This window comes from Dicentrarchus labrax, unplaced genomic scaffold, assembly GCF_905237075.1.
Source record: "Dicentrarchus labrax unplaced genomic scaffold, dlabrax2021, whole genome shotgun sequence".
NCBI classification, from domain to species: Eukaryota; Metazoa; Chordata; class Actinopteri; family Moronidae; genus Dicentrarchus; species Dicentrarchus labrax.
This window is the reverse complement of record NW_026136720.1, coordinates 21,049,096-21,318,587: the sequence shown is the minus strand read 5'-3', so window position 1 is coordinate 21,318,587 and position 269,492 is coordinate 21,049,096. Positions and strand designations below refer to the sequence as shown.

At 40.0% G+C, this 269,492-nt stretch overlaps 13 protein-coding genes across 31 annotated transcripts in view; 11 read left to right on the top strand and 2 right to left on the bottom strand.

Annotated features, from left to right (window-relative positions):
• Positions 1-52,669: 52,669 nt before the first annotated feature.
• Positions 52,670-73,401, top strand: hsd17b12a (hydroxysteroid (17-beta) dehydrogenase 12a). Of its 2 annotated transcripts, none has more exons than XM_051381825.1 (11): positions 52,670-52,979; positions 64,611-64,657; positions 65,546-65,621; positions 67,223-67,330; positions 68,383-68,447; positions 68,970-69,014; positions 69,485-69,519; positions 70,416-70,497; positions 70,679-70,744; positions 71,564-71,713; positions 72,088-73,401. In XM_051381825.1, exons 1-11 carry the CDS (start codon positions 52,802-52,804, stop codon positions 72,226-72,228), a joined length of 993 nt encoding a protein of 330 aa, XP_051237785.1. In that variant the 5' UTR covers positions 52,670-52,801; the 3' UTR covers positions 72,229-73,401. The 2 variants fall into 2 exon arrangements, with proteins under 2 accessions (XP_051237785.1, XP_051237786.1); XM_051381826.1 differs by lacking the exon at positions 52,670-52,979 and adding an exon at positions 64,361-64,384.
• An 802-nt stretch (positions 73,402-74,203) lies between these two features.
• On the top strand, positions 74,204-84,739 carry alkbh3 (alkB homolog 3, alpha-ketoglutarate dependent dioxygenase). The gene is made up of 10 exons (XM_051382470.1): positions 74,204-74,298; positions 75,371-75,468; positions 75,685-75,794; positions 75,917-75,951; positions 76,093-76,140; positions 76,891-76,994; positions 79,372-79,460; positions 79,759-79,968; positions 80,726-80,824; positions 83,110-84,739. The coding sequence occupies exons 2-10, from the start codon at positions 75,381-75,383 to the stop codon at positions 83,233-83,235; spliced, it is 909 nt and encodes a 302-aa protein (XP_051238430.1). The 5' UTR covers positions 74,204-74,298; positions 75,371-75,380; the 3' UTR covers positions 83,236-84,739.
• Positions 84,740-100,051: 15,312 nt separating this feature from the next.
• cunh11orf96 (chromosome unknown C11orf96 homolog) lies at positions 100,052-101,622 on the top strand. Its single transcript, XM_051382781.1, has one exon. It carries the CDS (start codon positions 100,396-100,398, stop codon positions 100,774-100,776), a length of 381 nt encoding a protein of 126 aa, XP_051238741.1. The 5' UTR covers positions 100,052-100,395; the 3' UTR covers positions 100,777-101,622.
• Positions 101,623-109,645: 8,023 nt separating this feature from the next.
• Positions 109,646-126,416, top strand: ticrr (TopBP1-interacting, checkpoint, and replication regulator). Its single transcript, XM_051382440.1, has 21 exons — positions 109,646-110,753; positions 111,572-111,785; positions 112,204-112,436; positions 113,109-113,343; positions 113,754-113,892; positions 114,072-114,199; positions 114,410-114,613; positions 114,725-114,870; positions 115,155-115,255; positions 115,527-115,620; positions 116,613-116,695; positions 117,013-117,243; positions 117,931-118,018; positions 118,290-118,362; positions 118,698-118,829; positions 119,041-119,131; positions 119,900-119,958; positions 120,273-120,550; positions 121,026-123,213; positions 123,825-123,953; positions 125,665-126,416. The coding sequence occupies exons 1-21, from the start codon at positions 110,079-110,081 to the stop codon at positions 125,781-125,783; spliced, it is 5,640 nt and encodes a 1,879-aa protein (XP_051238400.1). The 5' UTR covers positions 109,646-110,078; the 3' UTR covers positions 125,784-126,416.
• A 4,157-nt stretch (positions 126,417-130,573) lies between these two features.
• ckmt1 (creatine kinase, mitochondrial 1) lies at positions 130,574-144,097 on the top strand. Its single transcript, XM_051382481.1, has 9 exons — positions 130,574-130,861; positions 133,320-133,518; positions 134,784-134,879; positions 135,889-136,110; positions 137,112-137,197; positions 139,509-139,632; positions 140,482-140,616; positions 141,106-141,231; positions 143,182-144,097. Exons 1-9 carry the CDS (start codon positions 130,713-130,715, stop codon positions 143,293-143,295), a joined length of 1,251 nt encoding a protein of 416 aa, XP_051238441.1. The 5' UTR covers positions 130,574-130,712; the 3' UTR covers positions 143,296-144,097.
• A 7,384-nt stretch (positions 144,098-151,481) lies between these two features.
• pdia3 (protein disulfide isomerase family A, member 3) lies at positions 151,482-158,848 on the top strand. The gene is made up of 13 exons (XM_051381702.1): positions 151,482-151,817; positions 152,995-153,073; positions 153,159-153,276; positions 153,427-153,534; positions 153,752-153,881; positions 154,032-154,148; positions 155,155-155,280; positions 155,510-155,692; positions 155,916-156,024; positions 156,711-156,839; positions 157,472-157,551; positions 158,055-158,112; positions 158,206-158,848. The coding sequence occupies exons 1-13, from the start codon at positions 151,684-151,686 to the stop codon at positions 158,335-158,337; spliced, it is 1,503 nt and encodes a 500-aa protein (XP_051237662.1). The 5' UTR covers positions 151,482-151,683; the 3' UTR covers positions 158,338-158,848.
• Positions 158,849-159,979: 1,131 nt separating this feature from the next.
• Positions 159,980-163,613, top strand: isg20 (interferon stimulated exonuclease gene). The gene is made up of 4 exons (XM_051381703.1): positions 159,980-160,092; positions 161,157-161,843; positions 162,159-162,359; positions 162,548-163,613. Exons 2-4 carry the CDS (start codon positions 161,187-161,189, stop codon positions 162,746-162,748), a joined length of 1,059 nt encoding a protein of 352 aa, XP_051237663.1. The 5' UTR covers positions 159,980-160,092; positions 161,157-161,186; the 3' UTR covers positions 162,749-163,613.
• Positions 163,614-167,357: 3,744 nt separating this feature from the next.
• Positions 167,358-174,086, top strand: rlbp1b (retinaldehyde binding protein 1b). The gene is made up of 8 exons (XM_051381811.1): positions 167,358-167,472; positions 168,810-168,853; positions 170,126-170,254; positions 171,052-171,256; positions 171,852-172,030; positions 172,175-172,333; positions 172,499-172,609; positions 172,969-174,086. The coding sequence occupies exons 2-8, from the start codon at positions 168,842-168,844 to the stop codon at positions 173,095-173,097; spliced, it is 924 nt and encodes a 307-aa protein (XP_051237771.1). The 5' UTR covers positions 167,358-167,472; positions 168,810-168,841; the 3' UTR covers positions 173,098-174,086.
• Positions 174,087-174,600: 514 nt separating this feature from the next.
• On the bottom strand, positions 174,601-186,203 carry LOC127352922 (monoacylglycerol lipase ABHD2). 2 transcript variants are annotated; one of them, XM_051381810.1, is made up of 12 exons: positions 186,083-186,203; positions 185,839-185,978; positions 185,185-185,265; positions 183,502-183,732; positions 182,547-182,722; positions 181,926-182,093; positions 181,465-181,648; positions 181,241-181,333; positions 180,920-181,021; positions 180,745-180,814; positions 180,008-180,092; positions 174,601-177,197 (listed from the first exon to the last, which is right to left on the bottom strand). In XM_051381810.1, exons 4-12 carry the CDS (start codon positions 183,711-183,713, stop codon positions 176,971-176,973), a joined length of 1,317 nt encoding a protein of 438 aa, XP_051237770.1. In that variant the 5' UTR covers positions 183,714-183,732; positions 185,185-185,265; positions 185,839-185,978; positions 186,083-186,203; the 3' UTR covers positions 174,601-176,970. The 2 variants fall into 2 exon arrangements, with proteins under 2 accessions (XP_051237770.1, XP_051237769.1); XM_051381809.1 differs by adding an exon at positions 184,613-184,650 and having other exon boundaries at positions 185,839-186,195.
• Positions 186,204-190,780: 4,577 nt separating this feature from the next.
• Positions 190,781-215,091, top strand: mfge8b (milk fat globule EGF and factor V/VIII domain containing b). Of its 4 annotated transcripts, none has more exons than XM_051381839.1 (11): positions 190,781-190,968; positions 199,774-199,896; positions 200,052-200,183; positions 201,112-201,144; positions 207,244-207,357; positions 208,090-208,271; positions 208,644-208,799; positions 209,330-209,474; positions 210,898-211,082; positions 211,171-211,326; positions 211,923-215,091. In XM_051381839.1, exons 1-11 carry the CDS (start codon positions 190,899-190,901, stop codon positions 212,064-212,066), a joined length of 1,440 nt encoding a protein of 479 aa, XP_051237799.1. In that variant the 5' UTR covers positions 190,781-190,898; the 3' UTR covers positions 212,067-215,091. The 4 variants fall into 4 exon arrangements, with proteins under 4 accessions (XP_051237799.1, XP_051237798.1, XP_051237801.1 ...); XM_051381838.1 differs by having other exon boundaries at positions 210,880-211,082; XM_051381841.1 differs by lacking the exon at positions 201,112-201,144.
• Positions 215,092-221,998: 6,907 nt separating this feature from the next.
• hapln3 (hyaluronan and proteoglycan link protein 3) lies at positions 221,999-228,628 on the top strand. 2 transcript variants are annotated; one of them, XM_051382345.1, is made up of 5 exons: positions 221,999-222,219; positions 222,926-223,072; positions 224,370-224,768; positions 226,358-226,660; positions 226,742-228,628. In XM_051382345.1, exons 2-5 carry the CDS (start codon positions 222,940-222,942, stop codon positions 227,017-227,019), a joined length of 1,113 nt encoding a protein of 370 aa, XP_051238305.1. In that variant the 5' UTR covers positions 221,999-222,219; positions 222,926-222,939; the 3' UTR covers positions 227,020-228,628. The 2 variants fall into 2 exon arrangements, with proteins under 2 accessions (XP_051238305.1, XP_051238306.1); XM_051382346.1 differs by having other exon boundaries at positions 222,000-222,148.
• Positions 228,629-230,106: 1,478 nt separating this feature from the next.
• On the bottom strand, positions 230,107-248,663 carry acanb (aggrecan b). The gene is made up of 19 exons (XM_051382344.1): positions 248,570-248,663; positions 243,344-243,419; positions 242,433-242,822; positions 241,913-242,087; positions 241,041-241,168; positions 240,628-240,921; positions 240,163-240,417; positions 239,359-239,533; positions 238,949-239,076; positions 238,506-238,799; positions 237,370-237,474; positions 237,103-237,210; positions 235,853-236,941; positions 235,655-235,759; positions 235,343-235,501; positions 234,372-234,454; positions 234,148-234,292; positions 233,254-233,436; positions 230,107-232,400 (listed from the first exon to the last, which is right to left on the bottom strand). Exons 1-19 carry the CDS (start codon positions 248,570-248,572, stop codon positions 232,309-232,311), a joined length of 3,987 nt encoding a protein of 1,328 aa, XP_051238304.1. The 5' UTR covers positions 248,573-248,663; the 3' UTR covers positions 230,107-232,308.
• A 9,992-nt stretch (positions 248,664-258,655) lies between these two features.
• Positions 258,656-269,492, top strand: part of ppip5k1b (diphosphoinositol pentakisphosphate kinase 1b) — a 45,340-nt gene continuing 34,503 nt past the window's right edge. For all 13 annotated transcript variants that reach the window (XM_051381807.1, XM_051381808.1, XM_051381802.1 and 10 more), the window contains exons 1-3: positions 258,656-258,830; positions 265,683-266,265; positions 267,192-267,387. In XM_051381807.1, the coding sequence (XP_051237767.1) occupies positions 266,065-266,265; positions 267,192-267,387 (397 nt within the window). In that variant the 5' untranslated portion in view covers positions 258,656-258,830; positions 265,683-266,064. The remainder of the gene's footprint in view (positions 258,831-265,682; positions 266,266-267,191; positions 267,388-269,492) is intronic.

Genomic DNA, 269,492 nt, shown 5'->3' with positions numbered 1-269,492 from the left:
TTGTGTACACAGCCTGTTGCTTTACCACACTGTTAAACACCTTTTTAAAACTATGAAATAAGAAGCTTCTCCATCCCATACTGTCAGTGGTGCACCCACATACTCTCTTGTCTTGGTAGAGTCTCCCCTCTAGGGGGCGATCCAGACCAGGGTTTTCCTCGCAAAGCAACCAGATCTATTTTTATCTCCAGCGAACGAGTCACTTAGAGCTTTCATGATGTCTTTTTGTCTCTCTGTATTTCTGCATGGAGGAACCCAGTGATCCCAAATCACAATCCCGCTCCTTTTCATGACCTTGGACGGAATTATTTAGTGATTAAGAGCCTTTAGTGATTAAGTGTGTTTGTCAATTACTGGCCAAGAACTGTGCTGAATCAGTGCTGAAAATAACTCACAAATGAACCTTTAGTTGGAGTCGATATTTGTGGGTTTACAGGCTTATTTGTGTGATATCTTCTGTGATACAGTGAGTTGGCACAAACGTCTTCATAATGCATCAGTTCCTTTTTTTTAATACTAATTTGATGTTTCATCCTCACAGGCTTGCAGGCTGATGGCGTATTTTTGCGGAGATACTGTACATCTTTTGGCACAGGCTCCGTGGTGCGTTTAAGATCTACGTTTAAGTTCTCGTTTCAGGACAGTAGAGGGCGCTATGCAACTGAGATAAAAACCCGCTCCCCATTGATCGTGACCAGGTATTTCCCAAACCAGCCCGCCAGCCAGCCAGCCAGCCAGCCAATGCCTGGTACATGCGTTTGCACACACAGCGGAGCTGAAAATAATCAAGTGGTGGAGGAGGAGTGGGCGGTGGCAGCGGGAGAGGGAAGCGAAGACGACCCTCAGAGAAAGAAAGAGAGAAGGAAGGAGCGACTGTAAGAGTCGTTGTGAGAGTAGATGTGAAGGTAAATCAATATTCCTGAAGCACTTGGTGGAACTCAATGGGTTTCCTCACTTTATTACCAACTTTTGGGGAGGGGGGAGCGTTACACTATACCACAACAGAACATTATGGTTTTCATGATTTTGTGCCAGTGTTGTAAAGATTGGCTCTCAGAAATGAGCTTAATGTTGTCCCAGTTCAGGACCCACACCTGTATACGTGGACGGTGCGTGTCCTACTTAAGAGTGTTGCGTCCAGTGCTGCTATTTAGTAAGAAAAAAAAACATCCCAGACAACATGAATCCATTATTGGTGTCCTGAAACAGGTAATCTGACTTTGCAAAACTCACAAATTATGAGTTGCCATTCAAATTCATATGCATGTTGGTTTTATGGCACTATACTGCCTTATTGCTTCCATATGGTCCTCCTTTGAGCCATACAGTGCATTCATTTCTCTGACTAGAAATGTAACCTTGAGTTACCTTTACTGTAGATCTACTTGATTTTACACCACAACTTCTAGAACAGATTGCAAAATGTTCTCCAATGTCAACGCCCAATGGTGTCCACAGAAAACAGTACCTGAACACAGTCCGAGTTTTTACAGCCAAGGGCCCAAATGAAGTGTACTTGTAGCTGAGATGCTTAGACTGCACATTCTCCTAAGCTGCGTATAATAAATATAACATATTAATGTATTAATATCTTTATGTATAGAAGAGTTGACCTCCTGGGGGGCCTCTAACTTAATGTCACACTTCAGACTGAGCTCTTTTTACTCACCGCCATATAGTTAACAGAATGACATATGGTCAAAACAGAATGAACTAAAGATGAGAATCAAGAGGTGCTACTGAGAAGTATTGTTGATTACTAACTGCTCTAATTCACTATAAAAGGTTACGTCTGTGCTTCTTTGCATTCCTGTCTTCTTTAGTCTAGAGCCTTCGTGCAAAAAGAGAAGACATGCAACTGTCTCTCTGTTCTTTGTTTCAGCTATTTTTTATTAGATGGTGCACAATTCTTTCTTAATCGCAACTGTCCAGTGGATTCATAGTTTCCCTTTTTCTTAGCACATTTGTCTTTTGCCAGCTCCTCGTGAATTCTGCTTTACATCCTTCCTTTCCCTTATGACGTTTCCCATCAGTGTCCAGGAGAAGTTGTTAGGAGAGCGAAATAGACAACAGTTTCTGGACCATAGAAGGCAGAGAGTTCACGATGCAACTGGAGCAGACCATCACTGAACCTCTGTGTGTATGAGTTCTAACAGGAACTGTCCTTGGTGCTGAAAACACACCAGACACTTGAATGGGTTAGTTTAATGAAACACAGGGTGTGCTCAACATGCATTCGGTTGATTACGTTCATAAGAGTGATAGCAACATCTGATTGAAGTATAGAGTAACTTTTAACACATTTAATGGTTGTCATTTGTATTTCACCAGACTCAGGTGTGAGGTTAATAGTATTGTGTTACCAGTGTATCCAGATGTAGATATGTTGAAGATATTAACATAGAGTGGGACTCCAGGTTTTTTTTCTTCTTGCCTGTTGCTCCACTCAGAGGTCAGAGGTCAGACCCAGTAACACACCATCAGTGCTTTGCTCAGGGACGCTATGGCTGACTTCTGCATCCAACAATATCAGCTATTTCTGCTCAGGCATTAATTTATCGCCAATCAAAACTCTTGTAATCGCCTTTCATTATTGGAATCGTGATGGCCTTTAACGTCAGCGTCCCTGAGCTGGTATTGTGTGAGCGGCAGATAGCAGGCCAGCATGTACGCGGAAGAATAAATCAGTTGTGAAAAGGGAACTTTTTCTTCCTTTTTATTTAAAAAAAAAAAAAAAACGCACCATCCGCCCCCTCATGTACAATGCTGGGAATAGTAACAGCACTGTGAGGCTGGGCTAAATATAGCAGCCAGTGAGTGTTAACATGTCAACTTCAGCAGGAGTGCAGGGAAGCGGCTGCTGCACGTGTGTGACCGCCGTGGATGTACACAGTATCGCTATAAATACCAACCAGCCCTTCTCTGCTGCTGTACCTATATTACATGCATAGCAAGACAGGGTTGCTTTATACAAAAAATAAAAAAAGGACGCTTTAATTCCTCCTGTCGCACCACAAAAAACACAAATCGCCAAACATGCAAGGAAACGATGAGCTGATGTCGTCTTTATAGCCAACCGAGGCAAATAATAGGCAGGAAAATATTTTCATCTTTCGAAGAGAAGCAACAATTTACACAATGTCTGCCTAAATTCCAGCCAAAATGTAGCTCATGCCCTATTTATCGCTTAAGTAAGGTGTTCTGGAAATCAAAAATGGCGATTAAACTGATTTCTAGACCGGGTTTGCCCCGAAATCATCATTAACCTGTCGATAAAGCGATAAGGTGATCAGCCGCATCATCTCCCGATATTTACACCATTCCGTTGATGAAGGACGGGGTGGAAATTCAGCTTTTGTGAGTCTAAGAGTGGATGATGGATTTTAGGATTGTAGGAGAGGTGGTGGTAGTGGTTGGGGGGGGGGGGGTGTAGCAGTTTATTTTTATCTCGGCCGCCTTTCAGAAATAGAAGGCAGTCTAAAAAAACAGACCTCACGAGTTCTTCTCAATCGAAGACGCTTGTGCAGCAAACCATGTATTTATTTGTGATGGAAGGAGACTTTAATACCCCCTCCCCCGCAGCACTCCTCCAGCCCCCCCAACTATGTTACGTAATCTAGCATGTGAATGTCAAGAGACAGAACGAGTCGTAGAGAGAGAGAGAGAGAGAGAGAGAGAGAGAGAGAGAGAGAGGTTTATTTGGTCTATGCATAGAGCTCCCAAAACTCATACCCAGGGAACATAGTGTACTCTGTTGTCCCCTGAGACCCACCACACACACACACACACGCACGCACGCACGAACACGCACGCGCATACAAGTTGGTGATTCCAACTGTAGAAAAAACAAACCCAAAGCAAACTAGAATAACGGCAGCAAATAGTCCTCCAGCAGAACAGGTGGCTCCCCGCATTCATCCCATTCGTCCGTCCATTCACAGTCGTCCATTCACTCTGCCGGAGGAATTGTGTGAATGAGTGAGTGGGAAAGTGATGAATGAATGAATGAATGACTGCACGAAATGAGTGAATGAAGAGGAGGAGGAGGAGGAGAAGAAGAAGAAGACGACGAAGAAGAAGAAGGCAGGGGGCGCGCATCACTCCTGTCCCTCTTAATGGGTTTTCTTTGTCTTTTTTTCCTCCTGCAGAGGGAAGTACGGCTGCACGGGCAATCACCAAGCATGGAGAGTAAACACATACAGTACAAACACACACACACACACACACACACACACACACGTTAAAGGGGTTTTATGGGGCGGGGGGCGCGCGCGTCGTACATGTGACAAATCCGTTCATAAATATTCAGCGGCTCGATTCATGCGGATTCTTCTCTTGAGGTGGTTTATTGTGTGCAGCAGAGCTCCCAACCAAGCATGTGATGCTAAGGATGTTTGGTGTTGGGTGTGGAGGGGAGTGGGTGGGGGGTATGTAAGTGGTGGTGGTGGTGGTGGTGCGTGCGTGTGTGTTGGGGGGGGGGTGTTCTATAAATAGCATTATAGCTCTGCTTCCATTGACATCATTTAGGCAGGAGAGATGGAAAAATAAATAGGGGGAGGGGAGGGAGGAGAGGGCCACTGTTCCTTAATCTGGGCTTGAAATTCAAACAAAACCTGGCCAGCCATCCCTCTGTGCACACTCTCAACGAAAACGATTCCACATAGTAAACCTGGCGAGGTTCTTTTGGACTTCTTTTCAAGCTTCTCTCCTGACTTTGCTTTAGCTTTGAGTTCTCAACCATCATATACTGTAAAGCTAAACCAGAAAACTAATTTAAATGTATAGTTATATTTTAGATGTGTCTTTTACTTTGGGGATTCCTTTTTATATTTTTGTGACCATTTTTTAAAAGCGTAAACCAAAGAGTAGAGGGATGGGAGGTATCAGTTTATTAAGACAGTAAGTGAGGAAACAAATTAGGAGGGCCTTAAAAAAAATCACACATTAAACCAACTACAACCCTGATATTGTACCCTTCTTTTTGGCTTCTTCCTTCAGTTGTAATGGTTCAATACATAAAGCATTACCCTGGCAAAGGATCCCATGAATCCCTCTCTTTTCTGTGTGTATGCCTGCCTTCATCTGCTGGGGCCCAATAGTAAACATCAGCCCAAAACACCCACTGTTTCCTAGAAAGACGCAGCCTACAAGTCGGAATGGAAAGCCACAAGGCAGATGGGAGGGGACATCACACAAATTAAAATGACCTGTGTGTATACAACAGACACATAGACACAAGCAGGGAACCAAGTGGAAAAGACGGGGGCCATGATACACCCAAGGCAAATGTTTTGGAAGGTATTATTATTGTATTGACATGCTTAAAAAAAGGGCAAGGCAGAGGGTTGAAGCTCAATAGGCCGTATAGAAGGGGAGACATTCTCATTTATTTATTTTGTTATCAAGACTAACATTTCCGCTCAAACAGGCTGACTGACTCGTGTGTTTATGTTATTATGGAGGAGGAGAGGAGGACAGCACGCTGTTTTTCAATGGTCGGAGTGCCTTAGTCACACCCAGGATCTCTGTCTGTCTCTCTAACTCTGTCGTCAGCGTTGGCACTGACCCCTGAATGCTGCGTGACTTCCATTGGTGCTGGTGACGTCTTCTATGATACATTTCTCCCCATGTGGGTCCACGCCTTATCCTGCTATCACACATTCCCACGATTTATGCCTGCACATGCAACACTTGTTTAGTTGTTATTGTTTAGTTTGTTTTTCTAATTTTTTGCCCTCATTTATTAATTCCCTTATTGATTCCTGTGAGGTCAGAGGTCAGCAGCAGTTTCAGGGCCTCTTTGAAGTAGTAGGACTTCTTCAAGGGTGCTTCAGTAGGCCAGGCATTTGGTTAAATCCCTCACAGACACCCTCTTCAACCTGCCAGCTTTCAGTCAGACCAACCTGGTCAGGTTAGTGGTACATTCATGTATTCAGCATAGATGGAGTATCTTTCCTCACTGTTGTTGATCACACACTTACTCCTACCAAACAGCACTCGCACACAGTTTTTTTTAGTGTTTTTGGCACACAATTCTCACAGCAAGAACCCTGAAAGGTGTAGTGCTAAATGGCTACCAGACATGAGATGAAGCATCCTACGATATTTGAAATGTGTGTCTCTCAATTCAAGAAGATGAATCATAAGGCTTAATTCAGTCCTAATGGTGAAGTATTTTTGCCACAGTCTCTCCGCTTGCATCTCTCCCTCCCTCTCTGTATATATCGTCTTCTCTGTTCTTCACCCTTTTCTTCTTCTTCTCTCTTCATGTATCGCACATAGAAGTCACAGTCTCACTTTCTGCATGCCTGGAGAAGAAAAAACAAATGGCAACTCAGTGACTAAAGTAGGTTGGGCAACTTTTCACAGGAGCTGGTTTGAAAATTCGTAAACAGGTGGACAGGTTCCAAATCAGTAGCTAACATCTGCATGTTTGTGTGTGTGTGTGTGTGTGTGTGTGTGTGTGTGTGTGTGTGTGGCGTGTGTGTGTGTGTGTGTGTGTGTGTGTGTGTGAGTGTGAGTGTGAGTGAGTGTTTTGTAGCTATGCATGCATCAATGACAATGTGTGTCTTGGAGAAGGGTGCAGGCAGCTATTTTCCAAAACAACATGTCTCTTAGTTGTATTAAATTAAAGACAGGAATGACTGATGTTGCTCATACATTTTAGATATACAGATGACAACCTATAATTCTGCAAAATGTCTTCACCATAATTGAAATGACTTTCTACAGACAGGAGAATACTAAGTGTAAAATTTGTATTGAATTTTCTGCTGATGTTTACTGGAAAATTCCGTATTTGCTTTGTTAACTCCACAGGTAGATCAAAGGTCAGTGTCAGAACTGGAAAGCTTTCCCTCCAGATTCTTCAGTGGAAACACAATGGGTAAGTGCTGACAGTGGTCTCCTGATCACTTAAATACATTGCTGTATTTGAATAAACTCTAAACACCAGACGGATTAAAAAAATAATCTGCTATTCTAAGGGTTGCTTTGAATTTTTTCCTTTCAAAAATGGAAAATCACCAAATTTGGAGATGCATGGTTTCCACTGTGTATACTTTATAACAGTATAATAAATATATAATAATGATCTCCTATAGTTTGTGAATAAGATGTGTAATTGCAGCTCTGCAGTGATTTGGATTGAGTGTATTACCACTTTGCTTCATCAGTCCATTACCAATTATCAGTCACAATGTTTTCCTGATGAGTCAGAGGCCTGTCAAAATAATAGCAGTAATACTATTTTACTGAGACCAGTCAAAAAGTGCTTTACAATAACACTGTGTAATGGCTCAGCAGAGAAACAGGCTTGGACCCAGATTCACCACTCAGAGACAGACAGGTACACAGTTCACCTTTAATCATAATCAAAAATCAGGCAAATGCAACCAGGAAAGCAGATAAATCGGGCAAACTTATCCAGAGTGGTAAGACAGAGGGCAAAGGAAGGCAGAACAGAAGGCAGGAAAGCTAATGTGTAATAGACAATCTGGCACAGGCTGGAATTTATACTGAACTGATGGAGAAAGTAGGGACAGGTAAGTAGGTGGGCGGGGGGAGGTCAGGTGATGGGGAATGAAAAGGGGAAAAGGGGTTACTGCAGGGAAGGAGGGGAGTTGCTGGATCTAAAATGACAGGTGAGTAAGACGCAGAGCAGAAAATCAGACATGACAATGTGTAACTAAGAGTTTGGCAGTATTGTATTGCACTGTATAAATTATGTGGACAATAGATTTAGAGGAAAAACAGTAAAATCATGAGAGTTCAGCTTGTAATGACATTTCAGCACCAAGGACAGCTCCTGGAGGCAAACCCCAAATAAACAGTGAATTCTTCCTCTAAATCAAAATACACTTCCTTCCTACACTTCCAATACTCTCCACTCCTTTAACCATTTAAAAAAAATGTTAAAGCAGCAGTGATAAACATATTTTAATCAAGAACAATGCTGTGTTCTGCTTATTGATTTGTCTGTTGTATTTGAAGGAATCAAAGGGTATTTTGAGGCCATTACAGATCTGCTATATTATCTAAAAATCCCTAAAGAACCCAGGATCCCAACAACTTGTAGAACCACAGTTTCTCTCTGCCTCCCGTCTGTCTGCTTCTCTCTCTGCATGGTGTTCTGGCTCCTTGTCTTTAAGAGCCAGGGGTTAAATGGAGAAAAGGTTTTCCAACGTAGTCAGCTAGAGGCTGGAGGATATTTTTAGACTGGAAGAGCCAGAAAGAGACAACCCCATTTTGACCTCTTTTCTTATCATTACATTAATTTTCTTTATTTTCATCATTTGCTTTGGCAACAGTAACTAATATGCATAAGTGAAATTAAATTAGAGTTATTTTTGTATTGTTGCCTCTCCGGTGGGACCTGCTATTGGGACTGGGTCTTTAGGCTTCAGATATCGATGTGTCTGATCTAGCGCTCCACCCCAGTCGGCTTGGAAATGGTGGTGGTGCGGGGAGATTGGGGGGGGGGTAAAATCCCAGAATAAAACCTGCCATCCCCCACTCCTCACCCATACCTACCCACAAACCCCGTTCACCCCAACCCCAAACACTCATAAGCCCCACCCCTCTCTCCTTGCCAGCTGAATTAATTTGATACTATTTTTGAAAGTCAGTGTTTCTAAGGGAAACCTAATGACGCAATGACGTCAATGCAGGTCAATAGCACACTGCTGGAGAAGAGGACCAGGGAGAGGGAGAGACACAGATAGAGAGACAAACACAATAAGAGAGAGAGAGAGAGAGAGAGAGAGAGAGAGAGAGAGAGAGAGAGAGGTGGTTCGTGTGTGTCGTCGAGACACTTTTCCAAAGCCATTCCCTGTGTTGTGTCATGAATGGTTCTCTCCTGCTGTTTTTCATTTTTATTTTTATTTTTAAATGAATTCCCAGTACCTTCCCGCCAGCAGCTTTCGCTTCGCTTGTTCCGCGAGCCTTTTTAATTGTGCCCGATGTAGTCCTTCCCACGCGGGTTTGCGCCGATAATAGCGCGGACTCTTCGGTCGCGCTTCTCCTGCCCCATTCATGCTTTCCGTCTCTGTCTGGAAGTCATTCACACACAAAGACACACATACACACACCGGCGCGCGCAGACAGTGAGAGAGACTCTATGCAGTGAGGTGAATCGTGTGGCGCGCCTCCCCAGTTGCGTAAAGTCCCCCTGATTTGGCGGGCTCTTTCTATCAGCTGGCTCACATTTGTAACTCTGTGTACTCTCCCCCTCCTCTCCAACTGCCACCTTTCCACTCCCAAACCCTTCACCCATCCTAACACTACGACCCAACCAACCCACATCTCTTTTGAGCCGGCTCCCTGAATCCTGAATGGCAACACCAAATATTTTAGTCTCCGACAGAACAGAAAGACAACGCACGTCGAACTGACCTGCTTTCTCCATCCTGACGCACGACCAGAGACTGTAGGGCTGCCCTGCTTTTTTACTCTGTCTCCGCTTTTCTGTATCAGCCTGCTCAAAGCCATTCTTTTAAAAAAAAAAAAAGAGAGTTTAAAAAGAGAAAGAAATCTAAATCAAAAAGGTAAGTGATTTCTCCATGGCGCAAATTCCGACCCATATGATATGCTGTAGGCCTACCGGTCAGGGAAGTTTGCAGTTAGACCATGCGTAGATATTTTGGGACTTCGAGCCTCGGTGATTACCGGTTGATCTGAGGACGAGGGTACTAGCATTCTCACGAGCAGGAATGTAGCGACGGGGAATGACATCCAAAGTCCGGTGATCCGCCTTTTATAGTCTGAATAGATATTTTTAAAACAATGTTCTAAATACGGGTGTCGGTCTTTTAACATTTATGTGTGCTTTGTGAACATGTTGCTTATAATCGTGGGTTCTTGCCTCATAGAGATATCTAACAGAAGCTCATAATTAGCCATCTTTCTTATTTGCTGCACGTGAGACATCCGTGGTGACTTTATTTAGGTTCAGCGCAGGGCATGCCGGTGTTTTCAACCGTAGTTATCTCCGGGCACGACCAGACTCAGGCAAAAACACAGCAATAGGACTGTATTCAGGATGGGTTTTTGGGTTTGTGTGTGTATGCGTATTGACAACTGAGGGGATTTTGCAGACACTCAAAGAGAGCGGGCTGCGGTAATGCGTAGGAGTGTTCACGTGTTGGGGATCCTCTGCTTCAGGCTGCCTGCTCTGCTGAGATGCCTAGTAACAACTAAGAGAGATGCAGAGAGAGGGAAACTTTGGAGAAAAATGTCATCTTCTGATCTGTTTCTTATGTTTCTAACATCTGTGATATATTTTATGGCTTTGGCAACACTGGTTTCTTCCCTCGTGCCAAGTGTGTGTGTGTGTGTGTGTGTGTGTGTGTGTGTGTGTGTGTGTGTGTGTGTGTGTGTGTGTGTGTGTGGAGAGAGCGAGACAGAGAGACTGAGAGAGAGGGAGAGCGTGACAGGTACTCATTCATGTATGTTTCTTAAAAACAAAGCCCAGCTTAGAGGTAAGGAGTCTTTAGTCCTCCACTTGTAAACAACTGTCCGCAGCGGACTTGCGTCAGTCCACACGTGTTGCCAGCCACCTCAGACTTCTTGTCGTGTTCTTGTCGTGTAACTGCATTTGCAAACCTTGCATGCTCTCTAAGTTTGCACTGGCACCGACTGAAGCAATACAGGGTAGCATCAATTTCAATTCACCGTCAAGTGTGCTGTGCAAATTGCAGTGGCCACTTCGTGTAGCAGCAAGGAGGTTGTTAGAAACTACAGACCCGACTGAGCTGTTCAGCACCATGGACAGCGGCTAGCTCCTCTCAGTGGAGTTCAGCACAGATTCAAGCTGCGCCCACATATCGTCAGGTAAAGTAAATGTATGGCTATGGCTAACGGTGCTTTGATGGTGAATAATGTAAAGAATCACCCAAATCAATTGTACTTTTATAAAAGTTGAAAAAATAGGTGTCTTCTTCTAGGGTTTTACACCATCATATATCCTAAAAATGTGTGTCTTGAAGATGTATATCAACCTCAAAAGTTATCTTAAAGTGGGATTAGTTTGAGTGTGGCTGGTTATAGAGAACCGTGTCTGGCTTCAAGCAGTGTGCGCTTGTTCTAAAGTGGGGAAAACACACCTCCTGTTATTAATTCGTCGTGACAGTGAGAGCTGCATCATGTTCCCTTATCTTTGTGAGAGTAAGTCGGACAAAGGCTTCACAAACGGGAAAAAAAGAGAGAAGTCTGCTGCGACTTGCAACTTGCAGGAGTCAGGGGTGCATACTTTTTTAAGGAGGGGGGGAGTTTAGGAGGATCTCTAGCTGAGTTTGTCGACATCATGCGGTGATCTTGGCGCACTGCACTGAGGTACCTCGGCTGCAACTCCCATTGATACTGCTCCCTCTTTGATTGAATGATTGTGGACTACAGGGGACTGTGTGTGTGTACATGTGTGTCTTGGTGTGTGTGGTGGCTTGTGGTGGTGGTTTGCGTGTTAGGTAGATGTTATACTTGATTATTGTCTCATCTTTTCGCACTTTGGCTTGATTTTGTGAATAAAAAGAGAGCCAGATAATAACGGATGCCGAAATATCCAGAGCATAAAAACTGGGGAGACTGATCTCCCTTTTCCCTATCACTCTGTGATTCCTTATTGTGGTTTCCCGGGGGTTGATGACATGCTAAATCTGCTCTGTGTGTCTGTCCCCATACATGCGCTCGCCAGCAGTCACGGACATACAGTTGGCCTACAGGCAGGGATAAAAATAGCACAAACCGATGCGACGGGCGCAGCCCTTTTCCCTTCTCAGAGCCGACTTTTCTAGGTAGCTGCCACTCAGTGGATACTCACCACCAAGTCTAAACCCTCACCACCACCCCCCTTAGCCCATCCCGTAAAGTCTCGTGAATGTCCACGCGGCATGAATGCAGATGGATGGCATGTGGTGTACGGAGAGGGTCTTACAGTATACAGTAAAGGTATTATAGATATTGAAGGGAGGTGGGGTGAGAGACAGAGCATACTGTGGAGGGAGGTTTGTTTGTGCGCCTTTGCACGGACAAGTGTGCACTCCCAGTGGGTCTATTCCGTGGGTGAGCGGGGTCTGGTGCGTGGGCACGGCCAGTGAATGTAGGAGATGGAGGAGGCAGCGGCTCAGCTCGCTGTGTTTTCCTCTCCTTCAGCTTAGAGATACAGTGTTTTGCCCGCCAAATGCACTGGATGCTGGGATAAAAATTCTCCAAGACCAAAACAGCACCAACGCTTGGTGGGGGGATATATAGAGACAAGGGAAGGAGGGAGGGAGGGAGGGAGAGAGGAGGAAGAGGGGGGAGGTTGGATGGAAACCCAGATGCCCCAGCATTAGAGGAGGGTTTTTACCAGGAGATAACCTTCTCGAAAGCTGCAGTTTCCACGAGTCTACACCACATTACCCACCTGTAATATTTTCCTATTTTGTCACTCACTTTTTTCCATGGCACATTTGCTAAGAGCTGATCAGAGAGCGGCAGTGTCTTTAATCAGCTCTACGGGCTGTGAGAGAATCTAAACGTGACGTCAATGCCTAGTAACTGACGCAGCCCTTCAACAAAAAAAAAAAGGCTTTTTATTTATTATTTTTCTTCTTTTCGTCAGCAAAGCTTAATTACAAAATGTTACAGTGCTCCGTCAACTAAAAGAAAAAAGAAAATCCCGCAGGGAGCGTCGGATAATCCGCGTTCATCAGTATTTGGACCTATTTTGCGTTCACGAGTTTCAGCTGCTGAAGTGACACTGAGACGAGAAGCTTCTGAAGAGGGCGACAAGACATCAAATATTGTCGATGCAATTGGCAGCGACGACGAGTTCCAGATTTCAGTTGTTGAGGGTGAAAGTAGTGTGTTTTATGGATGAGAAGGAAGGTGGTGGTGCTGTTGAAGGCACATTGGGTTCCCAAAAAAAAAAAAAAACACTGCAATGATGCAACGGAGGGGAATCGGGGCTCTTGTGCAGAGTTGGAGAGACAAAATTAATTTACATTACATGCACTTCACGTAACGTTCCTAAGCGATGCCTTTTGTGAGTGTTTTTTTTTCTTCTCCTTCCTCCTACTGTGACCTAAAAATAGCATCATAGTTTTGATCGTGCGCCAGAAATAGACAGACGGGTATCACTTGTATAAAAAGGGAGGCGATCCTGAGCAAACTTGGACGTGCCACTGTAAGCCTACATAATAACAAATGGAGGACTTAATCTGTTGCATTTCTTCCAGAGTCTTGTTGCGGCTTTTCACTAAAATCTCAGTCTTTCTCTGTGTTTATCTTCTTCCAGTTTAGAACCAGGACGTGGCTGCACCACGGTGAGTGAGACATTTGCACATGCAATTTTTTAATTCCGTGTACTTTATGTTTTTGGCAGAGCATGCTCCCGAGTGCCTGTACTGTTTCTCTTCTCCCAATTTTGCCCCCTCCTCTGTCTCATGCACGCAAAGACACTTGACTCCCGGACGCAGGCATGGATTTTATTGGCATGCTTTACGAGCCATGTTTGACTGTAGAGCCGAAGCATAGAGCAAACCCTTCCTGCAGAGTAGGAATCACCCCTTTAGGTAAATAAGCAAGTGCAAAAACTCCCTTTGTCTGTTGGCGCTGTTGAGTCCCTATCACATATTTATTTGTTTCCCTCCCATCTCCCTGCTTAACCGCGAAAGCGAGGGGAACCCTTCTCTGATGAGCGCTTAAGGACGCCTTTCCCTCCGCATTCTTGTTTTTAAGAGGAGTCGTACTGACAGAGAAAGCGGCGGTGGAGGAGGAGGAAGAGGAGAGGAGGGAGTGAGGTGAACGAGCTGTTGCTGCAGCAGAGACCAGGCGCACCGCATGGGGAAACCCGGGAGCTGTCCACCAGCAATGGTGCTGAAACCACACCAAGTGGCGGTAGTGGGCTGTTGCTGGTGGTGGTGTGTTTGCCTGTGTGTGTGTTTGTATGCGTGTGTTTGTATGCGTGTATGTGTGTGTGTGTGTGTGTGTGTGTGTGGGGGGGGGCTGGCTGGTGTTGTTCCTGGCAGCCAAATGCTTTATTTACTCCTGCTTGGAAACCAACAGCATCTATTCTGAGTGAATCCTCTTTCCTGAAGCGACGTTGGAGAAATACTGAAGCACCCCCAACTCCTTTAAATTGTCTGCGCTAACTGAGGGGAGACATTTGCTTCGGAAAGATGTTATAACAGAGTTTTTCCCGCCTGTATAGTTTGAACGGCATCATCGGATACCATAGACAGGCAGACAGAGAGAAAGAGGCGGCAGTCGGGCCGACTTGGATCAGCTCAGTCCCGTCATTTCCTCCCGTGCCTGACCAACTCATAAAGGAGTCGGTTTGATTTCTTTACCAATCCAGCCTTTTTTCTTTTTTTTTTTTAAGCGAAGCAACTTTGCCCTCACGTTAAAATGACCAGACGGTGTAGCCAGTGTGAAGTTTTCAGTGCGCTTACGAAATGTTTGAGAAACTAGCAAAGATAGTTGGGATATTCTGTGTTTGAGTTCAGCAGGACGCGCCTAACTTCAGTGCTGTTATGAGCTTTTGGTTTAGGAGCTCTCGTCACAGTAACTTTGCGTCCTAGCGACGACGAGGGCGCGCAAGAGGCGAACGGAGCGTCGCTATCGTCGCCTCTACTCCAGGAAAGAGTTTGAAGGACTCATCTTTTCATTTAGGTATCAGTGTTGAATTAGCGACCCGGACCGGCAAGATGATGAACAGGCTGCAGGCGTCTGCACAGTTCCGCAGGCTGACTGGGTAACAAAAACTGCGCTCACACCGGTCCCAGTCTGTGCACGACTTTGGCCAATTTTCCCAGTATTTTGAATGCAGACTACGAGGCTACCGTGCCACAGATGGAAAAAAAAAACTACCACCAGATCGACCACCTGTCTTTGTCATGTAAAATCCCGATTGCACTTCACCTGCGATACATTCCTCCACCTCCTCAAGCACACAAAAACAACTCTGTCATTCTTCGTCGGTCAAAACGCGCAAATACCGACTCGAGGGGCCAGATCTTGCTCAATAATTCAATACCGAGCATGTAATTTTGGTGGAAACAACACGGATTCCCGAGTCGTGACTGCTAAAGTGAGTAATGTGCGCGTTGGCTGCGTCAGGAGAGGCAGTCACTGTGCAGTGCAGACGGTGGGGGAGAATCGTGACTGACTGGGTTGCAAATGAAAAGACCACCCAATAAAAAAATGGGAAAGGGAAGGGGGGGGTCTATGGTGGGTATTAGACTCTGGGTATGTACTAACCATTTCCCCCCCCCAAACATCTCCTTTCTCCCCAAAGCTTGTTTTAGTGTGAGCCCTGCTGGCAGCCAACTTGAATGCAGACGAGTTTCATCAGTGATAGTGGGGCGGTGTGGATGGAGAGAGAAGAAGAGGAGGAGGAGGAGGAGGAGGAGGAGGGAGGGAGTAAGAGGAGGGGGGGGGGAGGGGGCGGGGGGTATAAACAAGGGGGGAGAAGAGAGAAAGGGGGTCCGGATCCAGATCGTGACCCGGCCTCCACCTCGGTACAGTAACTTACTGCTCCATGGAGGGGAGGTTTAGGAGGGGGGTGTCGGGGTGAGTTATTGAAATGGCTTCTGAAAAACGAATCCAGCTGTTGCATGAAAAAAAAACAAACAGGTAAGTTATTCTATTTGATTATTATTTTTGCCAAATTTGACCAAAAAACCCCCCAAAACATATTAAAGATTGTTTGAACTCAGAGCGTGTGAGAATGAGAGGTTTACGGTCGTGATTAACTCTTGATGTGATGCTCAGCAATGTGTTGTTGTTTTGTTAAGTTGTACATTGTTGCTGTATACGCTGTAAACTGCTGCAGTATATCGTAGTGGTGATATAATTGTAATTCTGTTTGGTTTCAACCTTAAAGCCGCTGTAAATGACGGCTCCCGACTGAATTTGCAGTTCGGAGACCCCCGTGTCCTTTTTGCAGTGGTACCCTCCGGTGAACTCTATAGGTGACCATGAGTCGCCTCAGATGCTTCTTGCTATGTTGTGATGCGATGTGGAGGGCTGTGCGAAGCTTCCCACACTTTGTCGACATGCAACTCTTATTTTTCTGATCCTATTTGTGCTTGGTGTGTTTGCATTTCCCATCATTTGATGTATAGCTCGCAGCTGGCTCGTATAAGTGGAGGAAATGGGGTCGTTTTTTTTGTGATCTGGTGCAAATGGCTCATCCTTGCTGTCACATATCTTGTTTATTATTATCATTCTCATCCTAATGTAGTGTTATTTATCACGATATAACCCATTTAGAGCGGCAGTCAGTCTCGCAGACTCGCTAGACGCCCTGCAAATGCACAAAAAAGAGAGAGAATGCAAATGCATATTAACAAATAGCCGCATCAAATGCTCATATCCCTACATCAATGCATATAAGTATATACACTCTCTGGTATAGATCACAATTTGGTTAGCCCTGTCTATTTTTTTTTTTTTTTTTTTTTTTTTTTTCAAAAAGGGGGGTCCCTATATGAGCGAGACACCGATTGGTTGATGACGAGGTTTGGTTTCTCCAATAAGATCCCTCCCTGCTCTCTATTTATTGCCAGCAGTTTACAGCCTTGCTCTCTCCTCACCCAGAGCTCTGGAGCGGCTGCAGAGAGCCAGCGCTTCACTATACGGAGACACACCACGGACCAGGGAATATAAAACAGAGAGAGAGAGCACACTGACAACACAACGCATCGATGCACTGCTCCCAGTGATCACACGGGCTCTGCACATCCGAGCGTTTGGATAAAAAAAAAAAAGGAGAGGAAAATATGAGGGAGAGACAGAAAGAGAGAGAGGGAGAGGAAGGGGGAGAAAGCAATGGATGAGGGAGGAGAGACGAGAGGGGAGATAGAGGAGAATTCAAACTGGAGAATGAGTGGGGGAATCAAAGCGAAAGGACCTTGGACAGCTCTCAGTTGCAGCAGCAGCCTTGGCATCCGGAGACTCCCCCTTTTTCTCTCTCTTTCTCTCTCTCTCCATCCATCCTCTCCCCCTCCTAGTGTGTGTGTGTGTGTGTGTGTGTGTGTGTGTGTGTGTGTGTGTGTGTGTGTGTGTGTGTGTGTGTGTGTGTGTGTTGGAGGGACATACTCGGGTTGCCGATGGCTGGAGATACAATCAAGCGAGCCGGGATGGGAGATAAATTCACGGAAGCGAAAAGAGAGCAGACTCCCCGGGTGTCACGGAGTCTTCGTCGGACGGCAGCAGCAGCAGATAATGTCCTTCACGAATCTTTTTGCGGTCTGGGCTTGCTGTTCATAACTATTAATCTGGGAAGCCCTTACCCCAAAAAGCATTTGCGGAGGGCGCAATCGCCTCGCCGAGACTTCGCCATCGGAAGACGGCTCCACTCGTGGAATTTTACAATCTTTAATTTTTTAAGGGCTTGTTTCCTTTTTTTGCTCGAATTTCATTTTTGCTTTATTGTTGTCCTCATTTGCTCTTGTTATTTTCGTCACTGCCATCGCAGTGGCGTTTTTGTCACCGTTGCTTTTCAGCCCTATACGTGTGTCATTTATTTTCTAAATTTTTTGTGAGAAATTGTGGCGAAGCTCTGCAGCCACGTCGCACCCAAGTTTTGCTCGAACTCTTTGGTGCCTCAGTGTCTCAATAATGTCCAAACATTATTTTGGTATTTCTGTCAACAATCATGTCGTTGGACCCAAAACTTTGAGCCATGCAAGATTAAGTCATTGTTTCAGCCAAACACACCCCCAGCCCAGACTGAACAAGTGACAGTGGCCCCCAGCAGAGCAGAGTGTAAACACGGGGAGACCCTTGCAATGAACAAGTTGCACGTGGGCAAAACAGTGGAGGGTAGTGTGTGTGTGTGTGTGTCTGTCTGTCTTTTGGAGGGTGGGGTGCCACTTTGCTTGGACGTCACTGAACACTGAACCCATAATCCCCTTTTTAAAAAATGTGAGAAACATGCACACACACACACACACACACACACACACACACACACACACACACACACACACACACTACTGTAAGCAAAGTGCATATGCAAGGGGTTCCCCAACAAGAATCCCAACATAGGGAGAATGGAGAAGAATAAGGAACGTGTAGTGTGAGTGCGTGTGTGTGTGTGTGTGTGTGTGTGTGTGTGTGTGTGTGTGTGTGTGTGTGTGTGTGTGTGTGTGTGGCCTCCCTGCGAACATCCACGCAGCCTCCCCTTTAACACACACACACACACCGTGGAAAAGCACACGTGTCTCCCTCCCAGTTTTGTGAATAGTAGTTAATCCACCTCAAGCATCGCCCACCACTGTTCCCTGACAACGTTTCCCACAAAGAGCACACAGAGAACCGGAGACGACCACGTCCTTTCAGTCTGACCCAGCAGATTCAAGACAAAAACAACAACAAACTAACAAACAAACAACAACAACAACAACAACAACAATCTGCACGTTGACGACTCGGTTAATATAGCCACAAGCTCTGCAGCGCAGCAAAACTCTGCCTCCCCCAAATACTATATGTGAATTATGAGTGATGTTTGCATGCAAAGTGATCACACCGATGAAAATAAAAGCCAGAGATGAGCATTCCCTTTTTTAACAGACAGAGTAAAAAGAGCTGAAGGAGATGCAGTTCAAGTTACCCTCGAGAAGAAAAAGCACATGCAACTTTATGCTCACTTTGTAATGTCCCATCACAGTTGAAGGGTCAGTGTGAAGAATAATTATTTATACTGAATATATATTTGTAATATAGGGCCACATAGCAGCCAAATGTAGCCTTAAGATGGAGGAAGTGTAGGTCTGCTCATAAATGACGTGCACTACGAGATATTAGGCCCCTTTTTATGACAGAAGACCTGCAAGTTACAGGCCTGAAGCTTGGCAAGAAAATACATTGTCAAGATGGAAAAAGTGTACGTCAGAGAGCGGAAAGTGACGTAATTGAAATCAAAGTCAGAGCGTTTTGATATCCGGTCTCTGTGTCTTTTGGGCCACCAAGTAAAGTTACCAAAAAAGGAAACTTAGAAGTCAAAAAAAGTCCATGACGCACAGAGAGCAAAATGCGCACATCTTCCTAAAAAATCCCAACAGGCGTCTCTGTAAGTTCCAACAGTGTGTGCGACCCAACCCATGAGCAAAGCACTGACATGCTGAGGCCCATGCAGGCTGCGAAATGCTCTGAACGGCCCCGTTCCTCTCCGAACAGCCTAAAAACGCCGTCTTACAGGTTGCCTACAGCCTGAAACGTATGTGAGAGAAGGGCACGTTCTTAATGTAGTTAATAGTTATTAATGAACTTTGACGAGACAAAGCAAAAAGAAAAAGAGGACACACCTAAAAACGACAAATCAAACAGAGATGACGTTATTTTCTTTAAAGGAAACTGCGTGACCTCTGACCTGTGGAGTCGTCCCGCGTTTATCGTTAGTGCGTACGCGACGAAGGCCACCGTGTGCAGGATACCAGACGCTGGTCTTGGAGGGGATGTGACTGAGAGTAAACTTACCCCTGTGCCTCTTAAAGGTGACGTCATTATTGCATTCAGTGCATGGATTTATATGGATCCGGTGCGTAAAAACGACTTTCTGAAGTAATTTATGTTTGTGGCTGTGTGGCGCAGTCTGCTATCCACCGGCTGTAGGTCATAAAGTTCCCACAACTCTCTCCCAACCCCCACTTACATCACACATCTCTCCCGTCCGTGTAGGGGCTGCACGCACGCCCGCAGACTAACTTTAAAGACGTTTAAAATCTCACTTTTCGTGTCTTGTCTTTTTTGTCTGGCAGGAGAGAACAGTGACAACAAAAACAAGAGCAAAGATGGAAATGAGGTGACTGCGTGCTCGGCTGGACTCTGCCGCTGCTGTGGGAGCCTCCAGCTGTGCGCCGGAGGAAAAAAAAAAAAAAAAGGGGGCCCATGTTTTGGATGTTTTCACCGAGGAGCGCTCAGAGAGAGAGAGAGAGAGAGAAAGAGAGAGACACCGACCTTCCTCCTCCTCTTTGTCCTCCCTTCGTCCTCATCCCGAGAAAGGTAATTGCACGGCCTGAGATGTGTTAGAGGATGACGTCAAACCCAAATCACCCTTTAAATTGCATTTTGCGTGAGGCTCGTTATGACTGCTGGGTGCTTGTGAGCAGGAGTTGTGTCTGCGCACGGGCTCGTGCTGCTGCTGGATTTCCTTCTCCTCCTTTTCTTCTTTTATTTCAATTTATAGGCCTTTAAATTAGATGCATGCCAAGAATGGTTGTGTCGCTTGTATGTTGAATTACTGTCCCAAACGTGGAGGTTTTATGAGAGATGGAGCCAAACACGCCTAAAAAATGCTGCGTAAAAGTATCAGCCTGTAAATTGTAATAATAAAATCTTTCTAATATGCTCGTGATATATTTATAGGAGACTGTGTATTAGTGACTTCATAGTTTGACTGGTATTTTGCATATCCTACCATATTAGTATAATAATCCTGATCAGATTTCAGGTTTGTGTGTTTTGTCATCTGGAAATTTGAATCGTGCTTTGCCGTTGTCCTGCGTCTTCGTCCTGTATCTAACTTTTTCACGTATCATATAAATATATATGTTATTTTATGTCCTACAAATGTAGCAGAGACCTTTATACAGGCCTGTCGCTTGCCATTCATTTTGACATTGTAATGTCAGGCCTAAAACCAGCCACCCGGTGCCAGTTTAACTTACTTTTGTGGTTGGATCATTTGTGTGGTGTCCAAAGTTATCCAGTGATCACAGATGTTTATTGATGATATTGGAGCAGGTGTGAGTAGGCTACTGACTCACTAAACTCCACTGTGTCTGCTTTCTTTGTTTTTGCCACCAGGAGCTGTAATGTCCCCTCCCAAATACCTGCTATGTCACCTCTCAGTGTGAGTCATCATATCATAGACAGTTCAGGCAACACCTCGACGTCACGTTAGATGTACTTGCCCTTGTAATAACGCTTTAGTTACCAGTACAGAGGACGCCTTGACCTGGTGCAGCAATTCAAGCCAAATGCTCTGTATTATACAAAAACTCTCTCCCTGTTCTAATACATCTAATAGTTTTTATTGTTGCAGTAATTATCCATTTCCGCTGCAAATCAAAGAGTGAGATAAACCTGCTATCTTTGGAGACTGTTGGAGACATTTCATAGCAGCTATTTTGCATCCCTGTTGCAAAGCGTTTGATGGTGCATTCGGGTGCGCCTCGTAAGCCCCTGATTCTAATACAGGAAGTGGTAATCACAGTGGGTTTGACAATCATATGCTCTTAGCCAGGAACAGCAACAAAATGGATGCTCTTGAGGTTTTAGCAAGTGTGTATGTGTGAATGAAAACACTAGTTAATATCCTACAAAACCCCTGATTTCTTTTCAAATGTCGTGTGACTAGGCTATTGCATTGCCAGAGTTAGGGTACATTATTCTGGGTTAGGTTAGGTAGTCCTAGATTGATTTAAAGGGTTAGTTCACTCAAATTACCAAAAACATATTTTTCGGAAGGGCCTTTAGTAGTATGTACTGTAGCCATGCAGATATTTTTGAGGTATCTCTCTCTGATATTTTTGTCTTTGACCCAAAACAACAAAGGTGAATGGAATTCTGTTTTTGGTGCTCACAGCACTGAAAAATTATATATATATATACACTGTCCTTATTTATCAGGATAATCCACAAAACACACTATCAACAGCTGTGTCTGGGACTACTTTGTCAGTAGAAAGGACTTCAAGATGCAAACTGTTGACAGTGAGATCTGTTTATTATCCAGAGTGACACAGAGTCTAGAAAGATATGTTGCTGTTAAATTTCTAAATGTAATTTTCCAGAGCTGTGAGCAGGGGTGGGCTGATGGCAGGAATCTCAGAGACAAATCTCAAAATGTGGAGAACAAATAAAATCTGCATGGCAAGTACATGAAAAAGTCTGTTTCTTGGGAATTTGGGTGAACTTTAACTTTATAAACTTTTTGTTTTTGTAAAAATGTTTGAAATTTGTTATTGTAAAAAAAATGTGTGATTTTCTCATGAAAAACGAGCTTGTTTTGTATTTATTTTTTAAAATCAAGCTCAAAGACATTTTGTCTATTACCGGTAGCTATTTGTTGTTTAATTGAAATTATTCTCCACTACTTTGGTGCTGTATACTGCTATGGTGATTGTTTCCTCCTTCTGACTTGTATCACTTCATTGCACATCGTTGCCACATTGTTGTTTCCTTCTTGTGTACTCAGAATTATATTTCTAATCCCAGTAATTCAAGTGGGGATGCAAAATGGTCAACCACCAAATAGTCAGAATTGTCAGGTGTGTATATTGTATCCTACTGTTTAAGCTATTGTAGTTATCGAACCACTGTGGCATAATTTAACATCAAATCATCACACAGTGTCTCCTGTAAAAAAAATATACCTAGATTGGCTGTTTTAACCAATTTTAAACACTGCTAATAGACTGATTCCAAAATACAGTAACACTGTGCTAAGAGGATATACCCATAATCAAATTCTAAGTATGACTTATGACTCATGACGTCTGATTATTTATGTGCTCTCCAGCTCTACATATACTATATTAATAATTACTATAATTACATGGGACTTTTTAATCGCCTACATTTCATTATAAGTATCATGCAGTATACCTGAGACTGTGAAGAAAGCCTTTCTGTCCTGACGTCACCCTACATGTGCATTATAAATCATGGCATGTTACTAAACGTCCACTGACAATCTTTTTGTCATGTTTAATACAAGCTACCAGTGCAAAGCCATATTTGGGGAGATAAAACTGAGCCCAAACGGCTTTGAGGATGTAGGCTACAAAATGGCGAGGGTTACAATCACATCTGGTTGCTGACAACACGACACAAAGTATGTGCTGCATTATAACTTGTTATCAAAGGAATAAGACTAAGAATTGTCAATATTTATTTATACATTTACAGTGATGTTTACATCTGCTGTCTCTTAAAGATCACATGTTGATGTAGCCACAATTCATCTGGTTGATGTATTCCTTAAATTTATCTTTTGGGGACTGATCAGAGATTAAATTTTTTTCAAGTAATCTGACCAATGTCATAGACAATTTAAAGTATTAACACTAATGATAATCATGGAACATTTTACCTTATTTATTTGCTATCAGTGAAATCGTTGGTGTGTGTAGGTGGGCCATAACGATGATCTCCATAAAATTCCACCTTCCATTTGGTTTTCACTATGTAAGATACAAGTGGGCTGCTACACCAAGAAAGCTAAATGTGTATTTTTTCAGTTGCTTAATAATGTGATTTTAAAGGATAATGCAGGTGAAATTCTACATTTCTCTTACTGTTAACATAAATAGTGAAAAGACCAAAACCAACAATGACTTCCTGCTAACAAGTGTCCCCTGTGTTCCCAAACGTCTGATATATTTCATTCCTCTCAAACATGGTTAGTGTAGTTTATTTTGAGTCAATCCCATATTCACTGCTGGAAATACTCAATCAATCCGTGTCCTCAACAAATACATTATTTAACCCTGTTTGAGTAATAATAGACAAACACAACAATGCCCAGCTGTTTTAGGAAATTACTGAGCCTTTAATAAAAAACAAAACTACATATATCTGGGTTTTTTGGATATATATGATTATAGATTATATTGAAGATTTACTTCAGTTGGAGCCAATGGGCTTGATGCTGAATGTCACAAACAGGGCAGGGAAGTCAGAATGAGTTGAGTCTTTGGTCTTTTCATGGGATTTGTTGGCAATAAGAAAAGAAAACTTTTGAAAACTCTGTTTTGTTAAAATAGCCATGAATTGATTGAACCATTTATCATAATATAAATAATATGTTACTTTTCAAGGTGCATTCATATTTCTTACAGTAAAAACTTCCAGTACAATATCAATAATTTTTCCCGATGCTCATGCTTTTGATTCCAATTAATTTTTACTGACATTAACTCAGTTTTGTACAAAAGTCCCAAATCTTTGTATCACATCCCACAAAAAGTGACCACCGTGTTTTTTTGTATTAACCTTATGGATCTTACTAATCACAGCCAAATTCCTGCTGTGATTGTTTACATCATTTTCTCCTCGATAAGTGATTTGTGCAAATGTTCAGTTAAATCATTTTGGTCAGTAAAGATGTGGTTGTTGTTTTACTTATTTTTCTGAGGAAACGTTTTGTGCAAATAAGTATGAATTTCCAGTGTGATCAGGCTGTGTATTCTTACAGATATAGCCCCTGTAAAGTTTGACATTTTCATAAATATAAACCAAACTGCTTTACTTGACTCTAGCCTTATGAAGCTACAGTACGACATCTTGCAAGCACTACATTGTTTTAGTGTGGAAAACACTAAGAATTGATTGAGGCTGACCCCATATGGTGAGTGTTTAGATGATAATATGACTTATTGTTTCCCTTTCAAAACTTGACTTTTTAGAACAATTCCAACTAGGTTTGAATGAATCAGTTAAAAAGACCAATGAGATCCAAGAAAATGGTGTTCATCCATTCAGTTGTGAAATGATTTTGATGAAACTCTACTTTACCATTTTTCAGCCAACTGAAATGGCCAGTTCTCCTTACCCTGCAGTTCTTGCTGCTGCTAACTCCCAGTGTTGGTCTGAGGTGGTATAGACTTCAGTGTTGCTGCTCTGAAACAAATCGAGTTGCCAGCTGCTTCTTCTCAAAAATCAAAGGCTTACCAGCAGGGTGTAACTTATGATGAGGTTCTATCAAGACTGTCCTTAGAAGAACGATGGCATCGGTTGTTTCATCAAGTGTCCCTAAACGACATATGTTTACGTTGTGTAAACATATGTCAACAAGTGATAAAGCCCTCCATCCGCCCTAGTAGTTATGATGGGAGCAAAAGATAAAGTAAGGTGATACTGTTATGCAGCAATTAAGTCCACATAGGTAGGATGTCGAGGTGGATCTATCTGTCATTACATGACTATACTGTGATGAAACACATTAATGCAGGTATTAAAATTGACATTATTAGCAAATTTACCCTGTACATTTTAAGACAAATGCATATACAGAGTCGACCATTTGATTTTATTTACATAAAATGTTGTGTTAACGCCCTTTAATCAGAGGAGGGGGCCCACCTCCCCCAGCGTCTGCTTTTTGTGGGAATCTGTGAAACCACTGCACTCATTTTCAAATGTTTACTGATCAAGATACATCTTTCACAGGAGTTTATGCTAGTGTTTGCTTACCCTCGACTTGGTATTTTCTATTCTGGTGCAGTTGTTTTGACTTGTACATTAGACGGCTGTAGAAACACCACTGAACTGCAGTCTTTACACCTTGATCCCACACTGACAGCCCCCCCACAGACACACACACACACACACCAGAGAGTTAGCCTCTCTGAGCCATTAGCTCAACTACAACATATGTACCACACAGAAACTTTTACAAACGACCGTCAAAGTGCTTTGAGTGACTGTAATCTCTCCAGCGGACTCTCTGTGTTTCAGCACAGGTACGGAGAGTCTGACAGCAGCTGCTCATTAGCTCTGTCTACCAGCCTGCTGTTCCTGCTCCGCTGCTGTGGTCAGTCTGTCAGTCACTATGTGTCGAGGCCACGCCCCCTACAGTCACTGTCCATTGCTGGTCTCTAAAGCATTTTTAACATTTGCTGAGAGGGAGGGAGCTAAAAGTAACACTTTGCACACTCTTTATTAGATAGGACAGCTGAAGATAGACAGGAAGGGGGATAGAGAAAGTGAGAGGAGATGACACGCAGCAAAGGGCCAAAGGACCAGCTCTACCAGGTGAGCTATCCAGGTGCCCCAAGGTGTAGCAATTTAACCATGTTTTCCTTCCTGTAACCATGTTGATGAAGTTTTCCTAACCTTAACAAAGTACTTATTTTAACCCAAACCACAGTTTTTTGGTGCCTAACCTAACCTTAAAATACATTTACTTTTCAGCAGTGATTTGTAATGGTTATAGATAACTTATGATGATACTGATAGGGGTGTCAGATCAGAAAACACTTCTGTGTGTCATTCTAGAAAGCACGTACCTCTAAAGACTTGCTGTGACCAACCAGCAGGAATCGCTACTTCTACAGCGGCAGGGTCAGGATCCCTCACTGGTTTCCCACTTGTGAGCTGTGTTTGACGGGGCTCCAGAAGAAGAAGCCAGAAGGACTGCTGCTGCTGGTGAGTCAGGGTTTTTTCCTCCACGTCAGCCATGTGCTCAAAATGTATAACCCAATTGAAATGACATCTATCCATCTGAGTGATAACCTGTTGAGTTTTGCAAGTCCATAAAGACTTATATAGTATTAATATATGACAAATGTTGTTAAAATTGCCTTTCATCATAAGCACCAGCATCTCAGATAAAAACAATGGGTGCTAAAGCAGACCAGACTCCATTGAAAAATTTTTTTTTTAAAAAGAACTCACACAATCACACGTCAAGCTGGACAGAAACAAAAGAAAACCCACCAAAATCATCTAAAAACAGCCTTAATTAACAAAATGTAATCATTATATTTTCATGAAACGGGTTGTTATGACTGCCATGTAATGTTAGCTAATCCTTGGGGACAAATGCGCCTGTTAAAGTATGTCCACTAAAAGTGCTTGTTTTTGACTCTGACAGGCTCAAATAATTATTATTATATTATGGAAAGGATGCCTACAGAGATAGACCTTTTTACAACCGTAATATTGCCATCGCTCACCGCCAGACTCCATGGACAAAAATTATAAATTTATTTGGCATATCATCGTAACTTCATTCAAAGTTGACAGAAACAAAATAAAACTCACCAAAACCATCTTTGTTAGTATTTCCACTGTTTGAACAATAACAAACTTTGGTTTGGTCGAAATAAATTCGTAATTCATTGACATAGATGAGAAAAGCAGCAGTTTCAGGTGCTCCTATCAGTTTTACACTGGAGGGACTCACACGCAACATGCACTAACGTATGCTCACACAGGCAGACCGGATTTTTAAACAAAGCAGAGAGAGGCTGCGAGAGCAACACGAGCAAAGGGAGTTTGACGTCATTCTCTCCTCAGGATACCCTGAGTCAACTGTAGCTTTACATAGCAAACAATTGTTTACTGCTTGTTTTATGTTTGAGATCTCATGTATATATATATATAACCTTTAAACTGAGTTTTACACTCCTTTCAAAACTTGACCATTGAGATGTACGAGCATATATCTTCTCTATACCAAACACCTCTTTATTGCTATCCAAATATCCAAGTATAGAGGAGCCTCTGTCACTAGAAACTCTGTATGTAACATAGAGATAAAAACCTAAACCAACCATCACTGCTACAGTATTGATGGGAAATACTGACTTCTCCCTAACAAAATGATCCATATCCATATCATGTTATCTGATCACAGTGATGTATAGAATAATGATTATAATCAAAGCTTCTTGCTGTTGTCTCTTGCTTCAAAATCAGTTTAAACTTAATTAATGCTTATCTAAATCAGGATTTACACAGAAATACCACATAGAGCATGCAATAGAAATATACATATATTATTGTGTAGTGTGGGACATGTCATTTGTTATTATGGCTGTGTAATCTTTAAATGTATGCAGCATGTACAGAACAATTATGTTTTCTATTATCAGAATAAGGAAATGTTGTTAATTTACATATTGGGCAAGTCTCTAAAATGTTGATACTGAACTTATCAGTAAAAAGAATTTACTTACAACATATTTCATTTGTTTTCCACCAATATGTCAGATCTCGCAATATAACATCTGTTCCTAACAATTACAGCATTATTACATTTTTTCCAAGCACTCACAGCACTTAGATAAAGTTAGGGAAAGATCGCGGTCTTTGTTTAATACAGAAAATAATTACGTCAGCCATGACGTTTCTCTAATATTTAATCAAAACCAAAAATGTTGCCTTTGAACATAATCCAGGCAGCAATAACATTTACTATGACAACACAATTGAAAAACAATTTAGTTATATAAAAAATAAGATATAATTTATATGAGATGGGGTTGGATATTTTATATGTAATGTAATATCTGTACCAGATTCATACTTTATTAATATTCTTGCTATATGGTATTACAATGTATTTTCTAATGTGATTACAATGTGCAGGGATTGGAAACACAGACAGGAACAGCTGTGCCATATGATGAATTATAATACCGTCAGAACAAATGTTACCTTTGTAAACCTTAGAGCATTTAATTTTGTTGACACTGTGTCACAGAGGTGTTAAACTCTCTGGGCATTTTCAGGGGTGGTGTGAAACACAAAACAAAACTTTAAAGTTGTAGCTTTTTGTCAAACATATTATCAATACAGATTTCAAGAATACGAAGCAGCTGGTTTTGCTTTAAGAACAGAGAATGCTGACTACATTTGGTTTCATAGGTGCACAACATAGGTGCGTGCTAATGATCAGTTGGTTGAAGATTGAGTTGAAGATCAGATTTTAACAAAAAACATAAGGTGTTAGATTGGGACTCTGAGGTTGGCTCTGTGTGTTGGGGCTGTAACCGTTGTGAACACATCACATCTGTACTTACTCCTGATTGGCTCCCTCACTAAGCTGTTGGACTGAAAATCCACCACTCAGCAGGTTTAAGTCCTCTGAATTAGATGAGGTGCTGATGTTGGCCAGTCAGCACTTAGTCTTGAAATTTACTCAGTTTAACTGATTAAATTAAGTTTGTAACGAAACAGTATTTATTTGCAATAAGAAGAAGGGCATTATTCTTTATTCTTAATATATGTGTGATCACAATCAAGTAAAACCTGAATAAAATGGCAAATTTGAGATGATATTTACTCTCATTTTATTAGCTATGCAGCCGATTATGTTGAATTTGACAGACCCTGATTTTTACAAATTTATAGGTGAAATTTGAGTTGGACTGAAATTTGAACTTGTGATTGTGTAAAGCATTTAACTCTATTTAATTTTTCAGACTCGAGCTGTTTCAGGCTTTTTTTTTAAGTTGGAGGTTGTTATTTTGGAGAGAAAAACACAGATATTGTAGAAGATGGAGAATTGTCTCAACTGGTTTTGCAAAACCAAGATATGTCTACATGTTTACTCGTGTAGAAAATGGCATTACTGACAAATGTTGTTTGTTTTTTTAAAAGAGGATGTACAAAAACCCAGATCACACTGGTATTTTCATTCTAGTTTCTGGTTTGAGATGTGCAGGCTGACAAATATAGATTGATCTGTCCAAGAGAACAGGAATAACTGAGTAATAAATGAGTTCTTCAGGCAAGTGGTATTTCCCTATTAAATCAGAAAATAAGTACTTTTGGACATGAGTCAGGTCTGTGTCCGTAAACAGGATGTACACGGTGATGGTGTGGAGATAAAACCCACCAAAATTCTGATAGCCCGTTATTTTTCTTAGTTGAATACAGTTTTTTGGGCTAATATAATGATGTAAATATTACGTTAAGTAGCATAAACAGGGTCTAAGTTTTACTTGAATGGGAAAACACAGGAAGAAAAGCTTTTCTGTATATTCAGATTCTGAAAATTAAAGGCCTTTTTTGGCATATATTTTGGTCATGTGCTGAACATTGACTGGATATTATAATCTGCCTGTTTCTTGGCTTTAGGTTGTCAGTGTTTTTATGTGTGTCTGCGTGTGTGTGTTGCGGAAAGTCTTTTGGAGTTTCTGGAGGTCTTGATCTCTTGGTGTTGAGAACCGGTACTCTCCCTGTCAGCATTTGAATGGGGAGGAGAAGGTGTGATTGTGTGTGTGTGTGTGTGTGTGTGTGTGTGTGTGTGTGTGTGTGTGTGGGGGGGGGGGGGGTATCGTCACCACCACTCCTGGTCGTGACTCACAGCGCACAATGCTTTTCGCTCCTCTCCCGAGCCCTTTATTTATTTTTAGCTGAGCAATTTTTTATACGCCTGAACTGTAGGCCTGCACACAAGATGACACACACTCACACACACGATGCATGAACATACTTCAGTTTATCCACACACTCTTATTTCTGTGATGCTGTTTTTGTCCGTCATAAAGGGTCAATCAGACCTTTTCTGGCATACACACCAAAGTTCACATTTCTAAGATGTCACTGTGTGTGTGTGTGTGTGTGTGTGTGTCTTCAGTTTGTCCCTACATTGTCTTTGTCTTGTCTGCAGATAACTGAGCCTGATGATGTCAAAACAGATACAGTAGATATTTCTGTTTGATCAAATGACTCTTATTTCAACTATTTCAGCATGTGTTTGGTTACATTGCATAATATTTGCTGATGAATACATTATATTTTTACAGTATTCCCGAAATGGCCATAGTCGAATCTTAAGACACAAAGTTCTTCGCTCAGTTTAAAAAAGACATGAAAATCATCATAAACTAGCTCAAACTTAAAGGTGCAGTGGGTAAATTTTATCATTTAAAAAAAAAAAAAAAACTTTTTCTATATCCTGACAGTATAATTCGTGAGACAGATAATCTCTGAAAAAATCAGGCTCCTCTGACTTCTCCTACTGCTCCTAAAGGCATGTGCAGGTATCCACCGGGCCCGAATGAAAACAACCAATCAGACCCGAGAAAGACATAAAGACGTTTTGGGTTGGAAGCTTGAAGACAGTTGATTGTTGAGATTCATTCCCGGGGTCCCAAAGTATCTGTATTTGACGTCCTGGGAATGAGACTAAGCATTAAACAATCTTTCTTGGCTCTGATGTGCTATTAGATGTGCCAGAAATGCCATTAAGGGCACTACAACGAACCTGATTTTTTGTCTCATGTACTACTGTCAGAACACAGTGAAAGTTTCAGCAATAATAATTTTTTTCCAGCGTTTATTCTAGTGTATGTCACTTTAGGCCGATGCCCAGGATGATGATGCTGACTGCAGTTCACTTAACAGCCACTGGGGTCACTATTAAAAACGTTTACATACATATAAAATCGTGAAGGGTTATATTCAGACTTGCACCTGTTTTCAGTTTGAGCCTTAATATAATCAGAAGGCAGGGAGTATGAACCCTAAACCTCTACAAAATACAAGATAGCATGTGTTGCACAGACCGGTTCAGACACTCCACATTTTGAAAATCTTTAAATTAGTCGTCACAGTCAACTTTTTGTTGTAATCAGACTGTTACTAGGGCTGCCCCCGACCTAGTAGGTCTTAGAGACCTTCCTAGTGGATCTTCCTAGTTGACTAGTAGTCATTAAATAAAACCAATAGTCGACTAGTCGTAGCACATTTATGATATTAATTTAACCATTTAAATATATAGATTTTAACAGACGCCTGTTAAATGATAACAGAAAAAACTGTAATAAACCTGAATGTGTCACAACAACCAGCAAGGAGACTGAATATTGTTTTTAATTTAGTTCATTTATTTCATTATAACATCACAGAAGTCTCACTGTTCAAAACACGAATAAATAATTTCTGTCTTCACAAAAGCAAATACTGGTGGACTTTGATATGATGGATAATGTATACCATTAACATTTACTTACTAATTAACTCACTACAAACTCACTCTTCTTCCTCTGATGTCCCTCCTGTCGGTGCCTGAACCCGGCATGTTTTTCCCTCCAGAGTCATAATAGTCCTGGTCCGAGCCGCTGTAAATCAGCTGGCTGGGTACATTCATTCCCCGCTCCTACACTAGTAACTCCCCCCTCCTTTGAGCTCCCAGTCCGGGTACAGACAACTAATAGGACCACTAACTAGCTAGGGGCAGCAGCTAGTACAGTTAGCATATCAATCTTCTGATACTTTCGTCTCTGTGACAAGGCGCAGTTCCCAAATGGAGTTTGACGTTGTTTTTGTTTTTCTGCGACTATTCGACTTATGAAAAGTGCGTCGACTAAGACTCTTCTCAGCGACTAACAGTTAAGTCGACTATTAGTGGGCAGCCCTACACGCAGCTTTGCTTCAGCATCAAGACTGATAGAGGAACAGCAGGACTGCTTTCAGCAACAGTATTTTGGTTACTGTTAGTTAAAATATGGGCTTCTGTAAACTAGAGCGCATGTTACAGAGTTTCAGTTCAGCAAACTTTTGCAACACAAGCAGTTTGCAGCGGTTGAATTTTTAGGAGAATTATTTTTAGTTTTTTCAGTTTTCTCACTTCTGGGTTTAGTTTCAGTAGCAACTCTCCTAAATCGCCCTTTGTCCCTTTCTTTCTCTTTATTTTAAAGGCTATACAGTTTAAAGGGTCAGTTCACCAAAATTTAAAAAAAGCCTTTTTTCTCACTTACACCTACTGGTATCTAGTCATGCTGAGAGGTTTACTTTTATTTGTTCAGATTTTTTGATATTTGTCTCTAATATTTGCTTCCACCCCAATACAATGGAGGTAAACAGTAAACAGAACGGTGTATGTGTTACTTGCAGCGTTAAAATTACATGAAAAAAGAGAAATTGGCAGCACTGATATCTCAAATATCTGAACGAATAAAATAAAACATATCTGCATTTCTAGAGAAAATTTGAAACAACTAGTTAATAAATTTAGGTGAAGTGGCAATTTGAAGTATTATATAACTTACGCTGCATAATTAAAGAAATCAAAGTTATTAAGCCTTGGCTGGTCTCTGCTTAAACTCATGTATGAATCCATGCCTACAGTATATGCTCTTGTCACAATGTCTGACAGTCCAATAGCCGATGGGTTCTGGGATTGCGTCCAATGCTTTCCGCCTTTTTTGCTCTCCCGACATGGACTGTTTACCTGCATGCAACCAAAGCCCGTTCAAACGTGATTGGTCAATACTACTCTGACTACTTGCCCACACATTCTACATTCACATACAAATATCTATTTATAGAGATTAGAAATCTAAAGATTTAGAAACTCACTGATAATTGGGAAACTGGTTATGGTTGGAATCTGTAATATTTATATCCTGGTTGATTTGGTAACACCTGTCGTTACCGTGGTGAGAGCAAGTCTGGTTTAACACTACAGCACTCTTGAAGCAGCTGTTTTGTCAGAAATAAGAGCACCTGGTGCATCAGTTTACCACGCAACCAAAACAATTAATGTTGAATTAATAAAGAAGTCAGTCAAAAATAAATCCAACGACGGTTCAGTAATAGTTTTCCTGTGGCTGCTCCCTCTTGTTGTATTACTCTCTTGCAAAGATTGTAATTATCCTCGGAAAAAAAAAACATGTCGCAAAACTTTTGGCTTTTTATTTTGCCACCCTTGTTCACAGGTTAGCCCAGCAATGCTTCACTAGAGAATAGAGATGATCTGTTCATAGTCATATTGACATCATACCAGCCAACACCATTCACTGCCTGATGGACCTCATACACTCGTATGTGCATAGAAATGTTCTTACTTTGCACACAAAATAAGTGCACAGGCAAAATCACAGACAGATTCATGAATGTGTTTATGTTAGTGAATCATAATCGTTCTAAATTGACAGGTACATGCCAACTTGTAGCTGCCATCAGAGTCAGACTTTTTTTGTACTGTATTTATCAAAGGCAAACTGTAGAAAGATAGGGCTGGCAGCAGAAACACTGTGTGGACACCACAGGCGTACGAGCAGCAGCAGTTGAGCGTGGCCCGGTCGTAATACTAACTGCAACTCTTACCTGATCTGTTTGTCCTCATCAAAGTCTTCTCTGATTTTTTATCATTTCTTGCTGTTTTTTTTTCTTTCCTTTTGCTTTTCCCTTTTTGGCTTCTGTCTCTGTTTCTTGTGATTTCCCTCTCTGTTTCTCTCCCATCCTCTCTCATCTGTCTCTCCCCCTCACTCCGTCTTTTCTCATTCACTCCATCTCTCTCAGGGCCCCGAGGTGAGGATTGACAGAGGGGAAATCCTGACTGACTGACTGAAACCCAGCTGATGAGTTCTCCTCTTTCCCCTCCTAGCTAAAATTTCAGTGTTACCAAATGTAGTAAGTGTCAAATACAGAGTTTTCTGCTCACTCACAGGGTTTATGTGGCAGGCATCTAAACTATCTTAAGTGTTGAATTAAGATAGTGTGTAAATTTCAAAAATGCTGTATCTGAGTCCAGCAGCCCTAGTTCGGAAAACACAAATTTTATTTGTCTATTGTGGTGTTTTCTGTCCAGTCCCTTCTTGGTTTGTTTTTCGGGCAACAAGAAGCAGCATTCAAATGTTTTTAATCTCACAAATAAAAAGACCTTCCACAGATTAAGACAGAAAAACATATTTGAAAAAAGTCCTAATATTTGTATTACATGATACAGATTTCCAGTACAACTGAAAAATATGGATGTATTATTTCCCATTTGGGAAAGTCCTCACTGTCTTGACAGCATTTTTCAGCAGATTGATATTAACAATATATTTTACTGGTAGAACTAACTGATGCTAACTGATAGAAAAAGTTGCATTTTAAAATTTTATCTTATAAAAATTCATATCAGAGAAATCAGTGTTTTCTTGCTGATTGGATATTACCACATATATTTATAAAGTAGCAAAGTGTGTGAAGACGCTTGTTGTTCCCACTGTAAATTTTCTTTTAAAAGTTTAATTTTAGTAGTAACCACATTGTTAATGATCACTGAATCATAGGAGACTCCGTAGATAATTTAAATGAAAGTAGGTTATGTCTGGTTAGATGATCAGTTAGAACTGTTTTATTTAGATTTATTGAAAAACACATTGTTTTCTGTCACTTTTGCTGACTAGCATCACATTACCCAAAAGTAACACTACGGTAGTTTAGTTGCCATGGAGATGATGCCAGAAAAAGGCTTGACTGAGAGTTGTAACATATTCAAAATGCTTCTCAAAGGATTGATCCAAAATTGGATTCAAACCTCTGAATGTACAGTATTTGATAATTTCTACAATGTTCATCCGCTTAATTTACCAGCCATTAGAAGACAAAATAATTGTTAACGTAGTGATTTGTTTTTTACTGCAGTACATAGTAGATCTCATCCAATGTTTCTTGTCTTGTACTTCTGGCTTCTTGTCAGTTAATCAGTTATTTTCAATGGAGTTGAATTGTTTACTATTCAGCCAGGAGAGTTTCATGTCTAACCATGAGTTGCCGATTAATAAATAATTAATAAAGGAACTAGGTTTCACTTCTGGGACCCTGGACACTTGATGTAAAACATGAGGAAAAAGTATGATGAAAGAGGACCAACTTAGTTAACAGAGAGAGAAAGAGTGGTTGCCTTTTACCGTTACTGTGAACAAGTTGGTTTTTCATACCTTAAAGGCAGAATGAGTGAGATTTGTCCATTGCAGTTTGTAAACACAACACTCAAATCTGGCCTCTCCTCCCCGGCTCCCGACACCAGAAGTTACTCTTGGATTTGTGCTTACGATCTGGCACCTTGTCGCTACGTTAGCCCTCACACCTTGCGTGCTGTTATTGGCTGGGCCACCCACTGCATACACATTGATGCCCAGAAATGTCCCAAGCACAGCAAAATTGAAAAAAAAAATAATACAGGCAGAGGGCAGGGTCTCTGCAGATACAGGCACAACCACACCCTTCTTTTGGGTCAAGTGGTGACTGAGAGGAATTGTTTTTAGGAAAATCCTGCTTACTGTGCTTTTAATAAGACACCATTAGTCATTTGTCTAAAATAATAAATATGTTCATGTTTACATGAGGAGTACCTCTAGTTTCTTTTTGAGTTATTACTCAAATCAAAAGAGAAAGTAATGCTTCATTCTTCTATTACTGAAAAATCTCTTAGAGAGGTGGTGCAAATGTACCACAGGAGACCGCTATTAGTTTCCCATTTCCTACCCACAGTCGGTGTAGTTCTTTTAACCACGACTACAATCTTCTAATAAAGTAGTGTTTGTACCCAAACCTAACCAAAACCCCAAAAGCAAAACCTCTCTCATATAAATCTGTTAAATATAAGCCAACAACCAGCAGCCAGTTTCTTTAGTTTAGACTAGCTTAGTTTAGGATAAAGACTGGGACCAGAAGGAAACAGCAAGCCTGGATCAGTCTGAATTCATCAAAATCTTTCTACTAGCATCTCTAAAGCTCACAAAATAACTTGCTACGTATATCTCATTCCTTTATGTACAAAAACCTAAGTTTAAAAATGACAATTTTTATTATGGGGGTTATGTGCTAGATTATTCCGCTGACTGCCCGGAAACTGGCCCCAGCCAAGAAATAGTCCAGCACATAACCCAATCGAACTTCAGTTTTTGTATTAATTAAACAAATGAGATATAACAAGTTTCCCCCTGTTTACAGTCTTGTCTCCCGTAGCTTCATATTTAATGGACAGTTAAGATAACAAACTGGGAGGTTTAGAAATCGAGCAGATGTCCTCAGCCTTTGTTTAAATAGCACTGCATTGTTAGATATTTCAGTATATATCCAACTATTGGAGGCTGTTCAGTATAGTTTAGTTGTATAATTTAAGATGACCTGATATTCTGATTGCAGGAGTCAATTAAAGCCGAGTCTTCCATGTCCCAAAAAATCTCTAAAACACATAAATATGTTCTTGCTTCCACTGGCTTGTCCCCTAGTCATAGATTTCAAAACCATCTCTTTTAAACTTTGTCAGTCTTGTTTTGGGTTTCCATAAGTTAACTTTTTACATTTCACTTTAGGTAAGTTTACATTTTAAGTCATCAAATCTACATCTACTTTTATTTTGCACATCTTCTGTGTCTCCTGAGATATAAAGTTATGTATGTTGCAACATCTTTCAATACTGACTCAGACACACAAGGTTATTATTATTTTTCATGTTATTTTTTCAGACCAAAGTCGATATTTCACTAAGCATGAAAACAGATTTACCCGTTTTTTGGCTGAGCTGTGCACCAAAATATGAAGCAGTGTGTTGTGGTGGGGGCAGATTTTCCGGACGGAAGTGTGGTGGAATGGATGTGTGTGTGTGTGTGTGTGTGTGTGTGTGTGTGTGTGTGTGTGTGTGTGTGTGTGTGTGTGTGTGTGTGTGTGTGTGTGTGTGTGTGTGCGCACTTGCGTGCGTGCGTGCGTGTGTGCGTGCCTTACCAGAGGGCAAAATGCCATGTCAGTTTGGATCGGAGGTTCTGTTCTCTGTCAGGATATCCTGTAGCATAGCACCCTCCTGGTTATGGCAGCATCTCTCCATACTTTTACCCCAGATTTACAGTACACATGGCTTTGAATCTGTCATTTAACCTTCCCTAACGCGCACACACACACACACACACACACACACACACACACACACACACACACACACATGTTTTGGTGTATGAGTCAAAAGAAAGCAGCCGGGTCCTTCAATATGTGGAGGTGGAAAATGATTCAGGAAAGTGGTTTGGTAAGGGGTAACTCTGTGCCCTCCGATGTTGGAAACCAACACACACACACAAGTGCAGATGAATACACACAGACTTACACCAACAAAAACACACAGCTCTGCATGTCTGGACGTCATCACTGTGCTGTGAGAGGAGAGCTGCCTATGTGGTTCTACGTAAGCGAATGAAACACACACACAAATATAAATAGGCAATATTTCACATCCTTTCCTTTCTGTCTGTAACTGCGCGCACACGTCAGATGGTTAAATGTATTTTCTTGGATATTTGTCTGACGCTGTTGGTCGAAACACACGCAAGCTTACATTTACAGTTTAGTCAATTTAATCTATGAAGTAAAACTAAAGCAATTTATATGTTACACCTTAAATTATTTAAATAAGATGAAATTTCTCTTTTTATTTTATTTATTCATTGTCAACAACAAAGAGCCTTTCATGAACAAGTTGAAAGTAATTGCAAACTATATTTCTCACACACACACACACACACACACACACACACACACACACACATAAAACATAAAATCTCACAAACACCACTTGCATATGTCAGGAATACACAATTTCACAAGTCAATTCTCACTCGTATGCTGATGCACTCATGTTAACACTTACTGACTCACTCTCACACTTTCTCTTCTTGATCTCTCTTTACTGTCTGACACACACACACACACACACACACACACACACACTGTACAATTGCTAATAACCTTCTCATCACAAGTTTGAGTTTTTTTATTCTCCACTTAGATTTTCAAATAAATAAAGTTTATCTACATGAAGGCAGAGACACACAAAACATCTTGAATATCAAAATTTTCGACAAAATTTGTAAACAACACAAAATAATTCATTATTTATCATAAGTCAAAATAACAAACAGAAGTCACCATGTTTTGTAAATCATTAACTCCAAAAAACATAATGTTAAGCTATTTTCTTTTCAAATTTGTAAAAATACACTTTTGTATCTGAATAAACATTACTTTTTGCTGAGATGTGAATTTTCCTCAGAGCACTTTGATTGTCCTCTTTGTTCGCATTTTTATAAAATCAGATGAAGCTCATTTAAAGTTTCTGCTTTCTGTACAAAATAACATTATTTCCATGATTCACAGGAGGAAATCATTTTGATTTGAGCCACATTTCAGAAGCAGCATTACATGTGATTTAAGTGCAAAGGAGTTAGAACATAAAGCTGATGTGTAACCACATGGTAAGACCAGTGAATGTGTGTGTTTGGTATTTGACAAAGAAACTGAAAACCATAATGTATGTTTCCCTCCATAACAGTTTTTTTAAATAATACTTTTGAAGCAAATGTAAATTCATGGGCTATTGTATTTATAATTAAGGTTTTTATTAACTTTAAATTGAAAGAGAATCAAAAACCCCAAAATATAAAAGCACAAAAATAAACTCAAAGAAACAAAAACGGTACAGACCAACCAAAATGAAGGCCCACCATTTCTTGAAAAGTGTACTGACTATTGTTTAATTATTTAATCCTCATATTTGCTCTCCATAAAATGTATCCTAACATAATTACATTCATCCTGCTTTACATTGGCACATGTAATTTGAGTTTTGTCTGATGCAACATTTAATTTCTGGAGCACTTGTAGAGTAAGTATGGTATGGTATAACAGTATGGTGTATGCTGATCAGAGTCTTATCTTGATTACAATTGTAGCTTATGTAATGAAGCTTCCTTGTTTTCATTTCTGTATGAAGCTGTGATGCATAACAAACATCAGAGTTGTGTTTCCTTGTAGTTATGATTTTGAAGAATGCCTAAACTGTGCTGGTGTCTAACTTCTACCTTTTTCACTTTAAAGAGCTTAGCAGTTTAGAAAAACAACCAAGAGAGAGGGAGAGATATTTTCATAAAGTTTAAACTTTCAAGTCCCCTAATGTAATTTAAAGTGTGTTCATGTGCAGCACATATCAAAATGTTTCATCCTTGCAATCATCTGATAATAATGTCAGAAAATAAAACCTAGAAATATCTAACATGAAGCTTATTGAGTCAATTTAAATGTCCAGTGTGTGACATTTAGGTGCATCTATTGGCAGAAATGGAATATAATATTCATAGGTATGTTTTAACTAGTGTTTCACCTTAAAATAAGAACTGTTGTGTTTTTGTTACCTTAGAAAGAGCTGTTTACATCTGCAGAGTGAGTGGGTCTTCTTCTCCCTGGAGTCTGTCCTGTTGAACCACCATGTTTCTAGCCCAAAACAGACAAACCAAACACTGTTCAACTGGCCGGTTATCTTAGCTTTGTTATATCTGCAACCTCACTGCAATAGGTGCCACTGAATCCTACACATTGGTCCTTTAAGAAAATGTATTTAACTATATCTAATCTATCTAATATCTAATGGTTTCTTACACTTGCCAAACCATCTCCATTATTTCTATACTATGCAATGTTGACAATGGACTGTCACGGTATTTAGTCAAGAAAATCATGAAAGCAAATTAAAGGTTTTGTACTTCCAGAAAATTATACAGAGATGACGTCAAACTTTGCAGCTTTAAAACATTACAGGTAACATTCTGAAATTTAAATTGTGTTTATGGCCAGAGTTATCACATCAGTAGTACGATAGTAGCTCCTTAATTACTGTTCTTGCTAGATGATGCATTGAGGGACTTAATGTTTTTAGGAAGTGCAGACAACAGAGGGTCAGATCATATGTTTAAGATTAAATGGTTACTCATTTATCCCCGGTAGGATCCAGGTACAGGATTGGTTTTATGTTTTGAGGTTTAAGGTTGCTAAAAACAATGAAAAATACAAAGATAAACACAAAGATTATTAGTATAAACAGTAATGTGTAACTGTAACACAGCTATGGATTTTCTGCTATTTAGTTTAAATAGTTTAAAAGTCACTACTGCTACACTATTCTGCATTCTACTTTTAGAGAACACAATTATTTTAAAGGCCAATTATCCAAATTTAGAAGGAATTTATGTAAATGATGTTTTTTTGTATCTGACACCATCTGAAAACATTATAGGCCTACAAGGCCCACAATAATCCACATTCTGATTTTAAGTCAGACCACAGTTGATGCCCACAGATTAGAAGCAAAATGTCAAATTTGATCTGAAAAAATAAGACAATAAGATACTGCACTGCTTGCTGGTCACTCAATTTTATTAATATACATATGTTTCAAATTTCTCACACAGTCTTCTAAAAGAATGAATCACCCAAAAACACATATGAGAAGTGTAGACAGCAAAGTAAATGTAGACGGTAACATGTTAAAATGTTTCAGTTAAAATGCATTTATCTTGTGGCAGCTGTAGTGAATCACAGAGTAAATCTGACTCCAATCTGGTGCCAGATGTTGAACTTTCAGACAACTAAGCATGAATGCACAGGTGAGTAATATCTCCTGCTGTATATACTACACTGTTGTACTGAACTGATCAGAAAACTAAAAGTCCGTCATTAGAACGTCTCTCCTCCCTCTTTGACGTCGTCTCTGCTAACAACTTTTTCCAAACCAGTGGGTGCTTCTTTTTATTTCACTCTCACTTGTAGTTCATGATCTTTTCCATTGGGGATGAGGGGTTATTTCAGATTTCCTTCTTAGTTTTCCTGAATGAACAGTGTGCTGACTGTCCAGTCACAAACGGCCAGATGAGAGAAGATGTGAGTTGATAAAAATGTTGATTCATTCATCTGAGTGGCCTTAGTTATTCCCTGTGCTCAGAAGACTGAGAAGACAGTGAGTTTTCTGCAGCCAATATTCTCCTGAAAAATCACTAGAATTAAACATTATTCAAAGATAAGACAGTAAACCACAGTGCCCTTTGTAGCGAAGATGTAAATACAACAATGATATATTATTATTATATATATATAAGTATCAGGTATCTAAAGGAAACTAAAGTAGAGCACACACACCTCTGAAGCCAAACCTCTAAACCCCTTTCAACCACTGTTCTATCACTTATTTTAGAGAGAAAGGTGGTGTTAAATTCCCAGTAATCTACTTTAGTTACCTCACACCTTTCTGTACCCCTGAAACTTGTTATACTGCCTTTAGCCTTAGTTTGTTATTGTAATTACTGAAATACAGTTCTGTGTGTGTGTGTGTGTGTGTGTGTGTGTGTGTGTGTGTGTAAAAAGCTAATTCTAGGCAGTATAATTCACAATGTTTCATCAAATTTAAAGTCTTCATTTTATTTTGATGTATTAATTGAGGTGAGTGTTAAAATAAACTCATGTCAACTCTACTTTGTTTTCACAGCACGTTGGCTCTTTTCTAATCTTTCTCCATCGGGGTGGTGCAGCTTTAACTTTTACTGTCCAAATGTGTAATATTTATGATGTACAGTAGAAATTTAAGTTCGGCTTCAATTTGCAATTTGGATATCAGTCAGATGCATCCTGCCAGGTACACACACACAAAGAAAAAAGAAATGTAACCACTCCACACATTTTCTGAGCTGTAAACTAAATTATATGACTATACTGTGTTGAAACAGTCAGTGCTGGTGTTAATATTGACAATCTTACCGAATTTTTTTTTTAAATGGCTGAACACGTCATCCTCTGTTTCAAATCACCCTGAACTTTGCAAGGCCAGTGCTGACAAAGAGTTGACCGTTTGGGACTACTTTACGTCATTTATATAACAACAGTTATATAAAAACTGAGTTAACGCCCTCTGATCAAAAGAGGGCGGTCCAACTCCCCCAGCCTTCACTTTGAGTGTGAGTCTGTAAAACCGCTGTGCTCATTTTGAAAGGTATACTGATCGGGACACATCTTTCACAGGAGTTTATGCCAGTTTTTGCTAACCCTCTACTTACTATTTTTCTATTTTGGCGCAGTGGTTTAGACTTGTGCTTTAGACACTGTAGAAGCACCAACGGACTGCATTCTTAACTTTGATCCCATGCACTGACAGTCCCCCCCCACAGACACACACACACACACACACACACACACACACACACACACAAACACACACACACACACACACACACACACACACACACACACACACACACACAACTGAGTCTTTAGTTCAGTTACAACAAAGGTACCACACAGAAACTTACAAACAGCCATGAATGTGCTTCTAGTGACTGTAAAAGCTCCAGTGGACTCTCTGTGTTTCCAGCGTGGACACAGAGAGTCCACTGGAGCTTTTACAGTGAGGGAGCTAATAGAATTGAGGGTGTAGTTATACTTAAACAGGTCTAGTGTGTAGGATTTAGGAGCATCTGGTAGTTTAGTTTCAGATTGCAACTCCCTTGCTTCACCCTGCCCTTGCAAGCGTGGAGAAGAAAGTACAGTTAATGTGAAACCTCGAAATGCCCCTAGAGCCTGTGTTTGTCCCTTCTGGGATACTTTAGAAACATGGCAGATCCCAATGGAAGGCAACCCGCAGCAGTAGATGAAAGCGGCTCATTCTAAGGTGATAAAAACACAAACAAAATTATTCCTATATTCAGGTGATTATACACTACTGAAAACATACTTATGGATATCATATTCCATGTCTCCCAATAGATCCTCCTAAATGTTACACACTGGACCTTGTGACTTCAAATGACTTCCTGAGCTCTCTTCCTCCCCCTTTTCTTTTTTCTTTTAGTGCCAACAGTGAAAATTGGTAGAGTATAGGAAGAATTTTAATAGACTATATAATGGACTCTGTGTGTGTGTGTGTGTGTGTGTGTGTGTGTGTGTGTGTGTGTGTGTGTGTGTGTGTGTGTGTGTGAGAAAGAGAGAGAGAGAATAAGAGTGAGAGAACCTGGATACTGGTGTGTTTCTGGGTTCATGAACGCATGCACAGATGTGACCAGATGTTTTTCTTGTTGTTATTGAGGGGATTGTAACAATTTTAACTCACATAAGAGTGTAAGAATTAATGGATTTTCTAAAATGTTGCAACTTTAAATTTCAGAATGTCAAGTCTTTTTTTAAGGAAACATGAAAAGAACGAAAGGAAAAGTTAAACTCCTCTAATAATACATTCTGAAAATCCGATTTCACAACTGTTATGACCAGTGACCTGTTTGACTCGCATGCTTCACTGCACCAAAAACAATGCCGTGATAAATAATCTTCCCAAAGAAAACCCTTTATTAAAACTGCAGGTCAGGTCTGCACTCAGTTCTGCCATCTCAAACATGATAAAAGCTATAAATCCAGGTGACATTATATTCTCTGCATTTCAATGTTACCTCCCATTTGTGTGTTTATTTAAACTTACATGTCTAATTATTCTTGAAGATGCAGGTCTGCCATTTTGTTTTGACCACTCATTGGGTTGAAGAAATAACTGAATGATAAAACCGTCCTTTGGTGTCATTAGTGCTGTTGTTTACTCCACCTACATGTGTTTTTCTCTATGTCTGGTGTCTGGGCAAAAAGCATGTTACAAAAGCCTTATTTTCATAAGCAGTGCAGCCTCAGTGAAGCCTCCTCATGTCTGACAGAAAATGGCTGACTGTACAGCTGAAGGCACAGAGCTCCAGAGAGGTAGAGCAGCACTCCTGCATCTCATAAGCTGTTTGTAAAAAGACTGTGCTCAATAGGTTGATGGTTCAAACTCTCAGAAATTACAATTGATGGTATTTTAGATAATTCATGCCGTAAAAGAGGGGATGAGACTGACACTCATCTTAACACATATTATCCAACTCTGTTTTCATAAAATTGAATCTGTGTAGTAATTTATTGTCAAGGCAATGCAATTATATTATCTAACACATTTCATTAATTAAACTCAATGAGAATTATTTTAAAATAGAGCAAGAAGTAACATATGAGAAAGTGAGAGAAAGAGAATAATAAAGGAAATCCAAGAAAATGTTACAAGAAATTAAATGGATTAAAAGGAAAAAACAGACCAACCCATCCAAAAACATCTACCCTGACAGACACAAACCACAAACACACACACACACACACACACACACACACACACACAGTAACTTTTTTTGAGGCAGATATGAATATCTATGATCAAAATTCATGGTTTACATTAAAGAGAAAAAAAATTGGAGTAATAAAATAAAAGTTTTTAGATGCCAAAAAAGCATAATAATACAATTGCAAATACTTACAAACATTATATGATACTATAAAAATATATGATTACACAAGGGTAATACATACAACTACGTTCACAGGGAAAGTGAAGTTCTGTGTACAAAGATAGCCATTAAAATCCTGATAAATACAGTAGTGTGCTGCATATCAGCTATCAGACTATCTTTTGTAAATTACCATTTAATTTACCTGCTTCATTGTTGTGTGTGAGCCTTATTTTATCTTGATGTGTTTAACAGAAAAACATTTATACAGTTGTATGTCTGTAGCTGTGTGTACATGTTTATACTGTATAGTCTCCTTATGATATATTCTCATTAGTGTGTGTGTGTGTGTATCGCTCCATAACATCAGAATTAGTTTTGCCAAACAGGGGAACTGTGAGCAGTCTTTCCTGTGGGCTAGAGGGGTTAAAAAAGGAGTCGTAGCACTGTTACCTACACTCACAGAGATTTCTATTAATTACAGTCCCAACTCCATGCATATATATTTGCATATTAGTGTTGAGCAGATCATATGTTGCACCCAGTTGTGTGTTATGCCATTAAAAAGTGTGTGAACTCCTCTTTTTTTTCCTTTCTTAGGACTGAAATGATGATTGTGAGAAGAGAGATATGGAAACTAACACCGCTGATGAAGCAGAAAAAAACAATAAAAGCTGTTGGCACTGACGGGGAGGGAGGAGGCAGCTGGACCAGCTGCGACACCTTTTTTCCGGTAGCAACACCCAAAACTCTGGGAGTCAAGCTGCTTTGAGTGGGACACGCCCGCCCCCTGTCTTCAGATCCAGTGAGAGTCGTCTAATCCCAGTATGGGAAGGTAAATGGGTGTGACTGCTTAAGTATGAATAACTTGTTTTCCAGGTGAAAAGAAAATGTGTAATTTGAGATGACAACACTTAGATATACATACTGAAAAAAGTCTTACTAAATCTAAACAAAAGTCTTACTTCAATATATGATTGTATTCCATTTCTGATAATGTATGTGAGAACTAAAATTGACTTGAACAATCCCCAAAACTAGTCTTTACGTTACTTAATCTGTCCAAAACTGTTAAATAAGGGCTGATACACTGTACTGCATTGATCTTTAGTTTGTCTACATAAAATCTATGTATCTGCAGATGAAGAAAAAAAGAAAAAAGATGGGTGGGACAAGCACAAAGGTGGAGCAAGGAAAAGGGAGTCAGTCAACCAATCAGCTTCTTGAATGCCGAAACTAACTCAAAACACACAAGCTTGTACCAGGATATTTGACATTTTGACCAGAATAAGTGAGTTTTCATGAATCATCTCAATCACAACTAGTGCTGGAATTAGACAGTGCAAGTTGATTAATTCCTGTTTCACTTGTAGAGTGTTTTGAAAGAGGAGTATGAGGTGCAAACAGCACAGCTGATGTGACACCACCACACTTTTGGCAGATTCTGGATCAGTGTTTCATTTTGCTTTCACTAAAACTTTGCTTGATCCAGAGATTTTGTCAGATCTTAATATAATTGTTATGTTCTGTAGCATTGGCTTAATCTTAAACTAGCTCAGTAGTTCTCACTAGTACAGGGTGCAGGAAGTCTTCAGAGTTAGCTTAAAGGACCAGTGTGTGGGATTTAAACGACCTAGGAATGAGAACATGCTGTGAAGTGTGTAGTAGAGGTGACCGCATAACTCACAAAAACATGACTCTCCCTATCTACAGCCAATGTTTGGTATGTCCCCTCTGGGCTACTGTAGAAACATGGCGGTTTGACATGATGGCCTCCGTAGAAGAGGACCCGCTCCCTGTGTAGATATAAACGTCTCATTTTAAGGCCACAAAAACACAATGATTCTTATTTTCAGGTGATTATATACTAATGAAAACATATGTATGAATATTATATTCCATTTCTGCCAATAGATCCTATTGAATGTTGCACACTGGACCTTTAAGGCAGTTAAGATTCCTAAATATTGAGATCTGTTTTCCTCAACAGTAACCAGTAACATAAAAACCAACAGGAGAACTCTGTTCCAAAAGATGAGTGAGCCTAAACCTTCCCAGAAAAAGAGCACTACAACCCTTCTTAACAATGTAAACATACCTTACCCTAGAGTATCAATTATTTTCTTCCCAAACTGTATAAATGTCTTGACAAGAGTTTATCTGATAAGGGTTTTTGACACCCAACCCCAGTGCTAGTATTAAATCTGCTGATTGCTTACACTCAGTTACCAGTTTGTTAGGTACACCTAGCTAAAACTAATACAGTCTAATACAACAGTCCTGCAATAAATCCTACCTTCATATGAAGGTTATAATGTTCAGTTTTTGTTTAAATAGTTTTAGAGACGTGTTAATTCAACTTCACAATCAATTTGGAAGATGCAGTTTGTGATGCTATCGAACTGTATTGAGTTATACAAAGAGGTGTTACGGATACTGTATTTAGCCTATCCTCATTGATATAAATGGGGTGGATAAAATAATAGAAAAACGTCTCAGTTCACAACAGCAACACAAAATACATCCTTCAAAATTATTGTAAAGCTGAATCAAGAATCAGAATGAGAATCAGGTTTATTGCCAAGTAGGTATTTACAGATAATTTGCCTCAGCATTCAATAAACAGAGTAAGAGAAAATAAAAAGGGAAAAACAAGTACGGCACTAAGGCCAAGAATCATAAATAAAATTTAATTTAAGAATAAAAAATATTCAGAATATATTTTTAAAATATGTAAAATATACCTGTTTTTAAAGAAAAGAGCTGTACAGTGTTTGAAAGGAAGGAAAAAGTTTACAGTGTAAATAACGTGTGTATTTTGCAGAGATAATAATTAAAATATGTGCGTTATGTTACACAATGGGGGAGATAAGAGTCAGTGTCAGTGGGGGTCCCGGACCGGAAGACACGTCTCTAAAACAAAAACTGATCATTATAACCTTCATGGAGGTAGAATTTATTGCAGGTCTGTTGTATTACAATAAACACGCCACTGAGTGGATACTGAACACCTTTAAATGGGATTATTTTGATGATATTATTTTATTCTGATTGTGTTTCTGAGCACCTTTGTACATATATGAAACATTGGGCACAGTGTGTGTGTACGGCTGACTTTTTGTGTGTGTGTGTTGGGGGGTCTTCTCAATTTGATTAGGTCTAGAACATGAATATACGGAAACTGGAATTATAAAATTGTGGCTACAGTAGGTTCAGTTAAAGACATACAGGGTGAATGCTGAGAGGGACACACACACACACACACACACACACACACACACACACACACACACACACACACACACACACACACACACACACACACACACACACACCTGTCAGTTAAATTGGTATCAAATGTTTTGTAAAAGTACAGAAAATTGTACACACATATTCACACTAAGACATGCAAGTCTGCCACGAGTCACACACACTCCAAACGGCTGGAAGTGTGTATGTGTGTGTGTGTGTGTGTGTGTGTGTGTGCGTGTGTGTGTGTCCGTGTGTGTGTGTCCATATATCATCCTCAAGAGATGAGACAGAGAGACAATTATTTAAACATATACAACAATTATATATCAAGACATCCATAAAGGGACATTTATATTTATATTTATATTTAATAACTGAATCCAGCTTGTGTATGCACCAGTAGCTTTAGCTCTGTGTTATATTATGTTGTGTTAATTCTAACATACAAAACTGAGACAAAGTGACGCTCAGATGTAACTTATTTTCCTCTTTTCTTGCCTTATTTTATATTTGCCTGAAAACTCATTTATGATGAAAAATTTTCCCTGCATGCTTATTAATCCCAGATTTAGGTAGTGCATTCTTTTTCAAGTAGTTTATTAAATTAATTTGAGTGTGGATTTAACAAAGAAGATGTTGAATGAATTTCTACTTGAGAGGATTTTTGATGAATTTACACTTGTATGTTCAGGCTTGCTTTAGCTGTAATTCAAGCTGTTTATATTAAAGCTGCGCTGCAGAAGGAGGAGATGGAAGCTCGAGCGTTACATGTGGCGCAGTGTGTGTGAGAGTGTTTGAATGGGTTTACATGTACATATGTGTCTCCACCTTTTATTGTTTTTTTACAAGAGTTAGTTTATAGTTTATGAGTCTCATACATGTTCAAGGGAGAGGCGTGCGTGCGCGCGTGCGCGTGTGCATGTGTGTTGGACTTGTATACATGATATCTTGTAATGTTTTTAACATTTGCGAGAGTTTGATCAGAGTGTACAGACAGGAATAAATGTTAAATGTGAAAGTGTCTGGGGTTGTTTTGTTTATTTTTTATTTTTTTTTGGCATGCGTGTGCGTGTGTGTGTGCGTGTGTGTGTGCGCGTGTGTTTGTGTGTGACACTTCTGTTTCCAAATCAACATGAGGCGGAGTGTGTTTTCTCTTGTTTCGTGTTTTCACTTGGTCAGTGTGTGTGTGTGTGTGTGTGTGAAGTAAAAAAGTCTGCTATGTTGACACAAGTGGGTTTAAAGGGTTTGTAATTTGATATCTTTATCTTATTGTTCTCGCAGGATAAACAGGATGATGGGGCAGCAGCCGGACATAACAGACGCTTATACACACGGGTATATGTTTCATCTTATATGTTATGAAAAACAACACAAATTTGACGTATAGTCCTATTTTCTAACACTTAATTATTGACTGTTCAGAAAAACGGTAAAATATTATTTGATAAGAAACCACAGCTGATGTGAAAATATTGTTTTTGTAAGTTAGAAACCCACTGAAAGATTGATCTTTTAAATTCCATCACCTTACAAAAAACCCCGATTTCTTTAGCTCCCAGTTTATTAACATATATTTACCCAAATTTTCTAGGGCTAAAATGTTTCACTTAGTCATATATTTAGCTGAAACTGCAGCTGTCAAACCCGACTTAGACCACTGATATTTGCTGGAATGTCTCAGTCACCTTTGTCGGTCATTTTTTCTAAACGTGACAGACATGAAAATATAAGACGTGTTTAAAAAGAGCACTGTTGTGTTTTTGCCTGGAATCAAATACTGAAAGATTAAGCTCATGTCGGCTCTCTGTGTCCTCAGATGCAGCTGCTGTAATGTTGCTGTCAGTCATGAAACAGGACTGTAGGTATGTAAAAATTAAACCACAATTGTAAACGTGGATAGGAATATCGTTGAGAGGATGCACTGAACCTGTGTCCCTTGTCAGATACTTTTAAATGACTTTTCCCCCTGGGTAGATATTTGTGAAAGGAACTGTTTGGACGGAAAGTTAGACCGGAGCTCTCCTGTAACTTCCAGCAGTGAATGTTGCGCTTTTCTGGTGCGTAAAAGAGGAATTTCGCTGTGTGTTGATGTCGCTCGGGTACTTCCTTTAAAAAGTTATTCTTTAGGCTGATACAAGCATGTGGTGCCACCGACGTTATTACCAGCTAAAAGGGCATAAACGGGAGCAGGGGTAGTCGGTGTAGGGTATGTGTAAAGGACAGGGCAGGTGTGGTCTGCTCGCTGGTCTCTGTCAGGTGTGTGTCTGATGCTAGGACAGATGTGGAAACCCCTGTGCAGAGCTGGGGTCGATCATTCACATTTGGTGAGGTTTTTTTTCAACTGTTAATGTTAAAGGAGGGTTTGTGTGTGTGTGTGTGTGTGTGTGTGTGTGTGTGTGTGTGTGTGTGTGTGTGTGTGTGTGTGTGTGTCACTGTCCACTTCTGTGGTGCTGAAATGCGTGTTTCAGCACCACAGAGATGGACAGCGACACACAAAAAGAAAAGAAAACACGTTAATTGACTGTCTTCTAAACTCTGGCAAAGTCTATTTACTGCAATAAACTCCGGTCTATTTTTTCAACATGGTTGAAATCAGTGATGGCAGGATTTATTTTTGTATTATTATTTTATCAGTTTGAGGAATTATCAGCACAGAGGAAACATTAGTCCTAAACGCTGCCCTGGTGTGACTCTTTTTATGTCTTTAAATTATAGATATTTTTGCTCAGATTAAAAACTTGTGTTTCTTGATGAGTAAAATTTAGGAAATACAAGATAAAATTTGGACTCACTGGGTTAAGAAGACACGGTCGGATTAGGGTGTGTGTAGGGAAAATAGGGTCAGTGTTGGGTCTGATAAAGTGAGAGAAAGGGTGTGTGTGTGTGTGTGTGTTGAGAGGAGGATGCAGAAACTCAAATGTGAGGGAGGCTTTGTGTTGCAGGATTTAGGGGAGGTGGTGTGTGTGTGTGCGTGTGTGTGTGTGTGTGTGTGTGTGTGTGTGTGTGTGTGTGTGTGTGTGTGTGTGTGTGTGTGTGTGTATGTGTGAGTGATAATGTGTGTTCAGGGCTATCGATACTGGGAGGAGTAAATACACTTTTCGTGTGTAAGCTACCAAACAAAAACTTGAAATTAGAAAACAGTAGAGGCTGTGGTTTGTAGTATCGTAGTGGCACAAGCTGGGAAAAATATACAAAATACTTTTTTTTTGTAGCCTGTGTGTATTTAAAATTTAAAATCACCCAAAAATAAACGTGTTAAGAGGCGGGGGACACGCTGATATTCTTATATGTTTGTGCACTTTTTCTGTGTGTTTGAAATCTTGCAGATTATACAGATACATGTAGAGACTTTCACAGTGATTTGTGCACGACTAAATCCTTATTTTCTCTCTTGTTTTCAGCTTTTGGGCTGCTGAGGACTCTACCGAGACGTGAAGGTGGACTTTCCAAACGTCCGATAGGAGTGTGTGTGTGTGTGTGTGTGTGTGTGTGTGTGTGTGTGTGTCTCATGTATGATATTTGATCATATTTAATGTTATCAGTTGAAGCACACTTTGAGGCTGATCTCTTACAAACGTAATGTCATTTTAATGCCTGTGTTACACTCCACTTAAAACTTGTGTGTACTGTTTTTAATGTTGGCAAATATGCAGATGATATTAGAGACTGTACGTTGATAAATGAAATATCTGAATATCTGATATGAAATTATTGGCTGTGCAATGATGCCGGAATATAACATTGGTGCTGTAAAATTAATTGTTGTGAGGATTTTTTTGAGAAAGACTTTGAAAATATATTTTACCCTACACATTGTAACTATGACTTGCTCAGAAATACATTTAATTCCACCCTGTTTAAAATTGTTACACAACTTGCTGCTCCTTCCACTCGCAGTCACGTTGACTTCGGTCCCCCCACTTGTGTCAAAGAATACGAGCAGCTGCATGATGACTGTCAGCATGTAGTCACATTTTCATACTCTTGTTCCTCTGCTGAGTACATGACAGTGTTTGCTTTGTTCCACGGAGCCTCAGTTTGTCAGAATTTCATGTTTAGTTTGGGTGTGTGTGTGAGAGAGAGAGAGACAGGGAGCATGGCGGCGGGAGGGCTTGGGGGGGGGGTGTTGGAGACTAAAAAATACAAATAGCCTTCCTGGGTCGGAGTGGGAAGCAGAGAGCACATACATTCTGCTGAGGAGAGAACCATAAAAGCCGCTTGTGCTGAAACATCAGCGTATGCTTGCACTGGTTTATTCGTGTGCATGGGCATGTTGGAAAAAAAACAGTTAAATGAGGCGATGTAAATTCACATGCCACTGTTTATGTAACGCACACATCACATCCCCTCAATGTTTGGGAAGGGGAACTTTACGATGGGGATAATCTCGCGAGAGTCTGAACAGCGAAAATTGGGCTGGGGATTGTAGTTTTTAGTTTTGGGGAGCTTCTATGCGCGCCTGTTGCGGCAGATGCAGAGTGTGGAACAGTTGTTTGGCGCAATATTTATGAATCTGTGCGCTAAGATTCCTCGCTGCACCTGTCTCCACATTTTTTTGTGGTTATCAGCAGTATGATGCAGACAGAATACCTAAAATAGACGAGTGACTCATGTCTAAGTGGGAGCAGGCTGACCTCACAGACTGGCATCCCTTTAGCCAATAAACTGTCTCCAAGAGGCGGGAAGACGCGCACATTTCTCACCAATGAGAGCATCCTTTCATTCATAAAGTGGTGTGGGCAGTTTTTTTCCGAAAGCGTGGGTTTGGAGGGTTTCATAATCCTGACTGAAACCGTCAAACCTGCTCTGGCGAGAGCCAATGACGGGCTCCGGATGGAAGCTGCCGTAATGTTTGCCCAATCGCTCCTCATCCCGGTCTCTCTTTGACCCACCCTGCTTCATACAGAAAATCGAATGAATGGGAGAAGCTCTGCAGCCGATTGACACGCAAATGCACCAACCGGCGGGGTGTATCAGGCGAGAGGCAGCGACCGCATCCAGTGAGTGGCAGAGAAGGGCGGGACAGAGTAGGAGGTGGGCGGTGCACTTTAAATCAGGCTAGACAAGTGTTGGGGGAGTTGTGGGAGTGTGTGATGCTACAACCTCCTTATAAAGGGACTCTCTCTCACGTTGTGGCTTGGAAATTAGAGCACATTGCCTAAAATTGAGGTCTCCACACACACTCTCTCACACACGCCGAGCCACCGAGAGCCGCTGCCATGAACTGGATGAACGCTGAGGAGACTCTGCGCAGGGCCGAGACGCCTCTCTTCTGGGTCGGTGCATTAACTGTGGCCTCCCTGGCGCTGTGGCTGCTCTACAGGCTGCTCTCAGGCTTTAGGATCTGGGTCTTGGGAAACGGACAGCTGCTCTCTCCGAAGCTGGGCAAATGGGCAGGTGAGTTGGGTCACATCAATTTTCACGCCACCTTACATCACGGTCACGAAGAGGGCAGCTCAGAAGTAGGCAGGTGGACTCGACGTGCAAACACCAGAATGAGGTTATTGAGCTCAAACTTCACTTTGGCACAAAGAAGAGCTGCATTCTGGTGCGTTTTTGTGGCTTAGTTCAAGGGGAGGTTGGTGTTGCGTAACAAGCGCAGGTAAGCAACTGATTGACTGACAAGGTAATGGTCCTTATTAGCTCAATTGGCTTTTTGTTTGTTGTTTTTTCTCTCTCTCGCGTCAAACACAAGCTCGGGGTGCTGCTGCCAAGGGCTCCATTCAGCGTTTTCACCCACATTTGGAGGGGTAGGGGGATGCCCCACATTGGTGAGCCAGGAGCCAAATTGCGCAGGCTATGCGCACTTTTCAGAGATCTGTTTTATGTGGGTGAGCTCTCACCCAGCGCACTACTGAACCACATTAGCCCATCCGCGTGATGTAGGACAAACCCATATGCCCAATTAAAACGTGACCTACATCTATATCATTTTCATAGCTTTTGACTTCTCGAAATATATCACATTGTGGTAGGTTGTCCAACATTTTGACTCTTGTGTTGATGATCTTTGAGCCCACTTTGTATATTAATACATTCAGGCGGGGTTTTTGTTAAGCTTTTGCTTGTGTCGTCGGTTTCTTTATCATCATTTCTTGTCACATTGCCATGTCCCATTGCGTCCCCCTCCACATATGTTTAGAAAAGATTAAAATGTCTTTAATTGGATTTCACTCTATAATGCACTTTGTCAACGGGCTTGGCCAAATAGGAGCGTGTTTCCAGTCGGATCGTTTTTTTTGGTTTGGTGGGGACTAGTCTCCCAGGAATCGCCCTGCCATGGCTTGACCCACTTCTCCAGTCTCCTGTTTGGAGAAGACTGCTGCGTCTGGAGCCTCTTGCTGCGCAATTTGCCAAGCGCTCCCCTTCGCGTCGGGATAGGTTGATCATTTCCCCCATTTCTTTCTAACACCCCAACCACCAGACGACCCGGATGATTTGAATGCGTGTTTTTATTATTATTATTTTTTTTAAACAACCCAGATGTTTATCTGCACCGTGACGCATTTTGCCTCCATATCGTCGTTTTTTTTATGAATGGGGTGTTTTAATTGATGGCATTTGCGCCATAGGAAGGAATGAAACGCATGACGCAAAGGTAGGGTGCCTTTAGGAATGACTAATTTACATTTTGTTAGTGAATCTGCCAGAATATGCGGAGGAATACCGGTGCACACCGATGAGTCATGCGCTTGTTCATCGCTTCGTCATTCATTGGTCATATAGAAATTGTGATTTCCCCCTCCCCTCCCTCTCTAGCACCCCAGTATCTTGTAGTTGAGGTTTCCTTTCTGCCCTCTTGGTAACCAAAATGATTCCTCAAGCTTGTACTAGCAGAGCTCATTTAGCTGCAGTAAAGAACCTCTCAGAGATTTTTTTTATTGCATCAAATGTAATCCACCTGATTCTGTTGAAGTTGTAAGAGTTTAGACAATGGTCTAAACCAGCAGTTTTAAAGAGGTATTTTGGAGAGGATTCTTGTTTCACTCCTCTAAGGCTTCAGGAAAACTGTTACCTACATTTTCCACATCAGCCACATTTATTCGTGTATACCCTTTCTTAGCGTAAACTTGCATGCCACTCCCTGAAACCGGTTCCCAGCCACCAGTCGGACAGGTCTGGCGTTCCTTTACAATCACAAACGTAACGTTCAAAGTGCCAGGGATGAGGTGTCCTCCTCAGCTGGTTGTACCAGATGTGCAGGTCTGGCCAGGTTAGGCAATGGTGTGATTTTCTTTCTTTCTTTACGCACATACAGATATGTATGTGACTCCCTGTCTCCACCTCTCAGGCACCTGTTGCGACAAGTTATTGAACAGGCTTGGTATTATTAATTTTAATGCACAATAAGCATCAGGAATGTAATATGTGAAGTGTTTGTTGATGTTTAGTGTGTAGCTGCTCCACATAAACTGCTTGAGACTTTAAAATCCATTCTTTCTCTCTGAAGAGCAGTTGCATAATACTGCAGGTGAGGACTTCAACACAAACCTTAAAGTCTTTTATCTATTCATGGCAGTAAATATTCACTAATATAAAGTGTCTTTGTGTAGGAAAACAAACAAGTGAAGCTTGACATTTCATGACATTTGCCTTTTTTATAGAATACTTCCCCACTTCAAATCACCTGCTGAACTGAGGAAGAATAATATGGAAAATATGTGAACTTTTTTTCACCCATAGAAGACATTCTTAGACTGACATGCTTTCTAGAAAAAGGTTTTGTTGGCTTGTCTCATCCTTTTAAACATGTGGTTTTAGCAATCCACATGGCTGCTATCGCAACACAGGAGACAACATGGTATTTCCTGGTCAGACAGGTTTTGAGTGTGTGCTGGTGGTAAAGTTTGCCCGGTAACCATCAGATAAGAGTTAATCCCTTCCCTTTATGTAACGCAAGTGAATGTGAAATAGTTTAAATCCTTGGTTTTAGAGGTTTTTTCTTTGCATCACTGCACATATTGCCTTGTTGTAGGCTGAAGCTCTGCAGCTCAGCACATGCAGAGGAGAGCAGGGATTTCTCTGGAGTTCCTCTGCCAATGAATGACTGGTCTTCCCCTTAGTGGATGGGACTCCTAGCGGCAGAACAGGAGCACTGCAACATGGGTTAAGGCGGCTTCCCCAGCCTCTCCACTGCACTGTGCATCCACACACACTCCCTCCCCACCTCCTGCCAGCCTAGTCGATGTCTGCAGCTCTGCTTTTAAAACGCCACATTTATACATTTTTATAAGTCGAGACATTTTTATTTTATTTTATTATCTCTCTTTTCTTTTCTTTTTTACCACTACCAAAAAGACTAAACTGCATCAGAAGAAAGGGACATTCCTGTAGGCTTTTGTTAGCAGTGTGCGGTAACTTGGCTTTCTTAGTCTTGAAGTTAACTCTTTCTGATATTTTGTGGCATTTTAGCAGATTTTCTTTTAAATAATGTAGTGTTCAATGTTTATGCTTTTATTTCCAGTGGAGCCGTGTTGGACTGTAATGTGTAGTAGTGACCAGTTTTCTTCTCTTGGCTCACTCCACTCTTAGCCCCCAGCATCCCATATTATATAAGGGAGTGTCTGTTCTGTTGACTGAGTGAAACTCCATTATGGGGAAGTAAATCAGAGCAAAGGGAGCTTTTTGCGAGGGTGGTGGGGGGTGTTGTGATGTGATGTGTGCCTAGAATGCCCTAAACTGTAATGTCAAGGGGGGGGGCCCTTTGACATTACAGTTTATTGAGAAAAAGGTCCTGTTATGTAAGAAGGAGGCAGCCATTCATTAGTATAGCACAAGAGTAACAAAGACTTGGGTCAGCACATTTAGTTCAGTTTGATTCGGCTTCAGGAATCAACATTTAGTTGAGTTACAGGGTGGTAGTAATTACTATGAAAGAATATTTCTTTATATTAATACATATAATTTTTGTATGAATAGGAATTAGGCTTTATTTATGTAAGAAACATGCACATATGTGAATGAAATGTATCCAAGTGTGTGCGTGCATCCATGCGTGTATGTTTAAACTGAGGCAGGGTCTCCACTTCTTCATCCTTGTGAATGTGCTTCCCCCTAGTGCTTTGTATGAGCGAGAGAGGGTGTGTGTGGGTGGAGAGGGAGAGGGGGAGAGAGGGCGCGAGAACACTGCTGTTCATGTGATGAACACGCTCTGTGACACGTGCCGGAGCCAGGGATGCTGGGTAAAAAAAAGAAGAGGGAGGGAGGAAAAAATCCTCTGCATCTCCCTCATTTCAAGCTCTTCTCAATACATCCCTCCCTCCCTCACTCAATCTCACCCAACTCCCCATCCAGCCAGTGTGTGTATCTTTCTCTATACATTTCTCTCTTTGAGGCTAAAGTAACATTTTCCTCCGAGCATGTTGTTCTCTTATGTTTCCTTTTTCTCACACACTCCCTTTCTCTCTAAACTCTTTCATGTTGTATCATGACTAAATTTCCCCCCTAATCAGCTTGTATTTTCTTAGAAATTAAATATTTATGTGCTTGCTATCATTATACCAGTATCGATATTATTTTTCAATGCATGAAAAAAGACTATTATCAATCCAGAAAACATTAAAGAGTAATACTGTAGCTTCACAAACACAAAGATGTTGCTTATCTGTATGATAGATAGTTCTCTGACCACAGTTCACACTACATGAAGAGTTTAAGACAACTTCTGGATCTAGTAACTTGCAATTGACGCTCATTACTTGTACATTTCTTCAAATGTTTAGTCAAATGGTCTAGGGCTACAACAAATGATTTTTCATTATTGATGAATCTGCTGTTTATTTTCTCGATTAATTGACAGACAATGGCTAAAACATTTCAATGTCCAGTTTGGATCCAAACACCCAAAGATAATCAAGTTTACTGTAATATAAGAGACAATCAGCCAATCCTTACAATTTGAGGAGCTTGAACAAGGTGATGTTTGGTATTTGCTTGTAAATGGCATAAACATGGTGTTAATAGATTCATTTTCTGTCAAGCCACTAATCAACTAATAGTTTCTATTTTAAAATGATTATTTGAAGCCCTCATACTGACAAATCAACTAAAATGCCTCATCAAATAAGAAAATGCTAAATATTTCTAGTTGAATGAAGCTAGTAGACCCTTTAAAACACCTTGATTATTTTCACACAAGCCATGCCTTTACACTATGAACTGGTTTAACTTACATTCCAGCATTATCTTTCATTATCAATATCTTTAATACAGCTAATGCTAGGCTGGAAAGAAGGACATCAAGTACAGTAATGAAATAGCTGTTCAGTCTCGTTCTCAAAACACAAAATACTGGACCACCAGCATATTTGGAGTCAGTTATTTATTGACGCCCATTGTAGTTATACCTTCTTGAGTTGGTTGCAGTCCAACATGCCAGAAAGGCAGTTTGTTCAGTTTGCGAGTATCTGTTGAAACGTACTTTTGAGTTTTTTTGCGTCAGTCTTTCTGGTACAAAGAATGTATGAAGTCATTACTTAACCTCCTAATAAAAATACAAACACTCCTCTCCTGAGAAGAGACTGAATGAACACAGGGTGCGTAAGATGGCGTTGATGTGCAAGGGATTTATGTAGTGTTACAGCTAAAGAAAGACATCTGGGTTTTGACTGAAAGAGAAATGTCTTTTTAAATGTAGTCAGTTTTGGTCAGACTTTGTCTGGTTATAGTTTCTGATGTGATTTGGCTGTAAACTGTTCAGCAGAAACTCTTGATGGATGAAATGACGTCCCCTCAGAGCAGGAATCTGCAGTATAGCACTATGAGGACGTGATTCAGGGCATCATCATGAACTAGACACGAGTCTTTACATTTGTTATTGTTTTTATTACATTTGTAGAGGAACTACACATTTTATTCCCTGTCACAAATGCAAGGATATAAATTGTACAACAGACCTGTTCCGTCATGGGCCAGTGAGGCCTGAGTTGCAGGTTTTCACACCTACCATCAAAGACTCCAGCAGCAGATTTCAGTGATTAATCAGTCAGAGGACGCACTAAAAGCGAAACCACCTGCTGTAGGCTTTGCTGGGAATTAAAACCTCCTCACAGTGTAAACTGTCCTTAACGGCGTATGGTCAAAGTTTGTTTCCAGCTCAAAAATCCCCTGATCTCAATCCAAGTAGTTGTGAAGGAAACTATTGATAAAAATTTTAAACAAAGCGTGTGACTGGAGGAGGGAGGGGGACGTGACAATTTTTGCTCTGTACCCAAATATAGATGCTGGTTCTATCTTGGGCAGCTCTGAAGTACATGTTCTCTTTTTCTGTCTCTCTGTTTCACCCTCCCTTCCCTCATTTCTCCCTCGGCCCTATCAAGCTGTATTTTTGTCGACTTTTATATTACCCATGTGACTTTCCTCCCCTGCTATTTAAAGCGTGTGTGTTTTTGAATGTGGAAGGTCGGTGGATGGAGGGGGGGGTCTTTGGATCTTCTGCTGCATCCCTCCCTCCCCTCCATCTTTTTCTTCCCCTCCCTCTGAGGTAGGAGGGGCTGCTCGTTGATAGGCGAGTTTGGGGTGCGACAGATTACATAACAGTATGTAACGAGAGCGGGGCATACAAGGACCGCAGTCTCTCCTCACTGAGAATCTTAATTGGGGATTTGGTGGTGTTGGTGGGGTGGGGGGGTTACACTCATTTTAGTTGTGTCTCGCTCTCTCTTTGCATAGGAAATATTTAATTTTCAAAAAAAACCCTCACCCTGTGGGTAACTGATAGTCAAAACCATGCCAGCTTTCTCTACAACTAAACACTAGATCAGCTTAGTTTACTAATCAGTGCACCTTCATCTTGAGAGAGAATAGTCAAATCTGAATCTCCATATTCATTAAGATTTTAGGTTTATATGAGCTGCTCATCCTCACGCATGAGCCTTTTCATGATGTCCATGTTAATCTGAATCAAAGATTCTTCGTAAGGAACAGCAGTCAGGGCTTTGTGGTTGCCCTGTTCTCTTTCCATTGATCATCAGATCAGATGTTTTGTGGGGTTTTTTTTCCCAGCCTGCAGTGCTCATGCTGGCATCTGGGTTTTAGGTGGAGGGCTGAGGATGCAGCAGCAGCAGCAGCAGCAGCCTGGTCGTCGTGGTGATGGTGGTGGGGGATCTTGTTGGTATTCAAGTGCTGCGGCAGGCAGGCAGGCAGCTCCCAGACGAGGCAGTGCAGGCGCGCTGCTATTTTTACTCCTCCTGCTGCTTTTTTTAGACCCTCGGAATAGTGAGCAGGCAGCGACAGGGGCTGCTCCACTGCTGAGAAGGAAGGGAGGGAGGGAGGGAGACAGAAAAGGCTGGGGGATGTCAATACCTCTGGACGTGATGTGCAGCATTAAGCACAGCAGAGCTGTGGTGCAAATGCGCCCCCGTCCGGGCGCTTCAGAGCCAGCATGCTAGGCCAGTTTTCTCAGAGGCGTTGGAATGGGGGAAACTGGGTTCAGAGCGGTGTTGCTGGGAGTGAATGAGAGGCAGCAGTGCACACATCCTCTCTACCAACACACACGTGCATACATTCATGGATTCGCACACTCCTCTACCCTGGCCTCTCCCAGATCGCCTTCTCTTTTCATTGCACACATCACACATGGTTGCCCTATCAACACAGATTCACTTTTTGTTGTCACTGCGTGTGCGTCTTCTCTGAGCGGCCGTACCACTGCTGTCAGTCACGTGCTTGCTTGCGTAGACCTTTTTTGTTACATTACATCTGTGTCAGATATAATGTGTTGCTCACGTGAGGGGAATTAAGTCCTGCTGGGAGCACTGGGGTGTGTGTTTGTGACTTAACTGAACAATGGTATTTTTGAACATTGTGTTCTGCTTGTAAATAAGTGAAAAGAGTTGAATACATGACCTTTTTTTTTTTTCTTGTTTCTGCACTGTCCAGTGAAGGGTCAACAATTTATTGGCCTCAAACGTCATTCTATTGTATTTCAGCCATGGCTGACAATTTATTATTGTCCTTTTCCATAAATACATAAACTATTATTATAGGTTACTAGGCTTAGCATCTACCAGAATATTCTCTTTGTTCTTGTATTCGTTGCACTAATGATGGCTGATAGCAACTCAAAAGCAAAAGGTAAGGGTCTTAAGACTTGAGAGGAACACTGTGTCCTAACCCCCATTTACTTACCACCCATAATGCACATAAACACACACTTCACTCTCACTCACTCCCCAGACAACATTTATTGAGAAAATGGTACTATTATATAATGAGTGGGAGGAGTGTAATCATTGAGAAGTACAGCACGAGGATTTTTGGGGGTGTGGGGAGGGGGAATTAGGCCTGGGGGAAGGGGTAGGTGGTAGACAAATGCACAGTGGAAAATACCAATTCAAATACAGAAAATGGGCATATTGTTATGTTTATATTACACACTTTACTTAGATTTCCAATATTCTTTTGCCCTCCCAGTATAAGAATGTTCTTTTAATGATAAAGGATTATTAAGTAGTGTAAAGACCCATAGCCCTGATTGGTTGACAGCAGAATCTCCATTAATTCAAATTGCATTTTTTGAAAGAAGGTTTACCATTTGAAATGCAGCACACTTGGCTAATAGTAAGAGTTGTCTGGTAATGATCCAATATCGGCCTTTCACCCTCTTTTTTTTATTTTTATTTAAAAAAAAAAAAATTTTTTTTAGTTAGAATTCAGACTCAAAAGCTAGAACAGGGTTAAAATTGACATGCTGTATTCCTAAAATGCATGGCATGCATAGCCTGAACACGTCTACAGTCTGACAAGTATCGTATGTTCTTGACTGTCTTGTTCAAGTTCAAAATGTCACGCTACACCTGCATTCTAAGCGCATAATACATTCTTGCACGTCATCCTCTGTCAGGTAAAGTTGAAACGGTGATGCTCTACGTGCATTTCAGCATATAACATTCTCACACCAGGTGCAATTCTCTGCACCTGAAACTTAGTCATGCAGAGGATTTACATGCCCCTCAGGTGCCTGTGGAAGGGGTGGGTGGGGCTATCTGTGGGGTAAATTGTTTTGTCCCATGTGATAGGAATGTGGTCGGTGCACTGAGACTCCTTTTTGCATTTCATGCTTTACATGTTTTCTTTTTTGAGTTCCTCATTTTAGCTGACGTGGCCTGTAATTTCTTCCTCGATAGTTTTGTACTCCTAGTTCGAAAGAGAGTCACAGAAGGTATTTCCTTAATGCTAATCAGGAAACTCAAAACCTGGATGATTGTTACACGGAACAGAAATGTAAAAAATGTTTTACAGTCCCTGGAAATGCATAAATATAAAGCCATTATATGTAATAATCCAGTCGTATTCTGGCATATGTGTTAGGGTTTTTTGTGTAAAATACAATCCCTGTAGTTCGTAAACAAATAAGCCATATTCACTCCACTATATTATATTAGAAAAAGCTACACACACAGCCATTTTACTTTGCAGTGACTGTAGCGTCTCCCTGCCTCTGTTTGCCCCCACCTGCATCTGCAACAAGAGTCTGATTTGGTACCGCCTGCGCCCATTGAGGCTTTTCTGCCACGGAGTGTTTCATTCTTAACACGGGGGAGGTTTAAAAATAACTAGGGATTCTGCTCCCTTTTCACTTTTGACTTTGTGCTCTTCTCGCTCTTACTGCTCTTCTCTCATTCACTCCCTTGTTCTTCTCTTCCCCCCTCCTCCTCTCCTCCATTGCCATCTCTATTCTATCTCTTTCTCCTTCACTCATTCGTTCTCCTGCTTCGCTCCAGTTCTATTTTTATCTGCCCCTAGGATCCCTCCTCCCCCCCCCGTCCTACCGCCCTCCCTACCCCGCTTCACCCTCCCTCCTTTCTCCTGCTCCATGTTCGTCATCACTCCCTCCCCTCTCCATCCCCTCTCTCATCTCGTCTTTTTCCTGCTCTCCAGCTCTTTGCCAGAGAATGTCCTCTACCTCTATTAATCTTTCATCAAGCCTTGCTAATAATATATTCATGATGCACAACTGTGTGTACCCCAATCCCTCCTCACCACGAGCACCCATTTTCACTTTCTAGTTGTCTTGTGTCTGTTTTTCTACCTCCCTTGTTCTTCTTTCCTTCCCTCCCTCCCTCCTTCCATCTATCCTTTCTCCCCTTATACTCCGTCAGTCAAGAAGGAGCTTGGGTTGATGGGCAGTGAAGGTTTAAAAATAGCCCTGCTTGCTTGACAAGTTGAGGAGAACTCTGAGCACAAGAAGAACATCAGCTCCTTTCTCCGTCTTTGTCTCCCCACACTGCGGCCACTTTACCATCTTTTGTTGTGCTTGGATGAAATCTTTCCTCTGCTCTTACCAAACTACTCCGGTCCTTTCTGGTTTTCCACCATTCTCCTACTACAGATGCACTTGATTTAACCTTGCAGTCAGATTTGTGTGTCTGCTTAAGTGATAAGTGATTCAATAAAACCCTTAAAATGATCTTGAAAATCATATTGTTTAAACATCACAGGAGCTGCTCTCAGTGGGTGAGGGCATTGTGAATCCTATACTGTCTTTCTTTGTTGTGCTTCAATCTATATCTATAACTGCCAGGCCACGGGCCAGTTCCAACCCTCCATCCCACGACATGATGATAAAAATATAATATAATACGACCTTCAAAATGTATAATTTCTTTTGTTATATACTAATTCCAACTACACCTTCAAAGGTTAAAGATTCCTGCAAATGTGTGCAAAAGGTTCATCAGAAGAGAGCACTTTCGGGCTTTATTGTTTGAAACAGTCAGTTTCAAGAAAAATGGACATTACGTCCACTTTTTTTTTTTTTTTTTTTTTTGAGTTCAATGGAAATGCTACTTGCTTGATAGAAGGAAAAAGACAATCTCAAGTGTCATCACTAGACTAAACATGCAGAACAGTATGAGAAGTACCAGGGAGATTAGAGGAAAAAGTACCGCTACAGAGAGCGCTAACGTGTTAGCATGCTCTTTCCCATAAAGCCAAGAAGGATGCTGATGCTTCAGTTGAAGCGAGTTATGTGGTGAGATTAAAAGCAGGAAGCTATTCACAGAAAGGCATTTCCTGAATGATTGCATGTTGCAAGTCACTGATATCATGTCCAGAAAAGTAGAGCTTGTTAAACAATCAAACACAGTGGCAGGACGGATTAGCAAGTTATCAAGTGATATTTATGCTCACTTTCGTTAAAACTAATGCATATTAAAAAGGAAACTGCTATTTGCATTTTTAAAGTATGTTAGTAATGGAAATATTTTCAGAATATTGCGTTTTCTTGAAGTACTTGAATGTTGTGGTGTTGACGAAGAGCCAATTTGAGTTTAAGACCTCTGATCTATACCATTCTATCTCTCTAGACAATCTCCATCTCCTCCTTTGTCTTTGTAGTTTTTATTCTTTGTGATTTGACTCCTATCTGTACAATCTTGGGTTGTATTATATGCATCTCTGCTCCAAGAACCGAACTGCACATGTTCTTTTGTGTGAGAACGAGACATCCTGTAAGGATCTCATCCAAAGCTTCAAGAGAGGCTTCCCTAAATAGCAGGTGAATAGCATTGTGGGGTGTGTCCACCAACGGATTTAATTGATGTGAAAGCCTTCACATGTCTGCCCGATCTGTCACCTGTAAAGAGCCCCAGGATAAACTCCATATTATGGCTCTGAGCTGTTATGATGACAACTAGAGGTCGTCAAACCTGATGTGAAGGTGTGTCGTGAGCTTCTGAACAAAGGGGATACTAAATGTGTGTGTGCATTTCTTTCTTTTTATGTGCATCTGTCGCAAGGTGCAAAGGTAACAGAAACCGTGAAGATGGTATACTAGATGTGCCAGAGTAATGCGTCAATGAGTACGTTTATCAAAGTGTCAGAGTAATAGCATGGGTTTCATCAGATCATTCAATCTCAAGGAATATGAGCTATGCTTTTTTTTTTTTTTTTTTTTTTTCCTCAACTTTTGGGAATCTCCTTCCTTTTTTGACAAATTTAGTTTGACCGCTTTCCTGTTACATTGTGTGAGCATGTTGTGAAGACAAACTATACTAACGACATTGTCTTGTTTCTGTCTCTTTACAGTTGTGACAGGAGCCACGGATGGAATCGGGAAATCCTATGCGGAGGAGGTGAGGCTCCTGGACCTTTTTTTTTATTTTATTTTTTTATTTCATTTCACGGAAAAGCTGTGACTCATGCATGCGCACACACATACCGTGTTCACTCATAGGCTAATGTAGGGGAGAGCTCTTACAGGCCTATTAACGTGGAAGAGAGTTCTCACACACACACATGCGCGCACACACTTCAATAAAGGCTTGTCAACATGAGCTCATACAGAGGTAACAAGCACACGTTGAATAGGGGCTACCCTGCCACGTGTTTGGACCATACTAGTGTGGGTGTGCCAGCTGTATAATCTAGTCATGTAGGGCCTTTGACTCATACTGTTGCTGCTGGTGCTACAGTGGGGCTAGCCGCTTGTCACGCCATGGAAGGCCGCAATTTTACAAAGTGTATTATGCCACGCTGGGTTATTTATGCAGAAAATTACTTATTAAATGCAGCTTTCACATAGAACATGATAAATCCACTGCTGTGCTCTCAAACCCATAATTTTAAATGATTTGCTCACTATGCAGCCACATGACCACACCTCTAGAACTTTTTGTGCATCCAGAAGAAACAGTAAGGGAAGTAGCTGGTCAGAATGGGACCAAAGAAGTTCTCAAAAATCCCTTCAGCTCTAAAGCTCTCTGTTGAATCTCTCTTCTGGAAGCATGCTTCTAACAAAGTGAAAACAACGTGTGTTTACACATGCAGATGATCATGATCAATCTATAGCCACTGGATATGTTTTAGTTGATATGTTACCATTGCTCTCCTTATCTGATGCAGTGTTGAAGTATGGTTAACAAAAATTGAGGAATACAAACTCTCATTGCCCTCATTATATTCAAATTATTTTCAGATTTGTTTATCTGTTTCTAACTGGTATTTAAATTTTCTTTTTATAGCTGGCTCGTCGAGGATTTGCCATGATGTTGATCAGTCGCACACAGCACAAGCTGGATGACGTGGCCAGGTCACTTGGTAAGTGTGTATACAATTGTGAGTGTGTGTCCCCCACAACATCATGGAAACCTGCTTAGGGTTGAGCGCACAGTGAGTGGGCTGATGAGGATGTGTGTATGGGCAGGCGGTGACTCGCAACCTCCCACCCCATCGGCTACAGGGTTTCCCGGGCCTCAATAACGAGGCATGTCCTCAACATAAGGACTATAGTCAAAAGAGAAGAAAAGGAGACAAAGTAATCTTTTTTTGAGGACAAAATGCAAGTCAGCATAAGTTTATTTTAGATGTTTTACTTGCAGGGTGTTGCAACAAAGGAGCAAATCTACTAACTTCCCTTTTCAAAAACACAATGCATTTGTTTTACAGAATCAGTCATGTTGTCAGTAGTTTCCCTATTCAGATTTTATTTTTTTCTCTAAATCAAATTTTTACGCTGTTTTGCTTCCTGCTAAGTCATGCCTTTCATTCTGAGTGCTGGTGAATTGGAAACATGCAGCCAACAAAGCAGGCTGTGTTTTACAATCCTCACTGTCAATATAAGGAAAGATGGATTAAATATCTGGTCTGATGAAAGAACTCATGGACCAACCTGTTCCTCTGAGAAAAGACTGGTCGTTTCTAACAAATATCTCATTCAAGTACACACAGATGGAAACAACTAGAAAATGAGCATCTGTATGAAAGGAAAAACTTTCTTCCTCCTCCTTGTTGGCTTGTCTCCAGATTTTAACAGCGACTGAATGGTGAATGCCCCCCCTGTTCAAATAGTGCCCTCTCCCTGACTCGCTCTCTTTCCATCTGTCTCTGACGTCTCCCACAGCGCAATTTCCCCTGTCGTGCTTCAAGTCCACAGAGGGGGCTGATGGGTAGTCACGAGCAGGGTGCGGCGTGCCAAACTCTGGCACTCCTCCCTCACGATTAGTCTGACAAAACCACCCTCCTCAGCATGTAACCGGGCAACCCACCCTGTCCCATCTATAATTTCATTGTTAATGTTTCTCCTCTCGCTCACCCAGGCATCTTATTTGACTCTTGATCACACCTACCTGGTATTACAAATTATTCCCACAATTTGGCAACCTCAGCCTTAATATATCTGCTTCTTTTCCACCATGTCCTAAGCTGCCTTTTTTATTTAATTTTCTTACTCACATTCGTTGTGGTGACTAAAAATTTTACACACCCACACCTCACATTTCTTTCAGGTCGACCCCCCCCCCACCTTTTTTAAATATCTTGTCTCCACTGAATACACACTGACACAATACTGATCTTTACCGAGGCACAACCCAGGAATTTTCTTCCTATAACTACCTCCGATCAGCTAAACAAGTCTTTGGACAATAAATTCTAATTGCAGCAGGCGCGTCAAACATGACGAGGGAGTGGGGGGAGGGAGGGGAGGAGGGGAAAAAATAGCTCTGCTGGTTTGTTGGTATGCAGTGCCCTCTCCAGTTCAAGTCTGACAGTGACTGGTTTCATGCTGGCTTTGATCTTGCTACCACAACAGTTGTACAATGTAACTTTCATTTCTGCAGTTTAAACACTTTTTTTTGTTCATTGCTATAGATATCATTGTAACCTTTATCATTAATGGACGCTTTTTTCTCCCTTCACAGAGGAGCAGTTTAAAGTGGAGACCAGGACAATTGCAGTTGACTTTGGCAAGACCGACATCTATTCCAAGATCGAGGCGGGGCTGGCTGGTCTGGAGATTGGTGTTCTTGGTAAGAGCTGATTTTTCAGGACAGTGTGTACACTCATCCTTCTGTCCAGTGATGACGTACAGGAACCATTTGCCTGTCAACCTGTTTGGAAAAAGATGTTGGTTTTGGGTTGTCTTCAGTGTAGTTAACGTAGTGAAAGAGCCTGTTGTGTTGCAGGCCTAAACGATAAGATCTAGCCTAAAGGGCAAAGCAACCGGGCAAGACAAAGTATACATCACTTAACAAACATTTGACATTCACTTGCCCGTGTATCCAAGCAGCATGAGATACAGTGTTTGCAGCAGGAGGTTAAACATGTGTAGTCATTAGTTTTAATAATTTGACATAATTTATGGGGTTGAAGGGTGTCTTGCGTACCTTGCACACAGTTTGGCCTTTGTTTCACTGTTGGCAAACCTCCCTTCTGGACCTTTTTTATATATTTCCACAGTGTTGTATGATTTGACACGATGATATGAAGACACGTGGCATGGCTGGTAAATATAGTGATCTCCTGATTCTCTCTGAACAGTAGTGATTGTATCCATTTTAAACTCACTTCATTTAGATACTTGAATGGACTTCTTTGTAGTTTCACTTTGGCAGAGTTGGTAATGTTGTAACATTGTTGACTGGGGCTGTTTTTTAAGGTCTGGTTGAATTATCATGACATTGTAGTAAAGAAATATTTCCAGAACACAAAGGATGAATACTCTTTTGAGGCATGTGTTCTTTTTAAACGCTGATCTCATAACTCATCGTATATGTTTGAAGTTGTACTAAAATTTCCGCTGTTGTAGTAATTTTAGACGTTTAGATTCCTGAGATCACGTTGTACTTTTTGTTGAACATTTAAGGAACTCTTTGTCCTTTTTTTTTTTTTTTTTTTTTTATGATACCAATTGTGCTCTACTGGTTGTAAGGTGTGGCTGTGTCTAGTGTGAAGTAAATGCCTGTCTTGTTTGCTTTTGCTGCCACCTTCTGTTAGAAATGTATGCTAGTTTGATCCAGAACCAGGTTATTTTGTGAAAACGGTAGAATAATTGCTTTTTTCCCTTTTTTGTCTTCAACAGTCAACAACGTTGGTGTGTCCTACTCCTATCCTGAGTACTACCTTAATATTCCTGATCTGGACAATGTGAGTTTTCTCTTCTCTAATGCTGCTGACACCTAATAATAAGCCTAAAAACGGCAAATAAATTCCCTTTTTTTTTATAAAAAAAGCCCATATAAGCGAATACAGGTCTGCACCATCAGTGTCTGATTCATTTAACAACAACCTTGTTAAACACTTAAATGCTACATTTCATAGAATCATCACTAAATTAATGTCAAACCAGTTTTTGACATCATGATGCAATAAGACTTCATTGTAGTTGCACTGAACTGCATCTTTTTATAAGTTTATTCAACTTTCATGTACAGGTTTTTTTTATTGGACTTATGGTGTAATTATGCTATTATGCATGACTGACTTTACTATTTATAAAAAATCTCAATTACCCCGTGCAATACTCCAAAGTACCCCTAGGGGTACAAGAACCCCATTTGAGAAACCCTGATCTAGTATACCAATCACCTGCTACCTTTTTATCTGCTTTCTAATATAATAATATATCATACATGAGTGTTTAGTTGACTGGTGCTTTCTGTGTTTCAGTTCATCACAAATCTGATCAACGTCAACATGACCTCAGTGTGCCAGGTAAGTTTGTGTCTGTCTTGAACGAAACACTTTTGCTCTTCAGGGAGGATGTATTTCAAATCCCTTCAGCCCAGTGATTTGCAAACTATACATTTGTCTCGCCTCTAATATTAGTTTAAAGTTGATTTGTGGGCATGACTTTCCTCTTCACTTTCCCCCCTTTTGTTCTTATCCTTTTCTTTTTCTTTCTGCTCTTCTTCTGCTGTTTCTACCATGGTACCTGCAGTGTCTCAGTTGTTCCCAAAGCAACGGTGGACTACACCAACGCTGTCTGTACTCGCCACCCACGCAACTCTCTCTCTGTCGGTCTCTGCCTGTCTCTCTCTCTCTTTACTTTTAGTCCTTTTTTAAAACAAAACTCTTTCTCCCCCCCCCCAAGTCCCCTTGCTTCTCTTTTTTTTTATGGCTTTTGTCATTGCTTTTGTGTGACAGTTGATGTTAACTCAGCTTGTGTTGTTGTTCCTTTTCAGATGACCCGTCTGGTGCTGCCCAGAATGGTTGAGAGGTGAGTAGAATGATGGGCTTCCATGTTTTGCAACATGACTGCAGTCAAATATCAGTGTTGTGAAAGAAGCATTGTGGCACAGGGCTGTACAAAGAATCTCAAAATTAAACGCAAACCTTTTTTGGTTTTCCAAGAACAGTTATTGGGAGATTGCACTTTATAAAGGTGACTGTTTTATTGGGAAGGGGGACAAGAAATCCTCACCAAACCCTTTCCATCACTGCATCTCTTTTGCTCTCCTCCTTTGTTCGCAATGCTGACAAGCTTTGAATTCACACAAAGTGCTCTTCCCACCAGATTGGCTGCTCTGTTCCCATGTGACTACTGCTGGCCAATAGCGGCGCAGGCACATTTGGTGCCGTGTGAGGCTGGAGGGTCGCTCCACTACATCACTGCAGCAACAGGCTGCCATGGCAACACACACGGCCACTACCACACTGTTTTTGTGTGTGTGTGTGTGGAACATCGCTTTGTGTGTATTTGTCAGTGTGCTGAATGTGTATAGACACAGGGTTCCCACTGGTCTGGAAAATCATTGAATGAAGAAGAAATAAGCACTTAAAAAACATTTGCAAAGATACATTTATTGCACTGTTCTGGGATCAGTGCTTCAAATCTTGAAGAAAGCCATGTGTTATAGCAGCACCATTTTTAAGAAATTGAGGATTTCCGCAGACTTTCTTGGTTTGAACAATAAAGCTTCCAAGATGTGTCTTTTTGACCAATGTCGCATCATCAAAATGTTAGTTTTGAGTCCTGCAATTCAATAATTTAATTAAACTCTAAAATATCATATATAATATAAAAATATCGCAGCCCTAAATGTTCTCTTTGCATCACAGGCAACAAAGCAATGTTCTTTTTCTAAATCTACCTTGTTGTGTTTTTTTTCTCAGGTCCAAAGGCGTTATCCTCAACATCTCCTCTGCCAGTGGCATGTACCCTGTCCCTCTGCTTACAGTCTATTCTTCCACAAAGGTATGTGCGACATCTGTCACAAACCAGCAAGAATTCTCTCTGAAACTGAATTGTTTCATAATATTCATCAGTATCTGCTTCTTTCATCAGGCCTACCCACCTTTTTGGAGGCTGTGATAACAGAGCAACATAGGACTGATGTGTTTAAAATTGACAATCTTTCATCCTTTTCTGTGTGCAGGCCTTTGTGGATTTCTTCTCTCGTGGCCTTCAGGAAGAGTACAGGCGCCAGGGCATCATCATTCAGGTGAGTTTGGGGCTTGTCTGATGGGATTAATCCCTCTCCTCCACACTGCATAGGATTTTTTTTGCCCAAGGATGTGTTCTCAGCTGTGAGAACACTCAAGGTTTTTTAGCTTTTTTTCTTTTTTTTAGCCAGACAGATGCCCAGAAGAGAAAGCTGTTTAGCATCATTTCCCTAACTTTGAGAGGCGGTAGCACAAACCACTGTAGTCCCAGTGTTCTCATTTGTTTACTCTAAGTCTGTCAAGGTAGCCCAATCAAAGTACAAATACATTTTTAAAGATCCATTCCTGAGAGTGTGAGAGTGTGAGAGTGTGAGAGTGTGTAGTGCCATTTGGACAATAAAGACTGGGGTGGGTGCTGTAGGAAACTTGTGTTGTGGTTTTAAAATTAAAGTGGAACATGACCCATTAGTTTTATTGAAACCTTTGCTATAGACCCAGTGTCAAAGGATACAAACATGCAAGATAAATTCCCTCAAAGAAGTTGATGTCTTAATGTCTCAGATATGCATTTTTACAGCAGGGATATTTTTGAAAATATGTTGTTCCACACAAAGCTTGTTTGTTCTGTTTTTAACACCCTCTGTAAGTAATTCATGTGCCACCTTGTGGTTGCAGTATGTACAACAATTTCACCTCAGCAAACCCTGAGTGTATTTTCACCTGATAACCCCAGCAATCATCACACCAGTTCATAGCAATGACTTTATGTATTCTTAAGTTAAATGTATCTTTTATTCAAACTGTGTTTGAACTGTTTCTTGAAACAAGAAGCTTTTAAGGCGTTCATCTCACATTGTTTTACTTTTGTCTTCCTCCAGAGTGTGCTGCCCTTCTTTGTGGCCACTAAAATGACTCGTATCAGGAAGCCCACCCTGGACAAGCCCACCCCAGAGCGCTATGTTGCAGCTGAGCTCACCACTGTGGGTCTGCAAAGCCAGACCAATGGCTATTTCCCCCATGCTGTCATGGTAAGAAACTTCAAAATACTGAACCCGTCCAGGAATACATGAAGTAAACTTCAATGTTGCTCTTGTTTATGGCTTAAGAATGAACTATCTTGCTCAGTAGACAATTTTAATGCCCCTTGAGGACTTTTAATTAGATATTCAGTTACAACACGCATCCAGTATACATCCAGGCTGTATTTTGTCTTAATCAAACAATTTGTGGAAACTCTGTTAATAAATTTTTTTGCCTAAACAATGTTTTAGGTGCTACAAAAATGTATATAATCTACTTATTTTATTGTACCATTTTATCAAGATCAAAACCTTTAAAGCTATAGATTAAGTTGATTTTAAACCCATGCACCTCTTATGTTGTGGTGTTTCTTTTCCCGCAGGGTTGGGTGACTACCAAGATGGTGCCAAGCAACCTCGTCATCTTCCTGGGAGCTACAATGAACCGTCTGCAACGTTCCGGATACCTGCACCGGAGGAAGCTGCGGGAGCAGAAGAATGGAGCAAATTTGAAGAGTGATTAGGAGAGCACAGACAAATCTTCATGCAGCCACTCGGTTCTGACCCAGTGCAGTGTTTAAGGTGTAAAAGAGAGAGTGTTTGTATTTGTGTGATTGATCTTCCAGGGTTGCCTGAGATTTCACCTTGTGCATTCAGTAAATGTGCCCATCAATGCATGTGTATGCCTTAGTGCTAAATGGCAACCTCTGCTCTGATGTGATTGTATGGAGAGAAACGGCTAAAGAAGGCAGGAGCTGAAATGATGACAAAATGCTGCTCTTGGCAAAGGACATTAGTACTTTGTCAGTAACACTGATGGTGGAAATAATGCAGCCAAAAAATGGGTGACTTGTCAACCCTGCTGTTGTAAGCAGTGGAGACTGGTGGTGGGCATCTTTTTTATACATGTATAATTATTTATTTTATATTCCTATGAACACATGAGCCAAACTCAGACCTTTAGGCTAGCCGTTTACAAATCTGAGCCATTTAAAGATGGCCATCTCTGCTTCTTATCATGTCATTTTACTTGCATCGCTGAATTGTTATCATGCATTGGCTCTTTTTCTATAATATCGCGTGTTTACAGTATATTTAAGATAATACCTTGTGGTGGGTTGCTGATGCACCAGTGTATCACTCGTTCTAAACCAAAGTTTTTTTGTAGTTAAACACAAGTGCCTTTCTGTTGACATTAATGCTGGAACGGGTCAGACTCAATGAGAGGGTATTGACTGGTTTAAAATGTATTATTAGATGATGTAATTCAATTGGTGCTATGTTCATGTGAACTACACAGTTGCTCCACTTCCTGCCTCTTTTTTTTTTTTTAATCAAAATGTAAACCTTTCATAGACGAAGGAAAACCTCTTAACCTCTGTGCATTTAGTTCATCCTGTGTGTTGTGAAAGGATTTTACAGGGATGGAGATTATTTTACATCAGCTGTAGTTTCACATTTACTTGGACTCGTTCACATACTAGCAAGAGGAGAACTGCTCTTCTTCACACAGTTGTCAATACCCCGTATGACTTGGTCGGACCTGTGCCTCAACTGCTGCCTTGTGGATGCTTTTCCTCTGTAGAGAAATTAAATTTAAAAATGGAATTTCTACATGTGAAATGCACTGTATACATGGATTCTGCTGGAAACTTGTGTTTTATACGGTTTGTTAATAAAAGCTCTGGCATACAGTACATTATTGTGCAATTGTGTACTTTTTACCCTAATAGTTGAATTAAATGACTGAAGCTTTAGAGATTATTGGGATTACACTGAATATTGTATCGGCTCAGTAGCATAATGCACACAATGACCTCTGAACACTGATGGAAGAACTGTTTAACTAAGTAAAAGCCCTGAATTCGGAAATGCTCATAAGTAAACGTGTGTGTATATGTATATGTATATGTGTGTGTGTATATATGTGTATATATATATATATATAAGCAAAATGTACAAAGTATACGTAAGGAGACGTATTCATGTATGCCGCTTTTCAGATTATGTTATTACTTTACTGTATTTACATAGACTCTACAGTCTGTGTGTAGTGTAGTGTAGTATACTATTGGGATTATCTTTACTGTTATATATAAAAATACTATATATATCTAATACTATCTAAATACTTTAGATACTTCCTGGTAGTCTAATCAATAATATATCATATTTTATAAACCAGTCATGTGTTTTGAACTAAATATCTTAATCAAATAAACTAATAATTGCTAACAATGACAAATGTAGAGGAGGAAAAAGAACATTTTTTTATGTAATGCAGCAGAAGAACACGACACATAATGGAAATACTCAAGTAACGCAAAACTCTACTTAAGCACAGTACATCAGTAAATATATTAACTCGAGTTCTGTACTAATGTAATCCACATATTTAAGGATCGATCACATTATCCAAAGAATTGAGGCCGAGAGACCCGAAACGGGGCGGAACCTTGTTTCACATCTCAGCTCCAGGTAGGATTTATTTTTATGTAACACACGGGCCATGTCCGCCAAAGCACAAGTGACTAGCTTATGTGTTGTTGTCTCTTCTCTGCTCGCTGTAGTTTTGTGTTGTAGCTGTCATTTTGGTAAGTCATTTACAGATTGGGTTCAGCGTTAGTCAGCCCGCTGTTTGTTTTCAGTTCAACCTGTTTAAAGAGGAAACTTTAAGTATGTTTGTCTAATAGAGACGAGCTAGCTTGCTCTGTCAACCACTCATTAACTTCAGAAAATATAACATTAAGTCAACAATTAAGAATTTGTTCTGTGTCTGTTAACACGGCAGTGAAATGCAGCTTAAGCTGGTCAATTATCAGTACTTTAATGAGTAATGATACAACTAAGTTACACCCTTTTATTGCACGTTATTATAGAATAATTAATAATAATAATACATTTTATCCTGTTTTTAAGTTTTAAATGTCAGTAAAAGCAAATTGATGTCCAGTGCGATGAATAATGTGCAAGATGTAAAAGACAGACAAAAGCACATCTATTATGACTTTAAAACATTATAGACTAACCATCATAAAGGACTACTAAACAAAAGCATTGCCACCAAATACTCCAGGAACATAACGTTAGTACATATAGAACAAAAACATAGAGACAATTATTTGTATGGTTCTCTCTCATTTTGGATGCCACTGCAGTCACTGACATGTCCGACCTCAACACATGTTAAATAAGATAAACAATAATAAAATAGGCACTAGTGGAATATAATATTCATAGATATTAATTCATTAGTGAATAATATAAGAATCATTGTGTTTTCATTACCAGGAAAATTAAAATTATTAACTTATCAACTGTGTAAATTGAATTTGACTTTGTGTGACATAATATGTGAAAACGTTTAACGTTGTGTTTTCATTTCATGTACTGTGAAGAGTTCATACCGTGGTAACCCTAGTTTCTACGGTAGCCCAGAACAGACAAACCAAACATTGTCTCTAGATCGGGCATTTGGGGTTTTTGCGGCTGCTGTAGTTTCTCCTACACACCTAGGTGCCACTAAATCCTACACTCTAGTCCTTTGAATTTGCCGGTTGTCATCGTTTATAGTGGCAGATGAAAGAGTCACATGTTTCTGTTGATGAGTGGAGAATTGGTTTTCATGTTGGTGAAGTCTTGCTGCCTCCTTGTTCTATCACACAGATGTGATGTGATGTCGGATAAGCGTCAGCGTGCCAGAGTCCAGGGCTCCTGGGCTAAACAACTGCCCAAACAACTGCCCAAACACTCAGGACCAACAGGTAATTTAAGGGTCAATGTTTACTATTGTATTGAATTAAGTCATTATTTATATATTTACTTATTTATATCCCTAGGTGCTGACATTGTGTTTGTGTCTAATTGAAACACACACACACACACACACACACACACACACACACTTACAAAAACATGTTTTTATTTATATTAACCTGCCTGATATCTACAAAACAGCCTCTTATTATTGTCTTTTGTAGCTGCCGTCACAAACCACCAACAACCCAAAAGTGTCAATCCAGTCCCTTCTTCTTGGGGATCTGGGCCCCAGAATACACCTAAGACATTTGAGTTTCACCAGCCTGTTAAGGTAAACAATAAACATACAAAATAAGTCACGTTGGAATTTTTAATTGGTATTTTACAGCCCGTTTGAGTGTTTTTATAAAGAAGTGCTTACTCTTCCTCTGTTCTGTGTCTTCTTCATTGCAGCCAATTAGAGATGTTCCACCAGAGAAGTTAATTGAGTAAGTTACACATTTCATCACTGGATAGACTTCAGGGTCATGTACCATCTATTTTTAAATGAATCTGCTGATGTTTTGGCCCATCACTTGGTTGTACACTACGTATTGTTTGGCTAACATGCATCATCTTGCTCTGGACAGACAGGCAGGTGATTATGAGATCAGCCACGGGCCATCAGGAGTGTCCAGGTGAGTAGATTGTAACTGAGAGGTAATGCTCATTCAGAGGGAAGTGTGGATGAAAAAGGTTACACCAAATGGAAAAGAGGAGAATAAATATGGTACCAAACCAGTGTGCTTAGTTAAAAAAATGAAAAATCTGTGATTGAGTTTGAAGCCCACTAGATGGCAGTCATCCCACAAACAATAGTGTTGCTCTCAGTGAACGTCATGCCTCTTACACATGGGAGTGAGCAATGTTTTTAAGAGACACTTAATATGCAGTCACATATGCTGTACATACATATACAGCCTATGTACCTTTGTGCCTTTGAGTAAGGGACAAACCCCTAGTCTTTAGTCTTAACTGTATTGAAAATGAGCTTTTAGACTACTTTGCATCTGAGTCTTAGCTGGATAAGATTTTGAGGTTCATCAGATTATTAACCTTCAATCATTTGTGGTTAAATAGCTTCCGGTAAGACAACACTTCTTTCACAGTAGTTCTTATCAAGTATAAACCCACCGTTTTGATCAGTTTAATCAAACGATGTGGTGGGTAAACAAACAGCACTTAAGCTTTGATATTGAAAAGGGATGTTGAACTGTTGAATCCACTATCGGTACTTTGTTTGAAAACGTTAGTTAAATGTGTTAAACCCATCCCATGTTTGACTATTCTGTAGAAATACTAAATATATGAGCTACATACTGTATTCATCCACCTTACTTTTCTGGATACTTATAGTTTCTGAGTTTTGTCTTTGTCCATCTGTCCAGACTGCAGCTGCTGCCTGGGTTTCTTCCGCCTGAAGAGGCTGACTGGATGTTCAGTAAGCTGTTAGCAGAGCTCCCTTGGTCCCAGAAGACCAACTACAGACAGGGTGGGTACCGGGGGCTTAAAAATAAAGAGGTGGAGGAAGAGGTGAAATGTGAGCCTGTGATGTGAGCCTGTAAACAGGGTTTCCCCACTGCAGCTGTACTATTTGAGTACATGTCTCTAAAACGTGACAGTGAAAACTTTTTATTTATTGAGACATTTTTATTTTGGTACATATAAAAAATACAAAGTACTATAAGTAATAAACTAAGAAAGTAGAGAGTGCGTATTTATTCCAAGGGTGCGAAATCCTTAAAATCTTTTATTTTAAGAACAGAATATCTATTTTCAATGTGCATCTGGATTTGTACAGTGATTGATTCACAGTATTTTACAGTATGTCTTGAGAAGTTTGAAAAAAACTGCTGCCACTCTCTCCATGCATGTGTGTGCCTAAGTTGTGCAAAGGCTTCATTTCGCAAAACAGTTGACGTTTTCCTTTTAAAAGGAAAGAATAACTCACACATTGAACCCAGGCAGACTATATACAGCGAGAGCTACAGCCAGACTTTGCCTCAGAATCAGCCTCTCTCCCAGCTGGCTCTCATCCATCGTATGTGTTACTCTGTGTTAGCTCCGAAGAGGACAAACAGCATGATAAAGACAAGTGACCAAGATGATTTCTAAACAGAGACCATAGCAGCAAGTTGTGTAATCTCAATCCATCACTCCTCAGTCCATGTGATGTTTGGGTTCAAGAGGAAGTAGTGGGCAAAGGATGTTAACCCTTCACCAGTCACCTCTTGTATGTCCTCTGTCATTTATCCTCCCTTGTTATAAAAACCCTTGTGACTCAGTTTTTCCAACCACTGGACCCAGTGTGTGGCTTAGGCTTCTGTAAATCTTTTCCCTCCGATAGCATCTTTTTATGGAAAGAGTAAGGCATTTGAAAGTTGATAAATTACCACACATATTTAGCTCAGTCAAAGTACTATAATTCAGAGCCATAAAAAGCAATGGCTGCTTGAACAGTTTGTTTTGGTTTCACCGGGTTCTTGTACCAGAAGGCTGGCCAAAATACACTAATGGCAGAGAATTGGTTCTTGGAAGAGATCTGATTGTTTCCAGAGAAAGAGAGATACACCAAGACCCACAGAGGAAGACAAACAGACAGACGGAGAAATTGGATTTAGACGTGTACCTTACCTTATGTTACTGTAAGATTGTCAATCTAATGGCTAGTGGGTAATCTGAAGTGTGTTTGAGAGACCCATAGATGAGGCAGGAGTCCAATTTCAAAATGATAAGATTTCTTTATAAGTTTGCATGTGTGGGTTAAGCTCTGCAAAAAAATAATAAAATGATTAACATATGATCAAAAGCGTATGAGTCAAAGCGAGATCAAAGAGAGGAAAGCAACATATATACCCTGTCATTTAGGTGAAGTGATTGTATGAGGGCTGTGTGATATATATTGTGTGACGATAGAAATACGTCTATTGTTTAATATTTTGCTATATGTTTTTATTTCGTTACATATTACACTGTTGAGGAGTCGGGAGTTCATGCGCTCTGATAGGGGTTGAAAAGGCATGGATGTAATGCAAAACAAGTTTCTTTACTACTGTTTACTCAAAAACTCCTTTAATCTGCTCAGATGTATCAGCTTCATTATTTCATCAGCCTCAGCAGAGTCCTCAGCCAACATTACCACCGTGGGAGGATTTATCTTGCCACTGCTCAGGGCAGATGCCCGTTGATAACAAAGAAAAAACTGTAGTGAGCCAAAGACTTTCTCAGGACTCATAACATATCGTATGTGTCCTTCCTGGGCAGGACTAGTTGTATTGTCCTCCCTACCTCAGGTGAGATAATGTGACCTCTTTGGGGACTTCTAGCTGTTACCTTCTGCTAGAAATCAATTCTGGTGACTAAGCAGGTGATCATTGTACATTTGTGTTAACACTGGAAAGGAATACATTAAGAACAAAACTGTGTCAGCTCTCTGCCCTACTTATTCTTGTCCTTCAGCAAAGACGAGGCAGCTATGAAAACAGACTGGATCCATTCTTTTTTTAAGTTAAAATTGCCATGACCCAGTTACTGATGCAATATAGAGATATCTATCTAGCTTTCTTTCTATTATGCAAACTGTCAACAGCCGCTGTTTTACATTAAATAAAGGCTGCAGCGTGTGGAACAACCAGTAACAACCGAATTGTGTCCATAGACTAGTACATTGATTAGGGTTGCACCACTGTCACTGTACAATAACCGTCTATAATTACCCTTATTACACCCTTAACACAGATATAGTTACAGATATGGGCCACAAAATGTCCTGACAGTATCAATTGTGGTGTATATAGTATAGTGTAGTGTTTTTTTTGTTTAATTTATATAGGTAAAGGTGTATTTTGTGTTTGTGTGTGTTGATCCAGGTGAGGCATACGAGGAGCCGAGGCTGACTTGCTGGTATGGAGAGTTGCCCTATACATATGCTCGCTCCACCATGGCTGCTAACACACAGGTTAGATACACTCATTAAACCCCCAAGCCACCAAGACTTTAAAGGAAAACAAGCACTTAACTTACACAACATTATTATTTTCTTTTTTCTTTTTTAATTCCTCACTATGGTGTTTTTTCCTTTGTTTTTGTTGCTGTTGTTTTCATGTTTCATCTTTTTCTGGGCATATTTTGTTGTCCCTTGCTTGTTGTGTTGCTGTCTTCCCTATTTGTTTATTTTTTCTAATAGTTGGGTTTTTTAATTCATTATTTTATTAGTCTCTTTTCTTCTCGCTTTCTGGTTCTTTTTTTCCTCATAGTGGCATCCATTGCTGTTAACCCTTCGTGAGGCAGTGGAGCAGGTGAGCCAATGCAGCTTCAACTCACTGCTGTGTAACCTGTATCGGGACGGCCATGACAGCATCGGCTGGCACAGTGACGATGAGGCGTCCTTGGGTGCCAAACCCACCATTGCCTCCCTCAGTCTGGGTGACACCAGAGTGTTCAGCCTCCGCAAGCAGCCTGTACTGGTGAGATGATGGTAGAGCTCAAAAATAGGTTTATCTTGCTCCCAATATGTTTCCATTCCTAGGACTAGATACAGCATAACAAATATGTTGTTTACATACTTATTTAGTATATTATGCCTCTGAACAATGAATTTCTTGGCATAATTTTTATACTCCTCTTATAATAGGTACAGAACCTTTGCTTGCCGTGTTAGAAAATAAGTCTTGTTTCATTATTTTCCCATAATTTTAGCCTTAAACAGAGCTTGTGGTATTCATTAAAGTGGTCTCATAAAGTATTTGTTTTGGCCTTCTAAAACCTACAGACACCCTTATATGACCTTTAGCTGTTTGCTGTTAGTTTGGTAGTAAGACTTGGCTCATAGTCAAGGAGGCTTCTACCACATGCTACGGAATAGCAGAACTGCTGTGCACATCTTAATAAAAAGAAGTGATTCGGGGTAGTGGAGTGCAGAACAGCAGCCAAGGTGAGTCAGTGAAATTTGGACACAGATGGGAAAGGCTTAAGTGAAGTATTGTGTTTAGAATTGAGTCTATTTAGAGGTCTGTGTGTAGTTGTCTGTTCAAGTGTTTAAGTACACACTTCTTAGGAGGCAGGCTTTGTTAGTCATGATGTAGATGAGTTGTATGCAATGTAGTTGTGATTTGCAGGTTTTATGCATTAATGTGCGTCACAGTCATGTGCCAGTACATTCTACCAATATTGTCATGTGACGATTATACAATGTCCTTTACTCTCTTAATGTTTCTGTGTTAGGAGCAGGATGGTGACTACACTTATGTGGAGCGGATCCGGGTTCCTTTGGGTCACGGGACACTTCTGCTGATGTCAGGAGCCACGCAAGACGATTGGCAGGTAGGCTCCACCAATCAAATGCAAGGGCCTATGTACGAAAAATAACCTTTAATAAAGACATCAGCCGTTGGACATAGGGACAGATCAGGCAGAAATTAAAGATTGCTTTAAAAGTGGTGGAAGATACTGGTTTTGTTTGTTTGTTTTTTCCTTTTTCTTTGGTTGCTGTGGTGTTTCCACGCTACACTTCCTACATAACAAGGCAATACTGTATGCCTTGTTCCTTGTGTTTTATGTTATTGTCACTACTTGTATTAACTTCCTGGGGTGTTGTCTGTTTATATCAAACAAACTTCAAATGCCATCCTGTGCAGAAAATTATTATCAAAAAAAAAAAAACCATAACACAGTTACATCATTTAACCTTGGACAGTACAGTAAATAGACTTACCTCAACTGTTCTGCTCTTGTGTGTGCATTTGTGAGTGTGTGTGTGCGTGTATCAGTGCCTCCAACGCAACATACATGAGTCGATAGACCTGTGTTCAAGGCACCTGGCCGATGGGCAGCGAGGATGGATGGAGTGGCCTGGAGAGAACAGCAGAGCTTTAGCATAATGAGAGTCATTTGTTTTACAATCATGGACAGCAGCCAGGTTTATACAAGTACATGAAAGCGGATGAAGAGTACAAGTGTGCTGCTGGTTTCTGGTGAAAACAATTGGGTCACACTCAACAGTGAGAAGGTGTTATATTATTTGAATTTCATGATGACTCATTTTTTTCAGTCTTTGTAAGAATAGATAAAAATGTCTCTTCTGTTGGAAATAGGTCATGCTATTTAGTAGTTGGTTGTGTGTGTCACCTGATCTCTTTGCCAGAGCCACCCTACGTTTTAGAAGATTTCTTGCTCTAGTTTTCTGAACATTTCATTTGGCAGATGGTATATAAGTATATGTGTTTATATGTGGCAATTGTTTACCTTCTTGTCAGTTTAACATTCAGCTTTAGAATCACTTTAAATGCACATTTGTTGCTTGTATTTAATACACTGCTTTAGCAACATCACACTAAAAAGTAAATTAAATTAAACAGTGAAAGAGCTCAGAGCTTAAAAGAAAAAACGGGGAAAAGGTCACAGGTATTTTATGGCGACACCTCCCTGAGTATCTTAACAAAGGTTTCATCTCTTCTTTAAAGATCTTGCCAGGGAAAAAAGATCACACCAGCCATTAATTCTTCCTCTGTCACTGCAGTCTTAGTCTACCTAATAAAAACCTCCTGGCTCAGTTAGAGAGATTTGGAAGTGAGTGCTAAATATTTAACTAAACCTCTCAATCCTGCTAACGTACTTCATCTGTTGGAAAAAGGATACAGGGTTATTTTTGCCTGTTCCGGACTTTTGACACTGTTGTGGATAAGCAAACCTTTTACCTCCTTTTGAGATGTAGATGAGGGAGGTGTGTGTGTCTGTGTGTGTGTCTGTGTGTGTGTCTGTGTGTGTGTGTGTGTGTGTGTGTGTGTCTGCGTGTGTGTTTGTGTGTGTGTGTGTGTGTGTGTGTGTGTGTGTGTGTGTTAACACGTGATGCACAATTGGGAAAACAAGGAAATCAGTCATTCATATGCAAAAGGACTAGATACAAATGCAACACCAATGAGTTGAAGTTAATGAAGAAAACACTGTGTCTTTGCTATTCGAGGAACATTTTAGTGTTGTTTTTGCAAAGAGGAATACATTTGACTTTTACCCCATATGCCAAATGGTAAGAAACTGTTATTTGTTCTATGTTGTCACATTTTCTGGCTGACCTGTGTAAAGAGTGCAGAGGTCAGCTGCAAAACAAGTTTAGGAAACTCCTGACAATATTGATCTTCTTTCCTTAAGTTCTTGTTCTCAGTTGCATGCATTTATGAGTCTCTTCTCGTACAACGTAGATTATATGGAATTAAAACGTTTTTTATGGAACAATGTTTTCATTACAATGTGAATACAATATCAAGGAAGAGCACATACCTGGTGTCACATACAAATCTTTTGATAAGAAATGTTAATTTGTTAACTATAGAACTGAAAACCAAGATCCACTGCACTTGTCTCATGTCAGCCTCATGTTTTTGGTATGAAAAGCTAATGACCAGAGATGTCGTTCTTCAGCCTGTCACAGGTTGGATCTCTAAAAGCACTAGCCATCGCAAGCAATATCCACTTGCCCATGAAAACATGGAGGCTTTGATTCTCCACTACCTTCCAACTTCATAGAAATCTTTCTGGATAAAAGACCAACATGTAAATATTTGATATCCGACTTTAAAATACGTCTTTTATTGTCTCTCTGCCTCCACCAGCATCAAGTGGCTAAAGAGTACCATGACCGAGGCCCACGGATCAACTTGACCTTCAGAACTATCCACGCAGAGCCGGAGGGCTACAGGGCGGGGACCAAGCTGCAATTCACAGCCAAGAAACCGTAAAAAAAAGTCAGGTTGAGTAAACTGTGTCTAGTAGTTCTGCATTTAACTCACTGATCCACACAATACTTGATCTGGTGGTTGCAGTGTGAACAAGACTTACGCTAATGAATGATAGAGTTTTCATACATTTCATCTGTTCAGAATAAGTCTTGCTCAAACATCACTGAGTGTATGTATGAATAACAGCTTCCTCCAACTTAAACAGGGAGATCTGCAGCTCTGTCTGGATTCACCTGTTGCATAAACAAACCATAATAACACCACAGTTGTGACCATTGTGTGATTATGAGATATAAGTGTTTTTAGAGACGGTCAGCACTGGAATGGGTGATAATGAAAGCTTCAAGCCTTTCATAAAATGTCAGCTCTGCATATTACTTTGACTTTATTTATTTATTAAGCACAGACAGTTGTTTATGTTCATTTCAGACAATAATTTGATAAAATCTTTGGTTAGTATGCTAGGAAAGTGCCTCTCAGAAACCCACACTGAGATGTTGCTGAGCAAGGCCCTTAATCCCACACTGCTGTAGTTTCCAACACTCAAAGTTTGGTTGAAATTGGAACCTCCCAGGTAGCAATGTCAGACATTGTGTAAACAGATTGCATGTTGAGTCACTCATATTTAAGTTTTTTTTTTGTTTGTTTGTTCTTGTTGCCATACTGTCATTTTGATTCACATGACATGTCATTAAAGTCACTGTGACATTTGGTGAAATTCCCTGAAATGTCAATAATTTCCTGCCTTGTTAATTTTGTTAGTTAGTTTTGTTAGAAACCAATCAGTCCTGTATGTTGTCCATTGACGTCACTGACATCAGAGCTGTTTCAATATGAATACTAGTTCTAAAAGTTTCATTGGAACCTTTATTTGTTAAATGTAGAAATGAAGAAAACAATTTCCTTGTTTCTAGAAAATAACCCCTTTTTATAAACAGATGTTATATATAATACATATGTTGCATTGCTGGATTTATCTTTCTGTTGAAATTATAACTTGGTGCAAGGATCTTAATTTATAAAAGACATCACATAAAGCAAACTAAATCAAGAGTGCTATGAATAAACTACAAACAACCTAGAGACATCAAACAAAAATAATGTCCCATGGCTAAGATTACTATAGTGAAATAAACAATTACTTCTATTAATTTTCTTCTAGCGTGTCCTATGTTAAGGAAAAACACAACATACCTTATTTGATACATAAAATGGAATGTTATAGATGATCAAGTTTGTCATGATAATATAATACATCTGCTTGCAAAATACAAGGAGCACTGAAAGGTTCACTCCAGGATCACTGAGGCTGGAGAGGTTATGTAACCATTGTTGTAATAAGATCCAAAAGATGCGATAGGGGTGTTTAAGGGAAAACAGTTCTTAATCATTTCATATTGTGAAAGGATGTACAGTGCCGTCAGAAAGTATGCAGACAGTTTTTTTTGTCATTTGGTCTCTATCAACACGTTGGATTTAAATTAAAACAGAAGGTTAAAGTGTATTTTTTCGTGTTTTTTTATGTTCTTTATTGGTCACCACTTCAACCCAACTGATGTTTTACTTGCTGAAGTGAAAAGTGAAGTGAAGATTGAGAAGACAGACCTAACACAAAATCACCAGGGAAGATACCAAGTGTATACTGATGTTTGTGGGTCACAGTCATGTACTGCAAATTAACTGTAATATTATAATTCATCTAATATATATGCACCCTCATATGTGAGCTTGAGAGTCAATACCTTTCCCACATAGTCATTGCTTAATTTTAAAAATCCTTGTTTCATGTTATTGAGCTATGGCAACAAGAAATATGACACTATCCAAATACTTTGGGTCATGCCAACTTCTGGGATATTAACATGAAATATTTATAAAGACAGTTTTAGGTGTAATTAATCTAATAGCAAAACTGTGTGTTTACATTTTATTTGATTACTGCTCCTTTTCTGAAGATTTTATACTCACTCACATACACACATTTAAACCCTACCATCGTACACACACAAACACTCTTAAAAGACACATGCATAATGTCTGCTGCTGGTGCAAGTACAATCATACCATTGACCCACTATGTAGTTTATTAATAGTTGTTTGTGCTGTTTGGATTTCTCCAACCTGACATCTTCTCTGTAGTAAAACGATCTTGTGGTAAAAACATAAATAGGCCTGACTCACCTGTTCTTTCCCAACCGCTGGGAAATAGGAAGATCATTTCGATTTTGAAGCATCATGTAACAGATATATGGTACTGTCCCTCAGAAGAGAATAGCTGGTTGGAACAAGCTGTCCTACAGTTCCAATAAAGGCGATGAACAGAGAGTTTCAACAGCCTCGACTGGCACAAAAAGATATTACAAAGAAAGTTGTAAGAAGATTGTGAAGATCGTTACATGATGATATAATCAGCTTGCTACACACAGAGTATGAATTGATGAAGCCTCTTGGATGAGTTAAGTGAATAGATTGATTATAATGTAGAGTAGAAGCCCAAATATTTATGTTTTATTATTTATTATTTTAGCTTAAACACGGCCCCTTCACAGAGCCACAGTTACACCCTAACTCTGTGTAATGGTTCCTGGTCCAGTTGCATGGCCCTCCCTACCTCATTCAGGATTTATATTTGTCCCAACCACTGATCAACTATGTAAACCACTAGCTGACAGGTAATAGTATTGCTACTAACTTTTTAGTCTACAGGGAAGCATTACTAGAAACTAGAATCTAGAAACGAGGACATAATAAGATAGTATCATAAAGTGACGACATACAGTATGAGTTACAGAGTCAGAAAAATGGATTACTTTATACCTTAAGGCCACCAAGGTGTTCTATTCAAACTAAACACCACTTGAGGCTGACAAGACACTGTAAACTTACTGCAGCCTTTGCTTAACTCCATTTTCCATGTACCTTTCCATCAGTACAGCAGCGACTGTGCCCAATTTGAATCTTGCCTGACCTTCCAGCCATAACCTTTTTCCCAAACTCCCTATTGGCAATTGTACAATACAAACAATACGATAATCATAAACCCTACAACTGTTTTCTGTACTCATCGCACTCCTCCATTACTACTGGACAAACAGCTTTAGAAACACATGACAGAATAGTAGACTGCGGGATGTATTTTTGTGTAAGGGGATTTGGGAACTCGTACTGTGTAATGAGTTCAGCAGTCCCCCTTTCTTCTTGCAAGACCCTCTGTGTGTGTGTGTGTGTGTGTGTGTGTGTGTGTGTGTGTGTGTGTGTGTGTGTGTGTGTGTGTGTGTGTGTGTGTGTGTGTGTGTGTGTGTGTGTGTGTGTGTGTAGTGAGTTAATAAGGAAGACCCACAGTGAGTGCAGCAGGTTGTGTAATAAGTCCTAGACATTTTGTTGGTGCAGTGCAGGTGAGAACTGTACTGCGTGCTGTGCCCGATTTTTACTGGCACCTTGATGTTGGGCCTCCGGAGGCACAGGTTGGGACATTATGTGCCAGAACATCGCTCCCCTGAATGATCATGTTAGGTCTGGGCTGAACATGTGATTTAATTTTGGGATGTCCCTTATCTTCAAAACATTGGTGCTGGTGTGTTTGTGTTTTGGAAATGCCCTGTAGCAAATCTGGCTCCTGCTCACTCATTACAGCTTGTTCTGGTAGCTGCTAAGATTCGTGATTTTAGTAATGAGAAGAAAAAAACTTCAGGTGCAAAACTGTAAAATAAGAGTTGAAAGTCTATAAAATGTTATATTGGCAGAAATGGAACATAATATTCAGAGGTAAGTTTTCATTAGTGTATGATCACCTGAATACAGTTGCCAAGAAGGGATAAACCAGACACTGGCACTAGATAGGGATGTTCACATAGTAGTTTTTGCCTTATCACTTGGAAGGGGAGGGTGAAGCAAGTGAGTTATAGTCTGCAACTACATTCTTGGATGCCACTAAATCCTACATACTGGACTTTTTAAATTTTCTACCATACACTTCACTTCATCATTCCTCAGTGAACAGTGATTCAACGCAATTTTTTATTGTGCAGTGCTGGATCAAATATAATTTCTAATATGAAATGTCTTACTCATTATAATGAGAATCATCCACTCTGCAGTGTCCCTCAGCTTTAGGGAGCGTTTTAACATCTTCAGACTAGTTTTAGATGTACTGCAAAGTCTTGGTTCAGTCTTTCAAGGCAATCTGCAGGCAACTGTTGCTCTCTAAAAAACTTTACCAAAATTGTATTTTGAGCTATACAAAATAGTACATTTTAAATTTAATTTAGAATTACAGTTGCAAAATGCTCGCATAAATTGTATCTGACTTAAATTAACTTTCTGTATGTGTAATTTATCTGACCATCTTAATTCCCACTACACGTTCAGAATTAGACATTGTCTTCCTGGGTCTGCAGCTCTTTCCCATTACTGTCTTGTTTATTGTTGATGTTTTCCACTTTGCCTGGAAGTTAACATGGCAAGTGACATGATACAGTAGCTAACCATCAAGCTGCCGGGAATTCCTGTGTTAGCCACTGTTTACTTGTTCCAGACACCTGTTGTCCAGAGCTGGAAATATTTGGATTCATGGGAGTTGCATCAGAGCTGTGGTTGCTGCTAACCTCTTTTAGCTTTCTCTTTAGCCACTGGAGTCATTGTGTGGATCACACCCAATTAGGCCTCAGTCCAGTTACATTCCTGTCTGTGCTGTTGTGGCCACCTGATTTCCAGCCACCAGTCTCTGTAGTCTCACATTACCAGACAATGAGCCATCAACTACTGGACTGTGTTTTATTACAGAGCTTTACATACAGTAGGTTGCATGGGATTATGAAGTGCTGATCCACAAGGATTTTCATTCACTTCCATATTTTAGTTTTATATAACCCTCCCATATGTGACATTGGATTTTATGATAATCTAGGAAACGCTGCTCAATGTAATCCCTCATAAAACAGAGCTGATGATTTTTGGGGATTTTAATATAAACTGGTTAGACAAGAAAACTTAAAAGAAACAATTTGAATTGAATTCAGTCAGGTCCACTCGAATCACCAGATCAACTCAGTCTTAAGTTGATTTGATATTTTCTAACCGTGAACGCATTGTGAAGACTCATAATGGCACTGTCGGATCACAATTTGACTTTAGCAGCCAGGAAACTGATGATGAAATGCTTTGCCAACTATCGCTTTCCAAAATCTGATAAACTTGTAATACCAAAACAGAAACTTGAAGCCATAACATTTAACATTTCCACATTAAAATTAATATAAATACTAGACATATGTTATATATATTTACATTATCCCAAATGTTTCCAACAATGTTGAAACCTAGGGAAATCTGTAGTTTTATTCAGATAACGGTGCAAACAGCGTTGGAGAAACACTGTCTTTTTTAAGGAGGAGACCTCTGTGGATTATTGGGTTCCTGGTATAAACTGACTGCAATGATGGCAATGGTGGTAAAGACAACCATGCTACTTCTGTTCGCTAATTTGTAATTGTTTTAATCTGAGAAACCTACAGAATTTTTACTTGTTGTCTAGGGTGCTGCTATTGTGCCAATATATCACAGTAAGCTTTAATCTTGTTTAACATTTTCTTGGTTGCAGCCAGTTTCAGTGGAAAGGGATAGGAAAATACTTCCTTTTGCTAAAAGGATGGGTGATCCCATAGTTCAATAAGAGAAACAATCGGCCAATTACATGAAAATATTTTCCCCTGATCCCCAAACTGTGACTGCTGGTCTTGAGCAGGCTGTCATGTTTGTATTGGGAAATGGGAAAGTTACAGGTGTTGAAGAAAAACAGGCTAATAAATTCTAGTTGTATGGTGCAGCATATACACCTGTTTATTGGTAGTGATAGAAGTTAAACACATTGTCAACAAGTTAAATAGCAGAGTGTCCATCTTGAAGAGAACAGTCCATGACCTTCTGTGTGTGCAGGCGGAATGTTTGTAGGCTAGTTCCTGTACATCGCAGCAGTCACTACTCTTGCTTTCTTGAAAAACCTAAACTGACCATCATCTTCCGTGGAGTGAATGAGTGAGTCAGTGAGTTATTCTGTGGGGTTTTTTCTGTATGCATATCTCCAAATGCACACATCGAACTGTATACTATAAGAGAGAATTGTCATACATCTGTGTGTTTAATATAGCCGTAAGTGCAGTCTGAAGTCATGCTGGGATTTGCTGGGAAGCTGCTCTGGGAACAAGCTGACCGATTCACCCCCCCCAGCTCCATTCGCCTCCCTTCCCTTGGGCTTTATGACCTTAGTTCCCTCTCCCTTACTGGGCCTCCTCCACCTCTCCTCTTTTCTCTCCTCCCCCCTCTTTCACCTATTAGCCTCTTCATCTTCACCTCTCCATCCCTGTCGTCTTTTACCTTTTTTTTCTGCCTTTTATCCGGCTTGGTCCAGTTCTCTTGTTGTTTGGGTAAAATTGCCGCTGCTTCCCTCTGGGAGAGGTCTGTGTCTCTTTCCCTAAATATTAGTATTAACCTGAGATTGGATGCTGGACTTCACCAAAAACCAAAGCTTTACAATAATCTAGAAAAAGCACTTGTTTTGGTTAAAAGCAGTAGCAGTTCATATTTCATATGTTGTTCATATTTTCATTTTGATGCCTTGTTCTAATTTTGGAAAAATGGAAAACATGAGCTGGTACTGATAGATCTCTCCAACTATTTTTGATATCCGCCCCCTGCCTGTGAAGTCACGTCTTTCCTATGTGAAATTTAGCAGCTGGCACTAATCTCGTGTTAACAGACACGCCGTTAGTGGCATCTTGAGGATATAACAACGGATTGTAGAGCGCAACCAATGTGGTAACACTTCAGAAACAAATTCAGGAGGAATACATTTTAAATGTGCTATGATTGCCATATACAGGGTGCGTACTTCAAGAGACAATCCTATAACCAGAAGATCAGAATTCCTAACAGCAGCTTCTTAGCAACAAATCATTGGCATGGAAATTCAACGTCTTATGAGAAACATGTAGACTTCTTAAGACTTGTGTTTGTCTTCTGAACAGTTGTAGGGAACAGAAGTGCAGAAACAAGGACAGGAACTCTAACCAGCTTCCCACAAACAAATATTATTTTTGTACGTATGCCTGGCAAAGACACAGAGGTACAGCTCCTGTGAATCAAAGCCCCAGGTCATTGCACCACCTGTGCACCCCTGACAAAGCTGTTTTGACCTGAATCCTGATCTGGATGGTAGTACCCTCTGTTCATTAATGTTGCAAGTAGAATAATATGCAACCCCATGTTCAAACAAACTGCAATTCAAATGCATAATAATCAAAACACCACAATTAACTGAGACTAGCAAGATCTGCAAGTCTTCAGGTCTTGTGCATTGACTTCAATGTTGTAAATATGATATCAGACACATTTAAATTCTTCTTGTATTAAAATAAAAAACAGAAAACGACAGCAAACTCTTCTCTTCAAATTCTCTGTGAGACTGTAAACGTAATTCATCTGTGGACTCACGTGGCCTTGCAGCGTAATCAGACACAGTGTTCTGGATAGGAATATTTCCCAGTCTCCAAGTCTCAGTCTATAAATAACCATGTTTTCCTTATGGTGTGGTGTCTTACTGACTCAGTCGTAAGAGAGGGAGGGTAGGGGGACCAGGCCAATCCCCAGAGGATGATGTTTTTATTGATTTACACCAACATTGCCACAACTGCCATCTTGTGTATTTTCTAACAGAACTGAAGCTACTTAGCTAGCTGCATAAATGTAAAAGTGAAGTGGCCCGTGTGGTCTGATCCAACAGACGAGCTACTGTAGCTCAAACTGCTAAAAAAGGGGGAAAAAGAAATTTGAAATGAGCAGGAAATGGGCGTGTCAGGAATAACAAAGAAGGATGGCAGGCGGTGTGACAAGCCGTGTAATGCTGGTTCTGATAGAAAGGTGTCAGAACACATTGTGTATGGGGCTTTGTAACAGCCCCATACACAACATGGGCGTTTGCTTTAATTGCGGCCACTATAGTTTTTCCTTTGTGCCATGGTTAGCCTAGCTTAGCATAAAGAGTTGAGGAAGACCTGGCAGCCTTACTATGACAGAAAGGCTTAGGCATTCTGTGCACAGTCACTGTCCCCAGCTGTTGTTCACCAAGAAATAGTTCCAGCACATAATGTCTCTTTAATGACTGCATCGAATGCTCTCGTAAGTGTGCACACTCATAGTTCTTCAGGAGGGAGAAAAGACAAGCAGGACCTGAGCTGTTGTGTGACTTACCAACTTTGATTCTCCTCCTCTCTGCAGTCCCCTGACATTTAGGTTGCCATGGTAACAGGGGCGTCCCACGGCAGTGGGTACAGGGTGATTTGCCTGTCCGGGAATGTTGCCTGTGGCGAGTACCTCACCTCTTGACCACGTGGACCTGGATTATGGATTTTCCTTCCCTCCCTCTTTCTTTCTAGTCTTCTTTCATTTTCTCCCACACACACTCAGTGGAAGTAATTATTTTGGACGTGCTACATTAATTTGTGTAATGTGATTTTTTTGTATGTACGTATGCAAACTAACACTCGTCTTTGTCAGTTTGAGTGGTCTCAGCACAGGCTGCATATAGTAAACACTGTGCATTATTGCATATTTAAGCAATGCCTAAATACAATAAACTGTACCTTTCAAATTGTAACAAAATAAACAAAAGGTTTCAAGTTTCAAACACAAGACACAAAATTGATTTATATTATTTAGAAATGTGACAGTGGTAAATACATTTAGTAGAGCCAAAAATATTAATATAATACATATTATATCTTATCGTATATTGTATTATTTTTTCAAGGGGTAGCAGATGTTAATTTCAAACAACCATCTACAGGAAGAGGGGAATCAGACTTCCATATGATTGTTTAAAGCTCCATGCATCTACACAAACCCATTTTTACACATTTTATGGAAGTATGCACTAATAGTTTCATAATTCCCAAATATACAAAGTTCTGGATCCAATGGGGAATACTTTCTGTCTTTTCTGTCAGTGTTTCACAGATTTTTAATGCAAGACCAGATGCAGTGCAGATAAGAGTGTTGAAACACTTCTGACAGTTTAGATTTATGTAGCTTCTGCAGTGTGAGATCTGCAGTAATTGACCAGGAAGTATCTTTTCAGTACATTCAAAATAATAATTATTTTTGTCATAGACTCAACTTTTAAACCTTCAACTTTTAAACCCTATTCTAAAACTAAATCAACATAGAATTGGCAGTTGAATTGGTGTGTATGACACTCAGAGTGTAAGAAGGGCAACGTGTTGTTGTCTCTGACTTTGTATGCAATTGTGTGCCCTAATTAGATGTGTATGTTAAAAGGGCACTCAGCTGATTGAATCATGCTTGAATTTGATTGCACAAGTACAGATAATCGTTGCATTGACAAAGGCCACGACAGTGTCGGCAGGCGGAGGTATTTTTGTGGAGAGGATCATGCTGAGTGTTGGCTCCAGGGTTCTTAGTTCCTGTCTCTTCACAGTAAACATCATGTTTAAATAGATTGTGATTTAAAGAACTGCTGAGTCCATGTGTGTCTCCATGACCACATTTACTGTCTACCGTATACAGCACCCAGGGCGACTGAATTGTAATAAAGTGGGCCAAAGCGATATATAATACCGTTGTAAGTAGATCCAGGGCACACTGAAGATCTAATTAACTAAACGTCTAGATCTGTCCCAAACACTGATTCAGCAACATTTAAGAAAAAAAAATACCCTTGTTTGTTGTTCATGATGCAGTTTTTTTCTGTAACCCTTTACTTTCTGCTTCTTTCATTCTTTCTTATACTCTGTGTACTCCTGCTGTTTTGATGCACTCTTCTTGTTGACAGTGTACACAGAAAAACACGCAGTTCTTGTCTGTCTACCTTCTGGGACTGTGGTGTGATTTAACTAATGACAATGAATGTAGGACTGAGCAGTATGACCTAAACTTTATTACCCTACATTTTAATTGTTTGTCAAATGCATTAGAAGACTGCAAATTTAAATTAAGAAGAGGTAATAGCCTAATGATTACTACTAAACACAAAATACTGCTGAGGCTGATGGGAATGTCAATACTTTTGCAGGTATTTAATCATAAACCACAATACTGGACACATTTTGACTTTATGATGGCGCTAGATGAAAAGTGAGGGCATCACCAAGTTGATTACAATTGATCCTGGTGGGCACATAAATGTCTCTAGCAAGTTTCATAGCAATCCATCCAATACTTGTTGAATCATGTCACACACTTCAACCTTATGCTGGTGCTACAGGAAACGTCAGGGGATCACCAAACTCAGTAGGATTCATCTTGTCGAGAGGAATGAAGGTTGGCACATGAAATGAAAAATCACCAGGCTTTATTCTCTGATCGCATTTTCAAATTCTAAATACAAATACATACATTAAATACAGTCTTCATACTTCTGGACTTGTTTCTGTAACTACTGTTGCCCTGCATAGTCCACTTGATTCTGCTGCTCTATTTCCAACTTTTGTGATGTGAAAGTGTCTAACCTTTGAACAAAGCTTCACTTGATGAGTAAAATTTCTGTACCATATTATTTCTGTTGTGTTGTCTGTCTTGTGCATTTGTTTAGCACATACTGTCAGTGAGTAAGCTGCACTAAAGGACATGCAGTGAGATGTAATAATGCTAGCAATGCATTTTAAGGTATGACAATTGAAACCTATTCTATATGGAGACTACTATACAGAATCCTTATCATGAAGTACATCTCTGTCAGTGTGAAGTCTATGCCAATTATACTATCTGCCCGTATACTAATCCGTTACATTTAGCCCTGAAACTCTACCTGCCACACACACCCATACTGTACACACACACTAACACACCAATGAAATGGAATCTAGTGAAAGTTGAGACTGCTTGTTAATGACAATGACTCCATCTGATTCCTTTTCCAGTCGGTGCCCTTGTTTCCGACCATGTTTCATAACCAGTTATATTTATATACATATTGTGTCTCTGTTACTTGCTCGTATCCCAGTTAAGATCTGATTTGGAATATGCTGTTGTCAGCACCTTTAAAAAGGCACAGCTGTAGGTGTAGCATTGTTTAAACACCAGTATGTCATAATCAAATTATGATGCCCTTATGTAACTACTGCAAGCAAATGTTTAAGTCTATTTTTATAGCTCCTTTTTCGAGCATGTGGGACTTCTGTCAGTGACACAGTGGCATCGTTTTCATGGTTCTCAAAATTAGGATAAAGTTTCAAGGCACTTCCTGCTGGCTAATTAAACTTGTTTATCTTGGTGTTTGGCAGGTTGCAGCGTTGCTTCATCAGGGCAGTAATGACCGTAAGCTAAACAAGGCTAAAAAGCTGTGTGTGTGTCCGGGCCAGGACGAGGGTGGTGTTAGTGATCAAGCAGATGATTGGAGGGGATTATCTCTCAGTTGCCTCTGCCCATGCTGGAAGTATTCTCCTCGAAATGCCATCAGCTGTTGCATACAGTAATACAGCACCAAGGATTATCTGTGCAACAGTGTTTTTTAAATTAATTAAAAGAGGCTAAGTCATGAAGTAGTCGTAGTAGGATATTATCATGGTTTTAGTTAGTACTAAGATAGCTTTATTTGTGAGGCCTAGTAAATACCTATGTTGTATGGACTAGAAACAAAGAAACCAAGATAAATGGAAACTTCTTTTGAGCACATTAGTTTATTGCTAGTTTACTCACTGACCCATTTGGACGTAGGGAGGATGACAGACAACAGTGAAACATTCATCTACTCAAATATTGCCCAAAAGTGCCAAAAAAGTGACTTTTCCATCCAACAAGCATTTTATATTTTGTATGAACATTGGAGCTAAAACACTGGACATCTTTTGAATTTACATTTTGTATGACTTTTTTTGTTATCAAAGGATTTAAACATTTCTGACTTTGGCTGACTCCTCTGATAGTATCAGAAGAGACACTGTGGCGGCCTGCAAAGCATACCAGGACTTTCACCAGGATTTCCTCTTTTGTTTACAAACACAAACTTGTGCCAACAAAATAATTTGAAAGATTCTGAAATTATATGATAAAAACACATAACTGCTTTAATTTACAAAGCAAGCAAGGAAAAATATGGAAAAATATGGATATCACTTCTTCCATTTGAGTGAAATGTTTAACCACGATGATTGCAGTGCAAATGTTTTTCAGGGGATTGTTTTTGCCAAACCATGTCCTTGCGTACAACACATGCAGCCTTGGCAGGGTCTTTTAGGAAAACAAGACATCCCCAAGGACACATACAGCTCTTGGCCTACTAACTTCCTGTTCAATACACTTCTCATTCCCTGCAAGCATGTCATAAAGCACGTATTCTAAATCAAATGGGTAATGATATGAAATGAAAAGTCAAGCGAGCACATAGATGTAAGCATTGACACGCGCACACACACACTCACTCTCATATGATGATATAAAAAGGAGACAAATTGTCATGTGATGTCACTGTTAACTGGCAGCTGTTCACTTCGTGAGTGACCTTAGGTATACTCAAAATAGAGCATGGGGGTATTTGCAAGTTCACATCCACGACTTACAACCCCGCTGTGTGTGTGTGTGTGTGTGTGTGTGTGTGTGTGTGTGTGTGTGTGTGTGTGTGTGTGGGTGTGTGTGTGTGTGTGTGTGTGTGTGTGTGTGAGTGTGTGAGAGAGAGACAAGAAACGGGATGACCCTCCTTGGTTTCATCCAAGGAATGCATGATGGGGTGGGCGAGCCATTTTAGGCCATAACGTCACTCGTGAAAAGGAAAGCCCATGAGGTCAACCCTTGAAATGCAAATAATTTGTCACCTCAGTGCTACTTATTGTAAAGATGATGATGAAGGTACATGCTGCTGTTGGTCATACTAAAAGTGGTGTTTGTGTACATGTTGCCTTGCCCACTGTGACACTGAGATTGATAATGGATTATGATACGATCTTTAGGCATATGTCACTGACTTACCCTGCTTTTATGTATGTGCATTTGAAAAGTTAATTTTATGAAGCTACATACATGATGCATAATGAGAAAAACACAATGTTTATTACCCTGATATACAGATGATTACATCCTCCTTAATTTTAACTTTAAGTAATACTGTAAACACATTTAACAACAACTTATACAACTGTAACTCTGTCCTTTACCTACATTGAATGTCTGAGCTGAACTTTTGCTGTCAAGTGTCAAAAGCAATGTTTAGACTACAGAACAGTTAGTATTAGGACATAACTCATCTCTGTTACCGATATGAGCTTGTAAAACATTGAAATAACGATAATCACAGAAGTAGAAAATAAAACGGTTCATATACTATGAGTAGTAAGCAGAAGTTCATTTGACAGACTTGCTTGTATTGCACTGTCATTGAACTATCCTGTCACACCTACTATGTGCGTCAGTCCTTGATGTCACCCATGACATTACTGTATGTGATAGCAATAGATGTAACACGTAACAACCATCTCTGTTGAGTGAGAGGGACGAAGCATAAATTAAACTAATGATAATATGATAATACTAATGACAGATGTTTCCCTCATTAGATGGTAGGATATGTTTTGAGCGACCCGAGGTGCAGAAACAGGAGTTGCTTATTTTCCTGGCAGCAGTGAAGATTTCTATCTTGAGTGTTAAAATTAGAGTCACAAGAGGGCTGAATGGCTCAGGAATTGATTTTGTATCAAAAATTAACATTTCGGATTAGAATTGAGAAAATGTGACACCGATTTATGTCACTCTGATCAGAACACATCTGACCTGAGTCACATGTGTGAGAACAAATCTGCATTGGGATGCTTTCAGCCGCAGTGTCAATGTTACCGACCCAGCCAAGCTGTCATCAGCAGTGACACAGATAAATTTAGCCATTACATCATTATGTTAAGATGATGATGATACTGGTACTGCTGATGAGTCTGGTGTTTGTGTATCTGTTTCCTTGTTTACTGTGACTTTGACTACATAAGGCTGAACATCCTGTGTGACCGTCTATGGCCTATCTGTCCTCCTGTTCTCCCATCAAGTTTTGAGTGTGTGTGTAACATACGATTGAATTTAAGATGGAATGGTGGTGTGTTTTGTACCACAAATACAATCCTGCTCACCATTATTGGCACCCCTTCATTTTTTGCATAACCTCTACAATATCTTCAGAAATAAATAGAAAAGTACCAAATTTATATCATCAGGATCTTTTAATTGGAGGTCCAAAGTAATTTAACAAAGACATTTTTTTTTTCAATTTACATATTGAAATTTCAAAGAAGAAACAGAAAAAACAGCATTTGCAGCAATAATGGCACCCCATATTTGGTTGCACACCTGTTGGCAGTGATGACAGCCTCCAAACATTTCTTGTAGCCATCTATAAACTTCTTGTACTTCTCAGCTGGTATTTTCTCCCACTCTTTCTTTGCAAATTGTTCAAGCTCTTGAACGTTTGCAGGTTTCTTTTCCCCAATGGCAGATTTCAGCTCATACCAAAGATTTTCAATCGGATTGAGATCAGGACTCATTGCTGGCCATTTTAAAACAGTACATTTTTTCCTTTTCAACCATTCCTGCGTGCTTTTGGATGTGTGGTTTGGGTCTTTGTCTTGCTGGAGGACCCATGATCTCTGACTCAAACCAAGTTTTCTTACACTGGGTAGGACATTTCGCTCTAAAATCTCTTGATACTTCTGATTTCATGATTCCTGTGATACGGTCAAGGCCTCCAGTACCAGATGCAGCAAAGCAGCCCCACAGAATTATGGATCCTCCACCATGCTTAACTGTTGGTAGGGTGTTCTTTTCCTTGTCGGCTTCATTGCACCGTCTGTAAACAAACTGTTGGTGTGCATTGCCAAAAAGCTCTATTTATTTCATCTGTCCACAGAACATTTTCCCAGAAGGATTGTGGTTTGTCCAGGTACTCTTTGGCAAAGATTAGTCGTTCCTTTTTATGTCTTTTCCTCAGCAATGGTGTCTTCCTTGGCCTTCGCCCATGAAGCCCTGTTTGGTTTAGTGTGCGGCGTATGGTACTTGTTGAAATCATGACCCCAGACTGTTGCAGGTTGGCCTTCAGGTCTTTGGATGTTTGACGTGGTGTTTTGTCCACCATTCGCACCAACCTACTAAGACTTCTCTCATCAATTTTTCTCTTCCCCCCCACGTCCAGGGAGGTTCTTGACAGTTCCATGCTTGGCAAACTTCTTAGTAACATTACACACTGTTGAAACAGGGATACCAAGGTCTTTGGAGATGGCCTCATGTTATGTGCTACTTTTCCCACTGCGCATGAGCGAATCGTTTGTATGTTCTGAGTGAGGAAGGTGGGTTGTCGTGCGGGAGTGGAAGTAAAGTCATGAAAACGTACAGTTGTCATCGGAGTTATTGAACTAACACCTTATACCCTTTGGAGGTCTTGTGTTTGCTAATTATTGCACTTCTGATGTCCTCAGACAGCTCCTTTGTCTTCACCATTGTGAGAAAGGAACAGGGGATAACAGATGGCTTTTTAAAACACGGAAGTCATCATTCATTGGCTAATTCATGTCACATGGGCACAGACAATTTATCATCATTTGTGATTTACCACAGGTGAGTCACAATGTGTTTCCATACTGATTTACAGCAAAGGGTGCCAATACCAGTGACACAGCAAGCTTTAAGTTTTTCTATTTTTTTTATTGTTTTACATTGTTGTTTATCATTTGCTCTTTTGTATCAAACACGAGTTCTCTATAGAACAGAAATGTTTCACTTGATTAATTTTTTTCAGAAGATATGCCACATTATGTATTTAAACTTCATGGGTGCCAATAATGGTGAGCAGGACTGTAGTAAAAATTATTTAGCACTTTTACAGTCCCCAGTGGGTTTCAGTCAAAACAACAAAGGTTGTCTCTTCCTCTGTGGCATTGCTCATGTTCTTGTCACTGATATTAATATTAATAGAGTTCATTTGGTACAAAAACTTGTACACTGTGACACTTCCATAACATTGCAACCTTGGTGGTTTGTGGTTGTCTGTGAATGTGACGGATGCTTAATGTGTCATGGGAATGCTGTCTAACACCAGTTGTGATGACAGAAAACTCTGTAAACTTTAAATTCAGTTATGCTGAAATAACATTATTCTCTTTTTTCTGTGCCATAAAGAAATTCCAAATATCTGCAGCATCTGAACTACTACTCAAACTCTCACTCAGACTTCAGGCAAAACTATCCCTGAATCTGGTGAAATACATGTGGCAATACATAAGACACATCTTCCAACATAATACAATGTGGTACAAAAACACCACAACTCACAGACAGAAAAATTGCCACAGAGTTCAATCAGTACTTCTGTAACTGTCTTATAGTATAAGCTTTACAAAACATAGTTATTTCTTGCAGAGCTGTGTCTGTTGTCTGTCCCAAGGACTCTGTCCTGCATTTGAGTCTCTCCACCTTGACTTTGGTTTGGTCCACTTTTCTCGCTGCTCTAGTTCTCTGTTGTCTCTGTTCTGCCTGACTCGCTCTGAATATGTCACTCCATTTTACGTCTCCATTTTTGTCTCGAGTGTCTTCTCTCCCTCTGCTTCTGACCCCCCCACACACACAAACATGTTAAAGCCCCCACACCCAAGCACATACTCGGACACACACAGATATTCTCTCCTCACATGTTTATTTTGGTGGGGTGACTGATTGACTGACTGCTCCGAAGGCCGGAACCATGACTGAGAGGGAAGGAGGGGACTGGGAGGGACCTGGCAAACGCTGGCAGTAGGGAGAGAGAGAGGCAGACACTGAGTGGGTAGTGAGCTGCTATAAAAGAGAGAGCTGGAGTTGTCTGTGGCATTAGCCTCAGCAGACTGATATTCACCCACACAAAACGAGAAACAGCCAGAGAAAAAACAGACGTCAGGCAGCAGCACCGTTGAAACAGAAACACTTACACCGAGGAGTGAAGAGCAGAGGCAGACCAGAGCAGCATAAGAGCAGTTTCTTTAAGACTGGTTATCTTCAGTGTGCCTGGACTTGAAGGAGTGTTTGTTTGGCTTGACGTTGGACAAACTTGGGACAAGGCACCAGAACGAGCAAGGGAAGACAAGTTTGAGACGTGCACCGTCAGTCAACTGTCTTCTTCTAACTGTTCACACTTCTGTTCTACCAATGGCGGCTGTGCGTCAGATGGTTATGGAGGCTTCGGGCTTCCACGTCCTGCCGGCCCACCTTATGGCATCAGCCATGGAGGAGTTCCCCCAGCAGCTGCCTGTCCCCAAGGGCCCAGCAAGGGGTAAGAGCCGTTCCCGCCGATCTCGCGAGGCTCGCTTCAAAACGCAGCCTGTCACTTTTGCTGAGATTGCAGAGGTAGAAGAGGAAGGTTCCTCACCCCTGGAGGAGGAGAGGGCACGTCGTTCCTTCTTGCAGTCCCTGGAGAACCTGCGGCGGAGCACACAGACCCTCCATTGCCCACCGGCTGCCCATCACAGCTGCACCCCCACACCAACACAGGCCAGCCTGGACTCCAGTGACTCCGACTCCACCCAATGAGTGGTGTGACATGCCCACATCTCCTGGCCCCCATGTTCCTCGCTTCTCCTTGACGCCGCTTTGAATGGATGCCAACTGAACTGAACCAAACTGGCTGCGCGTATGTGTGTAAGCTGCTGCTGTTATACAAAACTCTGCATTTAATATATACTAACATATCAACATACAGTATGTAGTTTGAAGATGCACTTGATGCATATCTGTAAGGATGTCTACCAGTGCCTCAGGCTGCGTATACTGCTGTATAGATATGATAAGTGAAAAAGTAGCAGATGACCCAGTGTTGAACACACTACTTTTCAAATGTATTCCTTTTCTACTGTAGATGTCTATGAGGAAAAACTTGAATGATGAAAGATGGTTGATATTTTTCCACTTTGAAGTTGTATAGGTATTTTTGTTTCAACCCAGATTTTTCTACGTGACCAGTCACAATAGAAAGGACTCTTCAAATACGTTAGTATTGTGACTTACCACGGCGTACATACCTTGACTAAGCAATGTACTGAGCATCCAGAGTGACCTGGCCGTCACTGAAGCAGTAGACTACCATTACAAAGCTTTGTCAAGACTTCAAGCTCTTGTTTTCCAGCTTCACAGTGAATGAGATCTCTGCTCTTGTTTTAATTCCTGAGCAAAAATTGCCTTTCTAAACATCATTATTTATTCTCTTATTTTGTTCATAACCAAGTGGAGTTGTAGATGTGATATTTTATTTCTCTTTCTGACTTCTGAAGTCATGTTGACTTTCAAAGAAAATCATAATCTTTATACTGTATATTCGTTTTACTTTATACATATATTACAATGTTTGTTATTATGTACTTTAATAAATATTTTCAAGTATTTTGAGTCATTTTCTATTTTCATTTAATTTTTTATTTCTTTTTAGTAAGTGCAGTTGTTGAAACAAAATATTATTACTCGGCAATGAGTTGTGTAACGACTGAGTTGTACACAGTAATCCAACCTGATTTACATTTAGTCAGCTACAGTGAAACAGATAGAAACTAATACAAGTAAACAATGACTAGACATGCAAAGGTCAAAAGTCTCAGCACCAAGACAATGGATCTGAGAGAACATTATTGATCCTAAAAGGTTGATGTATGACAGAGACAGTGATAAAGTGCCAACACACAAAATCAGTAATACATAAAGGAGGAAGTTACGAGGCAGCGGGAAGTGATGTGTAGCCTTTACAGGCTGTCCATCTCCATTGTTATTGTTAAGATAAACTGATGTCAGACCCATATATAAACACTCAATACATGAGCTGCGTCTACTGCATACTTGCTCAGTTGGTGACGCACTTTCAGGTTTAATGTCAGGTTGCCATCAGTAAACTCAGCCACAACAACCACCCTGAAATAAGTACCCTCTGGAGCCTCACAGAGATCCACTGCAGCCATCCCTCCTGTTGCTAATAACCCTACTCTCCTAATCCACTCGATGACAAGTGAAACGTGGTACATGACTTCCATCCGTCAGCAGCATGTTGCAGACTGAGACAGGGCTGCAGGGGCTTTTGTTGAGAACCTGCTTGGGTTGCATGTGGCTTGACTAAAAATAGAATCTGATTAAGTAAATCTGCTAAAAGAGAGAGAGAGACGTTCTCTCCAGAGGTACAAGGGCTTAAGAGTTGAAATGTGATGTGGGTGCTGTGAGGAGATGTAATCACAAAGGGACACAGATTTGGAGATCAGTGTTTATGAGGCAGAAAGGGATAGCAGAGGAGGTCACCATTCACAGTTAAAGATAAGGCTGGTGTTATTCTATATTTTTCTTATTGTCAGCAAATCTAATAGAGCTAAATCCAACAATACGTCAATGCCTCTCTCAACGCTTTCGGCCAAAAGTGACATACACAAGACTGAACGCTTAAATAAACGCTGAATGCTGGAAAATAAATTACATTCATATTTAGAATAACATTACTATCTGCAATGTTCTTAGAGTTTATTTAAACCATTGACTCCATGCTACTGACTAGCTTCCTGTTTACAAATCACCCATCAGTCAACACCACGAAGCAACCAATGCCAGAGCCACACCGTGCAGCCAAGCCACAACCAGCCGGCCAACCACAGCTTAGCTTAGGCTACAGTTAGCTAGTTCAAATGTTGTAGATGTCCCTGCCTTGATCGCTCTTGGCTAGTAGAAAGCAATCGTTTGCTTTGTACCGTTACATAATTTGTTGTTAGTTACAATTAACACAGTTTGTCATAATACCTACCCTGAATCATAGATTGTGATCATGAACTAACATATCCACTCAGATAGTATTTTGCTAGTGATAAAGTTAGCGAGAAAGCAAGCTAAGGTTAGCCAGCCAGCCAGCCAGCTTCAACCCAGCCACGCTGAATAACAGTCATCTGGTGCAGGCCGCCTGTTTGTGTGTTTGACTCTGTGTTGTGGTGGGTGCTGGTCATTTGCGGGCTCTATTTATGAGCTTATGTTAGCTAGAGTTGCACACTGTAGGGAAGTGGAGAGAAAAAGACACTCTGGAGCACACATAAACGTCACATCCTTTGGATATTGGATTTTTACGGAAAATCCGACCTGTATCCCTACATAAAAACGCATTTTTTAAAGTTATGTTACAACTTGTTCACACATTGGCAATAAAAAGTAATACATAAAAAGTATGTAAACTACTTCAGAATTTGACATAACCTTTAATAGATTATGGACAACAATTAAAGTATGGCACAGAGAAATAAGCCACATTAGACTACGTATGGGATACTTGCCTGGATCAAATCAATGTTGGTTTGGGTCTTTTCATGGTATTAGATGAAAAATACAGAATCTTCATGCATATTAATGTGTGCACACACTTATTTTTATATTTTTTGCAGTAATATATGCACTCTCATATTTTAGTGCAAGATAAATGCCAACATCATTCATCATGAACGTACAAACTGACAACCCTGACCCTGCTGCTGCGTGACATGAAACAAAGCCCAACTGCCCCTCTCCCAGCCAATAGGGAGGATGGACAATGACCAGCTGGTAGCACATGAACAGTCTCCATACCTCTCTCCTCATCTCTCATACAAACACACATATTAGTCATTGTTTGTCTAGTGCTTGTAGAGCTGTCATACTTAACCACATCCACAGCAGAATTACGGCCTGTTTTTATGTTCAACAGCGTAACTCTGGAAGCATTTGCGTCACTGAGATTTTGCTAAAGAGTGCGTAACAGTTTTGAGAAAGCGACAGAGGTAGAAAAGAAAAATATTTGTCATCATGCGCTGGAATGACCTCAGTTCATGTTTCCACTTTATGCATCCTATATTTTTTTCCCACCAAGTCTTATATATGAGGATACTTCCTTTCTAATTAGTTCCACTCTCTGATTCTACTGCCTGAAAGATGCTTAGTTTCCTAGAGCTGGAAATACAAATTGGCTCAGAATGACAGATCTTTACGATTTGTGAAGTTTCTTGCCTCAAAATGAAAAGTTAAAGGCTAAATTTAAAGCCTGGTGTCTGCCTTTCAAACATCTTGGCACTGTGCACGTCACAGGGTTGCAAGACCCCTCTTTGAAGTCTTCTACACTGGCTTCCTGTTGATTTTAAGATTTAACTGATTGCTTTTAGGGCTCAGCTGGAGTCTGACTAGCCAGACAAGATGAGACCGAGCCGACAGACACAAATGCACATTTATCTAAACACAAGTGTATCTCAAGCGTGGGATCAGCATTTGAAGACTACAAAAGTAGATTACACAAGAATCTGTAGGAAGCAGTCTGTGCCAGTCTAAGACAATAACACATACTTTTATAATAAATGCTAAAAGTAGGTGATGAAATTATGTTTTAATGGAATAATCTTCCTTTAAGTAAAATACCTGTTTGCCTCCTTTTTCAAAAAAGTACAATATACTTAATTTGTTTCTTATTTCTGCTTCAAATCACTTTGTTTGTTCTTATCTACATTATGATTTACTGCATATAGGGATCACCAAACACAAGCTGTAAATAATGAGTGAACAAAAAACACACTGTAAAATGTTTAAATACGAACACACAGGACCGACAATACAGGGGATATACAATATACATCAAAAGTCAATTTTCCAAAAACAAGTATGGACAAGTGGGATTGCCGTGAGAACAGTTTATCTTCATGAGAACAGTAAATCATTAAACTTAAATCTGATTTCATTTCTCAGTTCTTCTGAGAATTAGTCTGGCACTGTTTGATGAGTAATATGTGAAAGAGGAACTTACAACTTTGTAAAATAAAAACATACAATATTTGGACATTTATGATCCCTCACTAAGATTAATTGCCATGCCACACTTTGTTTAAGGTGTGTGCATAATTGTCTTTTATTATGAATCCCAGACCACTATATGACCAACTGGGCTTCAAGATAGAGACAACTGATACATGTAAGAAATGTCAGTTAGCATAAAACAAACAGTACACGTTGCTTGCTTTTTATGTGGAAAGCATATCCTGGTCTTGCAAAAGCACATTATCAGCCTGTCAATTAACAGAAAATAACTTGCTTGTTTTATTTTGCTCTGATAATCTGTCAGTCCATAATTCACACCTTTAAGGCTTTTGTATTGAGAAATATACCTATATACTTTTTTTATTCAGTGTTCATCATATTTGCATTTTATTTGGTATATTTTCCAATTGGGTGCACCAGATTGAATCAATCTAGAAGTGCCACAATATTACAAAATGTCCCCAAAACAAGTAGAAAATGTCCCCAAAACAAGCCAGTTCTCTGCCTTGTTTGTAATACAAACACAAGCCAAGAGACTGGTCTGTGTGGACAGAAGGATTTACTTTAAGGGTCAGTACTATGACAAAAGGTTTTCCAGATGGTACTAAATGAAGAATGTCCCATTTCAGTGATATGAACAAGAGCTATCTTGGCAAGGCTATGATGTGCACTAATACACAGGTCACCATGACTAATATCTAGTACAATATTTGCTTTGGAACAAGACTCTCCTCTGCCAATTTGAAAGCATATGCTCAGTGATTCCACCCACAGCCGGGAGAACATGATGGTAAGCAGCCAATTGCTGCTATTGTGTGTACAGTTTCCGTCTCAGAACTAACATCCATGCACTCCTACACCCTAATTGCATTTTGATTACTTTATTGACATTTATAATAATTCATGTATGATACTTGCCTGGTTGGTTTCCATCAAGGTGTGCAATGAAGTCCAAGATGACCTGCTGAATATTTTGAACCCTCTGACGCATAAAACAAAACAGAAAGTCTAAAGGCAAACAAAACATTTTGGTTAGATGAAAAATCAAGAGACAGGGTCATGTTAAAACAAATCATCATTCATCATCTGCACAGTGGCCACTTTAGGACATATCAGAATCAGCTAGGATTGATAGCAACTGATTTAAAGCATTTACACCACCAAACAATGTAAGACGGCATTTGCCAGTGTTACTAAGAACAAGTGTAATGTACCCAGTAAATAAATATGTAAATCAGTTATCTACCATTGAGCATTGTCAGGCAGAGGAGGTCATTTTGGTAGACGTAAGTAAGCTCTACCAAATTATGAGATGATGAGAAAATGTGTATTTAACCCAAAGGTTATTAATATGCTAATGTTATGATAGGAAACGGTCTTTAGTTTTAGAGGTATTTGTTAGGAATTAGAGTATTGGATTTCACCAATGTCACCAAGATTCCCCCTCTGGGGAGTAAGAAGGGTGATCGATTTCATGCCAATCTGTCCAATAGTTAACTCACCACAGTATTACGATCATCTGTTGCTCCAATTATGTTACACACGAACTCTGACCCCTGACAAAGATTCATCAGTACTGAGTGACCTGGAGATAACCAACAGTGTTAGGAGTGCATGCATGTGCAGTTTTGCAATGTATGCACACAACATATATGCATACATTTGTGCATTTAGTCTTTGCAGCAGAATGCTCCCAAAAGCATCCCTGACCTACATCCTGGTCTCATGACTTAGGAGGTGTCTAGTAAGACACAGAAATCAAAGTCTGGAACATTCAGCATGCTTCTTTCATCTCTCGTTCTCTATTTCAAAGCTTTTCAAAGCTCTTCATCTCCCCCTGGTGCTGTAGAAAAGAGGTGATTACAGATGCAAAACAGTAGGTGACCCACATACCTCCTCTCCCAGTGTTCTGTTTCCTTAAATCTTTCTTTTTGTGGTTTTCCCTCCAGCCCTGCAGAGAGGGAAAAAGATCCTTATCCAGTCCCTGTGCTTTTAGAAATTATGTGGAAAACAGAGCAGCCTTTTTTGGTCATAGCTGTTTCTATGGTTTTAAGACAGCCACAGTAATACCTGTTATTATGTAATTATTTGCAATACACAGACAGGTAACAAATAAAAGTAAATACCAACATAAAGTGTCTTAGTATGTGCCTCCTGAACAGCGTCCCTGGAACTCTACTGGAGGGATGAACGTCATTCTTCCAAAAGATGTTCCCTCATTTGATTAATAATGATGGTGGAGGAGAGTCTAGGTTGGTACCAAATCTCCCAGAAGGTGTTCAGTTGGGTTGAGATCATATGCAGATGAGATCGCAGTCACCAGATGTCATCTGCATATGATTCATTTTCATACTCCTCAAACCATTCACTGACCCCATGTGCCCTGATGTCATCCTGGAAGAGACCATGCCTATCAGGATGGAGATGTTTCATTACAGGATGAAGGTGATCATTCAGAACAACTTTGTATTGATCTGCAATGACTGTCTGATCACATTTGTAACCTTTTCAGTCAGAGTCTGAGGAAGAGTAGCTCTCTTGTTTTTCCTTACATATCGCTCTAATGCACGAGCATCAGTCATCAAATGTGTGCTGACGACTACAATATCTGATTCTGTCTTTCCCATAAATCTAAATGCAGATGTCCCTTTAGTCACTGTTACTATTGAAACATTCTCCAGTTCAGCAGTCTTTGTGAATGAAGCTCCTTCCATTCGTGCCCCAACAATGAACCCTCTTCCAATGTTATCCTCTAATCTTGATACAAAATCAGAATCAATTGGACCTGCTCAACATTTCCATACATGCCACAGAACATCATTGGAGGTTAACAGCTTAATTGTACCATGCAGTGCCCCTTCGTGGAAGCATCTGCATTTGTAATATTTCTCCATAGAGTTTTTTTTCCATTTTAGGCAGTGAGAAACAGAATGGTTGAGGATGCCAAGCTATCATTCACACTGCTTTACTTGGCACATCAGAGCAAGTAGATAGCCATCAGAAGACCAACACGAGAAAAAAACCCAAAAAACTGAGTCCTTTACGCATTATTTATTTTGTTTCTCTTTCCTTAGTCCATTAGTTGATAAACTAAATACCTTTAACATATCAGCAATGTAAAATTCCCGTCATGCGGACATTGCCCTCTGACATGTGGGCTATATATCACAAGTTTAGTTTCCCATATCTGGTCATCTGTGGTCCATCAGCATGCCCCAGTGTCCTTTTAGAAGTGTTTCATTTGCTCTTTATTAGTGTGAATGCTTCAGCATGCTTTACTTCAACTTTAGCCCGGGCAGAAGGGACTGCCACAGCTGAACAGGTCAAAGTATTAACTGGTGAAACAGCACTGCCTCTATGATTGACTCCCTCTGTTAACTCATAGTCCTTCACAATTAATGTTTCCTATTACTCAACAACACTCAACACAGTAAATTCATCAGATTCAGTGACACTGCTTGTATTTATATATTTTGCTGTACTTTTACTATTTTAATAAACATATTGAAATGAGATTATATTGCAACATAGCATGTCTGATGTTCCTTAAAGTGATCCACCCAAAACAGTTATAATATAGTAGTTTAAATAGTAATAGTACTTCTGTTGTTTTTATGTGCACTTAAATCAGTTGGAGATTGACTGATAAAACTGATAAATATATGAAGTTCAACTGCTTACAGTTCAACTCTCAGCTGATGTGTTATTCTTACTCCAACAAACACAAAGGGAACCTAAACTCCCTGTACACTGAGGTCAAGGCACTTCACACATATCTTTCAATCTTTTTGCTCTCTGTAATGTACTCATACGTGTGTGTAAAACAGGCAAGCACACACTCACTGACACAAACACAGGACAGGATTTTGATGTAGTATACGTTTTCAAGCATTTTCAAGTTTTATTTATTTATTCATACTTTCAGCTAGAAACTCATTCAAAGTTCCCCATCGTTCGAACATTATCGGAACGCCTATTATATAACCTTTACATCCCATTCATACTAATTAAACCCTTTCACACATTTCCAGCTCTGCATAAGCTTTCAGCTGGTTCTTCATACAAATTAAAGCTATGCAGTTTAGCGTCAACCTTTTATAAATTACCTTTTCTAGTTTATTCATGTTCAGTTCACTTCTTATGACTGTGGCAAATATTTACTTTAAGCATTAAAAAGTTAATTTTTTATTTTTTTGTATTTATTTAACACAAGTCTGCACACTAGCTACCATTAGTTCACATCCACACACAAAATGACACTGATATATTGATAACTCAGAGACTGACAGGGCGATGTGTTTCTTTGATCTGAAAGTTATCCGTTACATCTTCATATATGTTGTGTTTTACCACTAACGACCGACCAGCTTTTAAAAGTTAAATGTAAGTCGTGGCAGCCGATTGGTCCTGAGTGCTGCCTGTTTGTGTCGTGTTTCAGGCAGTACAACTCAGTCCAGATTGATTGACGGGGCATTTGTCGAATAGAAAGTTAACAGGACACTTGTGGCGAATCACCAGCTAGTTCATGCCTCGTTTTGGACCAATCAGGTTGTTGTGTTTAAGGATGTAACCAATCACAGCGAGGGGGCGGGCTCACGGTGAAGGAGCGCGAACGGTTAAGGACAGACGGCTACGAGAAAATGGCGAAGAGAAGAAGTCTGTTGGTACAAGAATAACGTTATATGGAAACTTTAAACAGCTTTAATACGACCTGTTAAAAGAGCGGCTTTCTTTACTGCCGCGGGATAAATTATTTCAAACAACGGCGAGTGATATATCTGTGTCACAGTGGCCGAAGCTGATTTGTAAGTACGCTAACTTGAGTGTTGGTGGCTAACGTTACCAGCTAGCTGGACGGCGTAGAGACATGAAGGGTCGTAATGTTGGCAGCTGTAAATGGCGTCCCTGCGCCCACACACAATGAACAACCCGCTGGACTTCATCATTATTGCATCTGTTCTCATGGCTTATCGTTGAGTTAAAGGCTGTGGAGACACTCGCTGTCTGTCTGTCTGTCTGTGTGGGGGGGGGGCACTGTAGTTGACGGTATGGCTTTACACAACCTGGTTTTTGTTATTGATGTGGATTATGGAGATCACGAGTCAAGCGATCAACTGGATGTCAGGAATCATTTTGTGAAACGAGGAATATTACAAATTCTGCTGCATTTCAGCTGCAAGTATGGATTTGACAAAGTGCGCTGGGGTTATAAATTCTTTCAGTCAACCACTGGCCGTAATGCCCGGCTCATATCGAGGGGCTCAGACTTCAAGGAGCTTCGCCACAAAACCTTTGAGGATTTTGAAATAGAATTTGAAGCAAAGTTTGAAGTGAAGGTGAAAACATTACCTTCTCGCCAGAAGCAGCAATCCAATCAATCTGCTTCATTGCAAAACGCACTCAAAGAGACACTGCTGGACTTCCAGTGGGACAGACCAGACATCACCTCTCCCACTAAACTGTCCCTGAGGCCCAGGAGGTCAACTCGAGCTGGGGCGCCGAGTGTTTCACAGGAGGATGATATTTCCAGCAACGGGAGGAATGTGGTGTTTATTATCTCGCAGTGTCCACGTTCCCAGACACAACTGGTGGACTATCTTTCTTTGGGACACCAGGACCTGCCCACAGATGTGACAGAGCACGTTATATCCAAGGGCCTTCACGACATGATGGTTCAGCGACAGGTTGCTCTGCACTGGATTGACAGTAGATCACATGTCCAGGTGAGTGGGGGGCTTCCCAAACCTTTTCACCATGGACCCCCTATTTGAGAGGATTTTTAAGACAATAATATTTATAGTCAGTCACTAATCAAACTATATATTATATTATCACTGTAATTTACAGTCAATAAAAGTAGCTAACCGAATTTCTTCTTCCTTTTGTTAATGAGCCCCTTTAACACACACAAAGACCCATTTTGGTCCCCGAAACCCAGTTTAAAAACCACTGACATAGAGTATTGAAGCAGTCAAGAATGTTATCATAAGGCATCAACAAGAGCTGCACAATTTGGACAAAACAATGTTGATAACAAATAATTTGGCTATATGTATTGTGGCTGTGGCTATTGTTGCCTATACTATTTTTTGTAATTCAGTGGTGGCTGATATGGTATTTGAGAACAAAATCATTAGTATTGCGAATATGATGGAAATCAGGTTTCAACCCAGTTGAGTACCTATTTGAGATTTTGGATTGATATGTTGGGCAGCACTCTGCACCATCACCATCAAAACACCAAATGACCTTCTCACCTCTGTGACCCCACTTCAACTAGGATCTAAAAAGTAAGTTTACTGCTTGTGTCGCAGAAACATGATCTTTTGGGATAATACAATTTGTAGATGTTTTAAAACCTGCATGATCAAGGCATTATCCCAAACTAACCACCAACTCTTCACTGTTTAACCAGCCTGTGTGACATTTAGAATTGCTACACACATCCAGTCATTAGTTGCAGATAGTTAAAAGTGTTAAAATAAAAATAAATGACCTTTTTCACTGACATAAGCAACTTTGATATTTCGTCTTATGGCAGGTCATGGGGTGTGAGGACCACCTTGGCTTTGACAAGCTGTCTGAGGTCCTAGCTCAGTTGGGTGGCAGAGTGATCCCTGTGGTTGCACTGCTGAATCTCTGCTGCTCTCGAGACGCCTTTGCATTCAAGTCCAGCATTGGATACCTGCTATCTTCAGAAAGGCTTTACCGCTTGGCTTTTCCTGCCTTAGGCGGTGTTCTGCGGTGGGAGAAAGGTTGGTAACATGGAAGAGAGCTCTTATTATCATCTTTTATAACACAAACATGCCTGAAATAGTGCGGCTGTTATTAAACTATTCAGGTGATTTATAGTTCAAATACAGGTACTAAATAAAGTTGAGACATTATAGTGTACATGTGTTAGGATTTTACTTTATTTGCAGTTATTTACCTGCCTAAATAAAACACGGTTTAAAAGAAACACCAATGCAGATGAAGAGAAAACATATTTCAGTGTCTTGTGTCAAAAGAAACTACACAAGGTTATAAAGACAACTAAATCTATCAAACACAAAGCGGAAATTATTTGAGCACTATAAATGACAAGTTAATGATTTTAAATTAAGCACATTAAACACAGTTTCCAACGTGATCTGCTTTTTTTATGTGTTGTGATATTTTCCACCCAACAAGGGGATGTGACACAGAGCTGTGGCATCATGGTTGAGCCAGTGTCTCGCAGGCAGAGGCTTCTCCCAGAGTCAGTAGAAGTGTGTCTGAAAGGAGTGCTGCAGGGCTGGGATGCCTCTTCACTGACACGGACCTCCACAGAGTCGTGGGTACTTCAGTGCTCCAGCAGCAATGATCAGGGAGCTATTGTCTTCCAGGATCTCTTGATGGAACTGTCTACTCATGCTCTGCACATGGTGAGGCAAATCGTGTTTCAGTGATACAGTACAGCTGTCCTAGTTAAGGCTGAAATTATATATCAGTTTTCTTGTCTGCTACAGCATGTATATCTGCTCTGTAAATTACTTGTCCTGTGTTTTCCTTAGTCATCTACGTTAATGGAGACCTTATTTCAGTACAGCCAGTCAAATCTTACACAAAGCAGTCCGTGTTCTTTCATAGGCCAACGAAGCACCGTCACATTGAGCCGTACAGCACCTTGCTACACAACACAAGAGCCACAGACTTGAACCAACAACAACCCACATTAGCTTTTCTGCTAAAGAAATTCCTTATCTAACTTAAAAACATGAGCACACTTTTCTTGTTGTGCACTTTAGCTTGTTGTAAGAGTGACCAAACACATCTTGAGCATCAGCCATGAAAAAATACAATGCTAGCGTCACTTTCCTAATAGCTAACTAGCTGCTCAGCTGCATCACATGAAATGGCATGTAATTGTAATTGTACCTGCAGATGTCACTTTGGTCTGGTTAGATGCTGGTGTTTTCCTTATTCTTTAATAGAATTAACAACACACCCATGACATGAAGACTGCAGCATAAGTTTGGGCTCAAATCCAACTCTTTTTTTTTTTGTGAGCATTTACTGATTCATTTATCCTACTTTTTCCTGGCTTGTTTTCCCAGCTTTCTGAGGTGAATGACAGCGGCCTGGTGTCCTCAGCTGTCCTCTCCCCCATGTCACACTGTACAGCTCTGCTTACCATTCTTGAGTCTGGAATAATTCAGCATGACCACCTCCTTAACGCCGAAATCATTGCCCCTGCCACAACAGAAAGCTCAGTTGAACTGCCAGATGTTGTGAGCAGTGTCCTCGGAGTAGTGTATGATATAATGGAGGAGGATGGTGACAGTGTTGATGGTGAGGATACAATAGTAATATTCAGCATTCAAAACTTCAAAAGCATATGTTGGGAAAAATGTATGCCTGAATTTATCAGTAATTCTGTCAATGCATTGTTTCCAAAAATAAAAGTATATTTGAGCAAAATGTTTTAGGTTGACTCGTAGCTGTTAAAAGTGCGCAGTTCACCCGTTACATTTAATATACTTGAACAGGATTGTATGATGTCATTTTCTTTTTTCTCATGTAACAATAGATCCCTTGGTTCCTGCTTTTTTTTTTGCATTTTTATGGTTCTAATCTATGTGTGCGCCTCATTGAAACTGAAAATATTAGAGACTTTTAAATGTGAGATGGTAGCAGTATAGGTTTATATCCAATGCACGTTGTATTGGATTTATAGCGGTTTTATTGCGTCTATTCCTTAGACCAGCCAAAGCATCATCAGGTTCCCGAGTGGGCTCAGCAGGAAGTCAGCCATTGCCCACTTACAACAGGTGTGTTGGAGAGTTGGTTCCCACAGTCAGACCACTCAGGAGTGAGTTCCCACTTAATGGAGTCAATGAGGTAAGAATGATTATGATTTCGAGATTATACTGTAATTTCTATATAGTGCTTTTGAGGCAAGACTTGTTATAAAGATATAAATAAATAAATAAACAAATAAATAATCAAAGGCAATGTAAAACAAAATTGGCACAAAATAGGACCTGTGGTCCTGAACTTTTGCTTACTTTGTTGGACAGGTTGCTGCATGCAGTGCCAGAGCAAAAGGAAGAAGAGGAGTTGTCTGTCCTACAGCAGGAGCTGATCAGTGGCCTGGCTGAGTTGTATCAAACATCCCAGGGTGCACATGACAAGAGGGGCAAAAAACGTGAGAAAACCTTGTCTCAATGTTTATGCATATTCCAGAGTTTCTATGAAGGTTGTTAAATGTGTAAAGTAAATGTATTGAAGTTAAATTTAGGATATTAGGAATCACCTTTTACATGTAAAGTTTGTGTTTGTTTATTTGTTGTTAAGATTTTAACCTGAGTGAAAGCACAAAACATTTCTCTTATTCTTTCCCATCTCTGATCGACAGGTGGCGCCCAGCGCACACCAGTGAAACAGAAGATGAAGACCATGAGCCGCTCCCTGCAGATGCTCAATGTGGCACGGCTGAATGTCAAAGCCCAAAAGAACCAGACTGAGGCTGAGCAGGTGGGGGTTGAGGGCAAGGGGCCAGACAGACAGGGGAAGAGACGTTCAAGTGACAGGAACAAATCTAAGGGAGCGACCACCATCAGTGAGTGTGCCCATTAAAACTTTACAACATTCACTCTCTGCAAGAAAACAAACAAGCATATTTCCCAAAGTGTCAAACAAATTAACTAATGTACCATGTCCCTTTGTCCAGGTTTTACTAGTGAGGCAGAGTTACTGTCCCATCTGAAGTCCAGTTACGAGAAGACTGTGGTAGAGAGAGACTCGTCCCTCCACACTGGTGTCCAACAGCTCTTGTCTGCTTTGAAAACCTTTCTTCTCGGAGAACCAGGCGTGGAGGTGAGACACACGGCAAATGTATTTCTAACCTGTTTCATTTTTGCTTCAGACTGGTTATTATTAGTTGATGGTGGATGAATTGATAGATTGATTTAGATTTTTTTTTTTAAATGTGCATTGCCCACTGTAGGAAAGAAAAATTAACAAGGTGGTGATACAAGATGCAAAACCTTTTTGTATCTGAAAATTTTAAACATTCAGTGCATCAGATAAAGTACATTGAAGCCCAATTACACAATTGGACTATTCATTTGCATACCTAAATTATTATGTGTTCTTTGCAGGTAAAGATCTCCCTGTTTGTGCAGAAGCACCTCCTCAAGACCAGCAAAACAATCAGGCAGCTCTATAGCACTGTTGCTGATGTTGATAGCAAAGTCAGAGAGTGAGTTCTTTCTACCTTTCTTTGTTATCTTGTTTTTAGAGTCATTTAAACACGTAAAACTCTCATATTCTCCAGCCGCTTCAACACCTGGATGTGATTTGTACTGGCTCTAAGACATTTGTGAAATGTTTTGAAACTCCCATTGACATGTGCCCATCCTCCTTGATAAATAAAAGTTAATAAAGTAATGCTATTCTAAAGTCAAGTCACTTATATGTATGTGTATATATATATCTATATAAGTGTCGGTAACACAGGTTCCCTCCTCTAGGTGCCAGCTTCAGGCGTTGCTGAGACTGGAGTTGAGCCGACTTTTTTCCTCAGAGCAGTCTGACTCACTGGATGTTGATCAGATGGTAGAGGAGGTAAGATGCTCACTATTGAGTCCTTAGTGCAGTTTATTTATTTTCATTTTTCATGTAATTGCAAAGGCGAAAGAGTAACTGTGGTTACAGAGTATGTTGTTTTCTTTAAAAGTTAGTGCTGTCATCGATATGCCATATTTGATTAGTTGTCTATTTGGGATGTCACAATACCAGAAATGTATGTACTTGCGTAACATACACTCCTTTTATGTGAATATTACAAAAAACAACAGTAGCATGTAGCCTTCAAGTAATAAATAAATAAGAAACAACTACAAGCCTGTTTGCTTTCTACCCTTTTAGTTGATCGTTTCATTTTCAAAGACTCGCTGTCAATCAATATCCACCTACATCAGTCTATTTTTACCTCACGTTTGAATCCCTTTCTTTGTCATCTGTGATGTGATCCGATTTCCACACAGTGTTTGTGTCTTGCTCATAGTTCGGTTATGTAATCCCAGCGCACCACAAAGCATCTCTCCGCCCTCCGTTTCTATCACAGTTATAGTTTCGGGGTGTGGGGTCATTTTGAGACTTTGTTTGTATTGATATCAATGCAAAAGCAGTCATCATTACAGATTAGTCCTCCTCCTCCTGCACACTGCAAGTGGGACCCTCGCCTAAACCAAACGGAGTATTTGTAATATGTGAGAACATGTCTGACCAGTTGTTTGGAGTTCATATTTGAAAACAGTTTTACTGTTTTTGTAAACGACGAGTCAAGGTGGAGCTGTTGCTGCAGCAGCTGTTTTTAAATTCTTCTGTGCTGATAATGTTAGGCCGATGTATTGATTCTCGTGACATCCCCATCATCTACATTATTAATCACCGTAAAATAATTAGATATCCAATTGTGTTTAAATATTCCAACATTTAATTCATTTCTTTTAACAGTTTCAAGCCATTTTGACAAGCAAAGTTTATGTCTTGAACTCCACTGATTGCACAATAGAGCAAAAATAAACAAGTAAATAACCACTACTGTTCCTCAGGTGGCTGAAATGCTCAGGATAATCTCCCTCACAAAAGATCCAGTTTTCCTAGCAAGGTTCCTTCAAGATGAGGTCCTCCCAGGGTAAGTGTGTGGAGCTGCAGGAATCAGATTTGTTTAAATTCCACAGAAGTATAAAATCAAAGTAAAAGACAATATGGAAGCCATATTGATATCATTATGATCGGAGTTGATAGTGAGACCACAAACACAGTTATATATATTTAGTTACAAACTGATGATTTAGAGTTTCCTGTACTCTATCTGTTTCACTGACACACTTTTGCAATATATATATATATATATATATATATATATATATATATATATATATATATTACACACATTTTCCATCTCATCTATAGTTAAAATCTAACAATATTCTTTCTGTGACATGGCAGGTTTCTGACCGCCGTTCCCAGAGTGCTTGCAGACGTCTACCACAGTCTGGGCACCCAGCTCCCTGAGGCTTTGATGGCTGTTCTACCTGCTGACTTCTTCAGCGACGAATCAGTTGCCAAGGACAGTGTTTCTCCATCAGCCTCCTCACCTGCCCTCTCCACACACAGCCTGGTTTCAGATGGCAAAGATCGCCTGCAGGACCTGCGAAATCGCTCAGCCAACAAGAGGAGGTGAGGGGAGGCTGTATGCTACATTCACTGTTTGTTTTATGAAAAATGTGGAAGTATCTTGGATATTACAACAAGGAGACATTAGAGTGAAGATGAGCATATGTAACTGGAATTAAAGCATTCATTGAATTTTTAGTGTTCAGAAACATTTTCAGTTGGATGATTAAGAATGAACAGAAAGGGGACGATATATATTATTGCGCATCGCAAATAAAAACACTCAGATAAACATTGCTGTGAATTTGAATTATCTGATAAGAATATCCTCACATGAGTGACTTGAAAAAGCCTATATTGATTTCTTGATTTATTTTGGAATTGTGACAATGGGGAGCCCACATCTTTCTAAAATCCTAAGCCTGTCACCATGTCTTGAGGCTCGGCTTTCCCAATGTATTCCCAATGTATCCCCAACAAAAACGTTAAACTGGATGTGTGGAAATACGATGTGCCTATCTGAGGTGTCCTTACTGTGATGAAACAAAAGTCTTCTTTTTCTTTACAAGCGTAAAGTGATTTCAGTATGTTTTTGATGATGATTGATAATGTTGTGAATCAGAATTATTTTGCCTAATCATATCACAAAATGTACGTATTGTCCCATGCCTTGCCATGTTTTATATATTTTGTAAGCTATAGGTTCAAGATTCAAAAAGTTTTTTCCACCTTTTTTCTGTTTTATTTTAGGAGTGGGATGCTGACACGTCATCGCAGTATGACTGAATCATCACAGAGTCTTCGCCAAATAGAGATGCCTAAAAAGACTACAAGAGCTGTAAGATAACCATAGATAATTAACCACAGTTATATCTCTGTTGGATTATTATGAAACTTTTAACTAGAATTTTCATAATATCTCTATTTGTTGTGTCTGACCTGCTTGGAGTCATTCAAAGGAATTAATGTGTTACCGATTGTCTGACTTCTCAAATGCTTACTGTGTTGTCCTGTGTGAAGACCATCAGCCAGCTAAGACCTGAAATGACATTTGTACATATATTATCTTACAATTTATTTTTTGTGTTTTTGTGTTGTGTTTTCATTAGTCCAAATCAAAGGTCTGTGTGGCTGTGGAGAAGCCTGTTGCAGAACCACAACCACAGAAACAAGAAACACAAGGTATGTTCTGTTTTACATCTAACTTCCCATCCAGCACCACACCAAAATATATCTCAACTTTTGTAGTGATTATAAAATGGTTGTAGTTTGATCCTTAATCAAGAACAGTGACTATAGACAGGTTGACCACAGTCACTGTTTTCACAAATAAGCAAACCTAAACTCTTTAAATCCTCCTTTAAAACTGACAGAGAGATATTGTTTCATACTCTAATGATAGATTTTGGGCGCAGTATCACCTTTTGACACCTTGAAATATGAAAAGTCAAATTTAACAGTAGGCAATATGTTCACTGGAGAGCACTAAATACAGACTATGTTCTGATTGTCCACAGAGGTTACGAAGGTGAGAAGAAACCTGTTCAACGAAGAGATAACTTCTCCTTCAAAGAGAGCCAAGCTGCCGAGGAGCCAGTCTGTATCCGCTGTGGATGGATTAAAACGCAAGCGATCTAATGAATCTGAAGGTAAACTGATTCATTATTCCCAATGCATTGAGAGAAAAACTGTTATAAAAGAAGGTATTGAAACTTTATATATTTCGGCATGCAACTGTGGCATTCAGATATTCACTTCTACATTTTCGGTGGCATAGAAATAAGTTTAGTGTATTTTTCAGTGATAGTTTGTCCCAATGTACATCAACAGTTTATTTAAAAGGAAATTCTTCTTTTTCAGAGAGGCACAAACTTCTAACAAAGAAAGTGTGTGAAACACCCCATCACAAGCAAGTGTCCAGTCGCCTCCTATATCGGCAGAAAATGGGAAGGTATGTTTATCAATAGTTTGCCTTATTGAGCCTTTTTCTTCCATTCTTTAAAAAGTATATTTATTGTATGATCCAAAAATCATTGCAGTCATGGATGAAGGAGGGCCAGTACGTTCTGGTACAATAACAAACACATCTGCAAAAGTTACATCAACATAAACAATAGTTAGTTTTCGTCTAATTTGCTTCTTAATTGTTCCAGTGCGTTTGTGCCTCGCACATAGCTGTGGTTTTTTCCTCCTGGAGAAAACCCCTGCTGCCTTTCCAGAACTCTGTAGTTACTGCTGGCTAACGTCAACTTGTGCTGCAGCTGACTGTCTGACAATCGAGTGCCGTGGGTTGTTTCTCACAAAATGACAAAATAAGCCAAGATGTTTGTTCATGTGATGTGAAACAAGCCAACTCTGGCATATTAATAGTGCATGTGTGCATCTTTACTTTCTAAACACAGTGCTGAAGGGTGTGTTTGATTTATTGTACCTGTAGGTTTTTGTTATTGTTGCAAGTTATGTCAACATTCACTAATTCTGCATCATTTATCATCATATCATTTTCTACAAGTATGTGATGTCAAGTGTTTTAATTCCTTTTGACACCATACATGCGTTTAAAAAAATGTAAGCTGTGGGTGGGAGGAGAACAGTATGAAGCGCTGAAGACTGGGGTGGTAGTATGGCAAGAACGTCAATCTACTTTCACCCCTGTCGCAGTTGCTAATTATTTTTAATTAAATGTTTACCTTTGTGTTTTTTGACTATTCTTTTTAAGGAGATCTGTCCCACCTGAGGAGTGCATTGTGGAAGAGTCACCAGTAAAACCTGCAGAAGGTATAGTACTGATTCCACTGGTTTTTGTTGTTTTTCCACACCCACACATGTATTTACGTACACAACAAAAGTATGTGTTGTCTTTTAAAATTAAGAAACAAATCACAGATATAAACACAGCAGGAGCCTTGGGGCTTTTTGCATTTATCTTGTAATAAAATATCTCACATTGATTATAAACTTAATCTTACATACAGCAGTTGACTTAAGTAAACACATTTTCTTTAAAAATAGAATATAATTACCATAAATTGATTCTTCTCTTGTTTGACATTTGACATTAGTATATTGTTGTTCGTTTTTTTTAATTATAGACCTAAGAAGGAGCCCAAGGATAAAGAAGTTTGCTAGAAGACACACAAACACTTTCTACTCAAGTTCTCAACCTCGCTCCCGCAACCTGGACAGGGCTCTCTCTGCATCCCAGCTTACTCTCAGCGATGGCAAAATCAATGGGGTTAATGTAAAAACAGTTCGGTCTCCCAGGCATCTTCTCTTTGGGGCAGCTGATTCCCCCAGTCGTCCTTCTGACCAGTATCATGCAACCAGGGGCACCAGGTCGCGGAGGTCCACAGACTCTAGTGTCTTTGAGGTAAGTTCACTTTTTATTATTATGGTTCACCAAACACGTCACATGCATTAGTTACTTTACTACCTAAAGTATTTTAACATCTGCAAATGAGTGCTACCACAGGCAATTTGAAGTTGTACAATCGGATTCAAAACCATTTCTGGACACAATGTAAAGTGACTGTACACTGATGTCCTTTCTTAACTTACTGACAAATGCCATTGGCACTTTCACTATACCAGGCAGCCTGCAAGTAAATCTATGTGTGGGACACCCTATATACAACTTTTCTGAGTGGTGGTGATGATGATGATGATGTTGATGATGATGTTGTTGCGTTATCTGGTCAGCCTTTAGAGAGACTGCCGTTCAATCAGAACAGCCATAATGATATGTCGATTTTGTGTTCACAGCTTGATTCCGCTGCCTCCAAGTAGTCAAAGAAACAAGTTATTACAGGTTTAATTACTATTTTGTTTTGTGTGTTTGTTTTTAGAGTCCAAATAAGACGCCAACGAAATCACCCAACAGATGTGGAAGGGCCATCCACGGCATCACAACCCCCAAGACCCCTCGAACCCCAAGGACCCCTAAAACTCCTCCTTCTTCCAGGATGCATGTTTTCTCTGTTCCAGAGAGCCCTGTTGCTGGCAGCTCTCGTGAGCTTGGTATGGCTCTGAGGGGCAGTCCTTTCAGATCTCCAGCCAGAAAGACACTTGTGGTAGAGACACCTACGAAGCAGAGCCCAGTGATGAGCCCACTGAAGGGTATTCTCAGGACTCCGGTCAAGGCCGTGATCGAATGCCGCTCCTCTTCTGGTATACATCTGCTCAGTAGCCCATTTTCTAATACTCCCAAGAAGAGCGTCACATGGTCGCCATCCCCTCGGAAATGTAGTGTGGCAGAAAACAGTATTGCTTTCAAGGTGCCGGAGTTGTCTCGTATTGCATTCCGCACTTCTCCACGACTGTTGAAAACACCAAACACTTTCTATAGTCCTGTCAAAAGCACAAACACTAAAAGAGACATTTTCAAGACCCCCCAAAAGACTTGTCAAGTAAGCCTTGAAAGGGTTTCTGAAAATGCAAATAGTGTTATTTTGACACAGGAAAAAAATCAGAGGTCCTCTGAAAAACTTCACAAACAGATGAAAACACCTGAAAAAAGTGACACTGTTAGCAGACTGGAAATGCCTCCTCCACAGTCTACACCACCTCTAGACCACTATCTCTCACCTAAACCCAACACTAAAACTCAAACCAGGACCCCTAGTCCTACTTACCAAATTAATACTCGCTCTGGAAGAACTCCATCCAAAAGTTCAAACATTGCATCCCCATGTAAGCCAGTGTTTACACCAGTAGGAGGTACTGTATCAGAAACATCAGGTATTTCAGGAAAGTCTCCTGCAAAGTCTGTGACAAGAACGAGGTCTGGTCAAGGTACTAGAACCACCAGACTTAACCTCAGATCCCAGTCTAGTGAGAACGTTGCCTCCAAACTAAACACAGAATCTGCTGAGAACTGTGACCTTGTGGAAAAGAACATAGAGTCAGATCCAAAAGACGAGGCACAGGATGAACCGGACTCCAGTTCCCATACAGATTCACAGCAATTTGACTCTTCACATTTTAACTCTGGATCCACAGAAAATGATAGTATGGACATTGTAAGTGCTGCAGTTATTAAGACCCAGTTTAGTGGAGGTCTCAAGATGAACATTAGCTTTTCACGGAAGCCTTCACTGTCCGGTGAAGACTTTCTGCTGAACACAGCCTCTCCCAAACCACGTGTGCCACCCCACGGCACACCCAGCCGGAGCTACGGCTTCCGGCAGACCCCAGACCGCCAACAGAGGGAGGCAGCTGCTCGTTTGGGTTACGGAAATGAATCTCCTCGCTTTTCAACCCCTAAAGGCCCAGCAAGGACTAGTCGACAAAAGGGCATGGGTACTCCGAATCCTCTGACTTACCAAGTAGAAATGGAAATGCAAACATCAGGACTTCCCAAGCTCAAAATCAAACGCACAGATTCGATGAATGCGGGTGATTTGGTCTCAGGAGCTCAGAGCCCATTAGTTGGTTTGAAACTTTCTCAGCTGGAAAGCCCTTTGACTTTGTTCTCTAAGCACAGGGATCCTGGGTGCGTCTCACCGTCTATGTGTACTCATGTCACCCCGGCCAAGAGCACGCCTGGAAAAGGTGGAAGCGTCCAAACTTACATCTGTCAGTCTTACACCCCTACACGCCATCCTGGAGGAACAATGTCTCCAGCTGCAACTGCAGAGATCATTCCCCTGACTCCTTCACCTCAGAGTGTGGGGAAGGTGACCCCAGACAACCTCAACAGCTGGCCTCGCAGGAAGAGAGCTCAGATTGGGGTGGTTGGAGGCAAGGATCGTGGCCTTAAGGGCGAGCCTTTGCTGGCAGAGTTGCTTGAGGAAGCTGAGCTTGGAGTTAGCAGATTGCAGGACGTTGAGGACACGGATGAGCCGTCAAACAACAAAGCTGCAATATTAGCTTTGACTTCCAAACAGTTACCCTCAGTTGGAGCAGACGCATCTCCTCTTTCTCCACTGGAAGACTTGTACTGGATAGAGAAGCTGGCTCAAGAGGGTGACTGTGCTGATCAGACAGCCGAAGAAGAAATGATCTGGGCTGCTGGAAATGGAGATGTCAAGTCATGTAAGTTGTGGTTGACATATTCTCTAACAAAATGTTTGTCATTTTTTAAACAATGTTACAAATTTAAAGTTCTTGAAGTTACTTTCATTATTGAGTTAAAATTGCTTATATATTTTGGCCATATATATATATTATGCAGTGGGGTTGGGCGATTGGACGAATATATCGGCAATTGGTTGAGTCCAGTAGGCCAATTTTTGGCTGATTTCTGTCAAATTATTAAGCTAATTTAGTGGTCTTCCTCCGAGAGTGACACGGTACACACTGAGCCGCTGAACGAGTGAGAGGAAAATCAGCTGTTGAGCCAGTGTACTGGCACAGCACACACACAAGCAACTATATCGCGATTGTTGGAAAATTTTAACATATTGCCCAACCCCTGCAATGATATGAAAAGAAAGCAGGAGAATGTTCACGGATGTAAAACTATGACCAGTACATGTAGCTGTAGTTTTGTCCAATAAGTCCAAGCAAAAGATACACCATTTAAAAATGTTCAATGGCTTTTGAGATATCAAATGAAAAAGACAGAGTAATTTATTTTAAATGATTGCACGAAATTCGAAAATTAAACCATTATTTTGTCACTGCTGTTTTCTCCCCTTTGACAGTGGCGACTCCTCCCAGCTCCAAGGTGAGGAAGCCGGTGACAGCAAGTGGGATTTTGGCCCTGACTCACTCTCCATTGTTGTTCAAAGGCAAAACAGGCTCTGCTAGTAAGAGAACGCCAAATTTTAAAGGTGAGATATACAGTCCTTACGTCTTTAATTTTGTAAGGCACTATCTATTTAACAAAACATACCCTCACATCTACAATATAAAATTCAGGATTTGAAACTCCCAAATTGATTTACATATCTTTTTGTAAATGGGATATAATTACTACATCGTTACTCGTGTTTTCTTATTATGTAATATATGACTGATACCTCTGCTGCACTGCATACTGTATTCAATCAACATTAGTATAGAAACAAATTATCCATTTGAATACAGATGTTAACCACTGTTATGTTCTATACTATGCTGTGAATATTTGTCTAATTTCTAAAGTCAAATGTTTATTTGGCTTTAGCATTTATATTACCAGGGCAGGACACTGACTGGTGGACGCTACAATCTGACTGGCTGCTTGCCAACCTGCCAAATGTTATGGCTATAAGATAGTCACACAACACAAGTCACGTTACTTGGTCACTGTGGAGTTGTTCCTTCTTTACATACTGGCCATTAAGAAATCCCTTCTTCAAGCAGTTTCAACTAATGGTGGACAAAATCTAAAATCCTGGTTCTGTGTAAAAATGAAAATTCCCTGTTCCACCAGAAAGTGTTTCAGGGTTCCCACGCGTCCCAGAAAAACAGGAAATTTAGAGAGTCATTTTACAGTCATGGAAACAGCTGAAAATTGATTAAAATGACCAAATATCCTGGAGATAATCTATGTTGTCCTGGAACATTTTGATTGTATGTTAGCCTGAGCTGTGGCCAGATTCGTGTTGGAGAAAAACTGAACTCAGTTCAGGAAGCGGATAAATCGGCTGTGGTGTGAAAGGCCAAGCACTCCATGAAGGCGAGCTAATACAGAGTGTCCATTAAATGATGATTACCGTTTGTCAGCATTTGTCCTGGAAACGACCTGGAAAACGATTTCTTAAAGAGTGGTAACCCTGTGGTTTCTATTCTTAGTTGCAGTGGATGGATAGTAACACACAAAGGGAATGGTCTGAGAGTGCTGAAGCCTCATATTAGCCTTAATTGAACTTCAGAATTCATTTTTTGAGATTTTTAGATTAACACTGTTTGAAGGAGTGTGTCCATGATCCACTGGAGGAATAATTACAGCCAGTGTAACACCAATGATCCTTTCAATGTGCATATGGGCACGCTGTTTTAACAACCCATCCTTTAATGCTACAGCATTCACTGATATGTTAGACAATAGTGTGCTCCTCACTTTCGGGGAAGATGTGTAAAACCAAATCCATAAAGAAATCGTATCCCAGTTTTATGTGGAAGACGTTTACAGAGCCCTGATCTAAAACTCCTCAAACGCTATCTGTGGTCCACCTCACTAATGGTCTTATGGCTGAAGGAGAACAAATCCCTGCAGCCGGGTTCCAAAATCCTGGGGAAGACATTCCCACGAGAACGGAGGCTATTGTAGGATCATATTAATGCGCATTGTTGTGGAATAAGATGCTCAACCGTCACATATAGTGCTGCAACAATCAGTCGATTAACTGATTGATAGACTGATAGACTGATAAACTGACTGTATTTGGTCATTAAATAAAGTTCTGGACAGTTGGTGGAAGTGATTAATCAATAACCTATTTTCTACTTGTCCAGGTGAGTCAGTAGGTTGTGAACAAACAACCTGATATCTAACAGTAAGGGGAATGTCAAGTTCATTGTGTTTAACTGATGTTATTATGTCCTTAAATTTTGTAGATGAGGCTGCGTTGGGGAGGAGGGTAGACGTTGACGACGTGGAGCTCTCTCCCTTCAGCCAGCCGGCGAGGCACTCCAGCACAGGGAAGACGTACAGCAGGAAAAGACTGCTTCACTGAACCACAAGACTGTAAAAGCAACAAAAGGATTGGCCACTCTGTGTTTTACTGTGAAGTTGTGAGTCTTTCTGAGCCATACTTTGTGAGGAGTGCTTTTGATGGCAGATCTGAAAAATCTCTTTCAAGTGCCACTTGAAAGGCTTTTATAGATGAATGAATGTCCCTTTCAGTCTCTTCCACCAACACCTTTGATCCCGACATCATGTTCTAACCAATGGATTTTGTTTTAATCTGAACAGATTAAAGATTATAAATAGGTTTTGCACTGAGTTGGAAAAACTATGCAGTTCTGCCAATATGTTTAAAATTGCCTTTACTGTTCCTATTAATGATTTTATCATTCAGAATATGCCATGTTTTCTGCGTGGGTCTTTTTGGAAGTTAAAAGGTTGGAAGATGTTGATATTATGTGTCGTCATTGCTTTTCCAAATAGTAATCAGCCATTTTACAATCAAGTCTGAAGCCTAAATTTGTTAGTATAAATACTATTCATGTTTATTTATTAGTTTGTTTGTTTGTTCTTGTCATAAACTTGATTTTGAGTAAAAGGGAAGCCCTACTGATTTAGTCATATTGTAAATATCTTATGTTGCCAAAGTTTTATGTAAATAAATATCAGTTTTCTGACTGAAGTTATTGAAAATGTTTTTGTTTTTATCCTGTAATTGTGCTGCTTTGTCAAGATTCACACTTTTAAATATTTGACAAAGCAGGGAAAGACTAGAAAACCCTGAGTGACTCCTTGAGTGTGACTTATAATTCAAGTTCATCAGCTGCCAGCAAATAAAAGGAAACCTGATACTTCCATCCCGTTACACCTACCTGTTCGAAGGTCAGTCCTCTAAAACTATAAAAGTCTTCAAGTAATTTCAGTAGGTGGTGCATTAAGGATTGTTGCACACAGGAAATTACATTTTAATATCTGCTGATAACTCAAATTTTATAATCCTGATTATGTGATTAGGAATTAGATTTTATTTGTTCAGAACTTCTTGTTGCTTTGTGTGTGAATTGTTAAGGTGAGGTAAGGTGGCCTCTGAGGTGTGCTGTTCTTGTATGCCAGTTTAGGCTGCATGCCAACATGTTTCTGAAGTAGAAGTTCTTCATTTTTGCTCGTGCAGTGACACTGAGAATTGTTCTATCAGGTCGACAACACACGTCTTGTTCATGAAAGACATTTTGATATGTCCTAGTAAGAATTAAAAAATAAAATTCTATTTAGCTGCTTTGGTTTCAGGTTCCTGGTATTGAGCATGCTGGCTCACTAACACTGTCTTGGCTTACAGGAATACAACAGAGCCATTGTTAATGTTATTAGTAACGCCTGTGACTCTTGTATTATGACAGGTCGTAAGTCTGCTGTGAAAAAGGCCTTTCGAAACGCTGTATATATGTATTTTTTGACACTGACAAAACTGAGTCTAATGTCAAAGTGACATGTTTACTAAATTAATTACATGTATGAAACAAGACTGCCCTAGACTCTTCAAGTCGAGGTCCTTTGGCAGCAGTGACAGCCTTTAGTCCGGATTGATCTGTATCAGCTTTGTGAGTGTGGACGTTGCGAGTCTTCAGCTGTTCGTACGTACAGAACTGCCCAGACTCTGTGATGTTAGCTGGGGGTCCGTGACTGAACGGCAGCTTTCAAATCCTGCCACAAATAATGGATTGTACTCCGACTTGGCTTCTACAAAGGATTAACATTGTTTTCTCGTACTTTAGTGTACTTCCAGAAGCCTCTCAGGACCTTCCCCACAGCATGAGGCTGCCGTTACCAGCTTTATGGTGTGGATGTTTGTGCCACAGGCGTCCTGGTGGCCTCCTTCACAGCTTTGACATTGTTTAAGAGTGACCTTCCTGTATTCTGAGGAAAGCACCTTCCAGATACAGGTGTATTTAATCTTTAATCACTTGGCACACCCTGATTACACACAGGTGATCTTATTATGTTACAATGTGCTGCACAAATATGATTCGGTTAATAGTAAAGGGGATTCAATATTTAATACGTAAATTCATTATTGTTGTATTTAATTTGAATAAATGTGTAGAAATGTGTTTATTACTTAATTTATTGATGTAAAAAAGTTACACAGTTGCATCTTCTGTGTTTCAGTGTTGTAAAACAATAAAAGTGAGGTGAGTACATTTTCACTGTAAATTTACTACAGCAGGTTTTTTTCCCAGTAGCACCTATTGTTGTTTCTTCTTCTCTTTTTATCTTGCAGGTGGTTGAAGTTCAGCAGAGTAGAACTACATTATTAGATCAAATACATTTTGTGTGTGTGTGTGTGTGTGTGTGTGTTGTAAACTAATTCCTTGTACAGAAATGCAACATGAACTCTGATCTGAGTACTGTATGCCCACTATTTCCTCTTTAATCCACAGATTACTGAATTATCCTCCATAAAGAACTCAAGGGGCTGAATCTAAAACAATATGGCCTCTGTCTGGAAGCTAGTTATTGCACAGGACACTGTAAAGTTGAGTTGTCTGTGACTGCACAATGCCATAGTTTTGTTTGTTTATTTTTACAATAATAATGCACATTATAGCATATTGTATTGTCATCTAGCCTACATGCATCAACACCATGTACCAAACGTGACAGAAAGGTCTAGATAACTCTGTAAGTGGAAGACTGATCTGAGGTTGTGGAGCCTAACTTTAAGATGTTATAATTAATTCTTACTGGAAATATTTTTTATTACAAAGAATCATAGAAAAAATATGAGGTGTGTAATGTCAAATCTGCAGAGCCACAAAATAAATCTCAATATATGAGTGATTTTTAAGTTTAATGAAGATAAAGATTACTTGGAGTTCATAGTTGACCTTCTTGTGTTACTTTTAGTGTCACTGGACAAATTAACCTTATTTCCCCTTGAATATCAGTCCGCGCTGACGCATCGTTATGAGGAAGTTGTAGCAGTTTTTAATGACTCCATTAACTTTGTGATAAAGTGTTTATGCAAAAAAAAAAAAAAAAAAAAAGAAAAGCTCACTTATCCTCGTCTGTGTGAAACAGGACAGATTGAGTGAGTGTGTGTTTAGGGGCTGTCGGGTAACTCAGTGTTGTTGTCCAGCGTGATGTGAAACCTTCCAGTGCTGCAGCCTTGTTCACTGATGTCCTTCAGTATTCACTCCACGCACTTCTCCAACACCGTCAAGCTCGACACAATAAACTGTATCACTTCCTGCACAAAGCAAATTTCACAATAAAACCCCTATTAGGCACTCCTGTAGATTGTATAGTGTGTAAGAGAAAATGGGACAAAGGGGATTAACTTTTTAATACATTTATCTGGTTCTTAGCAGATCTAGTGTTTTCTCACCAGTCTGTCAGATAAAGTACCGGTAACAACCTCCACAGGGTTTTATTCCACCTAAAGATGACAGAGCTGGGATATCCTGGTAGTCTGGATTTACATCAGTGCTCTTGTTTGAATCTGGCAAGTGAGCTTTTTGCATGTCTACTCTCTTTATCAGTCTCCATTTTTCTTGCTGCCTCTACTGTTTATTATGAAGTGCAACCAAGACCTCATTTGTTTGTATACAGAAGGTTTCGATATGCACAATGCTTTTTCAGATAGTTTCATCTGATAATGCACGCATAAGTTGAATTGAACTGTCTTGAAGTCAAAATACATTTTAGCACTGAGACATTAAGACACAGAATGATGAATAAACAAAAGATGAAAAACAGAAGAAATACTCATTATCCACCTGTGTTAAAGAATAAAAACAAAAGATGACAGGTATGTGCTTAGACACTATTTAAATACATGTTGTGACCATTATAGGCTTATATAAAGATTTTTTTTTTTTTTTTTTTTTTTTTTTTTTTTATTTTTTTTATAAAGGGGGGGTTAATTAAAAAATTTTTTTTTTTTTTTTTAAGTTTTTTTTTTTAAAAAAAAAATTAATTGGGTGTTTTTGGGGGGGGGGGAAAAGGGGGGGGTTTTCTTTTAAAAATGTAAAAAAAAAAAAAAAAAAAATGGCATTAAAGTGTATACCGTAGTATGAATACTAGTTATATTTCACCACTGATGAAGGACATATTTCACATTTTTACATTTTGTTCCACTTATGTGACTCTTATACATATGTTTTATACATATCTGTAAGAGCACTGTTGGAGGGAGATTTCATTGCCAGCGGCTGCTTCACTGTAATTGTTTGTATTTGCATATGACAACAGACCTTTTTCACAGCAGCCAATTTGACATGAAATAGTAGGGTAAACATGGGTGTTACCAATGATACTAATTAAGGTTCTGTTGGGGTGGCAGTAGCTTAGTCTGTAGGGACTTGGTGCCAGAGGTGAGGTGCCAGTTCCACCTCCTGTGCACTGCCGAGGTGCCCTTGAGCAAGGCACCCAACCCCTAACTGCTCGCGGAGCGACCCTACGTGGCAGCCCATCACTACACCATCTCTCCATGTTTGCATGTCTATAAGCCCTGCATGTGCATGATTGTATTTCGGGCCTGTGTGTAAAGTAAGAGTGAATCCCTTGGAGATTAATAAAGTATATATTCTCCTTCTTCTTCATTTAGTGTAGCTGAGACTTTTAAACAGTATGATATCAGCACTCTGACTCTGTTGGACCTGAATGGGGAAAAAAACCTTAAGTCATACAATTTGTAACACCTGTGTTTACTCAAAATACCAAAAAGGGTCTTTAAAGAGCTTAAAAACTTGAACTTGAAAACAGACAGGCCAAGCCTGTGCTTTTATTTTAAAGCCAGACGTTATTTCCGGCCCCGTCCTGTGTGTCTCCGTCCAACTTGACGTCGCTCCGGTTAAATCGTTCTCCTCGTTATCATTCCATCAGAGGCCCTTCAGCACCGGCGCTCCCGTCCACTGGTCCCTTCCTCCCTGTGGTCCCCTGGAGTTTAACAACATCTTTTTGGAACAAGAAAACCAAAATGGCCAGCAGCTTCTCGAGAATCCTGTCCTCCAAACGAAACGTCGGCATCCTGTCGTTGGCTCTGGGAGGCTCCGTCACGGCGGCACTTCTGCTCCACCGGGAACATGTCAGCGCCGGAGTCCCGGTCCGCAGGAGGTACCCCGCCAGGTAAACCGTACCCCCGTTACTGTGTGGCATTATGTTTCGTTAAATAACAAATCCCGGTGAGTTATAAGGTGAAGTCATCTGCGCAAATTAGGCGTCAAATATGGTTCAATATTAAAAATCAGTGTTTGTGTGCAATTTATTAAAAAAAAAAGGGCGGAAACATGAAAATAATCTTTTTTTATCCAGCATGAACTGCTATTTAAAGAAAACTAAATGTCTCTCTAGCCTAAAGAACATTGACACAAATAATTAATGAAATAGATTAAAATGTAATATCATGTCACAGCAATAGGAATTCTGTTTAATATATAGGCTATATATACACTATAATATGTTAGTAACATGTTATAATATGTCAGTAACATTATAGGATGCAAACCTAAATCACGAGCTGTTAACGGTCACCTTAAACGCACCATTACTGACATATTATAACATGATACTGACATATTATATCATGTTACTGACATATTAAAGCATGTTACTGCATATTATATCATGTTACTGACATATTATAGCATGTTCAACATTATTGAAGTTGTTTAGGGATTTTTCTGTGAATCTTTGGGGGAGCAACTGTGCGAAAAGGCTGTTTTATTAAACCTGGACGCAAAAATTAACGCAAAAAAGGAGGAAACATAATTCTACACAAACTCACACCCGTTACTGACATTGTGAGGTGGACCTTGAATATCGATCATTAGACAAATATGAGCGGTATTTTCCTCCTAGAATGAACCAGAAGGGTGTCACTTGCACCTGATCTCAGAGGATTTGTTCTGGTCCTGTATGTGTGTGCTGTATGCAGTATGACACACTGTGTGCGGATGAAAGGGAGCGGGTGGGATAATAAAAGAGACAGCGGGGGGGCGGTGATGCGTACGTGTCCCACGACACGCCGGCCTGCATTATAAAGCGGTGCATATATAGATTAGTAAAACGTTATCTGCTGCTCACATATAAAACCCTGCACACAGTGTTGTATAATAGTCACACACCGTTCACACCAAAAGAGCCTTTACACAGAAAGTAATCTATTACTCGCCAACTAAGGTGTGTATGTCTGTGAGCTCAGTCTTTACTCTGCTGGCCAACCTTGAGGCCACATCAGCGCTGTGGTTTCCCTTATCAAGCCCTTATTGATACAATTAAAAGGCATAATCTCAAAGGGAATCAGCATGCACTGGATTGTGTCAGTGGGATACGCCCATCTTTATGTTATTAATCATTAAAACTAGTATAATGTTAGGGAAAGGATAAAGTTAATTTTAAAAAATGTTGATTTAATGGTTATGCTGGTGGGATTGGAGGGTGACGATAGGAGGAGAATAACTGTGTTCTTTAAATCAGAATATAAAAACACAAATAATGTTATAAAAGTATAAAATATGTTACAAGGATTAGAGAATAAAGCAGGTTTATGTTTGATTGATAACTGGATTGGTTAAAATAATCCTTTAGCAATAAACTTTATAGCTGCTGGGAAATCTTCTAGACAGCATTGCCCTGCCTTGACACTTCACAAGGGAACAGTGATTACGTCCATCCATCCTTCCCTTTGGACAAATGCAGCCTACGACCCTGAACAGGGAACTATTAATTGGCATTATTAAATCCTGCCATGATCAGAGCACATCCAGATGGGTGATACTGGTCTGAATGTGACTGGTACACTTAGTCAGCATTGGACATGTTGTGTTTGCAGCCAGCTGTGTTTTCCCGCTTGTGAAAGCATCGTGGTTGGGACACCGACCAAAGGCAGCAGTTTTCTCTTTTGAATGATGGAAATATACGTATTATTAAGCAAGAAAGACTTTTGTCAGGGTCCATCCATGACAACATGTACCCTTCTTGTCATCAGTAATGCTTTGTTAAGTTGGGAAAAATTATAACACACAGTTAATGTGTCGTTTTAAATTGAAATTTTAGCCTTCTTTACATTTTGGCAGACTGCAGCAAACAGGAATCCATAAGCTACTTAGTCTCTGCAGTTTTGATCTTTGTCCTGCCAAACCCAATTTCATTCCATCCACAAGAATGTGGATCTTTGACAGCAGGTTGTTGTTGTTGTTCCCACACCAGCCTCCCTGAAAACCTAAATATTTCATTAGAAGACATAGTATAGATGGATTCGTCATTAGTCTGATAAAGGCTTTCTTCTCCATCAGTATTACAAATAATGACACTTATAAACATCAAAGATTTAAACATTTAAGCAGTTTTTCAGCTTCTTGCCAAAGCATTCAGCTGTCTTTAGTGTATTTCACATATACTTTTATTATTGGTGGTATAAGTGTCCCATAGCCAGTAACTTGTGTATGTGCTATGTGGAAGTGTCCTGGAGTGAGTCACTCACTCTGTACCTGCTCCGCACCTGTGCCCACGCTGCTAAAAAACTTTTTTTTCTCTCACAAAGATTAACGCAGCAGTATGTTATCATGAATTTATATTTGTGCAGTGCGGAGTACCCTGACCTGCGCAAACACAACAACTGCATGGCAAGTAACCTGACACCTGCCATCTATGCCAAGCTGTGTGATAAGGCCACTCCCAACGGTTACACGCTGGACCAGGCCATCCAGACAGGCGTGGACAATCCCGGGCACCCCTTCATCAAGACTGTTGGCATGGTGGCAGGAGACGAGGAGTCTTACGAGGTCAGACATCACTGTACCTTTTCGAGCATGCACACACAAGCTCCTCACAGTTGCGTGAAAAGTAAAGAGCTGGATTTCTTTCAAGAGATGTTCTGCCGATTGAAATAAAACAGTTGCATTCTAGTCCACACCTATAACTGTCAAGTACATGACAGGAATGAGAGGGGTGATATGCCTTGGTACAACTAAAACCAGTCCTCCCAGTCTTTTTCTGTGGAAGTGGAGTTTTAGGCTAGGACAGCTCTTTTGGGACGCCTCAGTGTCAATCTGTAATGAGTGTCTAACTATATTTAAATTTTAATCACGTACTTCCTTTAGAGGCCACAGAAATATGTAGGACTTCTTACTGTAGTCAGTGCATTTTCTGATATTAACTATGGATCATGAGAAATCAATGAGTGGGAGCGTTCAGGCTGTAGATGTGTGATTGTCAAAGACTTCAGGTTGCATCACTACTGAATGTATCCAAGTGCATTACAAGACATTAAGACATTTTAAACAGAATAAAAGGTTGTGACCAGGCAGAGTGGTCTTTATAGTTAGTTTTTTTGGTGGTTGTGAATTAGCTGATATCTCTGATTTTTGTATGGAGAATTCCAGATAATGTTTATCATGCAGTATCTCTAAAATGTAATGCAGTAGTATTTGATTCATCATGACTGTAAGGGTATAACTTCTCATATGGGTGTGGTATTATTGCTGTGGGTAAGTAGACAGAGGTACAGGGAGTACTACACACTACAGTGTGTGAAAAGAGTTGTGATATAGATGGATTATAGATTTATAGACTGGACTATATCGTAGCAACAGCCCTCTGACCACCTTGAAGAATATTATGGTTAAAATCACTTCACACAAAAGTCATTTATTATGGGTTATTGCTATTTTTGCTTTCTTGTGTCTTTTTTGCAGTTTTGTTTCATTATTATCCAAGCTGTTGTCATCAGCAGCCATTAAGGCCAAAATGTTGATACAACATATGTATACTGATTCTATAAGATATCAGGGTCTCATACTCTTTCCATCGCGTACCCTGATGAGGTTAATTCAGGTAAAGTCTTTATCCATTGCACAATATGTCTATACAATCTATCCAACAACAAGATATATGTAAATATTAACAGATAAACAGATTTTAAAACTTTTATGTACTGTATATTTGATGTACCCTGTGTAAAAGCTCTAATGAAGTGTCATAAGATTTAAAATATGTCATGTCAAAAAGTCTTACATTTTTATATTCTTAAATTCTTGGTCTGTTTAAGGTATTTGCAGACCTGCTGGACCCTATCATCAGAGAGAGACACAACGGCTATGATCCCAACATCATGAAGCACCCCACCGACCTGGATTCCAGCAAGGTAATACTCTCACAGAGAGATAGTTTCATTCATTAGGCTGGTGACTTCCTACAATTATTCCCTGTTATACTTTTAGCAATAATCAAATAATCAAGGGAACTTGGTTGTACAAAGAAATCTCATGTTTGCAGTCCCTTCAGATTACAGTATTGATGTTGCTGGAACAGGTCTCTGTAAAGATGGGGACAAAACAGTCTCTGATTTCCTGTTTATTTGTATTTTGGCCAGCCTGTATCCCATTTTGTCCTGACCAAGCATTAGCCAGGAGCAGACTTAAGTCCAAGATGGGCCAGCAAGGATACTAATTTATGCTCTGCTGCACTGCTCTTTAATCCAAACCCCATACTTCCTTTACCAATGACATGTACCACTGGTGGCATGCAAGCTCAGTCTAGTGGTATGTGGAAGAAATATATATATATATTTTTAATGAAATAAATTAATTTAAAAACATTACAAAATAGTACAGAATTTTGAATGAAAATGTAAACTATGAGATCACCGAAATGTAATTTAAAATAAGTTTTGCTTTTGCTGTAGTTTTTTGTTTTGATATCATCCTGCTACATAGTCACATTCATGAATGTAGCGTTAAACTGTAGCTAAACTGTGATGGCCAGATAGTAAGCAAAAGTGATATGAAGGGTTAAAAACACTGCAGTCGTGGCTCAACACAGGGACTACTAAGAAGGGAAGTTACCCCCTCCAGCAAATTAGCTCTGGCTCCTGAACGGTTGCGTTCAGGATTCGACCTGCCTCGAGAAGAAAATAAACTCTAAAGCTTTTATAAAGTGAGAATCAAAAGTGCCTAGCCTCACAAAGTCTTCTTCCTCTTTTAGTGACCCTTAGTCTTTTTCACCCGGCTTTATTTCAATGCTTTTTAACAACAAAAAAAAACTTGCCATCGATATTTAAAGTGTCAGTGGCCTCTAGTGGTGAGTTTTCAGATTGCAACTAGCTGAATACACCTCCACTCACCTTACACTTTAAATTCCTGTCCTTGTTTCAGCTCCAGTCGGGCCACTTTGACGAGCGTTACGTGCTGTCGTCCCGAGTGAGAACGGGTCGCAGTATCCGAGGGCTGAGTCTGCCTCCCGCCTGCTCCCGAGCAGAGCGCAGGGAGGTGGAGAGGGTGGTAGTGGACGCCCTCGCTGGCCTGAAGGGTGACCTGACCGGGAGGTACTTCAGTCTCACCCAGATGACAGAAGCGGAGCAGCAACAGCTCATTGATGTGAGTGATGTAGATGAAAATTCATACACTATTTACAGACTAATGCATCATACCCATAATGGCTGTATTGGGTAATGATGAACAGAAGCCGATTGCCTTACAGTACAAATTATTCTTGTGAAATATGACACCAGAGCATCTTTCTAGTCCATAGCACTAAACTCTGCTGCATAACAATCGTCCAAATGGCACATTTCCATCTTTGATATAATTAGTCATTTTAAAACAGTGGCAGCAGTGGTTACACATGATCTGTCAGTAGACCTGTTGGAATCCTTCTGGATCTGAAAATACAGCAAGAACCTGCGAAGCGATTGCAGTGGTAGGTGTACGGATCTGATTCGCAATGAGGTTACTTAAAAAGAAAAAAAACATAGGTGCTCATGGTAAGAAGCCTACTGTGGATGTGGCTGAGGTTGTTGCTTGACATTCTTCGATCTATATTCTTCACATGTGATTAAAGTCTATTTTTATTTTTGTTGCAAATTGTTCATACTGTACATTGTGCATTGTACTATGTTGGTTTATTTTATACACATGACATCTATTGCCTGCCTGTCCATCCTCAGACAGGAATCCCTCCTCTGTTGCTCTTCGTGAGGTTTCTTCCATTTCTTCCCTGTTAAAGGTTTTTTTGGGGGGAGTTTTCTATCCAAATCAAGTGTTTATGGACAGAGAGTAGTGTGTGCTGTACCGATTGTAAAGCCGTTTGAGGCAGATTTGTGATTTTTTTTATTAGGATATGTAAATAAAATTGAACTGTCTTGACTTGGCTTGGGTAAAAAGATTCATCAAATATAATCAGAAATAGTTGTGGGCTGTGCCTGCCAAGACATTTTCCTTCTACCCACAATGAGAAAGATTGACCAGATTGTTGAATTCTCAAGTCTCATACCCTCGTTTCCCTGTGACAATACTGTCCAATGTAAGTTTTCACTGCTTCAGTCATAGCCATTGTTGGCGCTTTTATGATAAAACTTCTTTTCTCTGTATTTACATAGGACCATTTCCTGTTTGACAAGCCTGTGTCTCCCTTGCTGACGTGCGCAGGCATGGCTCGTGACTGGCCGGATGCCCGTGGTATCTGGTAAGTGGAAAAAACAGTAACAATAATACAAGTTTCTGCCTGACATTTTTTGCCTTTTTATAGTTTAGATAGCACCCCAAATAAGGTTTCTGTCTTGTTCACTGTATTTTAGAGACAGTCACTTTAAGTGTAAATGCATTTCCAGTCACTTTTTTAGGACCCAATACAGTATTAATTATTCAAGCTGGGCCTCTAGTAATTGATGTTGTCAGTATAGTTTACTTGTTGTAAATTGCAATAACCAGAGAAGAAGGAAATACAGTATGTGTGACATCAGTGTATGAATGGTAAGATACACTGAATCTCATTAAATTGTTGCCAAGCAGGGGCATGTACAAATTAAAAAGCAAAGGTCCCAGGATTGACCCTTGTGGAACTCCTGAGAAAGGTTTTGTTTGAACACAAGTAAAACATCTGATGGAAACATAGGACCTCATGTCCTATAAATATACACAGATCAACTGATTCTCTGTCTTTGAATTGAAATATTATGTTTTGACAGGGGGAGCATGGTCAATAATCTGAGACAGGGGATATCTCTACGCTGATGAGTTCAGCATTTTGACAAATTAACATTCAGTTCAATTCACTATGATCTGTATGAACCTTTTCCTCTATTGGTTGAAACTGGCAGCAGGTCAAACAAATAATTATGTAACATTATCCCTCTGTTCCAAATCAGGCCTATCTTAGTTTTCAGATTTAACAGCTCTGTAAATAAAATTTAATTCTTTAATCTTTAATTTGACTAACTTCCCCGTTCAGTTCTACCCTGGCACGGTTGCACCGGTAATGTCATGTCCCTGTTGCTGAGCTGCGGTGAAGGTGTATTAGCAATGTGGACAATGCTCCCTCAGCTCTGAGTTTCAGCATGTACCCAGGAATAGCCCAATGCAACGTGTCAGCCAGCCAAAATCAATCACCACCCTCCCTCCTCTCTCCTTCTGCCAGCCATATCAGCCTCTCCTCCCCTTAATAATTCACCTTCACTTCATCCCTCTATCATCTCTTCTTTCAGGTCAACTGGCAGCTTGCTCTCTTTCCCTCTCCTGCAGTTTTTTTCACCGCCCATATGCTCTGCTCTACTTTCTCTAAATTCTGCTTGTCATCCTCCCACCCTTATAATAGTCCCTTCTCTCTCTGTCTCTCTCCCAAACCTGCTGTCTCCATAACCTATCCATTACCTTATTAAATCTCTAACAATATTAAGGAGGTCAATATGGACAAAAAGCCTCTGTAGTGGCTGACAATGGAAATGGGTCATCAAAATCTAATGGATGCTTCCTCTGGGGAGCATGCACACATTCAGCAAATGTCCCTGTACTTACTTTTCAGATTTTAATTATTTATGAAGTTAGGGAAGGTCATAGAGTGACAAAAATCTTAATGATAAATATACAACATACAATGAATATTTACAACAAGATTTTGGTCTTTTGGTGTTTGCAGTATATTGCCATTTTTATCTTGCCTAAGTAAATGTATATGCTCTCAGGTCTCTCTTGAAAATTAGATCTTAATATAAATGGGACTTGCCTGATTAAATAAAGGTTATATGAGTGAAAGTGAAATGTTTTACCTGCTAAGGGGACCAGATTGAAATTTAGATTTTGTCCTTATAATTCATACTCTGAAGACCCTGAATGTCTATACCATCGTTTTTCAGAAATGTCAGAGAAAAACAAACTGTTTTGTACTTGAAATGACCAGAACTGTAAGCATTTCTCTATTGCTGACAAACTGATCCTCATGAGTTGTGCAGTCTATCTAACAGATTTGACTTTTTATTTACTTTTATGAGGTGTCTAGTTTGTCATAAATCAGTACACTATTACAAGGTCTTGTAAGCACAGTGTAGCCTTGCAGACCACTTGCAGAAACACAGCAGTCAATGACCTGTGGCAGAAACAAGCATTATCCTCAGTGAGTGATGGTTAATGGCTCTCTACTCACCAATGTCACATGGCTCCCTTAATATAGAAATCAATCTCTACTTATTAACTTATCCTACACACTTCTTCCCAACATGCTCCCAAAATATCAAGACTGTATTGATTCAGTCTGGAAAAAAACAGATTTAAATATTTATTTATGTAGGAGTACCATATATGTTTGGAATCAGTAAATATATTACTGTATACAATATGGAAACTATGGATAAGAAAGCTCTGTCTGCAAGTTGACTGGTTTACTGCATCAGAATAAGTTATCCCTCTTTGTTTCTGTCCACTGCTACTTGGGGAAAATTAAGAGGACAAATAACCCACTGGGATCAATACTGTATAACTCAATGTAACTTCCTTTTGTGCAGGCACAACAATGAGAAGACATTCCTGATTTGGATCAATGAGGAAGATCACACCAGGGTCATCTCCATGGAGAAGGGAGGGAACATGAAGAGGGTCTTTGAAAGGTTCTGCAGAGGCCTCAAGGAGGTAAGTCTGTTTGTATATGTGTGTGGGTTGATTAAGATGTTGAGACGAGAGTGAGACTATGGCTGGGGTTGAGAAAGGAAACTGAACTTGTAATTGCCTTAAGATTTTTCACTCAGATCTGTTAGTTTCCACTGCATCTCAGGATGTCACACCTAAACAAGGAGTATATTGAATAACCACGAGCGAGTTTGATGTGCACTGTAGCACATACTGCACACTTGTGTGGTTATTTTGCAGGAGTCTGGTGTCAGTTGTACATAATTCTGCATGTTGTGATAAAAAGTTACTGGATCATAGTGGACCGTTTTGCACTTGGGCACAGCTGTAACAGACATGTCTGTCCAGCTGCCATCAGATGGCTGTAGGGATATAATCATCCAAAGGGGAGGGCATTAATACAGTGTAAAAGTATACCGTGTATCCTTGCAGAAGCAAACTTCTCATACTAGTCTTTGCCCTGCCACGCACAAAAACACACTGTACAAACACGACCGTGCAAACATAAATTATTTATCCAAGCGGTCCAAGTTCCGCATTAGAGAAAGAGCAAAGGACAAGCAGTTCAATATGTGGTACTGTTGCATACTGAGGGTGTGACAAAACAGCTCAGTGCTACATCAGCATCAGTTTAACTCCAACACTATGTTAGTGTTTGTGTTTAACAGTCCTACAAGTCAACAAGTCTCCTTTCTTTCAGCTGTCACCTCTGAGAAATTAAAAACCAACAGCTACTACTAACAATTTGCTGTGTATCAACAGTATGTACACATCCATCAACATACCAAAGGTCAGAGATTGTATGAATAAAACACACATTTATTGTGCTGTGACTCTCTCTCTCTCTCTAAGGTGGAACGTTTAATCCAGGAGAGAGGCTGGGAGTTCATGTGGAACGAGAGACTCGGTTACGTTCTCACCTGCCCCTCCAACCTGGGCACAGGGCTCAGGGCTGGGGTCCACGTCAAACTGCCCCTGTTGAGCAAGGTAACACAATAGTTGCAGAACAAAGAAAATAATTTGATACTTAGTAGATAATGGGTCATCTTTTGTGTTACTATGTTATTTGTGTTACACTTTTACAGACTGAAAACAGAGAGTCTGCTTGGCCTTAAAAAAAAAAAAAAACTGTTAAATTACAAAAGTTAAAGCCTCAAAAAGCAGACGATTATCTTGTCTTCTCAATCTGTGCAACTTAGTATATCCTCCAGAAAAGATGAGAATGGGACAAGCAGCAGAATTAGTTCTGTTTTCTCATGTGTTATTACATTATTTTATTATCATTTTGGACCCGCATGAATGTTGCGAGATTTGTTCTGTGCATGGCTATTACAAAATGCTTAATACGTTGTTGTTTTCTTTTCATTGAATCTGTTTTACTGTTGGAAATTATGTTGTGCAGTTTACTCTAGAAAACAAATGTTGGAGTTATAAGGTAATTAACTGTATAAAATAATTCTCTCCCCCAACCCCAAGGATCCCCGCTTCAGTAAGATACTGAACAACCTGCGTTTGCAGAAGCGAGGGACGGGTGGTGTGGACACCGCTGCTGTGGGCGGTGTGTTCGACATCTCCAATCTGGACCGACTTGGACACTCTGAGGTAGGGAAAACCTATGTGGAAATGTAGGGTGGGATCCGATCTTTTGTCATCGGAGCAAAGCAGAAACCTGTCGAATTGCTCTGCTGGAGTTGCTTGCCAGCCTAAAGTAGATACCTGGTTGTCTCTTAGGTGTGAACGTGCGGAGGCATATCGGTGACAAACATCCCTGTATATAACAAATATTCAACAGACTGTGCTGTGTGCTGCATCATATTGTTATTAGTGTTCTGGAAACTCACCATGTTACCTTGGAGATATTAGTAATGTATCAAATAGCTTGTCAACAAGTTGGATTTCTTGGAGCAAAAATAACTTAATTATGGCTGTTTGTTCAGATTAAATGGCGCTTAAGCTGTTTTTCACAATTTGGAGAGGAGAGAGGAAGAGAGCGGAGGAGAGGGGAGACGAGGACAGGAGAGGGGAGGAGAGGAGAGGAGAGGAGAGGAGAGGAGAGGACTTATGTACTTGTCCTTTGTTCAGGGTGCGAGCTGAATTTGTGAAATGTTACTATTATCATGGATCATGCATAAAATTAAGCTGTTATTGATGTATGTATATCATTAACTGAATATTTTCAGATGTGTTTACATAAAGGAAGTAGGCCATGACTGCAGCTCTGACTATTTCTTTAAAAGTAAGCTCCCCGAAAAGCCACGGTATAGTTTGCACACTGCCTTTGTTTATTTGTTATTATAATTATTTTGAGAGGTTGGGATGGGATGGGAGGGATAAATAGTAGGTATTAGCCTATAAAGTTATTTGTTGTTTATCCACTGTTTTCTTTTTCTGAGAACTAGCTACTGCACAGGGGTCACAAATGAACAAATAAAGGAGAAGAGAAGAGTGTTCTTGGCCGGGCTGTACACAGTAGTTCGTCTTTGTTACTGTAACTCCTTGGTCATGAGTCATACAGTACAATAGTGCTGTTCTCTACTGTTGCGACATACTAATTACCCCCCTATGGTCATCATCTAATGTAATCTACTGTAACTTGGACATGTAGCATTTTGTGATTGAGAGAAATCAGACTGCTTGTTGCTTCTGTGCAAGAGGAAATAAATCCAGGACTTTGACATAGAGAGGTTAAAGTGTTGGAAGGTAAGTGAAGCATTGTGGCCGTCTGGATCCAAAATCCACTCGTTTTTGAGAGCGTGGGCTGCTGACTGTTGTTTGGTCCTCCATCATCCTGACTGATGAGTGGGTGGAGTCAAGTTGATAGATGGAGGAACAGGTGAAGTAGGTACAGCTGGAGCAAAGTACAGGAGGACAATAATGAGAAGTTCATCAGAGCAGATACAGAAAACAGAAGCTTGTAAGTCTTTTTATGATAACCGAGTATTCACCTGGGATTAAATTACTTACTTTAAATGTGATTCTCAAAAGCAAAACGTACAGCCTATCTCAGGCTACTGGTTTCTAAGATACAGTTTTGTGATCCTCACACACATTAACATGTAACTGAATCCCTATTGCATCATGTAAAAAAAAATGATGTTAGGAAAATAAGATGTTTCTTCCTGTGAGAATGTCCAAAATGATCCTGTGTAGTGCCTTCTGTATTGTGCAAGTGTAGTTTATAAACCTTACAACTGACGTCGTTGTAAATGAGTGCAGCAGGCAGGTGTCTGTTCTGGAGGTGGGCTGCGCTGACTAGTTTGGAGGAGACATTCCTCGATAAGGTTATCGGCCTCTAGTTGATGCTGAGTTGCACGCAGACTGCTTGTGTTTATATTTGGTAGTGTCTGTAATGGTAGTGAGGGGTTTGCAGATGTCAGGGCTGCACATTAATCCTTTTTTCTTCTTGTGTCAAATACATCATTCTGCACAGTGAAGGTTCAACATCCAGGCAAAATACATTGTTGAGCAGAAGATGGCATTTTATGTTCCACTGATAATTTTTCTTATGAAAAATTGATTAAAGCGTTAAAATGTGATGGGTCCCTCCCTCAGGTCCAGCTGGTGCAGACAGTGGTGGATGGCGTCAACTACCTAATTGAGTGTGAGAAGAGACTGGAGAAAGGCCAGGACATCAAGGTGCCCCCACCCATCAAGTCGTTCAAGTAGACACTAATCCCTGACCGCACTCCACAAACGTCTGGGCACACACACATGCACCAACACACCCTCTTTGCCCATAGATATTATAAATATCTATGTCAATCCTTCATTTATTACTACTACCTATCTTATCGCCTGTCTGTGCCCTCCACCTCTCTATAATATAATCTAAATATACTATTCACAGCTATCTGGCCAAACCAACCCAGAGTCCCAGAATACTGCATTGGCCATACTGTTTTTATCTTTAAACTCAAATTCAAACCTAGCTCTAATATTGCAGCAAAGATTAATGAAGGATGCACAAACTGTAGGCTGTTGTAATAGCACAAGGATGGCCGGCAGTTTGCCCATCTCTGCATGACCAAACAGTATCTATGGCTCTGCTCCCAAAGCACTCCTCAGCCCACCAGACCTGGCTTTACCCTGCCTCTGTCCCTTCCTGAAGCATGTCCTATACTCAGCCTGTCTCTTCCCCCTTCATTCCTGTGTGTTGTTTGGTCATTCCTACTATATGGTGCTTGTAAAATAGTCCATCCATGTGTGCTATACTTTCCATCGTGGTTTGTGTGTATGTGGTTTCTTTTCACCATTTTGAGTGGATTTGAATGTAGATTAACAGCACTAGAGACTCGTGTTCTCCAAAGGACTTGTATGTTTGACACACTGATGTCAAAATGTAACGTTATAACACACACTGGCCAGGCTGGGTTCTGTACTGTAAGCCACTGAAGCAATATCATCCCAGCTCATCACTGAATGTCACACTATAATGTCTTTTATTAAAGAAATCATCTATTTAACAGTAGCTGCTCTTTCTGTCTGTCATTTGTCGATAGTGTTGCTTTTTTTAGCTTCTACATGCATGGGACTTAATTGTTTGGTAACCAAGAGGATTTTGCCAGAGCATGAAAGCTCAAGTTTTATGTAACCATGGAAACCAAGCTCAAGGAACATGATTGCGATCAGTGTGGTTGCATAGTGTCATGTGACAATATTTAGTCAGAAGCATAACAAAACTGTATTATGCCTGAAAAGCCGGTACTCTGTGTTCTTGTTTTCACACAGAGCCAAGACCTTTAAATCTGGAGGATGTCAGTCTCTCTTCACTTAATTAAAATTGAGGAAATTATTAAATAATTAAAATAATTGTTTGCTGCAGCCCTAATATGTATATATTTGGGAAGTATTTTTAGATAAACTAACGCATTGTTAGTTTTGGTCTTTTCATCCGATGTTTTGACAATAACAAACTGAGATATACAAAAATATATAATATTGCCAGACTTGATGATGAATTACTATTGCTATGAACACATGTAGTATGGTGCAAACACCCAGTGTACTACCAGATATAAAATATGCTAAATTAATTCTCTACTGCCTTATCTGCACGTGAGAGTGAATACATATGTGTTTGTCTTTTATTAAAAAGCAACTGCATAGACACCGGCGTTTTGTCTGCAGTGCAGGAAGTATGTAACAAGTGCTTTGTCCCATTGTGTCTCCAGTGAAAAAACAGGCTAACAGTTTTTCCAGTGTTTTGGTCTGGACGCTGACGGGACAACAAGGCGTTCAGTGTTCTGACAAGAAGCAGCTGAGACGCAGCTGAGACGTGAAGTGTTGGTGTTGTGAGGCATGAGGAATCTGCTTCTGTCTCTCTGAGGATTTGGAGGAAGGTTCCTCTTCCTCCCTCCCTCCTCTATCCCTCACAGCTTTCGGAGCATGGCACAAGCATAATGCCGCAGACCTCTCCTCTTCTCTCCTCCTCCTTGTTCCAGATATGGCTGAGGAGCAAGCTGGTTGTCGTGGCAACCACTTCACAGAGGCAATGGGGGCTCAGATTGGGAAGGAAGGGGCTTTGTGGGTAACAGAAAACAAATCTCTACAGTGCAGAAGAGTGCTGCAGAGCGCACAGCCACACACACACACACACACACACACACACACACACACACACACACACACACACACACACACACACACACACACACACACAGGATAAAATGGTGGTTGGATTGGGATGAAAATACTGTAACAGGCTGTGTTTAGTGGGATAAAATGTTGACTAGATGATGAGGTAAATGTTTTAGCCCACAGTATTCAGTGTAATGTGTTTAGGTGATATGCTGAGATGCCAGTAGGTGTCCGATCAGCGACCTTGAAAGTTATAATTTCGGCAGTGCTGTGTAGTGCAACACTTTCACCACTCCCTAGACTCACACTTTGATGCTGTCAGTCTGCCCTCCTCTAACCTCATTTGGTCGTTCAATTATTTCCATCTAATTCTGTTATTCCCATCTCAACTGTAAGTTTACAGTAAATGGTGGCTGGTCTAGAAGAAAGGCAGCTGTGCTTTAAAGGATTAGCACAACACCCCAGACCAGCTGTGGATCTGCAAGTCTAAGGCCCCAGAAATGAGGGAAGAAACTGGTCTGTTTAGGAATCAAGGTTTATAAGAATTAAGAGAACGGTACTTTCCACACTGACACACATGGTTTTAGGTGTGTATAGTGGAGCTTTATTTGAACTGTAAGTCATGAAAGTCCATCAGTGCATACACAATCATGTCAACTTTTAACCCAGGCAAGAAATACACTTGAATGGTGAATGCACAATGAAGTATCAAAACTCCATACCACTCTATGGTTAAATATAACATGAATATATTTTTGATGTGGATGTGAATACTTTTAATCTCTTTCTTTCTCTTCATTTTAGTCATCCATTTCTTTCGCAACTAGTCTGTAACTGTCTTCAAATATAGTAGTAATATGGCTCCTTGACAGAGTGAACTACTACTTTGTTGGGGTAACTTTCCTACAACTGCAGTTTGAAGAGGAGAAACATAGACGGATATATTGGCTTTTTCAAGCATTTGCCTTGTTACTCTTGGTTTTCACTGGGCATCAGAGTAACATGTACAGGTATGGATAGTCATTGAGAATGTCTTAAAAATATATAATATAAACAAATACTTAAAAAGTAGAGGATTCAAAAGTATTTGAGGAACTCTAGTGTGCTTTCATGTAACACTGATGGAATATTTATCTTTAAAATAACCAGACTGTGTGTGTACAGAGTTTTGGAAACCAGTGATTGAGGAAGACTCAATCAGTTGTCAGAAAGCTCCCTCTGCTGACATGTTAATATAACTGCAGCTTTATAAAGAAGAGAAATGTTCATCACATACTGTATAAGACTGTGTTAATGAATATGATGCAAATACAAATATCCATCCACCTGAAGAGATTTGAACTTTTATACAGTGGTGGAATGTAACTAAATACATTTACTCAAGTACTGTACTTAAATACAGTTTTGAGGTACTTACTTGAATATTTATGACACTTTATACTTCTTACTCCACTACATTTATTTGACAACATTAGTTAGTTACTTTGCAGATTCAGATTATTAATATAAAATATCAAATTATGATGTATTATTACAGATTAAACTACCCAGCAGTATATGAAGTAGTTTGAATTAGCTCCATCTTTTCATTTGTGATGCTTACACATATATAATGTTTCAATAATTATTAGGAACCATCACCTTACCATGGTGGAGAGCTTTGGGTGCTTCTATGAACCTGAGAGCTGCGTTGTCTGGAGCAATGTGCTCCTGGTAGGGTCTCCCAAGACCAAGTGGTCTCAGGTGAGGGGCCAGACTAAGAATGGTTCACAGAAGACCCCATGAAAGAACGTGGAAAATGGTGTCCTTCTGGAGGCGGCCTGGAAGGGGGGCCCGACAGCGAGCGCCTGGTATAGTGTGAAAGAGTGACGTGGACACATCTTCATCCCTCGGGCCCACCACTCACAGGAGAAACCACTGGGGTCGGGTGCAATGCCAAATGGGTGGCAGTGAAGGCCAGGGGCCTCGACAGACCAGACCGGGGCAGCAGAAGCTGGCTTTGGGGACGTGGAATGTCACTTCGCTGGGGGGGAAGGAGCCAGAACTTGTGCAGGAGGTGGAGAGCTATCGATTAGATCTGGTGGGGCTTAAGTCTACGCACAGTCGAGGCTCTGGATCTTTACTCGTGGATAGGGGTTGGATCCCATAGTCTTCTCTGGAGTTGCCCAAGGTGTGAGACGTTGGGCGGGTGTGGGGATACTCACAAGTCCCTGGCTGGTCGCCTCCCTGCAACTATGGGCTGTGGGTGGGGAAACTCTGACTGTTGTTTGTGCTTATGCACCAAACAGCAGTTCAGAGTATTCAGCCTTCTTGGAGAGCCTGAATGTAGTCTTGTTATAGGGCTCCAGTAGGGGACTCCATAGTTCTCCATGGAGACTTCAACGCACATGTGAGCAATGACGGAGACACCTGGAGGGGCGTGATTGGGAGGAACGGCCTCCCCGATCTAAACCCGAGCGTTGTTTTGTTACTGGACTTCTGTGCTAGTCATGGATTGCCCATAAGGAACACCATGTTCGTACATAGGGATGCTCATAAGTGTACGTGGTACCAGAGCACCCTAGGCCAAAGGTCTATGATCGGTTTTGTGATCGTATCATCAGACCTGAGGCCGCATGTATTGGACACTCGGGTAAAGAAAGGGGCAGAGCTGTCAACTGATCACCACCTGGGGGGGGGGGGGGCAATGGAAAAGTGTTGTAAGCCCAAAGTGTAGTATGGGTAACAACCCCACAACCCCACCTCGGTGAGCTTCTCTGCATCCTGTGGCTGGGGATATCGAACCAGAGTGGCTGGAGGAGTTCGGAGAAGTCATAGAGAAGGAATTGTCAGGACGGCACTAATTTATCCCGAGGACTCCAGAGGCACCTCAGGCAAGGCCGGAGCAGCTGAAAAAAAAAAGGGTTTTTGGGGAGATTTGAGAAGAAAAAAAGAAAAAATTTTTTAAGGGGAACCCCCCCCCCCCCCAGGAGGGGGGAGGGGGGAACCATCCAAGCTGTGCACAGTGGCGATGGGACGCTGCTGACCTCAACTGAGGAGGTAATTGGGCGGTGGAAAGAGCACTTTGGGGAACTCCTGAACCTGACTAGTCCAACAATCCCGCCCTCTGTGATAGAGGCAGGGCTGGAGGATGATGGGGGATCTACATCAATTTCCCTACGGGAGGTCACTGAGGCAAAGCCCCAGGGATTGATGAAATTCGCCCAGAAATGCTGAAGGCTCTTGGTGTTGAGGGGCTGTCTTGGTTGACACGCCTTTTCAACATTGCGTTGAAGTCGGGGACAGCGCCGAAGGAGTGGCGGACTGGGGTAGTGGTTCCCCTATTTAAAAAGGGGGACCAGAGGGTGTGTGCCAACTACAGAGGCATCACACTACTCAGTCTACCTGGAAAAGTTTACTCTAAGGTGCTGGAAAGGAGGGTTCGGTTGATTGTCAAACCTCTGATTGAAGAGGAACAGGGCGGGTTCCGTCCTGGTCATGGAACAACGGACCAACTCTTCACCTGGTGTCCTGGAAGGGGCCTGGGAGTATGCCCATCCGTTCTACATGTGTTTGGTGGATTTGGAGAAGGCGTATGACCGGGTTGATGATGTGGTCCTGATGGCATCATTGGCCTGTGAGCTGGGATGAGGATCAGCACCTCTAAATGGAGGCCATGGTTACATACAAGCGGCCAAAATGGGTTTCCTCAGGAGGATGGCCGGCGTCTCCCTTAGGGATAGGGTGAGAAGCTCGGTCATCCGTGAGGGAGTGGAGCACTTCGCGTAGAAAGGAGCCAGTTGAAGTGGTTCGGGCATCTGGTGAGGGTGCCTCCAGGGCACCTCCTGAGGGAGGTGTTCCTGGCACGTCAAGCTGGGAGGAGGCCACGGGGCAGACCGAGGACCAGGTGGAAAGATTATATCTCCACACTGGCCTGGGAACGCCTCGGGATCCCCCAGTCAGAGTTGGCCGATGTGGCCAGGGAAAGGGAAGTTTGGGGTCCTCTGATGGACCTGCTACCCCTGCGACCCGACTCCGGATAAGCGGATGAAGATGATGATGAAGATGATGATGATGATGATAATTATAATCCAGTGATATAAAATACATTACTCTGAAATGGCCCTTTTTTGGATAATGACTATTGTTACTTAATTACTTATACATAATAAGTACGTATAATTTCATGCCAATACATAGGCTACCTTTACTCCAGTAAGGTTTTACATATAACACACTTTTACACTACAGTATTGCTACTCTTACTTAAGTAAAAGATCTGAGTACTTCTTCACTACTACTTTTATTTAATCAGGTCGTCCGGTTGATATTGAGATCTCTTTCTCAAAGGGGGCCCTGAGAAACAGGACACATTCATAGTCTGACAACCACACAACCAGCATACAAGACAACACAAATAAGACCAGCCAACCCACAATAGAGTATCATGAGATGCTCTCGACCAGCATTATACTATTATATACTATTATTATATTCTATTATATGTTTTGCACACATTTTAATTTGAATTGTATATAATTTCAATCTGGCTGTGGATCTTCACCTGATTTTCAAATAGAAATTTTAAAAGTCTTTAACAACATATAGTGGGATTAAAAGGAATTTAAGAAAGCTGTTGCCTACGGAGTTGTCTCATAATCACAGTCAGATTAGCCTGCTGAACCTGTGGAGCCCCTGGGGGCTTTTTCCACAACAGGTTTGTGGCACAGTGACTGTAAAAACATGCAGATCAACATGGTGATCAGTGTGTTTGACTTTTCCTCTGACATCTGAGGATTTGTCAGAACGTATCAGCTCAGAAGTGGTGCTGTCAGTCTCCCAAAAAGTAAGATCTCAAAATATAATCGAGTTGTGGCTTCCGAGGTATAATACCAACTAGATCTGCAACGATTAGCCTCAATCGATCAATTGCTTGACAGAAAATTAATCAGCAACTGTTTTGATAATCGATTAACTGTGAAAATTTCCATACATTTTCTAGTTTCAAATTCTCAGCTTTTCCTTCTCTTAACATTACAGTAAACTGAATATCTCTGTGACTTGGGCTGTTGGTCGGACAACACAGGATATTTGATGAAATCACCTTGGGCTCTAAGAATCTGTTTTCTGATACTTTATAGACCAAATGATTAATCAATTAATCTGTAAAAGAATTAACAGATTTATCAATTGTGAACTGATAATACCAACATGGGTAATCATTCGATGTTCTGTGGTTCCAGGAATTGAAATAAATGAACATTGCACACTGAATAAAGTAGCATACACATATCTTAAAAAGGTCAAATTATGGTTTACAGCATGATGTTAGCTGGTCACCATCAAGGACCACAAATGGAAAAAGTCCTAAACAAAACAAATATAAGAGTAAAAAATACCAGAGGCTCTTTGATGACCAGTGTTATACTTTTATATATATTATTATTCAACATATCATTTATTGCACACATTTTAAATTGTATATTCCCCCCAAATGTCATCCTGACTGTGACCTGATCTTCACCTGATTTTCTTACCAAGACCAAGATTATTTTAAATTAGTAACTTCAACTACATTTAGTGAGATTACAAAGAATAAAATAAAAAAAAAAACGTGTTCAGCCACATAGTTGTGTCATATCACAACCAGATTATCCTGTTGGACCTGTGGACCCCGGGGCAAAAGCTCCCCTCCCTCCTTCCCCTTTATAATTTTTATGTAACATTTTATAATTTCTGTTTTGTTTGACTTGGAGTGATTAAATTGATGAAGATATTTAAAATTGTTGGTTTGTTGGAAGGATGATCATCCCTGATATGTACTAGATTTCTTTGGTAACTAGTGACAAAGAAGTTGGTGTAAACTTTTGCACTTGAGCACTTTTTATTAGTGGATTTTTGTGTTTGTTTTTGTTTTGTTGTACTTGTTTTAATCGTTATTGATTGGTGTGTAAAAGCCACAGGGCTCCTTGGGGACATAAAAAGGTTTACTCTTACTCTAGTGTCTTTGTTTCATCACTGCAGCGTTATTGTTGGTGTTCGTAGAAATAACTAATAAATAACACAACTTGCTGTAATCAACACATTTAGAGTTGTTTGCAGATCATTAAAAAAAAAAAAACAGGATTTCAAGCAGCGAACTATTACCATAATCACTTCCGCGTGTGATAGAGGAGTTTTGATTTTGTCGAGCTGTTATTGGTTCAGGGAGTCCGAGGGGTCGTTTGCCTTCCTCTCATTGGCTGACCGAGGCAAAGCGACGTGTTGATTCGACCAATGGGAGGCTGCCACACTGTGGTTAGGAGAAGTCCCGGCTGCCTCCACCTTTCTCTTTCTCTATCGACCTGTCTGCATCTGGCCCCGTCCGAGGAGCTTTGCAGCCTGGGCTTTCACGTCGCCGAGGAGCCGAACAGGGAGCTGCCACAGACACAACCTGCAGCTGAACCTTTTAGTCTGAACAAACAGTGAAGAAGTCTTGAAACGGAGCGCGGTGGTGAAATGTTGAGGCTGATCTTTGTGGCCGCTCTCGCTGGGTTTTCCCGGGCCAGTGATGTGCTTGATTACACGGATGATGATTTCGAAAGCAAGATCGGAGACCACGGACTCGCTCTGGTGGAGTTTTTCGCCCCTTGGTGAGTCTTTTAAGTCTTTTTAAATGCTGCATGCAGTTTGTATCTGAGCAACTACTCTGTTCAATAAGCTAACGCTAGCTTACTGGCGTCGTGCTATAACGTTAGAGCTAGCTGACGTTCAGTCGCAGGACACTGTGGATTATCTCCACGGGGTTTTTAAAAGTATGTCCTTGCTGGTATAAGTTTCAGATTGCCTCTGTGTGTGCTCGTAACATGAACCGAGCCGGTAACGTCAGTTAGTGACAGACTGTCTGTGGTTAAACGTGACTCGCTGTTAGCATGTTAGCTAGAGGCGGAAAGGTGTAAACCAACTATTCGCTTTACTCGTGGGTTGTTTTTAAGTGGAGCGGTGATTCAAACACTGCTACAGCTACAGTGTGACACTGCAGGCAACATTAAACTCTGAGGATGAAATAAAATGAGTTTTATCTGGTGTTTGTAACCGCTTTTAATCCTTTTCAATGGAAACTATGTGCGAATGAGGCTATGAGGAAGTTAGGGGTGTGTCCTCTCGCTGTTGTAACCTTCTGATTGGCCAGGGAAGTTTTGGTGTCCACCTCTGATTGGTTCAGAGGAAGTATGACGTGGTTCTACTGTGCCAAACTTGAATAAAGCAAACTAATCATGATAGTAGTGTTAAAAGGTTAATGTTAAAAGTTATATAACGTTTGGTTCCATCATTTAGGAGCAAAACTACCAAATATTCACTGGTTATAATCTATAGACTGTGAATATTTGCTGTTTTTTTTAGTTGTCTATGATTATAAACTACACATCTTTGGGTTTTAGGCTCTTTCACTGACCAAATAAGCAGTATTAATATGCCAGGTTGAGTTTTGGGGAGTTGTATGTACATTTTTATTATTTGCTGACATTTTCTGGACTAAACAATTAAAATGACCAACAGAGTACTCAATAATTAAAACAATAGTTGGTTACATCCCTAATACTTTTCATTAACTAATTTAAGTTGGATGATTTTCAGTCGGTGACTCCAGTTTTTACTTTAACAGTTAATCCTTTGGTATTTTACAAATCCTATTGAATTACCTCAGATGTATCACATTCCACTTGGTGAAATCACTACATCTCCTTCAGGATCTTTGCCAAGCTGAAATCTGACTACAGCTGACTTGTAACTTGTTCTCCTCACTGACTCATGTCCTCTGTCCATTAGGTGTGGCCATTGTAAACGGTTAGCACCTGAGTACGAGGCAGCCGCCACACGGCTGAAAGGCATCGTCTCTCTGGTCAAGGTATTGCATAATACAGCTCACTTAACTTTGTCCGCTTTAGCGTGGCCTTCCGGCCTTCAAAGTGATTGGTTTTCTTTCCACTTAGGTTGACTGCACATCCAACAGCAACACATGCAGCAAATATGGTGTCAGTGGCTACCCAACCCTGAAGATTTTCAGGGATGGAGAGGAAACTGGTCCCTATGATGGTCCCAGGACTGCAGGTATTTGCTTATGATGTAATTTATTTAAAAGGCACAAATACTCCTTATATTGCTTATTTATGTCAACTCATGGTCATCTTTATGTTCACTGCCTCTTTCCATATTTTCTTCCCTCTGTGATTTTCCTCTGCCTTCTCTTGCTCTCTGTAGATGGGATTGTTAGTTTCCTTAAGAAGCAGGCTGGCCCAGCTTCTGTAGAGCTCAAGACAGACGCAGACTTTCAGAAGTACATTACAGACCAAGATGCAAGTGTTGTTGGTGAGTTACTGTTTGACTTTCAGTCATTGCCTTCTCTAGCAGTCAGTTTCTGTCCCCTCAACAGTAATATGAATAAGCATGTTAATCCCAGTTTGGGTACATTTTGACTTGCATACTAATTTTGAATACAGAATTTTTCTGGCAAAGTTGGTGACATTTGTAAACAGTGAGACCATGTTTATTTCTTATCTGAACATGATTCTTCTTTCCTTCTCAGGGTTCTTTGCTGATGACAAGAGCACAGCACAGACAGAGTTCCTGAAAGCAGCCAGCGCCTTGAGGGACAACTACCGCTTTGCCCACACCAACTCTGAGGCTCTCCTCCAGAGCCACGGCATTGACGGAGAGTAAGTAACTCTTTCTGCCTTTGGCCTAGTCATCAGACCATGTGGGCAGAATCTGTCAAAATAACTTGATTCCTCACACATTTGATATCACCAGTGTAGCTGCTGGTTGTGCAGCAAGTCTACAGTGATGTTTCCTGTGTTGGTTTACAGGGGAGTCATCCTGTTCCGCCCACCACGACTCAGCAACAAGTTCGAAGACAGCTCTGTGGCATACAGCGAGGACAAATATACCAGCAACAAAATCAAAAGGTTCATCCAGGACAACATGTGAGTGCCATCTCAGGCCATGCCCCGTCTTCTATTTGTATCTAATTCCATTGACAGAAGTTGGTCTCGTTGGCAGTGGTAAAACCTGCATAGCAACAGTAGATATTTGCATGCATGGCCCAGTGCCAACAGGACCTTGTGTAGTAGGTGAGGTGTCCACTCTGCAAACACAGCCACCTTTCACTGAAATCCGGGTTACTGCTTAAATAAATCAGGAAGATCTGTACATTTACTGTAGGCTGTGACAAACAGTGTTTTTGGTACTTGTGATCAGCATATACAAGACTTTATAATCTTGTGTCAGAACACACAATTTTAGTTAATGAGATGGCTTGCCTATATGTTGATTTAAAGTTTAAAACACACTTTTAGTAAGAACTGTAGGAGTGTGAAACCACTAGCATGCTATTTCCTTTGTTATAATTGTTGTTTTAACCCCCCATTTGCTTTTATGCTGTGCTAAAGGGCCCCTTTAGACGGCACTAAAAAAGCGATTATGGTGATAAGCACGTTGCAGTTTTTTTTCTGTATATATTTCACCCAGTATGTTTGATAAGTGTCTTTACTTTGACATTTTGTTGATTTTAAAGGCAGATATGAAACTTAGTTTTAAATGAAGCAAAAATTATTACAGTAGTTGCACACATGTCTTGTGGTTTACCAGTGTTTCCACTTCCACAGCTTGTGGATGAGTCTCCTGTATTTATTTTTTTCCACTTGATACCCCTATTTACTTGTTTTACTTTCACTTTGTTACAACCTTACCTCTTGTCTAAAGAGTAACTTCAAGACCTTGAAGTTTGCAAAACATCACAATACTTGGTGTATTTCTGAAAGATGTGAACAGTGTTCAGCTCTAACCCTTTAAACAAACTAAATGATTGCATGTTACACTGCTGTTTATCACTGGATTGTTCCGTTTTCCATAACTTGCTAAAACAAATATAGCTTGTTGCTTTAAATTTCTTTGTAAACTGATCAATTGTTACTTTTGTCTTCAACTCAGCTTTGGAATCTGCCCCCACATGACAGACGACAACAAAGACCAGCTGAAGGGGAAAGACCTGCTGGTGGCTTATTATGATGTTGATTATGACAAAAACCCCAAGGGCTCCAACTACTGGAGGAACAGGTATGCTACATTAAACTCTCCCCAGGGTTGTTCTTTCCTCAGCACCGTGCAGTCTTCTTGTGTCTTTTTAAAAAGAATAAAAAAGAATATTGAAATTAAGTCATTGCAAATGCTTAGCTAGACTTTTTTCTGTTCTTATGTTTCATACTCTCTTCCATAGTTGGATTTAGCGAAACCTTCCACTCCCTACATACAGCCATTGAGTTGATGTACCACTTACATTTTACAGGGTGATGAAGGTGGCCAAGAGCTTCCTGGATCAGGGCAAGAAGCTGAACTTCGCAGTGGCCAGCAAGAATATATTCAGCCATGACGTGTCTGAGTTCGGCATGGATGGCAGCTCAGGAGAACTGCCTCTGGTGACCATCCGCACCGCCAAGGGAGACAAATACGCCATGACTGAGGAGTTCTCGTAAGTCAAGTTGGTTCCAGTTATTCTCACATATATTACGACAGTCAACCCTGCCACAACGACGCACAGTAGTCAAATGGTAGCAGTCCGATCTGTTGAAGGAATGATTATTAAATAAACAGGTGAACAGAAATACAGTACACTTAAATATTCTGCATGTGTTTTCCCAAACCCTCAATTTCCTGACTGATTACTTGAACACTTTCTGCTGTTTTCCTAACAGTCGTGATGGAAAAGCTCTGGAACGTTTCCTGCAGGACTACTTTGATGGCAAGTTGAAGCGCTACCTCAAATCAGAGCCCATCCCAGAGAGCAATGATGGACCTGTCAAGGTAAGATGAAACCTCCAGGAAAATGATCTTAATATTTGCTGTATAGTGATGTTTTATAGTGTTTATTTATTAAGTGTGGCCTCTTGGTTTTCCTAGAAAGTATTTTTCCATGTTGCTCCCACATTCATACTTCATATGTAATATTTACACTCCTGTTGTGTAAAGGAGTAAGAAAATACACACAAATCATTGATCTTCAATACAGTCAAATCACACCCTAAGGTGTACTATGGGGTTAGACAGTTGAATTTATCTCCTGTTTTGTAAGGGTTGGATTCCCATCTTTCTGTCTCTCCAACCAGTTAGCGTACTCAAAGTGGAATGATTGTTTAATAGAACTCGGTAGAACTTTAAATACTATAAAACTTTAGTCAAACAAAAACTAGCTCACAGTAAATGAGTTGTAAAGCTAAAACAGGCATTTGAAAGCAATGTATATAGTTACTGGTTGGTTCAGCAACTATGATGAAACATTAAAGCATTTAACAACATAATGCTGCTTTCACATTTTTGCACAGTTTTGATTTTTGGCCAGGATCCAATGATGTGCTTGTTGAGAGCCTACAAAACTTGTGCTTTGCATAACATTACAGCCACATCGCTCATGTCTTTAAATACTGTCTTTTAAAAAGAGCTACTCGTCAATCCATAATGATGAACTTGTGATGTCTGTCGTTTGTATTCAGGTTGTAGTGGCCGAGAACTTCGACTCCATTGTCAACGACGACAGCAAAGACGTGCTGATCGAGTTCTACGCTCCCTGGTGCGGACACTGCAAGAACCTGGAGCCCAAATTCAACGAGCTGGGAGAGAAGGTGAGGGAACAGACGCCTAACAATGACCAGATTAAAGGTCCAGTGTGTAGGATTTAGTGGCTTCTAGCGGCGTCTTTAAAGTGTGTGTGTGTGTGTGTGTATGTGTGTATGTGTGTATGTGTGTGTATATATATATATATATATATATATATATATATATATATATATAATATATATATATATATATATATATATATATATATATATATATATATATACACACACGTCTGTCCGTCCTGGGAGTGGGATCACTCCTCGCTCTTCTGAGTTTTTACTTAACTGAATAAAAAGTCTAAGAACAGAGGGGGTTGAATATTGTACAGATTGTAAAGCCTCCTGAGGATTGTGATTTGTAACTTTGGGCTACATAATTAGAATTTGACTTGACTTAAAAGAAACAGTTTTAGGTTTAAAACTGAAGGGAGCCTTGCGTTGTCTAGATTCATGATTTCAGTTCTGTATTTAATAATTAATTAAAAAAACAGTTTGTAATTAATAGAAACTACAAACGCATTAAGTAAATATTATTAAGTACTGGTTGAAGGACCAGACAACACTTACAGACTGTCTAGAAGTAGATTTTGTGAACTAGCTTGCAGATGGTTAACAGTCTCTCTCCTCTGCTCTTAAAGCTCGGCAGTGATCCCAACGTTGTCATTGCCAAGATGGACGCCACAGCCAACGATGTGCCATCTCCATATGAAGTCAGCGGGTGAGTCATGAGTCGCTTCAATGTAATATTCAGCCTTTCCTTAAGCCTGGGAAAGCCTTAAAGGTTTGTGAATTCATAGAAACAAAATATAACTCAAATTCTTCAATACTGCTCAAAACATCCCTTAGAAACTTTACTGTGGAGGTAATGCTTTGATAGTTTGGAATTATTCACCCCACAGAGATACAAACTCTGCACAGAGATGCTTCCTAATAATGGCAGACAAATCTCACCAAAAAACCTTAACTGTCCTATGATTTGCTCATTTACTTTTCATTTAGTTTTTTTAGAGAGTTGTTCTGGATAAAACGGCAACAAAAATCAGGCTCAAAAATCCTGTGTCTGTCTGGCTATACAGTAGATTTTTGTGGGTGTGTTAGCTCTGGATAAGTTAGTTTTGAAATCTTGGTCAGTGTAATTACAGATTTTAAATAAAAAAAGTTGCTGCCTGACACACTCATCATATGAATTCTCATCACTCTCCTTAACCTTTGCTTTTCCAGTTTCCCCACATTGTACTTTGCCCCAGCTGGACGTAAGATGAGCCCAAAGAAATACGAGGTGAGTAGCTACATGAGCGAAAGTTAAAAACAGAGTAAAAATCGTGTTTGCTTGAACTCCGCTAACTGTCCCGTCTCACCGTTAATGCTCCAGGGAGGTCGCGAGGTGAGCGACTTTCTCTCCTACCTGAAGAGAGAGGCCACCAATCCTCTGGTGATGCAGGAGGAGTCCAAGAAGAAGAAGAAGAAGAAGGACGAGGACGACGACGACAAGACAGAGCTATAAAAGCTCCAAACAGGAACTCAACACCCCCCCCGACCCCCCCACCCACAACAGGAGGAGGACGATTGGGGAAAAATCATGCAAAGAAAGAACTAAATTATATTCCACTGTCTTAGTGAACTACAGAATGCTCTGAAGCCAAGTCGAAAAGATGCGGCGCTCCCTTTAGGTCCTCCACTGCTCTGGGAAAACTGTGGAAGGTGGTGGCCTGGGCCTGTCCGTTTGTTTAAAAACAAAAACAAATTTTTAGGGAAGAGGGGACAGCTTTTGAAAATTGAGATTTTTATTTCCCCTGGTCTGTCTACCACACCTCAGACTGATGCACTTTGGTTTGACACCAGTCTCCAGTCAGCAGTCATCTATTGGTTTTTGTTATTGTCGTCGTCACAGGGGATAATGGTAATGGTGAATTCCTTTTTTTCTTTTCTTTTTCTTTTTCTTTTGTTTTTGTAACACGTTTTTGTTTTTGTACATTTGGAAGGATTGTGAAATAAAAAGGCCCACAAAATCAAAACCAACTGTATGATCTCATTCATGAATGTAAATGTTTAATCATATCGCCCCGACGGGTAAAACCTTTCTTTTAATTCTCAATACTGTATTACGTAGTTGCATTCAGTGATTGAAACATATTGGACTGCAATTAAATAGTTTTTTCACTTATTAATGTGGTAATTGTAATGAATTCGATTGTTTGGGGTATGTAATGTCAGACTGGAAAATATACATAAGTTCTAAGAGTCCAAGGTTCAATTATTTTATTGTGTTCAACCAAGAGGCACAAACTTAAAGATATTCTACTTATAATGAGAAAAGTAGAAAATCCTAAAAGTTTCTTTCCTCAATAAATAAACTGAATTATTCAGTTACTCAAAATTAGCGACTGAATGTTTTTGTCAACCAAAATCTTTAGCACTTGTTATATAAATTGTATCGTGTGGGTGTAAAATCTGGATTGAACCGACTGGTCTAAGAATTACAATGTGGCACCAGGAGTCTCCCATCATTACACAACTGTAGAAAATAATGAACAGCACGGCTTTTCTACAGTATTAAGTACATTAAGGTATTTCTGTACGGCATCATAAATCACAGATTAGTTAGACCAACACGTCATGCTAAACACTTCAGTACATTTAAACGTATGGCTTTTTATCAGTCAATCAGCATTTCATGTAACCCTGTAAGTCAAGAGATTGGTTTCAGTTTAGAGAATTGTTGGTTTTCAGTAATACAACAGGGAAAAGGTGCAGCTGAGTTTCTGTGAATTGGACTACAAGCTACATTTATATTGCTGTGTTTATTAAGGGGCTGATTTAATGGCTTTGGTTCACTATAAATACTGTGTGTGTGTGTGTGTGTGTCTGTCTGTGTGTGTCTGTGTGTGTGTCTGTCTGTGTGTGTCTGTGTCTGTGTCTGTGTGTGTGTCTGTCTGTGTGTGTCTGTGTCTGTGTCTGTCTGTGTGTGTCTGTGTCTGTGTGTGTGTCTGTGTCTGTGTCTGTCTGTGTGTGTCTGTGTCTGTGTGTGTGTCTGTGTGTGTGTGTCCCGGTTGAATAATGAAATGTTGCGCTTGTGAAATATAATTATTATTATTGTGGGCTAGTACAGCTTCCAACCAGTAGGCGGCGACTCTACAGGTATTTGGCAGTTGAACACTTCCTGACAAACAACCAACGAAGAAGAGAGAGAGCCAATCAGGTCGCGAGCAGAGGCATCTTGCCCAGACATGTCCCGATCGGACACGTGCTGCCTAAGAAGGTAACGTAGAAATGATTTGATCTAATTTACGTTGTGTTGCTCTCTTGTGTGTTTTGTCAACTAGTTTATATCCTCGCATTAGTCTTTGCTATATTTATTTATTTATTTATCTTCGAGAAATGATGGTTGTTATCTTATTTCACGTGACTTTGTTCAGCTGTTTTAGCTAGCTGACGTGAAATGTCTGTCCGTTGCTGTCGCTGAACTCCTCGCCAAACTCCGTTCAAATATGTGCCAGTTAAAGTTAGTGTCGGCTACCAACACAGTTAAACACTACATTGAACACCAGTCCCCGACTTTTATGAAGCCTTAAGGTCCAGTGTTCAACGCGGCTTAATTATTATTTAAGCTCATTTTGTGTAAGAGTAGGATTTGTATACGATAGTCGGGTCAGACACTGCACATGGCGACCTGCTTGAGGAGGCACGTCTGCTGTGAATGTGTTCGCTTGTACAGACAGATACTAGATTCACAGATTTATCACTTTATACTTAAATTAATTAACAGACAGGCTGTACGAGCTGTACACTTTAAATAACTTAGTGTATCTGCCGACAAAAAAACCTCAATGTTAAACTGCCGGAATTTTGAATGGAGTTTGGTGTCAAGGCATTTGTCGTCCCTTAGGCGAAAAATCTGGGAATAATGCCCCTCTGACAGCTCCCAGGTTTTCATTAATAATTTAATTAAATGACAATTTGATTAGGTCATTCTTCTGTTAGTTTAATGATGTAAACAACGTATTCTCTCTATTTGTTGCTTCAGCGTGTTGTAATGTGTTGCTGTCAATCACCTGCCCCTTAAAGTCAGTGACATTTCTGCAGGGACACGTCTGTGAAAAGTTATGTGGGCTGTAAAATAAGAGTTATATAACCTTTCCTTTAGTCTGTTGTATTGGACAAATGTCTGGATAGTAATTTATTTCCTCCACATACAGTGATATAAAAACCAAGGTTATACAACAGGCTTTTCAGAGCAGATGTGTAGCCTTTAGTATTAGTGGTCACCTACTGAATGTCTTTCCTGATTATTGTAAGGCTGACTTTTTTGTTTTATTTCCTCAGAAATGACTGCAAGGCTGGTTTCACTGGTTGATGATGGCAGAGCCGTCGAAAAGGAATAAAGCCGCCTCGTGGGGGCTTCTGAGCAACTACCGGTATTTGTGCAAAAAAACTATGATGCTTCATGTCATGGAGAACACAAGATCCAGGAAGAAAAATCAGCAGAAGATAATCATTGGCAACACGAAGAGGAAAATGACAGACATCCACAACGAACAATTGAATTCAAATAAACTGGTCAAAAGAACTAAATTTAGTGACCCAGACCAGGAAAGTCAAAGCACCCTGAACTCTGAAAACAAGAGCACTGGTGTATCTAAACCTGGACTCTCTGTGTCTGAGCCTAAAGCTTCTGACCACTATAGTTTAGTAACCGCCCTCAGAGACAGCTGGGAGGTGGACAGTGGTTTCTCCTCTGAGGCGAGTCCTCCGGCCAGTGGTCGGAGTTCACCGTGCCTCAGCACGTGCTCTACCACAGTGGTGGCTTTGGACTGTGAGATGGTGGGGACAGGGCCTGGCGGGCGCTGCAGTGAGCTTGCACGCTGCAGCATCCTGGACTACCGCGGTAACATTTTGTATGATAAGTATGTCCAACCGTCCCAGCCCGTCACAGACTACAGGACTCGCTGGAGTGGCATCCGAAGGCATCACCTGCACAGCGCCATGCCCTTCACTCAGGCCAGGGAGGAGGTGAGTCCTGCTTTGATCTGAGATCTACGGATAGACTTTAATGATCTTAATATTGTTGTGTAATCAATAACTTAGCATAGAAATGTATCCATGTCCAAGGTTGGGTGAAAGCGTAGTTGGTTTATTGACACAATCGTTTTACAGGATCAGTACAGTGTTTAAGATACCTGCTGTGTTTTCCCTACATTGTAAATCATACATAAGGCTCCACTAAATATGTGTCAGAGTGGTTTGAACCCTCAAGTTTGACACAATACGCTGCCAACCCAGTTGACACTCACAATTTATATTTCTCCTCTTCTGCACTGGCTGCAGATCCTCCGTGTACTTGAGGGTAAAGTAGTCGTCGGCCACGCCATCTACAACGACTTTGAGGTGTTGGACATGCTCCATCCAGGTCACATGGTGAGGGACACCAGTACAACGCGCCTCCTCAGCCGATTGGCCGGTTTCCCCCGCGAACGCTGTGCTTCCCTCAAAATCTTGGCCAGTAACCTGCTGAACAGAAGAATCCAGGTGAGACCTCAGAAGCATTTTCAGTTTTGACTTTTTTAATATAACGTCCATATTGTCATATTGGTATCGGCCTCAAAAAACTGTTTTCCGTATCTGAGAATTGTTTTTGCATTTGCATTTTTCAAGTCCAGTTGCCAGTATGATAGTATCAGTTTGATTCATTGTTAACGGCACTGTCCGTGTTTCAGGTGGGGAGGAGAGGTCACTGTTCGGTGGAGGACGCTCAGGCCGCCCTCGACCTCTACAAGCTGGTGGAGGGCGAATGGGAGCAGGAGCTGCAGAACAAGCTGAGGGACGACAACGCTCCCCAAGAGCCAAGCTTCGCCTCCTCAAACCATTACATGCAGGACGAGTACTGGCCAGATGATGTCATAGCTGACAGCCAATGACATGAGAGTATTCGTCATATATGACACAGACGCATCTAGTGGGAAATACCTCAACAGACCCCTATTACGTGCCGATGGACAGTACAATAGAGCGGGTTCAGATCACTATAAATTATGTGAATGAAAAACATCTTGACAGTATGTCAAGTGAAAAGTAATGTAAGAAGTAACTAAATGTATTTTGGGGGAAATGTGATAAGAGTATCTGTATTGTCTCATGGGAAGACGTACTCTATCACTGGGACAATAATTTAATTTTGAAAACACTTGCTAACTTATTGGATTTAATAATGGTTGGAGTTCTTAACAGCATTATTGTTGCTGTTATACCAGATATTTGTCTGCAGAGTTGTGACAGACCTTTTTATGTTTATAGCGTGACATTGATGCTCTTAGAGTTGGGGGTTATTAACTTATGCAGAGTTTAAAGTTCTCTTAACTATCTGCTCTTACTTGAACTACAATTTAAATAGTAACAGGAACATGGGAACTCGTAGGCCACAGATACACCCTATTTTGGAAAACACAACTGTGTTTCTTGGTTGAGTTTATATTTTTAAATGTCTCTCTTCACATGAGGACATACAAGTGGCTGCTATGCGCACACTCAAAAGTGGAATATGTTGCAGCTTTTAAATGTTTTTCACCATCTACCAGGCAAAAGGAAAACATTCTCAAACACTATACTTGGGGCAAGAAGTTTTAAACTGTTGCATTTTCATGTTTAAACTGTTGCAGTTACCTCAATGTATATGTGGCCTTAAATGTTTTATATTTTGTTAAATTGTAATGGTGGTATTTCATTACCTCTCATTGTAAGCTGCTCTTAAATGTCCTAATAAAATGGCATCACGTTAAAATGAAATACTATCACTTTGTTTGCTTTCAATGAGTGAATGTGAAACCAAACATTAACTACTATTATATTACTTATTCTTTATTTATTGTTGTCTCTTCTATGTCTTGTGCTCTGCTTTAACATAATTTTGCTGATGTATGCAACTCGAGTTACAGTTTATGCCATAGTGTCTCCAAGAGCTCTTATAATGTACCCGTCAGTACCGAGCTTCATTCTTTTGTCTAAAAAAACATAATGGTTTGTACTCGGGTTGATTTCCTTACTGGGTGAACAGGTTTACTGAGGTCTTAGAGACGGACTTAATGTTGACGGGAAGATGACTGAAAACTATGATTTTGTCCCTGAATGGAACTGGAATCATTTTAAATTGGTCAATGTTTAAAGAGGCTATAGCTTTTATAATAAAGGCTGAAACTACTATTTGTATGTGACAGCTGTTGTGAAGAACACAGAATCATCACCTGACTGCAACCCCCTCTCCTCTCCTTGTTTTAGGTTTCAGGCTCACAGCTTTAGTTGATTCACTCTCTTGCTACAAATGTGATCATATCTTAATGTTCTGTTTGCAACTTTAGCTGCCCTCAAGTGAACAAAGAAAAAGATAAAAAATGTTTAAAAATGTTATAAATTGATCAACTAAATTTGCATTTAAATGATTATTAAAAGTTAGACTTTTACAGGAAGCACACATTTTATCATATCTTTTAAACTGTGAAGCTACTGTATTTGTGTAATGTAGTCAGCTCTGTTATTTTACCATGTGTATTCTCATGGATCTTTTTACGTCTCTGGGCTTGAATCATTATATTACGAGTAACTAATTGCAGAGGAAAAACTACGGCATCACGGCCACCCCACTTGATCCAGAGCCAGATCAGCATTAACAGCAGCACTGTTGGCACCAGCAGCATTAACGGATGAAACCACAGCTCTGTTGGTGTTGGGAAACATTTTTTGTGATCATCCAGACCAGCAGGTCAGAGTCTGTCACAAATACTGAATCAGGATGTGAAATCATCTAATTGCACCATGTCCAACAGGGTTACAAAACCCACTGCAGTAAAGGCGGATTGACCCAAAACAAAGCACACTACAGTGGGAAGGTTGGCAGTCAAACAAAAGCAGCATGTTCACTTTTAACAGTTATGGTTTTCTTCTCTTCCAACATTCCCAGTTAAATCCCAGTGACTGAAATAGCATGGCACTAGATTATTGCATTGTAGTACATAATTTTATTTTCATTGATTAAATATAAAAACACAGCAAGATGCAGGTGGAGTTGTACATGTTGTTATGGCTCTGTAAATGGCTTTGTCCATGTGCCTCAGCTTCTTTCTCTCTCACTCAAACTCATAAACACACACATCTAAAGCCTAAACTTGGCCCCACAGCTCAGGCTATAGGGAGAAAACAGAGAGTAGCATTGTTTGCCCAATCCATCTAATTTTGTTCCCCAAATCGCTTTATTGAGCAGATCAGGCCTGATTTAGCAGATTACTAGTTGGCTGCCTGCTCCTTCATCATTGCATCAGGAGGAAAACGTGTGTTGGTGACGTTAGTGCTACCAGGGTCAGAGAGGAAAATGGCCAACTTCCAAACATCACACACAAAATAAACTGGCTGCAGCGCTGTGTCCATAGCCTGTTGGATGTACAGAAACCTGCCTGGAGAGGCAAGAGGAAGAGGAAAACATCAACAGAGCCTCACATTCAAGGCCGAGGATATATGACAAGTTTAAAGATATTAGACTGTAACTAGGTTTTATTAACTACTAAAATCTGCTATGGTGACCTGGGTGTTTGGGATGCAGGCCATGTGGCGTCTCCAGCTGGGGACCTTTGTTGCAAACAATTCTAAAAAAAAAACAGAACAATCAAAACCTGCCATTGTTTTGGCCTGATGGAGGCCCCCAACAATTTTGGACTAAAATGTATTTTGTGGTTCTCATGCACACACAGTTTGAAACAGTTTGCAGGACTTTCCTGTTCCAGCCTATACAAAATTATACTCTCTAGAAATAATGAATGCTAATCTAATGATGAGAAAATGTTCAGGTCGTCAGTGGTGCGAAGCAAAAACCAAAACAATTACTAACATCCTGTTTTATTTACTGTGCAGTAGCTCTTTGTTGATTTGTTTTCATGCACCTCACTGTTGCTCAATTATTTGAGATTAAATCTAGAGATTTTTTACTCAACCTCACTCAGTTGAGATTAGACATGAAGACCGAGCACATGCGTGTCCGATTAGATGAAGTGCTGACAGAACTGATCACATTATATAAACCTTTACTCTCTGGTCCTAAAGCTCGCACACAGCACAGCTATCAAGGTGTTTTCAGATATGTGAGAACTAATCTGATTTGAGCTTGTGGATAGTTATTGTCTTATGTTAACTGATATAAATGCACCTAAGTCTACGAAACGAAACACCAAAGATGTTTCGTTCATTTTGAAGCTCTCATGCTCAGTCAGAACGATGGAGTTCTAGTTGTGTGATTTGCGAGACATCCAGAAAAAAACCTGGGCTGAACCCTTTTTATTATATTTATATATATTTCTTGTATTTTCTGCACCATAGGGTATATTCAGTGTACTGCCAAATAGTTGCCCTTTTCTCTTTTGCTTTGCTTTTTTCCCCTACTGTTGTGTTTAATTATCGTTCACTTGTAGCAGTGTAGGGTTGCAACTAACCATTATTTTCATTATTGATTAATCTACCAATTATTTTCTTGATTAACTGTTTAGTGTCTGAAATGTGAAAGAAATGCCAATTTGTCCAATTTGACATCTTCATATTGCTTGTTTTATCTGTCGAATGGTCCAAAATAATATTATAGTTTAGGACAATTTAAAAGATCCTCAATTCTCAGTTTTTTGGGGCAAAAGACCGGAAAAAACAATTGATGATCAATTTATCGATCATGTTGCAAAAATTAGATTGTATGGACTTGATGGCAGCTACAGACCAAATTATGCACAACTCAACAAAACCTATTCTCACTGTAGACTAAAATGACCATGATACTTAATACCTTTAACCACCGTCAGCTGATAGAGTTTAAGCACAGTTTGTTACATGTATAGACTGTATAAAATAGGCGGTCATGAGGTCATGTTTTTGCCCCTGTAGTTCTTTCAGCACAATATTTCAAAACCTCGGACAGATTTTGGCAGGTGTCTATGAAATTTGGTGGATTTATTTATTAGATTTTGCTGCTAATCGGTTTCTGGGGTTGCCTAAGTGATGAATATTGATTCTAGTTACACATAGAGACAGGGGATATATATGATAAAGCCCTTTGATTGCAGAGTAACTAAATCCACTTTGCTTTAAATAGTTAAAGACAAATTTAAAAGGCATTCATATAAGAAACATTAGAACCAGGCTGAACTCCCATTCAACATCAAGCCTCTAACCATGTGAAACAGACCATTTGAATACAGTCTCTCTTCTCTTCTCACCCGAGTGTGCTCACGTTGCTGAAATCAAACTGGGAATCAGCGTTCACAATGGTCACTTTTCACTACATCCAAGTCTCCTTGGAATGCAATCAAATCCCTCCAACCCCTCAAATCACCTTTTACCTAAAGTGTATATTGAACATTACATCATCCAATATGTGCATTGGACCTGCCTTTCATCATGGGAGCACCTCCACCATTGGCCTAACACTCTCACCATCACTTCCTCCTCTCCTCCCCCTTCTTTCCCACCCTCTGCCACTTTTATGCTGATTGAAAAGAAAAAGGATGTAATCCGGTGTGACGCCACTAATCCCAACACTACAAATCACAGGTCCCGTCCACCTCGCTCCACACAGACCCCTGTGACTCCCCGCCAAGCAACTTCGCATCTGCTTCAGGTAGGTCTCAGCCTCCTCTACTGATATGCTACTTCACACTTTTTTCTTCTTTGCATGTTGTACAGCTCTCAAACTCTGCAGCTCTTCTGGGTCCTGCTGTAGTTCAGCTGTTGTTAATGGAGCAGGGATTTTGACCGGGGACACTGACGTTGTTTTATGAAGTGGATATGAATAGTTGGCTGCCATTGAGTTGGGACTCAAAGGTATTTTGTACCTGCTCATTAGGTGCATTATTAGACTAGGGCAAGGTTCAGAGCTGCATTAAACAATCAACAATCCCAAAAATACAAGTGCTTATGGTACTGCAGCTTTGGCCTTAAGTGTCTGAGTGGCATTTATTAAGTTAAGTCTGTAGGGGCCCCTCTCCACATCCATAGATATTCATTCTAGTCTCTTTGCGGGCCCTCCTCACTTGAGGGCCCTGTATAAATGTGATGCAGTGATTTTAATACGTATGCTTTAGAGACACAGAATAGCAGGTGTTTAGTCTTTCCAAACTTCTGCATGCAAAATTTAAATGTGTGGAAAACTGACTTACTTATATTCAATTTAAGGAAATTGACTAGAAAGGTATTTTAAATAGTCATGACTGCTTGTCTGCCCACAAGAAAACTAATTATTAACTACTCAGTTAATAATTTGGGTCTAAAATATGCCAGTTTAGCATTGTGAAAATATTCAAATATCATCCAATTCCTTAAAGCCCCAATGTGATGATTTCAAGTTGCTTCTTTTGTTTGAGCAAATGTGTAAAACCCAAAGATATTCAATTTGCTGTCACATATGTCAACAAATGAGAGTCTAGAGCTAGCTTGTATTTGTATTTTTACTTGAAATATGAGTAATCAATTATCAGAATGGTTGCAGATAAATTGTGTGTCAATCCATTAATTGATTAGTATTAGAAAAAGCGGATGCAGCAAATGATACAGCACACTTTGGGAAAAGTTTTATTGTCTTTAAATCTACTTAATTTAAGGGAAGGTTTCAAGGGAACATTAAAGTTCAAGTTGTTGTATGCTTTACTGATTTTCTGCACTTCTGAACATTTATGGTAATACTGAATGTAACGGCATGATAGAGATGAAGAGTTTAAACCTGAACAACAAATGTGAGCCTGTAGATTACGAAACCAAGAGACGCTTGACCTTAAATCCTCCTGATAAATCATCCAGGAATGGGCAAGTGCTAAATATAGCCGAATCAAGGTACCCTGTGATAGCAGAGAGGGTGGGGTGAAGGGGATTAATGTGGAGTACAATGTGTCAGTTGTTTTTCTTTTTCTTTTTCTTTTTACTACGATTCATGTGAATAACAAACTCCCTCTCGTGTTGCAGACAGTACGAAGCTAATATAAAGAGAAGGAGATATGGCTGTGGTTGTAAGTATTTACACTTTTACCTACTTTAAACTGGGTTGCTCTGATTTTGCCCAAAGAGAGCTAACCATGCTGATATCTTACATGGATTACTGAGCTGTAATGGGGCGTTGAAGGAGTAATAGGCCTGTGATTAATGTGAGTAATACTCACACACACACAAAAAAACTATTGCCAAGACAAATATCTATTCACCTTCCTGTAACATGGACTCAACTGCAGCTCAACATTTCTCAAGACCAAAGCCTATTGTTACAGATTCCGTATTTACAGGCTTTACTGGACCCGTGAGGGAGATTAATAAAAACACTGAGGCCTATTGATTATGTTCCTGCAGCACTGGTGACATGTTTTAAACCTCACACATTACAACCAGGTCTTGTGAGAGAATTATATTGACACAGTAAGGCATTTACTGTGTGCCACAAATCCATTGCCAGTAAGTGAGTATCCACAATGCCAGAGGCCTGGAACTGGCACAGCTAAATGCATCTACTAATGTCATCAATAACACCTGTGCTTCTCCTGCTACGACAAACTGTCCGCAGTGGAAAGGAACTTTTTTGGTATCAAATTATGTTGGAATCAAAAGTCTGGTCAGATTTGTAGTCTTAATATTGTCAGTCTTTAGCAGTGCAAGTTTTTCTACAAAAAATTCTTATTTTGTACACGAGTGTTGGAACCACAAATGAAGCACATATTGAATAGACACTAGTAAAACAATTTTGGTTACGATATCCAGGCCTTGTAGCCTAAAAGCTTGGTTAACATGGTAAAACTGTAATATCTGTAATATCAGCTAGTGCATAAATAAGATGTACTATGTTTAACCAGAGCTACAGTATGTAAGCTTAGCTGCAAGGTAATCAATGGCATCCCTGAGAGAAATATGTACCATATTCACTTTTATCCATATAATTTAAGTTTCTCAATTGAATTGAATACATTCTCAATTGAATCTAGTTATCTTATCTTATCAATCTAATTACTCTAGAAATATAATATAAATATAATATAATATAAATATTGCTTTTTGCTAAAAATCACACATCTTTAAAGTCACTTAATACAGACATTATGACCTGTCAAACTCAAGTGAAGAGTGTAGCTAATATTCATGTAGCCAGTGTCCGGTACTAGAACACACCGCAGAGCTATCATAATCATTAAATGACTGACCTGTAACACTTGACCTGTTAGTGCTCAACCAAACTGTACTTTGTATTTGTATTTGTGTTTGCTCCCCATAAGTAATACTGACCCCTCTCTTTTCAGAGTGGAACTTACCGTATGGTGTCGGAGGAGGAGCAGGCTCTCAGGGCCAAGCTGGAACGTCTAACTGTCAAGGACCATGGGCCAGTGTTTGGACCCTGTGCGAGTCTGCCAGACCACACCAAGCAGAAGGTAGTCAGATGTGCTCTCACATTAGCAAATCAGATAAATCTAGACACAAAACATGGTTACGTTTAATCACTGTATTACAGTATGTCTCTGTAGTCTTACGGTATTCATTTCACACTGTTCATACTATTAATACTGTTCATAATGTATACATCTTAGTATATTCAGATCTACTTCTTAATGTTTATTCTGTATATTGCATATTACTCTGTACTTTACTTCTTTGCACTACAGATGCTATACTGCATTTTGTTGTCCCAATACTTGTACAAAAAATAACAATAAAGTTGAATGTAATCTAATCTAATTAAATTACATATAACTATAGAATAAAGACAGAAAAGAAGGTAAGATGTATTATCTCATTCTCTACTAAGAAAGAGATGAGTTTATTATTCAGCGGAGTCTGGCTATGCGGACATTTACTAATTTCAATTTTTGCTCCGGTTAAGTAACAGTACCAACCCACCTGCAGTACTTTTTCTTATGTTATCACATAGTTAAATAGTTAAATTAATGTTCTTTGAAAAAAATGCACTAAAAATGGCATATCAGAGGGTAAAATGTTGGTTAGTCTACCTAGGTAGCTAGCTAGCATTGCATGCATTACAACCATTTAACCTGTTAGACAGTGATCCGTGCTTTGCAACTCTCCCTGCACATTCATACAACCCATCATTCACTGGCAACATTAATAAACACACGTTTTCATTTACTTCTTCACAGTATGTCTCTGATCCGTATAAAACCAAAGCTGTCCAAAAGTGTGAGCTAACTGTCTGGTCTGGCTCCCCCTACAGGCCAAGGACGAGCTGAATGAGACAGATGAGAAGCGGGTGGCAGCAGTGAAGGAGCTGCGAGGAATTATTAAGGAGAAGGCAGATGGAGGCGATGACCTGGCCAAAGGTGTGCAGGATACGTTTGGGGATAAACCAGACGGTATGCTGGTCCGCTTCATCCGCGCCAGGAAGTTCGATGTGCCCAGAGCCTTTGAGCTTATGAAGGGTATGTCAGGAGACTGAACAGTTTGAAGTGGCAAACCTAAATATATACTATTAATACTCTTTTCTCCTTCCAGCTGAAAATCCCAAACTCTTAATTATATCATAAATCCATAAAAGAAAGCAATATTGAACATGTTAATCTGTATGTACAATATGAGTCTGGTGTCTGGGATATTATGTAATGATGGACAGACAAATGTTCTTTAACAATTCATAATTTTACAAGAAAAAACACTTAAAGTGACTGATCCCTAATGAATTTATACTTGCATTGACAAAATAATGTGTCAAAATTACAACTGATCATTTCCATGCTACACATTAACAGTGATTTATTGCTTCCACCACCGATTTGTCATTGTCAGGGTGAATTAAGATCAACATGGGACACTAAAACCCAGACTGACTAAATAGTTTTAGGTGCATTATCAGCTTCTAAGAACACTGTGACCCAATCATCGACTATATGTTGATGGACCCAACCTACCCAATCATGAAGTAAAGTTCTCAAGTGTTATTGAACAACTATGATTCCAGTTGCCAGACTATACAGCATGGTGTGAGCCTACAATGTGTGTTCCTGTGTTTCCACCCAGGCTACGTGCGTTTCAGGAAGGATTACCCCGAGTTATTTGAGAATCTGACCCCAGAGGCCGTACGCAGCACCATCGAGGCCGGCTACCCCGGCATCTTGCAGAGCAGAGACAAATACGGCCGTGTGGTTCTGCTCTTCAACATTGAGAACTGGGACTATGAGGAGATCACCTTTGATGAGGTAAATGAGTGGTTCTGGGTGGCCACATATCCCACAATTCACCTGAAAAGCTTATTAAATTAAATGGGTACAAAATCAAATATCAAATTACAAATATCTGCACAATTCCAATTAAATAAACAGCCAATGAACATGTGTGTTCAGATCCTTCGGGCCTACTGCGTGATCCTGGAGAAGCTTCTGGAGAACGAGGAGACTCAGATCAACGGGTTCTGCATCATTGAGAACTTCAAGGGCTTCACCATGCAGCAGGCATCTGGAATCAAACCCACCGAGCTCAAGAAGATGGTGGACATGTTGCAGGTGGGAAAACCTAAACTCAGGTCATGGGCTGGTCTGTGAATACAGGCAGATTGCTGGGTGGCTATAGTTGTTATATCCCATTTTTAATATCGGACACTCAGGACTGCAGGACAGTTTTATTGAAAGCTGTATAACCAAACCATCTGACTTTTTCTTTTCTGCCAGGATTCATTCCCTGCCCGTTTCAAAGCTGTGCACTTCATCCACCAGCCCTGGTACTTCACCACCACCTACAATGTGGTCAAACCACTCATGAAGGGCAAGCTGCTAGAGAGGGTGAGTTAGATGGAAGATTTATGTTTGTCTGTTTCATTTTTTTAAATAATGTGCTTCTTATTGGTGGAGCTTACTGGAGGCCTGGGACTGGTTTTTTTGATTAGCAGAGCCGAGTGCTGGCAGCTGACTCTAATAATACTAAAATACCCATAATAAAATAACACTTTACAGTCAAGCATTTTTAAAAGCATTTAATGTTTTATCTATTTTTCTTATATTACATTTTCTGTTGCTTTGAATTTATGAATAATTCTCACCTCCGGCAATTAAATTTACACTTATTTACATGTTGGCTTGTCAGGTGCTGAAAATACCCACAGTGCCACAAATGCCTCTAACAGCTGCTGTTCTTGCTCTAGGTGTTTGTCCACGGAGACGAGCTGGAAAACTACTACAAGGAGTTTGACGCTGACATCCTTCCCTCTGAGTTTGATGGAAAAGGTTCCAAGTATGATGGCAATGCCACAGCAACCAAGCTGTTCGACTAAACGTCCTCCCTCGCTTTACGCCAACCAGGCGGAGAGCCATTATATATTACAAACCCCACAGACTGTGGAGACTCAAAGCCCAATCTAGCTGTGTGGCTGTAGGAAAAAAAAAAAAAGAATGAAAGTCATGAGTGTGTGAGTTATGTTGTTTTCCAGAAATCCTGACAAAGCACAGCATAACAGGAGCGAGGCAGGACTGGCTTGAAAGAGGCAATCCCTCACAATGAACATTTAGGCAGGAGCTGTTTTGATGCTTCCTTGTTGGTGTGTTCAAATAAGCTGATCCTCATCATCCTTTTTATTACACAAATACACCAAATTCACAATATTATTTTCAATGTTTTGTGTGTGTTATTTACTGATTCACAAGAAGACCTTAGAGCTTACTGAAAGTCGCCAATAAGGAAAAGTTTTCACAACAGTACGTGCTCACATCGGCATCACTGTAACTGATCATAAAATAACAGTGACCAAATATCCAGTGGTGGATTACTTATCTCAAGCAGATTTCAAGGTATTACAAGTTGATTTTAATGCTTAACCCAGATGAATGAAAGCCAGCGGCTGTCTGGGAGGCAGGATATAATCTAAAATAATTACTGTGAAGTATTATTCTTTGATCTTTCAGATACAATAAAGTTTCTTAATTTCATGAAGGAAAAATGTATCAGATAATCATTCAAAACACCCATGTTAAGTCATGTTAACAGACTTTCTGTCTCCCACCTCTGTAAAGTTGTGCTTTGTTTAGATCCTAGCTCATCCACACAGCTTTTTTTAACACGGGCAGGTCCCCAGCTTTCTCAGTCTCCTCCCTCTGGTCCCCGTCTCTCCCTGAAGTACAAGGCTGATATTCCAACAAGTGCCTGTCTCTCATGTGTTTTTTAGATTGTTCTTCAATATGAATATTATTAAGTTTAACCCACTGTGCTACCTGGTGCACCAATAAGAATGTCAATAAATGTACAATAAACTGTATATAAATATAAGTTGTAGCGTTTGCATCAATTTCCTACTAAAGGAGTCATTTGCCACACTAGCAGCTCTGTGAGGCTGCACATCGGTGCTTCGAGCTAACATGCTGATGTTCAGCGAGTTAGCATGCTAACTTTCGCTAATTAGCACTAAACTTAAACTACAACTGAGGCTGATAGGAATGTTTTGGACCTGTTGAGGGCACTGGATGAAAAGTTATTTTCTAACCAAACTTATTACAATTCATTCTGAGGGAAACATAATATGAATGTGTGCACCAAATTTAATTGCCCAACAGTCACTCAAAGCCACATATCAGCCTCAGGACTTTTCCAAATAAGAGCCAACTGGAAACTGGTCGTCTGGGGACTGTGAATGTCTGAACAAAATTTGATGCAGTCAATCCAATAGCTCTTGAGAGTTCCAGAGATTTACTAAAGTGGTGGTCTGACTGACATTACTGTGCCAAGAGCATGGCTAGAAAAGGAACATCTAGAATAGGTTACAATAAACAACAAAAACAAAATCTATGTGAAAAATATTTATTAATCGGTGAGTTAAAATATGACTAATCAGTCATGGCTATGCACCACATCAGAAAAAAACACATTTGTTTAGATTATAAAATGTTACACCCATAAGCTGATACAGTACATACCACAGTGCCATACAGAACAAAAGGAACTGTAAAGACAGTAAAGTGCAGGCAAAGCAGTCCATACCTCAAACACTCAGGACATATTGCACAGACAGCAATGGCGCTGTTGCAAATTGTATTCGGCTTTCAAAGGGCAGGTATAGAATTAAAGTTGCATTAAATCTAATGGTTAAAATGTTAATGTAACAAGCACGGTCAGGAAACGGTGTTTAATATCAAACATTCACACCATAGGCACTTCTCAAAATAGTCATGAAAAAAGGCCCAGAATAAACCACAGAAAACAAAAACAACTGCTTCACATAAACTTCACCTCTTATTTAGTCAATGTTTGAGACCTTCATCAGAACATTTCTCATGGAAATATGCTGTATCATGAGATGAGACACAACAGAGGCAAGGTTTGTGTGATAGTTTTAATGTTTACTGTGTTTTAATGTAACAAAAAAAATGTCATTTACACCTCTGTTCACTGTATTTATTTCTCACATGTGGAAAACTCCACCCGTTCTGTATGTACCAATAAGCAGCTTAAAGCAAACCCCCAAAAACGATAGTGACTTAATTAGTCCAGAGTAATGTCTAATATGAGATGTTCACTGTATTTGAGCCAGGTGCATTTTTAGGTCACATGGCGAGAATGCGACAGAATCATTAAAAAATACAAAGTTGAGCTATTTTTTTTTTTATTGAAAAGATTTGGTCCATTTGTTTGGTAAGTGCATAAACTGAGAGTGCATAATTGGATTTCTTATTTAATACGCTGTTGTGTCCCATTTGCACTTTTCTCTCTCCTTTCTGCTGAAAGTGTTTGTAAACACAGTTTGACCCAGCTCTGTCCTGAACAGCCCGTCAGTCAGATTTGTTTTTCTGTATCTCGTGTCCTGAATTGTAAAATTCTAAAAGGACCTTTTCTGTGGTAATAATCAGAGCAGCAGTAATAAAAATGAAACCGCCTGACCATCCTCATGCTATGGCAGGATGCATCTAACAGCTGTTCCATGCTGGTTTTAAAGGTACAATTCATACAATAGCATAGGACAAGCTGACCTGGAACAGGACAATGCGTGGCGTACAATGTTAAGGCTAGTTTGTATGAACTGTCCATATATCCATTCAACAACACATAAAGCACTGGCAGATAATCACTAAATCAAAGATAACCATTTGTCTGTGTTTTTTTTGAACTCTTAAACCCTTTTAAAAACCCAACACCCTGATATTTATTTTAAAGGTCAGCAGCAACAATGCAGGCTGATGGTCCACCGCACACAATGGAAATGCAAAGTGTAAAACTGGAGATCGGTGTCACAATGAGCAAAATGATGCCTCAATACATATATAAACCAAACTGCTGTTATTGAACATATTTTGCAATAAAACAGCAAAAGTCTCTTAATAGAAAACAAGAAACAAGATCCTACTGTATCATATTAAAGAAATTAGACGCACAGTTTGACTGAACAGGACAGACGTTACGTTGAGCCCTAACAACAGGTGGAAATCATCACTGTAAACCATAAGTCTTACAGAGGTAGCTTAATGGTTCTGGAGATGCCAGAAACCAAATCTATCGCAGATTCACATTAATATTAAGGTGCTTAAATCTGCTTGTGAACTCAATTCTATTCTTAAATATCTATATTTAAAATAATGTGCTTCAAAATATAACTGATGTGGGTCACCAGGTACATTTTAAAGTTTATTATGGTTAAGGTTTTAAGGCTTTAGACAATGTGTCCTTCACACTTCACTGAAGATAATTTTCCATTTTTTATAGTTATTTAATTTATACTAGAAGTCTAATTTGTATGTAAACAGGATTGTGAATATTTGAGTATCTAGAAAGGTTTTCGGTAGTAATTCATGTAGAAAAATACACTTTTCTTTCTTTCGACATGCAGGTCAAAGGTAACCCTGCTGTATCAGTCCAGACTTAAGAAGCAGCAGCTGCCAAAAACCAGCAGAGGGTGAACACGTGTTATACTGGAGGTTAACTGAGAACAAGAGGAAGTACAAATTCACCATGGGGTCATATTACATTTTCCAGTATAATTATCTTCTGTGAGTTTCAGTTTACAACTTGGTGTACTTCCACTCAGCCTCACTTTTCTGATCCGTTTACTGATTTCCTATATTTTCCAGAATTACTTACTAAACTGTAGGGCCATTAGTACAGAAGGCTAGGGATGTGCGTTTTTTGTTTGGTCTATTGTTTTGTCTCCAGACAACTCTCTCTATTACCCATTAAGTGTTACCCCTGTGCTCTGCAGGTAGGAGTTCATGTGCTGTTGGCTGCTCCTCTGGCAGGACGGCCAGTCCTTCTCCCAGTGGCAGATGGCGTTCGTGTACTCGACTATGACCTTGTCCATCCAGGTGAGGGGCTGAGGGAACAGCACGGCTCCCTCAAAGAAGCCCAGGTGGCCTCCGTGTTGGGTCAGGGCAAATATGACATTGGGCATCTTTTCTACAGACAGAAGGAGAGGGAGTCATTTTGCAGTATTTACTATTACCGAATTTAGTGCACATGTCCTTCCAAACAGCTGTTGACACATAGTGGAAGTTTCTGTAACAGGAAGTTGGGGCTGGTTTGGATTGTCTCTGTACCAGCCGGATAAAGTACTGATGACAAGAATCAATTTGTAAAGTTTCAGTTCACCAACAAGATCCATCAGCTTCTGGACAAACAAATCATATTCACTTAAGTGAAGTGTACAGTACGGCCCCTGATGGAAACACTGGCTCAGAACTGAAGGAGACTTTTGGATGAAAAGTCTTCAGGAATCTAAAGTGAAGGTGCTCTTAACTAAACCTTTTGGGATATACTGGCTCCAATATTTCATACAAATAAGGAAACATCTCCTTCTACAATCAAGCTGACTCATTTACAGTGTTTGCTTGTTTAAAGCTGCAATAATGGATTTGTGGTCAATTGGGGGCAGCGGAAACAAGCTGTGAACACAACACTGACTATATCGCTTCATAAAGTTGATACTTGTGAGCATCCAGTTAGAGTCAAATTTCATGTCACTAGGGTAACATTAAAGGTCAATGTGTAGGGTTTAGTGGCATTTACCAATGTAGTTGCAAGGAGAAATTACTGCGGCTTCGAAACGTGTAAAAAATGCGAACTATCTACAGCCAGTGTTTGGTTTGTCTGTTCTGAGCTACTGTCGAAACATAGTAGTTCAACATGGCGGACACCATGAAAGTGGAATGAAAACATACCTATCAATATTATAATCCATTTCTGCCGAACAGATTCCCACTTTTACACACTGTAGCTTTAAGTCCAATATTTACTCTCCTTGGGGGTCTGGCCTGTTCTCCACCAACTCCGTGTCTTTTGTTTGCTGGATGCTAGAACAATTCTTTACAAACCGCTTGTTTACTTTGTTTGATTGTCTAAGTTTGTTTGTTGGAATCAGCTGCCTAAGTTTTCTACAGGGGATAAGACTCAACCATACTATGTCTATGTAAATGTTAAATTACATCTACGTATGTGCAGCCTGTGAACAAACAACAAAAAAAAATAAGCTAAAAGTTGTGGAGAGCTTCAAAGTTCTTAATTGTTTATGGGTTACACACAATGATTGTTTTTTAGTAATTTTATTATACAGTGACTTGTGTCAATGTCCTAACCAAAAGTATTATGTAACGGAGCTTTTATAAATGAATGACTACTGACAAGTAAGGAATTTTGGCAAAGATAAACTTCCTGATTATAGCGCCTAACGGTGGGCTCAAATTTACACCCTGCACAAGTGTACTATAGAGCACATAACTGCTGAATATTGACAGTTCATTCACTGTTTCATCTGACAAGTTGTAACTTTTTGCACTTTTTTTTGTGTCAGTTTGGTTTTCTGGTGAAGAATCTCCAGCCATTTGGTAATTAAAGGCACCCTAATCTTGTCAACGTGAAGATAAATAATTAAGCTCTCCTGCTTTGTGGAGGTATCATTAAAATGGCTTGGCGACTGACTCTGAGGTCAGTGGCCAAGACGTTCGGTTTCCTCACAGAAATACTCCTTTCCCTTTCTGTTACTCTACACCACCTACACGCTTTCTGCTGTTTTCTTCAACACACACTTCCACAATATATCTCTCTCTCACACTCACACACACACACACACACACACACACACACACACACACACACACACACACACACACACACACACACACACACACACAGCTCTCTAAATTGTCTCAAGTGTTGCACATAATATTAAATATTGTCACCAAATTTAATAAAAAATATTCTTTGAAAAGCCAAATTTTTAAAAACTGAGAAAACCTGTGGCAATATTTTTAATCAGTATTTTTAAGTGAATTCCCAATGTGCAAGAGGTCTATAAAATCATCAGAACTGAAGAAGATAACACAGTTCAAACTTAATCAACAAAATATTCCTTGGAATGTTTGGAGTCACTGTAACTAATGTAAGGTAAGGGAGAAATGACAAGAAATTCATTCATGTTTCCTTGAAGTAGAGGACAAGTTTAGAATTTCACTTGTCAGGGTCTAAGTCATTATACACACTGATTTACACACACAAGGGTCAGTGCATGTCACACACACACACACACACACACACACACACACACACACACACACACACACACACACACACACACACACACACACACACACACACACACTGCTCTCTATATATAATCCAACAGCCCTGGTGGATCACATGGCCCTGAAAAATTCAACAAGACTGTCTGGGCTTGGCGGTGTTGAGCAGATAGCTGCGACAAGACTTTATCAACAGTTAAGACTCCGGCTCCAGTGTCCAGCTCCAATGAAGGAAGGACAACGGGTTCATTTGTTCCACACTAGTCTGAGTTTATGTGACTTTGTATGTTTTACTGTTGTAGTTGTCATTGTCTAGGAAACACGCAAAATGTTTAAAACAAACATTTGAGTCATCATAGCAACAGTTTAGTTAACCCTTCACACACTGCTGTAAAATCAGCTGTGTAGAAGAGAAGATTATACTTGCATACTTCCTGTTGTCATGTCATGAGACCTTATTGAAAGCTTTTCTACCAAAACGTGGTGGCTTTTATGTACCAATCAAGAAGTCTTAAAGGTAAGCCCAATTAATTTGTTAAATATTTCAAACCAAGTCAGGGCTTCCACTGCAGTCACCAATACTGACAATAAACAGTGTATTTGTATAAAACATGTTAAATATTTTTAACGAATATCTCTACATCATGGCCAATGCAATACACACCTTCACATAATAGCCCAAATAACACAAACCTGCGAGTGTGCGTGGAATAGCCAGTAGTGACTGATGAATTAGGGGATCATCTGAGGAGTTTACCAGGAGCAGAGGCACAGTGACCTGGAGATGAAACAACAGTTTGTTTCTGAATGACTTTGTAAGGTCTGGTTACACACTGCTTCTGGAGGGAGCAGCAGCAGTAGGAACAGTAGTAGTAATGGTAGCAGACGTTACTGTATTGGGTTAGTCAGTGTAGTGTTCTTGTTGTAGAAGCTATAGAAGTATAGTGGTACCAGTAGTAGTAGCAATAGTAACAGCAAAGGTAATAGTGTTACAGGCAGTAATAGTAGTAGGCTACAGTACTGCTGTAGCAGTAGTAAAAACTGTTGTTTTAAAATATTTATTTAATTCACTAATTCATAGTTATGGTAGAACAACCAACATTTTGGGTTCTTTGATTATTCACCTTCTTCCAAGCTTTCAGTGCAGAGCTATAGTTGCTATTAAGCTATTAGCTTAGCTTAGCAGAAAGACTGAAGACAGCCTGGCTCAAGATGACAATGTGTGACTTTAACTGAGCTGCAGGGGTAATGAGGTTACCAGGCAACTAGCAGAAACACACAAGTTCTTCAAAAAACGGTTACACCACATAACTTCCTCTGAAACCACACAGCATCAAACAAGTGAGATACAGCGTGTTTACTAGAAACCAAACTTAACGTCTCATCTATCGAGCCTTCTGTGCAAACATCTACACACACTTGTCACTCACGTTGTGGATGTAGTGCACACAGCTCTCCTTCTCGTAGTACTCTTTCAAGGAGCTGTAGTCGTGAAATTTCCTGCAGTGCAAATTGTGTGATAACATCAGTGACCGAGATAAGAGCTGTAGAACTGGGAGCAGCCATTAGCAACTGAATCAAAATAAAAATCCACACAAACTTCACCTCATGATGCTGTCATCAATCTGCATCAGAGATGTGGCTGAGTACAGTCTGTTCAGGTCTGCATCCCCAATGTTACTGGATTTCATGCTAAGCAAACTGCTCCTGTTGGACAATACAATAAAAGGTTTTTAGACAAATAAACAATTAATGTAATTTTAACAACTCAATACATTGGGGGAAAAGAGATCCAAGCTTTATCTTGTTGCTTTCTGGCATACACACCAGAAAAAGAGCAATAATGTAATTTATGTATAATGAATGGCACTGTCATAGACTTAATGTTAATCTGTAACTGCAGAAACGGTTGTTGTGTTTCTCCACCTGTGTGACAGGATGAGCTTCTTCATTTTGTCCGCCAACACAAAGTTGTAAAGCCTCCGGCACTGATCCCACTGCAGGAATGTTTCCTGGGCCCTGCACACACACATACAGAAATGGCAGGTATGTATAATATATGTATAATATATATTATACATATCAGTATCCTAAGCAATTTTAATCATATCCAGTTCTGGTTCTGTTCATTTGTTTTTCATTCTACCAACCTGAGGGCGCTGTAACCCTGACAGACGCTGACACAGCAGAGCACTCGGTCCTGGTTCGATGTGTGCTCACCCAGGAACTTACAGACAATGTTTCCCCCAAGACTGAATCCCACAACCACCAGCAGCGTCTGGGGGAAAGCTTGTTTGATGTAGGCTACCATGGCTGCATACTCCCAGGTACAACCTGTATAAAAGATAGACACTTTTACAAATGTGTAGTATAAGTATTTATTTAAAGGCTCCAATACCGTTCCAATAAAGACCTTCTATACTTCCGTCATTGTCTTTACACAAGTTATAAAACATGAAAATTTCCTTTCTCTTTGTTTTTCCTTTGTTGCAACTTTGACTGAATCCTCTGTTTTGTTTCACTTCCCCTAATTTTAATAGACCAACATCAAAAATGCTGTGAAGTCAACTTCCCCACTACGGTTTGGACTATAACATGTATGTGATGTTACCGTAGGTGAACATGCGTGGAGAGGTGAGCTCCATGTTGGGCAGGGCTCCCAGGTGGTTGAGGACGGCACAGCGGTAACCCTGCCGCTGGGAGTGATCCACAAAGGTCCGAATGTAGTTCTGTTCACTATGGTTACCGATCCCAGGACAGATTACCATGGTAATGTCATCTGACATAAAAAAAAACACACACACACACACACACACACACACACACACACACACACACACACACACAAACAAACAAACAAGAAGGAACACATGCATAAACATACAAAGTGGAGTCATGTGTGGGTGTAAAATGGATGGTGTGTGTGTGTGTGTGTCTTGATTTAATTGGCTGCTGAAATGCATGGTATTTTCGCTCTAGGGAGTTCATTAGTGCTCTCCCTGCTCATGCATACTGTAGTATAAACTGATTGTTACTTGCGGCTCATGTACTCACAATCCAAACAAGCACATAAAACTCAGGAGAAAAGACAGTCAAATAAAAACAGCTTAACAAAACAATAATTAGCAATAACAAAAAATAAGCTTTAAAAGTGTAACAATCCTAAACATGCAGTAAATCCAAAGCCAGCTGCTTTGGTGCTTTACCACATAGACTCGTATTTGTATCTGACCTCCTGTGCTGTGCTCTCCAATTGGTTCGAAGAGGTCAAACGTTGCTGTGGCCCCGTCCTGCATTGGGAGGAATTTGCGGACCCCGAAGGGCGTTGGGGTGTTGACACGGCCCATCTTGCCATACAGGGCTGTCTGAAGATGACCGCTCTTACCCCACAGCAAGGGAGGAATGTATCTGAAGAGAAGGATGGGCTCCATTTTACATTACAAATATAACCGCTGCCCTGAAGATGTTTCAGCACAGTCTTAGGAAAGATTATCACAGTACAGTGAGGCACATCTACACTACTCAAACCAAAGACAAATCTAAATGTATCATCAGTCATTTAAATGACAAGCTCAGCCAGTGAAGATTGAACCCTGACCTAGAAAAGATTTATTTTGTGTGGTTGACATTTTCAAATCACATACATACATACATACAACACCATATTCCCATGTACTTGTGGGAATATGGTACATGTATGTGGTACATGTGCTAGAAGTATGTAAGCATAACTTTAAAATTATGTTTGTATGTATGTTATGTATGTAATGCAAAGCTAAATTGGTTCTCTTTTAAGAGTAAAAACTGCTTTTCACTTGGACAAGCTGGAACCAAAACAGTTAAAGTCCCCCTCCACTCAAAAATATGTCGTTTTTCTTGTTCCTACAGTTGTTTGCACTTCACTGTGCAGAATGATGAATGTGCAGAGTTTGACACTAGAAGGATGTTTTCACATTCATCTGCTGAAAGTGGAAAGTTTCTCTGTGCTCACTGACAATCTCACTTTACTACATATTATACATATTTTTTTCTGTTGATTCTTTGTCAAATTCTGTATATAAGTACCCGTATTAATATTAATAAGTACGTTGATTAGCCGTTTTACATGAAGAATGATTTTGTCAATGCAGAAGTCATCCAATGTTCTTAGTGGTTAAAACTAAGATTAGATAATAATACACACTCACTCTTTGGTCAGCATCGGGCAAGTTTTGAACAGGTACCGGCTGAGCGGTGTATCCTGGTAGATGATCCCTGGTGGTGCTGTGGTACTCTTCAGGTTCAGACAGCGTACAATGACGTAGAGGACAGTTGCCACCGCTGCCAACTTCATGCCATCAAACATGGCAGGCAGCTCCGGGCCGAAGGTGTTCATGTCACCATCCTCAAGGGCGGCCATTGTGGAGACAGGAGAGGACCTATGCACAGCATGGTAGGAAAGCACTCAACTCAACATGACTTATTAAGAGTCTACAGGGGGTGAGCCTTCCTAACTCCCGCCCCCTTTTTGCTTTGTGCTCCAATAACTATTGAACAAGCCTCGTCACAACCTCTGTCAGCTTTCTCCTTTTTTATACTTAACAAAACGTCAGCTTAATTAGCTCATCTACATCAATTATTATTATTATTATTATTATTCTTCAGTTAGCTGGTTACATCTGATAGCGAATGTTAGCAAAAGGGAAGCTGATGAGCTAGCTAACAATTGATGTAGATCAACTAGCTACTTAGCTAATGTTTTTCTAACATTGCTAATTTAAGATGTGACTATATACTGTATATGTCACTTTTATCTTTTAACCATCTTCAACATTTGGTTGTTTCTTAACCGTGGAGAAGTTAACTTTAAGATGAACATTGGTCCGACATTCACTCCGGAGCCAGTGACGTCTTATCTTACAAATTATATTCTATATATATTACTACACTAGACACATGTCATATGATTATTAATATAAAATAGAAGATGCAGTAAAATCAAATCAAAATCATCGTAATCACTAATTGATTTGAAGACACTGGGTCACATGGAAGCTATTAAAAAAAAAAACATGCAGATTTTTTCTGTAATTTATTGATGGTCCCTAGAGAGCAACTGCTCAAGGTGAACTAATGCTGCCAACACTGAGCGAAACTGAAGACGTTACTGGATCCAGAGTGAATATCCAACTTAAAACTAACTTCTCAACGGTGTTTAACATACATGAGCCCAGCACGCAACATATAGGAATGGAGAAAATTGACAGTTTCCAAAAGGGGCGAGGCTTAGAGAGGATCAATTATACAGTTAGAAGTTACCTTCTGTTGATATCTTGTAGATTTCTACCTGACGAAATCTACATAAAAACAGTCAAAAAACTCCCATTATTTTTACTTCTATATATTCTATATATATTTATATATTCTATATATATTTACTTCTGACTGCTAACCTGTTAAAAATGTGTTTCTTTGCACTTTTTCCTACTTTGTACTCAAACTGCTGCACAACAATTTCTCTCGGGAAAAATGATCTTATCTCAAGTTAAGTTAAATGGGCAAACAAAGGAAAAAAACATGCACTACTCATTGTCTTTGAGTTAAATCTCTTTAGGGCTTCAACAGCTAGGAGCAAAAGTCTACCGAAATGTACAATTCAATAGGGCAAGCATTCACAATTTCTCGTATACACACAGATTAGTTTCGGGCTCTTTCTCAACATGCTGTAGTTACTCTCTTTAAGAGGGCTTTATTAGCCCTAGTAATATGTCTGCAGTCTGATGTTGGTGGTAGGTTTTATTTTCTCATTTATTTTCAGAATCTCAGAAACATCCAGTATTAGATGCTTCAAATCAAAAGTACTAATATAGATATTGTCAGTTTTTACCCACCTTGTTGTCTGCCTTTGGAGAAAATACAGTGGTTGTGGGCCCTCCTTTTTGAACCCAAAGTCTGATGTTGCTCACTTAGTGCTGAAAAATACACAGTTAAACCAACTCATAATAACTTACAGGATCTAGTGCCTCAGGGAAAACATATACAAACAAAAGTCTACAGCAGGAAACATCATGTTACTTCAGATAGATAGACAGAAAGATAGATAGATAGATAGATAGATAGATAGATAGATAGATAGATAGATAGATAGATAGATTCCCCGCGGGGTATTAGCATTTCACATGTAATTATAAGTTTAAAAGTTAAACAGATGCATTGCACTGTGGCAGTTGTTACAGAAAAAGTAGCTACTGAATCCAGTTGACAGGCATTTATGATGCATGGACGACAAAACCGGAACGACAAAAACTACAACATAACAGAACAAACCGTCAGCTACCTCTCTATTAGCGTAAATGTGAGTCACAAGAAGTGTCCCTGGCCTCAGTTTCTTGTACTCTTTTGTTTAGTCACTCAGGTAAAACAGTTTGTAAAGGTGGTCGAGTGAACCTGAAGGCCTCACAAAACACAGACACAACGCGGACATTACTAAAAAAAAGTACATAACATTAGTTTAAAGAGTACACGGAGGACATTTCCGGTCTTACCATCGTGCCTTGTTGAGTCAGTCCAGGTTCTGGTCGGATCCACCCGGAGTTGAGCTCAGTCTCCGGACACCGTCTGTTTACAATACAGGAGCTGACTGACCAGTAGGGAGCTCACGGTGCATTCAGGTGCTCTTACAAAGCTGCGACGTTTGGAGGAGCCAGAAATAAATACAGCTTGCAGTAAAAATAACACATTGTAGCGTTTCCTTTACATTAATTCAGATCTTAAAGTTTCGCCACTTACACAAATAAATTATCACAGCTTATACGTGAATCCAATCCCCTTGTTTTGAGTCAAATCCCTTTATCTTCCGTCTATGTCGAACTAGTAAAAACAGGATATCCAACAGCACGGAAAGGCAGCATAGCAATCAGCGGTGTAGTTTACTTCCTATTTTTCTTTCTTTAGAAAAACTAACAGTTGCCCAGTTTACTGTAACAACACGTGGTGTTTGCATTGGACACATCCACGTCCGCCTAGACCATGTAGTCCTACCTTTTATATCGACACACAGATGTCACACAAATCATTATTTAAATAGATATTGGTATAATGTACCACAAATAGCAAATATATCCAATCCAATCCAATCCAACTTTATTTGTTAAGCACTTTAAAAACAACCAAAGTTGACCAAAGTGCTGTACAGGAGAATAAATAGGACACCATAAACGTAAACAGGTCTATTATATAGCTGATCAAGTTCACACAAACTTACAAGTTCTATCTCAAAGATCTTATGGTGTATATAAAACAATAGTAAAATAACGAGAGGTTAGAAGTACAGATAGGATGTAGGGCTGCACAGTTAATCGAAATATTATCGAAATAATAAAATGGCAAAGTGAAATATTCAAATCGCAGAAGCTGCAATTTTTTTAAAAATAAAAGTAAAGTTTAGCAAAAACAATAATTCCCACACTCACTGTGAATTATATCTGTCAAGCGCAATATCTGTCAAAATAATTGCAATATGATGTTTTTACTATAAGGTGCAGCAGTAGGATAACTTTTTCAATGGGAAATGTTTTTATTGATTGTCGCATGTTTAAAACTGGGTTCGTTCTTATTATCAGAAACGTATTAATCACAGTAGTGATAGAGTTTTCAGTCATCAGTCCTCCTTTATTGAGTATTTTAACCACGGGAGGGCGCCATCCACCAATAGGACTTACAGTATGTTATGTATGTAACTTAATATTCATTGATGGTGACCTAATCATGATTTTAATATATTGTTTTATTGATATTTGTGTCGAATTATTGTAAAATGTATTCTATGTTTATTATAAAATAAATATATTTATTTTGATTAATATTTGTTTATGACGATTACTTTGTATTTATGAGGAAAATATGACATTATAAGTAAATATTTTTTGCTGACCAGGAACATACAGGCCCATCATATTGTTTCATAGCAATTTATCATAAGAACTGGTGAGAATATACAATGAAACAACAGTGTAGATAATAAAGTGAACATGATAGACATGAGGGAGTGTGAGTGGTTTGAGTTGCTGTGGTGTTTTTTGTGTTTTTTTAATGTAATTTTTATTTTTAATTTAGAAACTCAACACTCATTTCACGTAAAGTGACTCCACAAATTAAAAAGAAAACCTTTCAGAAAAGGAACATTTGAGGTTGCTTGAGTTTTTGGGCATCCAATCAATCCAGTATTACTTCTGAAAATACACTGTATATCTTTAGTCCCAAATAAACTAGTGAGCCTACACGTCAGTTTATGTTGTTGTGACTGTGAACACCAAATTAGGTTTCAGTTGAACTGTAGCTTTCTTTTTCTTCCAAAGAAATAAAGCCTCAGGAATGTACTCCCCTCCTAAATTATTTTTATTTCCTTATCCATGACGTTGTTTGTAAGTGTGAATCCTCTCTTGCGTTTCCAGATGGAAGACAGAAGTGAAAGGGGCTTGATCTTGTTTTTTGTGTGGGAGACAGAAGTGAAAATTCACAGATACTCCTCAGTTACGGATGTATAAATCCTACGACAAATTTCCCTTTGAGTAATTCCCCTGCAGGTACAGTATACCACATTTTCCCAAGGTTTAAAGATTCTGCTGCACTCTGCGTTGAGGATTAAGATCAAACAGGCCTCTGTCACATTGACGCTCATTCTCTGGCTCAGACTTAGTAAGGGTCAGTCATGAGAAGAAGCTTTGTCTGATAGGAGAGGAACATCAGAGGAAGCTGCCAGTGCGGAGTCTCACCACATTTGACGGCTGCTTCACGTCAACCACATGATCTGTTCATATGGTTTTGTGACAGTAAGGATAAAGCAGATTTTTCTTTCTGCCTGTTGAGTTTCACAGTTTAGGGATTTTGCTGACATTCTTTTTCTTGGAAAACGAAACCAAGAGGGGTTTAACTGTTTTTGCTGAAGCACACTTCAACATGATGGAAGCATTGTCATTTTAGGGATCACAGCAGTGACTCCCCAGCTACAGGATACAAATCTCTCTTATCCCTGCATTTTGCTTTCCTTTGCACATTTTCTAGGCTTATGGTGGCTGTTACCTAAAGTTGGGCTACGGTACAATTTCTATGACGCTCTCAAGCCTGACTTTGGTATCATTAAATGTCTTAAGGACAGGATGCATGCTGTGAGTTAAAAGACAGATATATACTGACATGCACAGAGATATGGTTTTAATTCAAGTAAGACTGCACAAACCTTAAAGGAAATACTTCCTTTTAATTATATTACATCTTTCAATTAGTTATTTTAAAATAAATGTTTTATTGTTTTTATTGTATAGCTGACAGCAGATGTAAGACAGTAGACAGTAGATGGAAGAGAGACAGGCCCAGACTAATCCGCTGTGGGCACAAAGGGTAAAACTGAGCTGTGTCCCCTACTGACCCTCCTGTGTCTATCGCGTGCCATGGATTATGTATAGTAGTATTTATTAGTATAAATTTAATCACATTAAAAACTGAAATATTTAAATTCTTGAGACTAGATTTTCACACAGGCCCCCAACAGAGGCCTCAAGATTAGGTCGTAAAGCAGGTGTTACTTTAGGACCGCCAACATTCAGTGCATATTGTGCTAGTGTGGTGAACACAGAGTTATCAATAATCCCCTTGAACAGCAGTTCACCCCTGATTCATTTGTTTCTGATTTTATGGATGGAAAGACTAATTTTATTTATGCATATTGTTTAGTTACATACAGTGAATTGATACAACAAATTTCTCTTAATCTCTCATTTTCCATAACATATGTGCGTATTGCGTAATCAGAAGAAGCTTGTACTGTTATGATACTGCTGCTTTCGGTTTCCCAGCAGATCCTTGGTTTGTCTTGATGGAAAATACCTCAAATAACATTCTGCATTTAGGCTTCATAAAGGATAGAAGGAGGAACATACCTTTCCCAGATATTTGAAATATATACTTTCACTTCTTTTTCATGTACATGTTCCTCATCCCATTAAGGTCACAGAGTCCTTCACTTCCCATATTATATCCACCCTCTGTTTGACTAATGAGTTAGGATGTATCACTCCTCTGGTATAGCTTTGATGTGAAAAAGTCTTCTGGGGGAAGGATTTTTTTTTTTTTGTGGGTCCAGCATGTGAGAGGAAGGGCTATAGGTTTCACTCAGCACAGTTTCAAGACCATATCATCATTTTCAACTGCATTTGGTCTAAACGTGCATGAGAACAGAGTGACAAACCAAGCATGGAGACGTGACGAGAACAGACCATCAAAGCACAGCAGCCTTTCTCTTCTGTATTTGAGCTAGTCGCCAAGCATGAGATCACTTTAAGCTGCATTTAAATCACTTTGGCTTGTTACTAGGCTACAGAAGAGTACATTTTACCCTGCCAGTCAAAGTGTGTAGAGTTCATTTGAGAATATTGTTGCTGCTGTTGTTTAATGTGCCATATTTTCAAGTTACATGGAAAGAATTGTAAAGAACAGACCCAGAAAGACACTTCCAAGGCGATTAAGCAGGTAACGTGTCCTGAAGTCGGCAATCTGTTACTGTATTTTGTCTGCTTTTTGTCTCCTAAACTTGGAGCAGGAAGAAAAATTACTGCTAAACAGTTTCATCCATACAAGAGTCTGACACTCTTGGACATCCCTCTCAAACTCACACCCATTAAAAACAAGTCTTCACCTCACGCCCACTCCCTCTGAGAGCACAAAAATCAACTCTGACCCACTGCTGGATCTCGGCTCAAGAAACGCCCACAGATGAACCTTTTTGGCTTTCCACAATCAAACATTGGCCTTAATCTGCATTTCAGAAGGGGAATTCATGCGTGGCCCGTCATCATGGGAATTTTTCCCATTTCAGTGTGTGGACTACATGTGCTACTATGAGCTATAATTTAACAATTTAACAATTTAACTAGCCTACATTTATTACCAGGGCCAGATAAAAAAAATGATAAATTAAAATAACTTAAAATAAAAAGCAGAAAATCCTCACGTTTGAGAAGTTGCAACCATGAAATGTTTTTGCATGAAAAATGCAAATCAATTATATTAATTAATCAGCTAATTGTTTAAGCTGTAGATATACAAGTGGATTTAATTTATGACAAACCATCATATTTTATAATTTTTTTTTTTTTAAAAAGCATGAAAATAAAATACTCAAGTAACATCATAAAGTACCTCAAATGTAAGTAGCCTACAGTAGTTGAGTAACTAATTAAAGAAAGGCCTAAGTATCCCCATGGAAACACCATTAGGTCATAGGTTAAATGCTGCAATCATTTTCCTCTGACGGGTTTTATATTAAAGATCTTAATCAAGACCTTGGGTTTAATGCAGAACATTAACGCTCCTTTTGTTTCCAGGGTAATTACAACCGAGGGAGGGGGCGGAGTTACAATTAAAAGTCGGGCTGCGATTGGCCGAGAGCTGAGGCGCACGTGCTCGTGCTCTACGCCTGCTGCCTGGGAGTTCTGAGCCGCACAACAAGCTCGAGACACAGTTGTAGCAGCAACGTCCGAAGAGCCGCTGTCCGCCAACGCTCCTGCCGTCCCTTTAACCGACCCGTGAGTCGACAGTAACAGCAGCCATGAAGGAGCTGAAGAGTTTTTTCCTTTTGCTGCAACTTTTCACAGCTTGTCTGGTGTTTGGGGTGAACGGTAAGTTGCCACTTTGATTTTGTTTACAGTTTAAACCGCCAACCGTTAACGTTTCCTCGGACCGTTGCTGTCTTGGAGGGTTGTTTATTGTGCGTTAACGTTAAAGTTGATTTCTCCCCGCGTCCTTTTCTATCTCTCTTGTTTTCTAATGTACTCAGTGGAAATGTAAGTAGTTAATGTGCTGAACACCTCGGTGAGTTTTCTTCTATTCGCTAAGTGTGTTTGGTATGTGAAGGTTGAATCTCAGCCTGGCACAAGTGGCACCGTCAGTTCATCACCACAGTAATGGTAGCAGTGGGCTTTTGTTTAGGGGGACAAGTTCAAGCGATCCTTGAATAAGTTGACAGGACGTGTGGGAATGTGAGAAGCTCTGAAGCTGCAAGATTAGACATGTTCAGAGACATTTAAAGATGAAATAAAGCAGTGAATAATAAGTTAAAATCCATGGTTTTTGTAGGGCAGCCAGACTATATCAGGACTTATGGTTACAGAAATAATACCTTAGGGCATTTCTTTTGTGCAGAGTGCCCCCTTTTAAGGAGCATGGCACATACAGGCTGGCTATTATACTTGTCCACTGTTAACCTCATGCTATTGGCAGTTGGCTTTGTTTGCATTTCCATGCATCAAACACATTTAGGCCGATGGACAAAGAGTGAAAAATGGCCTGATTCTCCTGCCTTCATTTTCTGCTCTTAGACCAGGGCGAGGGCAACCTTATGTCACACAAGTGTGTTTTCCTTGGTGTGTTAATGTATTTTCCAAATTGTAAAAATGTTCCTGTTCCATTTAGTGCTTTTTTGCACATTTACAAAGGGCAGAATTCATGACTTGGGTTGGTGCTGTGTGGAAGACAGATTGCGTATTTCCTGTCAGAGGGAACATTTGGACTTTTGACTTTCTCGAGTTGACATTTGCTCACTAAGGAATCAATGCTCTCTATCTCTATCAGGCTATTTGAAAATGTGCAGGCGATAGAAAATGGTTGAATAAAGCATTTGGTATATCATATTACGATACATCCGATTATAGTAGTCCTGAGATGGACTATAAATGATTTTATTGAACCTGAAAGCAGCATTACATTTTATTTAATCTGTTTTTGGAAACCTTTGTTAACCCCATAGTCTGCACATGCCTTCCAGTGCTTGTGTGGATACACTGTTTTGACAAATGCACTGCAGGCTGCAGATACAAACCTGTGACTTCATTAGTGGACAACTGGAGATTTGCCCAGTTTGGAGGTAATGCAGGTAATTAACTTGGAACTACGTAATAAAAACATTTTTTTGCAGCCAAAAAACACCCAAACCCGAGTATGCTCAACTTATATCATAAGATATGCACTGTAGTTCCAGTCCTTGTCCTGTAATGTCATTATATAGACTGTGACAGACAGGCTGCTACATTTTTGTTGGTAAATCCTTTACATGAATGTTTGATAAACGTTCTAAAACTTAAAAAAACAAGGACATTGAAAAGTGGAAGCACATATCCCAACATGTTTGTTCCTCGATGCTAAGGGACGGAACAGCCACAGAGAATAGGTGTGGTTTCACTGACCACAACACTGAGTCACCAAACACAGTCTTGCCAGTGAACTCCCCACCCACAACAGCACTCACTAAGACCTTTCCACACTGTCAGGGAGTTGGGGGGGGGGATGGGACTTGTTGATGCTGTGTGATGCAATATGTTTACAGGGCAGAATAAGAGCTGAGGGGAGATGTTTTATTCTGTGTTTTACCTGATCAGGCTCAATTCATCAGGTTGTTTCTCACTTGTCCTATCAGTCTGCTGCTGAGGGGAGAGAAGTGGAAAATGGTGTTCTGTGTCAGGGCTGAGGCAGTCTTTTCTCACAACAAGACCACTTAGGGCAACTGAGTGAACCAGAGCTAAATATAGCCTGACGCCGGGCCAATGGTGTGGCAGGAGTGAGTGTATGTGTATAATTTGTGGATGTAGGCAGGTGCATATGAACACTTTTCAGTCGAAATTGCTGCAAATGTACTTGTGGGTGTAAGACAGGCTTTAATTGCCATTATATTAGGGAGTTATTGGACTTTCTTAACCAGAAATTGAATTTCCTGCTAATGTGATGGATGTTTCGTATCCCCAGTTGCACTGCAATTGTCAGATCATAAAGTGATTTATAATTTGATACTTTTTACAGTATCTATCAGACATCCTAACCTCATGCAACCGAACCAAAGAGTGGATTAATCACTTGTCAGAAAATTATTTTTCAACTATTCTGATAACAAATTAATTGTTTCAGTCATTTCTCAAGCAAGAAGTCCAAGCTTATACAGTACAAGGTTATAAATGTGAGGATGTCATGTTGCCCTTTGTCATGTGTGTCAGTAAACTGAATATCTTTGACTTTTGGACTGTTGGTTGGAGCAGGACGTCTGAATAAGTCACGTTGTGCTCTGGGAAGTTATAATGTGTATTTTTCACTATTTTCTGTCATGTAATAGACAGAACAATTATCTGCAGACTAATAGATAATGATATAATAGTTCGTTGCAGCCCTATGAGCTGTGTGTGTGTGTGTGTGTGTGTGTGTGTGTGTGTGTGTGTGTGTGTGTGTGTGTGTGTGTGTGTGTGTGTGTGTGTGTGTGTGTGTGTGTGTGTGTGTGTGTTCTATAGTCAAATCTCGCTCTTACCATCTGCCTGTATTGGGTCTTCCCTTCAGGCTGCTGTACTCTTCAGCACTGATGACTTTATTATTACTTTTCCCACCAAATCCCACAGGACACGACTCTCAGGCTCTTTTTCTTCCAATTTGAATTTTGAATAGCTTCCTTAATCAATGTTTCATTACAATATGGAGTGTCTTCTAATTTGGGCCACTTTATTAGTGTCTGTCGCCCTACTTTCCAATCTGCCATGTTAAATATTTTACATGCTGTCATGTGAGCTGAACACTGAGCCAATGACTAAATAGGTGGTACTTTAATCCACAAGAAGAAGAAATGTTAACACAAAACCTTTTATGTTCATAAGATGTTCAAACGAGAAAATGACAACTTAGTGGCAATATTGCTATATAGGTTGGTCCATTCAGTTTAAACTGCTGCTGTGTTACTATTTCAGGATCTATTACAGTTACAGTACTTCAGAGAAAGGCTTGTTGTTTTGTTATTGGTGCTTGACACGTGTGTGTATTTTTAGTGGCTGTCCCTAGTTTTTTTTTTTTTTTTTTTTTGGAACAGCAGCAGATGGCTGTGTTGCTCTGGCGTAGCACGTGCAGATTACAGAAAGCTCACCTGCAGCTGGAGTCCTGCTGATCTTAATATTGAAAAGACTTATTTTAGGCTTCCTTGGCCTCGATAAATCTACTCCCTGTGTCCAGGTTACCTTCTGTCTGTAGCTCTCATAGTGCAGTTTGGCAGTGGCCGGTAATCAGACTAGATGAGCACTCTTCTAGGTCTCAAGTCTTCTTATTATGCTTCAGCACATCCTTAACAGTTTTAACAAGGACTGTGTGTGTGTGTGTGTGTGTGTGTGTGTGTGTGTCTGTGTGTCTGTGTGTGTCTGTGTGTGTCTGTGTGTGTCTGTGTGTGTGAGTGAGTGACACGCAGGCGTTTCACATTGACTTTCTGGAACACTGAGTCCCCACACTTGCCTGCTAGCCTATATGCTACAGAATGCCAGTGTGTGCGTGACAGAGCAGAGGGCAGAGCGTTTACTGTTTTCAGGCCTCGGGACACATCCGACATGAGCACTGACGTAACCACACGCACACACACACACATACACACATATGCATGCATTTATCAGCCGCTGCACAGCCATCAGGTATGGAGCAGATTTGTGGAAAACATTAAAACATTGACTTTTTAAGCTAATTGTCTAAATGTATTATTTTTTGTATATATCTGATTTTTTCCACATCATCTTTGATAACTCAAGATAAATTCAGATGAAAGAGATTCTTGCCCATTGCTGCACACTGCATTTTCCTAATGGCATACTTGTGTGAGTGAAACTTCTCTAAAACACAGCTGAGCCCAGAAGTTATTTTGTTCTGCATCAAACTGATTAAGGCTCGTCTGCTCACTTAAATCAGTTTTATCCAAAGTGCTATTTTATTTCTGTAACCAGTCGCTGCTTCTCTGAAATGGGCTGCAGTGTGTCCTTAAAGAGTCCACCCCCACTCTTTAAAGGTCTTCCCTGTCATGGCGCAGAGCCCCTAAATAACTTCCTAGAGCGGGTTTGACCATTCAGTCCTGAGGTGTTTAACTCTGTTGTTGTGACATCTGCTTAGCCTTGTTTCTTTTTTGTCTTTTCACCTGGGCTCTAATATAGTCTGAGTGCAAGTGTGTTGACTTAGATGGCTGGTTGATCCGCTCAGAGGCATCCATTCATCTTGTACCGACTCCTTCTTCTGTAAAGCTCCTACAGGAAACATGTGCGCCATGTGTTGTGCTGCCTGCTCATTTGTTTCCATGAAGTAAACACAGGACTTGTCATGGTCATTCATGCCAAACCCAGCCACCTGCAGCTAAACACCAGTCGCTGTAACCATTTAAGACTCAAGGCAGTTTTTTTGAAAGCTTTCTTAGCCAAGTAGCAAGTGGTGTATAGCGAGATGTATAGAGGCAAAAATAGTACAACAATTGTATGCATGTCAATTAGTTGTTGTTATCAGTTAACTGTTAACTGTTGAAATGAAATCCTAAAATACCTAAACTCAGATCAGAAACACTGATTTTCTTTTAAGATGTTTGATATCTTTTGCTTTGCATAAAAAATATTGCTACATACACTGACATGACCCCAACTGGGTCCTTAAATCTGAGGCTCAAGCTTTTGCCGAATCACATATTAGGGACTGGATCATGTGATTCTCACTCTAACTGCTCTGTGTTTTTGGTCTGGTATTTGACGCTCATTCTTGGTCGGAGGCATCATGGGAAAGGCACAGACATGACTCATAAGGAGAGAGAAAAGCACAATGCCCTGTGGAAATGGCTTGTCCTGCCAAACATAACTCCACATACCTTCCTAATCTGTCAATGTGGTTAGGACAAAGTAGGGCACAGTGTTGGGTGCTTTTGGCACTGGTGTCATTTTGACAAATGTATTAAATGTGTTTTTACTGCATTATTAAATGTTGCTTTATTTATTAGTTATTACAATTTGTTGCAATGCTTTGGAGTTCAGATGTCCACACCCACATTTATTAAAATATGAAGACAACATTAACTTGTTCAGGCTTGTTTTCATATTTCAGGCATATGCAGGCTGATGAGTGTTACTTTAGAGATCAGTGACACCTCTGGACAAACGGGTATTTGGAAAATTCAACAGCAAGATGTATGGTTCTGTCAACAGTTTTCATGAGGACTGTGTCTTGAGTGGAAAACAGTTCCACTGAAAACTGAGTAACAGAGACAGAGATTCTGGAGAGTATCACTAAAAATGTGTTTTTTTTAATGCAGTGAACACCACAATTCATTCTGTATTTGGGTTGAGGCAGAAATCTCACAGGCAAACTTCTCAAAACCCCCCAAGTACAAAACAAAATTCTCAAGATATAACTAGAAGTAAGGAAGGAAATATGTCTTCTTGTTTTTTTATTTGACCGGCCAGACCCTCTGGTTTGCCGGTTTGAATTGTTTTCTTATGCAATGATTTCTCAATAAGCTAAACTGAAACTGAACCAGTCATATTACTCTTGTATTAGAAACTCATGCTTCTCAGCAGATAATGAAAGTCTCTGGTTTCCTCTGAAATGGCAGCAGAGCTTACAGTGTCTGTGTGTGTCTGTGTGTCTGTGTGTGTGTGTGTGTGTGTGTGTGTGTGTGTGTGTGTGTGTGTGGTCCCACATAACACATAATTGCATATTTTCTTTAATTTGTTGAATTCAAAGGTGTTTTGTGCAAAGAAAAACCTGTTTAAATCTGATTTGTATTTCAAATATACTGTGTATGAGGTAAAAAAACAGACGTGGTTTTCACAGACAGTGGCATCACTTTGGGAATTTTCAAGGAGGCTCTAGTGGTTTGGCCACTGTCTCTCGGCTGACCACCTTGACTGATACATTGAAAATTTCATTTCCTCAATAAACCCAGGCAAGCTCCCGGCTAAATTATCCCTTAGTCAGACCACAAGCATTTACAGAGACAGTTAAATGAATTTCATCAGTCAGATTGTTCCATTAAAATATTCTTGGAAGGTCATTTATTCAACATTGTTATTTCTCAACTCTAAGGGGGTTTCCTGAAATGAACTGTCTGCCAATGCAGGAAGGGAGGTTGTGTTCCTTTCCAAAGATAAACAGGCAGCAGCTTTTGGATAAGGATGTGTTGCCGGTGCCAGCCCAGCCTGTTGCAGAAAAGTCCCACGGGACGTGAAAGCACTTGAAGGCCATGACACTGGATACAGCACTGATAAAACTTGACATCCATGGGAAGTGCAGTCCAGTTGATAAACAGCCAAACAGGATGCTGGCAAAGTGGATCTCCCTTCTGTCTCAGTGAATATGACTCAAATGTACAGTACCCCACATATCCTCAATTGCTAATGAATAATAAATGTGGTCCAGATTTTGTATATCATAAAGAAGTGCAATCCACAAACTACAGCATCTTCATGTAGTATAATTTACTTTTTAAATTCTTTATTCCTGAAGAGCAGCTAGTTAGTTTCTCCACAATGCTCCGCTGTTGCCCAGAGTTCACACGGAATAAACTACTCATAGTGCTCTCATCCTTGAGTGTTTAGAAGAATGAGAAAAGAAGTGTGTGTAGTGTGCGTGCGTGCGTGTGTGTGTAGTGTGTGTGTGTGTAGTGTGGGGTTAGAATATGGAGAGAATATGGAGCGCTGCACAGGAAGTTAGGATTCTCTTCAGAATGCCATTTTCAGCCTGGCCTTGTGGCCTCTGTGAATTATACCCTCAGTGGGACTAGAACGCCACTTTCCTTTACTGTAGAAGTATAAAGAAATATATATTTATCTACTCCCAGGAGCCTGCTTTGTTTGAGGTGGGAAGAGGTACCCTGCTGAAACACTGAAAAACCGGGGTCAGAGCTGCTTTTTAGCCTGTATGGAAGACACCATGGCACTGAAACCACCAATTTCACACTTGGGGTCCAACCTCAGTTTCCTAAACAATTATCCAAATGATAAGTCTTAACTTAGGAATGTCCTCCCTGTCATCACATGTGTTAAAAAACTCCCAATTATTTACTTCCTCCATATTCTAAGTGTCAAAACAGGAGATAATTGAAAGGTTAACTTCCAAACTGCTTTATGCTGTGTCTATATTGAGAAAAATGTAATTACTGGTTCATTGTGTGATACCTTGTATATACTAGATGCTAAACTTTTGTCATTTTGTCAGGAACCTCAGTCATGTATCACACTTCATTTCCATTTGCCCTTCATTATTTTGTAAGCAATGTTTCATAGTTTCTGAAGGGCAGAAATCTCCTTTTGGAATAAAACTATCTACTGTAAATTTGATTAATTCATTTAGGTTTGTTTGTTTCTTTATTGGACGAGGACAGAGTTATAGTAGCTATAAGCTGATTTACATCTTTAGTCAGGAAACAGAATAACAGGGCGGAAATTAAATAGTTATAAAATAAGAATTATATATAGTGTGTGTGTGTGTGTGTGTGTGTGTGTGTGTGTGTGTGTATATATATATATATATATATATATATATATTATATATATATATATATATATGTCCATGTCCTATAACAGTGTTAATTTTCTTAACAGCCCTGTTATTCTGACGGTGACATAATCACTATACATGAAAAACATCAACATCAGCAGCAACACCAACAAGAATTTACAACATTAAGACACATGAAGTGTTTGCATTATGCATAATTTGTTTAGCCATGATTGTGTCTTGAATTTAAAATCCATAAAGCTACAGCACTCTCTTATATAGCTTGGTATTGAGCTCCAAAAGTTTGTTGCTCTAACAGAGAAGGCTCATCTGCCAAATTCAGTAGATCTGTGCTGTATCTGTGCTGAATCATAGCTCATTCTGTCTTCATGCTTTGGAAAACCACTACACTCTTCTTGATTCCTTTTTTCCCACCCACTGTGAGCTGACATGATTTCCCTTGTGCCCAGAGAACTGCCAGATTGTCAGGTTCAGGCCAGACAGCAGCGATGCTGGTGGAAGCATCCAGTGTTTGTGTTGTGTTTACAGCACAGTGATGGCTTACTCAGCTGTTCAGACCATCACATCCGACCTGCAGCAGGCAGCACAACAAGGGAATGGAGTGAACGACTTTAATAATGTCTGAAAACAAGGTTTTAACTGATATACTAGTACATGTTTTACTCTTTCCAGCAGAAAACATTAATTGGAGTGTATATATATAAACTGGGTTTAATGCTAAAACCTGCACAAGCAACAAAAATGAACTAAATACAGTATAAACATGCATAATGCCAAAACTACTAAAAAATCACAACTGCCACAGTATCTGATCGTCCTCTTCCTGTCCTAAAATATATGGGCCTAGAAATATCTTATGTTGGACAGGAAATGGTGAGCTGTCAGGCATTTATGAATGTGAAATGAAGAGTTCAAACCAGATTCACAAAGTTTTATAGCATGCTTTTCTTTTCTGGTATTTTGAAAGCAATGAAAGTGAAATCCTCAATCTTAAAACAAACACAATCTAGGGTGCTTTATTACTAGTACTTTATTGGAAGCTCAGCTGTTACTATCTCAGGTGTCCTTTTGAAATGACTCCCATGCTGATGTAAAAGCTGTTGTGTACTGTGGTAGTCACCTTGTCACTCCCCTCCCTCTCTCTCCAGGTGATTATTGTGAGGTGAACGTGTGCACTAATGGTGGAACCTGTGTGACTGGAGCAGGAGCTCCGTTCATCTGTATCTGCCCTGATGGCTTCTCTGGAGAAACCTGCAATGAGACTGAGACTGGTAAGCTACAGCTCTGATGTTACTTTCAGATATGAAAGTATTTGTTGCTGCTCTAAAACATAGACAGCCATTTAAAAAACTCTTTATTACTGCTCACCCTGTTAAACTTGGCTCACATCTCCTTCCTCTTTTGTGTTGTTCTCCTCATCCAAAAGGGCCCTGCAACCCCAACCCATGCAAGAATGACGCCATCTGCGAGGTGACCGGTCAGTCCCGCAGAGGTGATGTCTTCAGTGAGTACGTCTGCAAGTGCCAACCGGGCTTCGAGGGAGTCCACTGCCAGAACAGTAAGTCTGTTCTCCCTCTTCAAGTAGCTTTATCGGGATAATATCAATAACTATTCAAAACTGTCAGTATTTCCTGTAGAGTTGTGTTATAAATTTGTTGTTGTGGCTAATATTGGAATATTTATATCATGTTCCATGCAAAGTTATATTTTTGTTATGGCCAGATGGAAATTTATTTACATTTTGATAGGCCATTTTCCAGGTCTTTAGGTGCCACTGTAGATGACTCTGAGTAAGTATAGAAGATGCAAAATGTCAAGATCTGTGGGTATATCTTAGGTGCCATCTTATACCAACAAAGCATCGCTTTTTATTAATTTTTGCTAAAAGTATTATTCGAAGTATTGTAACTCAATTATTAATCACAATCATTTGTCTTGATCATTTCTGGAAAACATAAATTACATTTTTTTTGTTAATCTAATAGCTACAGTACATCCTAACCACTTTCAGCTATAGCAGCACAAAATTAGAAGTCTTAAAAATTGAAGGTGTTACTGATATGCTAGTATCCTTCTTTTACCAACTGTAGATATACATTCACATACAACTAATTGGCAAGTCTAATGAGGTCCCTGTTTATCTGTCTAACCTGACACACTTAACATGCAGACAGCCTCTGTGAGTGCTGGCCACTAGACAGACATCTGTCGTCCTTATGGGAACTTCATTCACACGTCACTCAGACCAGGTTGGTTCAAGCAGGGTCAGCCTCAGAGAGGGAAGCAACGGTGGGAACATGTGCTGCGCTCGTCCAACTGCCTCCAGCCCTGCGCACAGACACAGATGGTGACTGTTTGCGCGAGAAGGCGGCAGAATAAGAGTGGCCAAGTGTCCACAAAGCAGCAATTTAGCAGGAATCAAGTGGGACTTTTAAGAAAAGCCCGTTTGTATTTTGTGTTTGATCATGTATACCCTTTTATCCTAGGTGTCCAAGGGGCAGATTTAATTTCACAAAAAGGTAACAGTTGAAATGGGAGTCGAAGAGAGAAAGATGTCTTGTGTGTTTTGTGTTTTGCGCTTTGGTCTCTTTTCCTTCTTCAATCCAGGTGCTCTCTGTTCTCTTGGCTGCATGCGGAGGCTGAGGAATTCAGCAACACACACGCACGCACGAAACATTGCACTTACATACACACATACTGACAGACTAGGAACCGCTGAGTTCAGCACTATCTCTGCTTGTTTCTGAGTCAAGACTGGCAGCAAAACTGGCAGTGAGATAATCTTAGCATTAGTTACACAGCCTTTTTATCAGTTCACACACCCTGACAGGAATATGTCCTTTCATACTAAAAGATTCTTAAATTTCCCTTGTGATAAATAAAGCATCTATCTATCTATCTATCTCTATCTCTATCTCTATCTCTATCTCTATCTCTCTCTCTCTCTCTCTCTCTCTCTCTCTCTCTCTCTCTCTCTCTCTCTCTCTCTCTCTCTATGATTTGTTGTTCAACTCCCTCATGCCTCAAACCACAGTGAAACTATACAAGTTACCATCTATTTTAATCTTTCATTCCCCTGCCCATATTTATGCTGCAAACAGCTCATTTAACTTTAAAAAATATAGCCAAGTGTTTACTGTGTTTTTTTTTTTTGCCCCTGAGAACCACAAATTACAGCTCATCAGAATCCATACATTCATAAGTACCTTGGCAGGTACTTTTAGTTTAGCTGCCAGATTAAGAGCCTCTGCGGAGAAAGCATTTACACTAATTAGATAATGCCTCAAGTATAATGATGAGGGGGATTTATTTGACCATGTTGGTTTATGAAACCTTCTCTGAGGACTTCCACATCAGGGAAGTACCCATCCATTCACAGCTACTGATGACTGTGTTGTGACAGTTTAAGTGCTCTCTAATTTGTGTGTGTGCGTGTGTGTGCGCGTATGTGTGTGTATGTGTGTGCGTGCGTGTGTGTATGTGTGTGCGTGTGTGCGTGTGTGTGTGTGTGGGTGGGAGTGTGAGGCTCATGGCAGCCAGCTCCTATGGTTTGTGTGAAAAAAAGAAGGAGACGGACTATAGAAATTCTGTGACTGTGGTGAACCCAAGGAGGCGCGGTGTAGTTAAGCATTTAACTAGCATCCTCACACTCACTTCACACATTGAAATTACACATTTTTGGTGAAAAAAAATCTGAAATGTCACCACAGTCCTTTCACTAGCCAACTGTGAGGATGTATAGGAGCCTGTGAATGGCAGATAAACTGTTTTTTGTTTTTTTTATCTGAGAACAGAGCCTGGCACATAGGTATTAGCAAATTGGAGCTAGATGTAGAATATGTTGTTCTCACACAAACCACTGCATCTAGAAATCTATAAATAGAAAAAACGCAACAGTAAAAAAGTGGAAGATGGAGTAGTTCAGAATAGAAAAGAATGGAGAAACAATAACATCTGCCTATTGTTCAATGGCTACTGTCAGTTTTTTTTTGCCAATATATAGTTACAGTGTATTTCATAGCTAAATAAATGTCTCCTTTTTAAAGGACTCAAATTCCTCTGAGAAACAGATCAAGAGAGCAAGAAAATCTCTCCTGAAAAAAGGCTTAATCACGTGTGTGTGCTGCTCTTCCCACATGAACAACCACACACAGCTTCATGATCTCATATACAGACTGTTTAGCATACACATACACACATGGTTCATCCCTCGTGCCAGCCTAGCCAACAGAAAGTGGCGGTCCACGCTGAGCGCTTGCAACGTCAGCGCTGCTACTGTTGCCGGGCGGAAAAGTGAACATGGAGGCGGAACAGTGAATTAAGTCTGCCCTCCTGACAATGTCACACTCACTACTCAGGTCTGACTGCAGCACTTCTGACTGTCCTAACAAATTGGCCTGAAAGCCTTTATGGGTTGCAGAGAAGGTGTGTGTGTTTGTGTGTGCATGCATATGGGGGACTCAAGTATGGAGATGCCCAGAGAGAGAGAGAGGGAGAGAGAGAGAGAGAGAGAGAGAGAGAGAGAGAGAGAGAGAGAGAGATTTGGGCCAAAACAGACGGATGGAAACAGTGAGGGGAAGAAGGAGTCTTCTTCTTGCTAAGAGTCTCTAAAGCTCAGATTCTCATAACAGATTAAGGCTTTGCTTCTTGGAAGTCACCAAAGGGGGTGTGTGTATGTGTGTGCTGCTTTTTCAGTTGTTTTGGGAGAGTTTGCAGCTCCTCCCAGGATGTGGTAATGTGGGCAGACTGGGCTCCATGCCCCCTGTGGAGTACAGGGTGTGTGTATGTATAATATATGTGCGTGTCTTAGTGCTGTCATGGACCAGACTAAGCCTTGCGTGCATTTCCTGGTTTACTATTGTCTGCGTTAAACAAGCTAGATTGTCCCATTAGATCCCCAAAGCTGGGAATCACACCATGATCTTAAGCAACAGAAGCAGCTGTTAGGTGTTGTGACTGGTGAGGCTGAACCTTTACACGTAAACATCAACATGAAAACACCAACAGACTTATAAGGGCTGTAATAACAATCAACTACAGTGGGTGATTTCCTATATATCAATACTGCTGATATGACAGAGCTCTACAGTTTTCAACTGTGGAAACTGAAATTATGTTACAATTGATACGATTGATTGATTTAAAATAGGGTTGCTGAGCAAGTATTCCTTTTTTATTTGCATCTGTAACTCCTCTTCTGTTGAACTTTAAGCAGTTGGAGGTGGAGTACCTTGCTAGAGATCCTTCAGAAACTATAACCACGTTTGTGTAAATATGTAACCATAATGTGGCATTCAATAACTCTATATGTTCAATCCATCGTTGGGAACTTCCAAGACTCACTCAAAAGGTCCAGTGTGTAACATCACGGAGGATCTAGTGGAAGAAATAGAATATAATATCCATAACTGCGTTATCATTGGTGTATAATCACCTATAAATACAAATTGTTGTGTTTTTGTTACTTCACAATGAGCCTTTTTCATCTGACGCTGCAGGTTGCTTTCCATGGAGTTCGTCATGTTGAACACTGGACCTTTAAGCCACAAGGATATAGTCATAAGTCTGTCAGTTTGATGAGTCTTTATTTCTCTGACTAATATGTTCTTAAGTTTAAAAAAAAAAAAAAAAAAAAAAAAGAGATGTCCATCTATACTGCAGCAAATATACAGTCTGAATCAAGGGGAGTTGATCTTATGATAATAAATGTGAAGTTCAAACTGCAGAAAGACAATATTATCAATATTTATAATGTTGCAGACAATGTAGTGTTTTAAGCACCACAGCTATCACTTACCAGTGCACAGGATCTGATGTCACCATGCCTTGATCTATAATCCAGAGAGCACTTAGAAACACAGCTTTAAATAATATGCTCTGTAAATATACTTTATGACATCAGATGTTTTCTGCATCTCTCCAGCAGAGACTGACACCCTGGCAGAGATCCGATTCAAAGCTATTTTGGGTGCTACTGGCGCTCCCTAGTGTACTGCAGCCAGTCAATACAGTACACATCAAATTGCACATCTGGAAGCCTTTTTTTAATTTAATAATGTCATTGTGGTTTTATCTGGTGACCATAATGCCTCCAGAGTACCCCCCTTGGTTGCTGTACCACGGCAACGTTGAGAGTGGTGATTAAAAGTATGTTATTTTCTTATTTCATGTTGTTATTATTCTTGGAAGCAAACATTAACTTTTCCTCTGCAACAGTGTAAAAGGTGGAAGGTTGATATTCATAACCATTACACCATAGAGTTAGTTCTTCAATACAGTATCGGACGATTTGTTGGTAGATAACTTTTCTTAGTTTCACTCCTCACACAGTTACTGTATGTTTTATATGTATAAACATTACAGATGGTTAACTTTCAAAACTCGATGATTACTGAGGCCTCACACTGAGATACAGAGAACACCATCCCCTCTTTTCACATAGCAACATAAAAGCATGTTTGAGCCGTCAAGACGCAGGCTCTCACCTTTTTTTTTTTTTTTAGGCCTTAATCCTGCTGGCTACAGCACAGATCCTGGACGTAGATAGCTTTGCTGATCACCACATATACTGCCAGCTGACCTTGGCTTTGTATCGATCAGGGTCAGGTTTCAAATAAGCTGCATGAGATTTGTATTGGTTTTCGCTTCATGCTGGGACAGATATTGACGTTTTTAAATATTGTGATGTGTGTGCTGTTTCCCTTATAGGCTATAGGGATTTTTGGATACAGTCCATTGAGTGTTGGTCTGTCTTGCCCAAGGTCCACCCCCAAAATCTATATGCAGTGTGCTGATAGAGGATAGTGCTAAATATGAAACAGCTGATTATATATCATTATTGTTTTCCTTGGTTGATATTTTGGAGTTACAAATCAGAGCGCCATGAGTGTATACATTTCAGGCATGTGTGGACCTAGTAATAAACAAACCTAGACGTGTTTGCGGTCATGTGCAACCACGTCTATGGGATGCTTTGGGCTCCTCAGGTTTTTCCCTCAGCTGACCCCCCCTCTGGTTGTCACATAAATGGATTAGACCATGGAGCAGACCAGGTTGTGTGGTCCTACTGGTGCCCAATCCTCTTACTGGAAAGAAAGCCATCAGCTGACGCACGTCAGGCCCAGAGTTTCCGTCAGTCTGTCCTCAATTACTGATATAGGTCTCTGGGTTGTAGGTGGGTGTAATTATTATTATTATTTTAGTAACCCTTGATCTTTTCTAGTTGATGTGGTAAATAACCAAATACAGTTAAGTTAGTTAGGAACAAGTCTTAATCCAAAATGGCCTAAGCAAATGGGTACTACACATTCGGCCTTTGCTATAGTCTGATAGTATTATTATTTTACTCTTAGTATGTTTGCTAATTTAGAATACTTAAAAAGTTATACTAAATTTACTGTATCCTTAAAAATGCCTCTCATAAATTCTTAAAACCTGAATATTATGATATATTATGATATATATATATATATAATTAATATATCAGCAAATCTGGATACAGACAGAGGTAGCTTCTACCCATTGACAATTTACTAAGTGTAGAGAGCTTGATGTTTAAAATATTCACCTGCTGCTGCTAGAAATCTGTTTTATGTGATTTTGTATAAGCTCCAGAAGTGTAATGACTGTGTGGACCTCATTATCCCGAGTTTGTGGATGTACATTTCAAAATGACTGTATTCCTCCTGTGACTGTGTGAAAATGAATGTTTGGACACGGAGCTATTTATGGAGAGAGAGCATGTGGGTAGGGAGATGCTGCCATGTGTGTGTTTGTTGGATAGAAACAGAACATCAGTGTGCCTGGGTTGTTTGCGTGCATTTTCCTCCAAAATGACAACCACTGAGGATTAAAGCTCTAGAGACTCACTGAAATCCCCCTTTTGGTGTGCAGTCATCTATACAACCAGCTAAATTTGTACCTTGTTCCTTGTGTATGTGGTCAATATAGAGCATGTTCAAAGCTGGTTTAGTCACACTTGACAATTCTTGTGGGTGAGAGATGAAGGCAATTTGAGTTGATTCCCGTAACATTCTGCTGATTCGTTTTCCTTTTCCTGACTCATCTAACACAGACTTTTTGAGCTGGACAGAAAGTGTAAATGGTGGCACCACCAAGAGGCAATGCAAAGAATTACATGGGAATTAAACAGACATTGCACTGAAATGGCCCTTTAATGAAACTTGACTCTTCTTTGAAAGCAACATTGATCATTAAATTTGGTATTTTTTGTAAAGCTCATCTTCACACACACCCAGCTAAACACATTTACTCCTGGGACCTTTCCGTGATCTACTCCACATCCTGACCACATGAGCTCCTGGTGCAGTTGGTTCTTTGATACTAGATATCTTGATCATAGCTACATTTACTGTCTAATGACAAGAAACAAGCTCCTCTTTCCTAGCCTTCTATTTGCTTTAGCTCCAGTCCTGTTGGCATGGCTTCAACTAACCTCAATGTGAAGTAGTTGAAGAAATATCAAACCCCGTCTCTTAAGCATGACATGTGATCTCACACTTCCAACTAACTGTGATCTGCTTTCAAACAGCTTGATAACAGTTGACCAGTAAGCTGTTTGACTACAGTAAATGACAGTGTTACTTATCTCTCTGTAGATGTGAATGACTGTGCTGGCCAGCCATGCGAGAATGGGGGCACCTGCAGGGACCTGAATGGAGATTTCAAATGCCACTGCCCATCCCCTTATGTGGGCAAACATTGCCAACTGCGTAAGTTGACCGGTCAACACACCTAGATGAATGGATAAAAATTACATCCTGTGATCAATTATTGTCATTGACATGTCTATGTCATTACTTTAATCTGAAAATACATCTAATTTTACTGGATATAAATACTGTGTGTTTTCACAAATTCAATAAATTCACATTTATTGAAGTAAACACACCCCATACGTATACAGATAGGCACACTGAATCCATATGGTGTACTATTGCCATTGTTATAGAATATATTAATTGAAGGAAGACCTTAATGATGATGGGAAAACAGCCAAACTGCTGCATTTTAGGATGATCAATAGGCAACTTAGAGAAGATCAAGAGAGCTTGCCTAATGAGAAATCAATACTTTATTCAGTTAAGCTGATTTAAAGCTCTGCATCCTTAATGAAGGTAGAGCACATGTAAGAGTTCTGGCGGAATCTGTATTAGACTTTGATTACCTCTCTGAGTATGTGACTATATACACAGACATTTCTCTTTCTTTTAACTATTAGTGTCATTGTGCACTCGCCATTCTTCTCTAAATGTACATATAGTTGCAGAATTTCAAGATGTGGTTAGGAAAATAACCAGCCAGTTTTTCTTTCTGAAGAAATGTGAGTATTTAGCTACATAAACCTTTAATGGGGCTTCTGAAAGGTTACTGTGTGCAAAATTTGCATTAGGACCACAGGGGGGAAATACTGTCTGAATCTGCCCCCAATCTCTCCTCTACAGGCTGTATTTCTCTGCTCGGCATGGAGGGTGGGGGCATCGCTGAGTCCCAGATCTCAGCCTCATCAGTCCGTTACAGCATGCTGGGGCTGCAACGCTGGGGACCTGAGCTTTCCCGCCTTCACAACAAGGGACTGGTTAATGCCTGGAGCGCTGCTGCACATGACAAGAACCCATGGATAGAGGTGGGAACAGGGACACGGTACAATGTAGATATATTGATATTCAGTAGACTGATACTATATGTGTGTAATGCATAGATGGAACAATTTATGTATTTATTCTAACTCGTGTTTTTTGTAGATCTACAAGGCCTTTTTTCTGCCATTAGAACTCATATATTAAAATATCAAACTTGCCTTATTGATACATTTATAGACAGCTTCATAAATAAAGAAGCTGTGGCTCAACACCTTTTTACTTTTGTTTTTGTTTTGTTTTTTAACAATTTTCCATTGCCATATTGCCTGCCTTCATTTTATGTCACTTGAGTCTTTAGTTGAACTTTTGCATATAAAACAAACTTAATTTACTGTTTGCTTTTTGCACAATTTCAGATCAACATGCAAAGAAAGATGCGCTTTACAGGTATTGTGACGCAGGGTGCCAGTCGCATAGGAACAGCCGAGTTCATCAAGGCCTTCAAGGTGGCCTCCAGCCTGGATGGCAAGACATACACCATGTACAGAACAGAGGGAGAGAGGAAGGACCGTGTAAGGAGACGCAACACAACTCAGCAAAAATCAGTGCACTATTAGTCCATATGTTTTTAAACTGATTCATTGCCCCCTAAATAAATGCACATAAGGCATCATTATGTTTAGATAGAAAAGAACCACTAGAGGGAGCTGTGACAAACATAAACAAATTATACAGCACACACAACACAAACAAATCTGGTAACGTTTACTGTAAATTTGCTGTGACTCTTACCAACAACAGCTGTGAAACAGAAAGAAGTTATGTTAATGGTAGTTTTACACTTTAACAGGAATTTTTATAATATAAAATAAAAAAGATATATTTTTATGTTTTACAAATAGAGATCAAGTTTACTTGAAATTCTGCAGGGAGTGCTTTTCATATGTTTTATATTATTTGATATATATTTAGAATACGTACATAAATCTACTTAAGAACTGCCACTAAATATCAATTATCAGTATCCCTCATCTGTGGAACAAAAATAATAATTAACAGTGCACTTTGTATGTTTGTTTGTTAACTCTTCCTTTCTTTGTAGGTATTTGTTGGAAATGTGGACAATGATGGCACTAAGACCAACCTGTTTGACCCCCCAATCATTGCCCAGTACATCCGCATTATCCCTGTGGTGTGTCGCAAGGCCTGCACCCTGCGCATGGAGCTGGTGGGCTGTGAGCTCAATGGTAAACTCACACAGAAAACCTACAACACACATCCACACACTGCTGATATTCAGTCTACTGATGTTTGTTAGTTACTGAAGCTAGTTGTTCACATCTTAAATCTTTTAAACAGGCTGGAAAAAGGGTGGGAAAATTGTTATCCAATAGTCTTCTGTTTTTTTAACCAGCGTTTTGCTCCTGTGTTTGCTGATTAATTGTTTTCAGCCCTAGTTTTATCATATTGCAAAGAATGTTACTCAGAGGATTGCACTACGTTATAACTTTGAACACAGATGTGTATTTTATCAAAACCATATTTTACTATAGTAATACTGGCAAGCATACTGCACATTAGATGCTTATGATTCAGATATTTATTACTACAGCATTGGTCATATTCGTCATCTCAAAATTGTCACCCCAGCAGGCAAATGTATTGCAACCAATTACTGTTCATGTTGCTGTTCTCTTTATCTAAAGCCAGTGTGGTTCTTTGGAACTCGCTGGCCTCATTACACTGTTGAATATTCTTCTGCTTCTTGATTTATCAGATCAGTGTCTGTTCTTCTCCAATCAGTCGTGCATCCCAGTTTCTGCATGCTTCCAAAATTGCTATATAAGCAGCATGTTTTTGTTTTGGAGTCACCTGTCAGTCTGGTTATAGATCACAGCCAGCATACATGAGTTTTAGCCTTTTTTTTTAAAACATAGAGAAACACTTGAACAGTACATTTGCATTCATGCAAAGCACCCATTTTAAAACTGACCGGTTGTTTCCTGAAAGTTGTTGGTCTGTATTTTAAACTCAAATTGAGTGGATCAACTGAAGAGTAAAATGATGACCAGGATGAGAAATGATGCATAGATGCAGTTACATGATGATGGACAGCAGTACAGGTGAAGCTTACAGACTCTTTCATGCATCTTTCACCCTCTGTTCATCTGACATGCATGCCCAGCTGCTTCACTAACCCACACCCATTACCAAGTCTGGTACAGCCTTTGTAGCCTGTACACTGAGCTCTACAAGTTTGTTTCTACTTTAGGATTGGCATGTATACTGAACATGTGAAGTGATACGGAAGTATGAGATTATGCAGAGGATTACTGTATAACTCAGTAATGTGGATGTGGTCAACTTGAACCACAGATTGTAGAAACAAATAGTTGAAGGCACTATGTGAGCTCCGCTAAGCCTAAAGCTGCACATTTATGATTTCTCATTCAACTGTTTGCTTTATCTCTGTCCACTGCATCTGCTTTCATCCTCCCCACCATCATCTCTGGGTGTTTGTTTACTGCTTCACATCACTGGCTGGCCTGGGCTGCTTCCTGTCCGTCCCCTGTCTATCATACTTCTCTCTCTCTCTTTCCATTCTTTTTTTTCTGTCTCTTCCTCTGTCTCTTCCTGGTCTCACCTTCACAGTGTATTCACACACTTCAGGTTGTTCAGAACCAATGGGCATGAAGTCGCGGTTGGTGTCTAATCGCCAGATAACGGCCTCCAGCACCTTCCGCACCTGGGGCATCGAGCCCTTCACGTGGCTCCCTCACTACGCCCGGCTCGACAAACAGGGCAAGACCAACGCCTGGACCGCCGCTACCAACAACCGATCTGAGTGGCTGCAGGTAGGAGAAGAGGACATGACAGAACTGCACATTGTTGTTTCTTAGTTTGTGCATCGTTTGCAAAGCGAGGCTGTTTCTGTGTCCTCAGGTGGACCTGCTGTCTCCCAAGAAGATCACAGGAATCATTACACAGGGGGCCAAAGACTTTGGTTCCATCCAGTTTGTCACAGCCTTCAAAGTGGCTCACAGTGATGACGGACAGTCCTGGACCATCGTGAAGGACGAGACCACAAAGACAGACAAGGTCAGTCCAGCTGTGGCCAGAAAAACGCTCACAAATGTTGAGTAAAAAACTTGAAATTTATAGAGGAAATAGTAATGTGAGGGCATGTAAAATACATTATTGAGACAATAAAACAAACCAAAATACATCTGATAGTTAAAACACCATATGATAAAATATGTACTTAATTACAATAATAATAATACATTTAGAAGAAAGAACTGGTTGTGAAAGATGGTTGTTGTGGTGTGGTGTGGTGTGGTAAAGGAAACCATTAAAAAGGCTTCAGCTTGTCTCTGACGTACTCGTCTACAAACCTTGAATCAATTATGTCGACACTGTATTTGGTTAGTTTTCTGTAGGCCCTCATTCATAATGCATCCAAAAATCTATTTACCTGCCAGATGTGCATCAAAGTACACCCAAATTAAGTTAAATTAAGGATGTGGAACACTCACAGTTTTATCCGATTTAAGCGATTAAACATGCAGTTCAGTTTATAATATATATATCGTTAAAAAAACAAGCAGGATAAAAATCTTTTGGTATCTGGATTAAAACTAACTAACAGCAGCTATGATATTTCTTATTTTGATTGGCTACTATTCTCTGTCCAGATATTCCCAGGCAACAGCGACAACAACGTTCACAAAAAGAACATCTTTGAGCCCCCGTTCTACGGCCGATATCTCCGCATCCTACCATGGGAATGGCATGAACGTATCACCCTGCGAATCGAGCTTCTTGGCTGTGACGAGTAGTGGTGCCCTGGAACCGCGTCCCCCCTCTTCCTCCTTTCTCTACCTCCTCCCTGCCTCCCCTCCTCCCCCCTTCCTCCCTCCCTTGTCCCTCCTGAGCCACACCTGCACTGCCTTGCTCTCAGCCCTAGGGGGCAGCAAACACCAGAGTAGCACACCACCACCCCAACCCTGGCTGGTTGGAGGTGAGAGATGTTACCCGTAACCACTGTCATCAGGGCCCTAGTGAGTTTAGCTCACAGAACCCCCTCTTTGTTCGTTTCCTGAATTGATCACTCATCTTTTCCAACTGAACCAAATCTGTTTTCATTTCAAGAAACAAATGTATGTCTTCTTTGTTACTGAGCAGAGTTGGGGTCAGATCTTTATCCCACCTACCTGGTAAATTAAAGGTGGACCCTTTCATCCCTTTGACAGTGGTCAGGGGTAACAGGACTGCTGCTGTATCAGTCGGTGCTGCCTAGACTCTGATCCTAGATCACTTCTACCTGGAACATTGAACCTCCAAGACCCACGGCTGGTGATGTACATAAGCTCCACTTAGCGGCTTGCACACAAACACACACACGCACACACCTCTGATTGACATTTATAGTTGACTATTTTTCTTTAATAAAAAGTGGATCTGCCCATCTGATTAATGTCTTATAAGTCTGGTAGAAACCGGCTTCTTGCTCTTTAGTGGGAAAAGTAGCAAGTAAGACCAAAGTTTAAAACCAATTTACAAGCAAATTTGCCATATTTTGGTCATATAAATAAGAGACTCACAATCTCAAGGTGTCCCACTATGTGTTCTTCAATATTCCTAGTATTTTTGGTTTGGACAGTAAAATCCTCAGTTCATTAGTTTGAACTGCTTTAGAGGGTTAACATCCAAGGTGTAAACATATTATTTACCCTGGTAAGAAATATACGTGTAGCAGCCAATAACAGAAGAGCGAACAACCCACTATTTACACAAATTCTCATTTTTGCTGAAGATGTGTACAAAAGCATATTCAAACGTTTACCAAGCTCTATCTATTTCTGTTTGAGGCCACAGCCTCATTTTGAGGCTTCAGGCCAAATCAGTGTAAAGTCATCAACTCATCTTGTGCCAACACACCCTCAGATTTTTGTTTCTGTGGGTTTCTTTTGAAAAATAAAGTATATGGTGTACTGACTCGGATTGAAAAATTAATCAAATACACACTAAGTCTCTGTCAAGGTGGTACATAATCAGTCAATAAACCATCAAGTCAGTCACTATAGCAGCCAAACAGATGTGATCTCAAAGCCAGAAGATACACCCTCATTGACAGACAGGATGTTATAAACAAAGGACAAAAGGAGTTTGACATCATTGTTGAGTAAAAGAGAAGAGACACTTTATTGCGTTTGTGGAAATGAATAATAGCCGCTGAGTAAGATTTACACAACCTGCTGTCAAGAAAGGTTGTGACATGTTCAGCCAAAAAAATGACATCTTACACAAGAACTCAAGTCTTAACATTTTTCATCCAGAAAATGATTACACCTCTCTCTGTCGTTTGATTACATGTTTTAACATTTGACAGTTTTTTGCAGTGTTCATATGTTATTGGCTGCTACAGCAAGCAGTATCAAATTTTGGTTTAGTAAAAAAATGCCACATTTATAGTCAGTTTATGGGTTATTAGTCTCATATTTAACAGCCTGTTTTGAAGTGGAATGATTCTGGAAAGAAGCATGTGTTGAGTCTGTTAATCTCACAACCACTACACAGCTGGACACTTCCACTTCAAATCAATCTCTTACTGGATTCTTGGAATGATTAGAATGACAGTATTAGATAGATAATAATCCAATAATTGCATTACTAATTGGTTAGCATCATAAACTGAGAAACTAACAATAATGTAGAGGCTGCAAGTTAAACATTTATGAAGGATGTTATTGTCTCAGGTCAAAGCAGATCTGCTCCTAATATACAGTAAATGCTACTGAACGCTACTAATTCACTCACTCGGCTGCGCTTCTAGTTGTGTTCACATAGTTTAACTTTTTTATGGCACTTTGATGTTTTGTGTTTTGACATTTGAAATATCCAAAAAAACCAAAAAAAACAACAGTTTTGTGCTTTGAAGAACAAACAGTAAACATATTAATTGCTACATGTAAAAAAAAAAAAAAGAGAGAAATAAAATAAAATATACTCACAGTTCCGTTTCTTTGTTGGATTAAAGCGAGCTTTGAAAGTCTGGATTGTTTAGTGTTAACATGTGACATGAATATATACAGTACTTTTGTACTGAGGGCTGTCCGTATTAGTAGTGTTAATGTTAATGTTCTTTTTAGGGTCCAACATTATGCCTCCAGTAGAAAGCTGAGGCCCCGCTGATAAGACTGTAAAAGAGAAACCAAATTAAAACTGATTTTTACGGTTCCACTGGACATGTGACACGACCCGCCATATCTGCTTCTGCTGCCCCCATTACAGTATTCTAAACCTTTACACCCCATGAATTATGAATTATGGGCTTGTGCAATATTATACTGTGTTAGTTTTGATAACAATGAATATTAATTCAAGGTCTTTAAAAATCCACGAGGGGATAGCAGTGCCACTGAGAGGTCGAGGGTAGATGTTGTTGTCAAACACTGTACAATATTTATTATTGTTGCAGACGATTCCATGATCACTCACCCTTGCTTTCCATGTCTGCATGCATTTTATTGACTAGTGTTATTCAGTTTAAGTTGAACCAATTTGAATTTATTGGTGGCATAGCTTCATTTTTTTACTAGGTATTCATCAACATTCAAAGTATTGTAGATATCTTGTTTCCCCGCTATTCAGGTTTTCTATGATTGATCAAAAAAATGATGACATTGATGTGTTTTTATGGTATTATATAAGTTCATTTCTTGCTATACTGACTGTTGACCTCATAGAATTTAAACTGGATATGAAATTTTTTTTATTCCGGTGTTGTGTTTCTAAGAGGATTCCTTTATGTTTGACCTTTGTATCTTAAAATCAAGAATAAATAAAGAATTTAAAAACAGACATTTTTTTCTATCGTCTCTAAATGGTTTGAATAGTACCACAGTCGTCTGTACTTCTACATATATATCACTGGATGGAATATTTAGCTTATATTATTATTCGTATTGCTGAATTAATTGGAGCTGTTTTCCATTTAAAAAGGTGGAAGATCAAAAGGCCGAAAGCACTGAGGGTCGTTTCGCCTGTTTAGCATTTAAACACCCCAGGGGCCTAATCTCTTTTTTACGACTACACAATCTTCCAAAGGTATCTCCACCGGAGGAGTCCCCTTCTCAGTCCCCTGCTCAGTCTCATTACAGCCTGTAAAGGTCACACTAAAGTGGTGAAATCCCTCTGTAGGGTTTCAACCCCTCCATCATAAGAAAACACATTTATACTGTGACACTGTGAAGGTTAAACTATGGAGAAACCTCGTTCTAACGTTAGTGGATGAATGTTTGTGCAGTGTTTTAGCACAACGGTACTATTTGAGGAAAATGGCTGTTGTATCACCAGATTATGTCACTTTTTTTGTGCTCAATTAGTAAATACCAGCTAATTATCACGTAAGACAACAGTTGTGAGATGATCTCATCGAGTTGCCATCAGCACTCTTCAACAGACCAGCTGTTTTTCCCTCTGGAGTTGCTGGCAGTTAAAGTGTTGAGGACCTAATGACAGCTTTCTCCTCTGTGTCTCCACCAAATCTCCATCTTGTCTTCCTCCTATTGTCCTTTCTCTGCACAGCTTTTCTTTTATGGTTTAGTATTCAGTGGAGGGATCATTGTTTTGTTTTTATATACTGCTCCTTTAAATTACACTAATTACAGTTTTAATGGTTGGATTCTCATCCTTTTCCAATTTATTATTTTGTTACAGACAACACTTAAACATACAAATAATTATCATAGAAAACTCTCTTTCAGATGCTCGAAAGTTGATTATTTACCATGGAAACAGCAGCTTGACCAAAAAGACCAACGTGTGCTTTAAAACACACTTTTCAGTGTATAGAGCTGCTGAGTGAGTTATTTGAAAAATTTTACTGGTACTATTACTGTAAACATCAGATAAAATCTTTTCATGGACATTAGAGTCACATTTTCTCTGGATTTGATCAACTATTATTTGAAATGGAATACAATAATGTCCTAAATGTATATATGTTCAGCATTTTGAGATTAAGTGCTGCTTTTACTACACCTGGTAAGAAACAGAAACACCCCTAAATACAATGATAAAACATTATGTTGCAGTATTGCAGGTCTAAAGATGTTTAAATGTGTCAGGATTATATACTACGGGGAAAAAATGGAGAAGAAAATCATGGACAAGGAAAGTTGTCTTAAGATTGGTGAAAGGAAGTGATGCGTATAAAACCAAATGCCTGTAACATATAATCATTTTCTACAGCATTCAGTCTATAAAACACTTCTGATTCTCTTTCTCGGAAACGTCTTTATTACCCAAGTTTGAAGTGTTAGTAAATGTTCTCCAAACCAAAACCCAAAATGTCTAAAGCAAATACTAATATTTTCTGTGTACATAAATTGCTTAACATCTCCCAGAGTTGTCTTGGAAAGAATGAGGAATTTAGTCCAACTGACTGCACCTCCATCAGCTGCGTGCCAGGCTTCACTTTGTTTGGTTTCCTGGTATGACAGCTGGCCAAGGATGGACATGGGCACTGGGCCAAAGGAGACAGGAAAGTGGAGGCACCGTAGCGGGTTTGAACAGGAAGGATCCACTCCTGGAAAACAACTTCTATTTCAGATCAGGTATGTACCAACATAGACTACGTCTCAAGGGGTGTCGTCTAAAAAAGGCGAAATCCTATGTTATTTCTGTGCAAATAGATGTTGGAAACTGTTGATTTGACAGGTGATGAGTGGTATTTACATAGTAAAGATCATAACTACACCCTTATTTGGTGTTTTGTATGTTTGGTCGGTGCTAAACTTACATCAGTGAGTAACAAAAAGATGGGAAATTGTAGTGTTTATTCGTTATTACAGCTCATTTTAATCTTTTTCTTTTTAATCAAGCTGGAAACTGTCACCCTGAGCCCTGCACTTCACTCTCCTGTCGGTCTTTTATTGAAGCCTTCCTCTCTAATCATTTCAGTCTCACTCAAACCACACTCTCTCACACAGACACAAACCTTTTGTGACTAACCATCCTTCCAATGAAGAGTCTCTGCTAATGACACTGTGTGACTGCACAATACTGACATCATCAGCTGCTTGGCTCGTCAGTCAAACCACGCAAACATAAACACACACAGTCATCTCTTCCTCTTTCATGTCGTCTTTCTGGACCAAGCTCGGCTCGCCTCTCTGGGCCTGAATGTTGCTGCTTTGCAGAAATTACACCCCTCCAACGCCACAGTCACCCAGCAGTTCACAGGGGCTGCTGGTATTTGGGGCCTCAGGCCAAAACCTTTCATCTGGGGCTTTGGGAAGAGCACCGGTCTGCTCTCTTCAAACACACTGGGAGATAATGGCTTAGACTCACACAGGGAGGGGAAACGGTTGTCACACTGGCTGAGAGCCGGGGCTGCAGTGGGTAACACACATTAAAGCTAGGTTTCAGGAGCTGTTGATGACTAATCTGAATGCCATTTAAATTTCATTAAAAGTTTAATTTAATTTGGGAACAAAGTGAGATTTGAGATTTAGTGAAATCCACCAAGTTTTATTTGTTTGTGGTCTGGTTGCATTTTGTCCTTAAAGACAAAAATAACATACGTCTTGAAGGTCCAGTATGTAATATTTTGGAAGATCTATTTGTATAACTATATTATTATTAGTGTATAATCACCTGAATATATGAATCTTTATGTTTTTGTTACCTTAGAATGAGCCGTTATACCTACAGATGCCGCGGGCCGCATTTCATGGTGACCACCATGTTGAACAGTCCTACTTCTACAGTAGCCCAGAACAGACAAACCAAACACTGGCTCTAGATAATGCCTTTTCAATTTCAATTTTGACCTGAGATGAAAAGTCAGAGGATCGCCAAATTTATTACAATTCACCCCAACGGGAAATGATTTCTTGAACCAAATATTATGTAAATCCAAAAAATCCTAAAAAAATAAAATAAAAAACCTCATGGTGGGGTACTGTTACAGTAGCGTCGGTACCACATTTCTTGGCAATCCATTTGATAGTTGCAGAGACTTTTCACTAAAACCCCACAAATGTCAACCTCGTGCTTGAAGAAAAGTCAGATTATTCAGATTCATCGTTTTTGGGACCATGAATCACTATACACAATTTCTTGCTAATCCACAGTTGTATTAGTATTAGTATTGTAGGTATTTCGGTCTGGACTAAAGTGTTTGACCGACCAACTAACATTAAAAAAGGGCTGAAAAGGAAATCTCAGGCTAGGAAGCAAACCCTTTTTTGGGCCCATCATATATATTTACTTTAGCCCATATTTTAGATGGTAATGAATACGGGAAGGGATGAGAGTGGTGGAGAGAAGGAGTGAGTATGAAGGGTTTACCAAAACAAAGCTGTAATTCATGGTATTCACCGTCAGTAACAATGAAAAATATTCCAACTTTTACCAAAATTTGAACCAGAGATGATTTAATTGAGTCAATTAAACCTCTTTTTGTGACAAATGTGAAGTTTTTATTTTTATTTTATGACACTATCCAACATTTTGTGGCTGGAAAGAAAAGAAAGTAAGAATGGATGGAGGAGGAGGGGGATACAACATGATGAATACTGAGGGTTAACTGGCATGAGGAGCTCAGCTTTGGGCAAACCACAACTGATGAGATGTTGGTGTTGATCCCAGATCAGGGATTTTTTCCATTAGATGATTATCATTTTTTAGCCGTGACTGTAATATTAATGCAGCTACACTGTTTGCAAGGTCACATAAACTCAAACTAAAGTTGAAATGCCCTTGAGTGGAAACAGATATTCAGCTTTAGTGAATAGCTAGGTTTTAGCAATGATAGCGGGATGGCGTGATGGAAATGTCTGTTGTTTGGTCCACCACTTTGGTCCATTTTTTTATTGCCTATAATCGATTGTGACAGCTGAAGAGTGACTGGAAAAGGGGGTAAATGGAGGCGGGGTGACACAAAAATTTAAATAAAAATAAAAAAAAAAAAATTTTTTTTTTCTTTTGGTATTTTATATAATATATTTATATTTAATTATTTTAATTTTTTTTTTTTTTTTTTTTTTTTTTTTTTTTTTTTTTTTTTTTTACACACAATATTTTTTTAATTTTTTTTTTTTTTTTTTTTTTTTTTTTTTTTTTTTTTTTTTTTTTTTTTTTTTTTTTTTTTTTTTTTTTTTTTTTTTTTTTTTTTTTTTTTTTTTTTTTTTGTTTTTTTTTTTTTTTTTTTTTTTTTTTTTTTTTTTTCTCCCAAAAAAAAAAACCATTAATTTTTTTTTTTAAAAAATGGTTTAATTTTATATTTTTATTTTTGGCCCCCCGTGGGCGCTCGCCCAAAACTTATTCATTGCAATGGCAAAAGCATTCTTCTTTTGTTCAGCCTGACTTACCGGGCCATCTAGGCTTGGACTTGCCGAAAAAAGGTGGTGAATGCGCAGATCCTAATAAACATCAGAATTGTCATGTGAGAATTTTTTTATTTTTTTTTTTTTATTTATAATAATGCACCGCAAATACAGCCTCACAGAGCCACTGGAGTAGCTGTATTGTTACACTGTAGTTAATATTTGGTGTAATGTAACTTTATGTTTCAAAAAAGAAGAGGATGGAAGAAATAGTAAAGGCTAAAACCATCCTTGATTACTGACCACAACAGTGATTTAAAATTCAACGCTGAACTTCCTGGTTGCCTTCAGGGGCTCGGGGCAGCTTTTTCCTCAACATCCCAAGACCCCCCCCTCTCCTGAAAGTGGTGGTCTTGGGTTTTTGTTATGTCAGCTGGGTGTCAGTCAAGTCACACTAAAAACATCAGCGGCTATAATCGGCTGACCACATAGGAAAGCATAGCGTGCAGAGAGGTTCAAGCTTTTAGTTTTGGGGGAGTCTGAGTGCTTTGGCTCTTCTGGGGGAAGGCAATGTCATGTCAGGGAGTAATATTTAGTAGAGCTTCAGGATTCACCGTGTGCCAGTGTCAGGAGGGCAGCTTCCATCTGCACCGTGATGACCAGACTTCAGTCAGATATTCAGGCGGCAGCGCAGCAGCAGCACATTCTCTCAGGCCCCAGCGGAGAACTGGAATTGCTGTTGTTTTCCACCACGGCTGCTATTATTTCAGCTAATGACTGATATATGAGTTCATGTGGCAATATTTGCTGTGTTACTTGAGGCCATGGCAAAACAGGGGCACGGAATATGCTCTGTCAGCCTCAACATACCAGGAATACAGAAGTTGGTAGCCTTTGACAAAGCTGCTGTTTGAGAAGACAGGAGACCAAACAGCTTCTTGTTAGTTGTTGTCATAAATAATATGTGCAGTTTTTCTTGGTTAGAGTTACTCCGTCACATGCATTACGTTTTACAAGTGTTTTTCCGATGATATCCCTTATTTATATTTTAAAACTCCAGGGTCAGAGTCAGTTCAGTCTGGGATGCATCATCCAGAGAAAGCAGTAAAATACACCTGTGTTGTTAACTGTTAATGGGGATTTTCTTCTGCTGTTAAATAGACTTAAAACTAGTAAAATTACTAAAGGATTATTGTTTGTGTAAAATAATTCTTAGGCATGAAGCTTAAGGTTATGTTTTATATTTGCACTTATGTTGTGTAAGTGTAGCTGTCTAGTTATTACATGTTTAAAACTTTGGTTGAGAAAAAAAACATCAGTTGGGTTTGACCACGATGAGATGAGGTCACGACAGGGGTCAACTGGGTTGACCTGACCCCCAATAATTTTAAACAACAATGATGCAAACAGAATTCAGGTTGCATCTGTGTGCAAGATGGGGTGATGTGGTATTAGTATCTGCACAGGTATTTGTATTTGTATCACTGTTGTCCTAACAGAGTTTTTAAACTGGAAAATGAAAACACTTCATCACTTTAAGTGATATTCTTTAATTTGCTACTCACATTTAGATGTTTAGTTTTAGTTTTCAATCTGCAGCCAACTGCAGAGTTCATTTTCAGCCTATACGATGGAATATTTTGATTAAATGTCACTATTCAAATAAAACTCACATTAAAAGTTACACTTTCGCAGGTCAACTTCTTATACATTTACAAATACTGCCAGTTCAGTTCAGCATTCAAACACCTACTGTATGTTAGTAAAAGTTCAGAAGTATTATCAAAATAAACTTAAAGTACTAAATTTCCCCTGTGACTGAAATATCATTTTATATGAAATTATTGGACTGAATTTTAATGTTGCAGCCTGTTAAGGTGGAGCTAGTTTAGTTTACTTCATATACAGTGTGGTTCTTCAGTCCAGTGGGTCCAGATAAATCTGATGAGAGGTTGTGAGATGATTAATGGGAGAAAAAAGAACAAAGTTCTGCTGCACACATTTTAATGGATTGTTTCAGACTTCTCTCTAATCTTGGTTTGTGTTGTGAATTGTAAGGGAGTAGAAGTATAAAGTAGCATCACAATTGTACATTATGGTAAGTGTAGTGAGTACTTATTGGTAATAGTGATGTTTACAATGGCAGTGGTGGAATGTAACTAAGTACATTTACTGCACTTAATTACAGATTTCAGGTACTTTAGTCTTTAGGTAGTCTTGTCTTTCTCCACTCCAGAGGTAAATGTTGTACTACCATTTTACCGCTGTAGTTAAGTACCTTAACAATTAGACAAAGCTTCAGCATACAAACATACAAAGATCTTATAAAATATGTCTTGTTATAAAGTGAACTACAGTACAGGTGTGCAATAATTAGTCCATTAATCAATCGATTGTAGTGTAGTAGTACTTACATTACAGTGTCTGAACACTTCCCACCGCCGGAGCTCCGACCACTACAGAGAGGATGCCTCGTCCCGTGACGTCACCGCGCGCGAGTGTCAGGACGGTCCGGTGAGCGGAGAGACAGCAGAGGATGAGGAGGGCATGAAGAGAAGACACGCTGGGCGGACAACTGCTTATCTGTGAGTGACTTTTTACGACTCTAGACCATTTCCCCCACAACAGAGGCTCCTGAGCCGGATTGGAGCCGCAGGTAGGTCGCTCGCTTTCTGTTTGAGGCAGGCTGGATGAATTTATGGTGTAATTCAGAGAGCTAAAGGGAACTGCGCTTCATACTTCGTAAGGCAGCACAGCCGCGTTATATATATATAATATATTATAGAGGTTGAATACTTTGCAGGGGGAGATGAAGAGGAAACTGCGAACGGTAGAAGTGAAGAAAAGATATTAAACGTAAGATTTGTCTAATGAGGTGTGAGAAAAGTTTCTTGTGTTTGTACAATCCACATCCACATCGTTCTGTAGTCTGTAATGTATCATAGGTGAGCACAGTGCACGTGATTTTAAAGGTTTTCATCGATTTTGGCTGTGAAAATATATTTCCATATGTGTAGGTGAGCAGACTCAATAAAAAGGTAGATAAGGCTACTTTAAAAGGTAGCTCGTGTTTTTGCATGCAGATTCACATGTGTGAGATGAAGGCAGGGGTTTAACATTTAAAACTACTCTTGTCAACCAAAAGTTCTGTCTCGCATAAGATATAAGTAATTGGAGTTTTTTTGAGAAGAGTTTAATTCATTATTTCTGACTGTTTTCATTCGCTGTGACAAATAATGTCTTTACTTCGACTGTGGCTTTTATCCAAACACTGCAGCCTGCAGTCACAGCGTCCTCCTCCCGGTATTTATGGCTGCTGAATAGAATAAAGAGCGCACTATTTATTCTGATCCTTGGTACAGCACAGGACAGCATCATGCTCAGTCTACTGCGCCCCCTACTGGCCGCCTGCTTGTACCTGCTGCTGCCCGGCGGCCAGTGCAGGATGCCCGCGTACAACAATGGCTTTCACTACCAGGACATCAGCAACGGAAACGGAAACGGAGAGAGTAGGTCCTCTTGTCTCTCTCTCTCTCTCTGTGTGTGTGTGTGTGTGTGTGTGTGTGTGTGTGTGTGTGTGCGTGTGTGTGTGTGTGTGTGTGTGCGTGCGTGCGTGTGGTGCGTGTCGCGTGTGTGTTTGCTGAATGTGTGTGAGATCAAACTCTTGCTTCGTTTGTGTACATCATAACACCTGCATGTGGGGAGAAGATAAGTATAATTCATGGAGGCCAGGAAGTCAACTGGTTTACAAGAACAAACACAGCTAGTGATTGATGTGGTTTATGTTACTGTCTGCCTCTTCCTGTGTGTGTGTGTGTGGGGGGGGGGTACTGAACAGTTTTCAACACTTTACATCTACTTACCTTAACTAAAATAAAGTGACCATGTTTATGTTGGCCTAAACATAAAAATCAAACAGATTCTGTAGCATGAAGTCTTTTGTAGACTTTGTAGTTTGCTCATTTCCAGTGGTGAAGGAGGTGTTCAGTGTTAAGTCTCCCTTTACTTGAGTAAAAGTACTACACTGTAAAAATACCCAGTGCCATGTAAAATGTTGCTTAAATAAAAGTATGCTAGCATAATTAGGAAAATGTACTTAAATTATAAAAAGTAAAAGTACTTAATGCTGAAAAATAGCAGATGTGGCTGTTCTATTATTATTATATATTATTATATTATTATTACTCATTAATAAGCAGGATTTTACTGTTGTAGTTGGCTGCCGTGGAGATAATTGTTTTATAAGACCTACTTGATTAATTGATTGATTGATTGCTTTGGATGGGAAACTTGAGAACATTTTTAGAAATTCCGTCACATTTACCAATCAATGGTCCAAACCTCAGAATTAATACATATGAAACACAGGCCTTTTTCACAGCAGACATTTTAACATATAGCACAGAGAGCACAAGTGTTACTAATAACATCAATAATTGCTGTATTAGTTTCAGGGTTTACAGGGACACCTACCTCATTATTAGTTACAGCTATCCTTTCCCCACTATTAGAATTCAAAATGTCAAAAAGGTCCACGGTGGGATCGGTTAAACCATAAATGTCAAAAAGGTCCACGGTGGGATCGGTTAAACCATAAGATAAGAATTATTATTAGCACACCAATCACATCCCACTTCATTACCTGGCCAGTCCAGTACTGCCTGTCCACACAGCAGAGATTAAAGGCACATACCTGAGAGAGTTGGCTTTAATCATCACTGTAAGTAATCCAATAGAGAACAAAGTTAGGATTCCACTGCCTGACACATGTTGTATTCCTGTTGCTTGTGTCCTCTCTCTGTTCAGTCTATTTCAACGGGGTTCGTCTCCATGTGGAGTCCCCGCAGCACGCAGTGTCGGCCGCCAGGGGGAGCAGTGTCATCCTTCCCTGTCACTATCACTACGAGCCTGAACTGACCGCACCACGCAGGACCCGGGTCAAATGGTCCTGGTTGCCTGCCAACTCCATCAGTGCACCTGTTTCCCCTGCAGCCTCCGCCAGGGAAACTGAGGTTATGGTTGCTATGGGCAACCGCCATCGCAGCTATGGCAGCTTCCAGGGACGGGTGCGCCTGAGACGCTCAGCACCAGGGGACATGTCTCTAGTCATCAATGAGCTGCAACTCAATGACACAGGCAGATACCGCTGTGAGGTGATTGACGGCCTGGAGGATGAGAGTGTGACGGTGGAGCTGGAGCTGCGGGGTGAGGAACGAGTGTGTGTATGTCTAAGTGTGTTGATGAAGGTGAAATGTTATGTGAGGATTTTAAAGTGAGTTTGAGACTTTAGAACACTAAACTCATGAGTCAGTTTATGCAAAATGTTTTTTTGACTTCCATCTTGTACTTTCATCTTAACATTGCAGTAGATAAGAGCAAGACTGAATCCACTAAAAGGCCCCAAAATAAAAACATAATCTGTGCCCACATGTATCACGAGAGCTTGATTGAGCGGCTGTGACTCAGGAGGTAGAGCGGGTCGTACACTAACGTTAATCAGATGGTTGGCAGTTCGATCCCCAGCTCCTTCTGCTGCATGTCAAAGTGTCCTTGAGCAAGATGCTGAACCCCAAATTGCTCCTGATGCTGTGTATCGGTGTATGAGCGTTAGTTTCTGTTGGTCGGAAGACAAGAAAGGTGCCATACAAGTACAGTCCATTTACCATTTACCCTAACAGGACCACCACCCAGGGACTCAATTTTCCCCATAAACCATCATAAACAATATAGAAAAGGCGTCAGTAAAAATGTTGAGAGCTCAAACAGCAAACAAGGTCAATTTTTTACTTTTTTTTAATATTTCATTTTTGGAGGTTGCTTATACAGGTCTAATGTTTGCTAAACAGAAAAGATAAACGTTTTTTTTATATGTGGGATTTAAGAGAGAAACACTACTGGGCATGTGCAGTGGGCCGCACAGCACAGAAGCAAACCAGAAACATCCATGGTGGGCCCCTACTGACGTCTTGCTTGTGGTCATTTTGTTAATCTCACATGTTTATACAGGGATACGTGTGCCATGTACATTTTGTCACACTACAAGGTAATAATGCAGGGCCCTTCTCAAAGCCTTAATCATTTTAGTTCAGCTTCAGTTGTTCATATTACCGAATAAATGTGCAGTTAATCAAATTACCACAAATCAAATGAGACACAGTGAATATAAAACATTGGCAAGCTCTAAAGCTCTACCACTTTTAGCTTTGTGTTAGGGAACATTTACTGTATTGTCTTATCATATCAGCCATGTTTGCAGCAGCAGCAGGCAGCTGTTTTTTGCGTAAAAGCTCTGATAAACCCACTGTACACTTCCTGCCCATCACCAAACAGACAGAAAAAGTTCCAGATTAACATTAATTGGATAAACAAAATAGCAGCTGAAACAGCCAAATGTTTTTCTCAGGAGCTGCCAGAGAACCGACATAAACAGAGTAAAAACTGGACTTACATTCATCAAGTGGCCAGGCACGCGACCGTGGGTTGATAACGTTGCTTTCTCTCGGTTAGAGATCTGGCACATGTTAACATAACTTAGTAAGTTGGTAATATGTTGAGGCTGTGTTTGAGTTTGAGTTTTATTAATGCACCTTTAAAAAATACACTTTCAGTGTTTGAACTAGTAAATGCAGTGCAGGTTTTTTGCACTCAGATACACGATGCAACATCAAACACATGTCAGCTTGGATGAGACCCTTTGGTAAAGGGGCAGTGTCTCTAACTATCAGGTGGCCTGCCTGTATATTGCTGTGTATGACCATAAAAACTGTTATAATATACTTCTCTTCCTTCTATAGGCGTGGTGTTCCCGTACCAGTCTCAGAAAGGACGCTACCATTTTAACTTCTTTGAAGCCCAACAAGCATGCCAGGATCAGGACTCCACTCTGGCTACATCTGAGCAGCTCTTTACAGCGTGGGAGGAGGGGCTAGACTGGTGTAACGCTGGCTGGTTGGCTGATGGCACAGTGCAGTATCCAATCACAGTCCCACGCGACGGCTGTGGGGGCCTGGAGTTAGCTTCTGGTTTGCGCAGTTACGGACAACGACATCGCCTCCTCCACCACTATGATGCTTTCTGCTTCTCCCCTGCTGTCAAGGGTCAGTATGAGTGTGTGTGAATGTTTTAAACCTACAAATATCACTACAAAACAATCTGTTCATGATTCTCTTCTGCATTAGGGACTGTGTACTTCTCAAAGCACCCGACCAGGCTCAACTTCACAGACGCGATCCAGGCTTGTGCCACTAGTGGAGGTCAAATTGCCAAGGTGGGCCAGCTGTACGCCGCCTGGAGGCTGATGGGATTGGACCGCTGCGACGCTGGTTGGTTGGCTGATGGGAGTGTCCGTTATCCTATCACAAAGTCCCGGGCTTACTGCGGCCCACCAGAACCAGGGGTGCGTAGCTTCGGGTTCCCCCCTCCCTTCCTGAAATTTGGCGTCTACTGTTATCGGTAGACACTTTGGCTCAACAAAAGACGAAAACAAACCATTTTAAAAGCATACTGGTTCAACGCTCTGCCTGAGAGGTTAGAATTAGCCGTAGCCTGGAAGAGCAGATTAGCAATTAGCCAGTTTGTTCATTTCTGAGCTATCTTGAGGCCATTTAAGTTCATTGCGCTCCACCTCCATAAGACTGTAACGGATAGTGTACTTTATTACCAGTCAACAACTGTTGAACTATGTACATTAGTCATGTGATGCCACTTCTACTTAGACAAAATGTCTACACTATATGGCCAGAAGTTTGTGGACACACAAGCATTACACTCTTGTGTAATTGTTGAACATCTCATTCCAAACCCATGGGCATTAATACGTTGCTATTACAGTCTCCACTCTTCTGTGAAGGCTTTCTACAAGATTTTGGAACTTGTCTACAGGAATTTGATCTCATTCAGTCACATCGTGTGAACAGTTACAGAAGTTGGGTGATTAGGCCTGGCTCACATTGGGTATTCCAGTATATCATAGGTGTTGGATGGAGGTTGAGGTCGGGGCTCTGTGCACACCAGTCAAGTTCTTCTACACCAATTTCGGGAACCATTTATTTGTGGACCTAGATTTGTACACAGGGGCAATATAAAATGAAATATAAAAGGACACATTGTCTAAAATGCTTTTACTGTAGCATAAAGGTTACCCTTAATTTCTAAGGTGTCTTACCCTGACCATGAAAAGCCAGATCAAAAGTACATAAATGTTTTATACTGACAGGGGTGTCCACATAATATTGGCCATATAGTGTATAATAATAATAACAATAAAAAGAGAACATCTTTCCGTCTTCTCGGATTCAGTTATAATTGCTGCATTTTTTTCCTCGCAGATCAGATCAAGCTAGTCTTGCTTCAAATTCTTTGCAGCTGTTTTGAAATTTGGCTGTCCAGAACTGACTTTAATTCACAGGTGATTCATTTCAAACTCAGGGAAGGTGTTCGGACTCAAATTGATTCACTTCTCTTCAACCATACCTCAATCCTTCATCTACCCTGTATTTATTCAACCAAACGTTTTACATTGCCGTTTTCAGCAGTGACCTCCATAACATTGCAGTCAGACAGCAAAAAATTAGACATTCAGTCTTGGAGGCTTCATACTACAACATCAAACTTCTGGGTTAAGTGCCTTGCTAAAGGGCAACTTGAGGGAGTGGAGAGTATTTCTCATTATATTCTGGTCAAATCTTTCCAGTTACTCCATGATTGTACACTCACTAACTATAGGTTATTTCCACCAGAGACTCTTTCTGTCTTTCTAACACTGTGAAATATACTGGAGTCTTTGTTTGTCTCCTGAAATGTCTGTGTATCCCATTTTATAAAGTATAATGCATCTCTTATTTCATTTTTCTGGGTGATTAAGGGTAGTGCTCTGTGATGGAGAAAGCAGAAGTTATGAGTGAGTATCTGTATTGTTGTGATATTTAAACTACCTTGTTTACATCCACTGTGGAAGAAGAATCAGTGTTTCATTACATAAATGTATCTTTTTTTGTTTTTCATTATATATGTCTATGCATTTGTACTATTTTCTACAAATTAATAAAAACATTAGTGTAAAGACATTTTTATTTGAGGCACATTTGTTAGAAGAAATGAACTGATTTAGGAAAACTATACTTCAAACTTTTAAAGGTCCAGTGTGTAGGATTTAGTGGCATCTGGCAATGTAGTTGTAGATCGCAACTCTCTCGCTTCACCCTGCTCTTCCAAGCGCGAAGGAGAAACTACAGTGGCCGTCAAATGTGTGAAAAATGTAAACGCCCCTATTAGAGCAAGTGTTTCGTTTGTCCCTTCTTGGCTACTGTAGAAACATGGCAGTTCAACGTGGTGGACTCTATAGACTCGGGGACAGTGCTTTGCATGAGTGAGTCTAGACCTTTAGTTCCTTCACTTGATTCAAACCTGAAAATGCTAACATTCGGATATTATAATATATGTTAGGTGTTAACATCAGTCATTAATTGATTAATATACACTGACAGGAATTCAGCATAATGTTTGAGGCAGTCTGTCATGAATTAAAGTACCATTTGTTTCCCTGAACAAATCAGAGATACCGGTGGTGATTTGGAGGTTAGGTGTGGATACAGACTAAAACTAAAATGTTGGCAAGTAGAAATGTTGAAAAGTCAGGACCTCACCAAATAGCATTTAGACAACCAACAGGCTGTTCCTACAGTCACGGCTAGAACTCAAATGAATAACATGTTCAGAAATCCTTTTTGATGCCCTTTAATTGCTGGATTTATGAAATACTTTTCTCAGATTTTTTCAGGTGCTTTCATAAACCACCGCTGCTTGGTGTGCTATCAAGGTGCAATACAGTTTTACTTACAGTCCAAACAGGAATGCCAGGGTAGAGAGGTGAGATGGGTCACTGACCCATACAAAACAGCTACTGTATGTGCACAGCGTCACTCTGTCTGGGCACGATGCACTTTTTAGATGAGTGGAGTCCAACACGTTGCTACGCCCTCCTGCATCCGCGTGTGAACAGAAGTCCCAGTGATTTTATGGCCAACTGGTTTTATAAACACATCCTATTTACACCTGCTGGCCAAACATGAGTGGACACATACACACACAGGGATTACATGCCTACACACACACACACACACACACACACACACACACAGATCGCAAACATGGACAGTGTAACCACACATTGATACAGTGCTACTCTCCCTGTTACACACACACACACACACACACACACACACAGCAGATCTTTTTGTGGTGTCTGTAGCGATGAAGGTAGTCGCTGTAGAGCCTGATAAAGGAGCTATTTACTATGTGTTTTTTTTTCACGGTTGAGTTCCACAGGAAGGTAAAAACAAACTAAATGCAAGGTTTGTTCCTCTGGCTTAGAGAGTTTACCTCAAATTTCACTGCTCTAGGGAAAGATGATGTTTCCAGAAAGCGACAGAAATCTCTCTTTTCAGAAGTTAGTGTATACAGTGCAAAGACCCCTGCTTAATAGAAGGGTATGTGTGCAGTGACCCCTGGGTAAAAACGTGATAATAATAATGTCACAGAGACGGATGATTCCAAGTTTTATTTGGCACAGCACAGTACAGTATACTGTATGTTCACATCAGGATTCGGGATCGAAACAAAGTCACAACAGATGTGTGTTTGCAATGTTACACATATTTTGGTTTATTTGTCAAAAGTTTATACGTCCTACTCATAATCACTCAAATGTTGGCTTCATGTTGAAATGTGAGCATATCCTGTGGTGTGATAGATTTAAATAATCCAGCTCACACCAGGAGCATCCAAATCAACACTTATTTACTTGTACAAATTGAGCTTGGTGTTCACTTTGTGGCGTCATCAGGCTCACTTATACTCTGTAGTGTGTTTACTGAAGTGTGTGTGTGCCTGTGAGAGTACCAGTTTGACTGTGTGTGTGTGGTTGTTGTTTCAATGTTTGTGATTATTTTTCTGTGAGAAGTCAGATATGGACACAAGTATCTGCTCTCAAAGTGAAGCAAATCTTGACCGTAAAAGGTCATGGTCAACATTTTTATAACCTTCTCTTCCACCTCAACCTTTTCCATTCTCAACATTTTTTATAATTTCTACTGCTTTCACAGCTCCTTTTCGCTACAATTGTGTCATTTCTCAAGTTTTAAGAAGTACATTTCGGTTGATAAGAGCATGTCACATGAAACGCAACCAGAAATCTATGTAAAGATGTCAGAAGATTTAATAAAAAAATCCATTTGTGTCTACGTTCAGCTGGCTGGTCAAAATCAGTCTCGCCCCCTTGACAAGTAACTCATAACTGCAACTTACCAGTTAATTAAACTAACAAATCAACAAACAGGTAGGTGATTAATTAATCAAACAATGAAATTGTTTGTTCTGTGTAAGTTATTGACAGATCCTGCTGTTCAGAGAATTGTAGAGAGAATATTTACAGTGAGAAATCCATTACAGCAAACACTGAATCTGACTAAGACACAGAGGTCATTGATTGCTCTTGAGAAGTCACAAACATAAACCCCAACCTGCACAACGGGGTGTGCATCTTTTGCATCAGATGACCCAATGAGGTGGACTTCAGCACCGTTCTGGAAGCTCCTCAGTGTCATACTGTAGATTTCACCTGTTACTTAGAGTGCTTCCCTTGCCATGTGTCAGCTACAGATGAGGTTTTGTTTTTTATGTGTGTGTGTTGTTTTTTTATTTATTTTTTTACTGTTTAAGGTGCACTGGATTCAAATGATTAGCACAGAAGTGACTGAAGACTCTGAAAAGTGCATGAGTGCTGACTCTTTCAATCCAGGTCTTTTGCAGTGACTTTAATCACATCTTGAAGTTGGATTTCTTTTCATCATCAAATGGAACAGCACAATCATTTCAGTATATATGATGCCCTGGTCGTGTAGTTGCACAGCGGTTCTCAGACTTGAGGTTGTGACATTATAAATTGGGGTCCTGAAAGATGGTTTATGGTATTTAAGACTAGTTCTACTGCATGTATTGCCATGTTTTTTCCCCGACCTTTTACTCAGATTTGGGATTTTATGCAATGCTGAATTTGAGTAAGTCTCAAGGCCTCCTATGATAATTCAAATAAAACAAAACCTAACTTCACAATTCTCCATGCTGTAGGTGGGAGGGGTAACATTGCTGTATTTTAAGGGGTCACAACCTTAAAGTATGAGAATCACATCCATTGCCTATAATGTAGGAAACGGTTTGTTTTACCAGTCTAAAGCGCACAGTTGTAGTCCTTAGAGTCTAAGACCAAATAAAAGAAATAAAAAAAAACTAAGAAACACAGATCTAGAAAAGTACCCTAAAAATATAGCAAAAGTCTATGTAACAATGCGTTTTACTTTAGAGAATCCAGCTGCAATCGAAAACACGTTTACTGGGCTGTTTTAGACCTCTTATCACTATATGACAATTGTATCTATCTTACTTTGTGTCCAGTGCTGGAAACTGATTGCAGAAAATTTCCTCTTGTGCATTGAGATAAAACTTCCAAATACTGGGTCACAGCTATAAATTAGATGGTATAAATACACAGAAAACTGCCTTTAGAAGGTGCAGAGTGCACTCTCCAAAATGTCAGTCAATTGCACTATCACTGTCTACATGTGCTTTAGTGTGTGTATACACATGTTAGGGAATGTTATCTTTTTGGTCGGGCATTTGCATTGGTGTCCATGCTTCTTTACAAAAGGGGTCCTTTGTGGCTCTCTGTTGTATGTCCTTTCATTCCTGCTCAGAGCAGCTTCCTCTGTTCCTGCTGGCTGCTGACCCCTTTACTTCTTCTCCTGAGCGATCTTTTGTGTAGCCTGTTGCTGTTGGTGCCAGCTGGGGGAGAAAAGGTACGCATACTGATGACATCATGTACACATAAGCTGCCAAGACTGATAAATTACGCTGAAGTGACTAGTGTGACTAAAGGATCCAGTTCAAAAGCTACCATGGACTCTTCATCAATGAGATGTTCAAATGTTAGCTCTGCAGGAGGTGTGTTTTTCTGTCTCCCCACTGATACTGAGTTTCACACCCTTTACCTTTTTCTTTGCCTCATTTCTTTCACAGTTTAAATCTCCCTGCATTGGTCTGGGTGCTCTTTCTTCTACATTTCTTGCTCATGAATGAAGTGAATTGAAAACCTGCACTAGGGGCGCCCAGGTAACCTAGGGGTTTCAGGCATTGAGAAAGAACTGCATGTCTGAGTTCGACCAGGGACCTTTGTTGACTTGGGACCGACTTCTATCTCTCACTGACACATTACTAATAGGAGACTTCACCCATGTAATCGCTTTGTTTACATTCATTCACTGTGATACAATGACAAGGAGAAGACTACTGAGTATTTCTTAAACTTCCTTAATGTTGTCCTCGCTATCAGCAACCTTTGTAGGCGTCGGCAGCCGATGCTGAAAAATAATGACGCATTTGTCTTGGATCCACCAGATCTAAATGTGGAAAAAGTTTTGAACTCAACATTATATAGAGGGGCATGTGTGTCAAAAGTACACCGTATTACAGTATATTGTTTTGTTAGTTTCTTTTGTCTAATTTCACATTGTATCTGGTACTACTTTGTTTTGGTTGTTTGGCTGAGGCTGCTAAATTCAACTGTTAAATGAGCTACACAAACAGTTTTACATTATGGACAGTAAATCCATATTTCACCATTTCCCTGCAAGCTCACCTTCTGTACATTCCACTTGTGGCTTCTCCCACTGTCCGTTTGCCATACAGCGTATCACAGGCAGGTGGCGCTGTGTGTAGCCTGCGTTACACTGATAGCGGACTATAGAGTTGACAACGTAGTGCGCTCTGCTGCTACCCATTGGGCGACCATTTTCCACCTCAGGGGGAACTCCACACGTGACTGAAAAAGAAGAAACAAAAAACATTAAAGGTTTAGTGGAAGAGTTCACAATTCACAATTCCCTTGCTTCACCCTGCCCTTCCAAGCACAAAGGAAAAACTACAAAATGCACAAAAAAGACAAACACCTATCTAGAGCCAGTATTTGGTTTGTCTGTTCTGGGCTTCTATAAGAACATGGCGGCCTCCACTGAGAGCAACCTATGACGTTTGTAGATAAAAATGACTCATTCTGAGGAAACGAAAACACAGTTCCTACATGCAAGTCATTATACACTAATGAAAACAGATCCATGAAGATTGTATTAAATTCCAGCCAATAGATCCTTGTAAATTTCACACACTGAACCCTCAAAATTCTTGTTTTTGTGTCATGGTTTAATCCAAAGTGTCTTGCAGTGCATCAAGATGCAGTGTGAATTCCCATTGTTACCTACTGAGCTCCACAGGGCTATCTATGTTCTCCAACCACAGTAAACCAAACATTTAAGGAATCCATCTGTATGTCTCATATCCCAAGTAAATTTTCCTACTAAAAAGATTTGAGAAAAAAAAACCCACTGCTCATCTGGTATTAGATTTCACTGAGGTGCTGGAGCTATAGACTATCAAACTTTTATGCACAGAACTGAATGTGAGGATGCTTTTCTACTAGAAAGAATTCCCAGAATCATACGTTGTCCAGACACATATTCTAACCCAGTAAACCTACCGGGTCCGGTCTTGCAGGTGAAGGGAAGGTGGTAGTTGCAGGGCACATCATTCCACTGTCCGCCCTCGTGCCAGATCATCACCACACAGTCCTCCCCAGAGTTGAAGTAGTTATCTGGCTGGTTGGGCCTCCAATTCTCAAAGGTCTAAGATAGTTACAGTGATGATCAATAGATATATTGATAAGATAAATGACATAGACAGTTGTTAAACAACCAAACTCACCAGAGCGCTGCCGTCTGTCCAGCGGAACTCATTCTGCACATCTTTGTCGTTAAGTCCAATCCACTGGTAGTCCTGACCATTGGCTGCATTGCAGAAAAAAATTAATTTTAGGTTTGAAATAACTTACACATGTCCGCCCATCATATTATGCTTTAGCTTTAGGCCACTGGTTCTCAAACTATGGTATGTGTACCAATTGTGGTATGCAAACTCCTTCTAGTGGTAAGTGGAAGAATCTCTGAAATATTTTTCAAAAATGAAAGAAATTAGTTTAAATAACTTTAAATGATTGCAAAATATTACAAACTATTAAACTATAAGATTGCTATTTTGTTTCAATATCAGTTGCTACGTATTCATATTTGTGCATGTACATCCATGATTAATCATGAGCTAAAATATGATGGCAAGATAGCAAGCGGACCAGGAGGACCTCTTTTCCACCAAATTAGCTCTAGTCCTTGAACCGGTTCCATTAAGTCAACAATAAATAATCTTCTTATTAAATATGCCTCATGCACGAACTGCCTGTAGCTGAATAGGGTCGGCCTAAGCTACTGTATTTTAAATAAGAATACGAATTGTACTTGGAGAGCTTTATATTTTCAGAGGCAGTACGCGGTGTGGCTCTGTGCTAACCACCCAAAGGACATGATCCCTTATCAGCTTCCCACCTGTGAACACTGTCAACTGTTTATCAAGTTTATTTATCAAAACCTGACTAGTGATGTAGCATTCATAGCCTTTAAAAGTTAGAAATTCCACCTGTTGCTTAAATATTTTGTCAGATCAGATATCTTTAGACATACACACAAGATACATATACAGATGCACACACATACAGGTATTTAAAAAAAAACAAAAAAAAAAACACTTCCATGCTGGTGGGTTTGCACACACTCAAATGCCCTTCACTGGCCCCCGACCAGCTAGGCACACAAACACACACTGACACTCACACAGCTACTCACAGTTGACAAACTGCTGCTCCTCCTGGGAGCTAATGCTGACCAGGTGGGCGTTGAGCTCCTGACAGCGTTGCTCAGCCTCAGACCAGGTGTCTCTCTCCGCAAAGTGGAGGTAACAGCTGCCCATGAACTCCAACCAGCCCTCGGCACAGTCCTGCACAGCTACACACACACATACAAACAAACATATTTGGATAAAAGTGTAAACATATGTAAAAGATTACATTTCTATACTGGTATCTAACTTCTTCTAGCTTTTCAGCTAAATGGCATTAAAAACAAGGAGCTGTTCGTTATGCTGTTTTGGTGACTCACGTGTCAAGCAGTCTTCACCAGTGAAACCATTAGGACACTGGCACACAGCGAGTTCTCCCTGTACAGAGCAGGATCCTGAACTGCAGGGGTTTGGATCACAGGGGTCTGAGATAGAAAGAGATATAGAGACTCAACATCTCAAGCTTTCTTGGCCTTACGATACAGTATGATATCAGCAGAAACACCTAAACCACATACCATCCACTACTTTAGGCTGCTCCACAACAGCAGGGGTTTCTAATGACACTGACGGTGCAGTGGTTGGGCTGGTGTACGCTAGGTCTGGAGTCACTACATAGATGGTAGGTCCTGCACGGCCTTCCTGATACCCCTCCCCTGATTGGCCAAGACTGTCAATTTGCTCAGTGTAAGTAAGCTGAGATCCTGGCGGGAGGGCGACAGAAAGCTTCTCAGTGGATGGTGTTTCATGAGGGGCTCCACTTCCTGAGATATACAAAGTGCCACTGAATTCATGATGGATCCCTGACCCACTTCCTTCCCCGCTGACCTCCACAACCCCCCGGCCCGGTTCAGGTTGGCGCACCACTGGTGGTACGGTCACTTCCATCATGTCAGTGTCCGTTAGGTAGATGACATCGCCACGTTGCTGGAAAGAGTCCACACTTGCAGAGCCGCTGCCTGAGACACCAGATGGAAAACCACTTGGAAAGCCACTGTGAAACCCTGATCCAAATGGGCGATATCCAGACACCTCCTGCTCACCGGATGGCTGGACTGTTAGGTCAACAGCGCTGTGGTTGACAAATGAAATGCCAGAAAACCAACCAGAGCCTGACCCGGAAATACCTCCTGATCCGGATGTACTTGATTCCAAGACAGCCCCACTGGTATCAATGCCTCCCTGGCCTAACTCCTCCTCTGTGAGTTTTGGGCCTTTTGACACCTCCACCATCTTCCCATCCACCATGATGATCACTGAGTCTTCACCACTACCACTGACATCTCCACTTCCACTGGTAAAACCCGATCCCGATACTCCGGAGCCAGAGAGTTGTCTGTCAAGCCCCTCCCCAGATGCACTACCCGGTTCTCCAGATGTGAAGATGACAGAGCTTTCCCCCTCTGCTTCCTGCGGACCTCCAGACGCAGACTGATCGCCGGAGAAGACGTCAGTGTGCCCACTGAACATGACATTCTGTCCTGAACCAGAGGCGTCACCACTGGCACTGGAGGTGCTGGACTCCCCTGAGATCACCCCACTAGCTGAATAATCAGCTGAACCAGAGCCAGACACATCGACAGGAACTGGAGGTAAAATGGGTTTCACTGGGGGGAAATATTAAGAATGCAGACACTAGATTAGATACTTTGTTATATATTGTTTAGCAAAAGTGAAACATTGTGTATAATTGTATTCAAATGTAAAGTAAAAGACACTTTAGACTGTTATTTTCAGGTGTCATTATTTTTATTTTCAGGTGTCTTACCAGTAGGAGCAACTTGGTGAGTTGTGGTGGTGGTCTTGTTGATAAACTCCTCTATCATAGTAATATTCACACCAGTTTCAGTTTCATTGTAGAGCACAGTAGTTTCAACTAAAAACAAAACAAAACTGAGATGATGAAGATGCACAGAAATATTAAAGATAATATTAACAAACAAACAAATAATCAAAAAAAAAAACTGAAAAAATTTAAACTACAAGACCAAGCCAAACAAGGACTTGAACAGAGAACATATTTGATCAGTCTTACCTGTGGGAGCAAAGTGATCAATTGTGACTGTTGTCTTGTTGATAACATCCACTGTCACCATGGTCACATTCACACGGGTTTCAACATGAACAACAGGAACGTCAGCTGAAAAAGGCAAAATGAGATGACAGATTAGTTCAGTTCAAGTAAATTTTTAAGAATTATGGGAACTGGGAAGTTAAGAAATACACTATACAGTGATGTGCTAAAGCTAGCACTGCTAGCTAACTTAACCATTTATTGTTTTTAAGCCATTTATCCAGTCTGAACTATAGAGGAGCCAGTGGGAGCTCCCCTGAAAACATTTGAACTTTTGGGGGGTCTCTAGAATATTGACAATATGCTATTTTTGCCGTCCACTTATATTTTCCTATATGTTGATCATGATCGATAAGAAAAGATGCTATTATTGACATGATTCATGCATGAGGGTAATTTATCACTAATTCACTTTAAAACATATACAGAATATATTCTTGCCATCAGCGTTTAAGTCTGGCAGCACAATATCATTGACTTCACTCACTTTAAGTCAGATCAGAAAAGATCAGAACAAAATGTACTTTCCTAATCAATTGCCATTATTTATTTCAGTACCCACCATAAAAACAGCGAGCTCCCCCAAAAGCCATGATATTGTTCACACATTGCATTTATCCAACAGTTTTACTTACTTTTAGCTAACTTCTTAGAAGTTTCTTCTTGCTTACTAACAACAATAGTGTTCAGGGGTTATAGCAGATTTTTTTTTTAATGAATTCTATTAATCAGTTAAGCTACTCTACAATCTATGTGCTCCCTGGCAACTGTATCTCCTGGGGTACAAGAACCACTGGCTGGGAATCACTGCAATACATTATCAAGGTGTTATGCTAAATCAAAATTAATGTTGGCAAATATTTAAGTTCTACATGTTTAATATTTTCTACTGTATAATTTATATACATATATAATAGAATTGTAGCTGGGTAGTTTAATGATTTCTGGTTCAGAAACGGTCTCTGGTGTGTATGTCCTTTCATAGCCAGTGGCAACCATCAAGTAGAAAGAGAGTATCTATTTGCCCATATCACTTCTCTTCTCTATATTCCTTTGTTATTTGGGCGAGTTATCTACCACGCCTGACCCTGTCCTACCTTTAAAACAGTAGGCGTCATAGCGTGAGTGCTCATCAGGAAACCCTGTCTGATTGGGGTAAGCGTAGATGATGTGGACCCCAATCTGACCGCCTCCACAATGGGACCTGGCGGTTGTAATGGGGTAGCGGACGCTGCGGTCCTTCAACCAGCCTGGACGGCACTTGTCAAGCCCCTGGTTCCAGGCAGCATACAACTGCCCAGTGGTGGCCAGGGTGGTGTTGAGTTTCTGACAGTGCTGCACAGCCTCCTCAAAGGAGAAACTGTCATAGTCACTGGTGAAGAAGACCTCACCTAAGAAAATAAAATAAAATAAAATAACAGAAGCATTCACAAACATTCAGGAGAGTTCAAACAGCTGGACACATATAAAGATATTAAAGGTGACTTTAAATGTAAATGCTAGTAATTCAGTCTCCTCAGGGTGTGAGTGGGTTCCTCACCTTGCAGACGTTCCACATAACAAAACACATCATAATGTTCACTAGCGGGCCTCAGGCCATAGGATCTGACTCCTGGGAGGTGTGGCAGATTACCAGCACAGTTCTCTCTGGGTGAAACGATGGGATACCTGAGCATTAAAGAGAATGAAGGTACAGTATATTAATGTTTTGCTTTGTCATGATATCCCTCCAGGAATAAAATATACAACATACAACCAATCCAAGCAATTGGACTACAATAAGTAAACTAGTCATTTGTTTGGCGGGGGGAAAAAATCATGATGACACGGAATTATTCAAATTCTGTAATAAAAATTACATAAATGGAAAATCAACTTTGCACACTGTGGGAAACATATTGTGTTTTAATATATTGGTCTGTCTCTATTGTACACATGCCTCCAGCTGACCTGACAGTCTGGTCGCGGAGCCAGCCAGCGTCACATTGATGCAAGCCTTTTTCAAAGGCTGCCTGTAGTTGCTGGGGGCTGGCAATGACTGCCCCAATATTTTGGCAGGCCTGCTGAGCCTCCAGAAAGGTCAGAGTGTAACGACCAGTGATGGGTCGGTAGTGGAACACCACACCTGGGAAATGAGAGGAAGGGAAGAAAAGAAACACGTCTCATTTTATGGATGTCTGGATTTCTTTTAAGACTAGCCTACTTTGTTCAGTCATCTGAAGTCATCTTTATTTTTTCATTATGCCATTTGTTTTTTTCCCAGATGCAGACTGTGGTCATTCACTCATAGTTTGAACATTTAAAAGTCATTTTTGGCTGTTTATATAACATCAAGTTAGCCAATGACAACAATGCCGATGGAATGGGACCCTTGGCCAATAAACGAGCCGCAGGCATGCATGCCAAAAGTAAAAATACATATTAGGAAAGAACTGAACACAACAGTACGAAACAAATTCAGCTGCTTTTATACTTCAATACTTTTATATACTTCATCAATTTTAACACTGTTAGATGTTGCCTGCTACTGAAACCTTAACAGTTAAGTGAAAAATGATTTTTGGTTAGTGCAACAAACATTTTGCTTTACATTCAACTTGATGGCGCAGATTTCTTCCTATTTCAGTGACCATCTCCAAAATGGGTCACTGTAATGGGTCCACATGGCTATTCAGAAGGCAACACATTTATAGGCCACATCCTTCAGAGGAGACAGCCCCAGTTTGTTATTGATCAAGTACATAACCAACTTACCTGTGGGAGCCATGGCAGCATCTATGCCTGTCAGATCGAGTCCAGGCTCGCGTACCACAGGAGTCACTTTATCGTATGTATCTGTCACACTGGGTGGGACAGGCAGTGGGAAGAAGGTTTCGATTTCTCCACCGATGCCCTCCTCACCCCCAGGTGTGGGTGTAAGGCCTGGGTAGACCCCAGGGGCGGGTGTTATGCGGATGATGTCTGGGAAAGGAGTGGTTCTCATGGGCACAGCGCCTTCATCCTCACCAGCTGAGGAGACAAGATTACATAATTGCTTGATAAAATGCACCATTAAAAAGCCGTATTGACTAACACTAGGTTGATGGTTTCAATCAGCAACGATCCCAGAAATTCTTGAAATCTTAAAGAAGAAATTCAGCCTAAACTAATGCCATTACAAAACAAGTTATTTTGTCAACAAAGAGTAGATTATTTCCTAAGTCTCCAAGAAGAGTTTACCTTGGAAGCAGATAGCATCGTAGCGAGAGTCTGGGTAGGGGTATCCTGTCTGGTTGGGGAACAGGTAGACGGTTCTCACTCCCAGGAGTCCCCCTCCACACTGAGGTCTGGCAATATTGATGGGGTAACGTACACTCCTGTCTGACAGCCAGCCAGCGTTACACACATCCATGCCATTCTGCCAAGCCAGGTAAAGCTCTCCAGTGGAGGCTAGCCGGGCGCCGAGTTTTGCACACTGATCACCTGCTTCATAGAAGGTAAACTTCTCTACAGACATGGAGTAGAAGACTCTGCCTGGGAGGAGAGAAGAGGAGGCAAACAAGCTGACACGACAGTCTACAGTTGTGTGTAGAGTGTATTGGTTTCATGTGGGTAAGATAGCCTTTGTTGCTACCCTTGTTAGATGAGCATACCTGACATCTTCTCAGCAAAACAGTACACGTCATAGGTCTCGTTGACATCTCTGATGCCATAGGTTCTCACGCCTGGGAAGTTCTCCTTGTCTCCAAAGCAACGGTCCCGTGGCTCCTGGATGGGGTACCTTGAGAAGTTAAAAGAGTTGTCAGTCAGCAGATGGACTTTTATTGTGTCATTTATTGTAGTCTGTTGTTATGTTAAAGACATTTGTTTGTTTTATGTTCCCTGTCAGTTATTAAAAACACAAAGCCAAAACATAATATCGATGGGACTGTCCCATCAGGTCGCCAAAATACAGGACAGGACAGACTAAAAGGATCAATATGCCTCATCTAATGGTTGAACAGTGTCTGACAGAACCCCATATCTACATCTTTTGTCAGATGTTGGAATTGTAGGGGCCTGTGCATAACTTTCTATAGCCAACAATGTGACAACCATGCCCACTTGTAAAAGTAGGCAGAGTTTTACCATCGCTCAATTTCTAAGGAGAGACTGTCTGCAAGTGTCATTAGCGCCATTATCCATATTGGTACATTCATCGCATCTTATCCCCATTTAGAAAACACTTAGATGTGGCCAGACTACACGTCATACAAACTCCTTCATTAAAGCACCAGCTTTGATTACTGCGGCTCTGTGGTTTTGCCATGTCATGAACAACAAAAAACATCTTGGTGTTGAATCTGTGTCCAGCTTTCATTTCTGTGTGGAATTTGAATTTTTCTCTTTTTGTGTGTTCTGATTTCATCTAACTGTCCAAAGACATGCTATTTGGTGAATTAGGAACTCGACATGTCCATAGTGAGTCTGATCAGTATAAGCAGTTGAGAAATAAAAGATGGATGGAAGGATGGATGGACACTACCTAACAGTCTGATCAGAGAGCCATCCAGCATCACACTGGTGATATCCATCATCGTAAGCAGCCTGGAGCTGGGCTGGAGTAGCGATGCTGGCACCGTTCTGGATACAGGCTGCCTTCGCCTTCTCAAATGTCAGGGTGTAGCGGGTGGAGATGGCTCGATAGTGGAACACAATACCTGTAAGATACAGAAAGTGAGCGAAAGACAGAAGAACTATGATTAAATGTCTTTAAAACTATGCCCATTTGACAAGCTCTTTTCTAACAACATTTGTGCTCAAATTTCGCCAGACCTCTATGAGCATGACGAGACAGTAAGACCATTATAACTCATAATTTATGCTACGGATATTTGTTTCTACCCAACTGTTTTGGGGGTATGTTGTTTAAGAGAACCTTCAAGATAGAACTGTTGGAGCTAAGTTGTTGTATGTTTGGTGTTTCAATAAACACTGATGGATGTTTGACTACCATGTGGTGAGTAATTTTGTAGTGACCATCTGTTAATGTTTCTGTGGCTTACCCTGAACCTTGATGTCCACAGAGTCATAGTTGTCCTCAATGGCGTGCATCACCTCACAGCGGTAGGTGCCAGAATCTTTGGACCTCAGCTCTGTTATCTCCATGGTGGCATCCGTGGGCACCAGCGGGTAGTTGATCATCGTCACTCTGTCCAAATACTCTGTCTCTACATTAACTTTTCCCTCTAATGCCACCAGGATCGTGGTGACTTTCTCCTTGGTGACGTAGGTCCATTTGATGCGATGGGAGAGCGGGGCGATGGTTGGGGCACCAGGGTCATTGACTGTGTTGTCCTGGAAGTAGCATGGTACCACTACCTTGCTGCCCAGAAGAGGACGGAGAGGCATTTCCAAAGGGATGCTGACACGCAATGTGCCATCTAGGGTCAAGTCTAGGGTAAAGATAGGTCGTGGTTAGGTCTTTTATTTGTTAAAGAGGTTACAACCATAATCCAGATATATGTTTTTTGCAGAATCTCTTACGGTCATGGGCTATGGGACAGCCTTCATAAAAATGTTAAATAGACTGCACTTATGTAGCACTAATCAATCATAGTAGGACAAAGCTTCACACGATGGACCCAGGAATTGATCTACCAACCCTACCTACAATTAATGAACAACTTTTTAGTTGACCCAAAAAAAAAACAATTGAGAAAACGTCCTCATGACTCATTTGTTTTTATACTGCTTATTACTTTATGTCTCTGGAAATGTCTAGAAAACACAATACATCAGCAGCATGTTGAATCAAGTTCTAATCAGACTGTAGATTTCACAAAAGATAATGCAGAGATAGATTAAAATATAGCTTAATATTAACATTTACACAGGGATGATGAAGATAAGAATTAATTTAATGAAACTAAAATGTAACAGTTGTTACTGTAGTTGTTAACAGTAGAGCACCTACCTCCGTCTTCAAACAATGATGTTGCTGAGATGAGGGGCAAGGACACACAAAGCAGAAGCAGGGGGGTCATCGTTACCTGAAAAATACCCAAAATGAAACACTGGAATCAAATTTGTTGCTACAGAAAGCCAGTCCTTCTTCTCTTTAGTACAGCACAGTTTTAGTCACCTAACCTGATTCAGCTATCTCTACCACCATCAGTTTAGGTATTTTATGCTAAAAAAAAATCTATTGCCCCAAGGAAATAAAAAATGCAATGGAAAAAAATAAAGGTTTAATGTTTATAGTGATATTTGTCCTTTTCAAACCATATCACCATAAACTTAACTGATCACAAGTTGGCTTAAACGAGAATATTCAAAGAATAAACAAAGTGTGTATATAGAGGGTGTGTATAATGATAGAAACTTTAAATGCTGACTGAATGAACCGTGAAGTGTTAGAATGAATATGTGAGTTTATTTTCATTTTCCTCTCTTCCTAAATGTCGCTGTGATTTTTTCCAACTCCTGTACACTTACATTCATATTCCACGTTATCCAGGATATTCAGTGCATTTGGTTATTATTTCAGCATCATTAGCTAAAATGGAAATAGGATGCCAAGAGACTCTAGTATCATTTGGAAATACCATACATGCCCACTAAGGAATAAAAGCCTCTCTGTCTCTGGGCACAGGAAATGTCTTTAGTACTAAAATAGGTTCAGGCTGAAAGGGTGAAGTATGATTCATTCATTTCAAATGCTTTTCCATTTGTAAAAAACTAATGAGGAAATTAATGTTGAAATTATTTCCAACCTACTAACTGTCCTTTCAACCTGTGTCCTTGTCTGTGTGCATACAATATATTTATAGCACTGGTCCATCTCTTGGTCCAAAATCTCTTGCTGTCAAATCGTCTGTCTTCATGGCTATGGCCATGCTATAGTGAAAACTGCTATGAAGTTTACATTTATTTGTCAGTTGGTTCACCACTTTGGTTCAGACTGAAATATTTTCAAAACTAAATTTTTTGTCATTCATGGGGTGCAGAGGAGGAAGTATACTGATGTTGGTGATCCCCTGACTTTTCCTCTAGCACCACCATGAGGTTGACATTTTTGTCTTTTTGTGAAATATCCCAACAACCATTGAATGGATTGCCATGAAATCTGCTACAAGTACCCAAGGTGCCCAGTGGATGAATCATAAAGAGTTATAAAGAGTTCGGTCTAGACCTGCTCTATTTGAAGTGTCCTGAGATAACTTCTGTTATGAATTGGCGCTATACAAATAAAATTGAATTGAATTGAATTGAATTGAATAATAACTTTAAAAATCCTGAAACGTTTTACTGCTAGCACCAACATGAGGTTGACATTTGTGGTTTTGAGTGAAATATCTCCATAACCACTAAATTATAGCATACTAAAAGTATGTTAGCATTGTCATTGAGAGCATGCTGACTTTTTTGCTCTGTCAAGAAAACAGATTTTGATCAGTTTTTGGTCACACAATTCAAATTTGACCTTAAATATCATTAAATATCAGCAACCGCCAACTTCAATCCAAAACATCAGCATTGCAATCACAAACCCACATCTGTAAAACCCTTATTACCACATTGCTTATTTTCTCTCAACTTTCCACTGCTGTGACGTGCAGCACGTCAAATGTACAAAATCGTTGCGAGTCCCAACTGAACCTTCATTGTGCTACGTTCACAAGCCCCAGTACAGGCTGCAGAAAGCACCCATTTCATTCCAAACAGCCACACAGAGACGTTTACAACCAATAAATTTGAAGCCCACAGTCACAAAGCATTTGCAGTTGTTGATTTGAGGTTGGCAGCCTGGTGAAAGGCCCAAAGAGAAGTTCAACTGACTCAGCATAAAAAATCCGATCATATATATAATTACAGTGTGTGGACGCATTCATGTGGCATGCATGCTGTATGTGTGTGTTTGTGTGTGTGTGTGTGTGTGTGTGTGTGTGTGTGTGTGTGTGTGTGTGTGTATGTATGTGGGCTGCTAGCATTCTCAGAGTTCCACAGATCCAGGACATACAGTACAGTAGGACTAATATTTGCCCTGCTGTCTAAGATCTGTCTGTGAATGGAGTGAACGTTGGCCCAGTTTGGGAGGAAACAGTAAATACCTCACAGGATATGTAGACAGACTGACAAATCCACCCACACCGTTATTATCAGGCTGTGATGTTCATTCAAGCCCCGGTGACATATTGTAACTCACTTTATGGTATTCTCCAGAGACTGTTTCACATTCATTCCTTTATTTTCAGAGTTTTTCAAACATTGTTGGGCTTTTTCGCAACTTCTCATGAATTGTATCTATTTTCCTCAAATTGCTTTTCAACAGCAACCTCTCATGAACTTCTCCTGTATGACATTGCTTATGCATGTGCTGCAAGACTACAAGTGAGCGTTAATGCAACACATCTTGAAAGTATTTCTAGTGAATAAACTGGTTTCTTTCCATCTTCAGCAGTGGGTGTCTCCTTGTATGATTGTTAGTTCAAAATGATGAGACACGAATGAAGTTCCAGGTCAATGGCCTACTTATAACTGACTTTATTAATTCATACATTACATTGCTGTATTTTCCTGGAGAAATGTAGGCTAAAATTTGAATTGAATGGGGGAAAAAAACAATTTTGCATCATATCATATTGTCTACAATGTCGGAAACAATGATATATGCAGCCTGCAAAAGCAATGTATAAAGTGTATCTAACAACTTAACAGCAGGAAACAATATTGTTTTTGCTGAACCCCAGTTGTGTAATGTCACGCCTTTCTGCAGTGATGTAGAAGTGTACTCTAGGGTGTGTCAGTACAAAGTGACATCACTAACAGAGGACTCTTCTGGCCACACCCATCAGTGATGGAGAAACTTAACCGAAGAAACACCACCAGAGTGCAGTGACACACTCATTTCAGCCTGGTTTTCAGTTACTCTGGAATAAATAATATAAATAAAATATTAATATAGATTTTAAAAATGACATTGTCATATGTCACAATCAAGGTGGGCCTCCCAAAAGTGGATATAGTCAGCAATATCCAGCTAGCAATTACACTGTGTTCACACTCTCACAATGTATGAACACAGAGAACGCCAGCAAAAACTCTGGCCAAGCCAACCAAAACTTTAACTCTTTATTGCTTACTATCCGATCATTGAGAAGCTCCTCGGCTCTCTTTAAATGCATCATTTACACTGCGGCCACTTCATAATGTGGACTAGCATTCGTGAGCAAGCCACACAGGGCCAGGTCAGCCCTCTCTCCACAGTGTGCCCATTCAGTCAGTGGGGTGGCTGCTGCTCCTCTGTTCGGGGGTTGTGGTATGTTCCGCTCCCAGCTAAGGTAGAGGGCAATAAGGCCTTGGTCTGTTCCAGCAACCGTCAGGAGCCGGGCCTTGGGGTGCGACCTGCCAAGGTAAACACAGGCGGGCAACCAGGGGAGGCCCTCCCCACCTCCCACCTCCCACCTCCACCCACTCTTCTCCAACCCTCCCTCAGCAGAAGAACAGAGTTGACATTGATACAGTGCGCATTAACAGAAACACAGACTAACACTCATAGATCACCGAGGGGATGTGTGGGAGCGCACGTCCGATGCCCCTGGTAAAGAAAACGCATAGGAGTGTGTGTACATATGTCAGTATTGACACATACTGTTAGGCCTGTGTTTGAGAACAAGCACAGACTCTGGCACAGTGAAATAAAAAAATCATATTCACAGATGCTTATGGGTGCATTATACATGCCTATATACTCAGCAGACTATGTTCAAAGACATGATTGAGCAGCATGTGCACATTTGTTAAATGTGTCACACATATACACAAGTTACAAGACTGAGGAATCAAGTGTTAGTTCAGTAACTTACAGATTGTACTAAATATAATGAGTGTAATTATTCCTGCTTTAACTGAACCCTTTGTTGATTTTGCTTTTCATTTCTGACATCTAAAAATTACAATTCACAACATGCGCTCACACAGCCTGGTGTTACCATAGTAACAGGATGTCATTCCTGACAGTAGTTTCATATATTACAATAAGTAACATTGTTTTCCCAGTAATGACACACTGTTTGACTCCTCAAGTGCTCCACTCAGGATTTGAATTGAAACGGAAAATAAACATGTTCCCCTCTTTCCATTAAAACCTCAAGGTCTGGCAGCAGTTTGGAAACTGATTATGTGAGACTGTGACAGTACAGCATCTCTTTTCATTTTCATGAATCAGCAGGGAGACAGCACTGTCTCATATATTTAAAGATTTGTGTACACTCTTGCACATTTTAGTATCTTATTCCTCATAATGCCATCAGTGGTTCCTGGACTTCAGACCCCCACTAAGAGTCGCGTTATAAATCTGAGGGGTTGCAAGATGATTACGAGACAAGAGAGCAGAAAAAAGTATTTTTATTTTTTCAGACTTTCCTCTAATCTTTGCTTTTTTCCCCCTTGTGTAGTACTGGCTATTTCTACCTTTTCAAACCTCTAAAAATGATTAAAAAAAACAAGCAAGCAAAACAAATTTCTCTTTGATTAGAGTGGTTCAAATTGGTAGACATATGTAACTAGTGACAAGGAATTACAAGTACATTGCTTTATTTTAAGTGGTCACACCCATAAAGGTTCATACCACATTTCATTGGGAAAAGAGACACCTGGCATACTAATATATAATTAATTCAGACACTGAGTAAAATTCAGTTGCGTTAATAATTTCCTCTTCCTGAAACTCATATTTTAGCCCCATTAGGTCACATTATATTATCACTATGGAAATCATAGTATGAAGTTATTAAGTGCTGTGAAATGAAACCAACAAATCGAACAATCAGTTTGTTAAAAAGAGTAGCTGACTGCATTAACACCTCACTAAAGTCAACTCAGCAAAACTCAGAAAGCACACCAGACACCAGCAAAAACACCACAACTCCCATCAGCACAAAAAGTTAACACTAAGAATCTAATCACGTTTTATCTGTTTTGTCAAACACTATATGTATTAGCTGTAATTAATTTCCCAGAGATCAGATTCAGAACTACTTGATAATGAAAAAGAAATGTCAGTGTTACCTTTGCTTTGACATCTGAGTACAGTGCCTCAATGTCATACCTGTCCTCCAAGCAGAGGATGAAGAATCCCCCCTAAAACCCCTTCAAAATATTCCTTGTTAGGGACTCCAGTGGTGAGTTGTAAACGTACCATTGATGTTCCAAAGCTCCCAGTGCCAGCGACTCCAGGGGCCTCTCACTCCTGCCTGAGTAGTAGAGCAGAAAGAAGCTCTTTTCAAACTCCACCACACATTTAGATGTTGGAAATCGAGAGAGAGGAAAAGAGAGAGAGAGAGAGAGAGAGAGAAGGAGGGAGAGAGAGAGGGTGGGGGGTTGGGGGTGGTCTTCTCCTGCCAGTTGGTGAGGTCATACAAACAGCCTTAAATATCAAAGCTGGAGCACAGAATCTGAGAAATATTTTATTTATGATTTAGTATCAGATTATATTTGATATAAATATACAATAAGACAATAACATGTTGGTCTTTGCTCTAACCTGTTACACTTACTGTACATACACCTAAAATCAATACATCTCAACCTCTATGGTAAATCACAGGTACAGGGCTGACACATAAACTCATTACCACCGCTGATTAATGGGACTTGTAGAGGTTGATCTACAGAAACACTCACTACTCTTATAGCAGACAGAAAGTCACATGCATCTTAACAGTAGGTGCATTGTACATGTGACGTAAATATAGTGGTAGTAGATCTTTAGATCCTGATAGATTCCAATGCTACTGCATGTTTATTGATTGAGAAGTGCATCAGTTTGCAAGTTTTCATTTTCCCTGCATGAGTTCAAGTTAAGTTAATCTTATCTTATGCTTTGGCCCATGCTGTCTGTATGATTTTAACTATGGATGTATTAAAGGAGTGTTCTGCCAGCCAAGCATTTTCTGTGGCTATGGTGCAACACATCCTGCTGACTGCTAATTGGTTAATTCGTCTGCACCAATTCCACCACAACAGTATAGTTATTTTGTAGGCTACTTGGCAAATTAACTGGGTGTTAACTGGGTTTGACCAGATTCTTCTAGGTTGATGAAAAGGATCTCATAGCTGTTGTGATAGCTAGATCAAGGAATCAAGGAATCAATTCCTAATAATATTATGAATTTTTACTTATAGAACAAAAGGCCGTTTCCATCTGTTTTATTCCATAATGTTGAAATATTGGATTCTGTAAAAAAACAACTACAAATATGTCTCATAATGTTACAGAACGTAAAATATGTGTTGTGCTCAGAAATCTCAAGGAGTGTGTGTAATTGTGAGGTAGCTGATTAAACGGCAAAAATCCCGAGATGTGAGTGCTTGTGTGTGCACTTGTTTTTGTGCATAAGTGCGGCCATTTCCTTATGTATAGATACTGCCACATGTGTATGCTGCTGGTGTCTGTGTACATTCAGTTTAAAGTCAAACATGCTAATGTTGGCCTGAGGTTGAGGAAAGGCGTGTCTCCCCGTTCGTCTCCCACCAAACTCTATTCAGAGGTGTAAATACTGGCTGTGTGCTCGCTGCACTCACTGACGCACACTTACCGTCTACATCTTCAAAGGGGGACTTATTAACGGCCCATTTGCTATAATTTTGTGCTTATTTGCAGACTCAATTTTTATTCAGCGGCTGCACACAGATGAAATAGTAACACCAGGTTTACTCACCATCATTCATGTCAATCAGCTCTTGCTTGGTAACAAATCTGAAAGAGCAGCACAGAACATTTTATACCATGCCACCTCCAAACATTTTTTTATAGGTTTATGTTGTAGTTTTTTTTAGCCAAGGAAAGTTTGCCTGGTGACACATGCTGTGTTTTATCGACATTCTATTGCACATTCATAGTTATTTGGCCTGAACAACCACAGATTTCCACTGGAAAGTTGTTGAGCAAAGGTACTTCAACTGGAGTTGCAGAAGAGGAAGAAGTCTTTCCCACTTTCCAAGCCAGCAGGTCTAAATGACACTCTTCAAGTCCAAAGAAAGTCCCTAATCTTTAGGCCAATAGCCCCCTAAATTATACTATACACCTGTGGTATAAGATGATAAAAAACATTGTAAGCAGTTAGTGACTAACTCAAAGGACAAATGAGTGAACCACTCTCTGGCATTCATATGTTTGTTATGTGGAAAATTCCCCCAACAACCACAACGTAACAGACTTGTCTTGATTTTTGAGTATGTGTTTGTCTCTCTCAAGGTAAAGGCAGCCAAGGCTCTACAGTTGTTCCATAGCCCACAAATGAAATGTAAATGTCAGACAAAGGAAAAGTCCAGGCAAGACCATAGCCATTTTTTCCACCGTATACACTGTTGAGGAACTATTGTGTCACATTTCTTTGAAACAGAGAGTTATTCATCCTCACACATACTGATTCCTGTGTTAGGATCATAGAAATTATGACTAAGAATACATGGGAACATTGCTATGAAAGGCCATTCATGCTCCTCAGAGGATGAGCCATTTCAGTTGAAATGATCCCATTTACATACAGTATCTACCTCCAACTCATCACTAACTTCACATCTTATCCTCACTGGTGAGGCTGTAGGAATGGCAAAATCATCATTTTATTTGGTCATTGACACAATATTGTGTTGTAGGCAACATTACAGTGGTCACTTTTGGTATTGTTTGTTCAAAAATCTTGCATGAATTCTTGTCACGGAAGTAGCTTTAAACAAATGCTACATTGTAAAGAAATGTTTTTTAGACTGATATCTTAATACTTAACAGAGTAACACGTTTTCCTGCATTGATACGACTGTTACTCCACCAACAAAGTCAGAACATGAGGCTAAAAGTTATTCTGTCCCGTGGAGGTTAAAGAACTGAACCACTCTTGTACTCTGTCACCTCCAGTATGTTATAGTGTCGTTGGCCTTAAACTGCACTGAGGTTGTTAAAAGTGTTTAGTGTATAGACTTTATGTGTTGGGCTAACTATATATTAAGGCATGCAATGAGTTTCTAGAAAGAGACTGTCAGTCTGTTTTCTCAGTCTGGGTCGTAAAGAGATTGTGTGTATGGCTATGTTGAGCTGACTCACAAAATCAATAATATTACATAGTAAATGACTGTGATATCCTGTTGCTCACCAGTTTATATAATATAGCATGTTAGTTCGACCATGAATGCTCCTTTTGTTCTCACAAAAAGGAAGAATTTGTTTTATTACTTGTTTAATTTGAGTTGAGTTAAAAGTCATGTGCACCCAAAATTCCTTCTGTGTTTGAGCGTGCATGTTTATCTGTGTGCCTTTGTCGACACCCAAACCATCGCTTGTGGTGTGATTTCAGCTCATTTACAAACTCTGTGAGTGCACACTTGACTTACAACTAGACGCATTACACAGCACGGAGTCCACGTGAAAGACCTCTCAGAGTGGTCGAGGCAGGTCAACACAGAGATGCTTGTGTTTTCTCTCCTCTCCGTCTCAAATGATCCAAATATGAGCAGCCGCACGCTGGAAAGAGAGAGTCAGATGGGATTGACTGGAATCAGACTGAGGCTTTTTCTTGAGGGTGACAAATTTCAAGCTCAGGAAAAGTGCTGAGGCGTCTGTTTTGGTTGATGGGTTGATGCACTTTCTGTTCACTGAGGCAAACACACACGCCTATGCACCCACTCGCACAAACACACAGACATCACACACACACACACACACACACACACACACACACACACACACACACACACACACTCGCCTGTACTGGCACAGATACATTAAAAGTGGTGATAACAAAATCATAATCGTGGGTTTGCACACATAGAGACTTTCTTCTGTCTCATTAATCACTAAATTATAGCATATTTAAGATTTTTTGCCGTCCTAGCATCATGGTTTCAGGGACTGAAATATTTTTATGTTTTAAGGTGGAATTTTGTTTAGACATTCATGTTTCCCAGAGGATGAATCATACAGACTTTGTTGATCCCCTGATTCTCCCTCTACTGCCAGCAGGTTGACATTTGTAGCTTTTAGGTGACATATGTTCACAGCTACTACTTTGGTTGATTTTCTGTGACATTTGTGGTCCCCAACAGTTCATCCTCATTTCGTCTAATGCCACCATGAGGTTCACATTTGGGTTTTGAGTGAAACGTCTCAACAACTATTAGTTGAATTGCAATGTTGTTTGGTTGTTAGACATTCATGTCCCCCCACAGGATGACAATTTGACTGGTGATCCACGGACCTTTCTTCTGGCACCATCATCATCTTAAAGATTTAATTTGTCCGTTATTTTGGTTTATAACACAGTTTTTGCAAAACTAATGACATTCCCATCATCCTCAGCTGAACTCTAGTCTAGTGCAAATTAGAAGATTAACACAGTAAAACTAAGATGTGTCAGCATTTAGCATTTCACCGCTGTGTTTATTTAGAAAATCCCTCTTACATAATATGCACATCATCTCTCAGAGACAACCTGCTGGCACCCATAAATATGAAAGTCAGAAAATAGAGGGACATACTGAAACACATTCACATACAAATTTAGAAACTATGGGTATGAGAAGGTATACAGTTATGTATACAGTACCCAGTTGAGTATAAATGGACATACACACACACACACACACACACATACACACACACACACACATTGTACACAACCGCCTAATTTGCAATTGCAAATAATCCATATCAGAATACATTATAAATGTCAGTGGTCTTTACATCAGAGTTCCTGACATAAAACCAGCTCCAGTTTACAGAGTAACATGTGTTTTACCTGATTTTGCTCACTCTGCACACTGTAAATCAGCTCGCATTCAACACACACACACACACACACACACACACACACACACACACACACACACACACACACACACACACACACACACACACACACAGAAAGACAGGAGGGTATTAGTCAAACAGATATATATAAGTCAATAGATAAATTCAAACAAGAGAGATCATCACACAAGAGAGGCAGGCAGGTTTGACACTGAGTACAACAGAAACACACAGGAGGCTTTCTTTGTCAATTCAGTCTAATGGACAGTTTATTTAACATTTAACATGTCACGTGTCAGCACCATCCTGGGGTCCAGCGACTGGTTGGAGAAATGTCAACATACTGTACATGCCAGAAAATTACAACAACGCTCAGAATTCCTTCCTGTGTTTTAAAAAATGTGTCTGAAATAGAAACTCTCAGTTTAGCATTTTGTGGATACTTGTACACAGTGATTGTGAGTTGTTTGAATGTTATTCTCACACTGTTCCAGGCTAGAATACATTTAGGTATGTATTTACTTATGTCTAAAATTAGACACAGGGGTCAGTTCACGTCTGAGGCTATATATGAAATAGAAGACACAAACCTGCCAGTGCTGAGTAATTCTCCAACTTTATGTTACACTTAAAATATCCTTGTCAACCCGCTCCAACTTTTGACAGGTATGAGAAAGAAATAAGATGCTAAACATGCAAAACATACAAATTAACTATTAAATAACAACATGAAGTGTTTGTAAGGTGTTTTTCCACCGTGAGCCGTCAGAACAGACTTAGTGCTCCTTAATGGCACAGATTCACCAAGTCTCTCAAACTCTGCAGGAGGGATGAGACAATAGTAATAATAATATTCATTATATTACTCATTTGGTGTTTTCAATGATAGTGAGAGAGCTGTCAAACACGTTGGTCCAAAATCTCCAACAGATGTTCAGTTGGGTTTAAATCTGGGGACTGTGTGTGTTTCGTTGTGATTTGTATGGAAGCAATTTCCCACTGATTTATCCAGATCTTTCATTTATTTTCTCACAATCTGGAATTATGTTAAGTTACAGGTACAGAAATGTGTGTAATATAATATTGAAACAAGGCTCCATTCACTGAATACAAACTGACAAAGAAAGGTTGTAATGCATTTTCACCATTAGTTCAATTGTTCTCCTGAAAAGATTTTTTTTTGTAGTGAAACCTGCAACTTATTTCCTTGACCAGCAGAGAGCACCAACACTGTTAAGAGATGAAACACACTGTACATTATTCATAGTGTGTATTATAATGTTTTGTTCTTGTAATCCACCAGTCACCAAATACATGTGTAAAAACACTTATGAAGTTTCTTTCTACACAGGAGGGTTATTACACATACAAATAATATGAAGGCTGGCTGTGTGTGTGTGTGTGTGTGTGTGTGTGTGTGTGTGTGTGTGTGTGTGTGTGTGTGTGTGTGTGTGTGTGTGTGTGTGTGTGTGTTGACACAGCCTCTTGCAGTCTATCAAGTGGGAGGGCTGCATTTTTTTTACTTTACAACCTAGAAGTGAATAGCCTCTTTATGGCTGTCAGGCTCGCTCACTATATATAAATGTGTATATATGTGGGTGTGTGAGCCACACTGATATCTGCATGAAATGTATGAGAAGGATGTACAGATCTACAGCCTGTTGGTGTTTTATCTAGTTATAGGAAATGATTAAAGCGGATTTTGGGGGTAATATGATGCTGCAGTCACATTCTCAGCTGCCAAGAACAATAATAAGTGTGCAGGAATTTCTCTCACTGATGCTGATGCAAAGACATACATACTAATAACTTACAGTTACAGAGAAGGCAGTTTTGTAGCTGGTTGAGCTGATGTTGTATTGTCTGTTAGCTGTCTAGATACCTTTGAAGTTGGTGTTAGGGCGGATTGCTGCTAGTAGTTTAATGAATATGGCAAAGAGTGAGGGAGATAGGTCGGCTTAAGCTAACTTTGTGACAATGGCTCGTTGGAAGTGGCGGCAACAGGATGCTGTGAATGTTGCTTAATTTCACTAAATAAATGGCACTCTGAGTTTCAAAAGAGAAGCTCCAGATAACCCTATAAAATGCCTTTTTTGCATTCAGTGATAAATTTAGAGTATTTGATTTTTGAGTGGTTGAAAGTGGTTGAGTACTGTTGAATGAAAGCATTCCTTTTATAAAACTGGTCTGGTCAGGATGTATGATGAAAGAAATAATCCTGACAACAAGAGCCTTGCTCATATATTTTTACAATCTGTACTGATTAGTGACAAGAAACGGTAACTATACATAGTAAAAGTACTAGGTCGCCAATCATGGTTTTTATGCTACAGGGTAGTTTAGCAATGGGGGGAAATGTGGCTACCATTCTATTACATAAGTTGAGTTGGAGCTACTTTCAACAACTTTTGAGTTATTTCCTCGGCAGTATATCATAGTCTATTATCTCAACATAGGGTTTCTATGTAAAATCTCTGAAAAAAGGAGTCAAAGAAATGTAGTGCAGGGAAAAAGTACATTATTCTGCGCTCTCTGACATGTAGTGCTCTAAAGGTATAACATGATATAAAATCTCAAAATCCTAAACTCAAAATTGTACTCAAGTACAATACTTTATTAAATGAACTTAGCTATGTTCCACTGTACTGTTATAACATTAAGTTACAAGCTGTTTTATCTACATTTTTTATTGGTACTATGTTACTAGATTTTGAATCCCGGCCAGTGTGACATATGGCGAACAAGCCTGTTCTGCATCTCTGTCATTACTGTTGGCAGCTATTTTAAGCTTCAACCGTTAATGAAATGTACTTCACAGCCACTGTGGCCTGAAGTGAGAAATGTAAGAGCAGTTTCGTACAAAGATTAGTCTCTTTTGAGTGAACATGGTAGAGTTTATGAGTCATGGTAACGGCAAATATCTTCATTTTCAGGAAATGAAGAGAAAGAAACACAGAGAAACACTTGCTGAACCCGTTCACCTCATTAACCATCATCAGTGACTGTGCATACTCTTTAGCCAAGGAAACTTCATAAAGGAAAGTTTGTTGTTTTTTTAACCATATAACTGGGCATGGAAATAAATTGGTCACATGTTTTAACTAGCTCTTCTCTTTAGATGTCTATGCCAGTTTGACTGCTGACAGTCTTGTAATGTAATGTACAGCACTGCACACTCTAAACAGACTTTTTCACCTCTGTTTCTTATCCACTTCTGTCTCCTTGTGAGCTGAATGTGACTTAAAGTGGACAAGGACGTGTTTGTCAGCAGGCTTTCAAATCCAAGATGGCCATCAACGATAGTGTGCCCATTGAATCAGTGGAGACAGAGAGCTTCAGAGAGCATTTAGATTTTTTTTAAATGCATTACATAATTTAAAGTGTTAAAAAAAGAGATTTTTGGATGCAGGATAGGTGGTGAGAGAGAGAAGATGAAGAGGAGGAGGGAGAGGTGGTTACTGGTTTTTAGCGAACACTACTTCCTTATGTCGAAGCACAGACTGACTTCTCATGTCCAGCTGCATGATGGGCCAGAGAGTCGCTCCACATTTTCTTGACAGGTTGCCAAACCGGGATGTCTGGCAGTGACCGGTGCTGGTCTGATGCTGGGAATGGCTCAATGGGAAGCAAAGGCAACTGTGGGATTATGGAAATGTATGTAAGGCTTGTTTCATACCTCAGCTGACTGTGTGTGGTTCCTGTGTGAGGCAGTGGGGCGTGATGAATAACTCTACCTAATTAAATAAAAAGTAGGTATGTGTTATATCCCTTAAAGGACAAAAATCTGATCCAGACTTAATGGTATATGTTTATTCATGTATACCAGGTACTTAGCAGATACCTTTATGTCGACTGTTTAGGCCTACAGTGAATGTTTTATATCAGTAATAGATCACACAAGTGATGAACAGATAATTATCATCCAACTTTTCAGTTCCCCTCGTATCTCTCAGCTCATTATTATTGGTAATACTGGTGTGACTTTACTGTTCACTCTCTCTGCTCTCATCAGTGCTTCATGTTGAGCAAAAAAAGCTTTAAAACCCAGAAAGTGGCCAAAAAATCAGATAATGCACGTTCAACACTGCATGTTTGTTTTCATGAATTTATTAAAGATATAAAAACTATCAAACTGAACTTGTGGGCTGCCTTGCACAATGTTTAGTCTACTGCTGTGCCTCATAAAGCTACTGTGACTGTGTGAATTCTGATTTAAGGATATTTATATAGAAACAATCCTCCTAATGGTCCAATCATTTAGGATAATAAAAAAGCTATTTCTATATCGTTAGCTCACAACACATTATTATGATATTAGTTGGTGTCTGTGGGATGGCTACAGTCGACAGTCTTTATATTTCACCCATGGGAAAGATTGTAAAATGTTACTGAAGCAGCAGAATCAGCATATTGAACAATTCCTCAGACAATTGTAAATGGCATGTATACAGTCTGTGGTTAAGTCTGCATTCTGCAACCTGATTCATTTTCTGCAATCTCTGGTTGCTTAATATGATGGGGAGGGGCAACAGATGAGGCAATTAAACCTTAACTGAGCTGTGACAGTTTATAAACACAAATGGAGAAATCATTGTATGTAAAAAAGAGAAGGTTACAGTTGTGGGTTTTAATAAATAAACAGCTCATCTGAAAGAATAATTAAACATAATTTTATACTAAATAGTATTTGATGGAATAGTATAGTACATTTATCTGATGGCAGTATTACTGGTTACTTTACAGTACAGATTAAATATGCATAATAATAGCTAATACTGGTGGATAATGTTATCAAACTAATTATGAAGTAAAAAGTCATCTACAATACTGGCTTCCAAAATGAATATCAGAATCAGAATCAGAAATACTTTATTGGGAAATTTGTTTGTTATAGTTGTTCTACTCACACATGTTAAAGAATATAAATAATACTTATATTACAAAATCTAACACACAATATACAAAATAGAAATGTATGTATTGGTATATACATAAGTAAAAGTAAAAGTAAAAATAAAATGGAAATAGAAACATAATAAGAGCCCAAGAGATATATAATAAAATAATAAGAGCCTATATACAAAGTAAATGTAAATGTAAACATATTCCACAGTATGTGCTGACTGAATTAAATAGTAATGAGTTTAAGATTGTGGCCTGCAGAAGTTATAGATAATTACAATGAATTATTGAATAAATACAAGAATAACATAATAATCAAGTGTATTGCAGTTTATAATTAAGTATTATCAAACGAAAATACTCAAGTAAAATACAAGTATAAAGTACAAAATTGTACTTGTAGTCCCACTGTTTATTTTACTACTTTAATCAAACATCTGTGGCCCATAAACTTGTTCCTATCAACCGTGGAGGCGTGCCATGCTGCAATACCCCACATTGACCGGTAGATGGCAGTAATGACCCGGCTTTAAAAAAAAAAACGAAAACTTTATCTAAAAAAACAAAAAAGGTGAAGAAAAAGAGAAGGACGGAAGCATGGCAGCAGGCAGCAGGGAGCAATGACCGGAAGTGAACTTTAGCGGGTAGCTCACAACTTTGAGAGTTTAAAAAACTGAAGTCAGACAAGCAGCCGCTTCCTTTTTAGTCCGGTTCAGTCAGTGGAAACAAGGAAGTGAGCAGCTGACCGCCGGTAAGTCCCGTTCACTTTAACGCTTTCTGCTGTCTCTGCTGTCTCTGCTGTGTCCTCACGGCGAGCCTGTGAGTCCTGTGAGTCCTGTGGTAGAGCAGAGCTGGATTTCTACTGTTGTGTCGGTGGAAGTGGACAAAAGCAGCGCAAAGCTTTCACCGTGTGCAGACTTCATTGTGTGTATGAGGGCTGCTGTGTAGTGAGCAGGTCGACGCACTGATTTTCTGAAGTGTGTTTTATGCGATTTATTCCTGAACTCAACTTCAATACGGACGCCTTCATTGTGTTTTTATGATCGTGATTTGAGTCCCCGGTTGGAGCTTGACCCAGGCTGGTTGGACACCTGTGGTCCTGATATGTTGTATTAAGCAACAGGAGAGCAAAAAAAACAACAACAACAAAAAAAAAACCCCACATAAACTATCAAAGCTGGTCTGGCCACTTTGTGAATGTGAGTTTAGTAATACTTCAAAGTGGGTGAGACTGGGAGTGTTGACATATTGTGAGAGAGAGAGAGGGAGAGTGTCCCTCTCTCCGTCTGAATATTGACGTTGCTTCTTTCTGCAACTAACATTAGTAGTTTGGTCTATAAACTGTTAGTGAAAGGTTTCCATTATAATAAGTCCAAGGTGACATCTTCAAAGACAACTCCTGAATCCTCACTACTGAGAAACATGAACAGGAAGATGTTTTCTGATCTATTATGAAAATAGTTGCTCATAGTTTCCCTCAAAGGCACAGTGCCTACTGATGTGGGGCTGGGGGTGACAGAGAAACAGAGGCTTTAAGTTGTGGTAATAATATTTTTAAGACTCTTTAAAATCAGTAATGCCACATCAACAAGAACATGATTAAACATGACAAATGTGTCACAAAGTGGAATGAAAGTCCTTATAGTCATTTAACTGAGATACAGTTCCATGTGAACAAATTGACCTGAATTAAAAGAAGATGATCAATATTTTCACTGTGTGAATGAATAAAAAAACCCAGATAAACAAAAACCCCTTTCAATATGGTCTAGATAACAGAAAATGGAAGAAACCATGAAAAAGTATTCAGTGGTTTTATATATATTTTACACTGATTCTTCACAGGGTATGACTTACTTATGCTTGATTTCTTTAATCAAACAAATAATCAAACAAACCAACAGTAGATTGTTTGTCTTGTTGAAGACAAATGTATCTGTTGTAATTCACCTTGGACTAAAGTACTCAGTTAATGTAGTGTTTTTATGATTAGTGCATACAAACCAATCAGACCCTGCTGTGCTTTTATTTTGGGGAATGTATTTACTGCTACTTTTAAACAGTGAAGTTGTCACCTTGTACAGTATTTTAATATAAACCCCATCTGCTATATCTGCTATATATTCCAAGTCCTCTCATTTATCCTCTGTTTTGTTGCTGCTGCATCTCTGTATTATCTTCAGCAGCAACCCAGATTGTCCTAAGGGATCCATTAAAGTTTAATTTTATTGTAACCCTGAAAGCTGTACACAAGTTACTCATCAGCTGCGTGGAACCAGGAAAATAAAGTCACATATTCCACGTTTCCATAAATCATCTTGTAAACGTGACAGAGGTCTCATCTCCCAACAGTGAGGAAGGTTTGCGTTGATGAGTAGAAATAATGGGCCTGTTTTGCAGGGCCTGCGGTACACCGGCAGGACTGTTATGGCCTCTTTTTTCAGTAATGACAGCCGTTTGTATTCACAAACAAAGCTAATTTCTGGAGTGCTCAGTGCATAATGAATTTACAAGCTTGTAGAGGCGGTTGTAACTGCTGCCCCACTGGTAGCTGTATCCTGATAACATCAGCAGCATGTTATATGACCCTCAGGGTGATACTGTGTCAGGGCTGATGTTGGTGTTCAACGACGATGACTTTGTGCACTTGAGCAGGAAGTTTTATTGAATATAATAATTAACAGTTTGGTTAATGATTTAGTCTTGAACTCTCTTCAGATAGCAAGCTGCTCAGCTGTTCAGTGTCAGCCGTACTATGATAGAGAAGTAGTGATACTATACTAAGCAAACTGCGTCACCTTTTAATTTAAACTATTTTCACAATAAAGGTCATAATGTCATTGATTACTAATTGTTCTTCCCTACAAATGACCTACAGTTATTTGATCAATCCACAGTTGACAAGCAACCTGTTGCCTTTTGCACAGTGTGTATCGTTGTGTTTCTTATTTGCCATTTTATCAGAGAAATGATAGTGAATAGGAGCTAATGACCAGCTCCTCCCTCACTGGTCATTAACACGACACTGGTTTCCTGAGGCAGACAGATTCAAAGGTTAAAAGCCTTTTATTGGAGCCATGTTGTTGATCTCCGGCCCCGCAGTGATGCCGGAGGTGACTCGTGGATGGACGAGGTCCCACAGGTGACAGATGGGGATGTTTTTAGCCTCCTAATTTATTCCTGGGTTTTATTTTTTTTGACAGGAACACTATAACTGGGAGACAGGAGGCTATTTTTTTTGTCTGGTTCCTCTCGGTTTTGCCCTCAGTGGAAGGGACATTAAGGTGGTTATGACTTTAATCAGTCCCCATTTGCCTCGAAAAAACATCTTGTGCATTGCTTGTTGCCCTGTAATGACAGAAATGTGAAAGTCATACTTTCATAATAAGATGATAAGATGTTTCTTTATTGATCCCCTTTGTGAGAAATTCATGTTACTAATGATAATAATAATAATAATACACTTTGTGATTTGGGATACAACTTTCCACAATGGTTAGGAGTGGGAATTCTTTGATATGGGTGTGAATACAATACTGATACCAAAACAATACTTTTTTCAGTTCCTTAGTTTGAGGATCACAAATATGTTTCTGTGCTATATAATTTTCTAAATGCAAGTCATAAAGAAGAGTTCATGGTAAATGCTAAAGCGCAGTACATATGTAGAGCAGCAGCACAAGTAGAAACAAAATAAAAACTGACCCAGTAATGTCAGTAACATGAAATATCTAAAGTCTGCTAACGTGAGCCACCGCCTACCCCTCATATTAGCCAAGGCTGTAGTGATTTAACTGTTTTTATTGCTTATAAATTCAGCACTGTAGAAACCTGAGGCGACGTAGAAGGCGGCTTTTGTCACAGCCAGTTCTTGGACATCGGTTTGGTGTGTCAGGCATTTTAGACCCTCAACTGACTGCTAAATGTGTCTCTTGAACTCCAATCCCCTCAAATTGTAATACAAACTGTAAGCTGTTCCCCTCATGATGTTGTGGAAACTCAACTGATCTCCATGTGCAATATCAGTGGAGAACCCCTTTAACACAATCTGACCAAGCCTTCACTGCTATCTTTTACTACTTTACAGGTTTCTATAGTTGAGTCTATGGACACAATGCAATGTATACATACCTATCCCAAATAAGGTGCCACTTGATTTCAAACTACTATTAGAACCCAATACAAACATAACATCAATGTTTTCGTAAGGCAACAGCAGAATTACGTTATTGACATTGTATTTTTATGACGTGGTTTTTTGGATTACATTTTTTTTTTTTAAATGCTCAACATTGTTCAGTAAACTTAAAAAAAAAAACCCACAAAGGATTACAAACAGCAGATTCAGTTTTGTTTTTCCTGAGATTGTACTATCCTCTTGATCAGTACAATGGTGGAAAGAGTTTGTGTGTACACACCTTTGATACTTCTAAGATGTAGATATTTTCTGGGTAAATGTTATAAAATGTAAAGATTATACCTGGAAAAACTGTAATGGCATGCAAAGCTGAGCCATCAGTGATGTTGAATCACGTCTAAATGAAGGTGTATTTTTATTTTTTTCCTTTTTTGCAGCCAATCATGACACCAGTCAACATTCACTGTTGAAAGTTATTTTAATCAGTGAATTCCCCTCATTTAATGTCCGGTTGGAATTACGTTGTGTACAGTATACATCTGGTGTTTGGCACACAGGTGTTTCTAACCATCACGCAGCCTTTTGTAGTGTGCAGTGTCTGCTTATCCTGCCAGTAGAGTAAAGGTCATGTCCTTGGTGTAGCAAAGGAAGAATAAACTCAAGCTCAGCGGTGCCTACTCACAGCAGTTATAGGTATTTTTTTTACGAGTTTATCTCTGTTAGTGTTCTTCGACCCGGGGCCAGCAGGAAAGGCTTCCACTTACTTTAGTGCAGCCTGTCATCGCCTCAGAGGTTAGTAATGATGAGTTATCTTTGGGTAACGTATCTGGCCCACGGCACCCGACCCCCGTGCCTTGGCTCCACCCCTCAGTTGCTGTTTCACGCCCCTGCAGAAAAGGACACTGTTATTTCTGGGTACCAAGGTTAGGCTAGGTCATGTGTGAGATTTGGTCGAGCTATGTCCTGGCAGAAAGTCCAGGACACAATAAGACAGTTCAGCAGTGCCAGTGAAATAATCTGCACTGTATGTGAGTGGAAGTGACTTTATATAAGTTTGTGCAATCCTTCAAAGACTGAGTTCACAGTCGGCATGTGGCATGTTGTGATATGATCTGCCCATCTGTTTCTGGAGGCTTTTCCCCTCGAGTCAGCTGTTTGACGTGGGTGGTGGGGTCATGGTGGTGGGGGTGTTAGACTATACTGATGAGAGATGCATGAAGTGGCTTTGGCTGCGTCCACTGTTTGTGGACGTTCTACAGTGGCAAGTTTCCTCTTCTAGCTTGGCTTCGTTTCACACCTCACTCTTGGGCTTTGGCTCAGTTACGAGGGACTGACATAACAGCTTTGTTTCTTTATTGTGTGGCATCGGATCAGATAACAGATAAACAGTGACCACACACATCCATTATGTTGAAGCACCACGGTTGCAACTGTTTGTTTAAATTCGGCAGCTGTTAAATGTTGGATTTTTGGAGAACACTGCAAAACTATTGCTTTGACACGTCTTGTGATTTTGCCAAGTGAAATCATCACGTCTCTAAGCAGGACTGTTGTATTACACTGCAGTAGTTTTAGCGAGGTGTACCTAATAATAAACTGGCGAATGAGTGGAGTTGAGGTTCTTAGTTCCTTAGTTTGGATTTTCTACATATGCTAATTCTGTCTTTTCGTGTAGGCATCAAGTGCATTGTTTCTTGATTTATAGTATTATGAGTAGTAGCTATATTTCAGTGGTATATTACTCACAGTAATACACAGAACATAGCATAATAATCCAAAGTAATACAGCAGCAGAAACATGTAACAACAAACAAAGTTGTTCTACTGGGTGGGAACTGGAAAGCCACAGTAAGAGACTGGGCTAAAACTCCATTGTTTGGATTTCAGACCATCATCACAGTAAAGACAATGACAACAAACAGCAGCCCCCTTTGTACCACTTCCTAAAAAGCCTCTGTGTAAAAAACACTCTGTGAACTGGAAATTGCAGAAACAACTTCAGTGTTTCATCAGTTTGTTGTGAAGCCGGCAGATGAGCAATAACCATAAACTGTATGAACTATATGACCCATAACATCTACTCTGAGCTGTGAACTACAACACAGAAATGAATATGTACACTGTAGTGTATGCAAATATACACATACTGACTACTGTACATGCTCTTCACATTGGCAAAGCAGTACATGTACTGCACGACGGACTTTTAATGACACGTTTGGTGTTTTTGACTAAAAGGCCACACAGTTGAATCCTCGTACTATCTGGGGAAAAAGCAGGGACAGTTAACGAGTGGCTATTGATTTGATATATTTAAGGTTAGACAACTGGAGGCCTTAAGGAAACCCAGAGGGTAACACATTAAAGTGTGAAATAAATTGAATTGTAGTTGATGATTTAATAATGATACGACTGCGTCCATCAAGGATGTTACATAAGTGGCTGCGTCCAAAAAGAGACACGTAAACCAGAGTAATGTGATCCACCTCAATGTACATACACAATAGAGAGACAGTCTGGCGTCTCTTCAGGCGCTGCCGCCATGGCAACAACAAACAGCAGTATGGGCCCTTTTAGAAAATGAAATGTGATGAGTCAGCAGCAGCAGGCTCACGTGGAGTCGATGAAGTTATTAAAGATGAAGTGTGGATCATCTCAGCTGTGAGGAGCTGTGAACCAGACTAAAGGACCTGGGCCCGTCTTTATCAAACTGCTGTAAAGACTCTTTGATTCCTACTTATAGACCGAAGTGAGCAGACACCTTCTGACACATGTTAAGGAGTGTGCAATAAACTATATAGCTATTATACATACAGCTGAGGCAGTATAATATATAATGTGGTAGTTTTAGCCTTTTATTCAAATTTGAACATTTAATAGGCAATGACAAGCTGACATTGATTTGAATGACTGCACTCGTCAATGTGGATTTAAACACACACTCACTATGGATTAATACATATGTAAACTGCCATCATCCACAAATATTTCAATAGTCAACATACCAGAAATTCTTTTCTAACTAAAATGTTCAAATCTAATCTTTTTTTCTTGACTGTTGCAATAACCCAGTTTCCTCATGAATCAATAAAGGTTTTCTTTCTTTCGTAGTGTTACAGCTGATTTTACAGAGCTGACTTCTGTTTCACAAATGGTGGATGTTGAACGCTGCAACGAGGGTACTGTGTGTGTGTGTGTGTGTGTGTGTGTGTGTGTGTGTGTGTGTGTGTGTGTGTGTGTGTGTGTGTGTGTGTGTGTGTGTGTGTGTGTGTGTGTGTGTGTACACACATATCTATTAGATATTAGGTTTTTTTGCAGTATATGTATAGTTGCACAACTGTAACTGCCAAATGTCAATGTTTTCAAGTTTTGCTCTTTTGTGTATCTTAGTTTTACCCTAAAGGAATTGTTGAAAAAGTTGCTCATCCAGTTTCTGTATGTGTTTATTTTACGTTTTATTCCTAGGTTAAGGACAACAGTGCACAGATGACTGTGGAGACTCCAGAGTGGGACATGTTATCTCTCAGAGCCAGACCTCCTCTGTCCTGACACAGGGAGTTTTACAACCAGGATCTTAACTGTCTACCTCAACACACGTGGAGTTCGCTCCCTCTGTTCTACCTCTTAGGACATCCACCGCTCTTTTTCTACCTCAGCACGTACTGTACACACACAGACGCACATAGCTGTTATCAGCCCGCCCAGAAACACCAACAGACCCTTCACTTTATCGCCAGGCTTTCAGGTGTCAGTCATCTAGCGACGGTGTAACACAGTTGACTGGGTTTCTTCTGGCTCAGCTGCTTGAGGAGCCACCCTAAGCAGCCATGTTGGACATGGGTTTGTGATGTTCAAGCCCTGCAACGGACCAGGACCAGGACAAGAAATAAGACCAGGAGCAGGGGAAGGACTGGGGCAGGGTCAGAGAGACATTCCTCGATTTGTGCTTGGCTGTGAAGATGACGAGCAGGACATGGGCCAAATGGAGGCAGGCATGAAGAACGAGATGTATCGAGAAGAGGACATGGAGGATGATGAAGATGAGTCGGTATGTGACAGGTGTTAATTGAGGTGTACACACAGCTGGTGTTTTTAAGGTGTACACGGTCTAACATGTTTTTGTAGGTGTTAGATCAACAATTTTTTGTTGTGAATGTGTAAAGGTTTTTTATGAGCAGTGTCGATTTTAAAGTATCACAGAAGTAGTTGTACTTTATAGTGTGTGAGTGTTTGTATAGTTTTTATTTATGACTTAATAGTGTAAGTGAATAGTGAATGTGAATTTACAGTGGAAAAAACATTTAATTTTGGAACAGGATTCCAAAGCTTTGGCCATTTTGGGCAGTAGGAAACAGGCCTGGACCTTTTTCAAAGAGGAGAGTTTTATTTGGAATTGGACAGCAAGGAAAAAAATATACCGAAATATACGAAGGCTGGCGTGAGAACAATGTGGTAGATAAACAACTTAAAGACATCTGGTCAGTTGTTTAGTCCTGGAGCTATAAAAGGACTTTATGATAGTGCTGTGTTAGCTGCTCCCTTACTTACTGTGATTTCCTCTTTCTTTGTCTCAGAGTTTTTGTCTCTGTTTTACATTTTTAACTGATGTGTCATTGAAGTTTAGTTAATACAGTCACCTCAACCACTGTAGCACACCAGTAAAGACTTTCTTGCTGATTAATGTAAGAATCAGTGTACACAAAAACAGTTTAGTTTAATGTTATCTCAAGAATCATATACATTTTCCATGGATGTGGTTAAGTTTTAACCTGTTGATAAAGAAATAACTTTTACCTGTTTGTATTAAGTTACAGTGACATTTCGATTGATGACCTGATGATAATAATGAATCAATACACAGCTGATCGGTCACAAATTGGCAATAAAAGAATTGTTTTATCAGTTGTCACTACCCTTGTTTTACTTGTCATCTTTCTCCATCTCTCTCTTCACTGCCCTGGTCCTCTCCACCAGCCACCAGAGCGACAGATTGTGGTTGGCATATGTGCCATGATGAAGAAATCCAAATCCAAGCCAATGACTCAAATCCTTGAGCGCCTTTGTAAGTTTGACTACATCAACGTTGTCATCTTTCCCGAGGAAGTGATCCTGGAGGAACCTGTGGAGAAATGGCCCCTCTGCGACTGCCTCATCTCCTTTCACTCCAAAGGTAAAATCTAAAAAACATCCTGTTACAAGAGGGGAAATGGTGGCTGGTCCCTAAATGCTCCGGAGAGGTGTGAGAGGTTTTTGTAGCTTCACTGGCTACAATGATTTACTAAAACATATGGAGTAAGCCATGTTTTGCCTTTCCTCCAGGTTCCTATTTGCTTTAAGCTGTTCAGATGCAGCCTTTGTGTTCTGAAATTGCATCATGTTTTGCCATAAATAACAGCTCAATGTAAAGTAACAATACAACAGAAATAATCTTAATCTGTTCCGTAAATTGAATGTTCTCTTGAGAAATATTGGTACATAAAAAGCCTTACCATATTTGGAGAGTTTGCCAGGTTTGTGTCAGGTTGTCTGGCAGCAAACAGCCAGTAGCAGTTTATGGGAATGTCTCAATGGGAAACAAAGAGAACTGTGGGACTGGAAATATCTATTTACGGCTTGTAATTAATTTTATTCCCCAGCCGACCATGTCTGGTTTACGAAGGCAGAACGAGGTGAACGAAATCAACATACCTCTCTGTGTATATTCCCCCCATCTTAAATGACACACAAACACATTTTGACACATTTACATCAGGAGCTCAAACATTAGGAAATGCTTTTAAAGCAGCCAAATACAAAGGATGAACCTACAGTATTTTAAATATATTATACATGCATTTATACACTATTTAAGTAATTTTTCCTCTGACTCTGATCTGTCTTTCAGTGTGTATTTGAGTCAGAGTTTATCACATGGGACTGTTTTTACATTCTATTTTTAAAAGAATGAGATTTGTGTATTGTAGTTCTGACCTTGGGAACATAGTATGAGTCCTGTATTGGTATTATTATTATTATATTGTCTATCAGGCTCTCATGCAGAGCAATACTGTGAATATTGAGAACAATGGCCTTGAGAATGTGTGTTTTTATAGCCACCTGTGACATATAATATGTACCTACCTTAACTGTTGTATTTAAAGAGTAACTAAACTCCCAAACTGCTTTTTTCAGCTGAAAACCAATGTATGTGGTTATTAAGTAGTGTTGTTAATCGTAGCTGTAGCCTCCCACTCCCCTCTAAGCCGCTAGCATAGCTAACATTACAACACAGGTACCACACAGAAACCTTTACCAATGTCTGTGAATGTGCTTCTAGTGACTGTCTCCACGCTGGAAACACAGAGAGAGCACTGGAGCTTTCAGAGTCTAAAAGCAGCTGCTCATGGCTGTTTAGACCTCTGAGTGGTCAGTCTGTCACTTTGGATGATGTAGCCACAAGGCCACGGCCCCTATAATGATTCTACTGTGCAGGCTTCTGCTGCATTTTTACAGTTTGCTGAGAGGGTGGGAGCTAGGAGAGTTTAGGGGCTAAGTTACAGTTTAACATTTATTACTATTGACTGCTGTTTGCAAGACAGATTGCCCTCATGGTGTTACTAATGAACGCTGACCAGTCCAAAATATTGTGAGTTAATCGGGTATATCTGATAACGGCCGAACAAATCAGAAAGGTTATGTGTTGGTAAATATTCCATCAGTAAGTAAAGCAAGTAAAAACCTATCCAAAAGGATTGGACGAATCCGACCTGCGGCCCTTTGCTGCGTGTCATTCTCTCTCTCTGCCCCCCTTTCCTGTCTATCGTCAGCTGTCTCTATCATAAAGGCAATAAAGGCCTAAAAAAAACCTCATAAGGATCCATTTAAATGACTAGACAGATTAAACATGTTACACAGTTTATTAATTCATCAGCTGGGTGGGTCAACACATTTTCAACCAACAAATAAGAGAAGACAATGCAGGATTTATTAAATGTCATCACCTCTATGTTCCCACCAAACATTAAACTCAACTTTTGTTTTCATTTGGCTTCTTGCAGGAAGTATTTCTGTTCTAAAGGCTGATGGGAGGCAAAGTGATCAGCACACTTCCAACTTAACCCTCTTTTTGACCTCACATGAACCAGCAAGACAATTTTTCTAATCACAACACAGTAAAAATACTCTTTATTAAATTATTAAATATGCTTGGATGCATATAGGCTCAGTCACTATTGTGTCAAATAATCAGGCAACAGATGATAGAAAAGCAGAAATGTTTTAACAAAATTATTTGTC

What these genes read in the sequence shown, in the direction of transcription:
- hsd17b12a (XM_051381825.1), top strand. Translation starts at nt 52,802, where the DNA reads ATGAACTGGATGAACGCTGAGGAGACTCTGCGCAGGGCCGAGACGCCT. An exon ending in GGAAATCCTATGCGGAGGAG is followed by an intron (nt 64,658 to 65,545) that starts GTGAGGCTCCTG and finishes TTCTTTTTATAG; the next exon opens with CTGGCTCGTCGAGGATTTGC. An exon ending in GCCAGGGCATCATCATTCAG is followed by an intron (nt 70,745 to 71,563) that starts GTGAGTTTGGGG and finishes GTCTTCCTCCAG; the next exon opens with AGTGTGCTGCCCTTCTTTGT.
- alkbh3 (XM_051382470.1), top strand. Translation starts at nt 75,381, where the DNA reads ATGTCGGATAAGCGTCAGCGTGCCAGAGTCCAGGGCTCCTGGGCTAAA. An exon ending in GAAGACCAACTACAGACAGG is followed by an intron (nt 76,995 to 79,371) that starts GTGGGTACCGGG and finishes GTGTTGATCCAG; the next exon opens with GTGAGGCATACGAGGAGCCG. An exon ending in TCCGCAAGCAGCCTGTACTG is followed by an intron (nt 79,969 to 80,725) that starts GTGAGATGATGG and finishes TTTCTGTGTTAG; the next exon opens with GAGCAGGATGGTGACTACAC.
- cunh11orf96 (XM_051382781.1), top strand. Translation starts at nt 100,396, where the DNA reads ATGGCGGCTGTGCGTCAGATGGTTATGGAGGCTTCGGGCTTCCACGTC.
- ticrr (XM_051382440.1), top strand. Translation starts at nt 110,079, where the DNA reads ATGGCTTTACACAACCTGGTTTTTGTTATTGATGTGGATTATGGAGAT. An exon ending in TGACAAGAGGGGCAAAAAAC is followed by an intron (nt 114,200 to 114,409) that starts GTGAGAAAACCT and finishes TCTGATCGACAG; the next exon opens with GTGGCGCCCAGCGCACACCA. An exon ending in CGCTCAGCCAACAAGAGGAG is followed by an intron (nt 117,244 to 117,930) that starts GTGAGGGGAGGC and finishes GTTTTATTTTAG; the next exon opens with GAGTGGGATGCTGACACGTC.
- ckmt1 (XM_051382481.1), top strand. Translation starts at nt 130,713, where the DNA reads ATGGCCAGCAGCTTCTCGAGAATCCTGTCCTCCAAACGAAACGTCGGC. An exon ending in GAGACGAGGAGTCTTACGAG is followed by an intron (nt 133,519 to 134,783) that starts GTCAGACATCAC and finishes GGTCTGTTTAAG; the next exon opens with GTATTTGCAGACCTGCTGGA. An exon ending in CCGACCTGGATTCCAGCAAG is followed by an intron (nt 134,880 to 135,888) that starts GTAATACTCTCA and finishes TCCTTGTTTCAG; the next exon opens with CTCCAGTCGGGCCACTTTGA.
- pdia3 (XM_051381702.1), top strand. Translation starts at nt 151,684, where the DNA reads ATGTTGAGGCTGATCTTTGTGGCCGCTCTCGCTGGGTTTTCCCGGGCC. An exon ending in AGGTTCATCCAGGACAACAT is followed by an intron (nt 154,149 to 155,154) that starts GTGAGTGCCATC and finishes TCTTCAACTCAG; the next exon opens with CTTTGGAATCTGCCCCCACA. An exon ending in TCCAACTACTGGAGGAACAG is followed by an intron (nt 155,281 to 155,509) that starts GTATGCTACATT and finishes TACATTTTACAG; the next exon opens with GGTGATGAAGGTGGCCAAGA.
- isg20 (XM_051381703.1), top strand. Translation starts at nt 161,187, where the DNA reads ATGATGGCAGAGCCGTCGAAAAGGAATAAAGCCGCCTCGTGGGGGCTT. An exon ending in TCACTCAGGCCAGGGAGGAG is followed by an intron (nt 161,844 to 162,158) that starts GTGAGTCCTGCT and finishes CACTGGCTGCAG; the next exon opens with ATCCTCCGTGTACTTGAGGG. An exon ending in TGCTGAACAGAAGAATCCAG is followed by an intron (nt 162,360 to 162,547) that starts GTGAGACCTCAG and finishes TCCGTGTTTCAG; the next exon opens with GTGGGGAGGAGAGGTCACTG.
- rlbp1b (XM_051381811.1), top strand. An exon ending in CAGACCACACCAAGCAGAAG is followed by an intron (nt 170,255 to 171,051) that starts GTAGTCAGATGT and finishes CTCCCCCTACAG; the next exon opens with GCCAAGGACGAGCTGAATGA. An exon ending in AGGAGATCACCTTTGATGAG is followed by an intron (nt 172,031 to 172,174) that starts GTAAATGAGTGG and finishes ATGTGTGTTCAG; the next exon opens with ATCCTTCGGGCCTACTGCGT.
- LOC127352922 (XM_051381810.1), bottom strand. Translation starts at nt 183,713, where the DNA reads ATGGCCGCCCTTGAGGATGGTGACATGAACACCTTCGGCCCGGAGCTG. An exon ending in TGGAGAGCACAGCACAGGAG is followed by an intron (nt 182,094 to 182,546) that starts GTCAGATACAAA and finishes TTTTTATGTCAG; the next exon opens with ATGACATTACCATGGTAATC. An exon ending in CAGGGTTACAGCGCCCTCAG is followed by an intron (nt 181,334 to 181,464) that starts GTTGGTAGAATG and finishes GTGTGTGTGCAG; the next exon opens with GGCCCAGGAAACATTCCTGC.
- mfge8b (XM_051381838.1), top strand. Translation starts at nt 190,899, where the DNA reads ATGAAGGAGCTGAAGAGTTTTTTCCTTTTGCTGCAACTTTTCACAGCT. An exon ending in ACAAGAACCCATGGATAGAG is followed by an intron (nt 208,272 to 208,643) that starts GTGGGAACAGGG and finishes GCACAATTTCAG; the next exon opens with ATCAACATGCAAAGAAAGAT. An exon ending in AGACCACAAAGACAGACAAG is followed by an intron (nt 211,327 to 211,922) that starts GTCAGTCCAGCT and finishes TTCTCTGTCCAG; the next exon opens with ATATTCCCAGGCAACAGCGA.
- hapln3 (XM_051382345.1), top strand. Translation starts at nt 222,940, where the DNA reads ATGCTCAGTCTACTGCGCCCCCTACTGGCCGCCTGCTTGTACCTGCTG. An exon ending in CGGAAACGGAAACGGAGAGA is followed by an intron (nt 223,073 to 224,369) that starts GTAGGTCCTCTT and finishes CTCTCTGTTCAG; the next exon opens with TCTATTTCAACGGGGTTCGT. An exon ending in GGTGGAGCTGGAGCTGCGGG is followed by an intron (nt 224,769 to 226,357) that starts GTGAGGAACGAG and finishes TTCCTTCTATAG; the next exon opens with GCGTGGTGTTCCCGTACCAG.
- acanb (XM_051382344.1), bottom strand. An exon ending in TGTGGACATCAAGGTTCAGG is followed by an intron (nt 242,088 to 242,432) that starts GTAAGCCACAGA and finishes TGTATCTTACAG; the next exon opens with GTATTGTGTTCCACTATCGA. An exon ending in GGACAGACGGCAGCGCTCTG is followed by an intron (nt 234,293 to 234,371) that starts GTGAGTTTGGTT and finishes TAACTATCTTAG; the next exon opens with ACCTTTGAGAATTGGAGGCC.